The sequence below is a fragment of the Pocillopora verrucosa genome, chromosome 8 (genome assembly GCF_036669915.1).
Source record: "Pocillopora verrucosa isolate sample1 chromosome 8, ASM3666991v2, whole genome shotgun sequence".
NCBI lineage: Eukaryota > Metazoa > Cnidaria > Anthozoa > Scleractinia > Pocilloporidae > Pocillopora > Pocillopora verrucosa.
In genome coordinates, this window is record NC_089319.1 from 5,796,781 (window position 1) to 6,077,532 (window position 280,752).

At 37.4% G+C, this 280,752-nt stretch overlaps 26 protein-coding genes and 1 pseudogene across 35 annotated transcripts in view; 8 read left to right on the plus strand and 19 right to left on the minus strand.

Moving 5' to 3' along the window:
• The window catches only part of LOC131796649 (ATP-binding cassette sub-family C member 4-like), a 4,570-nt pseudogene extending 2,293 nt beyond the window's left edge, over positions 1–2,277 (minus strand).
• A 1,414-nt stretch (positions 2,278–3,691) lies between these two features.
• Positions 3,692–11,478, minus strand: LOC131797878 (arylsulfatase B). Its single transcript, XM_059115543.2, has 7 exons — positions 11,177–11,478; positions 10,916–11,002; positions 9,373–9,584; positions 9,024–9,235; positions 8,354–8,574; positions 6,047–6,309; positions 3,692–5,872 (listed from the first exon to the last, which is right to left on the minus strand). The coding sequence occupies exons 1-7, from the start codon at positions 11,433–11,435 to the stop codon at positions 5,648–5,650; spliced, it is 1,479 nt and encodes a 492-aa protein (XP_058971526.1). The 5' UTR covers positions 11,436–11,478; the 3' UTR covers positions 3,692–5,647.
• LOC131797859 (arylsulfatase B-like) lies at positions 11,159–16,834 on the plus strand. 2 transcript variants are annotated; one of them, XM_059115535.2, is made up of 8 exons: positions 11,159–11,449; positions 11,652–11,851; positions 12,532–12,618; positions 12,946–13,157; positions 13,826–14,037; positions 15,037–15,257; positions 15,795–16,057; positions 16,610–16,834. In XM_059115535.2, the coding sequence occupies exons 2-8, from the start codon at positions 11,743–11,745 to the stop codon at positions 16,832–16,834; spliced, it is 1,329 nt and encodes a 442-aa protein (XP_058971518.2). In that variant the 5' UTR covers positions 11,159–11,449; positions 11,652–11,742. The 2 variants fall into 2 exon arrangements, with proteins under 2 accessions (XP_058971518.2, XP_058971514.2); XM_059115531.2 differs by lacking the exon at positions 11,159–11,449 and having other exon boundaries at positions 11,491–11,851.
• Positions 16,835–16,991: 157 nt separating this feature from the next.
• Positions 16,992–26,107, minus strand: LOC131797848 (actin-related protein 8). Its single transcript, XM_059115520.2, has 13 exons — positions 25,953–26,107; positions 24,691–24,975; positions 23,927–24,034; positions 23,438–23,611; positions 22,624–22,734; positions 21,373–21,488; positions 20,877–20,937; positions 20,060–20,152; positions 19,514–19,618; positions 18,990–19,100; positions 18,224–18,413; positions 17,545–17,717; positions 16,992–17,156 (listed from the first exon to the last, which is right to left on the minus strand). Exons 1-13 carry the CDS (start codon positions 26,001–26,003, stop codon positions 17,001–17,003), a joined length of 1,734 nt encoding a protein of 577 aa, XP_058971503.2. The 5' UTR covers positions 26,004–26,107; the 3' UTR covers positions 16,992–17,000.
• A 100-nt stretch (positions 26,108–26,207) lies between these two features.
• LOC131797538 (autophagy protein 12-like) lies at positions 26,208–29,360 on the plus strand. Its single transcript, XM_059115168.2, has 4 exons — positions 26,208–26,378; positions 26,729–26,865; positions 28,026–28,088; positions 28,778–29,360. The coding sequence occupies exons 1-4, from the start codon at positions 26,231–26,233 to the stop codon at positions 28,835–28,837; spliced, it is 408 nt and encodes a 135-aa protein (XP_058971151.2). The 5' UTR covers positions 26,208–26,230; the 3' UTR covers positions 28,838–29,360.
• Positions 29,361–30,458: 1,098 nt separating this feature from the next.
• LOC131797341 (sphingosine kinase 1) lies at positions 30,459–34,867 on the plus strand. Its single transcript, XM_059114957.2, has 5 exons — positions 30,459–30,944; positions 32,081–32,224; positions 32,719–32,813; positions 32,912–33,027; positions 33,384–34,867. The coding sequence occupies exons 1-5, from the start codon at positions 30,545–30,547 to the stop codon at positions 34,222–34,224; spliced, it is 1,596 nt and encodes a 531-aa protein (XP_058970940.2). The 5' UTR covers positions 30,459–30,544; the 3' UTR covers positions 34,225–34,867.
• A 1,664-nt stretch (positions 34,868–36,531) lies between these two features.
• On the minus strand, positions 36,532–41,168 carry LOC131797377 (serine/arginine-rich splicing factor 2-like). Of its 2 annotated transcripts, XR_009341212.2 has the most exons (3): positions 40,703–41,168; positions 39,665–40,210; positions 36,532–38,089 (listed from the first exon to the last, which is right to left on the minus strand). XR_009341212.2 is itself a non-coding variant. In XM_059115003.2 (2 exons), exons 1-2 carry the CDS (start codon positions 41,086–41,088, stop codon positions 39,817–39,819), a joined length of 780 nt encoding a protein of 259 aa, XP_058970986.2. In that variant the 5' UTR covers positions 41,089–41,168; the 3' UTR covers positions 38,091–39,816. The 2 variants fall into 2 exon arrangements, 1 of the variants encoding a protein (XP_058970986.2); XM_059115003.2 differs by lacking the exon at positions 36,532–38,089 and having other exon boundaries at positions 38,091–40,210.
• A 2,874-nt stretch (positions 41,169–44,042) lies between these two features.
• On the plus strand, positions 44,043–58,860 carry LOC131797557 (TNFAIP3-interacting protein 3-like). Of its 3 annotated transcripts, none has more exons than XM_059115197.2 (6): positions 44,043–44,277; positions 52,292–52,372; positions 54,952–55,206; positions 56,212–56,337; positions 56,854–57,027; positions 57,192–58,860. In XM_059115197.2, the coding sequence occupies exons 1-6, from the start codon at positions 44,212–44,214 to the stop codon at positions 57,267–57,269; spliced, it is 780 nt and encodes a 259-aa protein (XP_058971180.2). In that variant the 5' UTR covers positions 44,043–44,211; the 3' UTR covers positions 57,270–58,860. The 3 variants fall into 3 exon arrangements, with proteins under 3 accessions (XP_058971180.2, XP_058971187.2, XP_058971174.1); XM_059115204.2 differs by lacking the exon at positions 44,043–44,277 and adding an exon at positions 47,666–47,811; XM_059115191.2 differs by lacking the exon at positions 44,043–44,277 and adding an exon at positions 51,495–51,792.
• Positions 58,861–60,643: 1,783 nt separating this feature from the next.
• LOC131797677 (sorting nexin-8-like) lies at positions 60,644–70,301 on the minus strand. Its single transcript, XM_059115345.2, has 13 exons — positions 70,267–70,301; positions 70,010–70,137; positions 68,924–69,059; positions 68,492–68,685; positions 67,514–67,631; positions 66,516–66,637; positions 66,153–66,233; positions 65,665–65,785; positions 65,230–65,269; positions 64,569–64,701; positions 63,936–64,004; positions 62,819–63,115; positions 60,644–62,414 (listed from the first exon to the last, which is right to left on the minus strand). The coding sequence occupies exons 1-13, from the start codon at positions 70,286–70,288 to the stop codon at positions 62,316–62,318; spliced, it is 1,560 nt and encodes a 519-aa protein (XP_058971328.1). The 5' UTR covers positions 70,289–70,301; the 3' UTR covers positions 60,644–62,315.
• A 57-nt stretch (positions 70,302–70,358) lies between these two features.
• LOC131797473 (peroxisomal 2,4-dienoyl-CoA reductase [(3E)-enoyl-CoA-producing]) lies at positions 70,359–77,593 on the plus strand. The gene is made up of 10 exons (XM_059115101.2): positions 70,359–70,516; positions 70,761–70,812; positions 71,499–71,564; positions 72,355–72,424; positions 73,081–73,140; positions 73,484–73,548; positions 74,427–74,492; positions 75,318–75,348; positions 75,876–75,980; positions 76,457–77,593. The coding sequence occupies exons 1-10, from the start codon at positions 70,371–70,373 to the stop codon at positions 76,660–76,662; spliced, it is 867 nt and encodes a 288-aa protein (XP_058971084.2). The 5' UTR covers positions 70,359–70,370; the 3' UTR covers positions 76,663–77,593.
• On the minus strand, positions 77,233–88,138 carry LOC131770939 (serine/threonine-protein phosphatase 6 regulatory ankyrin repeat subunit B). 2 transcript variants are annotated; one of them, XM_066170617.1, is made up of 7 exons: positions 88,054–88,138; positions 87,594–87,682; positions 86,285–86,334; positions 84,428–85,583; positions 84,076–84,126; positions 83,416–83,631; positions 77,233–82,710 (listed from the first exon to the last, which is right to left on the minus strand). In XM_066170617.1, exons 1-7 carry the CDS (start codon positions 88,077–88,079, stop codon positions 81,194–81,196), a joined length of 3,105 nt encoding a protein of 1,034 aa, XP_066026714.1. In that variant the 5' UTR covers positions 88,080–88,138; the 3' UTR covers positions 77,233–81,193. The 2 variants fall into 2 exon arrangements, with proteins under 2 accessions (XP_066026714.1, XP_066026715.1); XM_066170618.1 differs by lacking the exon at positions 84,076–84,126 and having other exon boundaries at positions 88,054–88,131.
• LOC131799332 (uncharacterized) lies at positions 87,785–94,110 on the minus strand. Its single transcript, XM_066170620.1, has 7 exons — positions 94,066–94,110; positions 93,349–93,401; positions 91,600–92,755; positions 91,237–91,287; positions 89,279–89,809; positions 88,840–88,956; positions 87,785–88,137 (listed from the first exon to the last, which is right to left on the minus strand). The coding sequence occupies exons 2-7, from the start codon at positions 93,367–93,369 to the stop codon at positions 88,046–88,048; spliced, it is 1,968 nt and encodes a 655-aa protein (XP_066026717.1). The 5' UTR covers positions 93,370–93,401; positions 94,066–94,110; the 3' UTR covers positions 87,785–88,045.
• An 832-nt stretch (positions 94,111–94,942) lies between these two features.
• On the plus strand, positions 94,943–105,170 carry LOC131769769 (short-chain dehydrogenase/reductase family 42E member 1-like). 4 transcript variants are annotated; one of them, XR_010718428.1, is made up of 12 exons: positions 94,943–95,173; positions 95,506–95,607; positions 96,381–96,438; positions 96,578–96,693; positions 97,268–97,343; positions 98,502–98,584; positions 99,449–99,583; positions 99,764–99,829; positions 100,253–100,316; positions 100,922–100,998; positions 101,883–102,821; positions 103,594–105,170. XR_010718428.1 is itself a non-coding variant. In XM_066170626.1 (11 exons), the coding sequence occupies exons 1-11, from the start codon at positions 95,018–95,020 to the stop codon at positions 102,141–102,143; spliced, it is 1,194 nt and encodes a 397-aa protein (XP_066026723.1). In that variant the 5' UTR covers positions 94,943–95,017; the 3' UTR covers positions 102,144–103,024. The 4 variants fall into 4 exon arrangements, 2 of the variants coding, with proteins under 2 accessions (XP_066026723.1, XP_066026724.1); XR_010718429.1 differs by having other exon boundaries at positions 103,597–105,170; XM_066170626.1 differs by lacking the exon at positions 103,594–105,170 and having other exon boundaries at positions 101,883–103,024.
• Positions 105,171–106,182: 1,012 nt separating this feature from the next.
• On the minus strand, positions 106,183–111,321 carry LOC131799334 (cAMP-dependent protein kinase type I-beta regulatory subunit). The gene is made up of 9 exons (XM_059117052.2): positions 111,122–111,321; positions 110,819–110,971; positions 110,624–110,715; positions 110,466–110,527; positions 110,094–110,140; positions 109,373–109,471; positions 108,604–108,846; positions 107,905–107,986; positions 106,183–107,273 (listed from the first exon to the last, which is right to left on the minus strand). Exons 1-9 carry the CDS (start codon positions 111,290–111,292, stop codon positions 107,101–107,103), a joined length of 1,122 nt encoding a protein of 373 aa, XP_058973035.1. The 5' UTR covers positions 111,293–111,321; the 3' UTR covers positions 106,183–107,100.
• A 2,883-nt stretch (positions 111,322–114,204) lies between these two features.
• On the minus strand, positions 114,205–117,039 carry LOC131769771 (nucleolar protein 58-like). The gene is made up of 3 exons (XM_059085484.2): positions 115,992–117,039; positions 115,349–115,457; positions 114,205–114,539 (listed from the first exon to the last, which is right to left on the minus strand). The coding sequence occupies exons 1-3, from the start codon at positions 116,943–116,945 to the stop codon at positions 114,472–114,474; spliced, it is 1,131 nt and encodes a 376-aa protein (XP_058941467.2). The 5' UTR covers positions 116,946–117,039; the 3' UTR covers positions 114,205–114,471.
• A 680-nt stretch (positions 117,040–117,719) lies between these two features.
• LOC131769768 (putative ankyrin repeat protein RF_0381) lies at positions 117,720–119,620 on the minus strand. The gene has a single exon (XM_059085482.2). The coding sequence runs from the start codon at positions 119,551–119,553 to the stop codon at positions 118,456–118,458; it is 1,098 nt and encodes a 365-aa protein (XP_058941465.2). The 5' UTR covers positions 119,554–119,620; the 3' UTR covers positions 117,720–118,455.
• A 799-nt stretch (positions 119,621–120,419) lies between these two features.
• Positions 120,420–137,731, minus strand: LOC131769767 (LLGL scribble cell polarity complex component 2). 2 transcript variants are annotated; one of them, XM_059085481.2, is made up of 19 exons: positions 137,535–137,731; positions 137,346–137,443; positions 135,972–136,053; positions 132,907–133,025; positions 132,277–132,420; positions 131,424–131,496; positions 130,411–130,849; positions 129,932–130,001; positions 129,637–129,784; positions 129,453–129,520; positions 128,382–128,691; positions 127,931–128,192; positions 127,033–127,293; positions 126,567–126,788; positions 125,675–126,056; positions 124,335–124,995; positions 123,781–123,846; positions 123,141–123,184; positions 121,125–121,262 (listed from the first exon to the last, which is right to left on the minus strand). In XM_059085481.2, exons 1-18 carry the CDS (start codon positions 137,619–137,621, stop codon positions 123,164–123,166), a joined length of 3,513 nt encoding a protein of 1,170 aa, XP_058941464.2. In that variant the 5' UTR covers positions 137,622–137,731; the 3' UTR covers positions 121,125–121,262; positions 123,141–123,163. The 2 variants fall into 2 exon arrangements, with proteins under 2 accessions (XP_058941463.2, XP_058941464.2); XM_059085480.2 differs by lacking the exon at positions 123,141–123,184 and having other exon boundaries at positions 120,420–121,262.
• Positions 137,732–142,224: 4,493 nt separating this feature from the next.
• On the minus strand, positions 142,225–155,708 carry LOC131769854 (protein Njmu-R1). Its single transcript, XM_059085582.2, has 13 exons — positions 155,574–155,708; positions 155,380–155,514; positions 154,283–154,492; positions 153,491–153,571; positions 153,036–153,096; positions 152,878–152,934; positions 152,248–152,310; positions 151,758–151,822; positions 151,617–151,674; positions 150,893–150,989; positions 150,053–150,153; positions 148,863–148,933; positions 142,225–142,577 (listed from the first exon to the last, which is right to left on the minus strand). The coding sequence occupies exons 1-13, from the start codon at positions 155,663–155,665 to the stop codon at positions 142,412–142,414; spliced, it is 1,257 nt and encodes a 418-aa protein (XP_058941565.2). The 5' UTR covers positions 155,666–155,708; the 3' UTR covers positions 142,225–142,411.
• A 14-nt stretch (positions 155,709–155,722) lies between these two features.
• Positions 155,723–160,382, plus strand: LOC131769822 (probable tRNA(His) guanylyltransferase). Its single transcript, XM_059085549.2, has 7 exons — positions 155,723–155,895; positions 155,972–156,103; positions 156,457–156,501; positions 156,929–157,098; positions 157,209–157,297; positions 159,241–159,348; positions 160,007–160,382. Exons 1-7 carry the CDS (start codon positions 155,792–155,794, stop codon positions 160,133–160,135), a joined length of 777 nt encoding a protein of 258 aa, XP_058941532.2. The 5' UTR covers positions 155,723–155,791; the 3' UTR covers positions 160,136–160,382.
• On the minus strand, positions 160,253–179,406 carry LOC131790808 (charged multivesicular body protein 6-A-like). The gene is made up of 11 exons (XM_066170631.1): positions 179,360–179,406; positions 179,199–179,251; positions 168,801–168,953; positions 164,737–164,781; positions 163,824–163,888; positions 163,074–163,161; positions 162,537–162,644; positions 162,231–162,293; positions 162,069–162,149; positions 161,522–161,591; positions 160,253–161,272 (listed from the first exon to the last, which is right to left on the minus strand). Exons 3-11 carry the CDS (start codon positions 168,879–168,881, stop codon positions 161,214–161,216), a joined length of 660 nt encoding a protein of 219 aa, XP_066026728.1. The 5' UTR covers positions 168,882–168,953; positions 179,199–179,251; positions 179,360–179,406; the 3' UTR covers positions 160,253–161,213.
• Positions 179,407–185,100: 5,694 nt separating this feature from the next.
• LOC131769815 (charged multivesicular body protein 6-A-like) lies at positions 185,101–189,617 on the minus strand. Its single transcript, XM_059085542.2, has 9 exons — positions 189,389–189,617; positions 188,924–188,968; positions 188,046–188,110; positions 187,380–187,467; positions 186,649–186,735; positions 186,330–186,395; positions 186,168–186,248; positions 185,614–185,683; positions 185,101–185,312 (listed from the first exon to the last, which is right to left on the minus strand). The coding sequence occupies exons 1-9, from the start codon at positions 189,464–189,466 to the stop codon at positions 185,248–185,250; spliced, it is 645 nt and encodes a 214-aa protein (XP_058941525.2). The 5' UTR covers positions 189,467–189,617; the 3' UTR covers positions 185,101–185,247.
• A 45-nt stretch (positions 189,618–189,662) lies between these two features.
• On the plus strand, positions 189,663–233,001 carry LOC131769737 (serine/threonine-protein kinase SMG1). Its single transcript, XM_059085453.2, has 79 exons — positions 189,663–190,136; positions 191,369–191,505; positions 191,719–191,777; positions 192,160–192,237; positions 192,464–192,545; positions 193,044–193,091; positions 193,185–193,233; positions 193,381–193,457; positions 193,669–193,741; positions 194,215–194,312; positions 194,669–194,757; positions 195,219–195,303; positions 195,453–195,525; positions 195,804–195,955; positions 196,329–196,430; positions 197,140–197,216; positions 197,684–197,969; positions 198,213–198,343; positions 198,671–198,796; positions 199,261–199,379; positions 199,597–199,690; positions 199,775–199,876; positions 200,171–200,368; positions 201,253–201,337; positions 201,437–201,557; positions 201,804–201,908; positions 202,034–202,161; positions 202,285–202,449; positions 202,681–202,835; positions 203,285–203,420; positions 203,518–203,657; positions 203,968–204,246; positions 204,455–204,614; positions 205,047–205,909; positions 206,415–206,478; positions 206,573–206,674; positions 207,262–207,447; positions 208,063–208,243; positions 208,687–208,866; positions 209,376–209,758; positions 210,080–210,250; positions 210,859–210,993; positions 211,860–211,954; positions 212,412–212,510; positions 212,980–213,142; positions 213,546–213,626; positions 213,727–213,827; positions 214,240–214,393; positions 214,805–214,924; positions 215,212–215,480; positions 215,892–216,065; positions 216,439–216,538; positions 216,834–216,906; positions 217,091–217,158; positions 217,768–217,872; positions 218,268–218,353; positions 218,863–219,010; positions 219,608–219,701; positions 220,114–220,212; positions 220,538–220,656; positions 221,056–221,148; positions 221,815–222,009; positions 222,592–222,688; positions 223,391–223,563; positions 223,657–223,771; positions 223,911–224,224; positions 224,351–224,460; positions 225,063–225,135; positions 225,268–225,360; positions 225,747–225,923; positions 226,318–226,442; positions 226,951–227,158; positions 227,655–227,753; positions 227,867–227,966; positions 228,275–228,371; positions 228,892–228,998; positions 229,204–229,416; positions 229,836–229,939; positions 230,516–233,001. Exons 1-79 carry the CDS (start codon positions 189,749–189,751, stop codon positions 230,591–230,593), a joined length of 11,181 nt encoding a protein of 3,726 aa, XP_058941436.2. The 5' UTR covers positions 189,663–189,748; the 3' UTR covers positions 230,594–233,001.
• Positions 233,002–244,600: 11,599 nt separating this feature from the next.
• Positions 244,601–248,718, minus strand: LOC131769827 (uncharacterized). The gene is made up of 5 exons (XM_059085554.2): positions 248,410–248,718; positions 246,776–246,925; positions 246,186–246,278; positions 245,711–245,819; positions 244,601–245,104 (listed from the first exon to the last, which is right to left on the minus strand). The coding sequence occupies exons 1-5, from the start codon at positions 248,647–248,649 to the stop codon at positions 244,998–245,000; spliced, it is 699 nt and encodes a 232-aa protein (XP_058941537.1). The 5' UTR covers positions 248,650–248,718; the 3' UTR covers positions 244,601–244,997.
• A 517-nt stretch (positions 248,719–249,235) lies between these two features.
• On the minus strand, positions 249,236–261,326 carry LOC131769829 (SLIT and NTRK-like protein 6). Its single transcript, XM_059085558.2, has 12 exons — positions 261,044–261,326; positions 260,157–260,228; positions 256,998–257,069; positions 256,800–256,871; positions 256,611–256,682; positions 255,497–255,568; positions 254,670–254,741; positions 253,960–254,046; positions 252,567–252,724; positions 251,673–252,107; positions 250,560–250,698; positions 249,236–249,817 (listed from the first exon to the last, which is right to left on the minus strand). The coding sequence occupies exons 1-12, from the start codon at positions 261,244–261,246 to the stop codon at positions 249,766–249,768; spliced, it is 1,506 nt and encodes a 501-aa protein (XP_058941541.2). The 5' UTR covers positions 261,247–261,326; the 3' UTR covers positions 249,236–249,765.
• Positions 261,327–265,070: 3,744 nt separating this feature from the next.
• On the minus strand, positions 265,071–270,174 carry LOC131769845 (serine hydroxymethyltransferase, mitochondrial). Its single transcript, XM_059085573.2, has 4 exons — positions 270,056–270,174; positions 269,604–269,911; positions 266,947–267,779; positions 265,071–266,367 (listed from the first exon to the last, which is right to left on the minus strand). Exons 2-4 carry the CDS (start codon positions 269,891–269,893, stop codon positions 266,072–266,074), a joined length of 1,419 nt encoding a protein of 472 aa, XP_058941556.2. The 5' UTR covers positions 269,894–269,911; positions 270,056–270,174; the 3' UTR covers positions 265,071–266,071.
• A 7,760-nt stretch (positions 270,175–277,934) lies between these two features.
• Positions 277,935–279,105, minus strand: LOC131769848 (suppressor of cytokine signaling 2). The gene has a single exon (XM_059085577.2). The coding sequence runs from the start codon at positions 278,760–278,762 to the stop codon at positions 278,187–278,189; it is 576 nt and encodes a 191-aa protein (XP_058941560.1). The 5' UTR covers positions 278,763–279,105; the 3' UTR covers positions 277,935–278,186.
• Positions 279,106–279,939: 834 nt separating this feature from the next.
• Positions 279,940–280,752, minus strand: part of LOC131769826 (kelch-like protein 3) — a 4,987-nt gene continuing 4,174 nt past the window's right edge. Inside the window, exon 5 of the mRNA XM_059085553.2 lies at positions 279,940–280,752. This exon is cut by the window's right edge and continues 1,242 nt beyond it. The gene's annotated coding sequence lies outside the window, so the exon portion shown is untranslated.

The following is a 280,752-nucleotide window of genomic DNA, read 5'->3' on the forward strand; positions in this document are numbered from 1 at the left end:
TGGTAAAGCAAATGCCAACTTTTAGCAAGTTAATATACATTAAGAGCATAAATACATTGACTGGTGTTAGGGGTTGACCAGTAAGCAGCAGAGTAATCACAGACAGCAGGATTGGTATTGAAGTATACTCCAAGGCAGCCAAACCCGAGAGAATGGCACTTTTCGCACGAATGATGCTGATTTCTCGTCTGCAAGAAACAAAAAGCATTGTTGTTATCATTTTCGGACAAACTGAAAGAAATGAGAAACTCCATATTCTCAGATTAGTCAGATACTTTACGTTTATTGCACCCAAGGACCTACTGAAAACTGAAGACATTTTACAACAAGCAATTTGCAATGAAGAATGTACCGCTGTGGTTGGGACAGTCTAACAGAAGATGTTGATTTCTCGTTTACACACAACAAAAAGCATCGAACTTGCATTGCAAAGGGAAAGGATATGCTGGTCAGGAATCTGTCAATTGTACTAAACGAGGTACATGGGTGACATCCTCATCAAATAAAAGGAAAGTGTCACCATCTTTTGTAATGGGGAGGGCCAATACAAGGTGAACGACTTAGCATTCACTTGAATATTCAAGTGAATGCTAATTCGTTCACCTTGTTTTGGCCCTCCCCATTACAAAAGATGGTGACACTTTCCTTTTATTAGATGAGTATTCCCCCAAAATTCCGTACGGGTTATCGCCCTGATAAACCGATACTATCACCTCGTTCTCGCAAAGGAGTCGGTGCAAAACTCTTGCGCAGTTAACCAAATAAGAGTTAGAGGTTTTTAATTTTCCCTTACTTTCGTGTATGTTTCATTTTCTCCCTGAATTCATTCTCCCACGCATGCGCTTTGATAGCGCGTATCCCAGAAATCACTTGGTTCGTCGAAGAAATTCGCATATCAGATTCCGCTGCTGAACGCAGACGCAGAGCGGCATTGACAGAAGACATCTCTGCGTAATACGATAGAAGAAGACAGAGAAATATCTCTCCCATAAGAGCCTGCCAGCCAATCAGATAAGCGATTATAAACGTTGCAGGCACGATTTGGAGTATGCCTGAGTTCATTGTTAAAATACATCTAGGTGCTGCCTCCATCCGCTGAACATCATTTGACATCAGGTCGATCACATGCCCTGCTGAAAACTTTGACAATGAGCTCTTGCTTAGTAGTAAGATCTGAGAATGAAACAAAATCAAAACTAGAGTCAAAGTGGCCTCCAAATACAAAGGCGTAGCTAGAGGAGCCCTGAGATGCTCACTCAAATCTTATAATCCAGGTTTGCTAAAAGGTGTAAATCTAGAGAACCTACAGCTGAGGAATAAATATTTACAAAGCTGGTTATTCTTTTCCGCTGCGAAAATACCAACCCGATGATTCATAATGTTGCCGAGGAAAGACAGAATGCAGTTTAGATTACTTACTTAGATCTTTGACTGAACATTTCTCGCACTACTTCGAGAGGCCAGGGTTAGCAATAGTAGTGTACCATAAGGCGTAGAGAAAAGTTTGGAGACAATTAAGGAAGATTGCACCCTTTTCACCAGCCCTTCTTTGACTCGTCGCAAGTCAAGTAACACGAGGGGCGAGTTACACGAACAGGATTGGAGCGTGAATGGCAATGGAAAGGCAGAAAACAAGAGTGCTCTTTTCCTGTTCCGTCTCTCTTTTCTTCTCCACTTAAGCACTGCCCATATTTTTTAGATGATTGGGGACTAGTAAGCTAACCTACTTGTGCTTACCTTTTGGTAAACGAGACCTTTTACTGCGGTACTCAGTCTGATGCCCAATAATTCACCCGCGTAGTTGTAATGTTGCATACCGATGCTCCCGACCAAAGCGTTTACAGCTGTGGCAGTTGCTAACATGCAACCACGAAGGATGTTATTCCCGTGTTTTTCAGGTTCCATTAACATAGAAATCAGATATCCAATGAGCAATGGTGAAAGGAGGGAGCCGATTGCGAACAAGACACTCCCGCAAGCAATAACAGCAGTTTCCCCGGGGGAAATCATCTTTACAATACTTTTCCACAGCTTCGGTCTTTTTTTCTTCCCAATGGATTTAGTTAATTCTTCTTTCCATTTCTTGTTCAGAAGTTCTGTGGCTGACTGTGAGGTGTTCTCTTTTGAGAGTGGTACAAAATCGCCTTCCTCCAGGGCTCGTTTATTGCCTGTTTTCATGACATCGTTCATCCATTGGAATAGAAGGAGAGAAACAAAACCCAATTTCTCAGCAGAGTCATTGGTAGAGGAGTTCTTCCTGTAACCATTCGATGCCATGATTCTAAACCTCTAGTCAAATAACGATTAAAAAAAATTAATATTAACGTCTCTCACTGAGAAATCCAGGTCCCTGTTCGGATTTAACAACTGCATTAATACTATTTATAAAAAGGAGGAACGAGAGAGCGCTTTTGTAAATAGAGTATCAGGGATACACACGTCATTCGATAGTTTATCCATCATAGTCATGATAATCTCGTACCCAGATCCTACCGTTTAACTGGTGGTATGCTACACATACAACCCACAATTCCTCCATTCGCTCGATAAAGTCTCTCTGTCTGTCCATAGAGTTTGAAGTGCTCTAGTGTCGCATTAGGTTGAATTAGGTCGACTTGGAGTCAATACGCTAACGGACTTAACAGTACCAAGTGTATTGCGATGTTCTGGCAAAAATGTGGAAAAGAATTTGAGAGAAATGAGTTATTCTGCCGTCGATGTTTTGTTCAGAAAAATACCATGGTATTTCTATGAACTTGAAGGCTTTAAAGAGAAGGTTGCGTGAGAAGGAGAAATGGAGTCCATTCAGAGTTCGGGAGATAATTAAACGTGAAATCGAAGGCCCTTAATCACTTCTTTTTCTAAAAACTGAACAATTGTATCATAACGAAATCCTCTTTCAAAATACTGTTCAATGGCAGATCTCTCATCTGACGAGCTGTGCAACACATTTTTCTGTTCGGGTCTCTTTAAAGTGTCACATCGACGGCAGAATAGCTCATTGCTATCATATTCTTTTCCACATTTGTAGCAGAACATCTTAATACACTTGGTACAGTTTAGTCCGTTCGCGTAGTGACTCAAAGTCGACCTTATGCAACCTGGTGCGACACGACGTGCTGTATCGTGACAAAGTGTCGAACACTGGCGCAAGTGTCACGTGACAAAATATTTTTCTCGACATGCGAAAATTTTCTGGATTTTGGAAAGATTCTTGGATTGTAATCTATTTTCGATTTTCATGAAAGTTATTTGTGGATCTATGAATTAAACCAGGATTTGAAATCGCCTTCTCGACTTGAAAAACTTTTCAAAAGCGGTTTGTCTAAAAGATATAGATTCTAAATATTTTTTCGGATTGTCCCTTTTCGGCTTTCGTAATTTTCTCTCAAGGACACCTAAGAGCTTTTCATCTCTCCGTCACGAACAATCGAGCGTTTTCATTCTTTGTTACCTAGGTCTCGGCCATAAGCAGAAACCATTGCACGAAGGCTATCAGGCTCATAATCGCTACGGCGGCCAATTTGCATTTAACTCAGTTGATAACTGGACAACTATTCACCGAAGTGAAGACGGCTGACGGTGAATATTTATCAAGCCGCGAACCGACGAGATAAATATCTACCGCTATCCACCGACAATAGTTATTTTGGTACATATTAAAACATTGAGAAAATAAAGCACAAAAATATGATTTTAACACATTTACTCATGCAACGATTACAAGATTTAAGGGTATATCACCCGCAGTTGCTCAGAGGTGAATAGGAAACGATATTCGGAGTTTTAAGCCGATCAAAGCGCACCTTCAATGCTCTCAACTGTTTTAGTACCTCCTAAAACTAAATTATCCTTTGATAACTCCATTGACGTAGCACAACAGTTTCTTTGGATTCTTACCTCCCTGGTTCATTTCTTACGCACTGTTATGTGAAATGTTCGTGTCGTGCGTATCTAGACTTTCTTCATAGCCGTGTTTGGAAGTACAAGACTTCCGGACTTTCAGCCAGTTGTTTGTGCTTCGCTGGGGCATTTTTTGTTCTTAGCATTGCCCTCCAAACTCTCAAATAAAACGTTGTTACTTGTTACTAACCTGCCCACCAGTTTGTTTTGGCTATCGTGACTTTCGTGCCAATCAATTAAACTAAATTTCAACTTTCAGCACTGTTTTTCTTTTTCATGTAAATCATAACTTCTTGAATTTGACTTTTTTGGGGCGTAAAGTAAATTTAAGTAACTGAGAGATCAAGTGATTAAGACCTACCAGCTCACTTCGTTTATCGTTTTTTCCCCTGGATTCCGTATTCAAACGCCAGCAATCAATGGTGATCGCTACTGGAGCTTCGCACACAGAAATCCCTCGTCAATTATTTGCATAACTTGCGTCGTTTGTAAGAGATAGTGTACTGAGTACACTATCTCTTACATACGACTGCACTTAGCTTATTGGCCGTTTATTAACCGTCATGCTTCTATGAAGACTGAGCGTGTCCGGTTACACTCCTTGTTCTGTCAGCCAAGAGGAATGAAGAAATCTTTTCGCGTATATCTTTAGTCATTGCAACAACAGTCACACAGAGTGAAAAAGGCTTAACTGAGAACAAGGGCAAATTTTCAACCTAGGATTTTAAAGCCGATAAGGCTGGAACTTTTCCTTCTCGAATTTAGATGAAGAACTCACAAAGTTTAGGAGGGACACTGCATATTGTAGAGTCTTTTGTTTCCTATTCGATAACGCATCGTTATGTGTGGCGTTTGGTGCTTATTTCGAAAAAGACATCAAAACTGAATTTTTTTTAATATTTGAAACCAATATTACCATTATCGAAAAGGAAAAATCGTTTTTCGTCTCCTCTTGAAGAAAAGTTTTTTGTTCTTCCCAGCCCTCTGTTTATTTTATAACGCTAACCTGAGGTAAGGAACAATTCGATGATATTGCATCCAAATCCTCTGGACTGACGCACAAAACAGTGAAGTGGAGTTAAGATGTTTTCCCTTTGCTTTAAACTTTGGGTTCAATGCTTCGCTTCGTGAAAACTGAAATATGACGGTCATACTCGATGGTCTGTTGCTCCAAGATAAACGTATGCACACATCACTCAAATACATCATTGACCACAACTTAAAAGCAGACAGGAAAATTGAAGGGGGTGAAATAAATTAATTTTATCGCTAATAACGCTAAAACAAATCTTTTTAAAAGGCGCGACCCGTGACCCGCGATACGCGACCAGCAGTCAAACTCGTATAGATCGATAGACCGTTCTGTTTTTCGCCTGAACATCAATTTTTGTTATCTTTTTTATCAGTAGATGACCTTTTCTATCTGTTAACTCATACAATAAATTTTTCAGTTTTTAACCTTAGGCCTGAAACAAACATCCACTCAGGAGTGGAGCGTTCCCGCATCGTCCACTAATAGAAAAGTACCCCCCCCCCCCAATGTAAATCATGGCTCATAAATTTTCCCCTAGCCTCTCTATCCCCGTCCCCACCCCTAAAATAAAGCCTGACACAGCACGATGGTTAACTAACGCTATCTACAGGGAGAACAAAAATATGAGAATTGCGCGGTTTCCTTCATAAATCAAATAAGTTTGGAAGAATAAGTATCAATCTCAGTGTTTTGATCTGCACTTTCTTCTCACTAACTTCTCCAAGGTGTCCAACAACCGTTCTTTAGGGCAACATTCCGAGCAAGCGGATCTGAAGGTTTATTTAAAGGTGGCACAACAGTCTGTTTGTAAAAGTGTAGCCTCTCTTGTAATTTGTTTACTACATCCGGGAGCTTCTGGCTCAGGTCTGTATGTTCTGTGGGGTCAGCGGTGATGTTATACAGAGCAACTTCGACAAGCCCTCTATCATGAAAGTTCTGAAATATAAATCAATATGTAAAGGAAGTCTAATCGACCCCTAGCTCAATAACAACAGCTTAAGGTTTGAAAAATTATATTAGTATCAAAAAACTATCTCTTTCTTTTAGTCAAAACACAACAACTACAAAAGGCTACAGTATCTAGTCTTACATCAGAATTATTTCACTCACCATATCATAAGTGCTCCTTTCTCGCAGTTCTGGGGGTTTAAACCATGTTGAATTGGGGCAGGACACTAGCAATTTCATGTCACCGACGCGAATTGCCGCTCCCTGATATGGTGGGTCATCTGACATCATCTCACGGAGTTTCTCTTCTGGAGCTAAGTCGATATTAAGAAGAATTTCTGTTCTTGGGGAAGGTTTCCCTTTGGAAATTGTGTCCCACACATCAAAGCCATCTATAGGTACTGGAGAATCGTCAACTTTACCTCCTAAATGACAGAAGTTCGAAACATTTTCAAGTCCGAAGAATCTTAGCCACAGCTAGTCTCCAATATCTATACCATGGTAATTCACTATTATCAACTGAGTTGATAACGTAAATTGGCTACCGTAAAGAGTTTTAAAGCTGACGTTTTGAGCGTTAACCCTGCGTCTTTCGTTCTGACGAAGGGCTAACGCTCGAAAAGTCAGCTTTAAAACTCTTTACAGTAGCCAATTTACGTTATCAACTCAGTTGCTAATACCAAATTACCTTGTTGTATTCTCCCACCGACGTAGCACCACAGTTTCTTTAGAAACGTACCCCATCTATGCAAATTTGTATGTTTTAGCGGTACGACTTGCTCTAATTTGCTCTTATTATTCTTTCAGCTCTCGTAAAAAAATGATGGCGATATAAGCGCAGCATCCCATGAGGGTGACATAAGCACAACTTACTGTCAGAGGACCTCTCTCCTGAAGAGTGTTTAATGAGTACTGGAAAACTGTAAAGAAATCATGAGAAGATGCTCGGGGATAACTTGTGTTGTATCCTATCCAATAAGAGTTATAGTGCTCTTAGTTGCATGAAGGAAACCAAGATAAACCCTGGCAGTGTAACTGAGCCTCTTAAATCGCTTGAGGTAATCACAAAGAACAAGTTGTTGTTGGACACACCCTTTCCCTGCCTCGAACCCAGACTTCCCTTAGTTTAAAAACCAATAAGCGCAAAGGAAGAATGGAGCAAGAATTTCTCTCCTCCCCTTGTCCTTCGGGCTTTGTTTGTCACCAGTCGCTTGCACATCGCGCTTGTTCCTCAGAGTGCAGATGAGAGAACCCTTGAAGAGGCAGGTTACCACATGGCTTTTTTCAAACAAGATTTCGTTGTCATAAGAACATGAAGTTTCTGCATCAGCTAACCACAGTTAAATCCCAAACATATCGGGGTGGTTTAAAACACGATTGGGATAACCCACAGTGAAAACAAACTTTTGATTTACTCCAGCAGCTTTGCGGACAGTTTTCAAATGTTGGTTTTTTTTGCATCACTTTTGCCTCAAAATATATAATAACATAGCTAGTAAATTTGTCTAATCAAATTCAATTGCGCGAACGTGCTTCATTTTCCTGTTGTGCACGCTCATGACGTCAGCAAACAAATCCCTCGATAAAAAAATTTCCATCGGGTCGAAAATGTTATAAAACAATTGGTTCATGCGTCAGCTTTGCGTTCATCGAGATATGAAGCACTTGGGAAGTTTGGAGAACACTCAAGAAGCTAGAGTTGCTCTCGGCTACGCCTCTAGCAACCCTTACGCATCTTTCGTGCTCTCCAAACTTCCCGCGTGCTTCATATCTCGATGAACGCACGCTGATGTATGAACCAATTGTTAATTATAACATAGCTAGTAAATTTGTATAATCAAATTCAATTGCGCGAGCGTACTTCATATTCCTATTGTGCACGCTCATGACGTCAGCAAACAAATCCCTCCAGAAAAAATTCCCATCGGGTTGAAAATGTTATAAAACAATTGGTTCATGCGTCAGCTGTGTGTTCATCGAGATATGAAGCACTTGGGAAGTTTGGAGAGCACTCAAGAAGCTAGAGTCGCTCTCGGCTACGCCTCGAGCAACTCTTACGCATCTTTCGTGCTCTCAAAAACCAATTGTTAACTAAAACACCACAAAACTATCTTGCGTTTTCATACAGGATGAATTAGAACCAATTTTACCCTCGCAGCTTTGCGGACAGTTTTCAAATGTTCGCTTTTTTGCATCACTTTTGCCTTCCAATAAACTAAAACCTCACAAAACTATTGCACCTTTTCAAACAGGATGAATTTGAAACCAAATTTAACGTTTGATAAGAGTTAAGGGTTGAACGACTTTTGAACAACTGGTCCCTGAAGGATTAAAGAAAAAAACTAACAAACAAAAAATAAGGATTTTGGTCATTAAATAATGGGGGACAACATCAAAATTTCGAGAGAATATTGTTGTATTTTAAAATCTGTTGCGATAAAAAGGTACCTTGCTGCACTTGTATCTTACCTGCAAGTTTTATCAGAGTAGGATACCAGTCAGTTGAGTGAAGTAGTTCTCTGCTTTTAACGCCTTTCCTCTCCAACATATTTCCATGGACAAAAGCCACGCCCCTAACCCCTCCCTCCCAGAGGGTTCTCTTCTGACCTCGCAGTGGCCAGTTGTATCCACCTGCTTCTGGTAGACCTCCATTGTCAGTTGTAAAAACAAATACTGTGTTTTCCCATAGACTAAAAGAGAAAAAGAATGATGAATGAAGGAGAAAAAAGAAGGAAAAGGGGATGAATAAGAGAGAAAGAAAATATGAACATTACTTTTAAATAAATTGATTGCAGGTGAGCTGCTCACATGCTTGGTTGTTGCAAAAAGATGAGGAATCTATCGTTTGATTAAGTTCTATTTCCTTTCAAATCCTCCTCAAAAGGAGTTTGTTCTTCATATCCTCCTCAGATAAGGAACTTCAGGGGCTGGAGGAAGAGTGCAGGCTCATGTCCCAAACAGCAGTTGGGACACCTACTGTTTGGTAATAATAATAATGACAAGAACACTAGGAATAATAGGAACAATTTGTGAAGTGATTTTGGGTGGGGGAAATGTACAAAATCAAACCTTCCCAGATTTAAGATATACAGAGGCTAATGTCTGCACTGTCTACAAAGTTAGGAGCAAAGTCACTTACCCTGATTTTTCCAGACTCTTTGTCACATTGCCAATTGCTTCATCTGCAATATCCAACATGGCAGCATATGTTCTCCTTATCTTGTTATTTATGAAGCTGTACTTGTCAATATATTTTTGTGGAGCTTGCACTGGGAAGTGGACATTTTGAAAAGGCAAGTAGAGGAAAAGGGGCGTTGAAGAGTCGTGGTTATCAATAATCTTCTGTGCTTGCTGTGAATCCAATTAGATATAGAACAACTTTACTCAACACACCAGAGGAAAAAATCAAAGTACTGCCCTTAAAATCTCACACCAAACACCTCTACAAGTAAGCCTAAAATATTCATTTTGTCAAAAATTTTCCTTACTCTGGTAAATAGGTTTGCAGAATATGTTCCATTCATGTCTCGTACAGGGGACGTGTTATCTCTGAGATCCAGAATCCCAAGCCGTTCATGTGTGTAGTGATCCCCACATCCTGTGTAAAACCCGTAATGTGAGTCAAATCCCCTGTAGGTTGGGGTGTATTCCCATTCATAGAAGCCAAGATGCCATTTTCCAACCATGTGAGTGGCATATCCTGGAAAGAAAGAATTCAGCAGATTTTTTTTAGTTTACTCAAAGTCAAAGCTAAGCATTTTGATAATGTTTTAAGTTCATGTTTCCATAGAGGCAACTTCCCATGCTTGTCCAATGTTGTAGTTCATGAGGTTGTTAAATGCATTGCTCTAATTGGTTGTTATTTCCTGAGAGAAAAATGTCAACTACACAAAATTCAGTAATGACATTCAGGGTAACATTGGTCATTTTGGAAGCCTTTCCCAGCCAAAAATAAAAAATAGGGTATATTCAAAATCTTAATCATTCTGCTGATTTTGAAATCTTCTGAAAAAAAATAAGAGCTTTTGAAGGCCATTGGTTAAAAAAGGAACCATCATTTATGTTTGTGAGTTGCAAAATTATTCCAACAATGAAGTCTCCTTTATTAGATTACACATTTTTTTTAATCATATTACATGTGGGAAAACTTATGAGTGGGAATAGACATTATATAAAGCAATAAGGAAATTTCATGGCTCCTGTAGGAGATGTACCAACATCCTACTCAATGCTCATCAACACTCTTTTTTTGCCTTCATGACATTGAGAATGTGTGGTAATGGAACAGCAAAGGCAAAACCGGCAATTTTTTTTTATTACTTAACAGCTAAGAATTTTTTCATTACTTAACAGCTAAAAAATTAACCCTTTAACTCCTAGGAGTGACTGGATTCTAATTTCTCCTTACAGTATTTCCCTTGAATCAAATAAAAAGGTCATGAGAAAAATGGAAATGAGCAGCAATTTAAGAAGCTCTTGATTGTCCAACAAATTATCCTTCTCATCACCAAAGAAAGTGTATATAGAGAACAAGGAGAATATGACTAATGGTTAAACTGACGTTGTTCTTCATTATAACTACTTAACATCTGTGTATTAGGCTGTAAATTCCTTCAATGACATAAGGATAGAATTGACTCCTTCTCCTCTATATCAAGGTAGAGCTTGTTATCCAGTTTCAGTAGCATGCAGCAACTAGGAATATCAGTATTTCTCTCTCCACAGGATACCAGTTCATGGAATAGTCTATAGTCATTGTGCCAGGTTCCTGCAAAAGGTTTTGGGTGCTAACTCATACCCCTGGGTAGATAAACTAAGGCACTGTGAGATTAAATTGTCTTGCTCAAGAATACAACACAGTAACCCTACCAGGGTTTATACACAGACCTATCAATCCCCTAGGCCACACCTTGTCTAGAAAAAGAACCCATACCTGTGTGTATCTTTACTGAGAGTACCCTCTTTGGATTTCATTTTAAGGATGGGACATATACACCTTAAACCAGATGAACTTAAAAACCAAAAACTCACCAGCCTCTTTCAACTTCTGTGCCAAGGTCGTAATATTCAATGGCATTCCATAAGGCTGAGAAGGTTCAATGACAAAGTGCTGCAGGCCTAAGAACACAGCAAAGCACTGCAGAGTGAATCTTTTTAACAACATTTCTCTGTGATTGTGTGACTTACGCAAAGCAATATGTCACGCTAACAACGATCGCTGTCACAGTATTTTACAGGCACCGAGAAATTATGATCAGCGAAATCACGCGTTGTGTGTTCATATTCACGTACCTGTATGAATGGGATATCTTCCAGTCATGAGGGTACTTCGTGTTGGCGTACACAATGGCTGCACATAATAGTTGTCCAGTATGACTCCTTCGGCCGCCAGTGTGTTGATATTTGGGGTTTGAATTTTAGATCCTTGAAAACCTAAGTCACTCCAACCTAGATCATCGATGACAACCAGGACTATATGCGGAGATTTCAAGCTGCTAACTAAATGAAGAACAGCCAAGAAAAAATAAACGGAGAAAACGGCCGGAGACATCGTTAGAATTTCAGGTTTGCGTGCGTTTGTACAACATTATATAATGTCATGTGACTTAAAAACAAGTTAATTTGTGTCTCGTGACTGGAGACGGTCCTAGGAGGTCACTGACACATTAACGGGAAATCTTTACATTGATTGGTTTTGCAGAATGCGATCTACACTTTTACCACTTTTCTTAACTTTTTCTGCTGTATCTTTTGTTGTTCGAGGAAGTAGTCAGCCTTTGCATATCGTGTTGGTCGTTATTGATGATTTTGGTTGGAGCGATGTAGGATTTCACGGTTCCAAAATTCACACCCCAAACATGGACAAGCTTGCAGCCGAAGGAGTCATCTTGGACAATTATTACGTGCAACCGATTTGTTCTCCCACAAGAAGTGCTCTCCTCTCCGGCAGATATCCCATCCACACAGGTATATTATTAAAAGTTTCATCAACATTTTTTTTTCTCTTTTTCTATATTATTTATCCACACATAGTGTGGCATTCTAGCCCATAGGGCAGCGTAAAGAAATACATATCAAGCATAAATTTTAGATTGACTGTTTAAGGGGTACATATTGGCTCTGATATTGAAGAACTTCAGGAAATCTCAAACCCTCTTCAACGATTAAATTTTAAACTATTTAAGTGCGTAGTATACAGTGAGTACAACGTGACTATCGCGTTGCGTTACAAGTCGATCGGTTGATTCTTCTATGTGTAAACAATATTTCCGTGGAGATTCACGATAGCGTTGTGAAAGGGCGTATCTTGTGGAGATTTTGACTTGTTGACCTTCCCCAGGGGTGATGGAATAACAAATTTTCATCTTTTACCTTGTTCAGGAATTAGTACTTTAAACAAATTATTTCGTTTTTGCCCTCTTCATTGTGCGTGGGAAATTCGTGCTCTTGTCAGTTCCTTCCAATTGACATTTACTCCACGCTGGGTAGCAATGTGTAAAACTGCCATTACAAAATGCAGTCGGCCTGCATGCGATTTTTCTCTCTTCAAGTAATATTGTTTTCATCAAGAAATTTCTTCCAGCTTTCTAAATGTTATTGGCACCGTTTCAAATAAATATTTATGAAATAATTATTAATGTTCTCAGGTTTACAGCATGGAGTGATACGGCCAGCAGAGCCATATGGACTACCACTGAACTTAACAACCCTACCAGAGATGCTCAAGAAAGCTGGTAAAATCTTTTAACAGTTCTTTGTTTTTGCTAATAACAAGTGATATTAAATTAAATACTGGTTGTTAAAACTGCTCTGATTTACATGAAGTCATGAAGATGTCCTTATCATACTTCTTGCATCAACCCTTTTGCTCCCAAGATCTCAACAGGAATTCCGCTTGATGGTCCATCCAAAGTGCTGATGTATAGGCTTAGTTATTAGGCATTTAGAGCCAAAATAGAGCACCTGATACATTAAGTCTTCTTAACCATTTTAGTTTTAGTGGATATAATAATTGGTAATAAATTAGCTATGTAAATGTAATTGTTGTGATTTTTTGGCAGGCTATGAAACACATATTGTTGGAAAGTGGCATCTTGGTTTTTATGAATGGCCTTATACACCAACGTACCGTGGATTCGATTCATTTTATGGTTTTTATACAGGGTCTGAAGACCATTTTAATCATGAAAAGTATGGTATTCTAGATCTGCATGACAACAAGGAGCCAGTAAAAGATAAAGGGGGATTGTATTCAGCTAGGCTGTTTGCTAAGGTAACAAAGAGTTATAGAACTGGCGAATACAATGGTCAGGGACAAAGCCAGCCTTTCAACCTGAAGGCTTGCAGGGCTTACCATTTTTTTTGGCCTGCTTGACATTTATAATATGACTCTTGCAAATGTTGAAACAAAACTTGAACTCTCATAGGGAACAGGCCTACAACCAGGTGAAAAGCTGGCTATACTTCTGATGGTCATATTGAAAAAACGCAATCCTTTAACTTCACATCTTGTCGCTTTTGAACTCTTGATTTTGTTAACCCCCTTATCCCAATGATAGTCTTGCATTCAAGCATTGCCGCATAAATATGAGGCCACTGATACTCAAAGTAGACCCACCATAGAAGCCACCTCATGCAAGATGCACAGAAATTCATAACCATGACCACCTCCCTCCCTCCCTCCCTCCCTCTAAATATCCTCTGCCCTTGATGATCTAGTTATCAATTCTCCTTATTGTCTACCACACACTTCTTATAGTTTTGTCACTGAGAATTTGGTATGAAATCAAACACATGATCCCTAGTTGATACACTTTCTTCTTCTCAACACCTTTTTTCTTAACCATGTTTTGATATTGTATGAAGAAATAACAAATTGATCACTCCTAGGAGTAAAAGGGTTAATGTGTTGAAAGGTAATTATTGTTTGACTCCCCTCAGCAAGCACAGAAAGTTATCCTATCTCATAATGCCTCATCGCCGATGTTTTTATACCTGCCTTTTCAAAATGTTCATGGACCAACCCAAGCTCCCCAAGAGTATGTGGACAAGTACCAATTCATTGATCAGAAGACAAGACGAGAGTATGCTGCAATGGTTGATATAGTTGATGAAGCAATTGGGAATGTAACACAAACTTTGGAGCAATCAGGGTGAGAGAAGAGTAGACAGAAATTTGCACTAAAATGTCAGTCCAAGTTACAGCTAACTCTTCCACTCCCAGAAGTGATTGACATGTAACTTCTATCAATAAAACATCCAAACATTGCCAGGGAAACAGGTTATGAGAATACTCAAAGTTAGCAAGTACAAGATGCCAAAATCTCATAACTAAATTTACAAGGAAATGTGTCACAGCTTCAGGGGAGAATTAACCATCAGATCTCGACAGTTAAAGGGTTAAAGTGCCCTTGTTATACAGTGACAGACACTTTGGACACTTTTAAGCTGTGATTTGAAGGAAAGAGTAACTGAAATGCTTTGCCAAGTAAACCAGAGAACTTGTGGCCATGCTAGGCTTGATGTTAGGATGATATGCCTTAGTCAGAGTAAACAGTCATCTCCTACAAGCCTATTTTAAGTTTGATTAGCAGGCCTTGTTTATCACATAAAACTGTGAATGACTGATCAGAATAGTCTGACCTAACACAGGCATTGACAGGAAAAAAAGGAACATTTTTGTAGATTGCTTAACCCTTTAATCCCTGAGAGTGACCAGCATCTAATTTCTCCTTTCAATATCACCCCCCTGAATCAAACATTGAGGTCATGAGAATAAAGGAAACGATAATCAACTGAAAAACCTTGTGATTGTTAAACAAATTCTCCCTGCCAGCAAATTAGGAAATGTTTTGAGAACAGTAAAATAAATTTGCATACTGATGTTAGGATGTAAAGGGTTAACTGCATACTTCCAGAAAATAGGATAGAGAAAAAAAAAACCTGCTCTCCTTGCGAGGATCTTAATGTAGACCTTTTTACTTTATGTTTTGGTTTTGAAAAAATCCAGGTTGTTTGGCTGAATTCAAAATGATTTTTCTCTTACAAAGTCTTGCAATTACCATTTGCTATCCTGCACTGCAATAATTCCCATCACATTTAAACAATATTAGAAATTTGTGCTACATAAATGTGACCAATTTGTCTTGTAGTTTGTGGAATGACACATTACTGATTGTTACCACTGATAATGGTGGTATTCCTCCTGCTGGTGGATATAACTGGCCCCTCCGTGGTCACAAAGGAAGCCTTTGGGAGGGAGGGCTCAGAGGAGTGGGCTTTGTTCATGGAAAAATGCTGAAAAAGACTGGTGTCAAGTGTGCTGAACTCCTCCATGTAACAGACTGGTACCCAACTCTCCTTTACTTGGCAGGTAACAATTGGAAACCATTTTGTCTTTTACCTCAGATGGCTCAACTTGGGGAAGTGTAACAATGTTTTTGTGACAAGAAATAATTTACTTGCCTTCTGCTCAGGTTCATACCAATTGCTGTGTTTCTTGAACTATGCAATGTTGGGAAATCAGTGATTTTAGTAATACCTGGTTAGCTCAATAATAATAATAATAATAATAATAATAATAATAATGATAATAGCTGTAATAATATTTCAAGAATGAGACCAGCACATCTGAAGAATATTTATAGTCTGGCTTCACAAATAAGGACTTGAGAAAATATGATTCCTCTACTTTCAGTGTTCCATGGTTAGTAAGGAGTGGTTAAAAACCTTACACCCTATTTTCAGTTGAATATAAGGCCTTAGGTGATGGCATTTGTTCCCCTCACATTTAAGTGGTTGGCAATGGAGAAACAAATTACAGGGTAACAGCCATGAGGCTCTTTTCTAGGGCATGAGACAGACAGGTATTTAAACTTCATATCTAAACAAATTTGGTTTACATTTCAAGGATTAACAGAGGGAGATTCCACTATGCCTCCACTGGACGGTTTCAATATATGGCAAACAATATCAGAAGGTGCCCCTTCACCTAGAACTGAGATTCTGCACAACATTGACTTAGCACCAAGCAACAACAACTTGAGGGATATTGATGGTGGTTATGATGGAATTGCGATTCGGGTGAATGACATGAAGCTGTTGATGAATGTCCCTAATCTCACATGGTATAAGCCTCCAGAATTATCTCCAGGGTACCAACAGATTGATCAGGTTCTCTGTTTTAATTTATATTTTCCTAATAATTCTACTCTGACCATTAGCTTCCTTCTCATTATGTTTATGATGTGATGTGATCAACACATCTACTGCATGCACAAAAGCAGCCATTTCTTTCAACAGTACAGGGCATTTACGTGTTGCGTATCAGACTGGCTTGCATACAGGCTCAAACACATCCCAGTTTTCCTAGCATGAACTGACCAGGAGTATATATACAAATGAAAGGAAATCTAAGAAAAAAAAACTGTGGAAGAGTCCAGGAGAAAGCTTTTTTTTAATTAGTAATGGAGAAATTCTTTTGGGCGTTAACAGGGAAGTAAGGAACTTTGATGATAATCAGCAAAAGGTTGACTGAGATAAGTTAAGCACCAAGTTTCACGTGTAAATGGCTTTTTTTTTTTTTTGGAACACGACAACAATTCATTAATTTATTAAAAGACAAAAATGTCAATGCAAAGGGAGATAATATTCATACTTTGCTTTGTTTCACTTACAGCCATGAACAAGTATGCAGCATAGTGACTGTCTTCTTTTTATTAACAGAATTTGAGTGAACCCTCCATGATAAAGGTTGCACTGTACAACATCACTGCTGACCCAACTGAGCACATTGATCTCAGCAAGGAGCTTCCTAATGAGGTTGAGAAACTGCAGGAAAGAGTTCAGTATTATATGAAAGGGGTTGTCCCTTCTCTGAAGAAACCAGCCGATGAAATGGCAACAAAAGTAGCCAAGGAGAAAGGCTACTGGGGCCCGTGGAGAACCTAAATCATCTCTTTTTAAGTTTGGAATATTGTTTATCTTACTTGAGAGCTTGTCAGTAATAAAATGCTTCACAATGCACAGTGTGAGTTCCTACTTCCTCAGCTCAAAAAAATTGCTTGTTACTGAAGGTTTTGAAGTGCTTTTCCACTGCTTGAAGTACTAATTACATTTAATTACATATTGTCCAAATGAAAGGAGACCTTTCCCTGAGTACCCTGACACCAATTGATGTCCATTCACGTTGGCTGATCCACAGTTCTTGGGCAGAGTCTAAGATGCTAAGCACTGCACCACCTTTCCAACAAATTGTCCGTGGATCCATTTCCTGTCAAAAAAACAAAAAGAAAAATGAGTAAAAATTGTAATGTTCAAGATACCAGCTCACACAAATTCAGGATCATTTCATAAAAGTTTTCTGACTAAATTCAAGACATTTTCTGATTTTTTCTCAAATAAAGGCAACAAAAAGCCAGATTGAGTACGAATGGTTCAGTAAGGTAAGAATAAACCAGATTGTCTTGAGGGTAAAAATGAAAGACATGATGATTGCAAATTTTTTTTTTCATTAGCAGAAAAAGATGAGAGCTTGAAAGTGCTGAATTAAAAACCAAAATGTTCTCACAAACTTGCATCATTCTCTAAAAACATCTGACAATAAAAAGGTAAAAACCTTATTGCATTTTTCAACAATAGTTACCAAAACATTTTTTTACCTTGGGTCTTGCAATCACTTCAACCTGATCAACAAGTTTGCGGTGCAATGGAGGTAACTTTGCTTGTAAGCGTGACTGTAATGCAGCTGCAGCACCATTAAACATGAAACCGCCACCGATCAGTAAAACTGAGCTGTACATTTTACGCTTTGTTTCTTCAGGAGCAGCAGTATCTAGAAAACACAACAGACATGTTATGATGGTGTCTTGAATAAAAACAACTCTTGTGATTCCTTCTAAAGAGTAACTAATGGAGAATAGCCAGGAAGCAGGAGGCTCTCAATAGCTTTGCAGAAGTCTTGTGATTCCCTCTAAAGAATAACCAATTGAGAGTGGCTAGGAAGCAGGAGGCTCTCTCTAACTTTGCAGAAGTCTTGTGATTCCTTCTAAAAAATAACTAATGAAGAGTAGCTAGGGAGCAGGCTCTGAAGCCCTGCAGCACTAGTGGTAAAGTGGCCAATTGTCCCTTTGCAGACCCCTCATAGACTTCTCCCAACATGGCAATGAAACTTCTCACAGACTTGACGTCAAGTAAATTCAACACTAAAAGCCTAAGGCCTTTTGACAACCTTGTTGACAGCCTTGTTGTTGAAAAGGTGGCATGTACACAGAACGTATAGTTTTCCATTAAGAGTGAAGCCTTGTATTTAATGTCCAACTGTGAAGGTGATTTACTCACGACAACAATTAATGCTGTGTAATATTGCTTGATCTAGACCCAAACTCTTCTCAGACACAAACTTCATCTCCTTGTTACCAGTCCTCATGGTGGTTGTTATATTCTGCTCAAGATCTGGGACTGTCTCAGTACTGGGTCCAATCTTTGAGCCAGAAGACTGCTTACTAGACTGATCCTGTCCTCTCTGTGACTGTGGATTGAAAAGCACCATAATGAAATCACTCATGGCAAAATCTGATTACTGTGGTTTGTGTATGTGGCAACAGCTAAATGTGATATCAAGACTGCTGGATATTTTTCATTTTCATTCTCCATGGTTTGGATCAAAGTCAGTATCTGAGCAACTGCATACCTACCCCTCCCCTAACACAACAACAGTCAACTGATAACAATCTAGAGTTAATGTTGGGTTAGGGGAGGGGTAGGGGGACAGTTGCTTAGATACTGACATTGATCCAATGGTTTTATGACCTAAATGAAGTAGGGATTCACAGAAATGCACATGGTGATCTTGACCCATTTTTTACCTGTGGTTTAAGAACCACAGAAGGAAAACCAAACTATGACAAAATCAAATTACAGTGCGCAAGTATGGCTGAACATCATATGGAGATTGATGGATATTTACCCTTTCCTTTCTTTGTGGTTAATATCAAAAGGAATCAGTTTGACCAACACAACCGATAAAAAAAGTATAAAAGTTCAGTTAACAAAACCCTATCATATTAGGTAAGTGTCTGATTGAGCAGAAGTTCGAAATTCTTACCTCAAGCAGGTATCTATCATCACACAAGTCTTCTGGGTCATCATACTGGGAATCCTTGGTGTAAACCAACTTCTCACCAACAATACCAAACAATTGAGGGAAGAACATTCCCTATACATGAATAAACAACTATCAGACAAGAAAACAACAACAATCTGATCTAACTCTTTGTGTTAAACCTTTACATCCTCTTTCCTATACATTTCCTTTGGTACTGACAAAGAAAACTCTGGTTAACAATCAAAACTTCTTAGGTTGGCAATCATTTCCTTTATTCTCATAATCTTAATGAATGATTCAGCAGCATAACTGTAAGGAGAAATTAGATGCTGGTCACTCTTAAGGGTTTGTAATGTTACTTTAGAACAAATCTTAAGATTTTATTTTTTAAAGACAAATGTTTGGCACAGTTTTAAATATTTTCATTTCATTTTTGTACCAGTCAGGCATTACTTCCAACAGTTTATTACTAAAGGGAGTAATTCTTCTCTAGAAAAACAAGATCTGAGGCTCTATCCACAAACCATTGGTGCTTCAATTGCCTCATCTCCAATCTTCAACTGGTATGAACGAGGGGTTTCAAAAGGACGATGAACTTGAAACTCATGCACTTGACCACCAACAATATCCTGAATACAAAGAATATACAACATCTGATATCCCACTTTCATAGTTGAAATAGAACATATCCTTAAACCAACCCCTTGAGGGTCCTTTCCACTGACTGTTGCCCTTCAGATGTGCACAAAATTTTCTCTTGAATATTGTACAATTCAAAACACTACTTGAATAGGCTTCATAAAATAGAAAAGATAAATTGTACCACTAAACTGACAGAGAAACTTGAAAAAACTGTAGGATAGCATTTTGTAATAAACTAACATTCCATTCAACAGGAATAGTAACATTATTGGTCATTCTGTGCTACAGAAGCTGGGAGAAGTTTTAACAGCAATGACCGGCTAGGATTGCACAATTAGATCTTAGCCAACCATGAAAGAATTCAAGCTTTTTTGAACAGGCACATCTATTTAGTATTTTTTTTATCTTACTTATTTGCATAACTGTACCTGACTAAGATGGCAAAATGTTTCCTTTAACTCATGCAGAAGAAGTATGTCAAGTCTGTTGTTGGAATCACACTCTTTGTAGGGAAAGTTGACCTAGATGAAAATTATATAATTTATATTATGAACATTTCAGAAAGAAACACTATTGTTATTAGTTCTACAACGGTTTTAAATTTAATGTCTGGCCTTTGAAATCACCTAATTGAGCTACACTCAGGGCATAACTTACTGTTAATATAATATAATATCAACAAGTTTATTCTTGAGATTTGGGTCGTTGTTGAAATCTTTCCAAAAATTTTCTCCATGTTCCCATACCAACCTAATATCTTTATGCTTTTTTATTGTTTCTACCTTCTTTTTTAAGCTTATCATGCTAACATTTTCTCTCAGGTTAAATATAATCTTTGTGACATGAAAACAATGACTCAGTAAACTTTAAACCAAAAAATTTACCTATGGACACCAGAAGCAGAGCTGAATGTACCACTCTACGATTAGATAATTTAAAAGCAAAACCCACTGAGCTCCTTTAATGAGCACTATTTAAAGTATGAATGGGGGGCATGTCCCCATGGTCAGCCAAAGTCACAAAGTCTTGGCCAATGAGTCCTCAACAAGGTCAAGACCCTCTATTTTCACAGTGCCTCAGTCTCCATTCATGAGTATTCATGGGTACTAGGAAACTGTCAGTGGAACCCAAGGAAAGGCTGGGCATAAGGTAATCTCTCATGGGCCAACATCCTATTCATGTAATCCCAAACCTGGACCCATTCTCTTACTGCTGTACCTTTTATGAGACTTGCAGAGTACTCACCCTTCTTAGCAGCCAGAAAAAGGCTCTGGTTATATCTCTTCCTCCATACTGAAGCCATAGTCTAAAATGCATCAACTTGTCAGTTATATTATATTTTGATACAGTAACTGATTATTAATAATAATACTTATTATTATTATTATAATTATTATTACGATCATATCTATTTCAGAATAGGCCTCAATTAACCCTTTAATGTCTTCATGCAAAAACACAAATGAAATCTTTTTGTCACCCACATAAATTTGTTACTTACAGACATGTAGAGAGGAGAAAATACTTCAAAATGGTAAATAACAAGAATCAAAATGCTAGCATGATTTGGAAAAGAAGTGAAAATATAAAAAAATTCCATAATGACTCCATGTCAAAGATGTCCTTTTGAACATTGAAAATAAAACTGAAAAAAAAATTCTTGTGTGCTGGCAGTTCTGAGTCAAAATTTTACATTGCACAGTGTACATGTTTGCAAGACCAGCCATCAAAATGTTATTACCGTGAACTAGGGATGACCAAGCCATCTTCTACACAACAAATACTAGTTTTCTCATCTCCAACATCAACAACACAAGCAGCACTTAAGCCACAACCAAATACAGAGGACACTGACTCCTGTAATAAATGAAGAAAAGCAAATCATATCATATGTCAAAACATTGAAATTCTTTGAATGCAAGCTACAAACAAATAAATACAACTGAAGGGACTCCGAGAACAAACTAAATGTTCGATTACTGACATAAATTATTTCAAAGGTAATTTCAGTGATAGTGGCAGTTCATTGTGGAATAGCCTTCCTTCTGAGGGTAGGTGCATGGAATCCCTTGGGTCATTTAAACATGCAATCAGCAATGCTGTATAAGGAAGGCATTCACCAAAAGCAGCTTCTCAATGTCATGTAGTTCAATTTAGTTACAGTTGTGTGCCAGTAGTTATAGTTTGATCCCTTTGGTAAATAGCTGATGAATTGCCAGTGGTGAAATAAAGTTTATTGATTGATTGATTGATTGACTTTAACACACTTAGTGCTAAATTTGTTAATATGAAACTGGAGGGAAATAGCAAGATTTGATTGTGCATAATCATTCAACTGATAAACAGAGGGACATAGGGGTTGATCTTATTTTTCAACTATACAATAAATCTCTCAATGAATGACTATAAGGATTCTTAATCTGCACTCTGGTTGTTAGAGTGAAATATGACTCACAGTAAAGCCAAAAGTAAAAGTATTAGCAAAACCACATGTCAAACTGTGAAAACCCAAATACACCTCATGAAGAGCTATCTGAAACCAATGTATAACACGTCTTCAGGCATTATGATAACCCTTTCACCCTCAGCAGTGATTAACTTATAACTTCTCCCTATAATAACCATACATTCTCCAGACAATATGTAATAAGAATACTCCTCCCTATCAGAGAGAAATTTTTATCTTGATCTAACACTAAATTCTCAAAAGTAATTAACAAGGAAATACAAAGCTCCTCCAAGAGAGAATTCATTTAACAGTCAGATCTTGGGAGTGAAAGGGTTAACCTAAAACCAGAATATTTTGACTGAACTTCCTACAGCTGTAACCTACAGGTTATTGCTGAGGAGTGAACTTGCCTTGGTGTACACTAAAATTCAAACCTGAATGTCTCCAAGCCCCTAATACCTAGAACTTTTTTGGTGCTCCTGAGGAAACCTTGGACTCTACTGTAAATTATAGTGGAGAATCCAAACAATATTATGTTCTGACCTGGTGAATGATAGCCGATGAGAATTGAAGATTACAAAGGAGGATGTTCATCATCTCTTTGATGTGATTCTTATCCAAAGAATCAGGAACCACTAGAACAGCCCTATAATACTGAATAAACAAAAAATACCAGACCAAAAATGATAGGGTTTATATAATCTTAATGAGCTCTAGAACAAGCAAAAGAGAATGGTGATGGTACTCAGAAAATTTTTAGATGAGATCAAATGGCCAATTTCCAAGGTTTAACTCCATATCAAACTTTTCCATTACCACTTTTCACAAGCCGATGATAAGTTTAATATTAACAAGCTAATAGTGCTTTCTTTTAGACTTAGGACCATAAAACCAGATTTCACCAATAATTGAAATGGCCAATCAGAAGGAAAACAAAAATCAAAAGAGGCCAATAAGAATGCAAAGTCAAGTCTCAGTAGTAGGAAAATGTCCCAGGTCTTAGCTTTGCATCTGATTGGCTCGGAAGGTGAGCAAAGATTTCTAAGCCAATCACAGGGAAGAATGAGGGAAACCCAGTGCAATCCAAGAATACCCTAAATTGTAAATTGCTTAAACTGCACAACATCAGGCATTAATGTACATAGAGATGTTTTATCAAAGAACAATAATTAGAAGTCTAGATGCTACACCAAAATCCATAATACACATTTATATAATCAGTAATATTTAGTCTATGTAAAGCTATCAAATATTCACTAATTCATTTATTTGTTTTGAAAGTACTCAGGGTAAAATAACACAATTTTCAGAAATCTTGAATAATTTAAGCAATAAGAATTAAAGTACAAACACTAACCCCCAGATCTCGCAGTGGGATAGTCAAGCATGTCTGTATGGCATATGCCCACAAGGCCTCCAGATCAGCACAGACAGCAGTGAGTGACCCCCCTGGCCCACTGTGTAGGTTCAGATGCCCCCCTTTCATTGGCCAATGAAGTGAGTATGGTTCATCTGGATGAATGTATAGAGCCTGCAACAAATCCAATAAAATACCAGTTGGTTTAAGAAATACACACCAAGTCAATTCTGTTTTAACCACAACACTGTTGAACAACCATTTGCATTGAGCAATTACATTTTGGAGGTTGAATGTTCTCACTGATGGTCAGGTACTGTTTCTAAAAAACTTTCTCACAGCCCAGTATTGTTCAAATTTCTCAAGTGATGTAGTTGTTCTAAGAAAGCTGAATATTCATCCTCATCAGCTAAATTTCTTTACAACATACCAAACACACTATTTTAGCTCTACATCCAGCAAAGAAAAACTAGTAAAAATAATACTAACAGGTTCTCCAGCTATAACAGGAGGTGCTGAGCTTGTGTCTGTCCACTTGATTGACGACTCCTCATCACGATGGTGCTCAGCTTCAATCTTTGAATTAAATGCTGCAACCTGTGGACACAGCCTCATTCATCAAGTAAACGCTTAACTCTCAGGATTGACCAATAATGTAATTTATACTCATAGTATTACTACAGAGTCAAGTAGAGTTGGAGTGATAAGCAAAAAGTATGTGTAGAATATCAACTAGGCATTATATTGCCTGATTCAACATGATATTCTCATCATTACTTTTTGGTAAAATTTGCAACAGACAGCAAAGAGAATTTACAGTCAGATCTAGAGAGTCAAAAAATTAATGCAGCATGGGTGTAAGTGCCCCTATAGCATGAGTTTCTGTTCATTGTTTGATTTGGTTAATAATCTTTGAAGTCACAGACTTTATAGGTGGCTCATCATGCACTCTTAAGTGTAATTCAATATATTTGAAAAAAGGCCCTTTGATCAGTTTTTGGTAAGCACTCATGCTCATAAGGAAAGAAATTAGTAAAGAAAAGGAAGGAAAGGTTCAATCGATATCAACTCTTGCCAGATCCAGAATAATGTAAGTTTGATTTAACTGAAGCATTTCTTAATCCATTTGCGTGTCCCTAATTTCTTAAATCAATTTTTAGTTTCACGGTATAATACAGTAAAGATCCCAATCAGAAAGGAGATTCTCTTGCTCAAAAGCTTGATTCAAGGAAAATAATTATATTGCTTCTAACCTGAGAAACTGTAGTTTGATGTTTTCGTGAACCAGATGAAGTTTTCCTTGACCATATTGCTTGCTCAATCACACTAAGTGCAAGTTCTTTCTGTGTTTCACTGTCAGGATGATCAAGTCCATCCCTGACAAGTAAGGTTTGATCCGGAATGTCAATAGTGCACTGCTGAGGTTTCCTTCGGGCAATGACATGAGGAATGCTTTGTGGTAGGTGGTCAGTAGCACGTCCCAGCCACATCAATGTGGAACCAGGGTGAAGAATCACAACAGTTGAAGCCTGAAGAGGCTGAAAAAGATAGCAAATTTCAAGATATTTGTTCTTGAAAGTACTCCACCTGCCATACATTTAATTTCACAAATGAACAGTATTTTGCTCATAGTGCAACTAGTATTTCTATAAATCTTTGAGGTAGCTCCCTAAAAAGCATGTAGTTAATAATTTGATGTAAACATATTGGAACATTTGGAAAAATTTCCGCACAGCCCCATACTTAATTATGCATGCACATCTTACTGGTGATACACTGAATAATAAAGCCCCATATATGGATGTATAATGATGTATGGGGCTGTGCGGAAATTTTGCCGAACATTTTTTTTTCAAATATTTTGGAGATAATTTGAAATTGACGAAAATTTTAAATTGTTTACTTCTATACTCTTTGTGCTCAAAAAAAAGAAAGGAAATCAACTCCGTTTCTGTAAACTTCACTGTATTTGTACGCGCTTTTATATTGCAGCATACTGCTACTTCTTAACCTTCATTTGATATAAGTTTCATACGATTTCATAAACATCGGCGAAAATCACTTGGCGGAAGTAACTCTTGTATAGCTGTACGCAAACTGATCATAATCTACGTAATATCAACGAGTTCTATTTAATTTAAACATTCCATAATTGAGATGCTACACATAACTTCCGAGTCCCTTTACCATTCTGCAATATGGTACTACATCTTAACTTTAATTTGATATAAGTTTTATACGACAGGCTACACATAACGTCTGTGTCAAATCGCCACCTTGAAGAGTTGACTCTCAGTGCTGGCGAGTTTGGTGGTGGCAAGTTTCTTGTGGAGGCTAATTGACCGGATACCATTTAATTACATCAAACCTAAAAGTATTATGCAATTTTAGCTTGACGCCAGGAGATTCCTCGACATGCCCACGGAGAACTCTTCTTGGGAGTGATCGAGTGACCTGTAAATTGCCTGTTAGCTATAGTTAATTTTAACAAGAGAGAGGAAAGATTGAATGATACCTCGACTGATTCAGCAGGAGCCGGTCGTTCAACTTTTACTCCACGAGGCATTTCTGGTGAAGCTTTCCTTTTCCCTAGAAGCTTTCTAACAAAAGAAACAAAAGTCCCCCAAAACCGCCATTTTGATTCTTTTACTTGAGCCTGCAGTATTTTGCACAGTTTTGACGTTCTTACTCCAAATTGAATGTTGTAAGAACTCATAAAGTGAGACTTATTCCCAGAACATGACTATTACACCACATAATTATTAGAAAAGTGGGTTCATCCTTAACGGCAAGATGGCGGACGGAGGCACCGCGGAGGAAAGCCTCGAATTGGCAGACAGGCAACGGAAAATATCTGCTGCTACACAACCTGTTTCTGTGGATAATCATAATTCCCAGCCACAGAAGAGTGAAGCTGCGAAGAAATCTTTGAAAAAGAAAGGTTAGTAGCGTAATGACATTACGTTTTTTGTTGCTGAATTGGAGAGCGGAATTGGAGGAAATCAGCACAATTTCTGTGAAACCCCTAAAACCACATCTAATTTTTTAGGCATTGTTATCACTCTTACATCAAAATCAAGCGGTGAAGTAAATTTTCCGTATTTTAATCGATATCTAAACTTCGAGGTCAACTGACGACATGTTGCAGCATATCCCAGAAAGTTAGAAAATGAAAAAATAGTAAAAACGTTATAAGCTTTCAGTTAAGTCGCTTAAACTACATCTTACTTTTCTCTGTGATGTCATGATCGTCGTAAATGATCGTGCATGTTGTTGTTGGTATTTCTGCAGTGGAAGTTTTACTAAAGGCTGCTGGAGATGCCCCTATTATGGTGAAAAAGAAGTGGGTAGTGGATGGATCAAAGCAAGTCTCATACATTATAGAATTTATTAGGAAATATATCAAGTGTGAACCACAAGATTCACTGGTGAGTTCATTCCTTTGATCCTCAGTAGTGAAGTAAGCTCAGAAACTTGACTTAAAGCTTTTTGTACTTATGGGTGTCAGTTATAGCCTGTACCAGGCACTTGGTCAATGGAAACAAGCAAATATTTGTTTTTGAAAATACTGTTATGTGTAAAATAGATGGGAGGGGGAATAAAAATGTAACTACTACGTCCATCATCACTGCCAACTGAGGGCTTGGTGTAAGGGTATGTTAGCCTTGGGTTAGGCTATTCCAGGGAAGGTTGGGTGGTGATCTGCTCCAGAAGCCTTACAAAGCCTGACCTTGTTTAGGTCAATATCCATTCTTTTTGTGTCCTTGTCAGAAAAAAAGATTTAGACTGCGATACATCAATCTCATCCAACCAAGTCTAATACATATTCATACATTCAGACAGATTTTTTACTTGATGAATTAATCTGTTAACTCCCAAGATCAAAATATAAATTCTCTGCACTGTCTTTTACATATTTCCTTTAATTAGTTCTCTGAGAGTTGGTGTTAAATCAAACAATGATCTTTAGTTGATATTTTACTTTCTTAACATCACCCTTCTGCTTGAAAATGTAGAGATACAAATAGCCCTTGAACTCTCAAGATCTTAATGTTAATTCTTCCCTCTTGCTGCCACACATTTCCTTGTAAATTAGCCATGTGAATTTGGTTTTAAATCAAGATAACAGCTTCTAACTGATAAGTTTCAGTATTCTCGTAACCTGTGTGCTGGGTAGTACACAAATATTACAAGGAGAGGTTACATGTTAATCCCTTTTGGGACTAAAAGGGCTAAGGGAAATTCCTCTATGGTCACTCATTGAAGTGAAGGGGTTATAATTTTAAAAAAATATATTAGTATCACACACACACAATACATTGCCACACTCTCACCCTGTTTCCTTGTTTAGACTTCTGGTTCAGAAAATCAGCCTGCTCATGAGGCTACATTGTCAGAGTGTGGACCCTGTTTAAAAATCAAAAGCTGTAAAATTTACCCAGTTCGAAAGCACATTACTGTTGGGCTAAACAGACATTTCCTAGGAAGTGCTAGTGGAGCATTGCTGTCACTTTAAACTGTGGAGAAAACTTTGTTCTTGCATGTAACCCTCAGTCTCCAATATGTGTTCTAATGTGTTTCTTCTCAGTTTGTTTATGTAGGTCAGTGTTTTGCACCGACTCCTGATCAGACATTACAGAATTTATACGATGTGAGTAGAGTGGGTTAACAATAATCATTAAACATTTGTAAGGGGTTATTCTTAAGGAGGATTAAGTACAAGTGGATAGAGATTTGTCCAGTAGATATAGCATTAACCATCCTTCAAACAGTGGTTGCCAGGTTACCATGATAGTGTACCAATAGCCTTACATATTTCTGAGTGGAGAGGGATACTGTATGAGTAAGCTGGCGTCTCTAAAAACATAATGCAATGACCCCACCAGGGTTCCAACCCAGACCTCCTGATATGCAGCTCAGTGTAATAACAACCATCCCACTCCATCTCCCATACAAGAAAATGAACCCCCCCTCCCTCTCCCCCTACCACCAGGACTTGTTTGACTTTTTGTTATGAGCATGACCTCTTCACTTCTTTGATTTTATTTGTAGTTTTCTCCCTAATGGTTTTATCCATTTCTTTGTAGATATTTAAGAGAATTTTGTATAGAATCTGAGTATTACCCCATAGTTAATGAGTTTGTATTTTCTTGTAACTTGTTTGCTGGGTAAATATTAGTGTTACTTTTAGAGTAAATTACATTTTCATCACTTCTGGAAGTCAGAGGATTGATTATAACACAATTTATTGCAGCAGCTTGAGATATGACTGAATGGGGTCTGACACGTTGATAATCTGATGACATTTTACTGAATGAAGCTAATTATTCTTTGCTTTAGTGTTTTGGAGCAGATGGAAAGTTAGTCCTTCATTACTGCAAGACACAAGCTTGGGGATAATTGAGCTCTACAGTATTCAACACTTTATTTTTCCAAAAATGTTATTAATAAACAGATCATGTGATAGGTAGGGAGTGGTACTTTTTGGACATAAGGAAAATTTAAGTCTTAAGGGAGAGAGTTTTCACAGCCATCATGTTTGAGGTTCAAAAATCAGAAAATAAGAGCATCTTTTAAAGAATGAGTGGGATTTCAAGTGGAATTCAACCTTTCAGCCTCTTTTTTAAATAAACCGTTTTAGTTTAATTTTTGAATTTTTCTGAAGTATACATAGTTCAAAACAACATCCCTAATTTTACTACTTCTACAGAGCCATATGTTTTTGAAACATAAAGAAGACTGGTCATTTACTCTGTACTCTATTTTGCCTGATTTGCAAAAAAGAATGCAATGGACTATTTCTTGTCAAGGAATTTCCCCAAAAAAAGATTGTATGTGTATGTATTTCTCATCTTAAATAAACTGAGAGTATGTAAATATGATAAGATATTTTGTATTATAATAATTGAATAAAACCATGAAATAATCTTGAATTTTTGTTCTGTTTTGTTTTGGTTTTTCTCAATTTTAGAGCTCTATGGGTTATTCCTTACAATTTTTTTTTTTTATTACAATAGAAGAAGCTTGCATTCCAGGAAATTATAACACAACACCTTGTGATTTAAGCAATACTGTGGTGGAAATCACTTCAACCACAATTAAGGAGTTTTCCAGAACTCAATCATTAAATTTTCACATCTCTCAACCATGAAATGTCTTTAATACAATGGCATGCAATGTGTTCAAACAAGGTAAAAAATGTAACAAAACTAAACACAATGTCCATGGTCAGTTGCAACAACTACTAAGTTACTGAATTTAAGCCCCCACCCTTGATGTAAATTTCACTGATTTTCACCTTCCCCACCCTTATCACCAAAAAAGGGTTAAGTCTGTACTTGAGCCTATTGGCCCTTTAAGCTGGAGCTTATCCTAGTTTCCAAGTAGCATGAAGTGATTAGGAGTATTATTACTTCCCCCTGGATGAGATGCTAGTCCATTGCAAGGTTACCCCTCCAGCATTTAATCAGGCTTCTCTGATAATTTACTGCCTCCCATTCATACTCCTGGGCCAAGTTGTTTGAAGGCCTAGTAGTGCTAACCCAGGGTTAAATTTTAATCCAGGTTTCTCTGTTCCTTGGTTTAAAATATAATTTTCTCTTTAATTTTATACAGAGTCCAGTCATCAAATTGTTGACAAAAAGAATTCTGCTTAATTTACTTTTAAAGCTTTCAGATCTGAAACCGAATTCCACACTAACCCTGAGTTATCTTAACCCACCCTTGAAAAACCCACCAGTAGGGGGAGAGGCTCTGTAAAGTAAGGCATCTTGTCAGGTCCCCTTGACCTAGAGTCCAGTACACTTATTGATTGGACCACTGCGTTTCCCACATCGAAACCCGAAGGAAAACTCAGACATAACCATTTTTTTTCCTTTTTTGGCGCTTTTTAAGTATTTTCTATGTTTACCAACATGTTCGTTCTTTAAACTTTTGGTGACGAACTTTACACAGGGGCAAAAGTCTTTTCATGCGAATCAGCTGACCAGTGGCAAATCAGATCACTCATTCATAACTGATCAGTCGGAAGGCTGAGACAAAGCGGCGATGGGGGTGAACCGGCAAAAGCGGAAAATATTCAGAAGTTAGCGTAAAGTGTATGTTATTATGATGGAAGTAGAAACAGATATCCTAAGGGGACAGTTTGAACGGCTGCCAACCAAAAGGAAAAACTCTGTGATTCTTTCAAAGACATCTCTCACCTACGGTGGAGGCAGGGATGGTTGCTGCGTTTGTCTGGGGCAGCATGGCTCTCTGTCAATAGTGACAACGAAAGTGGTTGATATTTACGGCGCGAAGGCGTACCAAGGGCCTGAAGGCGATACTGCTGCTTACTTTCAAGTGTATTCTTGTCCTAGGTATGAAAAGAAACGAGTACGACAAAAAGTCTGTTTTAGGGTGTCTTCCTCTGATAGCGAAGAGGGTAACATTGCGATAGCGGAACAATGGGTTCGAACTATTTTATGGTTAATCAAAGATCCAGAGAGGAATTTGAGCTGCGAACAAGGTAAGACGACTCAGGAGATCTGTCACATGAAAGGGGGAAAGGTTTTTCCGTGCAAGCTTTCAGTTTTTGGTAGAACTTACTTTAGGTTAATATATTTTGCTTCAAGGAATACGAAGTCACGAGTTGTGTAAATATCTCCAAGTCACGAGATCAATTGTTTGCTCCTTATTTGTTTCGAACTTGTCTTCACAAATAGTAGAACACAACGTAGAGGTGGGCGATGGAATAGAGGAAAACGCTCGTTACTGAGAGTTTACTCCTCACCAACACAGAAGGGAATAAAATGCAGTGAGAGGAGAGTATTATCGATTTGTGTTTTCAAACAAGATGTAAAGAGGATTACGTAATTTTAAGCAGTGTAAAGGACAAAAGATATTCTGAATATTCTCTATCATTTGGGATCTTTATTAAGAAATGTAGGCACAGGAGAATGATGTGAAGTAGGTGGAGAACATCCTCCACATTGTGTCAAAAGGTGCTCAGGTCATCTGTCTGTCGGCCAATTATAAACCTCTTAAGAATTTTTAGGCTAGATGCTCAAAAACAGACTTGAAATTTGATGGTATAATCTGTCTAAAAACTCTCCTTAACCCTTTAACTCCCAAAAATCTGTTAGTAATTCTCCTTACTGTCTGCCATGCAATTTATGTAATGTTAGTATGGAGAATTTGAATTTGGACCAACCAATAATGCCCTAATTGATATTTTTCTTTATTCTCATTACTTGTCTGCTTCACATTGTATTGATAGTGTAAGGAGAAATTCTTTCAAGATCACTAGTGGGACTTAAAGGGTTAAACCTCCTTGGAAGTAACTTGGATATAAAGATTTAAAATGTCTGAAAGGCCAGCGGGCTCAAAACTGGGCTTAATTTCCACTGCTCTCTTGTGTCTGATCTTTGCTCCTTGCTGAGAAGAGTGGGTTTAAGAGGGAGGAGCACAGGCTCATATTCCTAAACAGCAGCTGGTAATTGACCCTAGCTCAAAACCAAACACAAAAATGTTGGGTACGAAAACTCTTGTAATGCAACTGTCAAGTTTTTAGATTGAGTGTTTGGATCAGATGAAATCCATGCAGCTTTTCACTTCTCAGATTATTTTATAGTTATATGGATGTTGTTTTGATACATTTTACAGAAGAAAGGACTCTTCCCGCTTCCCGCAAACTTCTGATACTTATCAACCCATTTAGTGGATCTGGAAAAAGCATGAGAATCTTTCATGAACATGTGGAGCCAATGTTGAATGAGGCAGAATTAGAATTTAACACCATAACAACAGGTAATTTATTCTGTTGGCATACAGTAAACCTATTCAATTAAAAATTGCATACTAATTATCCCCTTCCACACCATTCTTGCATGAAGCAACAAATAAACAAGACAGTGAATCTGTTTGGGCATCTTTAATGAGGAAACAAGGAGCCCCCAAGGACTCAAGAAAAGGGAGGGTAAAGAAACATCTGCAATGTCAGAACGAACAAAACAAAGTGGTGATATGTCATCCAAATGTTAGTAAACAGCTAGCCAGGTGCAGCATGTTGGCCTGGGGCTAATTTAGTCATTTCTATTGGAGTATGAACCCTGTGGGTGAGCATCTCCATGGTACCAGTATGTTGAGTTAAATATCAATATCAATACCTCCAGCTGTAGTCTTTGAAAACTTTTTTCTTTTTGGAAAGTGTAATTTCCTAGGACAAATATCCTGGCACATTTTTGTTCCAAAAAGAGGCTTTTGTTTATTTAACTTGTGTATTTTTGCAAATTACTTTTCAGAATATGCTGGTCATGCAGGAGAGATGATTTTGTCAATGAACCTTCTTGATGTTGATGGGATTGTTATTTGTTCAGGAGATGGCTTAGTGTATGAAGTATGTTTATTCAATTATTCCTCAATGATATCCTGGCTGTTCTGAGTACTTCTCAAAAAGTACTCCATATTAGATTCACAACAAATTTTTTAATTTAGGTCATAAATGGTTTGATGAAACGTCCTGATTGGGAAGCTGCAATAAATATTCCCTTGGGAGTCATACCAACTGGTTCTGGAAATGCTCTTTGTCTTTCTGCACTTTTTGCTACAGGGTAAGTTAAAAATGCTAATTTTTGAGGCTTTTATTATTTTTGTGCTTCTCTGCTTGTGGCTCTCTAGGTTTTGTTGTTGCCAGTGGAGATAAAATTTGAGCAAAAGAATCTTAAAAATATATTTGATTTAGGAAAAAACTCTTGTCAGTGTTCAGTATATATTCTTAAAGGTAAGAATAATCAGGTGGCTTAATTATTCACCATGAGGATTTTTTTAAAAAGTGAATATATAAATAGTGCCCTTTTTCTTGTTCAAATGGTGACTACAGTGTAATAATATTGTTGAATAAACAGATACCTATTTCAGGAAGGGCAATGTCACTGTACTGATAAATAATTTTTCATTATGTTTTTAGGGAGCCAAATGATGTGACAAGTGCCATTTTTGGTATTATTCGTGGGAATCTTATGGATTTAGACATCTGTTCTGTGATAACACCAACAGAAAAGTTGTATGCATTTCTCTCCGTGACTTGGGGATTAGTTTCTGATGTTGACATTGAATCGGAGAGATACAGATTTCTAGGAGAGACAAGATTTCTTATCGGCACAGTAGCAAGAATTATTGGACTGCGCAAATACCGAGGGCGCCTTTCATATTTGCCCGCCGATGATATAAACGGTGGAGAGGATAATTTAGCATATAACTTTACCCCAAGGGAAGATGTTAGCAGTAGTGCAGCAGAATGTGATGTAACATCCCTCTCTCAACACCAGGCGCACATTCAGGAGAATTTAAATGGTGTGTTCAGCAAACGCATCAGTGGAAATTTTTCAAGCCTGGGGCCATCAGATCATCTTCTTCCCCCCCTGAGTTCAGAACTGCCTCCAAGCTGGAAGGTTGTGGAAGGAGAGTTTATCCTTGGATGCCCTGTGTTTTTGAGTCACCTAGGCACAGACCTGATGGCAAACCCAGATGGAAAGTTTGGCGATGGGTTGATGGGAATCTTTTATGTTAGATCAACTACTGGCCGAATGGCTCTTCTGGATCTGTTTGGCAAAATGAAGGATGGATCACACGTTCTCAGCCATCATGTGGAGTATATTAGAGCCTATGCTTTCCGTTTAGAACCAGACACTAGTCAGACTGGAAACTTAGTTGTTGATGGCGAGAAAATTGACTATGTTCCAATCCAGGGACAAATTCATAAGTCTCTTGCCAAATTGATGTGCGTAACACCACCACCTAAAATGTAGGGATTTTTCAATTACATTAGAAATTATCAAATAGTTACATTTATGAATGTTGAACTTGGTTATTGAGATAATTGTATTTCACAGTTAAGTAAAACTGTGGGTAGATTTTAGCTAGGGACTGATTTAAGAATTTAAGGGGAATGAAACTGGGGTCTGGTCAATTGTCTATTCCTTTATATTTAAGAATTTTTTAACTTTTAAAAAGGCTACCTATGAATATGGTGGAACTAATGACTATTATAATGTTAACAAGACTTTTTACCTTTTAATTCAACGAATTTTATATTTTTTGAAAAACATTCAACATATTATTTATAATGATGCAGAGATAATCTTCAAGATGAGCTTTTTATTTCAATTTTATTACTGCACAACCTATGTAATTGAAATTTACCAGAAACAGATGTGCAATAAAGTGAGTAAATGCATTTGATAATTTATTAATCAAAGTTAATTAGGCATTACAGATCTGGGAATTCTTCATCTACTTTACAGAATTCTCAGCATAAATTTCAATGGCATGAGCCAGTTTCTCTTCAGGAAAGGAAATCATTCTTTTGTCACTTTACACAATTCTCCTGCTAATTACTGCATTTCTAAATGGAGGCACGGAATCAAGTAAATTTCTTTTTAAAATATTAGTTACCGGTAAGTCAATAAAAAATTGCTTGAATATGTTTGGTTCTTCAGACACGGTAATTTAGTATTATCAACTAAATTGATAACGTAAATTTACCACCGTCAAGAGTTTAAAAGCTGACGTTTCAAGCTAACGATTAGCTAACGCTCGAAACGTCAGCTTTTAAATTCTTTACGGTGGCAAATTTACGTTATCAACTCAGTGATAATAAATTACCCTGTTATACTTTCCCACCGACGCAGCACCACAGTTTCTTATGAAACTTACCCCCATTATTCATTTGTCTTTTAAAACACCCCCTCTTTGTGGCTTAATAGTCAGTTTCAAGTCCAAACCTGTGAGAGATTATTCAGCATTAATTGATTTCAGGTTGATTTTTTGCGATAAGTGACAGATGATCGATCAATAGGATCATTAAAATAGGAGAGGCCAGGGCGTGAGACGTGAAGTTTCTGATCACTGCAGACTCTTTAGTCTCATTTCCGACAAAGCATTTGATTGCAAGCACCTGTAAGCCAAATCACTTTTAGTGGTAGAACGGTTCAGTTTTAGTCATAGAGGTCTCTAGAGGTAGTGGTATGTTCACTTGTAAATCTAAGTTAATCCTTCTTTCATTGCTTGGCTAGCTTTGGTACGCTAATTGAGTTTTACTGGCTGATGTCAGAAATTTAAAGCTAATTGCAAGTGGACATTAACCGCTACCTCTAAAGGTATATGTGACCAAAACTTAACTGTTTAACCCTTAAAAGTGACCAGCATGGTATCACTCTTTACATTATCGCTAGTGTATCAAACATTTAGGCCGCAGGGTTAGTCAGTATCGCAGAAATAATAAAGACAGCAGGGTGAATATTCATTTTTATCTTCGGGTGTAAAAGGACCAGGCTTCTTTGGTGGCTTTCATCATGGGAATTGATCGGAATGATGTGCATGGCTGTATGTTCAATATGAATATTCGTGTTGTTAAACGTATCTAAGTAATGTGAAAACTTATTGAAGTGGTTGCGAATCGTGGTCACATGACAAGTATATGAAGAGACTATAAACGTTCGAACTCGTAAAATCACTAGAGAAAGGTGTCGCTTAGACGAGGAAGAAGGTGCTTGGGTAAAGGACGAGGATAACTTGACGAGAATGTGAAGCTTTACCCAACTATTATTTAAAAGAGCACGAACACTCTTAACTTCCTGTTGTCATCCGCATCAGACAAATAAGTTTGTGCTGTTTGGTTCGTTTCTTTACTTTTATTTTAGATCATGCGCCAATGAGAGGGAAATGATCTAATAGCACACCAGATTTCTGTTAGGTCTGACTTTGAGGGCCACTCGATTTTCGTGCCGAGGACCTGCCGACCCAGAGAGCCCATGGGCTTTGGGTGAGAACAGGCGTGATAACCCAGAAGTTCTATGTTACGCAGACAGCACACGTACTAATTTCGTCCAACCTAAATAGTGCTTCCCCCAAAACGAATTTTAAAGAAAGAGTATCAAGTTACTTCGTCACCGAATTAAGGACATTCATCTTACTATAAAGCTCCGAAAAAATATTCTGCTCACAGAGCTTGGTGTCACGTAAATCAATCTGATCGAATTTTGCCCGAAAAGCTGCACCGCCCTTTCTTTTTTAACTTGTAATTCTATTCTATTATTCAAGAGAGAGTTGTAAATAAAAAAAAACCTTTTATTTGCCTCGTTCTCTACGTCGCATTTACTACAGATGTTCATCAGTGATCAGTGAACCGGAGACCAATTTTCATGGTGCCTCGTCTCCTTCGCCGACGCTCCTTCGGCTAGTCGGGCATTCTTCGTCCACACAGGGAGACTTACCACGCTTACGCTGCTCAAGAAAGCTACATGGTCGCCACATCGCTAATCTTTCAGCTGCTTCAAAGACTCAACGTCGACCGGTACCACTTCTATTTGGCCGGTCCTCTGACGAGAACCAATTTAGAAAATATAACTTGACAACTACTCCAAGTGTACCTAAACGGGGTCCTACAGGTTTACGCAACTCCAATCTGTAAAGAAGAGGTGACAGCAAAGACACAGTGCGAGAGCCTGCTTCCTACCCTTCTACACTGCACCTCTCTGAAAATTCTTACCTCCGCCCCACACTACGTCGCCATCGTCACGTTTGAGCGTTCTCGACCACTTCTAACTACCCCTAGACGGATCTCCTAACATCTTCAAACTGTTCTTCGTATTACTACTGAGAATGTCAGTGGAATCGACCAGTTCAAAGACAACAATACACTCTAAGTATAAGCCAGACTTCCCTGCGATAATGTAAGTTGAATGCAAGTCAACGAACCATCGAGTAAGAGGCAAGTTCGTAAAGAAACTGTGACACTGCGTCGGTGGGAGAATATAACGGGGTACTTTAATGTTACCAGCTGAGTTGATAACATAAATTGGTCACCGTAAAGTTTTTAAAGGCTGACGTTTTGAGTGTCAGCCCTTCGTCAGAGCCAATCGCTTTGACGAAGGGCTAACGCTCGAAACGTCGGCCTTCTATCTCTGTGAACCATCTTCGATCCCACCTGCAATGCGATAAACTTTCTAAAATTTGCTAATCGTACGAGGTCCCCTTGGAATGTTTAGACGATCAAATTTTCCAATATGGAAGACTGAAGAAAGAATACAATGACCAAATTGAGCCAAAATTCGGAACACCATGCTATGAAAGGTAGATAGTTCAGATAACACATGATCCTCATGCTAATCATGGTTACCGCTAACTTGTGTGCATGTTACTTCCAGTGAGAATCTTTCTCGTATTTGCCAAATAGTTTGGAAGCGTTTTGTTAAAATGAGCCCCTTAAAGATTGTCCTTGTCACTTTTGGATAGAAAAAAAGTGGGCACTAATTAATTTTTACGCCAAATGAAATCTAAGAGGGGAGTTCCCTATCAGAGCCTCTTGCAGTGTCCCTTAATTTTCGCCAGAGGTGGTTGGGATATTTTGCTTAACGAAATATATTTTCCTGCACTTTTTCAAGCTGCGTATTTGACTTAGATTTGGAGGAAATTTTGGAAGTTGTGATAATCAATTGAGCTTTCAGGGGTTTAAAGGAACAGTAAGATTGACGAACAGCCACCAATCAGGAAACTGGACGGCAACAACGCCAACAGGAGTCTGCAACAGCATGGGCTCCTTCGGCAACAGCAGAAAACAGCAAAACACTGCATGACCAGTCAACCCACACAGCAAGTATAAATAAACTGCGCCTACAGGAAAGGTTGATATGATAATTTTAACATCAAATTGACAAAAAAAATAATAACTTGCAAATACCTTTACTTTCTAGAGCCTCCTCAAATAAGTCCAGTCAACCAGACTTACACAGCTTCTAAGATCTTTCCCCTTTCCTTGGAAAATTTCTCTAGTTTAGAAAATTAGGCAAGCTGTTCCAGTCACCAAGATCTTATTACCTCAGATAGAAAATTTCACATTTAAGTCGGGTTAGAGAGGCAACACATGACTGCACCTTGTTCATCTCAGCCACTGAACTGAAATTTCCAAAATTTACTGTGCTAAGCTTGAAGTCTCACCTTAGAACCCAAGATGAAATTTGCAATAAGAAAAATCAACAAAATTTGTACTTAATATTGATCAGCCTGACTGCCACACCTAGATGAAGAGGCCCTAACTTACTAATGTTTTTTCACACTAAGTACAGAAAATAGCCTAAATCAAACACTCATCACAAGGAGCATAATATAAACATAATTTTCAGAACTGAGTAACATCTCAATTCTTTCCAGCAGTTATTGTAAGAAAAAAATTATCTTTAACAACCACACAAAGTTCAAACCACTCATTCAATGAAAAAAATTCCACATCAAGGAAAATCAATTAAAATGCTGATAAAAGCTCAAACTGGCCCATGCCAAGGCCATACTAGATAACAAAGTTATGAATGAATATGGTAAGATTATAACACACTCCAATGAAACACACAGGCTATTGCCATTATTTGGAGTTGATCACATGACTGTTCCTACCAACTCTTAATTTCGAAGGCCCAAAATACCAAACAATTCATATAAAATTAAAAAAATTTAAATCACACTAATGTCTATAAACACATCTCATGTAACTCTCAATATTTTAGTGTTTGACAAAACTTTTGCAACATTCTTTTAAAGCCCTTCAGTAAACAAGTCACTTACATTACCCTAAGAGAAAAAAATGAACTCTTTGCAGGTCTTTGTGAGCAGAGCCTAATCTCTACTGAGATAATGCATCTTGGCTAATAGACACATTGTTATGATTCTAGTTTCAAGAGCACCCTTACACATTTGTAGGAAACTCTACTTCTTGTCAAAATTTGAAGTATATAACCACTATTCTTGTTTTGCTGAAGTTCAACTCAAGAATATATACCTGGATTCTTGGGTCTAGAGAAGCTATGGTAACTTGAGAGAGTTTCTAACTAAATCTCTAAAAAAATTCTTTCCTCTACATTTATTCAAAATGGAAACAAAGAAACTAATTCTTAATTTGTTCGGTAGTAACTGGTGATTACACATAGTAAGGCAGAGAAAAAAATTAAAATTCAACTTCTAGTCATGCTTTGCAGACAAAGTATCCATGATCCTGGACAGCAGGGTTCCAAATAGAGTCCTCTGGGTTTTTTGCTAACACATAATAGTCACTGTTCTACACGAACCTCATACATTTCTGCACTAATGGGGTATTTGAAGGAGGAGCCATCACAAAGGTACTAGAAAACTGTTTTTTCCCTAATAAGCTAACAAGTGTGTGATATCAAAAGCACACTATAACTTTGGAATCTCTACCTAAAACAGAAGAATTCCCAGTCCATTCCCTCCATGCTCTGCAACAAAAGTCTACTCCCCATCTCCACAACAGCAACAAAGCCTGGAAGAGAATACTTTAAAAAACTGATTACTATAAATCGTTGAAGAAGTCTAAAGAAAGCCTGGGTTGATTAATCATAAGCATTGTTTTCTCTTCTTTCAGCATCAGCACTTTCTTGTTGTTCCCCAGAACCATCAATGTTGTCATCATGATCTTGTGTAGTGCGATCTGGGGATGTTGACCTTCTCTGTTTTGGAGACCTAGAAGGAGACCTCGATGTTTTGTTCCGGGGTGATCTTGAACGAGATTTGGAACGAGAACGAGACTTGGAACGAGACTGTCTGGGTCTTGAACCAGATTTTGAACGGGACCTAGAGTGGGATCGTTTGCGGCGAGGACTTCTGGAACGAGAACGGCTTTCCTGTTTTCTTGGTGACTGTGAGCCACTGTAGCGAGCTTTGCGTGGTGAGCGGGATCGAGACTTTGAACGACGCCGGGGAGATCTGGAACGTGATCGGCGAGCCCTAAGGATAACACAAAACTGACATAAGTATCCTGTTGCTCATTTTATGCAATTTTACTCAGAGTCACACTGCTCTGTATCAGCATCACAAATTGAAAGGCTCTTGCATTCTCCTAATTAGGTTTTCTTTTTACTTGTTTACATACTCTTTTAATTGGATGATCAGATATTAGGATATATGGTTTCACCTGGGACTTACTGACTGCAGCTCTGGGAAAAAGATTAAGTTTGCAAGAAGAAACTTAGTCACAAGCGATCAGTTTCATATAACTTCTTGCAATTGCTGGCAACTAAAACAAATGAGAGTATTTTCAGCAAGCTTTTCTCAAACTGTCGAGGGCCCTGTAAACAAAGAGCCGTGACACTTCTGTCGGAGATCCACTACTAGTCTAGAAACCCAAATTTAACTCAATTTAATAACTTAAGTCAATTAGTAGTTGACAATAGTTTATCAAGATCTTTGAAATAACAAAAATTTCACAAACACTTTTACCTGCGTCGAGGAGAACGAGAACGTGATCGATACCTCGAACTGCTGTAGGATGATGATTGTCTATGACGATTACTTCGAGGTTTATAGGGATCTGATGGTCTTCCATACTTTGCCATCTGCACGCGGATTTCTCGTCCATCGATGATAGTTCCGTGCAAGGCATCCATTGCATCTTCAGCATCTCGCTTTTCGTAGAATCGTACGAAAGCAAACCCTCTGGATTCTTGTTTGTAGCGGTCGCGCGGAATGTAAACGTCGCCAAGATCGCCATATTTTGAAAAAACGTGCGTCAAGTCCCCCACAGTAGTACGATAAGTAAGGTTGTCGACTTTTAAGCTAGTCATTCCTTCAATTTGGGGCGGGCCTTTACTTCCATCGAAGCTCATGATGGTCGCGAAATTGCAAACCCTGTCTTGTATGGGTACAGAAATGGCGTCCTGCAAATCCACGTGTTGTACTTTACGCTAAATATGTAGTGCCCCCCTCTAGTGCGTAAGAGACTCGTACCCAGTACGTCACATGAACGCTGCTCGAAACGGAGACCGTCAAAGTTAGCGCCAGAAATGTAACTAAGTTGACAAATTCGAATTCTGTAAAGTTATCACGTGCATTCTATGTACCTACCGGCTACAAGCAGAGTTTTCAATGGAAATATATATTCCTTTCTTAAGATCGAATGGTAAGATAATCACATTGTACGATTGCCGAGACCCAGTTGAACTCTGAACCGTTTGATGAATAAACACCCTAAAAGTGTGCCTCTCCTCTTCTAGAACTCACTAAGAGGGATCGATGACTAGCCTATGATCTAATTTACGATCAAGTGTTTCTTTTCCAGGGAGTGAGATGTTGTAAAGAAAGCCTGATGTGCCCTGGACTGTAAGTAGTCCCTCAATGCGGCAAAATCCGTTGCACTTGTACATAATAAGTGAAGAAAAAAAAAGCGCGCCGCAATCATGAGATAAATTGTTTTCTTCTTTGACTCAGGTGACGGACTTCGCCGAAAGGGAGGGACTCCTCGTTGCCTTGATGAGCCCACGATCCTCTCCAGGTGGATCACCCTTAAGTTATTACTGAGTTCAACAACTGAATTAGTTATCCTGTACAAACATTTTCAATTATAAATTTTATACGAAAGGAACGGAGTCCAAAAACGAATTAACATTAGAAAACTTAATAAAATAACAAATTTTTACATGGAAGACTAACACACGCAAGCAAACAGCAAGTACCATCTAGTCTCTCAAACGTGATTGTATGTAAGTTTTTTTATTCCATCACTGCAAACAAATAAGCGAAATATTCCGCGCGAGATAGGAAGCGAATACTTTGTCCTTTGACGTCAGTATCTAAACACAACCAGATGTCACTCTATTTAAACGGGAAAGGAAGGCAATGGGGTCCATCATCTTCAAGTGGGCCATCACGTATTTTGAATGTTTTTGTGTTTGTGTGTCTGAAAAAAGCCCGAGCAAATGACAGCACGGTCAGAATCATTTTCAGTTCTAGCAACTTGAGGGAACAGAAAATATTCTTTCAACACGGATGCGATGGTCCAAACTTAATAGTAGGACTTTTTTCATTGAACTTAATACAACACCTTGACAATAGATAAAGCCACTTAGCTACATGGCTGCCAACATCTGGAATAGTCTTCTCAACATAGTTCATGACTCATCGAGTCCATCACAGTTCCGATGCAATCTTGTGAAAGCTATTGTTTAAAATCAATGTTTAATTTCATTTTACATATTGTTTATAATTTCTTGATATTTCGATTACATTAGGTTTGCAATTTATTCAACTAATTTATGTTGTTTACACACGTTCGCACTTTGGACGAGCCATTGTTCAGATACGCGTTAAGGAGGCTCTGAAGAGTTTTTGACCGCGCGAGATCTGGGTGCGAACATAGCGCGAGCTTAAACATAGCGGCCCGATACGATCGCACAATTTTTATCTGAAAAGGTATGTTGAAAAAAGTTTAACTTAACACAGTTTTTATGTGATGGAATCTAGGGTTTCCAGCAACTACACCCGTAATATTCATAGGCCTTCTAAGCCTGAAAAAGAGGGCAACTGAAAAGAAAACACCGTGAGAAGTAGTATTCCATTACGTAATACTTTTGCGACAAAGAAATGGAGATCTTTCGAGCAAGATTTATAGCGTTTCCTTCGGTGGAATTTCCCCAGATTTGCTGAACCGTTGAACATATTTGTGCCCCTCCTAGTGCCTGTTGAAAAAAAATTCACGAGACCAAATTTGAGATAAAGGAAGAAAACACAAAACTGCAAATAGCGAGGAAACTGCCTTTGTAACCCTTACTATTTTCGGTTTTTAAGTTGTCGGTAGGACAAATTTCGCAAATTCTGAAAATTTTGAGAGGTTTCTCCGAAGCAAATTGAAGAAAAGCAAAGGCAAAGCTAAATTATTACTGGCGAGCGCCTCCCTTCGTGGAACCTTAGCTTAATAACGAAAATCATATTGCTTATCTTTACTACAGCAAACGATAGCCGGAGCGTTGCTCATCGCCTTTCGATAACTTTTAGTGACCTAGGAAAGCGAAAACATAAAAATTCTCTAGAAAAACATTACGCGGCGCGCGCGCCAACAATATGTAAAAACCCTATGAATTGTCATGTGTTGCAAAGCCCTAAAGAAAAGGTGTTGCACTCAGCGTGTAATAGGTGAAGCAGAAAGGTTGAGATGAAAAATATTGTGGAGTCAAACACGAATTTGAAAGCCCAAATCAGCTTTTCAAAAAAATCAATTGCAGTTGTGTAATCATGACCAGCTGATTACATGAATTTAAAAAAAAACATACTTGAGGGAGGGAGGCAAAAGTTAAATTTCAATTCAAATTATATCCAACAAAAAGTAAAGACAATCCCAACCGTTACCTCTGGAAATCCATGCTTCAAAATGCCCATGGTGGCGTTTTTAGCGGAGGATGGCTATGAAATGAATACCATTTAACGACTCAAGTTCGCCTGCACTTGCAAAACTGATTATCGACTTTACGAAATATTATTACCACTCGTCACATTGAATTGGCAAAGGTACAAAACCTAGGGAAGTTTTCATCAGAATTGTACTCGTTTTTGGATCTAAAGATCTATCTCATCATATTCAGGTATAAAACACTGAGAACTTAAAATCTTGGAAATGATATCAATAGCAAAGACTTCTCCAGAAATAGACTGAGGCTGTGATGCGTCAAAGAATATCACATGAAGGAATTCTCGTCAACTGCAACAGTCCATGAATTTTGTACTAATTAAATTTGCACTTCCTTTTTCCTGTTTTTTGTTTTGATACCGAAGGTCTGCGACGTCATAACGCTGTCTAGCATTATATTGCATCCATGAGAAAAATTCCTGGATAAACAGGATATTTTTTCGACAGAGAAGAAGTAGAAGAAGCATTTGAGCGTTGGCGTCAAATAAATTGTACCTTGGTAACTACCATAAGCGGGAAACTGGAGCACTAAGCCTCTTCAATCGCTACCATGGCCTACTGGATCAACATGACTGATGCTGGGCTCGCCTCGAGCTCCCCCGAGGAAAGATGTGCGGTAAGTCATTAATATCTCTACTGGAATATACACCCGAAATTTCGGTCCACTAAAGAACCGCTGAGGGATTGAGGGATATATGTTAAAACATGACTTGATACATTCAATTTCTAACTTTGAAGAAAATTTTGTACGGTATTACAGATTGAAACTAAAGCTGCGATCTCGAAGTAAAAATCATTTTATTGGAAAGGGCGCCATGAGTCAAAACGATGCTAAAGAGGCTTGAAAATATAAGACCTAATGCTTGAAATTGCTGAAGTTTGTTCCGAAATAAGAAAGGTGAAATCATAAGAACGTGCGCTCTAGGGAACAGATATTTGGTTTTCAGTGCGATAAAAGGTTTTTGAGTCAAGATATTGGTACTCGAAAATATCTGGGATTAAACTAAAAGCACGCAACAGCGAGTCCAAGATGACAGCATTCCAAACGAAAACGAGACATCTGCGGTATATTTTGTGTCCAGTGAAAGGAGAAATCTCCCCCTCGTTCGTACATGTACAAGCCCGAGGTTACTTGGGTAAGCGGGAAAATGTAAAGATTTGTGTCCTAAGTAATAAAAACAAAACAGATGATTATTCTCCTGGACAGCTGCCTAGTTCTTTGCTTAGATTGGGAAACAATTCCTCGACCGACTCAAAAAATTTTGTTTACGTGCCATGCCTTTGTCGTGTTCAAAGCCATGATTCCAAATCCAGCGCAAAGCCGGTGTTACTTTTTCATTTGCTTGTTCACTAAATTTTCTACTGGTGGAAGAAGATTTTTGACGATTCAGTGTAAGATGTAAGAGCTCTTTGTTTGTTCATTTGTCTGTTCTTAAAGAAAAACATTCGTTTTATTCAGTGATGTGGTGAACCTTATCTTAAGCTGCGGTTGGCGGCAGGAACATGCGGTAGTTATTTTTTTTCATTTTTTAATATCTTCATTGACCTAGAAGGAACGCATATGTTCTGAGTCGACTTGATACCTCAGTCTTTAAATCCAAAATAGAGTCGTTTTCTAGTGAAATAAGTAAAACAAGAGAGTTTAAACTTTATTCTGTCTCAGTAAAAATAAGGTAGGAAGCCTTTTTTGAGAGTAACCTTTATTTTTTTCATTACACGATCGCTTCGGCGGGTGGGTTATTTCAACGCACATTCAAATAACAGTGATATCCCACTAACTTTCATCATAGTCGGCCATCTAATAACTCATGCCACACCGCAGCTAAAACAAATAACGTAGCGAGCATAGAGGACATTCAGAATTTTTTTTCGTGCCAGGGTTAAAATCGCTTAGCACCGTAATTTTCCAAATTCTTCAACATGCCGACAAAGAAAGTGCTAAACACGACACTCGGGCGAAGGTGGTTTGCAGGGCGTTGGGAACTTGGGAAGGTATGAGTGAAAACGTGGTTGTGGTTGTGGTTGTGGTCAAAGGAAAGGGCAAAGGAAGGAAGATGGAAAAAAAGGTGGCAAAGGTATTAATGTATTGAGGAAATCTTGGAACAAAGAAAAGTTAGGACTAGGCTAAATTTGCAGCATTTCAAAAGAAAATATTTAAACTTTGATTAACTAAAGAATTTTTGCTGATTACTTTTTGTTACATTTTTGTATACGTATGATCCATCCAACAAAAAGAACATTTTCCTTCCACCTACTTTTCAAAATCCCGTCCTTCTGCTAAGACTCATTCTCTGTTAGTTAGTTCATTATGCGTTTTTGTGGTGCTCTATAAACCGAGAGTAAGGGTGGCCCTGGGAACGAGGATGCAGCAAAAGAACAAAACCCCTCTTTGCGCGTATTTACGATGTAAATTAGAAGCGTCCTGAATGATTGAAATACACAGTACGTGCTGTTCGGTCTCTGTTGGTGCCCATTTTTAGAAAACTAATCTATTAAAGGCTTGAACTTTCTGCCATCAATCTGAATTCGTAATGTTCAACGATCTTGATTGATAGGGCACTATTTTTAATCAAATATTCACCAACTGAAGCATGAGTCTTATTTTTACCGTTTGATCGCTTCATCACGGTAAGGATTCCTTTTGACAGCTTTTTTGGAGGAATTCTTATCTTCAGTTTTCTTCATGTGTGCGCACACTTTCTACTGCATGTAGTCTCGCAGTTTTAGGACAGCGACAGGTAGTTCCTTATGTACGGAGGGGAAGAGCATGAAAACAAAAGAAAATGCGTCGTGCAGGAGATTTGTCAGCTTATGCAAAGGAAATGCGTCATAATGCGTCAAAGGGAACTAGGATGGAAAAGAAAGACATGGATTAAAAAAATAAAAAACTGAAAAATTTTGGACTAAATTTTCTAAGATCTGCAAATCTTAATTGCGCCGCTTCTTCAACTTGTGAAGGAAGGAGGAGGGGTAGAAGTGGAAGGAGGCGCTAGCTAAGGTTCCGGGGGGGGGGGGAAGCGGGTGTACGTGCTGATACCGATCCGGTTCAATGCGAAATCCTTTCACTTCACCGCCCCATGCAAGACGCAAAATTTTTACAGACTTTGGCCAGAAGTATATCGAATTCATTTGACTCTGTCTGCCATATCCAGATAGAATATTACGCACTGTTTGGCAGCAAACTCCCGTTTAAGTCAAAATAAGAGAGTAACTCTTCTTTCGCTTGTTCTTCTTCCACCCGTCCTCCGTCATTACCTGCCACAAATGAGTCTGCTCGTCAGATCAAACACTTCCGTAAACAGGAAGCCCAAAGTTAAGGACCTAAATGATAGCAGATAGTTCATATAATTTTGCATTTAGCACGTCCGGTAAATTTACATCAAGAGATGCTAAAAAAAAAAAAGGAAAAAGAAAAAAAGAGGAAAGCGTCTGTGACATTCTTTCTCCTCTTTCTCCCTCTTTTTTCTTTTTCCGTCTCATCCTTTGGCGGGTTTTTGTTTAATAAATTTAGTTAGAAATTCATTGTCAACCGTCCTCGGTCTGTCTCCGAGTATTTATCAATCATCAACGTTTCCGTGCTAGAAGCTTATTTCTTGATTTCTATGAAAGACCACCCACGAACAGCTGAACACACTCCAAAAGCTTATTTGTTGTTTGAACAGCGTTGTTTGGAAACAAAGTTCCTTTGCCATTCGAGGTATAGCCAGACATTCTATCTGTATATTATGATTTCACCCACGCATTTGGCATTCGAGTGAGCGATTTGAACATATTTTGAAACAAAATCTGACTTTTAAAGCATCGACGGAAGTCGTATGAAATGGAAGTTGTAAGATATAACGCCATGCTGTGGCTTAGCGATGGCATCGGTTTTTAATTCAGACCGGAAGTTTTTTTTTAAGACCGAGAACCAGGACGAGCCAAGGTATGACATCATCGCATTCCCGGATTAGATCACTTCGACATCCGGCTTTTACATTAGCATCTTGTAATTTCATCGACTACCCGTTATAAATGGGGCTGCAGCACGTTTGCCCATTGAAAGATAAATCTCTTGCACCTTGTCGCTAACTTGGACTAGAAAGCAGCTCAGTTTCAGCTAGAAATGGCTGCATATCCATGGATGATCCACAGGTCACCTCCTCTAAAGGTAATAATAGTGCTTAAGGAGTCGAATTACTCCAGTATTGCAGAGTTGAAATCTTTTTCTTAGTGCCCACGCACAATCCAGTCGCTAAAGTTTCATGCAGAGTGGCGAGAATCAGATTAAGATAACCATGGGCTGGATTGTGGCACTGAGCCTATACTACTACTGTTTGGATTGATTATGTTTTCTTTATGTATTACTTTTCACCCCAAAAAATCGCTTAAAAGATTGGTTGAATATGAAGTACGGTTGGAAAATAATAATATGTACATCATTTCGCCCCCACAGTATCTGTTAAATATAGCAACATGATTTGCAGACGCATAAAAATATATTTAATGCTATGCCGAAGTGCTTGTATGCCTTGAGACTTCTTTCTGATCATTATCTATTTTTTATCGATAGTTAAGTTGTTTAAAGTCACATGGATCTTTCATATTAACGAGATAGGTCCAAACAGCCGTGATTATCGTTCATCGGAAATGTGAATGCCAGAAAGAACAGATAGATTCGTCGCGCTATTCGTTCAACTTGGGGCGTTTTTTTTTTTTTACCAAAATAGTGCAGAGATTGAATCGATATTTTCCATGAAACAATGCCGTAGATTAAAATTTTTGCACTCCATATTCCCTCGAAAAATTAATATAGTCCTACAGAAAATGGTACGAATTTCCCTGCAACAAACCTAACATTATAAAAGCTTCTGGTCTCGGATTTATGTCAAAGATGGTCTGCTTAAGCTTAGAGCATGTCAAAAATTTTTATGAATGATTTAGAGAAAAACAATGAACTCCCGAAAAAAACCCTTGACACGTCTTGATTTTAGATTTTAGATTCAAAACAATGCAAAAATAAAATCCGAAACTCTAGAGCGACGAAAACCGAAAATGCAAAAATTTAAAAATATGTTTAATAAAGAGGTATGAATCGTTAACGGTATTAACGGGAGGAGTATCCGTACAAATTGCCCATCGAGCTTCTATTTTTCAATTTACCATCAGTTTCATTTTCTTCTTCTTTGCTAGGCGAGTTTCACTTTTCTTCTTGATGTAAATCGAGATAGAAAAGAATATAGAGAGAATGAAAGTTCATTTAACTAAGTGTAATATGTTTTAACGCCTACGTTACTTACGTATTCTAGACATTTCAAGTTTGTCAATCCGTGTTAATCGGCTTCATTCACCACCTCCCGTGTTCCTTTTTGGTTTGTTTTTCCTCTTTGGTGTAATTCTGGCTTCCCGACTTCAGTTGTGATAATTTGCAATTCACACCGTCGTTAAACATACACATCGCAAAACCTGACTCGTGATATGGTAAGTTTAATTTGTGCATCAGCTCCGTTAATGATCAGATATTCCAAATTTGAGTAGAGAAGTGACATTGGAGTTAAGAAAACTGTCGTCCTCAGAAGGTAAATTTGATGTGTTTTCAGGGCAGAGGATGGCTAACAAATGTGCAAAAGTTTACTGATAAGTGTGCAAAGCAATGATTTTCTCATAAATTCCTTTTGTGTTTTCATTCACACTCTTCTTACTCTTTTCACAGTCGCCCCCAACATAACGTCGGTATTATTTCATTTTGGCTTTTTCATCTTTTTTCGCTGTCCTTCCCACACAACCTCTAAGAGCGAGATATGGTTGTCTGAAACTGTAGACAATCATTTCGTTGTTTTTAATCTCACTACGGAACTGGAAACTCATGATTATGATCTTTGTTTTGTTAGAGTAAAAGGTCGTCATATATGTTCAGCTAGTTAGTTGAACTGCAGATGTGACTGCGGAGATTCGTTTCTCTAGATTATCAAACTGGTGATTTATTAGGAAACATGTGTTGGTGCGTTTTCGACAATGGTGGAAGAAAAAACAGAGAGGCTGAGAACAAGGCTAACCTGCAACCTTTTGTGTGTCGCCTGATAATTTTTTTAACTTATTTGGTTGAAACCGTCGCTTGTTGAGGTTTTCTCTGACTCCTTTTGATAGTCAGTTTTAGAGGAATTTGTTATTGGCCTGAAGAACATCAAGGCACAATAGCCAAGTAGTGTTTAAATGACAAATGCCCAGCTAGGCGACTTCGAAGGTAATATACGATTTATCTTGTATACTCCGGGGCTCCCGAGCAAAAAAACAATTACACACCACGCGAGAGAAATATGACGGTAGTTAACAGCACTAGCCTCTTCAAAAAATCCTAGGATAAGATACCTAATAGGACCGTTTTTATAGGAAGCACTACAAGGTGCGGTTTTGTACTGATGGTTGGCGCTAATTCCTTGGCTAACATTTGGTGAGGGAAAAAATCTTTATCTTTAAAATTTAGAACCACAGATTCTTACATTTTGGGGGGCTGAAACTATGTTTTAGATTGCTTTGGATTAGATATGTGATCAATATTTTTTTCTGATTTCCTTCTGGTCTCCTCAGCGAAAGTACTCAGTGGTCACCGGTCAGTTACAGCCCAATTCTCACTGTCCGAAGTCGCTCGCTCCAGTCCTCCCCCTGAGGGAAAGGAGCGATCCAGAGTCTGAGCTTCAGAATAATACCCCATTCAAACCTGCAAAACGTGTTAAGTTGAACCGGATTTACGCAAGTGAAAATCAGAACATCGGTTTAAGTAGCATCTATGAAGAAACAAATTTAAACTGTGTTCAACAAAACAGCTTTAAAACACGTTTAAGCTTTGGTGGTATAAGCAAGAAATTATAACTGTTTATAATCTTGGCTTGATACAAGTCATTAGCAGAATTGAATTTCTTTCACCGAGTTACTTCAGATGAGCATATTATGGGTCATATTCTTTTACCCTCAGTTGTGCATCAGAAATGTTTTAAATGATTCGTTTTGAGGTTCGATTAAGTGGGTTTTTCCCAAGAAAAGGGGGTGGGTGGGGTGGGGGGGGGGTATATGAAACGACTGTCTCTGACCACAATGAGCGGGGAAATCAGCAATAATTTTGACTTTCAAGGCTGGAAGTTTAGTAGCATTTTTTTTTTTAAACAAAATACTGCTTTTTTGTCAATTGAGTCACAGCTGACCGACTACAGCTTTCGCGTTTGCCTTGAAAATTTGAACGTTTTACCAATTTAGTCATTACTCAGTTCTTCAGTGAAGTCAAAGTGGCTATGACTCTCTCCGCGTACTCCCAAAACTAGGACTTTTCCCTAATTCTGAGGTCATCGGTAGAAAAACCCCACGCTTCGCGTTATGAACTGAGAGTGTCACGGCCTCAGATTGATATTAATTGTTCTTTCTGACCCGCTCAAACACATTGAATATAACATCACGCTGTTTTTTTAGCTGAATCGCCTCTGAGAGGGAATATCGTAATATCCCTTGTCAAAAATATCCTACGTGATACGACATTTATTACGTGATAAAATAGGGATACTTGAAGTGATGATGTTGCTGAATTTTTACATAGTCATCTCCAAATAATAGTCTTTTTTTAAATACCAAAATTGTCTTACCAGACGGCAAAATATTCCAAAGTGACAAGAAAACTTGTTAAAACGGTGTGTTCATATCTCCCTTTAAAACTCGCCCGTTCGTTTTCGTGCACACGTAAATAAGATTTAACTTCTTCTTTGGGTTAGTGTAAGAGTAGAATTTTGACACGTTTTCTTTGACTAGGTCACGTTAAAGTGATGACGTCATCACGACATCCGGTCTAGTTTTAACCCGATCTTTCTTTTGGTTTCTATTTAGAGCAGTTACAGTAATGGGGAAATTTATGCCCTACTATTTATTAACCTACTGCTCTTAGCTTATTATTCAAGAATCAAATTAAGTGCGTCGGGAATAAGTGTTTGATTTGAAAATGACCAGCAATGCTGTGAATAATCGATGCGAGAACTGTTTGGAATTACAGCGCTCGCTAGTCAAGACTTTGGGCGAAAAACGATCGTTGCTATTAAGGTTACAGAAGGAACAATCGAGAGTTAGAAAACTGTTGAGAGAAGCTGAAAAGGGAAAGAAAAGAGATGGGGAGGTATGAAGTCTAATTCATTTTTGCCAGAGATATGATATGGGAAGGAAGAAGTTTCATTTAATATTTCTGACCGACGCACTGACGTGTTGGCAACTCGACAACAATATTAATGGGCCATTCCTCGATCGTCGTACATTTTTATGGTGGAAATATTTGTTGTTTCGCTCCATGAGTGGATGAGAATGGTTTTCATGTTGGTTAGCAATTATATATGTTATTCAAAGTTGACCATGTAGCGGGTTGACCATGTAGCAGTTCAAGGTTTCATGAGAAGCCGAAAACGCGAGGTGAAACTCAAATTTTTGGACCTGCCTCAGAGCACAAGCTTATGCTACTTAAGCACAGAAATATGATATTTTTGTGTTTTGTTTTACAGCAAGATTCGAAACAACAATGTAAATGGCGAAAGTGAGGTTCAAAAGTTACGACGGTTGAATCACAGACTTTGTTAAGAAAAATCATTAAGCCTAATAATGAAATACTTCTCGATTATTCTTAGGAGCCGTCAAACTCAAGGGATGATTCTAGATCTGTTTCAGGTGAAAGCGGTGGAGAATGTCTGGAATGGCAACTGAACGAGGTGAGATAAAGAAATTACTTTTCCTGCAACAATTTTAGTCTAATTTATATCTAGTCTATAGGCTAACGAAAATCATTAGAAACTTTAAATATGTAGACCGTATCGTGTTTGTGGAGGGCAGAACTTACTTCAGACTTTCAAATAAGGAAATTTTACTGGGTCCTAATTGTCTTGAACATTTTGCAGTTCAAATGGACGATTAAGTCAAACCTGAAGTACAATCATGAGAATTTTTTATTGTAATGACAGCCATGCAATATATCTGATATTGCAAACCAGTAACACTAGAATCAATTGTTACCAAAGTCATAATTATGCTCTCTTCCAAACATCATATTGCCTTATTCAGGACTTGATGCATTATGGCTCATGAATTTGGAGTTGTCTGCATGTCAGCCAAAACAATTGTCACACACAACAATTTCATGAGATAATTCTCAAAAGCAAAAATAACAATTTTGCTGCACTGTTTATTTGGATAAATTTGGCCTTTCTGCGAATATGCAGTAAGATTCAGAACATGGTGGTATGCCGATGACCCTCAAAGAGGTCCAGCATGGTAATGAGTTTGCAAGGAAAATGCGTTACTCAATTTTACTACTCTATATACTACTCTCTATACCTGAATGAAACAAAACTAAAAGATTGATTTATATAGGATGTGGCATGGTGCATCCATAGAGTTTTTATTTTTAATAGCCTCCTGAAGAAATTTAAATCTTATTGAGGCAAAACTCAAAATGCGAGAATGAGAGAAAGAGTAAGAACTAAAATCTCAAATCACTTGTGACGTCACTTCAAGATTCAGGTGTGGGCTGTGACAATCGGAAGTGGGCGATATCATCACTATATCCTACCCTATGTAACCTCTTTTGTCTATCAGACAGTTGTCCATTTAGAAAATGAAAATTAATGGGTTGTACAGTTTTTTTTTTCATTTTCTGTCAGTGAGCTGATCTGTATGTAAAATGAAATAAACAGATCGTGAAAATGCATCTAGTTATGTGCCTTTTGAAAAGCAAATAGTTGAAATTATCAAATGTAAAAGAGCTGTCCATGACTTAAATTATGTGCACATGTAATCAGAATGATTCTCATTTGTGGAATTGATGGAATGCTCGTTATTTATTTAGACAATGAAGACTTGTAGATATGATGGAGGTTCAGATGTCTTGTGCCCAGTTAATGTTAAGCTTTGTTATTATATCATTGCTCAAAGCATTTTTAGCATGCATTATGTGTCTCATTAGTATCTCTCATGTTTTGAATTTTTAAGGATCCAATGCTATAGATATACCCAGAAAAAAAATCAAAATTTGCTCACAGCAGTGGTGGTAACTACGACCTTACAAATTGAATGGTCTACAAAATTGTTAACATTCTGAGTATCCTGCTGTTTCAACCTATATTGATAAAACACACTTACTCATGTTTGATTTATACAGTATTACACAGAATGCAGGTTCTTTGACTTAAACTAAGCTGATTAACTAAATTTTTCCTTAGGAAACCAAAGGAAAGTAGCTTTTAAACTATGGAGTGAACTAACCTTCATGAAATTTGCAAATTGTGTTGTATTATGATACTAGTTTAATCAGAACATGGATAAATAAAAAGCAGCTTGTGGTCAATCCACTCGAGACATCAATATGTGTTTTACACCATAGCCAGAATTTTGGAATAGCTTGCTATGTGACCACGTAGTTGTTCCTTTGCTTGTAAATGTTATTTGTTCTTAGTCCTACTGTAGTAATTTTTCTCTTCTGTGTTTCAATGAACTAATTTTGTTTATTGAATATTCTTCCCTACCCACATTAATCAAACAATTCATGGAATGATTTGTGCCTTAGAAGTTCCTTCCAATAAAGATTCTCTGCATACTTTACTGACTCTGTAACCTTGTTTGCTATTTTTTAACAAATTATAATCAGTAAAACCACTGTGCCCATCGAGCCAGAAAGGCTGATTTCCTTTATTGGTAATGAACCACCTACTCATCTTGTTTTGAATTTCTTTTTATAGATTATGCAATGTTTATTTCCCTAGCAGGGTTCTATATTAATATACCATCACCAGCAATCAATTATAACAATTAAATGCAACGTCAGCCAAAGATTGACTTGCCTAGGCTTGTTATTAACTATTTATGCATCTTGCAGTTCTATTATAATTGTATTATGACATTCTATGTAACATAATTACCACTAATTAAAATGATTATGCAGTAATTTGCTCAGATTTGAAATTAACCACTTACATATTTTGGAAGGATACTATGATGATGTAATATGATATTTCTGAAACACAATGGCTATTATAAGGGTAATTCTACAGAGTCAGCAAACATTTGACAAGCCCAATCTTGTTTCATTCATTTATATATTTGTTGCATCCGAGAACACTTTTATTCTATGAGTATCTCCAGTGGTATGAAAAAGTACTTTGTGGTTTAGTAAATATTTCTTACCTACTCCATGGCAGTGAATTTGCAATTTACGGTAATTTAATTTATTTAATGCTATGAACATACTTTGTATAAATGTTCTGTTTCAAACTGATGTCTATACTTTTAAATGAAGGTTATGGAAGTCAACAAGAAGTGGAAAGAAGACTACGATGCTATGAAGATAAAATATCAGACAGAGAATGAAATGCTTCAAAAGGAACTGGATTTGACCAAAGAAAAACTTGCAAATTCAGAAACACAGGTCCTTGCTCTGGGAACTGAAGTTTCAAGGCTTGCTGCTACTTTAAATGAACTGTATCAAGGACAGAAACCTTCACCGCAGTCACCATTCCTAGATCTGAATGATTTTGAAGTATTTAAACAACAGGTTTGTGTTATTTTCTCAGTGAATACTTACTGTATGACAATGGTCAAAACTTGATACTACTACTGTCATTTAAGGATAATCAATTGTATGTTCAAGCTTATTTATAAATGTTGTGGTTAAAATTGTTCCTTGGTTTGAAACTTTTTGAAACCAGTATAAATTTTATGTTAGTGTTTTCCAATTATTATATGAATACTGCCAAAAAAAAAAAGGAAGGGAAAAGAAAAGAAAAAGGTAAAGATAGGAAAGAAAAATCTGATTGGTGTGAAAAATTTAAAATCTTGATCAAATTTTAACCACGAGTGATGGGTACTGTAACTTATAAAAAAAGTATTTTGAATACATGTTGTAACATGTGTTGGGGTACCCAAAGGAGTAAGATCTGTATACTGATAACCCATTGAGAGCAACTGTTTTTTCTAACTGGACCTTTATAGCCAGGCGGCAGTGTAGCCGAGTGGTTAGGGTGCCGGACTTGTAATCTGGTATTCCCTGGTTCAAACCCTCCACCCAGCTACTTACTGGATTTGTTCTTGGTAGCACCAAGTTCAACTCCAAAGCTGTGCTTAGTATATGACCAATAGATCTGCCTCTAGCTAGTTAGAATTTTTAAATGCTATGTTTCATTACACCATTTTTTTACATTTTTTTACATTTTTTTTATTGACACTTAAAATCCCCCTTGGAGGAGTGGTAAATTAATATTATTATTTTATTATTATTATGTATATATGCTTTTAACTTTGTGATTTCTTGGAGTGGTTGGCATGTATGCTCTCTCTACATTTTAATATGCTGTTATGTAGACTGGTAAAGAGAATGAAGCAAATCATTTACCCCCAAATTTCATCTTAAATCAAGACAGGGATGCATGATGCTAATTTTATGGAATAGGATTGTTATTTGTCAGATCTGGGAGATATTAGGGTTATAGAGTGTGTGTTGCAAGTAAATTATGATGAAAATGCATGTGTAGTAATATACGTTGAAATGTGGTTTGCTCAGATACAAGCGTATGAGGAAGATTTCTCAAATGAGAGGAGAGACAGAGAAAGAGCACAAGGTGAAAAAGATAACCTTCAGCAGCAGCTTTTAGATGCTCAAGACCTCATTGCCACATTGACACAAGAGGTGAGGAAAATTTTATCTGCAAGTCTAGTGGCTCAGTTATATTGATGCTTAGTGCTCTTGGGGAGTGTAAAGCCACAGGGAACATGAAGTGACATCACTACTTCTCCACCCTATTGGGATGCAAGATGAGTCTATGAAGGGTAACCTCCATAAATTTGTCAAGTTTTCCTTAAAAATTGCTAATATGAATGAAGTCTACCCTGATTCTATGAGAGTTTTAGTGTCTTGCTCAGGGACACGATGGACATCTACTGACCAAAATAGGACTTCTGAGTGTGGAGTTAAGCTTGCTAACCAGGAAGCAAATGTGTTTCTCAAAGTTATAACAGAAAGTTGAAAATCATTGGTTTGAACAAAATTGCCAAGAGAACCTTTGCTTAAAGAACATTACATAGGCATGTATAACCTGAGACACTTTCAAGGGCAAATTGTATACATGTGCATAAATGAAATAATGAATGGATTCCTAAGAATTGTTCAATTTTGCCAATCATTTGTCTTTGTTGATTCATAAAGCTTGCAATCTACAAAAGTCAGCTAAATGAATGCCGACAGGAAACAAGTGGACTACGTCGCCATAGTTCAGATCCTTCATTGTTCATGTCTAGCCCTCAGTTACAGATTGTCTACCCTGCAAGTAGCTCAATGTCACCCTCTCAGTGGCAGCGAAGACAGGAACAGCTAAAAAGGGTGAGCAACTTTCTGCAGTCTCAGACCAGAAATCATTCAATCATTTCCTCTTTTTTCCATAATTTAGACTAAATTTTGTACAAAGCACAAACTGAAATCTAGTTCTTTACTGTTTAATGTAGAAAAAACATTTTCTCATCACTGTTTTTTTTTCTTACTGTAAGGGTATTCTCACAAGAGGTGGAGGCCACCCTAGTTTGTTCTATGGAGGAGATGTAGAAGTGGACAAACACAGGACTTGATTGACTTTCTTGGCTTTCTTACTGTTGCTGTAACAAGGAACTAGAACAAAGCATCTATATTTATTATCATTAATAATGTTACTGTTATTATCAATTATTATAGTTGATTCTCATCAGTTATCATTTGTGTTCAGTATCGTTTATATTCATGTCAGATGTGTTCCCTGTAAAATACAGAAGGATTAACTTTTTAATGATTTCACTAAATTTGGGTTTCATATATTTTCCTCCCATTAGTGATAAGTAAAAAATATATATATATAAATTAGGCTTCTACATATGGTTTTGATACAATATCAAATGGTCAGGTACCAGTAATAATTACTAGGAAAATATGGATCAATGCCAGTATCTGATCAACTTCCCCCCCCCCCCCCCCCACCCCTCCCCTAACCCAACAACAATCAACTGATAACAAGTTAGGGTTCATGTTAGGTTAGGGGAGGGGAAGGTGTGTAGTTGATCAGATACTGACCTTGACCAAAAAATAATATCCTAATGTGTGGAAGTAAAATCAGATTATCAAAATCAGCCAACAGAAGAACAGATCCAAAATTTGTGTTGTACTTCTTAAAGTGGTTGCTGAGATTTTAGATTATGGGAGTATTTTGTTTGAATGAAGAGTTAAATCATTTGCATTTCTCATTTATGTTCTTTATGTTCTTTATAAGTTATTTATTGATATACTGATTAGTGAATTACTTAGGAAATGTAAACCTACAGCTGTAGAAAATACCCCCAAACAACCTTTGTTTGTGAGTGGTAATAAGGTTCATTTATATTATGGCACATAGGCATCATATAAGCTGATGTAAATAGTGTGCTAGACTAATGTATGCTAAAATATGTGAGGTTAAAATTCAGTATTAGTCAGAGTACTTTTCGAGTGAGTCTCATAAACCTAAACCAAAGTAATTGCAAGGACTGATCAGGAGAAAGGAGAATTCCTTTCAATGTTAAACTGGTGTAACTGTGAAAAGTGAGGAAAGTGCCAGTGACCAAATCACAGTTTATTTCAGTTTTGCATCTTATTGGTTGTAACAGTGGAGTGAGTTTTCTGGACCAAGCAATCCGGGATTACTTTCAACACTTATTGAAAATTTCTCTAATAATTTAGTTGTAAGGATAATTTTCAAATCATGAACATGATTAAAACTAGGAATGAATTAGAAATTTCTCCTTAAGCAAAAATTTATGCTCAAGATTTATGTGGAGAAGCATGGTTTCTGGCATTTTTTTTTTTTTTTTTTTTTTTCAGTTCAATGATTGCTTTAGGATACAAAATCAAATACAAATCTGACAAGACAATTAGTAATGTTGAAGAGCATGTACAATTACAATACTGAGTTACATGTAGAAATAAACCCTTTAACTCCCAAAGATGATTAACATGTAACATCTCCCCATAATATCCTTACATTATCCACTGGATAGATAATCAGAATACTCCAACTTCTCAAGTAGAATTTGTTATCTTGATTTAACACAAAATCCTTGTAACTAACTTACAAGGAAATGTGTCTCTGGTAGAGGTAGAATGGTAGAATTGCACTTGTGTATTAAGAGTAAAATTAAAATGGGCTTGCTTTCATTTGTTATGTGCTGGGAGAATTTAAAAGAACCTGATACATAACAAGATGCTACTGTTAGGCCTCATAGGAATAACAGAATTTTTCTTGTCCTCAGTTCTACCTATCTATTTGCTAGCTTATTTTTAGTTTTGGTTAAAATAGGGAGACACTTGTTCCATAGAGGCTAGCAACACTTGAAAAAAAGTAGAGATAGATGGATTGGGAAGAGTAGTAGATTTTAGCTCTGGCATTGACCTAACAAGGATTTCAAATATTTGTGACAAGCATGAGACATAGTGATGTCCTTCTTAAAAAGTTATCACTTTTCTGATGATTTTAGCCCTTTTTTGTTAACAGAGTGAAGGACCTTGTAAAACAGCTTGAAACAACAGAGTTCATAAGGGGTCAAGTGATACCTGGAATGTAAATTGAAGGAATTTTATGCTTTCATATTTTGATCTTGGAATTCAGGGAATATGTCAAGACAAAGGTAATTAATTTTTCTGGTAAAGTAAGAAATACATTGATTGAAAAATTATTTTTGACATTTTGAGAGAGGGTCTTGATTGTAGGTCATGGCAAAAAAAAAAATCCTCCATAAAAATCTGTAAAAGGTTGTGGAAAGTTGTTATCATATATTCAAAAGAATTAAAACTTTGAATAATATTCATGTTCAAGGGTTGCAAAGCCATCTACGTTGGATAAAGTAAGAGTGTTTGTTTCAAACAGTTTTGTTGCTATAGAAAATTAATAGCAATATGATGATATTCATCAGCAAGTAAGTTATTTACAACTCGTCTCTACTTATAATCTTAGATATTTGCATGTGTAATTTCCATTTATTAATTCAATAAAAAAGGGTATACATCAAGTAGAAAACTGTGTTAAGGTTTTTCTGTCTATGCATTTAAAAAAAGGGAAAAGAAATTTGTAGAAGTTATATTTGTGATAAAATATCACTTGTAAAAACAAGTTTCTTAGCACTGTTCCTGACAATCATCCACATCATCACACTATTTTAAAACTGAATAGTGTCTGTGCTACCCTTAATTTGATCCTTGGTACATTGCAAGAGCTATGCAGGCCGAAAATAAACACCTGGGATGAAACATCCAATGAGAGCACTGCATTTAGAAGTGAAATGTTTAATAACAAAAGGGCAAGTGCACAAAACGGCTTTAACCCTTAACACCCTAACATCAGTGTCCACAATCTCCATACCATTCTCTAAACATTTCCTAGGGTGCTAATAGGGAGAATTTGTGTAACAATCAAGAGCTTTTTCACAGGTGATCACTTCCTTTATTCTCCTGGCCTTAGTGTTTAATTCAGGGGTGATACAGCGAGGAAAAATTAGATGCCAGACACTCCTAGGGATTAAAGGGTTAATGACAATGGCCTTTTGGATGGGAGGTCTGTGGCATGAAGTTTGGGAATTGTAGCAATCACATCTAGAAAGACCACGTTTCAGTAAAAATCTTGTTTGAAGCAACACTAATTATTAACTGGATTTCAGTTCTGTTTTGCACTGGACTAGGCTGAGCAAGACCTCAAAGAAATCCATCCTAGCAAAAGTCAACAATCCAGGATTTTTATTTGGTATTTAAAACTAAAAGTCTACCAATCAACAGTCACATTCAGTCCTAAACAACTAGAGTTGCCGCAAATTGTGGAAACAGGATTTGGAATGGTTGAATTTTAAATTTTGACATCCAGTTAGTAATCATATCCTGTGGGTTCACATTTTGAGCAGATTGCCAAGAAATCTGTACCTGATTAAAAAACACAAAATTTCACTCAATATTCTTAAAAATACTCTTTAATCCATCTAATTGATTAGTCCTTTTTCAAAACTCTTAGACTACTGATTCTTTAAGTTAATAATAACTTCTCTTTTCTACCAATGTAGGTTCAGTATACTGAACATTATCAAAGACAACTGATTCTAAAGTTGTAAATTTAGGTGGTCCCTTGTTAGAAACTTGGAAATCATTAGTGGAAAAGCTGACAATTAAGTCTTAATACCACAAAACCCTCTAACTCCCATGAGATTGACATGTAGCTTTCCCTTGTGCTTCCAATGCTGTATGTCATTTTACAGGTTATGTGAACAGGCAAACTTATCAATATGAAAGTGCTTCCTTCATATAAAACCAAAATTTCCTGCCTAATTTACCAGAGAATGCAAGGCAATCAGAAGACAAAACTACTGATTAGATCTTGGGAGTTACAAGGTTGAAGTGCAATTCAAGTTATCCAAAGATAGCAAAGTCACTACAACTATACCTTCTTCTGTTAGCCAGATTTACAAAGAATTAATGGTACAATATCAGCAATCTTCGATAAACTTTACGCTTCTGAGATGCATACAAGAACAGTGAGTCAAACAAACATTATAATAAGTATTGTACCCTTATTAGTTGTACCAAAGACCTCTTGGGAAATCAAATCTGCTATATTTCTGAGGTTTCTTTGGGTCAAATTTAAGGATGCTTGAAATCCACTTGTTTCTTCTGCCTTACTGATGTACAAGGTGAGAGCCATTAAGTGACAGTTCACAACTACTTGTTGTAGAAGATAGTTTTCCTGAAGTTATTCATAACTTGAGTCCAAATCTAGCATCAATATCATTGAAGAAAACTTAGATAGTACTGGGTGGTTTATAATTACCTGCAAAATTCTTTAAAGAGATGTCCAGTTGAGCAATAACTGCGAGAAAGTTGTAGTTATATTTATGTTTAGCCTGAAGAAAGAGTTCTCACGGTCAAAGCTCCCTGTCCTTGAATATTATGTTTCAGTGCATGCGATGTGAAAGTGTACAATATTTGATTGATTAAGTGTTCAGTTGCTCCTTATAAAATTTTTACTACAGTAACTATAATCTTTTTTTACAAAATAATTATCCATTGGTTTTGCCTTTTATTCTGCTCCAATCAATAGAAAATAAACATTTCCTGGCCATTTAGCAAAGTAAGACAAGCATTAAGAAAATTGCTAACAGTTATAAAAACAAATCATTCAATTTTCTAACTAGGAAGAACACCTCCACTACATACCTTTGGATATTTATCCAATACTTAGAGGGAAATACCTGACAATATTTGGTATACTGCAGCTATAATTTGTCCATCAAAATAACAAACAAATCCCAAAAAAGAAGTTTTTCCTTAAAAAATGTTCTTTTATTCTTCTCTGAATTTATGGGTTAGGTGACCATTTCAGTGACTGGATTTAAAACCGAAGTCTAACCTTAAAAGTGAACATTACTAGGAGAGATGTAATTCAACATCTTGATAACAGCACATCAACACTTCACAACAATTTGCAGGTTGGTTGATATCACTGTTATTTGACTACACAGGTCATCTGGTGTGGACCAATTTCATCTTATGACACCTTACCACTAAGTAATTAAAAATACTTAAATCTATGAAAGAGCAATATACTTCTACATTGATCATGTAGACAGCTGAAATTACTTTAATGGCGGTGAACCAGGGGGTGACGAGCCAGGAGAGTTGCTGGGAAGTAATGCAGCCACAAGTGGATCAAGTTCATTCCAGACTTCAAATACCTGTTAAAGAGATTAATGACAGCAAAACTGTCAACCACACTATCATCTGTAAAGTTCACATGTAAATGGGTGTTTAAAAGGGAGAATTGCTGACTTCCATGAAGTCTTCAAGAGGAAGGAATAGCCTCAAATGACCTAAGTAGGAATTTACTTTCCACCTCCTGTGACCCATTTGCCCCCTTCCCCCTTCATTGAATGGGGGAAAGGGTGGGAAGAGGGGTCTTGTCAATGATTTAGAGTGTGGTAGAGACAGGATTGTTATTCTACTTGTAAATAGGAATGTTTGATGTGAAGTGTCAATTAATTTTGACACTGACTGTAGCTGCTGCGACATGCCTTGTCATGGATCATGACAACTTATTGCCTACTGTGTCGGGGAATTTATTGTCTAGCTTGCATCTCACCTCCTTGTGTCCTGCAATCTGTGATGTGACCATCTTTTGTAACACTATTGCCAATAATTTCATGTTAGCATGTACCAACTGGGTTTCTAGCTGGAGACAGTGCAGTGAGAAATAGTTCCTGTTTTCCATGTTACTGATGTCCGTCTCCTGTTCAACAATTTTGGATTCCAGCTGATCAACAGCATGATCCTGGCCCTTTGCCTGAGCAGCAATCTGACGTTTTTTGATCTGCTGCATTTTCTGGAGCGAGTGTTGGTGATCTTTTAAAACTCCCTTTTCATGCCTTTCACAAAGTTCCTGGCATAAAAAAGAAATGCTATCAATAGGAGTCACTCTCTTTCATGCACTGGTTCTCAATTTTTGATCTGCACCATGGGTTATTTCAAAGCTTCCAACCCTTGAAACTCTCCTTATGGACACTTTTCCATTAGCAAAAAAATCTACTGAATGCCTGTGAAGAGGGGCACAGCCTCAGCAAAAGAAAACCATCATTTCCAAACCTTAGCAACAAACTAACACCTCTAATAAACCAGCACTTCTTATCTCATAGATGTCTGTTTTCTTCTATATGGAGGCAATTTTTTATTGTACAAAAGTGACAATGACATAGCTTCTTCAAGCATCCACTTGCCATTTTCTAGGGAATGACTTCCTATTTTGGGCCTAATTGCATTGCAAAGCTTCCCTTACACCTTTCACTCCTAGGAGCAACCTATGAATAATTTCTCCCAGCACTATTCGCACATTGTTAAGCAAGAGGTGAAAAGAAGACAGAAAAAGATCAACTTTGTGATACAAATTGATTGGACACAAAATTCTCAGAGCTACAATCATATGCAAAGTATGTAAGACAGAAGTGAATGGGGTAAACAGTGAAACCCTTAACTTTTACTCCCTAACATCAGTGTGCATATTCTCTATACCACACCTTAGACATTTCCAAGGGTTCTGACAAGGAGAATTTGTTCAACGATCAAAAGCTTCTTTAGTTAGTGATCATCTCCTTTTTCTTGTGACCTTAATGTTTGATTCAGGGGAGTTATTGCAAGGAGAAATTAGATCTTAGTACTCTTAGGGTTGAAAGGGTTCATAAAAAAGTTGGGTTATTCAAACTTACCCGATAACTTGAGGTTAAGTCCAAGAAGAGAGCCAAGTACTCCGCAGCACCAGTATCCTCTCTTTTAAACTAGGAACAAGGCAAAATTAAGTAGGAGAAAAAAGTTCAGTCTTAGTTAATTGTTGCCTTCTTGTGCCCTTGCCCTCTACTCAATTTGATAGGTAATTTATAATGTTAATCATGGTCAGTTGACTGCTTTGTGGTGGTAAAGTCTTGCCTCACAGCACCACTGACATTATCTTACAAGAGTGTCAGGACAAAAAAAAGGTGTATGGCCACCAAAGACAAAAAACATAACTTTATTGCACATAATTTAGCAGAAAGCAGAAAACTTTTGTTTTTGTGAAATGGGTGACTTAAGCAGTGCAAAAAGTAAAATGACCTTTTTTAATGTACATAAAACATGACCAAGGCCTTCATCTTTAACCATCCTTCCAATACGCAGATGAGGCACTTTTCAGTAGTTGTCTGAAATGCAAGTGTAGCTGCTGAAGTACTAGTACTTCTGGTAGTTCTAATTTTTTTCTCCTTTGTTCTAGGTAATGTTATCATAATCCATAAACATATGGGGACTAAAATCAAGAAAGTTGAAATCTTTTTAACCAGAAATAATTGAATTTAGCTCGTACTAACCCAAACAGCACCTCTCTCTGAAAGTTTGGTATAATAAGGAGTGATTCCAGTAAAGCTGTGTTTAAGGTTCCCCCATGTGTTGTTACTACCACTTGCCCATACAGTTGTTGGGTGTGACTCATTGGTTAAAGCTCTGTGTGGATAATGACAAAAGATATGTTCTAATGATCTGATAATTCACATACAACTGATTACTTTGGTCATGTTTAATAGAAATTTGATAGAAGTACAATTTGTATCACAAAGAGTTCTCAGAGAACTTAGGTTAGAAAACATCTGTTTTCAAATCTGTGAAATAAACACAGCTAATAGAAGCTACAAATAATTTCTACTAAATAGTGAGCACAAACATCATCTGTGCGAGTAGCAGTGCTTAAGATAGAGCCACAGTTTCAAGGATTTAAATATCTGCAGTGCAAGACAGTACTAATGCATTAACATTGTGGTAATGTTTTGGCTGATTATTTTTCAACACAAAAATTTTTTTAGAATCAATTACAAACAGAGACAATAATGAAAGGAAGTCTCAAACTTTCTGGGCAGGAATGAGTATCAAGTGTAACCTACAGAGAGTACTCCCTAGTATCACATCTCATGAAATGCTTCCTTGAACATCATTCGCAGACAAAGATGTTTTCACCCTTGAGAGACAGGGACTTACGTGAGTTCCTTAGCAAACTGAAGCATGTCAGAGGAAAATCCTGTTTACAAAATAAAAAAATAATATTAATATTAATTCAAAATAATTAGCTGTTACCTTCATACTTTTGTATCAGAGTAAACAGAGCCTGTTTACTTTCTTCCCCTTATACTTTCAGTTAACTATCTCCAGTACCTCGTACCAAATAATGTATGCCTTGAAATATGTTACCCTCCAGAGGAATTTCTGCGAGTCTTTTCATCGCCGCCAATTAGCTTAGGCAGCAGTAACTGCTTTTTCATATTTCTTGATGAACAAATTGTATTTTTCTTTTGATTTCAATAGATGATATGATATGATTTTTTTTTTGCTAGTAGAATAACTCATGGGTTGAAGCATTGATTTCAAATTGTATTCCCAAAAACTGAAGAATAAATTGATGGAAAGATGAACAACCTAAGGCTCTTGCTGTCATTCTATCAGCAACATCCTTTAGTTTTTCCACACTGTTGTGAATGGCTTGAATTTGCAGGCGGCTGGTTTGAAAACTGGCTTGTGTATCCATAGGGACTAGTTCCTATGAGACAAACACAAAAAAATATAGAAAAATATTGCATGGAATTTCCCTAGATTTTGTAAAATTTTATTCGAAGAAAAAGGATAATCAGCTCTTTATACAATTGTAACTCAAATTTGAGCAAAAAAATTAAAAAACAAAAACAAAAAAAAAGGAAAAACACCAGTATTTGACTCCTAACAGTGACCAAGTAAATGTTTCTCCTGAACAATATCAATATATTCTCAAGCAGAAAGGTGACGAGAAAATAGCAAAACATCACCTGACCAAGAGATATTTGATCTGCCACTTATTTGTCAGGGCTAAAATTATATTGAATGTAGAGCAGAAAGTAAAAAGATTTTATACATGTCTTGCAATTTATTACCTTTGCTTTGGAGGCAAGAGGACTAGTCATGAATTCATCTGGCATCGATTTATACTGATCCTTCAACTTCTGACCAATGTCCTGGGAGAAATAGCACACATATCCTTAACAACACATACCACGATCTTTATAATGTGCATGGAAAAAATTGTGCGCTTCTGATCGGCTGACAACAAGTGCATTCTCATGTAACAGAGTTGTAACATGAGTGCTCATGGGGTTGCATGGTATGATACAGTCTTTGTTTGGTAAACAACAGCATAAACATAATGGGAAACAACAGAAACAGATGGATGCCACCATCACAAATCCTGAGCTCTGCTGGAAAGGTGTATTCCAATAGAATTCAACAGGACAACTTACTGAGCCCTTGACTGTAAGGAAAAAGTTCACAATCTTGTCCTCGCAAAGTACAGGATGCCTCACAACAAGAGTCAGAAAACGCTTTAAGGATCTTTTCCTGGCCTCAATGAACTCTTTGCTGGCTGCAAATAGATGAACAAATATGGTTTCTGGTAGCCAGCTTAAATGGCCATTGATAATAAAATAATCCAAATATAAAAAGTTTAACATCAGAGGAATTATTAATTAAGTGTCAAAAGTAATAAAGGATTCAATTGATTTTGTTGTACTTTTCTAGGTTACTGGTCAAGATAACTCAAGCCACTTTCTCAATGAATTGGATGCAAAACTTGTATTAAAACAACCTTGGTCACCCTCACTGCCCTGTTCTTTGAGCAGTTGGCTTGTTTTCACATTGGCTTCTAGTTACATCTTCCTATGTTTTAATTGGCCTTGCTGTTTTACACTTTGGTTTGGTTTTTGGACACCCAATTGAAAGTTTAAGGAATTTAACTCAAGACAACCCTATGCCCTCTCCCCTTCACCCCCCACTCACCCCTGGAGGAAAAAAATTTCATCTGGTAGCCTGCACTCCAGACTCTCAGATTGTGATACACTGACCACTTGACTGTTCTGGACTTCTGAATTGTAGGTCTTACAGGCTGACCACTCTTAACTTCTCAAAAACTTGTGACTTCCAAGTTGTGTTTAAAGAGCTGAACAAATGACCACCATGAATCTCTGATGCAGGAGTCTGATGGGCTTAAACCATCTGTCCACTTAGGACCTCTGATTGAAGAGCCGGATAGACTGACCAAGAATGTGGTCTATTGGAAGGACAACTTGGTCCTCTGTTGGTCCTCTGCCTATCCCTCCCCCCCCTCCCCAAGCAAACTACCAAGCTTTACCAAAAATTGTATGTCTGGACAAGACATCTTTTACAATGGTCCAGCTAGCATAACTCAGAGTTTATTGCTCCAAATATAATTTTATCATGTAATTTCTTAATTCAAACATACCTCCCATAAGCTTCTTTGGAGGAAGTGTCGGAATGAGACGGTATGGGAACCTTGCTAGTAACATGTCATGGAAGGCAACAAAGTCATTGTAGCGACGATTTACAGTACAGTTATGTTTCTGAAAAGATGAACAAAGAAAAAAGTATTTATCTAACTTCATTTATTAAGTGACTTGTCATAAACATTACGAAAGAAAACATCCCAGATTATAACTAGCAAAAACATGTCACCTCTTACTTATTTTATTAGCTATTGGTCAATCTATTTGGGTGCTTGGCAAAACAGCCCTTGATTGCAGCTTTCAGAGATGTCAATTAAAGCGGTTGACAAGTGGTCTACCTCTGTTTTTAAGACCAGTCATCACCATCTGTTTAGCCTGCAGGCACTCTTTTTGATGCCCAGAATGCTGGAAGTTACATTTGCAAGCTTCTTATTTCAAATTTTTCCCTGACAAAAATAATCTTGAAGATTATTCTTAGTTTTATTTGCCTGAGTAGTTTGCCTTTAAGTGACTGTTAAATACAAGTAAAAGAGAATAGAAACAGGCTATTGGGACTCACTCAGAGGTGATGGCCACTGCTTTAATAGAGGTGACTACTTATAAGAGGTGGAAATTACAGTGATTAACCCTTTAACTCCCTAGATCTGATTGTTAATTCTGCCCTGTACCTGCCACACATTTCCTTGTAAATTAGTTATGAGAACTTGGTGCTACATCATGATAGCAGCTTCTACCTGATAAGTTTGAATATTCTCATTACCAGTTTGCTGAAGAATGTATGGATATTGTAGGGAGAAGTTTTATGTTGATCACTTCTGGGAGTTAAAGGGTTAAGGGGAAACACAAGAAAAATTACAGTGATTAAGGGGAAACACACTGGGGACTTTGACAACCAACCACTTGATACAGGGTGACCAACTAATACAGTGCCCCTTAATACAGGATTGATTGTATATTTTTTTATTATTTGGTCTCACCTTGCTAGAAACATGATATTCATTGTGCTTTAAAAGAATTCCTTTCTTTTCTGGTACAAGCTCTACATCTACTGTGTCCAAACTCACAAGTTCATCATAGTTATAACCCAAGACATTTGGGTTGTTTTCACGCCTTTGACGCACACTCAGACTTTTCAGATCTGACAGGTCCCCCAAAGAAGGCTTTGGCAATTCTGTGATACATTAATAACAGTCATTATAAACAAATATCAATTAAAGTAGAAAGTTTCAAAGTTGGTTAGTTTCAAAGGTACTCATAATCAATTGTTCAGCCTTCAACCCTACTTGGCCTTAAAGATTGAGTCATTATTGGAAAAGGTTTTTACCAAATGTGTTATGACTGATATTTCTTTTACACTGAAGAATTGTTTTTTCAAAACTCTGCCAAAGGAAATTGTCAAATAACCATACCTGAATCTACAAATTGCTCTAATGCTCTCTCTGATATAATTTTCCCCTGTTGCGCTAAAGCAGTTAAGGCCAGTGCCTTGTATAATCCATCTCTTGTAACATATCCATCTTGCCTTGGATCAACAGCTTCCCAAATCTGAATTAAAAGAAAAAACTGGACTTATAACAATGAAAAGTGTAATTTTTTCATTTTCTTTTTTGTGGAGGAGGCTAGAGAAAAAGTGGAATTAGTTCAAATGTAAATAATGAGATTTCAGTAACTTGAAGTGCAATTCAAAAGATCCAGCAATCAATCAATCAGTTAATCAATCAATCAATCAATCAATTAAATTAGAATGTCATTAAATCAATCAATCAGTAAAGAATGTTATTACCAGTAAAGGTACACTTATTATTTTTGCCCATTGGGGCTGGACTTACAAAAGATAATTATGATATGCTAAGATCTATGGAATAATAGATTTTTCCTCTTGGAATAGGTACATCACTGACTGATTTTATCCGGGGTTTGAAAAGACCCAGGATGTAAAATACAATAGCCTCGTCCCTTGAGATCCCACTCTTCAGCTAATACAAAAGTTAGCATGAACAGAACAACTTGCACTAAAAAAATATCAATTTACAAGGATCCCATGCAGGATGTATTGTAATTATTATATAAGAAACAGCTGATCGACTAGATGCTCATATTACGAGTTGGCTGATTATATAAATTTCATGGATATTAGATCCAATTTTAAAGAGCTAGTAAATTAATTACACCTCGTGTTGTACTGCGTGACCCAAACCGACACACCAACACAAAGATCCTACACAAACGAGGAAGACAAAAATTCTGCTCTCATCTGACGATCTTTGATCCAACTGGGCATGAAAAAGCTCTTAATAAGCAGGGTGAGACAAGTCGCGATTTTTAATTGTAATATATCAAAAGTACTACTACCAGGGCACAAAACGCAAAACGTAAATAAATGGTCAACGATGTTACGTTAGGTTTACTTAAAAGCTAAGACGAACGTCTCTCCTGTCATTTATTTGCATTCATAGAGAACGAAATAAACAAGCTAAATACGTCTTATACTTTACCTGACTTAACGATTGTTTGGGTAGGCTTGATTTCATTAAGATCTTCACAAACATATCACGCTCGATCCTCTCTTCTTGATTGGGACATACTATCTGATAAACCTCGCGATAAAACGAGGGAACCGAACCTGCAGATTTATCCACACATAAATTTTTATGCAGGCAAAAAAATCGAGGAAAATTTTCAAACCGAAAACGCTTCGAAAGTCAAAGAAAAAAAAGTAACGAAAGTAAGGTTAACAATAACTCGTCCTCACCAAAACTCAGTGCTGTCGCCATGTTCCCTTGAGTACCAAACATGCATCGCGCGCCTCCCACTACTCCCCCCTTATAACTCACGTGGCCTCAAAGTTATTCCAAGATGGCGGAGGCGGTGCTGGAGAGCGACATTGCTTGCCTTGATCACTATGATTACTTTTTCCGTCCGAACATTCTCCAGGGGAAGGTGGCGTTTATCACGGGAGGTGGTTCTGGTATTGGGTTTACTATTACTGAAGTTCTGATGAGGTAGGGCGATGATTATACCCCTCCAATTTTCCCTTCACCCCACACGCCCTTCATTAACCAATTGGGGGACCTGCTGATTCCAACTCAGTCACCTTTCTTAGGAGGCACTAAGACGGCCTATAATTAACGTTTGGTGCCTGAGATGATTCCAGTTTCTACCAATCTCTTGCTCAAACTACAAATAGAAATCCAGAAAATGACTGAGGTGCTTCTCATTTCCATTTAATTCTTTCATTGTTGTTAGACACAGCTGCTCTGCTGTAATAGTGGGTCGGAAGTTTGACAGACTTAAAAAGGTAATAAATTGAAAAGAGGTCTTCAAAGTAACTGTTCTAGTAATCATTACAAAGCAGTATAAGGATAAATTTTGACAGGCCCCCATTCAAACCAGCTTACAGCTGAGCTGGGCCAGTTTGGTTAAATATTGCCGAGAATGAAATAAATTAAACTTAAATCAATGTCAAAGTTCATAGAGAGATGTCTAAGGCGACTATCGTTTGTCAGAGGCTCCCCACTGTAGTAGCAACTGTAGTGCTCCAAGCTGCAAAAGTTTGCCACCATGCTGAAGAGAAAAAAAAATTTTGGTTGGATGTGTTTTGTGGTACAGTTCCCAAAGTGAAGAGGGTCAAGCATTAACATAAAACATATTATTTCACAAAATGTCATTTCCTTTTTCTTTTTTTCCTTCTCTTTTCATTTTTCTGGTGAGTACAATTTTATTTCTGGCTAGCATTTCATGATTTTAGGTCACTAAATGGTGACTTAGTTAGTACACTTAAGTTTGAGTTCTAGACTGGTATGTTTTGGGAACATGACAACACTTATACTGGGACAATGTGTGACTCACAGGGGTAGCAATAGGCTTTAGTTTGGAATCTTGACTTCTTTGATATAGTTATGGGTTTCTTTACCACATTCAGCATGACAACTATATAAGAGCTTTGCTTAATATTTTCATCATTCCTTTTGTGAACAAATTTAGGCAGCTAAGAAACTGGAAGATGTGACAGGACAGAAATGTCTCCCAGTAAAGGTTGATGTGAGAAAGGTGCAGTAAATGGAAACATCTTCATACATGATTATTTCTCGAGGTTACAAATTGCTCTCACTGACAATTTTAAAAAGTTTTCTCAGAGTAAAAATATGTTCAGGCCTTCACCCTTTAACTCTCAGAAGTGATTGACATGTTACTTCTCCATATAATATTCATGCATATTGGAGCAAGCAGGTAATGAGAATACTCAAACTTAGACTGGTAGAAGTTATCTTGATCTATCACCAGATTCTCCTAACTAATTTACCATGGAATGAGTTGAAGCTAGAAGGGAGAATTAACAATCAGATCTTGGGAATTAAAGGATTAACTCTGTTTTGTTTTTGTGACATAAATTGATTAAGAAATAATTAGGGTGCCAAATAGCATTTAAATTTTGCATATTTTAATATTAAGCCATTTTTCTGCATCCTAGCTATGCAAAGAAACTTACTACATACTCCAATCCAGTAAATGGTTTGAAGCTAGAAGCAGACCGTGCTAATGATTGAGCAATAATTGCTCATTCCATTTGTAGTCTTCACAGTTGTTTATTAATAATGCAATAGAATATTCAGAAACTTGTGCTTTTTGGTGTAGTTGTAATAGAAAGAGAGCAAAAAAGAAAAAGGAAAAACTGGTAATCAAAGGTGTTGTTCCAGAAAATACCTATACCCACTCCTCTAGAATTTCTGGAGAGGGTTCAGTGGGGGCTTCAAACAAATGCCCCCTCCTTGGCTGTGGTGAGGCAATTTTATACTTCTCATTTAACAAAGTGTTTTAAGTTCTATTTGTTGATCACCAGGTGAATGAAGTTGATGCTGCTGTAGACATGGCACTGAAACATTTCTCAAAAATAGATATTTTAGTTAATAGTAAGTATCAACTGTAAGATTGGAGGAAGAATCATATTATTATGTTGCATCTGAGCCAAATCAGTTCAAGTTTGAGTCAAATCTGAGTCACAGACACCAATGGAAAAATAGACTTTAAAGTTTTTAGTTGTATTTCACCAAATGAGTGGACTAAGATAAATCCCTCCTTTTCAGTGAAGTTCATTATGTGAGTTAAAAAAACCACCAAAATAAAGATTGATGTTAAGTGCACTGCATGGAACTCTGAGTTTTGCCCAGCACACTAACACTCTTTACTCTGATTTTTTTTCTACTCACATGTAGTACTTTGCTGAAAAGGAGAGACTGCTTGTAGCTACCAAATGAGTGACCTAAAATGGATATTTCCTTATATTATCAGAATTCATATTCTCCATACTGTTCTCTGTACATTTACTAAAGTGCTGACACAGAAAATTTGTCCAACAATCAAGAGTTTCTTTAGTTGGTGATCATTTCCTTTATTCTCATGAAATTAGTGTGTGATTCAGTGGTGATATTGTAGGGAGCAATTGGATGCTCGTCACTCCTAAGGGTTAAAAGTTTAAGTCCAAAAATTAAAAATTAGGTTAGACATTAAAATCCACCAAAGTTCTGAACAAAGCACAGAAGTCTCATTCCAATTTGTTTCCCTTTAGGTGCAGCAGGAAATTTTCTATGCCCTGCAAGCCAGCTTTCATACAATGGATTGAAAACAGGTGAGCATTAAAAATGACTTGATTAGTTTTTAATTTTTAGTGAAAGCTGATTTTGTATATTGTTCTCTTGTTTGATCCTCAATATAGGATTGTTGTCTGTGGAATTAAATGGATCAGATGCTTTTTTTTCCCCACAACCTGAGTGGAAGGTCTGATCATTTGCCTCTGATAATGAATTCCACTCAGATTGTCCAGGCACCATGCAGTCAGTTCACTGAAGACTATCCTCTTCAGGGGTAGACAAACCCAACTTGACAGATTACATTGAGTTTTTAGATTGAGTTTTTTTGTCAATAACATTCTGTAATAGTATATTATTTACAATTTTTTTGTGATGTTATAGTTTTTGACATTGATGCTTTTGGAACCTTCAATGTGAGCAAAGCTGTGTATAACAAATGTTTTAAGGTAAAATTGTTTCTTTAATTAACTGGAGACAACACTTTTTATCTAGAAGTATGATTTTACCTTTAGTATTCAATACCAGCTGTGTTTACATCCTTAATTGATGAATAAGCATGTTTACTCATTAGAAACACTGACAGTAAAATTTGAAATAACAGTGCAATTAATAATAAGCTTGAACCAATTGGCAGATCTTACTCAGTTTGGATCTGGATCATTTTTTACCCATTTTAGTAGAAGGATTAAAAAAACAGTTACCTTGATAGCCACAGCCAGCCAGTGCTTGTAAGCAAGAAATTGATGGAAGACTTATGCCGCATTCACACCAAAGCTTAAACATGTTTAAAAGTTGTTTTGTTAAACACAGTTTAATTTTTTTTTCTTTTTAGAAACTATTTAACCGAATATTTTTGACTTGAATGTGGCACATTGGAAATGCAAGTTAGCAAGTACTTGAATCCAATGGAAAATCAAGTTTTTCAGTGCTCTGTTTATAATTTTCATTCAATGAAAACCAGTTTAACAAAACATGTTTTGCTGGTGTGAATGGGGTATTAGTTAACTGTGATATTACTGTGAAACTCAGAAAACTCCAAAAAACAATTTTGGTTGTTAGTTTTTGATTTTTAGGTTTACTTTGATGGGCTGAACTTGAATGTGATTTGCAGGTGCAGAACTGACTTGTTAAGAATCAAATCAAATTCATTTGGCTCTCAGCAACAGAGTAATTATTGTGGCTTGTGTTAGGAAATAAGAAATCCCAGAGCAGTATGCTTCACTGAAATTTTTCATGAGGTAGAATCCACCAAGTAAATTGGTATTTCTTTTGTATTTGCACTGTCACCAATGAAATTTATAGTGCCTGGAAATACTATTTTTAGAGTAATGGCAGTGGTAACATCATCAACATCACAGCCACACTTCATCACAATGGACACCCTCTGCAGGTCTGTAGTAATTGTATTCAATAAGGCTTTGTCTGCTGTATAACAGGAACAGGTAGATTTATGGTCAACTGTTTGGAGTATGACCCTTACACAATTTACCTATTTCAACTGCAGTGGAACCTCCATTCAGGGGACACCCAGGGACCAGGGCAAGTGTCCCCTAAAAAGTGGTTGGAGTTTGTTAATAATTTACCACAAAAAATCATCATCTGCATTATCCTATGGCAAAAAAATATCTGTCATCAAATGATGTGCGTTGTTAAAAAGGTCATATTGTGAGAGCTGTCATCATTGTGACTAGTGTACACTTAATCTTTGGGGTCAGTCACATTTTTATTGGTTGAGGTGTCCCCTGAATGGGTGTTAAATCAGGCTTTATGACCCAGAAAAAGTGTTCTAATCCCCTGAATAAAGGAGTCCCTTCAAAAGAGGTAATGGATACCAAGATATTATTGAACATTTTTCTGGGACCAAAGTTTGTGTTCCCTGAATGGGGTGTAAATAATATTATAATAAAAAATACCGAAATGATCAAGTAAGTAAACCAGCTTCCATTATTCCGGTCTGAGTATCAGACAATTTGTCTTATGGTCTACAACTCATTACTTCTATTTTTAGCACTGAGAACTTGGTGTTAAATCAAACAGTATCTCTTATTAGATATTTTTCTTTCTTTTCTTTTTCTTTCTTTTCATTACCTTTTTGCATGAAAATGTATCAATCTTGTGAGGAGAAATTCCCTTTTGGTCAATTTGGAAAATGAAAGGATTGTAATTTTAAGTACTCATTTGAGGAAGCATTTTAAATTTTTTTTTTCTCAATTAGTGTCATGCTGGAGGTGCAAAAGCTGCAATTGGTGAGGTCATATGACTACATTATTGTAAACATTTGTGTCAACAAAGAACCTTTTTCATACTATTTAAATACTGTTAATCCTTTGTCTTTCAATAAAGTTCTGAGTTGCACAATTTATTACTGTAACTACTGCTTAGAGAATAATTTCCTTCTCCACCTTATATGTTAATTTATCACACAGAGAAATTTTTTTAGTCAAATTTTTATGGTCAGGACTCAAAAAAAAATCCCTGCCATTAGTCATTTTACTTCCCTAAGTGGCCAAGACATAATTTTTCCTCATGATATCAGTACAATATCATGAAGAGGATTAAGAAACAGTAATGACCAAAAAAATCTATAAGGGGAATATCAGTTGATCCAGTATTAAATTCTCTGAACCAACATCATGAGACTTGTATGGCAGACAGTAAGGAAAATTACAGCTAATGAGATCTGGCAGTCAGAGAGGGTTCAGCAGGGCTAAGATTTCAGATGTTTTCTCATACCCTTCAATCCCTGATAATTTGTTTCTTATCTCTTTATCAGAGGGTATGTCAAGACATCTTGCTGTTGAATGGGGCCCAGATGGTGTGAGGGTAAACTGTGTTGCTCCTGGTGCTGTGAAGGACACAGAGGGTTTCCGTAGACTAGGTAACAAATTACAGAGAATTACAGTTGGAAATAGAATCTGCATATTTTACCTGCACCTAATTTAAGTTTCATATCATATACTTTTCATAAGCTTAGAACAGAACAGAGGCCTAAGTTGCAACTGTTTTGATTGCTATGGTGAACAGAAACAATTTTAGCATCCAAAGTTTCAGCAAAAGCAACCTGTGTTTGGCAGACATGTGGAAAGCTTTTAATTAACATTGTTATAATAGGTTTTAAGAGTCTAAAGTAAGGCTGAGATAAACATTTTATTGCTTAAAATGAAATGAATTTTGGATATGTACAATTATTTAAAGAATACTTTTCCTGGCTGAAAGCTGGTCTAAAGATTTTTCATACTCAATGTTTAACATTTCATTTACCTTAATCCCTGTTCCACTGACAAGGTAGTGCACTTCACAATTTTCTTTCACTTTAAGTCTGAAGGAAGCTTCAACTGTACTACATCTTCACAGGTGGCAAACATCTCCCACCAAACTTCATTGAGAATGTACCTTTACAAAGACTGGTTTCTCGCCAAGATGTGGCAGATAGTGTACTCTTCCTGGCGAGTGGTGCTTCAGCTTTTATCACAGCAAACACACTGGTGGTAGACGGTGGTAGTTGGATCACAAATTCTGTTTCCATGGCAACAATGAACAAGGCAATTAGCAAGCTGTGATCTGAGAATCATGTGTCCAATTAAGTTGTTACTGATGGGCACTTGTGCAAATCCCAATTACGTGCTAATTTTTTAGGCTCATTTTTTCTGTAGTTTCTTTTATTTAAGTTAATCTTAACCCTTTGCACCCTAATATAATTTCCTTTATTCTCATGATCTAAATGAATGATTCAGCAGTATTACAGTAAGGAGAAATTAGACGCTGGTCACTCCAAGGGTTTTAAGGGTTAAAATAACATTTCATCACTTGTGGAATATTTGCAGGTCAAAATACAATATAGTATAATCTTGGAAATGTGGAACTTGAATGACAGTGGTGGGAACATTACTTGTTGCCAATAGGCCTTGGCTGATTCATACAAAGTTTCTTAGGAGAAAAATTTTTTAATATGTTTTATCACTGTGATTACGATTTTTTTCTTGAGCTTTTTACATAGCATGAAAGTCCCATCATCTTGAAGCTGCATGATACCAACACAATTCCCTTTACTTGATGATATACCTGCAAATTGCTTAAAATTCAATTGTTTTTTGGTTTTTTTTTGTTAATCAAAAGTACAAGATAATTGATTTTGTTGGGCATCTTTAATTTCGTATCAAAGAGCCTGAAGACTTGCATCAACATTAAGAAAATGTCAAAAGATGTTCTCTTTAGTACCTTTCCATCTTAGGTTGGAAGTATTCAGGGAAAGTATGGTCATCCAATGATAATTTTCTCTTCTCAGACTCATTCAAGTTTTGGTAACTTCAAGTCAAATTTGTGAAATAGCATTGAGTTTATTAGCCAAGGATGAAAAACTGTGTGATACCGGTAGTTAGCAGGTGTATTGGAACAGATTCATGATTGATGTCTGCTCATGGCTGGCAAATTTTGTTAAGTGGATATAGAATAAAGTGATATAAATTAAATAAAATTGATTTTTGAAAATAAGCAGCTGATGATTGCATTGATTGACTGATCTTAACAGACCCTTTCTTTGACCTGATTTTAATAGCTATTAAGCTAGAAAAGGTTTTTGCAAACACCCATTCCCATTTTTCTATATTTCTTCCTTCAGTTAAGGGAGGACAAACGTTGCAGCAACTTATCAAGATTAATGCATTGACTTTAGTAACAATAGATATTGCTCTCAGCCTTGAAGAAAATAACTAACCAATTGAAAGAAATATCATTCAGTGATACTCTTAAATGTGAGACCAGACATCACAGAGTTCCATAAAAGCAGAAAATTTATATGTTCAGCCGCTCCCCCCCAGGGAATTAAGGGGATCCATTTTGCTACAGCACCAGTAAGTACGCTAAGATGGAATGTAGAGGTGATCAAAGGTCACATCTGCATTTCACTGCTTGATATCGTTCCTTGCCTTTTGAGGTTTGGTATGGAGTGGACAGCTCTGAAATGCTGGACAAATCAATGCACTATATGTTACTTGTTCACAGATGCCTCTTAAGCAAATTTAAGTCTTGAAACATTAATAGTCTATTAGCTAGGTCACAGGTCACTAATGACTTTGCCAAGTCTTCTTTTTTTGAAATTATTCAAAATTCGCACTACATTATTTAAAATCTAGTTTGAAATTGGATCTTTATCATCTGTGAATGGATTTGTAAGACACTGCTAGATTTTATCAGTGATAAGAGTGGGCTTGCATGGCAACAATCTCCTAGGAACAAAATGTAAAATTTCACAAAAGTTGCTCTTTTTCTGCATTTATTAAGTCACTCCTTTCATTTATATGGGAAATTTCAACCACTTTAAAATACTTAAGATGGCATACAGTAGTATTTTAAACCGTAAGCATTAGTGTTAAATTGAAATCAATAGTTCTCACTGTTTTTGTCCTACAACAAAAAGTTAATATTAGATCACAGTAAAAAATCTTACTTAGCAAATAGCTAGTTTTACCAACCTAGAGAGGAAGGAAATTAAACAGATCTTGATTTTGAGTTAAATTTTATCCAAAAAAGTATGTTAAGCTTGTCACACTGATCTATACAAGACAATTATAAATCCACCTAACAAAAATTGAAAGTAATTTCCATTTACTTACAGGTAACTAACTAGGATTTATAAAATTCTGCGAGTATCTTAAACATTGTGATGAAAGAATAAGCTGAATTTTGTAAATTATACCAAGAAATATAGAAAAGTTAGGTGTTAAAGCCTTTAACTCCCAGATGCGATTAACGTGTAACTTCTCCCTATATTCATAATTTATCCAGGACAAAGGTAGTGACAATACTCAAACTTATCAGGTACAAGATACTTCAAGACCTTCATCAAACACCAAATTCTCATAACCAACTTACAAGGAAATGTGTAGCAGCTAGAGGGGAGAATTCACAATCAGATCTTGGGAGTTAAAGGGTGAAGCCTTTTCTCAAGGTAAGCCTGCAAATACAGATGTGTTTTTTGTACTGTTTCTCTCCATCCAAGCTGAGAGGAGTAACAGCCATTCCTAGCCCAGCCGAGGTTAGTTAGTCATTGAAACTAAATGCATGCCCATCTGTGCTGTAGTATAACACCATTTGATGTTTTCTAAAAGCCAAGTTATTCTTTCAGAGTAAAATGCATTGTAGTGTGGGAACTCTAAAGGATACATGCTGTTTCCACATGATCTCAAAAACTGAATCTCTAATATGATACATACAGCCTTGCCACAATATAATTGATGATGATAATGGCAGTTTCTTCATAACCAAGGATCAGTTGTGGGAAGGTCCTGCCAGGGGAGGCATGCTCTCAAATGACTTATCAGTCCTATTCTTGATAGGGAGATCCTAGGACATCAAGGGCATAAGAATGAAGGTCCTGTTGGATCCTGCTCTCGTGCTTCCTTTCATCATCTCCTCTCTTCTGCTGCCTCTCGTCTTGTGATCTCAAAATCTTGTGCTGCTCTTCTTTTTGTTAGTCACCATGCTGCATGGTTTTCTGCAAGCTGTTCCCAATGTTTGGGTTTGATGCCAGCCTGAGTCAATTTGCCCTTCAGTTAGTCTTTCCAGCGTTTTCTTGGAACCCCTCTGTCTCGTTTTCCATCTGATAGCTCCTTTGGGATTCATGTATCAGGCATACTGGAGACATGGCCAGACCATCATTGTCTCAGCATGAACGTGGCCTCCATACTGGGAAGATTGGCTTTTTCCAGGACTTCATTGTTGGTTCTGTAGTCCTGCTATCTAATGTTCATGATGGAGAAAAGGCAGCATTGCTGTTCTAGGCATTTGATTTGCTTTCTGAACAGTACACATGCCTTGACCCCTTACAAGAAGGTATAGATGACAACAGCCTTATATACCAGAATTTTGGTGGAGAGGTGAAGAGAGGGGTTTTGTGTGAGGGTGAACACTATCTTCCAAGTCTTACATTGCCTGCACATTCCAGCAAGCCATTTTCATATTCATAGTCCTTATCTGTTTCCATGTCTGTCTTTTAGTTTATACTAATAAAATCTTTTAACTAGTTTTTACTGCTAAACTAGGGATGCCCATTGATTGGGCCAACCAACTGGGTAAGGATGAGACAAACCTTTTTTAGGTCATCTTTACTAGACCCCTCTCTATTCAGGGCAAGCAATGCAACCCTAGAAAAGGCTGCTAGGTTGCTTGGGGTGAGCTGCTTAGTCGCTTGTCTCTGTTCACAAGCAAGTGACCATGTTACCCTAGACCACCTACATGCAGAGTTATTTCTGCAATTTCAGCGCCATCTAGCACCTGTCATTTTTGCCATGCTCCATCACTGCAGGTCTTTATTTCCTGCCAGCACTCTGTATGTTTCAAGTGAGGGCCAGTTCATGCACATCAATCCCACTCTTTAAGCCCAGGGAAGATTTACAGCAGCTCAGCAGGTTGAGAGGCTGTAAGATTCGTAGGGCTGTAGCTTTTATAACAGAGGTGGCATCTCCTATCTTCTGGCTAAAGAGCCTGCTCTCAAAAGAACAATGACTATTTATCCATAGGTAGAGCATGGGTAAAGGACTCTCTGTCATGTCCTTGAACCCAGGGTAATTGCATGACTTAATTGTCCATTACACCTGGCACTAGATAGGTTTGGATGAGATAGTCCTTCTCTTAAGTGGATTACCCTCCGAGGCTATCGAGCTCCACCTGCCCGGGCTAGGGCTTTAAAGGCGGCCCTTTCTCGCCTGATGTACTTGTCATGGGATTTATGGAGCATTTTATAGAGGAAGCAGTGCCATCTGCAGCCTCACCCCATCCTGGTAAGTACACTGCCACTTTGGTCTGCAACTCCTTATCCACTGGGAAGCCAGCTTATTTGGAGCTAACCTTCACTGAAGGCCTTTCACTATCTGCCACCTTTCACCTGATGGGCAGGGGATGGTTGCCACGGATTACCATCAAGATAAATGCAAACTTATGAGTAATTACAATTAAAGACAATAATCATCCAATCCATAATAAATGTAACAAAAACTTGGAATTTCTCCTATTCATTTAAAATATTTATTACATCTAACTACACCTGTGCAAGTATTCTTAAAAGTGTGGGCCTCTGTGGCCTTTCACAACATTTTAGTGTGTGAGAGGAAGAAGATATTCTACAGCTGCTTTATTTCCTCTCTCTGCAGCCCACATTAAGGGTGTCTTATCACAACCATCCCTGGAATTAGGGTTGTGACCACGCTTAAGCAGCATCTCAATGGCTGCAACGTTACCACTGAATGCTGCAGCAGATAGGACAGGCAACCCGTCCTTAGTTTTCAAATTTTCATCAGCACCCTCTGCAAGCAGATAGTTTGCAGCCTCCAGTTTACCCTGTGTCAAGCAAAACAACAGTGGAGTGATACCAAGGTCTGTACACATAGCATTTATGTCAAGATTTTTAGAGAGCACAGCCTTAATAGTGAGAACATTGCCAGAAAGAGCAGCTAAATGGAGCAGTCCAACGTCTGATGTATTTCTAAGTAATGGATTAGCACCTTGAGCAAGAAGATATTCTACAGCCTTTGTATTTCCACCACATGCAGCTTGCATCAATGGTGTGTCTCCCCCATCATCTCTAGAATCAATGCTACAACCACGTGAGAGCAGCATCTCAATGGCTGCAACAGAACCAACTGTTGATGCAATGGTCAAAATAGGGATTTCTCTCAGAGTGGTTTTCAAACTTTCATTGGCACCCTTCTCAAGCAGATATTTTGCTGCCTCCAATTTGTCATATTTAATGGAAACCATCAGAGGGGTTAAACCCAGAGTTTCACCTCTGGAATCCACATCAAGACCTTTAGAAAGCAAGGTCTCAATAATGATGACATTGCCAGACTTAGCAGCTAAGTGGAGAAGGCTCCATCCATGTTCCCCTCTCACGAATGGATCTGCTCCATGTTTAAGAAGACAATTTACAGCCTCTATCTGTCCACAACCTGCAGCATAGACTAATGGCGTGTTTCCCTCTCTATCTCTTGAGTCAGGTCTTAAATCATAAGAGAGCAACATCTCAATTGCTGCAACACTTCCGTACTGTGATGCTATGTGTAAAGCATTCCCCTTTTTAGATCCAGTTGTCAAAGATATGTCTGCACCCTTTTGAAGAAGATATTTCATAACTTCAACATGGTTTTTCTTGGCAGCAATTATCAGTGGGGTGACTGAGGATTCATCATCTTTTGAATCAATGTCAATGCCATGAGAGAGCATGCTCTTCACAATGGAAATGTTGCCACCTTCAGCTGCCGCATGAAGCAGATTTCTTCCAATGAAGTTTTTAAGGTGTGGATCAGCTCCCTTGCTGAGAAGAAGGTCTACTGTCTTCTCGTCTCCTTTAGCGGCTGCCACCATTAAGGGTGTTGTACCATCATTACCCCTTGAATCTATGTCTAATCCAGAAGATAGCAAAGTCTCTATTATAACTTCATTACCACCCTCTACAGCAGAATGTAAGGGACTCCACCCTTTGGTTTCAACAGACACACCTCCTTTCACGTCAGAAGTTTCTGTAGCTGGCAAGGGAATTGGTTGAGTGTTGCTATCAACAAAAGAATGCATGTCCCCAAGAAATCTCAGAGCAGAATCTCCATGTTCAACAGGAGCTGTTGATAAATACAACAATTAATGAAACAAGAGTGTATGTGACAGTTTTGAAAGAAAGGTTCAGGGGTTGCAAATTCAAGACTTTGATGCCCAATTTTCTCTAATTAGTTTACATTAATTTTTTTTGCAGTTTAAATCCAAAACAGATGCATCCAGAGAATCAACTTTACATTCTGAACACTGGCAGCATGCACGCCAATTAATCCTTTTACTTTTTTCACTTAAAGTGATTTATTGAAAACTCTGTGGGTCAGTCCTCCCTTCTAGGTGACACAAAGTTCCCAACCCACCAAACAAAGTTATGTTGAGTGAAATTACTGCAATAAATTCTCTAATCCTCTGAAAAACTGTTAATGACAGATTTCTTTCATGAAGCTTTCATCACCCAAACTATTTGCTCACCACACCACAGCATGGAAGTAACACCACTGCATGATCTCATTTCCAGCCTCTTCTTAAATAAAACCATATCTTAACTCAAGTTTTATATTCTTTTCCTTTGAAGGTGAAAGATTTTGGATTTCAACTGGGAAAAATTATTTTTTTACTTGGTGGAAATGATACATGCTATTGATTTTTTCATTGTTGGACATACATGTATTGTTTGATTAACAAATTGATGACAGAGAGATGTGAGTTATTATGGTTGGATGGATGGACTAATTAGTTGATTGATTGATGGAATGGAATGGTATAAAATATACCTGGACCAGGAACTGGGTCTGATACCTCCTCAGAGACCTCCCTTTTTTTCTTCACAACAGTGCTAACATTGCTTGGGTTAGGAGCTCTACGTTTCCTATTTCCAATGACATCTCCTTGAAGCTCAATTTCTTTGACAGAAGGCTCTTGTTCAGTCACTGTACACTGATGAACATCAGAGTTTTCACTCCTCTGGACAATTAGTCTTGCCCCTAAGTCTGCAGGTAGAGTATTAAGTAATTAAAAAATATATCCAAAAGTTTAGGAGAATGCCATCAAAATGGCATATTCTGTGAAGACGTACAGGCATATCAATTCATGTATCATTTTAGCAGTCAAGGAAAAATATGGCTCCCTTACTGTCTTAGAACTTGAATTGCTAGAATGATCATCCATTTGTTATTTTGTTAACTTAATTTTAGAGCTGCAATGAAATGAACCCAGGATCTGGAGAAAAGCATAAGAAGTCTGATAATTTTGGATTTTTGGAAAATGAATTTGATAAAGGTTTGGTGAAGTCACATTGATTATGGACAACTGAGTGCTACATTATAGGTAATAATAAAATATCAAATATGAACATTGATTTCCCACAAAATTTGCAAAGACATCATCCTATAGATGAACATGATCAGTTAGTGCTAATTCTCTGTGGCTCTTACCACTGGATGAACATGCCCCTCCAATCTCAGGTTCTGAAGTTTGCTTCTTTCCTGAAGTAAAGATTAGAATACATCTAAATGGGGTAGTCTCATACCAACTTGTCACAAACTACAACTTTTGGCCACCACTTTTATTAAGAACAGTTACTGTATTGTATGGCCATTACCACCAACTTATAGACTTGGATTACCAGTTTTCTTACATGTAAATTTGTCATATTCCATAAGACTACTGTCCCTATAGCATTTAGAAACAACTTCTAACTGGTAAATTGAATATTTAATGCAGAAAATGTGGGCTTTGTCATTATTTCAAATTTTCTGCTTTCCTGATGCAAATGAGAAAACTTACCAAATGCAAGATTGTACATCTTTTCGACAAGGAAATTGCAAGGTTCCTCCCAGCTGAACTTCTGCAAATAGTTTTCACGAAGACTCTTAGCCTCTTCAAGTCGTACATTCCTTTTTTTGTCATGCACAGCTTTTATTGCACTGGCCCAGGCTGCAGGATCCTCTGAACCCACTATACACTGTGACCCATAAGTCACCTCCTTTAAGGCTTCTGCAATTCCTGAGTTACCACTGACAAGTACTGGAAGACCAGCAGATATGGCCTGAAGAGCACTCAACCCGAATCCCTCTGTTTTTGAGGGCAGTATGGCAATGTCCACCACAGAGAACAAGTTTGCTAATGTTTCCCTGTCTTCATCTAAACTGCAGATACTTAGCTGATTACGACCAATACCAGACTGAAGTAACTTGTGTTTTAATTCATCTTCTTTTCCTTTCTGTTTGGAAGCAAACTTGAGTTGGTAAGATTTATCCTTTAGCTCAGCAATAGCTTTTGCTGCAGTATCATACCCCTGAACATCAAAATCTTCACTATCATCACTCTCAATTACCAAGACACAAAATCTTCTTCCTTCATCACTTGCTTGCTGCACATCTGAAAATTCTGTGAAAACACTTGGCGTCAGGTTAAAAACATCTTGTTTTCTGAGTTGGTGCTTATATGCATCAGTTAGCTTGGGGCCAATTGTTACAACTTGATCCGCCATTTGACATAATTCTATTTCTGTTTGCTGCTTTTGTTGACCTTCAGAAATGCTTTTGTACATGCCAATTTCTTCAGGGGCAGTATGGACAACTTGAATCCATTTGCAATGACTGTAATTGGAATTTCTCTTTATGAGTTGAATTTGCCGACCAAGAGCTACTCCATGGCCTAGAACACAATCCATAGCATGGCCATCAGGTACAGAGGCTAGCCAATCAACTGGTTCAAAACCACCCAGTTTAACTGCTTCAATGAGTTTAACATTGTAACTAACAGCATCTTTCTTGTCCTCTTCACTACACTGAGGTAAGAAAACACTGACTTCCACATTAGGATGTTTAGCCATCTGTATTGCTAGCTCTCGGTTGATGGTTGTCAAGTCTCCATTGCTTGAAGTTTTCCATTCAGCACTCAAAAGGGTTACTCTCAGTTTTCTTTCCCCAGCATTGTTCTGTGAGCACAAGATTTTTGTGATTTAGGAAAATACAATTTACAGTATATGAATATAAAAAAAACTCATTTATGAATTATTTTACTTTTGAAAGACACTTTATAATTTTCAATTCACTTGGCAACATCACAAACTCATTAAACTTATGAGCAAAAGTTGTACAAAATTTCTGTGAGACAGTAAAGAACAATTGTTGTGGATACTGGGATTAGTGTGATACAACTGTGTAATCTCATACTCTAAGAAGTGACCTGCATCTGTAACTGTTTGATATCACACAAAAAATGTTACACAGAAGTATTTCCTTGTCAAATGTTCAGAGTTTAACATAGCAAACTTTAAATCATCCAATTCTAACCAACTTGTGTGATCATTTATTATCTAAAAAAAAGAAGGGTGAAACATGAGACTGGTAGAACATATTTTCCTCAGCTTCAATTATCCAAAAATAAAAATTTACTGATGTGATATCATTTTACTCTCTTATATATTTTTTTCCACATCAACCTCCTGCTTGGTGAATACCAGTAATATGTAGTTGCAAAGTTTCATATCTGCAGGCAAGTAATTTGCTCCTGAAGTGAGAGTTGGTAGGGATGCACTGATAAAAGTGAAGTTTTCTTAAAAAGAAATGACACCAGAGTGAACAAAACAACTTGGTTACAGCTGTGATTTTCAGAAGCAGTTGTTTGATATGTTACCTTTAATTGTCCCGACATCACAGGAACCTTTAATGTTGAACAGGTAGTTGCTAAAATAAAAAGCACAAGAAAATGAATTACTTTCATTACTTATTCAAAAAAAATGTGTTAAATTACTAACTGTAGACCACCGTATTAAATGACAACTGGAAACTACTGTTGCTGGCATGTAATCATATTGCCTTTTTGTGAAATTTCTTCCTTCTGATTAGCAAAAAGAAATGAAGTTTTCAGGAAACAATGTGGAGGAGAGGTACTTCAGAGCTAAAAATTGCATCTGCCTTACTACAAAATTTTTTGCAAGGGACATCTGTGAAGGCATTATAGCCTTAGAGATCGAGGCAATTTTATCCAATTTGTAATTATGATTCAGTCTCCTGTTTGTCTTAGAAAAGACATTTGAAAATAGGTGATGAGTTGCTCTCAGATATTTAATAACATTTTTCATTTCAGTAAGAATTTTAGGCATCACGCATCAAAAGTTAACATGAATTATATAAATGTTCACATTGCAACCAGGTGGACAATCAGACATGGTTTGACGTTTTTCTGGTTTAAAGATTTAATGAATGTAACTGAGAAGTTACAATTCATAGACCCAACATTTCAACACTTCTGTCTAGTGCCTTCATCAGGGGTGATCTAAACGCTGCAACAAGAGGTCCTTTTATATGCTCACTAATTAGCTGCCTTATTTTCTGACAAGGTGTAAGTAGGCATCAGGAAGTAAGCCACCGTAAGTAAGCCGCTTATGTCCACTGCAGACAAGAGCCAGCCCCTGGGGAAACGCATAAAGAAATGACTGAAATAAACTCCCTTCGTAATGGACTCTTGCTATTGCCATGAAGTTTCACTTTGTGTTTTTTCTCTCATGCTATAGCAGACACTTTAATACTTCATCCAAATTCCTGACTCAAACAATATAAAGCAACTTTATGATAAAGGAAAATGAAGAAACCATTCTCCAATCAGGTGCAAACATAAGAATTTCCTGCTTGCTGCAGGATCTTTTTCGAGTTTGTGAGGCCATGTTAGAAACTTTGTGTTTGTGTAGTTACATATTATTTTATATGTTTACAAACAAAACAATCTTTTATTTCTATTTTACCCCTTTATTATAGACTCTCCTTATTACAGACACTAAATCTCCCCCCCCCCCCCATGGTGTCCGCAGTAACATGCAGGAGTTGACAATACTTACAAAAGTAACAACTAACATAACTGCTATAAGAATTTAAGAGCATTCTATTTATTACCTAAAAATTTTAGTTTTCACTAATCCTGACCTTCAGGGTCTCTTTTCACTCACCTTTCTTTTCCTGAAATTTCACAGTGCTGTGTCTTACTTCCAGTTTTTTTTTTGACCAGCAGTTGACAGTACAGTGGAGGGTGAGGTACCTAAGGGAAAAGTACAAAGAGCAAATCATGGTGTTAGTGACATGAAAACATGATACCAGGTCACACCAACATGCGATAAACTGACTGTATACCATGTACAAAATCTATCTAAACTACATCACTGTCCGTTGTTTGAGCCATAATTTAGGATCAACATTAAAAAAACTTTCTAGTTTATCATATAAACTGTTTCACCAACCCCAGCCTCTACCATCTTAATCTTCCCTTATAGCAAAGGAGAGAGTGGGGAAAACTAAATTGGGTAAAATTTCCACTCAAAGAAAATATTTTGAATCAGAACTAAATGCATTTAGAAGCATTCTTAGTTTAGTTTTACCACTGAAGTTAATTTAACAGCATTGTTTATTCACCTTCCATTCTTTGGAGTTTCATACATGGCTCTTCTAGTTCTTCTTCAGGATCAAAGGCGAAAGATCCAGGGAGAGGCAAAATGCCTAAAAACAAAGGTATACAGAGAGAGATTAGCATTTCTACTGACAAATAGTTAGAAACAGGCATACAAACTTGTATTTAAAGATTGATCTAAAAAAGCTGTTGAAAACATCTATTTGATATTCACATATATATATCTCATGTATATTGTTATATTGTTTTTGGAGCACGTTAGGGGGAACTGAAACCAAACTGGAACCCATGCTTAACTTCAACGAGTCAGCAAAAACAACTGAAAGTAGTAAGCCCCTCATCTTTTCATTCATTTCAACATGGTTTGATGCCAGATGAAAGATAGACAACTAAATCAACTTTCCCCTTGGCTTAATAGTTGAACATAACAAGGAACAATTGTTTCAATTACATAAACTTCAAACAAAAGTTCAAACTGAGCATCCTGTTCATCTTTCCTTTCCTGCCTATAAGGAAAGCTACCTATCTATAAGTTCTTTTCTGTGACTAGTAGTGGGTACAGCAGTGAAAGGTAAAGTACCCAAAGGTAAAAATGCAGAGAGAGATTAGCATTCACTGCCTCTCTTCAAATGTTTTGTTCCCATAAGCAGAACTCTGTACAATTATATTAATTTTTTGATGTCACATTAATTACTGAGATAATTCTTTGAACATTTATCACATAAATATTAAAACTGTTCATGAAAACTTTCCATAATAAATTAATACAAGTTTTTAAATTTCCCTTTCACCTTCCAATTTCACTGTCTCCATAATCTTTGTCTTCTGTTCATTTTTTCCCAAGTTTTCTGTTTTTTGTGGACTTTCACTGGTTGAACTTGTGGAGTGGAATTCAGAGGACAAAGAACCTAAAATCAGATTTACAAGAAGACAAACATTTTAAACCATAGACATAACTCAAACTATTTTTAAAAACACCCAAGATATAAAAACTACTGAAATTTCTTTCATAGCACCACCAACAAAAATCTTGCCAATTAGTCTTTGATTAAGCTTTTTTATAAATTAAGGAAAGATAAATACAACCCTATAGAGAGCAAAATATTGAGCTAGATGTGTTAGTAGGAAAGATAACAGGTTACTGGGAAGAGATGTTTGAGGAGGACAAAACATCACATCAAATATCTTGCAAACAAATTACTTCTTGGTTTTTACATTCTTTTTACCAACCTCTACGTGCATCTCTCTCAAAGAACGGTTTGCATGCATTGTATTCTTCTATGTCCATTGTTGTCTTTAGCCTCAGCTCAGCCAGGTTCAGTTCCTTCAAGATCTTTTCAGTTACAAAACAATTCTGAACCACTTCACCAAGACGACCAGATAAGTAATCTGTCCACAACTCCTCCAAGATCATTAGAGATTCACACTTTACCGTTATCACCAAACTTCCTTTAGAGACACCAATAATAATGACCTTCATTTCTTTTGCGAATTCTTTAAACCAATCCCACTCTTCAATGGACTTTAGCTTCATGGTGTGGTAAGAATCTTCAATAATTGAAAGAAAAGTTTTCTCTTTACGAGCAAGGAGATCTTCTGTCTGTGGATAAGACACACTTCCAGATGCAGCTGATGTAGTAGATGCCCTAGGCTGCTGGACCTCTTGGCATCTGACAGACTCTGTTGCCAACATGCCAGACTGCATATTCTGTTCTTCAGGTTTCAAATCTTCCACCTCAACTTTAACATTCAATTGACTACCTGTTAAATTGTAACAATCAAATTTAATCCTGATATGGCAAGGTTTTTTTAACCATTAAAATGCGAGAATATTATATTGAGGGAACACCAATCAAGCACAGAGCTTGTTACCAATGAATAGATACCAACAACATTTTGATGAAATGAAAATGACTACCACATACAGTATATATATTGCTTCGGTTTCAGTTTCTTTTGCATCTTTATTTCATTCCATTGTGGATTCAAAATTCTGATTGATCTAAAATATTACATTTCCAAATGTGGAAATATCAAAACAGACTTGGCTAAGGTGAAACATAGGCATGCCTAGCATGCAAGAATTATTTTTCTGGCTGGGTGGGTTGAGATGGGACACTTTGTATACCTAATGCTTTCATCTTTGTAACATTACAAGAGCATAACTTTCAAACAAACAAAAATATTGCATTACTTCACCCTAAGAGAGAGAAAATGAAAACCTAATTTATCTGAACTCACACAGGTATTTTGTGGTCTAGATATTGTCCAAATACTTGTAAACAAAAGTAAAATGCATTGGTGCCACACTTACTGTTGTCTCCTTTGCAGCTGTTGTTTGAACTCATCATACAACACCCTCTATTCCCGTTTGAGAGAGAGCATGTTGCATGAAGAAACCAAATAATGGTTGCAAAAGAGACCACGCTTACTGCCGTTCCTCTTATATAGAGAAATGAAGATACATTGAACAAGAGTAAATGATAATAATGCCAAAGGGATCCTTGATTGGTTGTTGCCTATCTGGACTTTGTCCTCTGCGAGTGAAATACATGATAAAATGCAAGTTGTTTACAATGAATTGACATGCATTTGGGTTAAGTCCAAGGTAGCTGGAAGCAAATTTTATTTGTAGAAAAAGTCAAAACACAGGAGAATTGCATGGAAAGTTCACTATTAGTCCCATTTAGTTCTGTGTGAATTTCTTTTAGCAGGGTTAGAAAACGCAGTTAGAATAAATGATAAAATGCAAGTTGTTTACAGGGAAATGACATGTCATGGAGCAAAAGTCTAATGGGGCAAAATGGAATTTGATTGGTGGGGTACAATTCAAGCACATGGAAAATTACCCAATGTTCATCTAGTGCAGTGATTGGGTATGTTCTGATTGGACTTAAGACATTAATTGCTTTCATTGTATGTGATGAAATGTGAGTTGTTTGGTGTGTGCATTATGAGTAAAGGAGAGGAAAAAACATGTTTTAACTTTAAAATGATACAATGAGTTAAAGGCAAAGCTTTCATATCAAGGTTTAGTGGAGTCACACTGATTAAGGACAACTGAGTGCAACATTATAGGTAAGGATAAAATATCACAAAAAATGAACACTGATTTTTCACACAATTTGCAAAGACATTACCATACTGATGAACATGATCAGTTAGTGCTAATTCTCTGTGGCTCTTACCACTGGATGAACATGCCCCTCCATTCTCATGTTCTAAAGTTTGCTTCTTTCCTGAAGTAAAGATTTGAAAACATCTAAATGTGGTAGTCTCACATCAACTTATCACAAACTACAATTTTTGGCCAACATTATTATCAATAACAGTAACTGTATGGTTTGGCCATTAACACCAACTTGTAGCCTTGGATTACTAGTTTTCTTAAATGTAAATTTGTCTCATTCCATGAGACTACTGTCCCATAGCATTTAGAAACAACTGTTGACTGGTAAATTGAATATTTAATGCAGAACATGTGAGCTTTGTCATTATTTCAAATTTGATTAAAACTTCTGCATTCCTGATGCAAGACGAGAAAAGCTTACCAAATGCAAGATTGTACATCTTTTTAACAAGGAAATCACAAGGCTTCTCCCAGCTGAACTGCTTCAAATAATTTTCACGAAGAATCCTAGCCTCCTCAAGTCGTACATTCCTTTCTTTGTGACGCACAGCCTTGATTGCTCTGGCCCATTCTGCAGGATCCTCTGAATCCACTATACACTGTGACCCAGTAGGCACCTTCCTTAAGGCTTCTGCGATTCCTGAGTTACCACTGACAAGTACTGGAAGACCAGCAGATATAGCTTCAAGAGTGCTTAATCCGAATCCCTCAGTTTTTGAGGGCAATATGGCAATATCCACCACTGAGAATAATTCTGCTATTCTTTCCCTGTTTCCATCAAAGCTGCAGATAATTAGCTGATCACAACCAATACCACACTGAAGTAACTTGTCTGCTAATTCATCTTCCTTTCCTTTCTGTTTGGAAGCAAACTTGAGTTGGTAAGATTTATCCTTTAGGTCAGCAATAGCTTTTGCTGCAATTTCGTACCCTTTAACATGGAAATCTTCACTATCACCACTCTCAACTAACAAGACACAAAATGTTCTTCTTTCGTTGCTTGCTTGCTGCACATCTGAAAATCCTGTGAAAATGCTTGGCGTCAGGTTAAAAGCATCTTGTTTTCTGAGTTGGTGCTTATATGTATCAGTTAGCTTGGGGCCAATTGTTACAACTTGATCCGCCTTTTTACATAGTTCTATTTCTGTTTGCTGCTTTTGTTGACCTTCAGAAATGCTTTTGTACATGCCAATTTCTTCAGGGGCAGTATGGACAACTTGAATCCATTTGCAATGACTGTAATTTGGATTTCTCTTTATGAGTTGAATTTGCCGACCAAGAGCTACTCCATGCCCTATAACACAATCCATAGCATGGCCTTCAGGTACAGAGGCTAGCCAATCAACTGGTTCAAAACCAGACAGTTCAACTGCTTCAATGAGTGTGACATTGTAACTGTCAGCATCTTTCTTGTCCTCTTCGCTACACTGAGGTACGAAGACACTGACTTCCGCACTGGGATGTTTAGCCATCTGTATTGCTAGCTCTCTGTTGATGGTTGTCAATTCTCCATTGCTTGAAGTTTTCCATTCTATACTCAAAAGGGTTATTCTCAGTTTTCTTTTCCCAGCATTGTTCTGTAAGAACAACATTTTTGTGACATAAGAAAATTCAATTAAAGGTGTATGAATATAAAAAACTCATTCATAAATTATTTTAATTTTGAAAGACACTTTATAATTTTCAATTTATTTGGCAATATTGCACAAAAAATGTTACACACAAGTTTTTCCTTGTCAGATATTCAGTGTTTGGTTTTGCATGACTAGGTAAACTTTAACTCATCCAATTCTAACCAACTCGTATAATCATTTATTATCTTAAAAAAAGTGTGAAACATGAGAGCAGGATCATATTTTTCCTTAGCTTTGATCATCCAAAAATAAAAACTTACCACAGTCATCAATGTGGACTCTTAATCTTGAACTGATGTGAACTTATTTTACTCTCCTATAAATATTTTTCCACATTGACCTCCTGCTCAGTAAATACCAGTAATATGTAGTTATAAAGTTTCATATCTGCAGGCAAGTAATTTGCTCCTGAAGTGAGAGAGTTGGCAGGAATGCACTGATAAAAGTGAAGTTTCCTTAAAATGAAATGACACCGGAGTGAAGTAAACAACTTGGTTGCAGCTGTGATTTACAGAAGTAGTTGTTTGATATGCTACCTTTAATTGTTCAGTCGACATCACAGGAACCTTTTATGTTCAATGGGAAGTTGCTAAAATAAAAATCACAAGAAAATGAATTACTTTCATTACTTATTCAGAAAAAAATGTGTTAAATTACTTACTGTTGACCACCGTATTAAATGACCACTGGAAATTACTGCTGCTGGCATGTAATCATATTGTCTTTTTGATCAAGTGAAATTTCTTCCTTCTGATTAGCAAAGAGAAATTAAGTTTTCATGTAACAATGCAGAGGAGAGGAGATTTTTGTTATGGATTCTAGAATAAATAAGTACTCCTAAATTTTTTCAGACTACAAATTGCATCTGCCCTACTACAAAATTTTTTGCAAGGGACATCCGCGAAGACTTTTCACTTTTAGGTTCTCGTGATTCCAATTATTATTATAATACACATTACCGTAAATAGATTTAATTATTAGTATCTAATTTTGTAAATTGCACTGTTTATTCAGTTTTTAACTGCCAAGAGTGTTAATAAACTATTATTTATTTATTTATCTATTTAAGACGTTATACCCTAAAGATCACGACAATGTGATATGATTTGTAATTATGATTCAGTCAACTGTTCGTCTCAGAAAAGATGTTTAGAAATAGAGTTGATGAGTTGCTTTCAGATATTTACCAACATTTTTCATTTCAGCAAGAATTTTAGGCATCATGTATAACAAGTTAACATGAGTTGGCTTACCCACAGGCGGCCCAAGCTCACGTCTCGAGAAAAAGCCAACGATGAATTCATGAACGCGTCACGCGTTGTGTGACTCGGTGTTAAGTTACGGGAGGAACCGTTGAAAATTTGAACACGTTATAAGGCATAGTATGGGGAACGAAATATGGTCGATTTACAACGATAAATATTTCGAAATATGAATATTTTACACGTAAAATCAATAAAACTTACTCGTGCCCTGTGTATCCGTCATAGTTTCTGGCGATTTCTGCCGTTTTAAGCTTGCTTTACCATCACTGTTATCCATGTCTTTTTGACATGGATAACAGTGATGGTAAAGCAAGCTTAAAACGGCAGAAATCGCCAGAAACTATGACGGATACACAGGGCACGAGTAAGTTTTTATTGATTTTACGTGTAAAATATTCATATTTCGAAATATTTATCGTTGTAAATCGACCATATTTCGTTCCCCATACTATGCCTTATAACGTGTTCAAATTTTCAACGGTTCCTCCCGTAACTTAACACCGAGTCACACAACGCGTGACGCGTTCATGAATTCCTCTTTGGCTTTTTCTTGAGACGTGAGCTTGGGCCGCCTATGGCTTACCAAGACTTTAGTTGGTATGTTAGTGGAAGTGAAGGTCTTGTATCTATTCCCTTCAGTGTCTGTCTGGAGCCACAGTTCGCTGTGCAGATGATCTGAAATCACTTCATAGGAGCTGAAACTATTACTTATAGAAAAATTAAACTAGTGAAACACCGCTAAAACTTAGTAATAGTAGTATTTCACATCGATTTCCGCATCGGTTTAACTGGTTCATTTACTATCACGTGACAGCATTGGCGGGACGAAAAACTCCCCTACCGCAGCGTAGGTACGTTGCAGCTGGTTGAATGCAGGCTCGTTCATTTAAGCGGGAACGAAAATCTGGGTTAGGAGGCAAATCTGTGAACGGATGTTGGTATGGTCCAAGGAAGAAAAATTCTTGTGACTGGAGGAGGAGGATATTTTGGCCACAAGCTGGGGAATGAGCTGAAGAAGTTGGGAGCAGTGGTTGTATTGTTTGACATCTCGTGGCCGTTGGATGATGTTGTGTACGAGCAAATGGAGTGTTTTCAGGTAGAGACTTGATCGGTAAATTACGTAATTCACTTTGATTATTTTGCCAAAACAACTCCATTCGGATCTTGCCTTTGTGCTACGGACAGACGAAAATATTAAATTTTACCATGGGGAAAATGCATGGAAGTTATTTGAATTTGCTGTGTCAGACACCCGGTGGTGGGAAGTCTTTTCTAAACATTGGACATCCGCCATTCTAGAATTCTCATATAATTTCCACTTCACCTTACGAATGATAATGTGATATCAGGAATTAAGTGAATTTTTTTAAAATCTAATGATAAAGTTAAGTCTCCTTTTATGTCATAAGATTCATATTTATGTTTTAGGGGGATATAACAAGTAAAGAAGATGTAAGAAAGATATTTATCAGTCATCAGATTGATGTGGTTTTTCATAGTGCATCATATGGAATGTCTGGAAGAGAGCAAGTTAGTATGTTGTACTTATTGAGTGAATGGTAGGGCCAGACAAAAATACATTTGCCTCTGGTTTGTGGATTCAAAGATGTGTAGAACTCTGTCTCTGTGCTTGTTTCAAATGTCACAATTTAGAGATAAATGTTTCTCTGTCTACTCTGTCTACTCTGTCTGCTCTGTCTGCACTGTCTTTCTCTAGTCCAACCCTACTCAGTCAAAACTGATTCTTTTAGACTGAAATCCTGTGCAGTGGATGTACCAATACTGCTTGTTGCCTTTGCTCCTTAACTGGAATAAGCAGCGACATGATTGTTCATTGGGTAGCAAGCTGTCCTTCACCTTAAATCCTGTTGATATTGGTATCCATATTCTCCATACTGTTCCCTAAACATATCCCATGGTACTGACAAAGAGAATCTGTTTAACAATCAAAGTAATTGTAATCTGGTGATCATTTCTTTTATTCTAATGATCCTATTGTTTGACTCAGGGATGATACTGTTAGGAGAATTTAGATGCCAGTCATGTTAAGGGATTAAAGGGTGTTTCTCAGTTGGACTGTTCTTGGGCATGGTCCACATTGAGATGGCCATGGTAGAAATCATCTGGAACTGGAATGGGACTTCCACTCTTTAACTGGTGATGTGTTTGCAACTCAGACTCTTGTGGCATCTGGCTGTATATTATCATGAAAGACAGTCGATCAAGATAAAATGAAGGAAAGATATGGGATCAATTTTAAAATTGAACTGTGATTTATTTTAAATTACGTGTGTTATTTTCAGTTACGTAGAGAACAAATAGAGAAGGTCAACATTCTAGGAACAAAAAATGTCATTGAAGGTCTGTAAATTCAGTAGCATGTAAAACGTGGCCTGGAATTTAAGTTTACTAACAAATTTTTTTGATTTTGAATTATTCTTTGATTCTCCTAAAACAAACAAAACCATTCTTAATGAAATTGTTTAATCATTCCTTCCAGCCTGCTGTCAGCATAACGTGGCTCATCTTGTCTATACAAGTACATATAATGTGGTGTTTGGAGGACAGGTTATCAGAAACGGAGATGAGACTTTGCCATATTTACCTCTAGAAAAGGTAATTATTCTATAATGTATTTGTTGTCTCTTGAGTTAAGCTTGAAACATTCACATATACATATAGTAGTCCATTTGGTATAAAGAAACATGAACCAAACCAGAAAGAAAACTCTCTGGAGTATGCAACTTTGCTTTAAAGACAACTAATTTTTGTGCAAAAATTCAAAGTCTGCTTATTCCTATTTTGACAGTCCATTTACATGATACACATGCATGATTTTGATGGTCCATTTACATGATACACATGCTAGCATGTGAGAGATCTCTTTTAAGTAGAGTTTCAACTCCTTTATCTAAGTTATCCAATTTCCGAAAATGTTGCAAGCATGTTCCATGTACTTCTTGAGATTACTGAAGAAGTTCTTAAGAAAGATGTATGAGGTTGGTAAATTGTGACCAAAAAAAAGGCATATAAAAATAAAATAGAAAATTTTGTGTACAGAGAAAACTGGAAGTTGATAATTTTCTTTCAATATCAATTTTTGCTGAGAGTGGGGGGAAAAAGTAGTCATGGATTAATAAGTTATACTTTTGGTCAAGTATGAGAAATTTTCTCTTTTGACTTTTGTCAGCATCCTGACCATTATTCCAGAACAAAGTCCATAGCAGAGCAAACTGTTTTGAATGCTAATGGTTTACTATTAAAAGGTGAGATTTTTATATCAACATTGCCTTATTAAGTAAAACATCCTTCAATTTCTACTAACCATTTGCCTGGATTTTTAGAGATAAATTCAGAGCAGCTTAGTTTTTTATATGATACAGATATTGAGGTATATTGTAAAGATAATTACCATGAAGTGTAAAATGTTTATTAAGAATTCCCTTATAAGTTTCCCATGGGACTTCTCCTCCTGAGCACTTTATAGCTGCTGTAGGTGACCTGAGATTGAGAGTTGGTCTTGCATTCTGAGAGCATCAACTTTACAGTTTTAGGTGCCTCTGGGAAACAAAATGCATGGAATTGTGTCCACATCTTGTGGACTTTTATTAAGTACCTATTTTTTTCACATGTTGCTATATTAATTCAAATGTTTTATGGCAATGATGATGAGGCCTCAGATGAAACAAGTTTTATAATTTGCATACTTAACATGAAAATAAGAGTTTCAAAAAGTTAAAAAAATAACCTAGGCATTAAATGGAATATAGAACAGATAAGTTAAAGTTTATCTTCAGTTTTTCTGGTGACTGTTTGTTGAGGTTTATTTTTTACTTTTAAACCATAACAGTTCCCCTCTTCCGTAGCAACATTGTAATTTCATACCCAGAACCACGCAGGAATGTTCTGTTTTTTTGTAATTTTGCTAGTTTACTTTTCTTTATTTTATTTTTCTTTCTCCATTCTTCTCTTTTTTTTTCCTATGTATGTATGTAATTTGATTTATTGTATGTATGCTGTAAGTTTTTCCTGAAAGTTAATGTATATTTAGTTGTAGTAGTCTTGTATGTAATGAATTGTATTACGAAGTAAAGCTGTCATTTAGAAGAAAAATTAAGGAAATAAGGATTTTCTTAATTAAGATAAGTTCAAGCTGCAGCCTTCCATGTCTTTTGTTTTTGTTTTGTTTGTTTGTTTTTTAACAGGAGTGATTGAAAAATATACTAACCTTTTAAAAAACATCCACTTTTAGTCCAAATTACAATTTTGACGAACACATTTCCTCTTATTAAACTGAAGGAAACATGATTGTAAGTCTTTTACACCAAAAAAAGCTTGGCTTGCTGTCTGGTAAATACCAAAATTCATCTAAAAAATAGTGAACCCACTTGTAATTCATTTCATTGCCTGGAAATTATTGACAGATGGGAAAATTCTCAAGACCTGTGCTTTAAGACCAGCTGGTATCTACGGAGAAGGAGAATTGAGACATTTACCCAGAATTGTGGTAAGCTTAATGTAAAATTCTATTTTATTTTCCTTGGCTCTAGAATATTATTACTGATACATTTTTGCAAAATAAAGCTTTAAGTGGCCCATAGTGCTGGAGATTTTCTTAGTGTGTGTAAATTCAATGATTTGAAAAGAACTGCTACTTCCAAGGTAAAATGGTGTGCAATGTAATCCCAGCAATTTTGTCAATAGGGGCACCCTTCCTGTGTGGATAGAGCGGTACTTGTGAAAGTTAATTGATCTGCAACAATAAATCTTAAAATGAAAGGGAGTGTGAGTTGTCACAGTGTTGATGCTTAGGAAAACACAGCTAGATAATAAAATGAACCTCCAATATTTTGTAAATAACATGATGTATTAACTGTCTTTAATGGTGCCAGACTTTGTTGAATAACAGCAGAGTGTGTAGGGGTAGGCTCGATGAAATTGTGAAAAATTGGCCATTGAGGTTCCAAGACAGCACAAACTATGTTGATTTCACTTTGTTGTTTGCAGAAAACCGTTAGGAAGTGTACATAGTTTTGAATGCAGATATTTATGCAGAGCTATTAATCTGTCCAATGTAAAATCTTTTGTTCACACTTGTTGCTGTTGTTATACTAGTTTTCTTCAAGTCTGTAATCCTTTTACTCCTAAGATCTCATTATTGAGTAATTGTCTCTACTGTCTGCCTTTCAAATGCTATGATGTTACTTCAAGGAGCTTGGTTTTGGATCAACTAATAATCCCTTAATTGACTGTTTCTTTATTCTTATAACTTTTCATCCTCTGACACCAAGGGTGCTGTCAGTCAACTTGCACCAGAGCTTGATCTTCAGCCCTGATGAGATTCACATCTTTTGTATTTGTCTGTTTTCAGTCATATATTGAGAGAGGCCTTTTTGCCTTCACTTATGGTCAAGATGACTCTATTGTTGACTTTGTTCATGTAAATAATTTGGTTCAAGCTCACATTTTGGCAGGAAAAACTCTCATGGAGGCAGATTCCATAGCTGTAAGTAAGGAATACCTAAATTATGTAACAACAGAATTATTGATGTCAAAGAACCAAGAGTTGAAGTTTAAGGATAATTTTGGTGGCATGTTTTTCATACAATTAATTTCCTAAAATATATTTTTATTATTTTAATATTTGATGGACCATTCTTATTTTTTTGATTGGGTTATATTTCAGGCTGGTGAAGCATATTTTATTTCAGATGACTCCCCTGTAAACAATTTTGAGTTCTTCAGACCTTTGGTAAGTCAAATTTTCTCTAAGTGAATATCTATAAAATTATTCCTTGATGAAGAAGTATTGTAGTTATTGAACCTTAAAACAAGCAAGCAAGCAGTTACATATTAAGCAGTGTAAGCCCATTCTCTTCTGGCCTTATAGTTTTGTCTTTCTCCTTTACTTGTCTGAGTAGGTTAAAGTTTGGAATTCAGATTTAAGATTTGGTAAAATTTCCTTTTCCTCTCTTTCATTTTCATTTATCCTCTCTCCTTTGTCTTAGTCAAACAAATCAAAGAAATATTAATGAAAAGAAATTAAAATTAGGAAAGATGGCTTAACTCTAAAGAAATAATGTATGCCTCAGGTCCTAAACTGTCTCTTGGAATCATCACAATTTGATATTTTCTATTTTCTGACTTAAATGTTTTTTAACAATTTTTCAAATAGGTTGAAGGTTTGGGATACAAATTTCCCAAATTAAAGTTGCCAATAACTCTTGTATATATGGTTGGTAAGTTAAATTTATTTATTTTCATCTTTCAGTTATTAATGTCTAGATTCATATTAATGAGATGAATACTCACATGTTTATCTTTCTTCTATCCTTTCTTTTGTTGTTCAGTGCATTAATCTGTCTGCTTTAGCTTATTTAATTAATCAATACTAATTTATTAATTCATTCATTTATATGATGTTGTCCAGTTATCATATAATGATTTTTTGATGTGTATGACTTACAGTTATTTTCAGTTTTTCTTAAGTCCTTGGTAGTTTGTATTTGTATTATTTGGTAAGAGGATATTTAATTATCTGAGTATTTCTATCATTCTGTTTGTGAGTGACAAAGTGGGCTTCTACCTGGCAGTTTTTCTTGTTTTATTACTGACCTAAGGCTTGTGATTGCATGCAGACCAAATTGGATTTCAAGTGGCCCAATTTCCGTTATATGCCAGTTAGCTCTACAAAACTAGCATATTTTTCACTACTTTTATCTACCGAGATTAATTAAAGAGTATAAAGTTGGATTATGATTGATCAAAGATTTATTGAGATAGTCAGAGAACACAAACTCCTATAAATAAGTTTAAATCTAACAGAGAGATTTTCTGTTTGTAGCATTTTTAACAGAACTGGTTCACTCAGTGATTGGAAGATATATTTATAACTTTCAGCCGCTCCTCACAAGAACAGAGGTACTATTCATCAGCAAACTCACATAATCATAATCTTGCATAGACATGGGAAACTACATGAAAATAGGGAAATAAGTAGCACTGATTGTATGCCATCTTAACAGTCAAATGGGAATTGTGTCAAAATGATAGAAGTGTCTAAGGACTAATAAGTCCTGACAAAATCAAAGCATTATCCAGTAAAGATATGATGAGGTTAGACAAACACTTCTGTTCATCAGGTTATGTAGACTTAACACCAAAATCTTTCTCTCTTTCCAAGAAAAAATGTAGGATAGGTAGAATCTAGGAGAACTCTGGGTCTGATCTGGGGATTTTAGGGGTGGAGTAACACCAAAACACAGGTGACTTTTCGTGGCATGTCTGTAAAGTAGCTAATTAGTTAAGAACATTTGACCACGTTAAATAAAGGTTATTGTATTGTTTTTATTATTTCCAATGACTTTTCAGCTCTTAAACCCATCAACATATGAATTCACCATTTTCTTTTCTAATACCCCATTCACACCAGCAAAACATGTTTTGTTAAACTGGTTTTCATTGAATGAAAATTATAAACAGAGAACTGAAAAACTTGATTTTCCATTGGATTCAAGTACTTGCTAACTTGCATTTCCAATGTGCTACATTCAAGTCAAAAATATTCGGCTAAATAGTTTCTATGAAGAAAAAAAAAATTAAACTGTGTTTAACAAAACAACTTTTAAACATGTTTAAGCTTTGGTGTGAATGGGGCATTAGTTAGTGTAAAAGTTTGTTAAAGATCAGTTCAATTTCTGTTTTATGATCAGCTCCTTGATTCTTCAGACCATTGGGGTTGACAGTGTGCTGATGGTGTGGCGAGAAATGAAATGCTGATCACTTCTTTTCTTCTTTTGGCACAGGTTTACAAGACAGCAGTCACTCATTACTTTAGCATGAAGAAAGCCCGCAGTCATTTTGGTTACAGTCCTCAGAAATATTCCCTTGAAGGAGTGATAGAACATTTCAAAAAAAATGGCCATGGAAGACACAGGCGTCCCTCAAGTCTCCTTTATCACATAGTTAACATTGTTGTAGGAATTATGTTTGCATGTTTACTTCTAGCCTGGTTACCTAGAGTAGATACTTATATAATCAATTCTAATTATCTTACTACTTTTTGAGGTTGATGTAAGCTCTTTTGGAAATTCAAATGTCTGAAATAGTAATAATAATACAAATAATGGAAAAAATTTTGGATTGCGAGTTCCTGTTCATCACCAGTGGGTGGAGTACTTTGTGAATTACAGAATAATTAGCAGACTCTGTGATAGCTTGTAGGAAAGCCCTGATATCCCTTTCCATCATTTCTTATCCTTTTCTTTTAAATAACTTAACTTCTAATATAAACTATAACTTGTAATCATCTAGCTAACTTTACTATAAATTATAACTGCAAAAAATAATTTGAAAAAAGCATCCATTTGGCTTGTGGCTGGGTGAAGTGTTCCCCCAAAGACGACTATTTTCAGTTATTATTCACCAACAAGCACCTTTAGACAATCTTAATGGCATCCTATTTTCCTTTGATGTCTGTAGTGGAATTTTTATTGGTGAATAATAAGGGCATACCCAGGAACACATAAATAGCACCAGAATTTGATTAAACATTAAGAAATGGTCAGTCAATGGAAACCATTAATTCAAGAATGATGATCCAGGATAAAAGTCAGTCACTGATATAAAATTTGATACAATATTTTTCTCTACTTGAAAAGGTGAACAAGATCTTTCATCAAGAGATGGTCTAATGAAAAAAAAAATGAAGATCATTTTAGAGTCAGCAAAGGGATCAGAATTAGGTTGGGATCATATTCCACCTTTTGTTATGGACCTGTTTTATTGCTTTTTTTCTTTTTCTTTTTTTTTTTTTTCACTTTTATGGGCTCTTCTCCCAAACCAGGCTGCTTCCTTTCCTAGATGATGTAACTAAGAACAAAAGGTACACACATCCTTCCTGGATGGGAGCCTTTTCGCTGCTTGGGGGATTTGATCTAGGCTTTTCCCAGTTTCTTTATCGTGTACTTTCCGCTTTTTGTTCTGCACTTCTCCCAGTGGTGTTCGATCTGGCTGAGGTCCAGCTTTGGTCCAGCTTTGATCTTGCTTTGATTTTATTTTAAGTGATTTTTCCACCCCAGCATTCTCCTTGTCCGATACGTTGTCGCCTGTTGAAATAGTTAAACAATCATTAAATTAGAGTCGCTCAACTTATTCATTTTCTGCTACCTAAAGCAGAATATTGCATATATTTCAATTTTATACGAAAAAACTCGAACCTTTGGTGTTGTTCATCTAATATTTTTTCACTCAAAATTTTCTTTTCACCTTAGTGCATACAAGACTACAAGAAAATTTTTTGTCAGTCTTAAACTTAATTACTTTCTATCTTTGTCTGCATCGTCATAGAAAAATTGAAACAATGGCTACAATGACTTATAAATCAAACGAAAATTGACACACTATGTGAAAACTATTGAATGAAATGCATTAATAATCTAGTTACTTATATCCGCATTACCACCACGACTTAGATTCTTGACCAAAGTTATGAATTTTTCTGTCTCTTTCTTCCAGCAGTAAACTTCCCGGTAATTCTCCCGAAGGTGAAGAGCCTTTCCGTGTCTCTCTTGAGAGATTTGGGAGGACAACTCGGTAATCTTCTTTGCCCACTCTTGTGGCTCAGTAGATGCCACAATTACATCACTTCCACCCTTCACCTTACCAAGTGATACAGAAATTCCGGCCTGACTTGATATAAGGACCGGTTTCCTGGCTGAAATCGCTTCAAGAGCGATCAAACCGAACCCCTCAGCGCGAGACGGCAAAGCCACCAAATCTGCCTCCTGGAACATTTCTTTTAGTTTTGTTTGGTCGCAGTACCGACGGATTGTGAGTTGTTCGTCAGTGATTTTCGTATTTTAAGGAACCAACTACGAAAACCTTTTTGTTCACCTGCCGGGGAGCCCACACATATCAATTGGAACCTCCTTTCCAAAAGAGCCACTGCATTAGCAATAATATCTAGGCCTTTAACGTAAAGATCCTCCATCTTTAACCGCCCGAGGATGAAGACTTTGAATTCCTTCTCTTTTGAGCTTTCGTCATCAGAAAGTAGCCGAGATGAACAATGCTTAGACGGGCTAAAATTTTCGAAAGTTCCTGGTGTTATCGTTTCAACACTGATATCGGGGAAAAACGATTTATACTTTTCACGTAGCATTCTACCGACGCAAATTACCTTGTGTGCTTCTTTGCATAGGTCCAATTCATTATTGTGTTTATTTTCGTTATCATCGATAGTGTCTGTTACCCCTTCTGCCTCTTCTTTGTGTTTTCCTAGATCTTCACAATTTACGTGAATAAATTGCACCCACTTACAGCTGGTGAAGTGCGCTATAAAATAAGCGGCCACACCGAATTTTCGTCCATTACCAACCACGACATCAACATCAACTCCTGGAGGAGGAATCTTCAAGCTATCCATTGGATCTGTAGATCCGGGGACTCTTTTTGCAGTTATTAAATTCACATTGTTGTTTCGTGCATCCTCTCTGTCCTGATCACTGCTTCCGAATACGTAGCAATAAACATTGACGATGAAACTCCAAAATTTAGCTAAATGAATGGCGAACTCTCGGTTAAAAGTAGATATGCCACCGCGAGACGATTTCCATTCGTCGCACAGAAATACCACATTAATGCGATCCGGTTCTGATTTTTGCTGTTGTTTATCGCACATGTTTGATGTAAATCGAGAGTCCTTTTCTACTTTTCCGTACGTTATGTACAACAGAGTTCTTGCTAGGCCTGTTGTAAAGTGAATCAAATTCAAATTTCCCTCTCCTTTGATATGACGCCACCAACAATCTAAAGCGCATGTCCGTTGTCTATATTTAGACAAGAGTTGTTCCATATTTGGTAGGACTTCAGCCATGGTTAATACATTTTTCTCGCGTCTATATTTGAATGTACAGTACTTTCTTCCCGACCGACATTCCCTGATTTGTCGAAGGAATAGACGGACATTAAAGAGAGAAATTAAGGAGGAGGAGAGGAGCCGGAAAGACTACCATAATACCGTTCTGTTGGCCTGTTCATATCAGCAACCTCGTTTGATCGTGTTGTTGATTGCTATGTATAGCCTATTCGTCATTTAAGTACATCAATAAACACAAAAGTTTCTTCCGTTTACCGATCCTTTTTTTATGGCCTCAACGCAATTAGGTCATCAGCTTTTTGGGCGAATATTAGCTGCCTTACCACCGAAAGGAAAGTTATTTGAAAGATTTTTTCTCACCTGCATGTTGAACACATCATTTTGTCAGACAAGAACAGGGTTTCGATTACATGACTTCATGACTTTCCATTAGATTTTCTAGGAGTCATATAGCTTTCCACGGCGGACAATTGAGAAGTTTGGGTTAAAGTAACTCCTAAACTTTCCGGAACTAACATTCAAATTCCTTGGATTGATAGGCCTGGAGATGACATAGTAGATCGAGGGTTATGGATAAAAACAAGCTTAAAACTGTGAATTAACACAGCCAGCCAATGCTAGCAGCGACCCCGCACGTAGCGCTGAAACTCGACAAGTAGCGCCGGCAACGGGTGTAAACCAGAACAGGTTTCTCTCGCAAGTGATGTTTAATCTGAAACTACTTTATATCAAGCGCGCTAACAGACACGCAGGCAACGTAGTACTTTACTGAATATCGTTTGTTCTGTGTTGTGGTCAAAAATTGATAAACATAAACTCTTGCTATTGTATGGATTGTTCTCACTGTTATGTAAGTAGTTCTGAAAATACTCTCGTCTGTTTCGATATGTTCCGATCGCTACTCTGTACTCAGATCACATCAACACATTTAGAAAATATATACTAGATATGTGGATCGAACTGACTTTTTTGTGGAACGAACTAACTATTTTGTGAAACGATCTGACATGAAACGAAATGACCGGTTACCCTATGACTTTCCAAGATTTCGTTAATGAGCAAGACTACTTTAACCCAACAAAATGTAACATAGGCTATATCCACAATAAACTGGGTTTAGCCTCAAATCATGTATAAGGTATCATCTCATAAAAAAAGTACGAGAAAATCATCTTTTACTTTTCTGGACATTTCAACAACAATTCCAATCACTGTAAGAGACAGTGTTGAGTTCACTGCAATGTTTATTTGTCATCCTTACAATTACTTAATTACATAGCTCTTTATCATGTTTTGACACATACAACTATAAATTAACACCATTCACAAAACAACCAAACTGAGAGAAGAGAAGGATATGATCTTGTTACACTAGGCAACTCTCAACCCATTACAGCCTAACATCAATATGCATATTCCCCTCTCTGTTCCCTATACCTTTCCTAGGGTGCTGACAAAGAGAATTGATATAACAATCAAGAGCCTCTTCAGTTGATGATCATTTTCTTCATTCTTGTGACCATGATGTATTACTTAAGGGGCCATATTGTTATGAGAAATTATATGCTCATCACTCTTAGGGGTTAAAGGGTTAGGTAAAACACTGTTTCAAAAGACAAACTGATAAAGGTTCTCAACTCACTTTCCATAAATTCAAAATCATAGTCCAGGTATTTTATTCCTTTCAATGACTACAATTACACAAGTTTTTATAGCTTGATCTAGAGTAACTTTAAATTGTTATCAACATTTGCAGAAATTTTCTTCCTTTCAATTTAATAAGGCAAATTTTCCTATGATGAAAGATAATTTTAAAAATTGCCTGTTGATTGAGCTCCAACTTTTTAAAGCAAACAGAACTTTAATGTACAGAAGAATGGTGTTGAAAATCCTCAACAGGCAAACATAATCAAGACTGGCAATGACTTGCAGTGTATCCAACTGAAAATATTATTAGCCTGAGGTGAGATATGTTAATAACTTAACCATGCTAAGATATATTGCATCTAAACTCACCACTGCAGTATCATGACCTCCTGCAAGTAGACTAATGTATACACATTTTAGTTTATTTACCACTCACATAATCATCTTATCTGTTACACTGCTACATTTTTACAATCTGTAGTTGACCACTAACTCTATTACACCACTAAGGAAACAAAGCTGTTATACTGCTGGATGTTTCTCTTGAGGATGTCGATACAGGGACCTAGCACTCGTTCAAAGCGCTGCCTGTCAAGTTTGACACATTTAAGGGTTCCTTTTGCCCGCACTGTTGCAGCACGTGGACGATTAAGAACCAGGGCAATTTCACCTGCAATAAAAAGATGTGTACATAAGAATTAAAAAGTATTGTAGGATGATCTGAGATACAGTGGGCTAGTACTCAAATAGCAAGTCTGAGTTTGACCATGGCCAAGTCACAGCATTGTGTTCTTGGGCTACAACATTGCACTGGCAATGCATTTTGCAACCAATAAGTAAAATAGACACCAGCAAACTGTGCTGGTGCACAAAACCCCTTACACCCTACAGACTCTTCTCTACATATCTTGAACATGTTTAATAATCAAGAGCTTCTTAAGCTACAAGCATTTCCTTCATTCTTTTGATCCCTATGTTTGATTATGTAGTAATTATGTACAAAGAAATTAGATGCTAGTCAATCTTTGGATTTTGAGGGTTAAGCCCTCTCACAATGTGCATTCTGACTTAAAAGGGACTCACATCGCATCCAAGCGAAAAATTGTATTAGAATTTACAACCTTTCAAGTACAAGATTTATTCAAATGGTACACCTCAAACCTCATGATTATATCATTCTTGACTCTCTCTCTCTCCCTCTCCTCAATCAAAAATTAATAATCAGTGCATCATAAATATCAGCTCAGTTGTCAATCTAAACATTTGACTTCCTAAATTATTCAATTAAGTACTACTCTCACCAAAGTAGTCTGATTGTCCTAGCCGGCTGACCTCTATATAATCTTCATTTGGTGACCTCCGCTGCAAAACCACAGCTACCCCCTGGAGGAAAAAAAAACAAAAGAAACAAAATTACAGATAATTGTTTCCTTCTCTCCAAAACGCGAGATTTATTTGATACATTGTATGCCTTATGAGCATTCCGTAAGTTCATCTGTTAACTAGTTGTTTTTCTGTGCTGTTTCATTACCAATTGGAAATCTTAAAATTAAAATTCAAGGTGCAAGTGCATTGTAATTGCATCATACTAATCAATTACATTATACTAATCAATCGACAAATTGATTTTCAGCTTTTGTTGCCATACCTCGAATTGTAACTACCATAATTCACTCTAAATTTCATATTTTATCATTCATTTAGTTATTCACCCATTCAGAAAGTTTCAGATATAGTCATATTCACATTTGTGTTATTTTTTTGCCTAGGCACTCTTTTTTAATAAGTATCATTATTCCTCTTGGCACCTTGTGAATGATTAATTGATTTATTACTGGGTCATGACTTTTACACAAAGAAAGGTATGTCTTCCATTTAGTTCTATGAGCTATCACAATGAAAAACAGAGACTGATCTAACTGTTGTTGAGACTAAACTATAAAAAAACAAGTGGCTTAAAAGAAAATCAGTGTATTGTAAATACTAAAGATAATTCTTACATCAACAATGATGTAAAATTCATCCCCATGCTCTCCTTGGACTACAACATTTTCATTATCCTCATAAGTAACAGCTTCCAGTGCATCAGCCACTGTGAGACGTTCCCATTTATCAAGGGATTCAAGGATACTGACTTTCTCCAGGAACTGTTCATACATTTTTCTCTTACGGATCTGGCTACCCATCAATATACGACGGTAAGTAACTCGGTCAATGGCCCAAAGCTTCACATCAGTTCGTGACTAGGAGGCAGAAACAAAAAGAAGAAGATGTGATTTTCAAGCAGCCAACATCAGCCAGAGCCCTAAATCCATTGCAATGTAAACTGCAGAGCTATTAGTGACCATGGTTTTGGACTACAAAGTGGTTACTTTCCTGTAACATTCCTACTTTTCTTCACACCAAAAATATTGAAAGAAAACATTAGAAAGACCTCATGCATCATAGGGTAGAAAAAAACAAAACTTAAAGAAATTGGAATTTAAATTGATTGGAGGAGCTTTTCTTAACAGTGAGTAATACAAGCCGAGGCACAGATTTGCAATACAAGCCAGCAAGCTAAAATGGTTGGTAGAATAAAGGAATTTTTTATGCCTAGCTAAGCTAAGGGTAAAAGTTCACAGGTATCTATCATGATTTCATCCTCAATTGTTTTAATTTTCAACATGGTTATTTGCTATTAAACAAGTAGTCTGCTCAGTAACCCTAATACCTCTATAGCTGTGAAAACCAACCAAATAACAAAAACAGTCAATCCAGTTTTCTTACCTTTATGGTAGCTGCTCTTGGTGTTCCATAAATCAAGGCTAGTTCACCAAAACTGCCTCCTTCACCAATGGTAGATACATACTCATCACTAACAAACACCTATAAAAAGCAAATAAAGAAATCATAATTAGTTCTTAGCATTTCTGGGATTACCCTGTTCAGTAGTTCTGCATTACCAATGATGAAACCCCATGTTCCTTGAAAATTTGAAAGCTGCACTGCAGGGTATAAAACACGAGTATCCATATTGTAGACTAAAGTAGAAATCTATCAACAAATGTTGTCACATGAAGTCTGTCACTTGATGTTCCTGGTTTCATCCCTTAGCACTTTAAAATGTTGTTCATAACCATCAGAAATTTCACATTTTGTTGGTTGGCCATTCTTGCCACTTTTTTCTCGTAATTTTTTTCTTTTTTTCTAATGAAGATCTTGACTGGCTGACGGTAAACAATCAGAAAACCTATCCCTGGGCATAATTTACGGATACTTAATCCTTCCCAAGTTAATAAACAAACAATGTTCATGAAACATATTGCTGAGAGATGTCTTCGATTTTAAGTCCTCAAGATAAAATACACATTTAAAACGTGGTATCCGATTTCGTGAGCGATAAAACGAGGCCGGCAAAAGTTTGGAGAATTTTTGAGATTCCTTGTAATGTGGTAATGTGTTTAGGTGACTGTTCAACATTATGTAAATAGCCAACAAGAACATTTACATCGACTTCACCGCTGTCAATGATGTAAAAGTTATCGCCCTCGTCCCCTGAAACAGCACAAAGATAAATGTCATGGCCTTGAAACTTCAAATGTAGTGTTACATATTACTTTGAGCAAGGAGTGGGAGATTACTCAAACAATATCGCCGCTTTTTAGTAGAAAAAAATCTCATTAATCTCGTTAAGCTTGAGAAAATTTTGATCCACGCTGTAGAAAAAAAGGGTACGACAGCAATCGCACAGCTCTAATTATACAAACAGTCCTAGTCTACAGGCAGAAAGACAACTTCTTACATAAAATGAGAGAGTATTTTTAGAGGATCCGAGTATACCAGTTTAAATTTGAGAAATCAAAGCGTATTCATCCCTTACCTTGCTGAATTACAATCTCGCCTGCACTGTGTTTAACCAAAGACATAGCATCGAAAATATCGCTGAAGGAAAAACAACATTGATTTACGCTCTGAACCTAAAAATTTTCTTAAATCGAAAAGCAACACTCCCAGTTGAAATGCATCCTTCCCGCTTACCTTCTTTCATTTTCGTCCAGGTGAGAAAACAGAATATTTTTCGCGATCGCCTTCGACAGGGCGGCCATGGTTTTGTAGTCTTTCGGTACGACCTATATCAAAATATAACCAAGAAAGGGCCGCGTCAGTTGTCGCGATTCTCACCGAGACTAGTTCTCTACCTCACCAATCTTTAAGACCTTTCAATCATATTACCTTTTTCACATAAGACGTAGCTTCATCTTCGGTAATAGGTCCAGCACTAACAGCTCCGCGGCGTTTTCTGGAGACGCCAACAGGACCTGGAAGATCTTCAATTTCTAGTTTTTCTTCGGGTTCGCCGCGTTCCTGCGGCTCTGCTTCGTGCTCCTGGAAAATAATTTCAAGAGATGTTGTTCAATCATGAAGCAAAATTACTCGTCAGATTGAATTACACGCCGAAAATCGTAGAAGAAACTCGGCATAAAAAAATAACAAAACAGTAGAACAAAGCTTCGACGTGGAGCTAAATAAAATCACCTTTTCGAGCTTTTCAAAATACTCCCGAAAAAACTTGTGAGGGTTGTCTGGCTTTTTGATACATAACTGCACGATGCAGTCCTTAAGAATAGCTTGGATATTATATTTTTCCACATAGACTTCGCACTGCTTGAGCGCTTCAGCATCACCATCCTGCCTTTTAGACGCCATTTTGCTCGCAAATGTCGATCAGAGAAGAACTGACGTGACGTCACAGCTACTTAACCAATATCAGCCATGCTGTGACGTCAATGTGACGTCGAAAACGAAATGCGTGGGTACAAGGAGTCAAATACTTAGATCGACAATTAACCACGAGACGGTTCTACAGGGCAACCCTTCACCAAAATTTCACAACAAGCTTTTTTTTGGGCGCCATAGGTAGCGCTAACTTAACGGAAAGTGGAAAATTGAATTGCACATATAATGAATTCAAGTCGCTTAAATTCTACTTTTAGAGGAATTGCGATGCAATGTGAACCGGTTCCAAATTCAGAATAAAGAAAATAATAGGGCGCTTTATCGCCCCCGCATTCTCGCAATAATTCATTTTTAATTTGTGGCAATATAAACCTCTAGTACCTATTTACGTCGATCTATTACGTCTGTTTACACAGTTTTGTCTCATTTTATTCGATGTAATTCAAATTCGGGTTAATTTTACTCACGTCCATCTTTTTTTACCAGGAGCACCGAACTACGGATTGTATACCTCATTTTACGATTTTCTTCCTTCATCAACGTTAACACGTTACATTTTTCCTTGAATGGTGTAATTTTTTTTTTAGGAACATTATTTTTTTTGTTGTAATAAAAGGTGTCCTAAAATGTACCAACTCGGCCATAGTCGTAAAGATAATGGAAATAATTAAAACCGTTTTTATTTTCCTTACACGATTTCACCTGTACATCGGTGAAGCTTATTTTCATTATTCTTTCTCTGTCAGTCATTCATTCAGTTTTGGTGAACTAAGAGACTATTCTTATTATCATCTGACTGTCGATTTTTATTCATAATACACCTGATATTACTAAAATTTCAAAGGTATGTTCCTTGACATGGCCTTATGGGCACGTCTTCTTGACCTTTAAACTGGCTCACTTAGAAAATGTATTTAAACTTTTAGCATTCAATTTTTTCATTGGTCCATGGAAGCGTCCATCCAGCCCTAATAATGAGACTAAGACTGCGATCTTTGTTTGTTGAGACATCATTAACTACGTTAGCCCAAAATCTTAGACCAAAAACGAGTACCGTTTGATAAGTACTTGGGGAGGGTGCTTTTTGTAAACGTGGCGGCAGACTGTTACATGGTGCGTACCCTCGGTGTAAGACGTCGAAAATTTAACATTTTCTGTCACGAAAACAAAAACTTTTGGCAGAAATTTTGGTCTAAATGGCTTGTTCTTTTCACTGTTTCTATTCAACTGTGTGTAGGCTTTGTAAATGCAATCTGGAAGTTGAAGGGGAGGGGGGAGAGGGGGGTTTGTACTCAGAGCGGTAAGGTAGAGTTAGGTTCGAAACCTTAAAAATGTTTTTCACCCCATCAGATCACTACAGCTATTGCCACTCACTTCAAATTAAAGTCATGAAAAGCTGACCTGTCTGATAGAGGACGGACATACGATAGAACTAGTATTTGAGGCTCAAAAAGAACCATGAGTATTTGATCACCATACGATCGTCACAAGCACAGTTTCATGTCATCAGATTCTTAGTCGGTAGATTTATATAGACTAATTTGCGAATTTCATCAGCGTTGAAAGCCGGTGCTTTTTCACTGAAGATCATTTCCTCTACTGAATCACTTATTTTCATCTAGCTAGACATCTAGTTTTTATTGTTACTATGTATTATTACAATTTAATTTAGTTACAATTGTTTATTCCTTTAAATTCGTCTCTCTATGGCCTGTGTTACATTTACGTGAACTGAAAACAATATGGTACTTAATACATTGATATTATACACAGCAGTCAAAGTACATTGAAATCACGTGCATATCTTGAGCTCTCTTGGATTTAAGCTAGATTTCTTTCCAAAACTCATCAGATTTGACGAAATTTAATGTTACCAAAATTTGTCGCTTTTTCGCAAGCGAGACAGCGAGAAGTTCATCGGCGCAACGTAAGTGAGATGAAAATGAAAACAATTTAGGACAATAGGTGTAATCCATACATGACTATTTACCTGCCCAGTGGTATCACCATCACAAAGGAACGAAGACATAACTGCCCAAGTAACCCCGTTCACTGCTTCATTAATGAACACATTTTGAGAACTCAAACAAAATTTACACGTCGACAACTGTGGTTATAATCGCGATATTTGAGTTTTTGGCATAATTATTCTTGAAACGTTTTTTTATTTATTCATAGGTCTTGAATAAATAAATAAATTTGTTTCAATTCATCTTGACTCACTCGCCCGAGAACCTGACTATTTTTGAGATAAATCTTCCACAAATTAAGATGTTAATACGTACTGAGTTAAACAAAGAGATAAATCAACATCTTATTTCCAAGATCTTCGAGATTTTATAATTTCTCATCCAGGTGGAGATCGGTCTCGTAAAGCAGAGGAGCCTTAGGAAAAATGTGGGATATTAGCTAAAGACGAAACTGGGGCGTGTACTAGAGCAGGCTACCGCATGTGCGATCGATAACGAAATGCAAACCAACCATTCAACTCCAAGAAGTGATTAACATGTAATTTCTCCCCATAATATCAATACGTTATCCAGCAAACAGGTAATGAGAACACTCAAACTCATCCAGTAGTAACAGAAGCTTATGACCTTAGGTTATAAGCTTCTGTTAGTGGTTGTTATCCTGATCTAACACCAAATTTTTGTAGCTAATTTATATAGAAGTGTGTAGCAACCAGGGGGAGAATTCAGTAACAATCTGGTCTTGGGAGTTAAAGGGTTAATGGCCGACTGAGAAGATCACATGCAATGATCACATGCAGGGATGTACACTGATGAATATTTTCCCGAAGTACTTGAAGCATTATGCTCTACAGGGTGAAGGAAAAAAAGGGGGCAGAAAAAAAAAGGGGGGGGGGTGTTGAGGTAAGTTTTCAAACCTCTTCTATAAGTGTATCATTCAAAAAAGCTACACACATTTAAGTTTCATTTTGGTGTATCTAGAAACAAGGAATAGAACAAATTTGCACACAGCTTTTCTTTGTTTCTCAGGGAAATCAGTTACTTGCAGATCTCCTTTAAAAAAGCCATTATTTGGAAAAATTATTTTCTTTCATTTCATTTTTTTTAATCATTTTACACAAGAATGTTAAAAAAAAATCATCACAAGTAATAAATATCCTCTTCTTCCCAAGCCCTTCTTTACTCTGTCAGCATCTGAAGCACTTGTTGAACTCTGGATTCAACCACAGTATCCTGTTCACTTCCCCCTAACATTGTAAGAGAAAAATAGTACAAAGTAGTGAACCAGGGCCAAAGGAAAAGCTAACACAATGAAGAATAGGATTAAACTCTCTGCTTTTGGTTAGGTTTGATAAGATTAGATTGTCCATGGGGAGGGGGGAAGGGGTGATTTGAGGATTTTGAGAGGGGATCACATGGTTTTCAGTGCAAACAGAGGGGGGATTAGTCATTGCCAACAAAGAATAAAAGAAGGACTATAGAAAATGGATCACCAATTAACTGCCAATGAGGAGGGGATCAGAAGAATACTACAAAGCCTTATGGAGGGGTCAGTCAAATTTTATTGTGACCTAACTAAAATCCTCTGACCCCTCTAGACAATAAATAATGACCATTTCCTGGATTTGGTTAACAGAGATTTCTCTCGTGAAATAGCTGATGACAGTGAGGCCTGAATCAACTATTATACAAGGATATTAAGAGTGAATAGAATAATTGTTTCAGAGTAAATCTGTTAGTTAATTCAAATTTTAGCAACAAACTCATATTTTCTTTTCTTTTTTGCTAACTATACAATGTTAGCAAAATAATTTTGTTCACTGCCTATCAGGCAATATGCAGCCAGTAATGTGGCCAATCAGGTTACTGCATTTGTGGTAGGAAACTAGTAGATTTTACATTACAATGATGACAAGCATCCACCCTAATGAGGAGGGGAGATGCCAGCAAACACTTAATATGCTGAGGGGTTTTAGTCACTTCCTTTAACATCACAGATACAATAAATGTCCATTTCCAACTATATCACTGATCATAAATGTCTTCATATACAAACCTTCTCCAGAGTCGAGCCTTTGCTCTGCTATCTTTATAGTCTTCTCTTTTGCTGCTCCTTCCAGTCCCTCGAGATATTTAAGCAGAATGCCAAAGTTTTCATCAGAGATCTAAAGAAAGGTTGGATTAGTTTAGTTTAAATTGTTTGTACTTCATTTCATATCTGAAATTGTTTGTTTAAAATAATTTTTTAATGTTTTTGAAGAGGGTTACACAATGAGGGATGGTAAATAGTAAAATCAGGACTCATGAGAGGCAGAGACTCCTACTTCCAAATCCAAGACTGTGTAAAACACTTTTAGCAACTTACCCTTGTTTTACTGATCTTATTGCAAGATACTAATAATACTAGTTTTCCATATTCCAGCCAATTGTTTAGAAGCTTCAACCATTTATAATAACATCTATCCTTTGCAAAGCTGTTTCTCTACTAAAAAGGGATATTCATGCAGATCTTAGACAAATTGGAAAAAAAATTTTTTTTCTTATTTCCTTGTTATTACCAAGTAAGAGAACTTTGCTTTTTACATGCTCTAAAAATCAACCCCTCTTCACTTAAGTACTAAACTTTTAGGTGCTTTCTGTACAAAGCTTTTGAAAGTGCTTTCAAGTTTAACAATATCTAATCAATTAATTTCACTGACCTGCTCTTGATCAAACATATTCTTCAGAAGCCACACTTGACGAACTTTCTTAAAGTTCCAGTGTTGCCTATTGTTAAACCATGTGTGCAAGTAGTCAATAGCTGGATGAAGGGTAGATTTTGATTCCTTTTGCGGCTCTAGCTTACATTTCTTTTTCTTCTTTTTCCCTTCATTATTCATCTCTTCCTTGACTGCATCCTCACAAGTCTCTAACATTTCCTCATGAAGTCCCTCATTACTTTGTGCATCAAATATGTAATGTAACTCATTTCCTGTTTTCCTCTTTTTCTTTTTGCTTTCTATCTCACAATCATCAATGTTTATATCATGAATGTTTTCCGGGTTACCTGAATATTGTTCTTCAAAAAAGGCATTATCATCAGGCTTCTTTTTTGTCCTTTTCTTCCCAACAACGATAGCTGATTTTTTCAATTTTTTATCATGTTTGCCTTTGGAATTTTCCCTATTCTCGCGTTCCTCTTCATTTTGAGCCGAATAATTTTTCTTTCGTTTCTCTTTGTCGAGACTTTCTTGATCGCTGTTTTCCCTAAACTTGTCTTCTTTTCCGAAACTAACGAGCTGCTCTTCGCCAAAATTTCGCTGTTTACTTTTTTCTGAGCTTGTGGGTTCTTGTGTTCTTTCACGGGGTTTTAGCTTACCTTTAGATACTCTCTCTTTTTGTTCGCCTTTAGATTGGCAATTATCAGTTGTGCTGTTGCACTCTTCTGTCCTCTCAACAACTGTCTCCTTCTTTATTTTCTTTCCCTCTTTACTTGAGATATCTCTTTGGCAGTTCTCTCCGTCAGAATCTCGAGCACGTTTTTGCCCTTTCGGCAAAGTTTCACTCTGACTAAATTTGCGAGCCATCGCAACACTTTTCTGATCACGATGCCCTTCGTATTTTTTTGCTTTCTTTATCTCTTTCCTTCCCTCTTTTAAATTTCCCTTTGCCATGACGAAAGTAAATGCTGGGACGAGAGTTTTACTGCTTTGATCACTTCAATTTCATGAGAAATCTAGCGGTCAACTCACAATGTTCTCCGCCATGTTGAAAGTTACCGAGTGGGAACCTGGGTCAATGGAGGTAAAGGCAGCCCCATTCCTTCTCAACCTCCCCTGGTAGCTGACCCTGTTATGAACTGGCATCCTGTCTGAGAGGTGTTCAATAGGCCATTTTACAGTTATGTACTTAGTTGCCAAGCCTTTGATTTGGAGTGAGGCTGAAGGTGACCTTGTTGTGATAAAGACCAGTATCTAGTTAGCATGATAACAAAGTAATTTGCATTTGAAAAGCAGCAAGGTTTGTATCATAACAAGGTCATCCTTAGCCTCATTCCTGTTCAAAGGCTTGGCAACAAAGCACACAACTGTAAAATGGACTATTCACCTAACCACTTCAAGCCACTAAAAAGCCAGACCAGCAGGAGGGACCATCTGGCTGGTAAGGTGGACAAACCCTTTTTTTCCAAGATCTCATTAGTAATTCTTCTTACTGTCTGCCATACAATTCTTATGATGTTAGTTGGGAGAATTTGATACTGTATCAACTTATAATCCCCTAATTTAAATTTTTTTGATTAATTACTGGTCAAAGAGTGATTAGCACTTAATTTCTCCCTACTCTATAACCCCTGAATCAAACATTAAGGCTATGAGAATGTATGAAATGATCATTAAGTTACAGAAGTCTTGTTTAATAAACAAATTCTCCTTGTCTGAACCATATGAAATGTTTGGATAACAGTTTGAAGAATATGCATACTGATGTTAAGGTGTAAGGGGTTTAAAAAGGCTACAGTGTAGGAAATAGAATCATTTACGAATGTTCTTCAGATCCTGGTTGTTTGAAGCTTGGATAATGCTATCCATTGGATAAATCTCTATTCAGTGGATAGCAAAGAATGTTTTGGAATCATGTATCTGCTGGATAGTGATTTATCAACTGGATAGAGTTATCTGCCCTTTATACAACTAAGCCCAAGTGTGTGTCATGATCAAGAAGCATCTCTTTGGTTTGATTTTTAGTTAGCATGTCACAAGCCCTCAAAACTAGTAATTGGAAACCAATGTCGAATGAGGTTGAGCACATCTCATGGAAGAGACCGCCATTATTTTAAGTGCTGAAAGGGGTTTGTAGTGATGATGTTATTCTTTCAAACATTATTTTCCCTTTAAAAAATATTGTTGTAGCAAGACAAAACAGATTTACCAGGGTAGGGCTGGGGAGGGACATTTGTTAAAGCCAGGAAGTAACATTTGCCTGTAAACAAGTTGTCTTTAAAGGTCTGCCAATGGTTGTAGGTTCTATCCCTTAGAGCAAAAGGTATTAGTAGCTGAGTTGAAATGCCATCAATTATGAGAGGAATTTTACATTCTAACTTATTTTTTTAAGTCAAATGCAGCAAATGACCCTTTTTCCAAGATAATAAACATTTTTCTATCATTCTTTCAAAAACAACGTCTCTCAGTCATTCTCTGGAATTGAAATATTCATATCAGCACCATGGGAAATTAAGAGTTGTTTCATTTTACCCTTGCAGGCTATGGCTGCAAGAAACAAAGGAGTCTCCCCTGTCACTCTCCTTGCATTGATGTTGGCCCCATGTTGCAACAATATTTGTGCAATATTGGTGTGTCCCCTAATCGCTGCCTCATGGAGTGGTGTATCACCAGAATCACCCCGCTTATTGACATCACTTCCTCTTTTAATAAGGAACCCAACAACCTCTTCATAACCATCTAGAGCTGCTAAGAACAGTGGTGTTTTGCCCTCAAAGTCTCCGACATGAATGTCTGCACCATTGTTAACTAAAAGTTCAGCAATTTCTTTGTCAGTAGAGTAGTGAAGTGGGGTCCTTCCATACCGATCAGCCAAATTTACACTGCTTCCACTTAAAAGTAACACTGCAACAATTTCTTTGTTGTTAATTTTTCGCACTGCTAGGCTGACTGGTGTTTCTCTTTTAGCAGACATAGCATTGACATGACTTCCCTTTTTTAGCAGGTAAGAGACAACTTCTAAGTGGCCTTCTTTAGCTGCATTATGAAGAGGAGTGTAACAGGCCATGTTTGACATATCCACACTGCTTCCATTTTGAACAAGTGTCTTAACACATTCTAGACATCCTTCTTCTGCAGCAAGCAAGAGAGCAGTGTCACCAAATCCTGTAGATGCATGGAGATCTGCTCCATTGTGAATAAGAACGGCTAAAGTTTCTGCATGACCCTTCACAGCAGCCATATGCAACGCACTTCTACCCCATGTTGACTGACAGTCCACAGGAACACCCAAACGAAGTAGGTACAAGACTGTTTCTTTATTTCCTCCCATAGCTGCGTAGTGTAGAACACCTCTTCTGCTCCTGTCCTTTGCATCAACGTTTGCACCGTTTTCAGCCAAAAATCGTACAACTTCACACGAATTCGATGCTGCCGCAATTAAAATGGGCGCGGCTTCTCCGTCATCTCGAAATGGGGACGGCTTGTTTACGTCTTCTCCTAGCTTTAAAACTCTTTTCATGTGTCTGGCACTCCCGTTCTTTGCTGCTTCGTGAACCACCATGAATGTGCGGTGTAGTGACGGCTTCAAAGGCAAGAGATACCAGTCTATTCGGGGCCGCCATTTAACACCAATCTATCCAGGGTTCTAGGAGAAGTTAGATGGAAGATTGGGGAGAGACTCAGACAAAGGAACAGCCTTCCCATCGTTGTTCAAGCACAGGCAGCCCAAGCTCCAGCTGTTAGATGATTATCTTGGGGAAATAAGACTGATGGCGAAATTATAAGAGTTTGTATGGGAATATTTACGACCAGCAGCATGCACCAGAGTATAATTCAGATCAAGACCCAAGCAACAGTAAAGCAGCCCTTACGTTTTAACGTTATTTAAAAATCATCCAATAATTTATGCGATAAGTGTGAGATTTTGCCCGAGACAAAATGGACCACCGATCAGCTTCTTTCGAGTCTGTCTCCGTTTCCTTCTCCTTTTAATTTCCATCCGATTTCATTTAATTATCTTTTCAAAGAAAAACTTCTGAAAACGGGGCAGGCTACAAGTCACAAGGGTTATAAGGAGATTTTGGACTCAATAGTCTGTTTACGAAGTCGCCATGTTCTCTTGGACCATTGTCCAGAGCAATGACTTGATGGAGAAAAGCGCAAGAAGGGAGGGGGGGAGGGGGTAATGCAGACCCTGTCTCTCCGGGGTTGCTCTGGCGTCTTAAACTAAAACGTAAAAATCAATTCTAACGTGGACTACGCTAAAGGTTGCCGCGATAGGGTTACCACCACAACCACAGATGCTTTCTTCGGATTCGCTTTATTTGTTGAAGTTCACACTCATCATTTTTGTGTTAGATCGACTACGGTGGATGGGCAGACCAACCATGGGAGAGGAGTACTACAGTATTAAAGAAGGAACACAAGTGGATTTAACAAGAACGACCTTTAATTAGAGCCACTCTTTAAAACAATTATACTACAGTTAAAAACCTAATTCAAGTGTAAGGCACTGGACCAAGCACAAATGCTTGTCACTTTCTCATGAACAGGCAAACAATCGAGCCACAAGTTCACTCTAATTAAGAAAACAAAAATGAAAAGCGATAGGGAATTTTTGAGATGAATGGAGACGGAAAGCATGCCATTTCTTTGCGAAAATATCATTCAGAATATATCCTGAAGAAAAAAAAAAAGGAAAAAAAAGGAAAAAAAAAAGAACTCCTCTTGCACAAAAAAAGACTGCTACAGTTGAGGATCAATTAAATAAAGATGCCTTGTCCAAGATGGTTGAGGCGTAGCTGAGATTGAAATTCATATCTGCAAAATCAATTCTTGTTTTGTATTTAAATCTCTTGCATACTCGGAATTCGCCACCATTGCTTTTCAAGTGATGCACGTTAATCTACCAATTACGTCTGATTCTCGTTGACAATAAACTACATTAACCAATTAAAGGAACAATTCTTTGTGATAACTAATTACTTGGTGAAGCTATTTAACTCAGTTGGCTACAAAACGTCCAAAAGCCTACTGTGATTATCCATCCACTAGTAGAAACAAAGAAAAAGAAAAAATGGGCCAAAATTGCGTGTCCCTAAAAGGTACTGAATACAAGGCTAACACCAAAGTCAAGATTCAGGAGCCTGCAGTCTCGACAGTATCGTCTCCAGTGCTCCTCTTCACAAATAGTTTCCCAGGGCTCTTGAATCCTTTTCCTTTAGCTGAGGTTAGTTCTTTATCATTATCAGAGGAATCAATAGAACCCATCTGTAGAAGAAATAAAAACAAGAGCTGAAGTCAGACTTCTGTATTCCTACATCACCCTATACAGGCAAACTTTGTTAGGCCTTTCGGCTTCAATGCTTCTGTCACAGGAGTCGACTAAATCATCAGGAAGCTCACCTTGTCTACCAACTCGGTGATTTTCATTTGAGTGTCAAAACGTATTCAAAATGGCATTGACACAGACAGCCATTAAAATCAAATTACCCGAAGCGCGAGAAAAGAGACGATAACGTCGTGATTGGTGTTGACTTTGTATCCGATTGGTTGAAAAGTTGGCGCAATTCACAGAACGAAATGGATTTAATCCTCCATTTCTTCCCACAGTTGACTGAAAAGGCTCCTTTCTAATGGGTCATAAGACTGGGGCGACAACTTCAACTAAACAATATTGAAAACTTAACTGACACAAAATTGATTTCACGCCTTTAGAGCTTAGTAAGGATTCTAATTCTCCCTTTTGAGGTCTCGCTGGTTCATTTTCTAATGCCTGTTTTGTAATACATGTGCTGTATGACACTCATTTGAAACATAAATAGCATCTTGTTACCACTAACATTAACTTCTCACAAGATATACTACTTGTGAACTGCCAGCTGGAAGAGTGGTCTCTTTCACAACCCTTGTTTCGTCTCACCATGCAATGTCTTCCATTCCCCATCTTGCCAGTTGCGTGACGGGACCAAACAAAGGGTGCGAAGTAGACTATCTGGCAAAGGTTCCCCCGCACAATTAAATTTTATGAAAAGAAGAGATTCCAACAAGTTTTGACAAAACTTACATAGTACAAAGCATTAATCCGAACAATATTAAAATTAATTTTTTACAAGTTTAACACAAAAATTGATTATTCTTTGACAATTCTTTTACAAAAAAAACGTCGGGGCTTACGTTTAAGTTTGTTAAGGAAGACTTCAGATAGATTTTGTCATAAGGTTTAGTATTTAGGATCCCTCAAGGGAATTTTTTAAGCTTTGAAGATGGTCATTTTAAACTGGTCAGCTTAGGCTAAGGACGGTACACACTTGAAAGGTTTACTGAAACGTTTAAACACTCTACCAGTTTAAGACTGTAAATGGGCCTGAAAAGTAGGTCTGTAACACAAGTTTAAGATATTTATAATTCTTAGAATCAGAGGTCTTACGAAATGTAAAAACCCGTTCTAAGTCTCCAGATGAAAAAGCTTAAGAAATTCAAGCAAAACAAAAATGCCAAAATGTTGAATTGAGTTTCCTTCAGCACTTCATAGTTGACTTCATCCTGGTTCATGTTGAGTGTTGTACAATTTACCTTCTGTGATAAAATTTATGAGCCTAAACCGCACTTTATTCAGCTCTTAAATGACCGCCAACCCAATTCATTTAAAACCCCTTTCACCTTAACATCAGTATGCAAATTCTCCATACTGTTCTCCATACATTTCCTAAGGTGCTGACAAGGAGAATTTGTTTTACAACAAATAGTTTCTTTAGTAGGTGATCATTTCCTTCATTCTCGTAACCTTTAACTGTGATTCATGGTTGATATTGTAAGGAGAAATTAGATGCTGGTCACACTAAGGGGTCAAAGGGTTAATACGGTTTAAAAACTTAAACAGCAATCTCTTTAGCTCTTAAACAAGCTCCAACTTAATATATATATATATTTTTTTTAACTGAAAACTTTCAGGACTGTGATGGAAGCTCAAAACAGAAATTAATGCAAAATTAATTTACAGTAACGCCGCTGTAGTTTGAATTTTTACAAAATTATAACGAAAAGGATTAACGAGCTCAAGAAGAGAGAAAGGACACTTAAAACGACACCAGAACAAAAACGCCAACGTAAAAACCACTAATGAAAAGAAAATAACTTCACTCGGACCTGTTCTAAAAGGATTGCCTTTCTCAACTGGAAGCTTGCTCAACCTAAAAACAATTATGGCAAAAATAAACATTCCTCAGCACACAAAACAAATATTACTATCAGCAGCTTGCTTAACATAATAAAAAAGTGATCATGTGGTCTAAACGTCTGGGTGAGTGTAGTCCTGAGAAGGACTGTTGTTAGAAGTTGTCAGAGTCCTTAAACGCGATTCTACGCTCAAGAATGAAAAAAAAAAAAAAAAAGGAAAAAAAAGAAAGAAAGAAAATAGCCAATTAAAAGTGACTATTTCTCAAACACTGTTCAAAGATTTATTTCGATTCCAACACGGTTATCCATAACCAATGAAGGCCATACACATCTGCCTATTACAGAATGATTCTCGAAGCGAGCCGCTTAGTCTAAAAAGTTATACCTGAACCAAATCGGAGATGTTCCACCTCAACAAAACTTAGGATGTTCGTTGTGAGCCGTTAAGATAGGATATCCTCATTTAAAGAGTTTTTGACTAATATAGCCTGTTCAAAGAATTGATGTTTTTGTTCCTTTGTGACCAATATGACAGACCTATCAAACCAACAACAGTTTTCTAACGTAAACACTTCACTAAAGACAGAAAGTTGTTAAATGATTTTCTTACCTCGTCATGAGCATCATTCATCATATCTTCAGCTGCTTTCTGCAAGTCTGATTCATTCAACATAAGCTGAAACATACAGTAAAGCTTTTAATTAGACACACTAAACAGATCACTGTACTTGGGTCTTTGACCACTGAAAATACAACGAGAATGGGTGGGAAAGTTGCAAAAAAAAATTCAGTTTAATGAAAGAGGAAAAACATAAATCCAATTCATACAAAGCCAATCACTTATTAAGTTATTCCTTCTATTCTCATGAGTGACTAAGATAGAATTTCTCCTTACAATATCAATACAATATCAAACGGAAAAGTGGCAAGAATAAAGAAAATGTCAATTAGGGGGATTATTATTTGATTCAATATCAAATTCTAGAGCTCCATGCTCAATTTATCAGAAAGTTGCCTTCAATGGTAAAGTGGTTGCCTTAGGAAAAACTCTGATCGCTTCCCTGTTCTCAGAACCAACATCATATAGCAGACAACAGGGAGAATTACCAATAAGATCTTGGGAATGTAAGGGCGAAAATTTGATTCTAATGTTAGAAAATATACCTTTTCAGATTCACCATTTTCAATCGCTTGAATTGTAGATCCTTCCGATGAGATAATTCGTTGAGTAGTGGATGATGATGTGACGACCTGCTTGGAGCTAACAACACGTGTGGTGACAAATGAAGAGGACGTTTCTGTAGATGAAGAAAATGTGCTACCTTCTCCACTCAACACCAGTTCTGGGAAACCTTCTTTCTCCGATGATGATGTCTGCTTGGTGTACGATCGTTCCTCGGAAACGAACACTTTCTCCGATATCCTTGTTCCTTCTTCACCTGGGAGAACAGCAATAACCTCTTGGGTCTTAACAAGCATCTCATCCTTCTTCTCCTCTGCTTCCTCTTTTTTCTCTTCCACTTCCTCTTTCTTCTCCTCCACTTCCTCCTTCTTCTCTTCAACTTCTGCAGCAACTTCAGTGGCAACCTCCGCTGAGGCCACAGCCTCTATAGCAGCTTTCGCTTTCTTCTTCATCTTCTTTTCTTTTTTCTCCTTCTTCTTCTCTTCATCTTTTTCATCGTCGGAAGACGAAGAAGATGACGAGGAACTGGAAGTTGAACTCTTCCTGGATTTCTTCTCTTCTGTCTCTTCCTCAACGACTGCAGGTTCTGGTTCAGCAGGTCTCATTCCTTCAGCAAGTTCCAACACACAGTCTGGCTTCAACCTGTAAAGAAACAGATGAAAAACTTCAGACCAGATTTCAAACAGTATGTAATGCTCCCTTAAAACTGACTTGTTTAACTAAACTATGCAATTGGTTCAAAAGTTTCCAAAGAAGCTGGGGTGCTGCGTCGGTGGGAGAGTATCACAGGGTAATTTGGCATTATCAACTAGGTTGCTAACATAAATTGACCATCATCGAGAGTTCAAAAGCTGACGTATCGAGCGTTTTCCCTTCGTCAGAGCAAAAGAAGGGCTAACGCTCGAAACGTCAGCTTTGAAACTCTAAACGGTAACCAACTTACATTATCAACTCAGTTATAAATAACAAATGACCTTGTTAGATTCAAAACTTATACCAATGGCAACTTGGTAGCTCGTGTTTCCCCACGCTTCAGAAAGTTTACATGTACTTCTTTTTGGTTAAGTTCTCCAAGGCTCTTTGTAATAGTTTCCATTGTTCTGAGTGGCTTTGGTGGCTATTTTGGTTTTGATTTTAACACTAATTACTCTTACAACAAGAGTTTGAAGATAAAAGATTTGGGTACAAGTTGTGTAGTGTTGTGATTATACAAGATAGAAAGAGTTATTTCATGAAGTGCTGAGTATACTTTTTACACTTATATCATAACATCATGGTGGAAATCTAATGGTTAAACCATCCATAAATGAATCTCACTTACAAGTCAGTGGCAGAAAGAGTAAAACGTTGCATTTCGCTTCGTGAACTGAGATAGAATCCTTGACCACTAACGGAGAACACAAGGGATTTAATGGCATCCACATCAGACTTTCTCATTGCTGAGGCCTTGACTTGCATTTTGAGGTTTGGAATAGAATAAACAATCAAATCCCCTTGATTGCTAACACATGCAAGGCAGTGGTACACCATTCCAGAATCATCATTCTTGCTTCTAACATTGATCAGACCAATCTTGCGCACTCTAGAGCCATCAATTGCAGTGAGCTTCTCTTTATTACGGGCCTTCAAGTGTGGCAAACTGAACACTTTAAACTGTTCCTCAGAGCAAATTACTAGGGAGTGTGATCCACTCATGTCGGGCTCTAAGGTAGTGGGAAAAGTAGAAGGGACACAAATGATTTTCAGTGCAGGCTGTTTGAGCATTTTTATCTCAGTCATAAAATATGACACAAGTAGGAGACATCATTTTGCTCTGTGAAAATATTCTTATGAAAATCATGTACTCAATTCAGTATTCACTTTTACTAGCAGTTGAATCAAGTCTGCATTCTCTACCACTTCAATGCTGCATTGAAAACAAAAAACAAAACATGAACACGAGAGATTTCTCAAGATTGCTGTTGTTTTGAGAAGAGGCAAGCTAATCAGAAGCTAATAAAAAACTAAACATAAGCAGCAAAGACAACGAGTCTATCAATTTTTAGTTTGCTACCAGGTTTTCTAGGAGGAAAGTAACTCTGAACCTCTCAGTCCCCTGGATCTCCAACCAAAGCTCAAAAAGAAAAATGTACTCAGTTCTTGAGGCAAGTGGCTAATTTCTTCTCCCCATTGAGTGTCTCAGAACCGGGCACAATGGCCCAGCTGAAAATTACCTTTTTCATTATCCTCAATAATATCTCCTTGAAGCGGCAATCCATCTTTGTCAACCACGAACATGGACACAACCGGTGCTTTGTGTTTCAATTTGATCTCTTTTCCAATCTCCACCTGCACTTCCTCCTCAGATCTCTTCTCTTCCTCAGGGATGGTCAAATAACACACATAAATGTGACCGGCATTTGTTCCTGCCCAGAGAGAAGGGCAGTGGTGCACCCCTGAAGATAAACACAGATGGATATCCAGTTAATGCCAGAAGGAAGATTCAAGGTAACTGGTATTAGAAATAGTTATGGTGAAACTACATGTAGTTTTGTGATAACTGAAATCCATGACCACAAAAATAGCCATGGTTGGGCATAAAGAAAGTTTTCTTCATCCAAACTTTAAGACAGTAAAAGAAAAAAGTCTTCTGTGTATGCTGCAGTTGTTTTAGAACCAATAAAAAGAGTGACTTCTTACCATCTCTGATGTAAGTGTCCACAAAGTACAAACAGCGCACCATACTTAAGACGCTCTCATCAACACGGTTTTCCTCAACAAGGCGGGACACTGGTGAAGCCACAGCCTCTGGCGTAGGAGAGGCTGGAGCTTCTCCTTCTTTCTTGGGGGTCCTATCTGCAGCCCCACGGGATCCTCTACGAGAACGTAACCGCCGGAAGGATCTTCGAATGCTCTCTTTGAGGGATTTACGTCTGGAAAGATGCTCTCCATTATCAGTTTCTTTGAAAAGAAAAAACACAAATTGGAGTTGTTAGTATATAGATTTATATCACATTTACCTGAGAATTCAATGTAAAGTTCAAAAAAAAAATCTAGATGTATCATACTACTAATCTAAGTGCTGATTTCTAGATCATCAGCCACATATTCCCTACAAGCTTCGGTTCTGAAGATTTGGCATTAAATCAAAAAACTATCCTAAAATTGATTTTTTTCCCCTTTCTTTCTTCTTATCACCTTTCTGTTTCAAAATAAATCCATATTTTCCACAGAAATTCCTTTTTAGCCACTTCTATCAGTCAAAGGGTTAACCCTTTCACTCCTATGATCTCTTTAGTAATTCTTCTTACTGTCTGCCATATATTGCTTATAATTTTAGTTTAGAGAATTTGGTTTTGAATCAAATGATAATCCACTCATTGATATTTTTCTACATTTCCATCACTTTTCTACTTGAGATTGTATTGATATTGTAAGGAGAAATTCTTTCTTGGTCAGTATTGGGTGTCAAAGGATTAACATCAGGAGGTAAAAATCAGTAACAAAAAAGTTGAAATGGTTTGAGAAGAACACATGCAACTTTTAGAGTCCAATTTCCAATACTTTGTTCAAGTGGATTTCAAAACTCCACTCTTACCTTGGCTGACAGTCCATTTTGTTGTAACAGTCTTCTTGCTAAGATAATCATACACAATAAAGCCATGGACAGTTCCAGCTGCCAAGAGTCCCCAGCGTGCTTCCACAACAAGTGCACTGACTGGTGCTGCTGGAATGAGCTGAAGACCAGTTTGCAGTTTAAATCCTGCAGGAACAGTGATTGAACCTTCCTTGGGAAGCAAAGGGCCATGTCCTTTCCACTGGAAATTTTCCTTGTCTTCAGTGAAGTCAATCTCGACCATCTGATAGATAGAACAAATCATTTCAGTTATATGTTGTTTGTGCATTTGAATGAGGAAAAATAAACAAATTTTCAGAACACCTCCTGAACAATGTTCAAAACCAATTGTTTTAATTGCCTGCCGATGGGTCACAATTAGTTCCATGAAGAAATAATCACTAGCTATTTCTTTAGTCCTGACTGCTCATACCTGTGCTTCCACACTAGTCTCTTCTTCACATAAGTCAAAAATGAGGACCTGCCCTCCATTACCAGCAGCTGTCAGAGTCTTTGACTTCGGAGACATGATGATCTTGGTCACAGCAAATCGTGGATCATCAGAGTAAGGAGAGTAGTTGCCGACTTTCTTAAATGGTGGCCAAACTTCTTCTTCCGCATCCCTGGGCTCAGAATCATGACCTTCATGTTCCCCAACAAAATACTTGGCAGTGTGAAGGGTGTAGATGAGCTGCATTTCAAGCTGTGACACATCCCAGAAATTGATGGAACCATCTTCATGCCTGTTGAAGAAATACAAAGGAAAAAAAGCTGGTTGCTTTCCAAGAACAATTAAGGTACTTATTGAAACTATGTGGTTCAGTGTTCTGTTTGGTTTATCTCTCAGTCTTTCATTTAAACTTTCACCTTGTCATAAAGTTGTAAAGAAAAGAAACACTGGTGTCCTCAATTTAACCTTGTTTATTATATGTTGGTCTTGAAGTGTCAGAAACTATATACAAGTAATTTGGTCTCATTAACAATTCTTCTTATTGTCTGTTGCACTGATCTTATGAAGCTAGTAAGGGGAATTTGGTATTACATCAACTAATAATCCCCTAATTGATACTCTTCTTCACCCTCATCACTTCTCTGTTTGATATTCTATTAGTTTTATGGGTAGAAATTATGTCTTGTTAGCTCATGTGAGTTTAAGGGTTAACACATGAGTATAACAACACAGAAAACAACATTTCAGCTAGGCCTGTCAAGGTTTTTAAATAATTTTTCTTAGAAGGCAGACTTTCTTGAGAGTATATAAGGATAAGGATGAGGCAATACCAGACTTACCCCTCCACTGTCTATTAACTTTTGTCATTAACATTCTTGTATAATTCTGTTTTTAAGACAGATTTTCAGAGCTGAGCACCTCAAGTTACTAAAACCTAAGCCACCCTGAATAACAGACAAATTTGGCTGGCTGCTGACTTTCATGAATCCAAAACAGATGCATTGTAATTCATGGACCATAGAAATAATTCTGCTATTAAAACAAAAAGCTTACCCAGTAATCAGCAGATCCTTGGTTTCATCATCTTCTATCAGTGTCTTGCCTCCTGTTATGGGCCAACTCTAAGGTGACCAAAGTAGAGCTCATTTTAATAAAATCAATTTTATCGCAAACAACAACCTTTGTACATTTCAAATGTCCAACTTTTTAGAATAGGAGTTTCTGACACTGCACATACCTCATTTGAGAAGTCCACTTGAAGTTGTTTCTTCCCAGCAGTCAATAACTGATCAAACACGCTTTGAGGACAGTCGTGGCAATGATATGAGCATGTGATGGGGGAAGAATGCAGGCACACCAAGTAGGGTTTCATAAAGGTGGGGAACCTGTGCAGAAAAAAAAAATTCAGTGAGAATACAAATTTAAAAAGTGATTTACATAGAGCTTTTAACTAAAGACATACACCGAAGGTTTTTTTTATATCTATAAAAATGGTATTGAGGTATTTTATTACATGAAGGGCTTTGTCTCACCCTGCCTCCTTGGTGACCAAGTCAATGACAACTAATTCTTCTTCGCACAGCACAACCAAGTAAGCTGGATCTATTGAAAGAATACAGTCAATTTTTAACAGAAAATTTCTGATTAAGATAAAGGGCTGCATAAGGATCAGATGAAGAAGAGCAGTGAAGAACAATAAGGGGTTCACTTGGGGTCTCGGAGCTAACCATATTGGAACTGGTTAGCACATGACTGGATAAATTGCTTGATACTGACTAAAACACAACAATCATTGGGTTACTGTGCAATCTGATAAAAAAGAAATAAATCAAAGGCTGAAAGGATGGAGTCACAGGGCAGCCAGCCAGAGGTTTGCATGGAGATAACATGCTTTACTCATGACAATACAAACACAATTACAAAATTGATGATTAGGCTGCAATCACTGTGCACCTTCCAATCAAAAAAGCAGACACTGAAAATGCAAAAAAGCTTCTTTTTTTTAATTTACCTGCCCCATTGGCTTTCACAGTAAAGAAGTCCATCACACGTGAAGTGAAATCAAAAGCCACTTGAGGAGTGTTGTCACCTCCTTCAACCAAGTTGGCATCCTGAATCAGAGAGACACAGTGTCGATCTCCATAGCTGGCCCTTGGCATTCCGCCGCTGAAGAACACAGAAGAGTCACTCCACTCCACTTTTGTGATGGCTTTGCAAGGGAATGGTCCCAGGGGAGTGACAGCCTTGGGAATTTCTAAGCTTCCCTCCAGTGACCACCTCGTCAGACTGCCATCACCATGAGCACTAATGAACTTGGTTCCATCCGCATGCCAACTGAGACTTTCGACCTCCTGTGGCTGATCAGAGGATTGAATGCTGAAGGTGGCTTGAACACTGCATCGCTCGTGATTCCACAAGACAACCAAACCCTTCTTATAGCCAATCAGGATCTAAAGAAAAGGAAAATGATAACTCAGGTTTGCTCTATCTACATGTACAACATTGGATAAGGTAAAATTTCTTAGTATTTTAAGGATCATCTATATTATTCCTTCTCTTTCTTTTCTACTCTAACCGAGTATGTACCCTGCATTACACACCTTACAAATCAAATCTAAGTACTGTAAGGAAAGTGTAGGATACATTTTTTTCCTTACAATAAAACTGCTTTGGTCTTGTGCATCTGACAAAACTCAACTGCAGTTGATCAAAATTGTTATTTGAAATCTGAGTAAGCCTACCCTATCCTAAGTCATTTCCATTGGTTGTGGGTTCATTTGTACCCCTGTAAAATATTACTGAAACATTTCACACAATTTTGATACATTTTTAGTCTTGCATAGTTATAAGAGGGACAAGAGAAGGTTCTCTGTAGAGTACTTTCACCAAACATTTCCTCATTTTGCTATCTAAAATCTTACTATCTTATAAACTGCTCAGTATAAAGTTCACCCAAAAATTAAATGGGCCACCAAGACACAATAAAATACAATGTGACAACATTCTAATAGCATGTCTTCTAACCTTGTTAGAATCCTCTGGATGTTCCTGAATAGCTTCAACAGATCCTGCATTTGTCTTGCTTTCTTCCTGGACACTGCAGTAAATTTAAATTTCAGAGGAAGCTCACTTATTGTTCTGCATCCTGAAGCTGTTTTATTATCCACATCAGAATGATATATTCTTACATGGAACTTTAACTTAAATATTTTTAATTTTATTGAAATCAAAAACAAAAAAACAAAAAATGAACAGCTTGCCAAATCCGACTGCCTTGAATAAACATGCTGAAGCTTAATTACTCAAAAAAGGGTAAAATAACCCAAAAATTGGATCAGTGAAAACATTTAGAATTTCGAAACACTTGTTCAAAATCTGCCCAATCTCTTATCTTTTGCTAATTTTTAAACTAAAGAAGGCCAGTTCAAAGTCTGAAAGTCTTCCTGTGTTTGTTTTGGAGATAATTTCAACCCCCTAATCTATAATCTTTTTCCTTTTTCCCTTTCTTATGTGACCTCAACTGATACAAATATACAAACTGTGTTTACTTTGCCTACTACTAAAACTTTTTTCCTATAGCAATACAGACTATGACTTTCTTTCTACTTCTCTTTTTTCTTGGGGAGTATCCAAGACTTTCAAGACATAAAATATTGCACTCTATACAATATTTGTATCATTTCTCTATTAAAATCACATGTCAGCATGTGTTTTCCTGATTTTTCAAATGGATAGAAAATATTCCATTAATAGGAAAATGAGACCACTGAATGGTCATGGTTATTTTAAGAAAACTGAATATCAAAAGAACACATTTTTGATTTGCATAAATATAAAATCTATTATAAAAATGCACCTTTGGAAGCATGACACAAACCTTTGCATGACAACATCCTGGTAAATGATGTATTCTTGAAGTTCAAATGAGTTTATATCCAGCAGATAGATGTTACCACCTTCTGTTCCCAGGTAAAGACGGTTGGTTTTCATGGACAGACAGCACACAGAGATCTTTTTGAGTCTGAAATCACCAGACAAAAGGCAAAATTAACATGAGAAATGGTGCAAGATCCCACAGATAACGAAGCTGAGCACAGCAGGGAGAGAAGGCGTAAATCATAAAGTGTTCAAAAATAAAATATGGCGAAACTCATGAAACTTTATTTCAACTATTACAGAAGATCAAAATCTGGCTGGAAAATCTTTTAAATTTAATTATAAAAGTTGCACAAATTTTCTAGATTATAATTTCAAAGAGAAGTAATATGCTGTATGCACAAACAGGAAGAAAAATACATGCAATGCAGAAGTCATTCATTATTTTTTTATGGTTATACAAGGTATTTGTCTCTTACTAAGAGATGGTAGAAATTTTACATTTCATAGAATGAAGAAAATTATTTCATGTTTACAACTCTGTACAATGTCTGTCAGACTGGCAGTGTGCCAAATGGAAATAATTGTTGTTGAAGAATTTGGCTCACACAAAGTTTATTTTAAAGTCTACCTTCCCTCCAGTGTGCATGTTTTGACTTCCTCCAGAACTGACTTCCCCTCTTTTTTGTTAACCTCCCAAAGATGGATGGTGTTTTGTTCTCCATCATCACAAACACTTATGATACGTCCCTAAAAATCACACAAGGAAAACATGCTAGAGGTTACAAGAACATTGAATTAAGTTAAACAAAACCAAAATTTGTCACTACAGTAAAAAAAAACAAAACAAAAACAATTAGATTGGGGAAGAGGGAAATAAAAAACTTCATAGCAAAATAGCAGACAGTATGCTATATCTTCTTTGTGTTTTTTTTAAGGATACAGAACTCAGCACAGTAATTGTTATTTTTGCACAGATATTTACCAGCCTTTGCATATCAAAGTAAGGACAACCTGTGGATCATCATTGATCATATGCATGAATTTACAGGATTAACAGAAGAAAATGTCCACACAGGCTATTTTAGTGCACATCTTTTCAAATCCATGAGTCTCTCAAATAACCCTTGCAAACAAAAATAAAATGCATTAAATGTTATTTTCAAACTATCCACACTTGAAAAGAAGCCCAAAAGATTATTTCATGCAATGTTGCTGACATAAATTCCAGTCCTCTTAAAACTTAAATGATCTTCACATTAAAACAATGAACTGTACAAGAATCTGCAAATTGATGGTGCTGAAACAGATTCCTATGTAATTAATCTTGGAAAAAAAAACAAAACAAAAAAAAAGTGTTATCACAGATTTCATAAATTTTGCATATGCCAAAATGCATGGATTTTCACAATGATTGAGCAAGTTTGCATGTATTACCTTTACTTAAGAAATAAAGGCTTCAATTTAGTTATAAGGCACGTCAGTCATTAAACAGATCATTTTCTCAATGTTAAGAATTGCTAATAGCTAAGGTCTAATATCAATTTTTTCTAGTTAAGTGTTATGTTACATTGAACTGCAAATACTGCTTGTAAACATTACTTGAAAGCTCTTCCACTTTGCTTCAATATTCCACAGCACTCCTGCACAGCTCAAATGCTTCAAGAGTGTTTCTGATGTTTTGAAATGAGTTGACTAGTACTATGAATTAATTTACCTAAGAAAGGCCAATATCACTGATCATCAACACATTCAAATGTTCAGTTTTGTTGATAGACTTTCATAAAAACTGTCACAAATGGGAGATACTTGACAGAGTTGAAAAAAGGGAAAATGAAAAATCTCTCAAAATGTTGTGTGGGTACATTTAGGTATGGGGCAAACAGTTGAAATTGACTGTAGCCTCAGAAAAGCTTTCAGTTTCATCGAATCCCTGAGCACAAGCCTTAACTGTGTTAACTGCTCAACTCTCACGATCTGATTGTCAATTCTTCCTTCAAGCTGCAACACTTTCCTTGTTTATTAGTTATGAGAATTTGGTGTTGGATCAAGACAACAACCTCTACCTGATAAGTTTCAGTATTCTCATTGCCTTTTTGCTAGATAGTGAATGGATATTATGGGAAGAAGTTACATATCAATCACTACTAGGAATTAACAGTGAATTATCAATTCTTACTTTTTCCTATAATTAAGTCTTGTGACAAACCAGAGTGCTTCAATGGGGTGCTACTCTTTCAAATGGTACTTATTATGTTTTCCAGAGATTATTTGTTAACCAATCATAGATAAGAAAGCCTAAAAAATTTTTTTTTTTTTTTAAATCAAGACAAGTATTTTACTGATTAGTCTAATCAACATAATTTGCACTACAAGAACAAGTAGCTGTTAAAATTGCTAGCTGTTAATGTGTCTGGGGAATACTGAAGTCTCTCCCAACATTTTTGCTGGTTTCCTGACCTGTTTTCTTGTATAGATTGTCGATTCCTGGGAAGACACTATGGGATTTAGGCTCTTACCCAGGAGTCTTGGTTCAGTATCCAGTAACCTTATAAGTAGACCAGCAAATTCCAACAGCGTATGTAACAACCACCAACCTGATTTCTTTTTGGACAGGTTAGTCACATGAATGACAATGTACACCCACTAGTGGTGGTAAAATCTAGCTGCCGTTGCCCGCAATACCCCTTGGAGGAAAGAGAAGAGCTTCTTCCCTCACATTTTGCACGAGTCAAACTAAACACTTGTATGCTTCAGGTTCTTGTAGTGCAGAAAACCTTAATTTTCTTAAACTGTTAAACCAGAGTCAATATTTAAGAATTGCTATTCTGTAAAACAGCAAAAGCTTGAAATTTCATTTTCAAAATAATTACAATACAAAGGATCTAACTGAGAAATATCACTCTCAGTACAAGCATGGAAACTCCAAAAATTCTACACAAACAGAACAGTACTTCATAACTTTTGCTTTTCACAAACTACTAGTAACAGAAGTAACAGGCTGCTTCATGCACTACAGCTAATGAAGATGTTGCCTGAACACATTAAGCTAATCACAAAATGCCTCTCAGCACATCAGTGCTAGGACAATGCTTTACACCTCTACTAAAACTCTTAAAGCCACAAAAAGAAAGAAGAGAAAAAGAAATGTACCGATAGACAACCTAATCCATTCACAACCACAAATGGTTTTATTCATTTCAAGACAATGGCCAATATCAATCCTTGGATAAATTCTAGAACCTTTGTTTACATTCCAGATGATTTTTCGAATTTCATCACAAGTGAGCAAAAAGTGAAAGAAATTTAAGATGTGTGAAGCGAGGAAATAAAATGTTCTATCAGCTTTACTGCCCCACGACATTACAAAAATAGACATTGGACAGTCTGATGTTTGAAACTAACACCTAAATTTATTCTAGACCAAGTCAAAATAAATAAGCTTATATTGATTTCCTGATTACGGAGCAAGTACGAAGACAAGCTTAATCTGGGTGAAGAAGAGTTTCGAAACCATATTTAACACAATAGTGACAAATTCTGGATTTTTCCTGGCGAAAAAGCGGATGCTTCTGGAGTAAATTCGTTGCGAAGCCCCACCCTACTATCACACACCCTCAATTTTCCCCTCTGTCGATTTCAGTCGAGCGAGTTTTAAACACGATCAAGTATGATAGGAGTGACCGGATGACTTACTTGTTCTGGCAGAAAATGTAACTCTTGAATCACCGTTTCCAGTTGATGACGAGCGGAAAGTTCCACGCCAGGTCGGCCATAGCTAACAGAAAAGTCAAGAAGCAATAGAAGAAGAGGCGAAGACGCGTGGGAAAATATGCAATAAACAAAATGATGCCCCGCGCGTGACTGAAATACCTGATCCAGTTTTTTAGAGACTGAACTTTACAAGGACTCTTGTGCTACTCGTAAACAAGAGCAAAATAAAGTAAATTAGCGTCAAGAGATATTCTTAGTTCCTAACTTCAAGTCAGGGCTGTCCTAAATTATGTTTGGAACCATGTCGAAGAAAAAATCGAACGCAAAAAGCAGAATTTTGCTTGGGTCTTCATAGTGATCAGAGAAACTTGAGTTGATAAGATACTTCACTCGTTCTTTCCTTTCGCCCCGCTTGAAACCACAATAGCCTTATCATTTAGTATTATTTAAACCAAACGACACGCTGGTTCACTTGTAAAAATAAAATTTATATCATAGCAACAGACAAAGAGAGGGTTTTTGCAAGTACATCACTGTATCTGTGGAGTGAAGCGAAGCTAAGCGAAGGCTGCCTCTACGTGATCAAAGATCATTTTTGTTGGATTTCTGGAAACAACATAGTTACTTCCAAAACGTGCACATGAAACCAATTATATCACGAAAACAGACCTTCACGGAAGCAAATGCGGGAAACATTCGAACAATTGATCGAAGTAGTTAGCTTAGGACACGTGTGATGGCACAAGGAGGAATGGACGATCGAGGCTATTATGTACGATTTAAGTCGAAGATTTCAGCGATTTTAGAAATCCATAAATGCTTTTAAGTAAACTACCACATTCAGAAACTTGGGATGAATATTTCTAGTGTGATTTCGTCTTGGAATCAAGTGTAGTGCGTGCAAAATAACGATAGGCTGCTAGAAAATATTCTTAAGAAGGGAGGGTTGTGAAGGTTCGCAATGTCTTGGTGGTAGATTTCATTGTAACTAAGGAATCACGAGACATTCGTTTTGGCAAGTTGAAGATAAAAACAATATCACAGGCAACTGAACGGTCAAAGTTAAAATTTGAACAGCTCAAAAGCGCTGCATTTGAGGTGTATTCGAACTAATCCCTTACATGTCCAATTATAAAATCATAATTTCTTGTGACTACGAATTGATGGATGTAGGATAGGCTTCCTGGGTCCACAAACAACACTGATGAGGAGGTTTTTGCAATTCCTTGCCTTCCTAAACCTTACATTCCGTCTAAGTGTCATAGACGGTTCGGAGACAAAGCCAAGCACACTGTCTGGTTTACGGAGAGCTATAGCTCCACAGGTTAAGCTTTAAAGCTTTGCAACAAAGGATACATTTTTAGCAGCCCATTGCTTGTTCCAATAGCCAACAAGTTCAGTTCAGGATCGTGAGCGATTGCCGAAGGTTTTGGTGGAAAGCCATGTTCCACAGCCTGCAAGAAATTTAGGGTATTTATAAAAGCACATGTCCCTGGAGTTATCATAATCTATTCAAAGAGAAGGCAAGAAACCGCCAAAACTTACCTTGTTGAACAAAAACAGATCCTGACCAAGTTTGTCCTTCAAATGTCCGGAACTCCTATCCCTTGTCCTCGAAAAAAACTTAAACATGGTTGAAGTAGTCGCCTTCCAACAGAACCAAACGCGGCGACTTCACAGACGAATAATTTATTAGGAAGGTTGGAGTAACTGAGACTGCAAGCGAAAGACTCGTTTGAAAATCAATCACGCCTTAGCGAAATTGAGTTCGAGTCATGTGACATCCTGTCAATCAAACCGGCTGGGACCAATGAGATTGCATATCATGATTAAAAAGCGCGCCGAAAGAACACTTCAGCTGCAGGCGATTGGCTTCACAAGTACTCTTCAAACAAAACGTAGAAGTTCAAACTGCTCTGAATTTCTCTTCATGAATAAATTACGGCTGGGAAAGTTGACATGCAGTGTCTTTTGTGACAAATATTTGTTTAGGGGCGCGTGATCAGGATGTATTGTATACGAGTTAATTTTGACAGGCTCCAACATTTTTTGCCTGACGTGTGTCCGCGCGCCCTTTCAATTGCGGGCAAAAGTATGCTAAATTGTGAACCGCACGTATTCCATGCTCCCTACTGCGAATATTTTATTTGGTTTAGTTCAGACTTTGCACATGAAATCGTGAATTTTCGATAAACCAGGAGAAAGAAAATAAATTGTATCATGTCTGATTACCTTTTCGAACAGATTACCCGATACTTTCCACGTGTCGAGAGGGTTCCTTATAAATATGCATATTTTTTCAAAAAAGATATAACTTAGCTTTAAGGACGTTTCACTTCAAGTGAACTGGGATAGTTTTGTTGAATTGTTTTGTCTTAATACAGAACGCCCTTACGACCGCCGTTTACGCATAATCAAACATTTTCGGAAGATCTCTATTTTGAAAACATCTTGGTCTCAGCAAACTTCTGAACAGGTCCCTTTCTAATCCCATAAAGCATTCGACTGTAAAACCCTATGATTTTTTTTTTCGGAAACTCGAGCGATAACGAACATGACCTAAACGTGTTTAAAACGTGACCGCTGGGACGAATTAAAACCCTCTTTATTTAGTAAAGAGAACAGGACAAAGGTCTTATGGTGAGACATGCCTTGTCTGATTATAATTGAATACTATCTACCTGACAATGTTTAGTAACGCAAGTTTTAGACTTTGCTGAAATAATGTCTGGGTTTTGTCTACGTGCTTGTGGCTAAACTAAACCTCACCGTTGAAATTTATTATTGATATCGGGTTCGTTCCGAAAACCAATATCGTTCCGTGAAATCTTTTCGTCATACATCACACTTTGATGCTTGAGATGCGGGCGTTAGGTGTCCCGGCTCTTCGAATTTTGCGGCCGTTACGAATGCCAAATACGAAATTGCCAAGTATTTTGACGCCTCCAATGCTTGTGAATCAATCATCTAAAGTTTGGAAATAGTATTTTGAATATTCCTAAAGTTAATCTGGGAATTTCACGTCATTTTAGAACCTTTCCTGCTCTAAACCCGTGGTCTTCTCATTTTGTTCCGATATCCCCGAGAACCGGAACAAAACTTCAAGTATGAATGAATTTTGATCACGAGGTCGGCGTTTTATCAGAAAATCTACCGTGAAGTTTATTTACTTATATTTAGAACTAATTCTAAAACTTTTATATAAATATTGACAATAAACGACAGTGATTATCTATGGTTAAATATTAAGGTATTAAGCGTTTCCGATGAGGGAATTCTCGTTTGTGAACCAACGAGAATTTCTCGACTGTGAGCATTGCACAATCTGCCAAAAGCGGCGATTTCGATTGACACTGTGAACCTGCCATTCGCATTTTTCTTCTTTAAAAAGATTTTTTTATCTATTTAAATGAAGTAAAATCTGCTTTACTTTAGTGAAAGTCTTGCAATTATAAATAACTATTACGAACACACGAATTCAAAACGAACAAGCAAATGCGGATATAAATAGAAATTCCGTCATCATTTGAGTCCTGACAAGAATTGAAAAAATAGCGATGTAGTTTTTTTTTTTTTAATTATCTTAAAAAGTAAATGGTATCAACTATGAAATATAAAAGAAAAAGAAGTTGCTAAAGACGCACGATACTCGCATGTAGTCCGATTTATTTACGGCAAGATTTGTGGCTGTTTTCACCTGAGTTTTGATTGTTTTCTTTTGTTTTCAAATAAGACGAAGCTTGGGCTTAGGAAATGAATAAATAAAGCCGACAAAACACGTTAATTACACAGACACACGTGCCTTACCATTGTTTGGTAGCTTTAAGTAAAGAGACACCGAATATTACCTATAGTCTTTTAAAGAAAAAAAATCAAACCCATATCGAAAGTGCCGACAGTTTCCTCAACACCGTTCAAATGGATTTAATTGTCTGTGGTTCTCTTCTGATTACATATTTGGCGAACAACGAAGAGAGACATTGAAGATGAAAAAACTTGCATTACTACTCAAAGAAGTCTTCTTTAACCGCTATGATGTAATGATTTTCACACAATTTAATTGGTCGGGGTCCAAAACATTGAACGCTTCTACAGCAGAGAAGGCGGACACCAAAGGCAAGGAAAAATAAGGAAGAACTTTGAGGAAGTTGACGCTCATTTTCTATTGTTAAACTTAGCTCGCACAATATAGGATTATTAGTGTCAAAGCGTTTCCTCGATGATCGTTATATGAGCTACTAGAACAGTCCTGACAAACTGTTTTGGGAAGCAACTATTTTTATCATTGTGTTTGGCAACGCAATAGTTCATTCGCACGATTTGTTATGGAAGTTGCAAGCTTTTGAGGGAAAAAAATTCTTATTTTTTTTAAGTCATTAGCTGAAGTGGCCGTTATATTGAGACCTATTGAGTGTCCCTCGTTTGCGGTTTGGCGGTTGCTTTTGAATGCAAAACAAATGAACGTGAAAATCATCATGAAAAAGCAGTAATGATTAAAATAAGCAAGATGACATATTTCGGGGCCATAAATTTACCATACTTTTTGCTATGTTTACTCATACGACGTTTCAAGTTTAACATTACTGATCCTCATGGTATAAATAACACAGAACCTAACGTGAGGCCTCACTTGCTCACCAGACCGCGAAATCCGAATAACTGGGGTGCGACTTCCCGTGGGCGATGAATTTTTCCTTGTCTCAGACTCGAGAAAAAACGAATAACATCCTTTATTAGGAGCAAAAACGGTTAGTTCGCAGATCTCTATTTAATCCATATAAGTAATGTTGGCGACTACTATCAATCTCGGAGACTTTGAATCACTTTTTTAGCATGTCTCAACGGAGTTTCACTGATCTGCTCGCCGAATGAGGTTTGTCCAATCAATAAATCAGTTAGGGAAGTTGTAAATCTCAAGGGGCATATCTTAATTAGGAGAGACCACAAAAAGTTTGAATAGACCATTTCCGAGATGCTCACTTAAGCCTCTTTTTCAGTATAAGGGTAAGAGCGATCTTTTGATATGAAAATCAGTCTTTGTTATTCTGTAAACAAAACTTAATATTGCCATCACAAAGGTTTTGCCAACACGGCACATTTTGAAAGTGAGGCTCGGCTGTTTAGGATTTTGAAGAGGTCTGTTCTCGCAAAATTGCGGAAAGAAGAGGAATGGTTGGGTAATTTCGATTGAGTGTCGTAAAAACAAAAGCAAACTAATCACAGCGCCTAATGTGAGAGAAGGATAGTATATCAGGGAGCCAATGAGAACTCGAGGAAAAAACAGGCGACCTGTTTGAAGCGCGGGAAAAGGCGAGTGTTCAAGTCGTGATTGGTTGAAAGGGGTTAAGAGAGTATCACGAGTTTCTAGACCAATCAAATAGCAAATTTAGAGGCAATAATTACGGAGCAGTAAGGGACCTCGTCTCCAGGGCGGGATAGAGCGCCACGCTGCAGAAAGAGGTTTTGTCGAGAGGACCGCACCACCTGAGATGGTTTCCTTTCTCATAGGACTTCATAAGTAATTCTCCTTGCTGTCTGCGATACAATTCCTACGATATCAGTTTGGAGAATTTGGTATTGTATCTTCTAGTAATCCCGTAACTGATATTATTATTTATTCCCATCGCTTGTCTGCATGATACTGTATTGATAGAGTAAGGAGAAATTATGTCTTGGTCACTTATGGGAGTTAAAAGGATAGGAGACCACGACCAACACGACGTCTTTCACATGAGCTTCTGGCCAAGGTCACGTGTTAGGACAAGTGATTGATAGGGCTCGACCCAAGTTCCCGCGGCTGGCTGGAGTAGCTGGAATATCGTGGTTCATATCTAGTGCCTGGAAGTCTCTCAGCTGCAAAATAAGGATTCGCCAGGGAGAAAGGGATTTGTTCCTCGAGGGCAGCCAAGAGAATCAAACCTTTCCCCTGGGAGGGGTATACAGAAAAGTTTGGCTGGGGGAGTGCCGCCATTGTCCTTAAACACTGACCTTGTGTAAAACAAACATACTACAGTTCCCTAACATGTTAAAAGGTAGAATGACTTTAGGTTGGGGATGACACCCGGTTCGAGACGCTGAATAGTGAGATTACATGCACGATTAATACTCAAGAAACTAATATCTTTACTCTGTTTGACGACATAGACCAACTGAGGGAGGAGGACCCCCTTCCGCCCACTTCCTCCCCTCCCGCACCGCACTGTTTCTATCAACCAGGGCATGTAAATTCAGCATCTATTTCCTAAATTCATTTTTAATGTTCAAACAACCGTAATCCCACAGTACATATACATATATATATATATTAAATACAAGCCGTTTTAAAATTGTAACAGTATTCTTGATTGAATAAATTTTCGATGGGCTGGGCCTGACTAGGTGCACTCAAAAGAGGAAATTGAATTTCGTTGTATTGTTTCTGTTCACTCTGCCAGAGCTTTGATTCCAAAGTTATCGTTCTCCTCAATGTACTCCTCTAGCACTTTAATTATATTGAGTGTATCGTCAGAACAGAGAGAGTGAGCCTCTAATGTGGCGTTTCGGAGCAAAATAGGGCCATTTCCACATTTGAGGAGAAACACATACGACCTGAAAAAACAAAAGAAACCCGAATTAGAAAATATTAATTACGGAAAAATAACTAAAACAGACAAGAGAATACGTCTGCGTGAAATGTATCACCTAAAGCAAAAGATGACCACGTAAAAAAAGGAACTTACATACTGGGTATACGTGTGCTAATAAAGAACCAAACTCAGCTTCAGTACTTTGATAAATTACGTTAAGAGTTCAGAAACAAAACAAAGAGTTTATAATTCTAAATCTAAATAATAATAATAATAATAATAATAATAATAACAATAATAATCACGGACACCGCCAGTTTGATAAGTTATATCTCTTATCAGTTCAGAGCGAGAAGTGTGGATAACGTTAGTTATTCAACTCGTGTAATTTCAAATTCAAGGTAGTTCTTAATTAAATGAATCACGTCCTGCCAATAGGTAACGGTATAGTAAGTCTCTACTGAGTTGACCATGATCTAATTTAAAATTGGCCGAATCCAAAACAAGATCTTGGCACAAAGTCGACCACATGACAAGTTTGCACCAAAATCCGGTCAATCGATTGTCGAAGCCGATGCGTCAAAGCCAACATTCTCGAGCAGTAACATTTCTTTGAGGCATCCAAAACTTCTCGCTCCTTGTCAGAAAGTCTTCATTCTTTAAAAACTGAACTGAAAATAAACGAAACGTTTGCTGTATCGTGAACAGTGAAGGTGGAATAGCCAAATCACGACTGAACCACTTTAAATAACCACAGGCTGCCATCAGTCGCCTCAAGCTCTCCTAAATCTGTTGAGTTGAACACAATATCACATAACCGCTCAAAAGGGCACTTTGCTGAAAGACATGAACTGTTTACAAATACCTCTCGGAAGCCTCCTATGTCAGATCTAGTTTGAGGCATTCAGTGTAATTAAATCTACGGCTATTCGCTCAAAACTATCATCAGCCATCTAAAGTGTTGTTTCCTCACTCCATGAGATTCAAACGTTACCTGACCAATTCTCACTAAAAAAATAGATGCTTCAGCCAGCCTGTCAGTTGGCAATCCGGTCATATGGAAAATTTGTATTCACGCCAGAAAGCGCCGGGAATGACAGCACCCCTTTAACCACTTAGTTAGGGGTTAATGGGTCAAGCATTTTCGGTGGATTGAATTCGGAAATATTAGTCTGGGTCAAACAATGTGGAAGTGAAGCCAAGTGACACAACAATTCCGTAAGCACGTTAGGTAGTCAGTATGGCATTTTAGAAGCAATTCTTTCTGTAGCGAAACCTATCTGGAGTATGTTTAGCGTCAAGGACACTTATTTTTTCATTTTTTATTAGTAATTCTCCTTACTGTCTGTCATACAATTCTCCTGATGTTAGTTTGGAGATTTGGCATTGCATCAACTTGTAATCCCCTCACTAATATTTTACTTTGGTTTTTCTTTAAAGGGTTAGGTCCCGCATTCTGGGGGATTTTTCTAATGATTTTAAATCGTTTTCTTTTATCAAATATGCTTTGCAGTCCGGAAAACTTACATCAACACACCCCTTCCATAGATTGACACTACTCATGTGCTGACACGACGAAGTCAGGGGCCAAGGTAAATAAACCCACCACTTTTTCTCCGCCAATGTTCAACTGAGTGCCAAGAAAAAAAACCTCAGTTGCTTTCAAGGTAAATATGAAGGCGTTTGATGGTTTAACTGACATGACAGTGCGATAGTACTAGGTCCCAAGTCCAAAGACTGTTCCAACTGGTGTTCCTATTTTCCATAGAGACTAATTTTCATTATTCGCGTAAACCTTGCGTGTGCTCACGCGAGGAGGATGGACGAGTATTGACTTCGAAAGGAGTCTACGACGATTCCCTGAAAGCATTGAATGGTCAAATGAACGTGTATCAGATCTAGTTAGAGGCATTCAGTGTCCGCGAGTATCCCACGGAGCTTTCGCCGAGTGTTTAACGGAAGTACTCATGTAGCAAGCGCTGAGAAAGCGCGGAAGGGAAGGTAATACGGCTTAAGCCAACCAAACCCGATTTAAAGATTGTCAGAAGGACGGGCGGAAGTTGATTCGAAATATTTCTACATTGCACATCCATATTTGGTCAAATGGGTTTTCAGAGTTTTAGTACGGAACTGATGTCGTGGGCGGCGTTGATCAATCTCTCTCTTCTCTTATTTCGTGCCTCAAATAATTAATTTTTCTAGCCGGGAATGATATGAAAAGCTTAATTCCGGGAAAGACAGAAAAAAGTATTGAGGGCGATTATCCACACGCAAAAAGGTCACAAACAGACATTTTAAATATTTTTCTTACGAAACAAAATTTCGCCTTGTCAATGTTTTCTTCTTTACAAAATATAAAAACTTGAAGAAGATACGATAAGATTCAACTTGTAATCATAAGGGGATGGTCAAAAAAAGTGAATTTTCATATGGTTCCTTTGAAAAACAGACAGTGGTAGAAATAAATCTAAAGATGTTTCTTAAAAAAATAGAACCAAGTGAGTGTTCATCATGCAACAATTCTTCAATCGAAAATCAATCAATCATCATGATTGTTTAAAAATAGATGCAGTGTTATCTTCCCAGCAGGCAGAGAAGTAAAGATATGCTCAGGTCTCTGTTGTGGATCGTGTGCTGAAATTATAAGCGAAAAAATCGCCACTTGAAAAGTTGAGTGTCCACGCACTACTAATTGAATTTTCTCTGGTATTTTTTACTTGATGGCAGAGCTTATAAATAGCTTCACAGACAGATATTTGGTTTATAATATCTGACGTTCCTTAGATAATATGACGACGGCAAAGTTCAAAAATGCTGACAGGGGGCGAAAATGAAATAAAAAAATAAATATTCTTTATCTTAAATCTCGTGATTTGTTTCTATCAGCGAATCTCGCTGCTAATCGAGTTTGTTTTGGCTGGACGCTGTCCAACAGAAACTGGCGCTCTTGTTTAGCGGTTTGCAATTCTGATTTCGAGCTGAACTTGGGGATTAAACGTTGCAAGCCTTCGTTAACTATCTCTATAATACTTGCCATAGAAACATGATGCAAACTTGCAGGTTCTGTTATAAACCATTTCTCTGAAGAACAGATTCCTCTTGTTCCCGCAAAGGATTTAATTAAGGTTTCAAGGATTAAAATGCTGAATTGTGCTACTTCTCTGCAATTTGCACCATACCTAGCGATCGGCCTTACCGAACAATAAAGAAATTGACTATAGGTCAGTTTTTCCACCATTAATGAGATCTCAAAAAAAATGATTGCGCTAAACTGTCTTTGTTTTTTAACACGACTAAGACTTAAAGAAAAACTTGAAAACATTAAGCACGTATATACAAAATCATGGTATGAATATATGATAACTAAACAACAGAGGCGTGTTTTAAACATTCGGCTACTCTTCGATCAGCGAGGGAAATTGTTAGTTCTTGAAATTGTCCTGTGTACCAAATCAGTACAACATTAAAAGATGTTTCCGAAGACGTTTTTGCATGGTTTCGTGCAAATTCCGGCACCGGAAATATACAAAACACAGGGTTTACACAAATATTGGCGAGCAAAATTCAATTCTTTGCATCAGAAAAAGATACTTTCTTCTTGCGGACTAAAATAGAACCATGAATTGCGAATATCAAGCAACCGATATGAAATGCAGATCAACAACAGAAATTCCACTTGTAAGAGTTTTAAGAGTCCTCAAAATTCTAACGTGCATTTGGCGAAGACAAAACTCTATGCAAAATTAAACTCACAAACATTTCTGGAGAGACACAAAATGACTCCTCTCTTCTGTTTTCTTTCCATGAATTAATCAGCTATATTTTCTAAACTAGTTTGCAAATTTCCACAGGTTTGTTTTCAAGAATTCTAACTATGCATTGGCCCAGTTAGGCCACATAGTCTGCAGAGCAAGGGTCGTTGCGCATTCCAGCCAATCGGAGAGAGAGAAAGACGAAAAAATTGATTTATGATTCTATCCTGCACGCAATGTCGCTTTACGATGCGCGCGGAAAGTTTGGTAAAACATTCGAGAAGCTAAAATCGCCTCCGGCTATGCCTCGAGCAAGTCTCTTCTTTTATTCGAGTTCTTCCGTGTTAAATATAACTCGATAATGCACGGAATGGAGTGGAATGATTGTTGTTTCGTGGAATAAAGTTATTTTAGCTATCATAAACAACTCACTTTCTTTCATTTGCTTTGAAACATTTTTTTTCTGCACATGGTTGACAACTGAGGCAGACCGGTACTGTAAAAAACTTGTGTTAATCTTAACCACCTACAGAAACGTCTTCGATATTAGCTTGTCGGTTTCCTTTTGTTTAAAACCATTTGAAAAAACTTTTTTAAGATGTCGTGACGCAACTCGTGGCACCTGACGAGGAAGCCATCCATTTTCAGCGAGCGCATCGTAGCTTTCCTAATTAAACGTTGAAATGACAAACACCAAGAAAAAAATTCACGCTCTTACGAAGGAATACGAATGCGAAGGACAATGAAATTCACATCTGATGTCGCTTATTTTCAATCCTTAAATTGAACCAACAAAAAATAGTCACATATGTGCTATTCACACCACTACTGATATGCAAATATTTTCAAATAAAACTGAACAAACAGCCTAAATGCACCCAACAAATATCTTCAGTGTTTCTAGAAATATGTTAACACGCACAGTTAAAGCCTAAGGCGAAATGAAAAAACCAAAATTGGTAAACACGGATTCAATTGCGCGACAAGAAAAAGCAGTGCACGGGGGTGTTGCCTGAGTGAACCCACAAGAGCGGGGCGTTATCATTCCGAACTGACCTATTATCTTAGTGACGCAAACAGAAACAAACCGACCACAATTATCCGTTAATAACAAATTCACGCTTCGATTTTGCGGTTTTGACAGTAGTCTATAACACACTCCCTTGAAGTTTGACTCAATATTTTTCCCTGAAGCACACTACAGAGTCGACTGAATTCCCGAAAGGAGTGGTTAGGTAACTCACAATTACATACAATTTTATTTTGCCTCCCTTCGACGCGCCTGGAAACAACTGCGTGTACGACTGAACAAACAACAATTGCAGCGAGATAAAAAGAATTAGACGGTTAAATTAGCTGGACAACTTGCGCAAACAAGTTATCACAAACCACAGCGACAGTTTGAAACCTTAGGTCAAATAAACTTGATTTTCAAACATCTGAGTGGTACTTTCAATAGTACTTCTCGTTTTCAACATTGTCCAAATTTGCGGCTAATTTTGAAGCTCTCAGTAACTCTTTTGAGACAAGAGTTAAAAAAAAAACTGAATGGCATTGTCACTTAGTAACGCGTGAATGGTTTTCTACAGCTGCACAATGGATTCACTGACACGTAGTCTCTGATGTTGATTTTAGACGAAAGTGAATGGCTCTCTGCCTTTCTTTGACCGTTTTCCGTATTTGACTTTGAATAAGTTGAACAAAGCAGTTTCAACAAAAAAAATCAAGTCAGCATACAAAAGTTGGGCAAATTTAAAATTCAACAAGCTATATTAAATTTTTGGGAGAATAAAAGTTGTGAAAAACGTGTTATACGAAATGAGTTTGCTTATTTCTTTTTACCAGAGTGTCGAGACAAACTAAAAACTCCTCGAACCGAAATGATTCGTTCTTGTCGCAATTGACATTGCAGATAAAAAAATAAAAATTCATACAAACTTATAAAGAGATATTACTATTCTTTGGAAATATTACTTTTTATGCTTTTCAGTTAACTATATGCAAAGTGAATAAGCAGTAAAAGCTGCAGTGAGTGAAGCGTTTACAAAAGTTCCTGTCCGGAAAAATTAAAATTGTCGTCAAGGGAGCGAAGATTATGAAATGTATTAAAAAAGTAACGAGCGATTCGCCTTGCACGGAAAGCTTTTAATTCTTAAAATTTCCTTGCTAAAATCACGAGCGGTTTAGGCTTGATGAGATTCATTTGAACCTTAATGCAAAATTATGAATTAAATGTGTTGGAGTAAACAAAACAGGTACTAAAATTCTGCGTTTTATAAACTTCGAAGTGAGAACGTCTTTTGTTCACCTCTAGGGCCATTTCGAAGCTACTTCGGCAAAAATAAGGTTTTGAGTTGTTAATTCTTTCCTATTACTATGTCAGTACAACCTAGTCCTGAAGCTCGCAGCGAACAGGCAGTGGACAACTCAACCAGCTCAAGTTAGAAGTAATGTTAGGACATGTTGTTTTTCCACCCTCCCCTCCCCTCCCTGCCTCATATTCCACGCCACAACAGAAATATAGTATTTTGATTATATCATTGTTGGAAACTTGCCTATACAAAGCATAATGATCAGTCTCTGCCTGTCTCAGGAGTCTCTTCAATGTATTCAAATCGTGATTTACCTGTGGGGAAAAAAAGATAGATATCAAACACGTTAACAACTCGAAAGCAGTGTAACAAGGCGGGGTGTCAGAATTCGAACAAAAAAGGGTGCAATCAAGCTTGTGCTTAATGGCGGCCAGACAAGAGGTGTTGTTAGTTTTAGAAGCAGTAATCTGACAGATAATTCTAAAGAATCTCTATTTATAGGCCTAAGAGCGTTTCTTTTCAATACAGGCAGAAATTTTTTTTCCGTCAAATTTTCACTTGGTTTTGTTCAAAGATCGACGTAGGGCTTTTCATTGAGATACTACTGCCTTAATGAATTTCAGACCTAATTGTTATCTATTCAAGGTCTTGATTATCATATATAATTAAAAGATTAAGGGATTAACTCAGTTTTATACAAATGTCTGAGACAGGAAGTTCGGGCATCAAACGTTCGCAGAAAATTAAAAAGCCAGCAAGTCATTGCATTAGCAACCAATTCATGTCAGGCATAAAATTCGCTTTATGGGGTTTTACACCGGAACTCATAACGTGAAATTTTGCCTATCTTCTCGTAGAAAAGTGCGCATCGCTTACAACAAACGTTTTGTATAGTCCTGTGTTAAAACAAGGAAACCGGTGATATCTAAAAAAAGAGTATTGCTTTTCAGAAGAAAGAAGATGTATGCAATTACTAGTTCAGTAAAGCCACAAAATACCAGACAATATCAGTTAGGTATCTCGGCAACATATAAAGGACAATAATGGACACGTTACAGCATTTGACGCTGCCTCCTGTCTTTTAATTGCGAAAGATGCACATAATAAAAGCGCCCGTTTCAGGCATTCAGTCAGGAAAACGAAGCGAATTGATAAACGGTGCGATTATAGCGGCAGAAAAAAAGCGATGGAAGTTTGGGTCGGGTCATAGATGCAGAGAAGTCTAAACAGCCAATCAGAAGAAGTGAATATCTAAATGTGCCGATGAGATGTCATAGCTGAAAATGAAAAATTACGTGGGGGAGGGCCAGTTGCCTAGTTGCGATTGTTAAAGGTATTGAATTTGATTGGTTTGGAAAAAAATAGCCTTTTTTTTCTAGATCAATCGCACACAAAAGTAAAATGGAACAGGCACTCAGATTAGCAAAAATTACCCTCAGTTTGTAGTTCTCAATCACTTGTCGAAGGAAGACAGGATTGTCCACTGCTTCACTCAACATAGTTTTTGCCCATTCTCTACAAAACCGCGTACTTACTACAAAAAAAAATCAGAAAACAATTCCAGATTTAGAATTAATTATCATGTGACAAATTTCTCTCAGACACAGTTCACATACACACTTTGTATTATAAAACTTTAGAAAATGACCTAGATACTACAAGAACCCTGTTTGGTCAAAACCCTATTGTTTATTGCACCACTGGTCAACCCAAAGAAAATTGAGGTTTATTTTATAATAGCAATAACTGCACTCTCTATCAGTTTCACCAGCACAACAAAAACACTAAGGATGTTGGGAAAACACGCAAACAGTTTGTAAATTCTTCCCCTCTGGCTTGTGACTACAAACTTTTCAAGCATTCTCCCAACATCCAAAAGTGGTTTATTACACTGCTAAACCAGTAGCAGGTGCATTCTATTGCTTTTATAGAAAAAAAAGCTCAATTTCCATGGGTTGACCAGTGCAATAAACAATAAGGTTTTGACCAATCAGGGTTCTAGTAGTATCTCAGTCATTCTATAAAGCTTTAAAATATGTAGTGTGTCTCCTGCTCTAATCTGAAGTTACTTCAAACGATTTAGGTTCTACCAGAGATAGTACAAACTTGGAAAAAGAAACTTTCATTTCATCATGACCATGGAACAGTGCTGGAGCACAACACAGTACACTCCTTCAAGTCCCTTACCATCTTTCTCATTATATTTACAGTCATAAAACCTTTTTTGGACATCCAAAGTCAAGTTTTGTTTGCTAACTACATGCCCAAAATACCTTTGCTGCTTAACTCATACTCCCCACCATCTGCTTTCATGGTGACTTTGCTAGGTATGGCTGTGCAACACTTTGACAGTTTCTTGTTTTCCATATCCTACCAATTTAAGTGATGGAGAACTGTTACATTCAACTGTTATTTCAGACAGAAAAAGCATTACAAGTGTGTACAGTTCAGCACTCTGCTTCCTTGAACTTGGAACACCACTGTCTCAGCCTTCTGACTAGATGTGAACTTGTCTCAATTTCTACCGATGATATAGAGCTGTTGACAATAATTACTAACCCTTGCAGAGGTTTGAATAAATGCCCCTTACCCACTGTCTACCCCAGCCGGCAAGACCACTTACAGCCTTCTGTTTGCCCTGAGAGCAGGCTCTTGCGCTTTGGTTTTGCCTAACAGCCCCTTTTACCAGTCCATAAGAAGACAAGAGGGAGACTGTAAGGGAAGGTAAAGTCTGCACAATAAAGTTAACTGGCCCAAAAGGCACTACACTGCATCTTGGTCTTTATAGCATGATGTGACAAGGAGTATTCCTATAAGCCCTGCATGGATGGGATGCTTAATCTCCAGCATATTGTCAGGTTTCCTAGACAGTTTGGCTAGAATAGACTTTCTGCTTCTACATTTAAACCCCTGATTAGTCAATACTGATTTACAAAGCTATCATGATGACTTTCAAGTTTTCGGTACCTAAAATTCCTCTTTTAAAACATAACTTACCATGGGAATATCCACTGACGTTCCCAACACATTCACCGTGCTACAAGCATCAACAAACCTAGAGGATTAGAAGAAATTTTCAGCTCCAAGAGGCAAAGTATTCATTCATAACAAAACAAAAAACATAACGATGCAGCTCACATTTTCAGGTCCATTTTAAGCTTTTCATCATCACTTTGCACCTCTAAATTTCCACCTAAAAGGCCCTGTAGAATAAAAAAGAAAAATGTCTGTTTATAAATTTTGCTACAAAGTAGTTAATACTGGTGAACTGAAGGGCAAACCCCACCCCCCCCCCACCCTCTCCACGCATTTTGTCAAGTTTCTGAAAATTTCTCACTTTGCACTACTGTACTACCAATTTATACTTCTTGTGAAAGAGGCATGGGGGGGGGGGGGGTGTGTGTATGTGTGTGTAAGTGTCCTACATGGTAGAGGACTATCTATGGGTGAACCTACACCTCTTGAATCAGAGAATAGTATCCCAACCATCAAGCCACCTTATCTCCTTTTAGGGGTTTAACTGTAACCCTCAATGTTCTAAGAAAATCTTTATCCCATCATGTTATTCCAGCAGTGGAAAAAAGCTTGATCCTGTGCATATAAGTTGGGTATGGCCCTACTTTCTCACCAGCCCTATGAGAACAGCCAGGTCTTCCTTCAATAGACTTGTGCATCGACACACAAACTCAACCTGTAAAAAACAAATTACAGGCATTTCTGAGAAGTCTTGATCTAACAGTAAGTATTCAAGGCAGATGCAGTTTATCCTTGCTAAAAGCAAGGAGGAAACATTTTTCAAATAAATAGAGTAGAATTATAACAAAAAAAAGCAGTAAAGTGACATGGTTCAAGTTCACCTGAAGGAAGGTGAAAACTAAAAGGAAATAACAAGGACGATGGTAGTGGAAAATGTAGGCTGTATTCTGTGAATATGTTGAGAGAAAAGCAGAGAAAAAGCAAGATGATGATTTTTGCTGACAATAGACAATGTTGATGAAATTCACACTCACATACATTAGATGAATGTTGACAAGGGAGATAAAGGAGGAGACACTGTGTTTACCTCAAGTATTTCTGATGACAAATGATTGCACAGTACAACTGACAGAGTTTACTTGATTTGGTGAATAAAGAGGAAAATTATATGGACTGAGTGTGAGTTAAAGTTAACATTTTGTATAGTTGCTCTTTTCTAAGGAATAAATCAAGACTGTATTAGAGCACAAATTTATAGAGTGAATTTAGTTATTAGACTTACATTTTCCTCATACCAAAATTCTAGATGCTTGAAGCTCTCTTGAACATCTAATGATTCCTTAAAAGATAACATGTCTCAAAATTACTAATATAATTGTGACTGTGTGATCTACTTTGTAAATATGCAAGTGCAATTTTTTTAAAAGATATTAAGCTTACAGTATATTTGTCAATGTATGGTAGAAGCCCTTTGCTGTATTCATCAAGCTCTTTTTGAAATCTGAGAAAGATGTTAAGGCTTCATTGATGTAAGTGAAAACACTGTTTCCAGTATTGCAGCTGGTAGGAGTAAAGGTTATCTTCAACCAATCTGAATTGAAAAGTTGAATTTCTGGTGGCCTTGCTCCCACTTTGTCTGAGCCACAATATTTTCTATTGATAATTGATAAAGAAATGAATAACAGACAGCAAGGATAGTTGACTTTGAGATCTTGGGAGTTAAACGATTTTTAAATATTGTAGTAATATTACACTACCATTAGACAATCACTTCATTTTTGGAGAAAGAAAGAGGAAGACCTTTAGAGAGAAACTGTGAGATGGGAATGCACTCTATAATCACCTTCACCAAAGAGAAAGCACTTAAATCTGATCCTGTACTATTTTAAGGATACAAGTCTAATCCACTTTCACTCCCAGAAACAAGACAGATGACATAATCCTTAGATAGAAAACTCCCAAATCCAGGGGAATCCCTGTAATTCAAGAGTAAACATGCTTAAACCTGCAGGTAACTAAGAGAAGATTATATCAAACAAGAATGAATTAGTCTTTTTTTTAAATTGTTTTTGGAAAGGGGAGGGAGACCTTGTTATATTTAAGTGTTCCAAAGAAGGCTCTGGAGGCTTCAATGAAAGTGGTAGAAGGCTATAAGAGAGTTATATACAGAAAGAAAAAAATGTAGCCAAGTAGCCCATCCATCCTGACCTTATCCCAGGTTATGAAGCATCAAGTCACTTTAAGAACTGCTATTCTCCCTGAATGGGAAGCCAGTCAATCAAGGCTTCTCCTCAAAACTTCAGGTTCCCCAGACAGTCATTACTGTTTCCTCATGTGGTGCTTTTCTTGCTCCAAACATGAAGAAGTATTTGGACAAGACAAGCTTTCTTTTTTTTAAGAGCGAAGTTTATTCAGAAACTCAGCGGTCTAATTTTCTGCACTCTCACACACTATCATAATTCTATGTTTATAGCGCCAACTGCATATAATTATAGCATGAACAAAGAATGTTGCATTTAGGGAATATCCATAGTAAGTGTGCTAATTTAGCATCCAAAGGCATATTACAACAGTTACTACCCATTTATACTCATAGTTCATAAAAGAGAGATTATAAATAATCACCATCTACAACATGATAATATTTTTCACCTTAAGAATAAAAATTTTTAAGGTAAATATCATACATGTCTTGTTGTTCTATGCTGTCACCACTTTCCTTTCCACCTCTCAGCAAACAGTAATAGCAAAGTGCTGAATCACCGGGAATAACATTTTCAAGTACATTGATGTTTCCATTGCCACTGTAGACTGTTCCTCTGGCAAGTCGTTTAGCCATGAAAGTTCTTAGTTCAGTTTCCTGCTCTCCTGACAAATTTGTGCTCAAAAGAGATAGACTACAAAAAAGAAATAGATTATTATGTGAAAATGTAGCCTTCAGATAAATCCCAGCATTCGCATTGGTTCTTTCTTGGTAGGATTTTGTGATACAGAACAGTTCAGTGGAAATAATATAATTATGAGCTATCGTAGAACCTTACAAATTCAAACTTTCAAAGGAAACAAAATATGGTTTGAGTTAGCAGGGGTTCAAGTGAGTATATAGTTAATGTCTGTTAAAAAAAATAGGATCGAAGAAATCAGATCTTTTTCAAGTTATCAAGGGGTTTGAGTTCACTAAGTCTGAGTTAGTGGAATTCTACTGTATTTTTGGAAAGCCACAACCTCAAGCAAATATTCTCCATTATAGCCCTTACACTCAGTTAGTGAGAAGTGAAAAAATACCAAAAAAACAAAAACAACAACAACAACAACAACAATTAGGTTTATTTCCTAGCCTATTGATTACACATGTTGTTTTTCAGCATTATCTTAAGTCCAGTTTGCTTTCCCCTTTGTTTTTTAGCAAGGTGATGCATGAGGATAAGTGTGAACTAAAAATGGTTAATCCCATAATTCCCACAAAGTAATTAACATGTTACTTCTCCCTATACATAAGATCCATACATTATCCAACAACCATGTAATGAGAAAACTCAAAATTATCAAGTGGAAGTTGTTGTCTGGATCTATCACCAAATTTACAGCGAAATGTATAGAATTCAAATGTGCAATATTCAAACTGGATTGCGCAATCTAACAAAACTTGCAGAGAATCGAATGCACAGAAGAGTTCCCTTGAAATCTAAAGCAAGTAAGTTGTAGCCGATTGGGCTACGGTCCAGGCCTGTCTCAAGAGCAAATAACTCAAGAGAAAAAGAGAAAGGTATAAAAAATTACTCACCTAAAATCATAATTAGTTGTCGCCTCCTTGCGAAGAAAATCAGACACAGATCCCTCAGCTATAATTTTGCTTGACACAGTTCCATCTTCACTGTCTTGGCCGTTTTTATTTTCCTCAACTTCAGCACTCCTTGGTCTAAAAAGACCAACAATCAGTAAAATAAAGAAAAAATGAATAAAAACTACCGTGCATACCTGCGTGCATTGTACGTGTACAGGGCAAATCCGTAAAAATCTTTTTGTTTTGGTTCAATATTTTCATTTGCGTTAGCTTCTTCGTCCGCCATTTTGAAAGTTGCTTTACAGCCAAGCCTTGTTATGATGGCTTGGCTACAAAGGGGAAAGTGGCTGGTATTTCGCGGCAAAAAGAAGAGTAAAATTTTTTATGTTTGCTGTCAAAATTATCTGATAAAATGGCAAAAAGTAAATATGAATATGTAAAAAAGTTCGAACAGAACGATCAGTGCCTTATGAACTGCTGGATCGTTATTCGAATAGATGGAAGAAATTTTCACAGGTACACGTGCAAATATGTTCCTAATCAAATAACTTGATGGTTTTACTCATTTCATTTTAATTTATCGTAATTTCAGATTTTCCGATGGCCACGGTTTTGAGAAACCAAACGATCGAAGAGCACTGCAGCTTATGAATAAATGTGCCGAGACTGTGATGAAGGAATTCACTGACATTGTGATTGCATATGGACAGAGTGATGAATACAGGTAATGTACAAAGGGGGGGGGGGGGGGGAAGAAGGGTTTGTGAAGCTGGGGGGTGAGGGAGGAGTGATAAGATTGTGACACAGACCTCATGTACATAATAGCAGTGGGAACAGAGTTCTTGGGTAAAGGGGGCCTGCCTGCAAGGATAAATGGGCACTCCCTTAAAACAATTTTGACAATAATTATTTTAAGCCTTAAGGACTAAATTTGGTTGAAACAGAGGGATAGAGGGGGAGTTCCACTCCTCAACCCCCCAATAACAGCTACTCATATGTGACATTATTTGCAGTAATGTGAGCACATCGGTTGGACTGGTTCCTGCTGTAGTGAATGTTTTTATTTTTCCTTTTCAGTTTGGTTTTTAAAAGGAGCACAACACAGTTCAGCAGAAGAGCAAGGTGAAGACTGAAACTGATCTTTATCTGTTTATCCTTTGACCTCTATGAGCTACTAGGATCAAATTTGTCCTTACAATGTTACAAAATCATAAATCACACATTAAGGTCATGAGAATAATGAAAATGATCACTGACTAAAAAAAACTCTTGATTGTTAAACAAATTCTCCTTGTCAGCACCTTTGGAAATGTACAGAGAAAAGTATGGAGAATTTGGACACTAAAGTTAGGGTGTTAAGGGTTGATATTTTCCTTCCAAACTAATATATCAACATCTTGATATGTTATCAGTGGTTATAACTATGATTATGAGTAGAAATTATTTCTTCTATAATTTGCTGATTAGTTTCAAATACTTTTTACAGGGTTACTTACCAACAAGTATATGGTATACACCTAATAATAATTTTTTTTAATCTCTTCTTCAGCAAGCTGATTACGAATGTTGTTACTCTGTTCTCTTCATCCTACGTATTTTATTGGAATCAATTTTTTCCTACCCAAGAACTGCTTTATCCACCCATGTTTGATGGACGAGTTGTACTTTATCCCAGTGAGAAAAACTTAAGAGACTACATGAGCTGGAGGCAGGCAGATTGTAAATATCAATATATTATAACAATGATAATTTGGTTTTATCAATTGAATTGATGATATAAATTGGCCACTGTAGAGAACCTTCATCATAGTGTCTATTGATTTCTGTAGGTCACATTAACAACCTCTACAACACATGCTTTTGGTGTCTGGTAAAGCAGTCAGGTCTAACAGCAGAGGAGGCAGAGGAGAGACTAAATGTAAGTAAAGCTGATGTGTCTTGATTATGAAGGTTGTCTCACACTCATGCCACATAACATTCTTCTTTTTAGTTTGTCAAAATTTTATCTCTGTTCATAAATGTTTACAATAGGGTAAGGTTGAGGATATTTGGTAGGGAAGTTTGGATTCCAACTTGGCTGTCCTACTTTAAAGTAACAAAATGCCTTCTCTTTTAGAACTTTCTATCAATTCTAATTTTAAATATTTGTTTTGAGTTTCCTCTTCTCAGAAAATTTCCAAAAATCTTTGGTAGGATAGATGCATGTGTGTGTGCCTGTGTGTGTGACTGTGTGTGATTGTTGTTCTTTAAACACAGTATCTAAACACCATAACAGACAGAGACTTGTTTTGGGGACCAGACTGTTTATTAAATGGTAATAATATTACATAAAACATATTTGACAAATACACTAAACCAACGGTCCAGTAATCAAGAATAATTAACAAACACAATAAGAGATTCAGATGCAATCAAAACTGTGGATGATGTGGGTGGGAGGGAAAGTAGAATTTTTTTAAAGCTAGAAACAAACTTGTTGCTTGCTTGCTAGCTAGATTACTAATTATGCAATTAGAATGGATTAGCATGGTGAATAGTCATTGGCCAAGTCTTATGACTTGTATGCTGAACAAATTGCTCAATCTTAAGGAAAGGGAAAATACTAATATGCACCCCACCTGTGCCCAGGCCAGGCCTCTCAGTTATTGATGTCTAGATTCATATTAATAGAGATTAATATTCACATTTGATAAACAAAACTGCAATGGTCAGCAAATTCCCCTTGGTACAGTATGGCACATTCAAGCTGTTTAACACAAGAAAGAAGCTATATGAAAGGCCCTAACTTGTTTCCTTTAGCGCCTGTTTACCTGGAGGTGGGGGACCCCAGGTAGGTGAGGTAACCCGCCTGTCCATATAATTTCTTATTTTATTTTAATCACATTTACATGATAGGAGGGGTGACCCACCTAGGCGGGTTGCCCAGTGTGCCAGGTAGGGTAACCCTGTCAGCCAGGGTGACAATTTGCTATGTAAACATGTCAAGTTTGGGTAACCTGCCTAGCCGGGGTCATGTTCATAGCAAGAAGCTCAAAAGTGAAACATGTATGTTTTAAAACTTTGTAAATTTCCTAGCCGTCTCATGGAAGAAATCACCAGAAACTGCAATAGACACACAAGGATCGGAGTGTAAAATATTCACATTTCAGAATATTTAGCTTTGTAAATCAACCATATTTGGTTTCCCAAACTATTTCATATAACATATTAAGTCAACAGTTCCTCACAAAACCAAACACCATGTAACACGACACGTTAAACTTTCATGAATAAATACATATGTGTCCATGAATTAATCTTTTTTCTTTTTAGAGATGTGAGCTTGGGATGCCTCTGTTCAAACTCCTTAATTGCAAGTGTAAGATTGCATGTAAACACATTTTATTTTTCAACCACCGCTAGGCGGGTTACCTCACCCACCTGGGGTTCCCCACCTCCATGTAAACAGGCTCTTAGTGTCCCATTTGGCCTTTTCTCGACATTGCTTGTAGTGTAGTGAAATTGTAGGCATTCAACTGCTTAGTAATTCTACATGAAATGTTTGCCTATTATCTTGGATTGTTAGCAAAGGAGAAACTAAGGGGAAGGAGCAAAATGTCTACTTATGCAGTAGAAAAAATGGCCAGGGGAGCAACAGTTCATTTCCTGGCCTATCCATCTCTGTTCACTCTAACCCCAAATCAAACCAAACCTGGCAATGTAAGCACAAGCACAGCAAGCTTGTGTCTACAATGAAGAAAGACTCAGTCTCACTAGAGTTTATCCATACTCCATATCTCCTTGCTTTACCAACTCCTCCCTCTCCCCTTACCTTGAGTGGGCTAATTTCTAACAGTGCTGTTTTCTATCTCCTTTAATTAGGGAACTGTTTCCAGTGACAAGAATGAGCTTCTCTTCTCTGTATTCAACATGAATTATAATAACCTTCCTCAAATATACAGAAAAGGATCAGTTCTGGTCTGGGAAAGGGTAATACTATTTTCTAAGTTTGTTTTTCAATTTTAATTTCCACTTCATGTAAACCCTTCAACCCTTCTCATGCTAACATCAGTATGCATTTTCTCCATATTGTTCTCTATACATTACCTAAGGTGCTGACAAGGAGAATTTGTTTTTTAACAATCAAAAATTTGGATCAATATCAGTATCTGGGCAACTGCCCATCTACCCCTCCCTTAACCTAACAAAAGTGAATTGATAACAAGTTAGGGTTAATGTTGGGTTAGGGGAGGGGTAGGTGGGCAGTTGCCCAAATACTGATATTGATCTAAAAATTTTTTAAAATGGTGATCATTTCATTTTGTGACCTCAGTGCTTGATTCAGGGTTGATAATATGAGGAGAAATTAGAGATTGGTCACTCTTAGGGGTCAAGGGTTAAACCCTAAAAAAGACTAGCATCTAATTTCTCCTTGCAGTAACACTGCTGAGTAATTCATTGAGTTCATGAGAATAAAGGAAATGATTGCCCACCTGAGAAGCTTTGGCTGTTGAATGAATTCTCTGTTGTCAGTACCAAAGGAAATGTATAGAGAAGAGTGTGAAGAATATGGATACTGAGTCTAAGGTGTCAAGGCTTAAATTATTGTTTATATTTTTATATTATATCCATGTTTATCTCCTACTAGGTTTGCGACATCAATGACACAGCTCAAGAAGAAAATACTAGAAAACCAAAGAGACAGATTGTTGTCCACCATACTGACATTATTGGTGATACATTTTGGAGCGAACATCCTGAAATCCTGGACAGTTAACCACTTTGGTTTTGTGGAATATCTTGATCAAAGGACGTATTTGTAATGCTGCCACAACTTCAAGCTAGATGTATTAATTCCCCCTTTTCGCTCCCAAAACAAAAATATGAAATGGTGTTTGGCCAGAAGAAGTTTTATTGAAAATAGTACAAGGATAGAAATAATAACAAGCTGAAACAAACACAATAAAACTATGAATCACACTAACTGCAACGACTATCATAATTACATGCGATCTAAAATGAGGGAGGGTGGGTGGGGAAAAAGGTAGACAGCAATCAACACAAACAAATCAATATGGTACAACTATTGAATTAACACAAAGCTGATGAATGACACCCTAGAATACAATCGATTTATAGCCAAAATACTACACTGGCTGAACCTTTGACCTAAGCCAGATCAACTATCCAGGGGTAATTAACTGTTTTAAATGGAATAGAAAATACTCAGATTATCCTAACACACATGAACATTCTCATCCACTTAATCTAACAAAATTTAAGGACAGTATTGCTTAAATAAATTTTGCTAAGAAACCGCAAGCAAGAAGGCATACAGTTCAGGACAAAACCCTTTACATGGCTATGTTTCCAAGTTGTGATTGAAGCTTTTTTATTCATTTTGTTTTTTTTCTGCTATTAAATGTCTGCTAAGGCAATGACTGATAAAGGTTTTAAAATAAAACAGCAATTTTGGTTCTGAACCTCACAGTATTAAATATTACTACTGACAGTAAACTCAGGTTAAATATCTTGTGCAGATAATTAGCTGAATGGAATGTTCTGTTATTGTTCAGTTCTTTGAATGCTAATGAGTTAATACGTATCATTAGGGGTGATGGGATTAGGGCAGAGAGATCCATTATGGCCACGTGTTAATGAGGTTTCTTGTGTTCTTAAAATTTGTTAGTTTATCTTAGCCATGCTGTTCTATAACTAAGAGAAAATTTTATGATAGGCTAAAAGCACTGGCCATAAACTGAAACAACAATACAACAAAGTACTATCAATCTAATGAAATGTAGCAAAATACATAATCAAAAATTGCTTGTAAAATAGAAATACTCCAGCTACGTCTATGCTGGGACCATTTCTGCTTTTCTTTCATCTTTCTTCTCCTTCTGTCTTTTCTCAACTGTTAGAAAAAAAAGAGAAAAATAAACATACATTGAGAGATGACCAACAACCAAATTCCTGCTATAAATTTCACAACAATGTGTGGTTCCAGAAAATAACAGGATAAATAAAAGGATAGTATGATGCAAAGCTGCAGTTTAAATTAAGAAAATCCATCATTGGATGGGCATGGATATTTTTTGGGACAACAAAAAAAGGGTAAAAAGATCCTGGCAGGATGTAATTGTGCAATACAGCTCATACATACCAAGTTCTTTTGAGGTAACTTCTGGTAATGGTTCCTCTGTTGGTACCTCTGGAGGCTTCTCCGTCACAGACTAACCACAAAAGGAAAAGGGTATTTAAAAAATCTTTCACACCCTCCCCCCTTATTAATCCTTAACTCCCAAATTTCATTAGTAAATCTTCTTACTGTCTGTCATACAGTTCATGTGATGTTGGTTTGGAGAATTTGGAATTGGATCAACCAATAATGCCCTTAATTGATATTTTTCCTTATTCCCATTACTTTTCTGCTTGATATTGTACTGATAGTGTAAGGAGAAATTCTGTCTTGGTCACTAGTGGGACTTACTGGGTTAAATCAAAAGTGCCCTAGCTTTAAACAAACCTGGTTCCCAGGACCTCTCCTCTTCCCTTCTTTTTGCTATAAAGGAAGGGAAGAAGAGAGACCCTGGGAAGGAGGTTGGCTTTGTACCCCTTGTATCATAAATGCATCCCCATTCCCACTCTGCTGCTCATAATCAAGGACCCTAGTGTGAAAATAAGGACAGCAGAAGGTACAAAGTACAAACCTTTGTCATCTCCTCCAATTCTTGTAACACTGCATCTTCATCTTCCTGAGTCAAACTTCCACTTAGAAGTTCGTCAATCTTCTGTAGAAAGAAAATCAAAGTTTTTGTTAATATTTGGTTAAAAACTGCAGAAATCAAAGCTTTTCAATTGATATCACTCACCCTCTGATACTCAATTCCTTCCGTGGTTTCATCCATTCCTTCTGCATCTTCAATTGACATTATCTGTGACAGAGAGAACAATTCACTTTGTCTGATCAGAAAAAAAAAATTGACATGACATTCTACTTGCAAATTTTGACATGCTATAATAGTAATTATTGAATTTTCAACTGTGAATACTGCATTTCTAATGTTCTGATTGGTTCACTCAACTCCAGTTATCAGCTCATGTTCCAAGTCACCTTATATGGAATCATTGAATTAATGCAAAGGCCAAAGAAAATATTACTTTTTTATTTTACACACCTCATGCATTTTCTTCAGAGCTTCATTTCCTTCCCTCAGTACATTGGCCACTTGAAATTCAATCTGAGCCAACTGACCAGCAGACTTAGCATCTTGTACCTGTTGTACCTGTTATAAGATGATCATTGTTTGTCTCTTACTTGAATCTTTTACTTTATGAAGGGTCAAGTGCAAAGAGTGAAAAAGGAAAAAAGATTTGCAGTTTAAGGCTGTTATCATGTTACCAAAAGTGACTAAGATGGGGCCGATTATTGCTAAAAGAATGGACTATAATGAGATAGGAATTCTAGGAAGCCAGCTGCACTTACCCAGTAAAAATTGCCTCCCCCAACAACAAAAATTCCTTAATATTTACTGAGCAATAAATCTATGTCAGCTTTTTAGTCTAAAAAAAACCTTTAAAGTTAATATAAGTTAAAGTCCATCTTTGTCTCAAGTCATAAACTGAGATTTCAGCAGGTTGAGTCACAATATGCTGGTAAGCTCCTATGACTTTGATGAAGAGCATGAGTATAATTTATACATTTGTCAACAAACCATTTCCTTTAAGTTCTTCAGCTGGTTGTGTGTCCTCTCCAGTATCTGCTCTTGGTATTTCCTCTTCCTAAGCAGAAGCTTTGCTTCACTGCACAATAAAAAAGAGAAAATTTAACTTTCCTCAATTATCAATAACAATTTTTCCTTATTTTCCCCCTTGACCCAGATCTGGCTCACCACCTATACATCTTGTTTGATGTTATATGTTAGTATGAACTTATGTTCTTTTTGTAGGAAATCTAACCTTATATACGCCTCATGGCTTCATTTAGGTTCCCTTGAAGTATACAAATTGTTGTATTTACCTTTAGTTAACTCATCATGCTTCCTTGAAAATTTTTATTGCACTTATAGAAAATAAAAAAACCTTACTGTTTGAAGAACTGAAGATTTAAACATAATAAACTTACTTAAACTGTTCTGTACTGTAGATCATTTTATTAATAAGATAATTTAGTTTTATCAACTAAGTTGATAATGTGAATTGGCCTCCATAAAGAGTTTCTAAAGCTGACATTTCGAGCCTTAGCCTGTTGCCAGAACAAAAGGGTGAACAAAATGGGCTAACATAAGGGCTTTTGCTCTGAGAAGGGCTAAAGCACAAAATGTCAGCTTTGTAAACTCTTTATGAGAGGCAATTAACATAATTTATCACTTCAGTACACACAACCAAATTTTCTAGTTAGTATTTAGATTGCAATCTCAAGCCCTCTAGGTCCTTCAGTTTTAAACATTGTTATTAAAACTTACTTTTTCTTTCCTTCTTGCAACAACTTTTTTGCCAATTGTCTGTCTTTTTCAAGATTCTGTTGTATCTAGTTTCAAGTAGAATTTGTTAGGAAATCAGTAAAGCTGAAAAGATAAAAAAATCTCAGACACAGATAAGGCAAATACATTTGGGTTGTATTTGAACACTCTATATAAAGAAGTTGTTAGATTGATTTTTGAAGCATACAATTTGAAGGGCATGGCTTAATTTGAAGTGTTGTAAACCTGAGCCAAAGTTATTTCAGGAGGTAATCAAAATGAAGTAGAACATAACAGAGAGCCAAAGAGAACTGCAACATGCTACCAGGCTCAAGTATCATTGACCAGGTTGTGGTTACAAGTGTAAAAAGGTCTGAACGGTGTTTTATTTAATTGGTTAAACCCTTTAACTCCCATTAGTAATTAACATGTAACTTCCCCCTATAATGTCCATTCATTATCCAGCTAACACATTCTGAGAATTATACTCATACTTATCATGTAGAAGTTGTCTTGATATAATACCAAATTCTTGAAACTAATTTACAAGGAAATGTGAAGTAACAAGAGGGGAGAATTAACAACTAGATTTTGGGAGTTTAAGGGTTAAAGTATGAAGCTAGCCACAGAACTCAAGACAGATCATAAACTTAAAGTGAAACTACACCAAATCAATTTGGAGTATCATGTGGTTACAATAAATTTTGAAGTACACAGCAAACAATGCAATGTAGTTGGCTAATAGAAACTCAAGTTTCACTCTTGTGATATGAATTTCAGAGAAAGAAAGTAGGTGTATTGCTTAAAACAGATGGAAAATTATTGGAACCCCCAGGGTATGTGGTCTATTAGAACTGATTAAAGACTAGTGCCCTATCAAAGACATTTTGCACCTAAAAGAATTATTCCTTTCTACCTCTTTCTGATGTTGTTTTAACTTATCCCTTTGCAGCTTCAATAGCTAAATGAAATGACAAGAATAGCATTAACAATATTAATTATAATAATAACAAATAATAAACAATTATTAGATAAGGTTTTTGTGATATCCAGAATTATGTAAGTATAAAAGGGATCTTTGCAGTAATGAACACTACTTGAGCAGTAGTGAAGATAAGGCCTGAAAAAATTCAGGTCTGTACAGAATTTGAACCCATAACCTCTCCATACCGGTGCAGCGCTCTACCAACTGAGCTAACAAGCCAACTGGAAGCTGGTCAATATGTTGGTTCCAACATATTGACTTGGCTCAGTTGGTAGAGCATTGTATCAATATCGCAGAGGTCATGGGTTCAAATCCTGTACAGGCCTGAATTTTTTTCAGGCCTTATTTTCACTGATACTCAAGTAGAGTTCATTTCATATCAACGCCTTTATTGTTACATACATTATTTTCATATATTCACAGTCATTTATCCAGAATAATCAAGGTCAAGGTAAGGGTTAGCAGCCAAGGCTGAAGGCTGACTTTACCCCCAGTCTGCAGACTGCAGACCGGGGGTAAAGCGCTAACTGGGGGTAAAATGCAAACTGAAGACTGTAGAACAGGGGTAAAATGCAGACTTGGTTCCAAAACAACCTGCTTCCCCAGAAAAACTTCAAGAGTGGGTTAGGATTGAAGCTGCGTAAGTTGTGAGAGGCTGGCAAAAATCATCATGGTGACTGATGTTTTGAACTTCATTTCCTCAGATGGTTTTGGCGTTGACATATCATAAGACGGTTAGAAACAGCCAGCTTAATACATTTCCCTTGCTGAAGAATAAACAGTTCGGCATCATGTTGGATCGAAATAAACCTTTGGAGTGGTAAATAATGGCTGTAAACATATGAAAATCAGGAGATCCTCGCAGCTAAGAACACTACTGAAACGAGTAGTTGTGGAGAGATGAAATTAGGAGATCCTTGCAGCTAAGAACACTACTGAAACGAGTAGTTGAACTAGTAGTAGCTGCGAGGATCTCTCCATCGCAGTGCAAATATGTGAAATTTTCATATATCTAAAATCTTCATTCACTTGGATGTTTATTTGTACCCAATTCATTGACCAGCTCCCAGTTGGCTTGTTAGCTCAATTGGTGGAGCGCTGCACCGGTATCGCAGAGGTCATGGGTTCAAATCCCGTAAGGGCCTGAATTTTTTTCAGGTCCTATTTACAACTACTCGTTTCAGTAGTGTTCTTAGCTGCGAGGATCTCCTAATTTCATCTCTCCACCGCAGTGCAAATATGTGAAATTTTCATATATCTAAAATCTTCATTCACTTGGATGTTTATTTGTACCCAATTCATTGACCAGCTCCCAGTTGGCTTGTTAGCTCAATTGGTAGAGCGCTGCACCGGTATCGCAGAGGTAATGGGTTCAAATCCCGTACGGGCCTGAATTTTTTTCAGGTCCTATTTACAACTACTCGTTTCAGTAGTGTTCTTAGCTGCGAGGATCTCCTAATTTCATCTCTCCACTGCAGTGCAAATATGTGAAATTTTCATATATCCTAAATCTTCATATGAAAATCATATGTGTGCACTGCTGTTAAAGAAACTAATAAAGAAGGTTTATTTGGATCCAACATAACGACCAGCTCCCGGTTGGCTTGTTGGCTCAGTTGGTATAGCATTGCACCGGTATTGCCGAGGTCATAGGTTCAAATCCTGTACGGGCCTGAATTTTTTTCAGGCCTTATTTCAACTGCTAGCTCAGTAGAGTTCATAACTGCGAAGATCAATTCTTTATTAGAAAATGAAACTGTTTCAAAGAGGGTTCCTTGATTGGTCGTTGCCTATCTGGAATTTGCCCTCTGTTTTTGAAATGCGTGATAAAATGCAGGTTGTTTCACAACGAATTAACACGCAATTGGGGTAGGTCCAAGGTAGCTTGAAGCGACTTAAATTCATAGGAAAAGTCAAACGCGGGAGAATTACGTGGAAAACTTAATATCTGTAGCATTTAGTTCCATGTGAATTTTTTTCAGTGGGGTTGGACAACGCCGTTCGAATACGTAATAAAATGCAGGTTGTTTACAAGAAAATGACACGCGACAGAGCGAAATCCAATGTGGCAAAGTGGAATTTGATTGATGGAATACAATTCAAGTACATGAAAAATTGCCTAATGTTCGTGTAGTGCAATGATTGGGTATGTTCCGATTGGACTTACTGTAGGACGTTGTTTTCATGGTACATGATAGAATGTAAATTGTTTGGCATGTGCTTTGTGAGTAAAGGAGAGGAAAAACACGTTTTAACATAAAACTTTAAATGCGTACCTTTCATATCCCGATCAGTCTCGACCTTAATCGACGAGGCTCTTGCGTAGGCCACAAACCATCACACTTATCAAATGAGCCCAAAATTTGTGGCTAATGTCATTCTTTGTGCACAGCCCCGTAATACATGCATGACATCATTTACAAGAACATAGGCATGCTATGCATGCAAGAGTTATTTTTTGGGTTGGATTAATTGAAACATTGTAAGTGATGTCTACATTTTTACAAATGGAAAGAGTATTAACGCAGTAAAGAACAAATATGTCGAATTAACTCACACACGGGTATTTTGTGGTCGATTGTGTGTGTTGTGCGATTAACTTAACAAAAAATAAACTGTATCGGAGCCACGGATATCTGTTAGTACAAAATGCAGACTGCAGACTGCAGACCGGATATAAAATGCAGACTGAGGATCTAAAGAGTTTTTTTCGTTTGGTATGTGATAACATGTCATCTTACAACTTACCGAGCGTCACGCAATCGCTTTTCCGCGATCAGCTTTCACGATTATTTGCACTATTGTGGAATATTACTGGCCAGTTTCTCGATCAAAATCGTTCTTAATATTATTTCAAGCCTTCATATAGTCTTCTCAATTTCCGCACGAGTTGGTTGGTGTGATGTCTGGACAGATTTTACCCTCCATAAATCATTCATTCCAGATAACTAACGATGGTATCTGATGTTGTTGCACCAATCAGATCGTTTAGGGTATTTATCTTGCACCAATCAGAGCGTCGTTTTTGTTCGCTGATTTTAAGATGTGTTCAAGTTTCAACGAAGTAACGCGAGATTCGGAGAGAGCGGTTTATAAAATGGAAACAATTTAGAATGAGATATGTTGGCCTTTCTGTGTTTTTAACTTGTATTTTACCGCGCTTCATAAGAAATGCGATACTACTGGACAAATGAAAGACTTCAGATTACCCATAGTAAACGTGTTGCTCGTGCTGTGAAAATGGTGGATAGTTCGAGAGAAAATGGAGTTCTGTGCATGGTAGCAAGATCATGGTTTTGTTCCATCACGACGAGAGTGGAAAAATTTTGAATCAAATATTGCTTGAGGTGTTGATGAATTGTACCAAACATTTTGATTTGAGCAGTTCTTTAACGGCAAGCTGTGTTTCAAGATTCATAATTTGTTGACTGTGCCGATTATATTTTTCTGGATTAGTTTGAACAGTCATTATTGGCTGTTGAGGGAAATCGTTTGGCTGTTTCAAGGGTAAATTTTGAGAACACTGGACGAATGGAAATGTTTTCGATGCTTGAAGAAAGTGATTTTGTGGAGTCGTTTATGTTTGGCCAAGGACGAATTCAGTTGCCATCGTTAGCATGTTTATTTGATTCTGTTATCTGGAATGAATGATGATTTATTTTATGAACCACTCTCTCCGAATCCCACTTTACTTTGCTGAAATTTTAACACCTCTCACACCAAAGAACAAAAACGATGCTCTGATTGGCGCAAGATACATACCCTAATGCGGTGATCTGATTAGTGCGAGATACTTACCCTAAATGATCTGATTGGTGCAAGCAACACATTACTCTCTATATGCTAACATAGAGTTGTTTTTTTTTTAAATAACTTAACAACTGCGAAATGTTTTTTAGACACCCTTCTAAAAATGGACTTCTGACCATTACTTCTCTGTGAAACAGAAGTACTTGATGGCTCTTAAAGCTAAATGTTAAGCCTTGGCTACTCACCAAAACTGCTTCGTCTTGTTTTGTAATCTTTGGTTTTTCAGCCGGCACGGTCTCTTTCTTCCCACTTAATATAGCTTCCATACTGTTTCAGTGGAGCTAATTTCCTTTCTCATGCAGACGTCAATTTAGCCTGTATTGGGTCGATTTTACCACCTGAGAGAATTAGAACATTTTTAATGTTTTTGTTTCTAAACAGGAAATAAAGGGTTAGTAAACCACTGACAACACTTTTTTTTCTGGGAAACAGCTGAAGGAGCATGAGAATGAAGCATTTCTTTTTGGTGTTTATGATGGTGCCCAGTGCTGTGTAAAGCCAGTGACACACCTAGCAAAAATTGTTTCTGAACTGAAGAAAAAGTAGTCAATTCAGATCACACTGTGGTCAGAAGAGCCATGCTTATTTGATCTAATGATGAGCAACTACAGTAATTGTCTCAAGAAGGACTCTGCGTTTCAATAAATCCATGTCATAAACCATATTCTTCTATTGTCCCACTTATCAGAACTCTTCCTGGAGTGCCTTAGTTGCAAAATTATGGCAGCTGTGAACAATTTTTTGCTAAGTTGAGAATCGTTTAAACAATTCATTTATCCGACAGTTATAAGGGCATTCGTAGAAGAAAGTATGCTTACAATGTCGATGTCAGTACTAGTTAAACATATTATTTCCACAATCTTATCATTGTACTGAGACTCTTCAAACTCCAACAGAAACCACAGAAAATATTTGAAGATGATAAACAGCAAGATGAGGAGGAAGATGATGAAGAACTGCCAGCTATGCTACCTGAAAGAGGTTTTGAACAAGAATTTTATCCTCATAACCTATTATATATTCAAGTTTTGAAAGTTAGTCATGTTAACATTGTTAATGATTACATTGATGGTTAATTTATTTTATGACATGTATTTGTCACATAATTATGAAGAAAAATGATTATCACATTAGGAACAAAGTGCCAACTAAGACAGACAGTAGAAGCTGTGGCAGTGCTTGCAGGCCAGACTGTAGTGGGCAGACAGATGAGACAACAGCAGGCCAAACAAGTCACACTATTGGTAACAAAATTGGCATTACAACAAAGAGGTACCCAGATGATGCTTCAGGAGGACAAACAGAGACAGCTGCACTGGAACTCACACTCGATGGAGAGGCTCTATGTCAAGAAAGAGGTGTTGCTATGGTTGGAGAAACAAACCAAAACACGATTGAAGGTGATACGTAGTTTAAGTTAGATTTTTTGCTTTTCGTTGTGTTTCCCCGGCCTGTAAACAGATGGGTGTGACGTTTGGTAATAGGTTTATTCACATTTAAATTGTTTCATTTTTACTATCCTTAGGTTTCAGTCACTCTTTAAATTAGGTTATCATTGTTGATATCGGTTTGTGGGAAGAAATAAATAATGTATCTAAAGCAAGAAGAAAATTATGAGAAATAAACAAAAGTCGACATCAAGTTTTTTTAAAGAAATGTGCCATCACACTGTCAGTCACTCTGGAATACATCATTGTATGGTGAGTAATGGTACAGTTGCTCAATGCTCGTGTGTTGAAACGACATGGTACAGCGCGAGTTGTGCGAGGGATGGTTACACATGAGCTGCGAGGGATTTATGACTGCCCCCGAGGGCGAGTGGCTTTGCATTGTCTGCAGACCGCCAGACTCTAAACGTCTTCGAAATTGTTAAGGTGTTATTTCGGATTCCTCGACAGTTAGTAATCGTTAAAATTAGAAAATAAGATAAAGTTCGATGTCATAGTCTGCACTTTTGCTGAGACGTAGACATTAATGTTTATTTGCATCTGAAAATAAGGTGAGAGTCCCAGGAATTCAGAATAAGAACATTTTTACTTATCATAGGCTTTACGAACGACTTGTAGTAGGAGTAGTTACTTCGTTCTTGTTCAGAAACTGTTTAATGTTATTTAATTAGAAAATCAGACTGAGATTTTTTTTTTGTCTGGACACAATAGTCTCCACTGTTATTATGACGTTTCGTAGCAACGTTGATTTGCATCAGAAGAAGCAAAGATTTATTGTAACAGTTTCAATAGTTTGAATGCAGTAGTTTGTTCTTATCTAATTATACTGTATGACTCGCTATAATAAATGCGGCAGAATTGAAACGAAATGGCTGTTTTTCTTTACCTTTATTGAGGAATGTTGTGTTGTGACTAAAAAGAATATCGACAAAAAGCTTGCAAAAAGATTTAGTTACCAAATATGATACAAACGATGCTTATAAGGAAAGTTTGGTAAGGGGATCCAAATCTGCTCAGGAGGGGTCCATATCCGTTGGCGGATTTGGACCGGGGGGTCCAAATCCGCTGTGACACCGGACTGATCATTATTCGAGCATGGAGTTTGAAGATTATTTTCACGTTAATGTCTGTCTTGTTTAATTTGTTGGTGAGACGAGTTAGTTTTATTCATCTTGCCTTCTCCACGTATTTCCTCCGCTACAAGAAACTTTTAGCGACAAAGACGGCGCTTGTTGATGCTCCTTGTTCAAAATCAGTCGCTGTTAAAGAACCAGTGGCAAAGGAGAAGAGATTGGGTATGGCCACGACCACAGAACTGGTTTAGAGTTCTGTTGGGAAATCGGGCATTGGATGTTCTGTAGAAGAAGCATTTTTAAACTAAATGCTTGTGCATTTTCCCTTGGTCAAGAGAAACATCCGACGGGTCATTTCCAGCTGCCAGTTCGTATGCATTGGCGATACGCATGTTTTGAATGAAAACATGCTTTAGTACGCACTGGAACGTGAAGTATTACCTATTTCTACTACAACGTTAAGGGTGATGTTTCACTCAGTTTTGTTGGGGGGTCCATATCCGCTAGCACACCGACATCAAAACCAAGAACTGCAGCGATTTTCCGCAAAATATGATTCAACAACTTAGACAATTTTTCCGCGAAAACTGCATTGAAATCATACCTGCATCTGAACGTTGTTTCTACAGAAAACTGAAGTGCACTTCAAGTACGTTCTAAGTGCACTTGAAGTGTACTTGAGGGTCTAGTGTTAACCCACCTATTAACTTAAGGGGTATGTGTTTATTTTGTTGACAAATATGCGGACCGAGACCTAAACTGTTCCTTCGACTTGATATATTTTCGACGTTTCGATGCAAGTGTAATTTTTTGGGGGTGGGTGGATTACTTGAAACTTTTTAAGTGATGCCTACACTGTTCAAAAGGAAAGAAGAGTATTAACGCGAAAAAGAACGAAAATACCGAATTAACTCACACATATGTGTTTTGTGGTAGATTGTGTGTTTTGTGCGAATAACTGTAACCAAAAATAAACTGTATTGGTGCCACGGATACCTGTTAGTACAGACTGCAGACCAGATACAGACTGCAGACTGGATACAAAATGTAGACTGCAGAGTGGGTACAAAATATGTAGACTGAGAATTTGAAGTGTTTTTGGTATCTAGTGCGTCAGCACGTAGACACCAATGTGCATGTAAGAGCGTAAAAAATTGGATAAGTTTTTCATGTAGCGCAAAAAATGACGTCAAACTCACAAGGTTTCCCTTACGTGATCCTAGGTGACCCTAGGTGACTTGTTATATGAAGCGAAGAGCAAATAAATACCTCGCGTAATGTGTAAGTAACCATGTCGATATACAATCGTCCCGTGTTCGGAATTGCACGGGCACGCAAGAGATATTCGGCACCAATTGCATTCGAGTACGAACACACGAGGGATTTTCGGTACCAATGAATTCCAGAGCGAAACAGTAACACCCGTCACCTAATCTCGGAGCTTCGTCCATGTGCTTTTACTGAAGCGGCATCTAGCAGCGGAAACATGAGGTTCTGGAGTGAATACGGTGAGTGAACTGTAGCTTTTCTAACTTTTATGATGAATTTCTTTAAAGGTTCCTTCTCAATATGCCACAGCTTTCGTAGTGCAGGTCAATCCGGCCGAATGAAAGGCTTTAAAAGATGTTTGCAAGTCTTACAGCAATGCTCTCGGCCCCAACAGAATGGCTACGCTGCAAGGTTGACATTGATGACTTTGGTGCTTGGAAGGAACGAAATTAAGCTTCATCAGCTCCATTTGGGGAAAAAAGAGCCCTTTGAGGGAGTTTTTGAGTCTCGTTTGATGAAAGTTGAGTCTTTTCTGGGGAAAATTGAGTTCCTTTCAGGGAAAATTGAGCCTCTTATGGGGAAAATTTAGCCGCGTTTGGGGATTTTTGAGACCCGTCGTGGGATTAAATAGGTGTTATTTGTTCCTGAAGTGAAAACATCTTCGATTGACCAATCATCTACGAAAGCTATGGCGTTTCTATATGAACTAAGTTATGCTAGTGGTAGTAATCTGTTTTAAAATTATGTAAGCGTTTATTTTATGAAATCACCCAATCCAAATATGACCAGCATTGATGTTGGATCTTCTTTACATTTAAGTGCGAGAGATCGTGATTGATATTAAAAAATAGTTAAACAAATGAAACGACATAGAGAGCGAGAGCTGTCCGGATTATCGGTGAGGAAGATTTTAAGGTCCATGAAAAAGAGAAGAGCTAGATGCAAATTCGAGGTTATAATGAGGAAATCTACTCATAAATCTTCCAGATTTTACAGCTTAGCCACTGACTGTAAGTTCTGGTATGTAAAGTACCTAAACAGATCTGACTGTTTTTTCTCCAACTTCGTGAATCTAAACAGAGTAACTGCAAACAAGCTGTTAAGAAAAAGCAAAGGAGCAAATAATCCTTCTTTAGCTAACCACAAAACAACAAAATCAAGTAGCCACACTGAAAGATTTTGTGTGTTAAGAATGAAGCTCTTGACATCAGGTGATATTGAACTAAGTCTAGGCCCTCAACAAGGTGTCAACTGTCAAACTACATTGTCAGTAGGTTCGACCATGTTGTTAAACTTTTGATTACGTCAGCTGGGATTGAGACCCCAAGATGTTGGTGGTGGAGGTGACTGTTTTTTCAGAGCTGTTTCACATCAGTTATATGGTGATCCAAGTCATCACTGGTATGTTAGACAAGCTGGTATTCATTATCTGAGGGAAAACCCAGAGCATTTTATTGAAAGCAATACCCAGAATTCATGGAATGAATATTTGACAAATATGTCACTGCAAGGTTCATGGTGTGATGCCCTCATTGTGCAAGCAGTTGCAGAGTCTCAAATTTGAGAATTAATATTGTAGAATCCCATGAAAATTTTGCTCACACAACTTTGATAGAGCTAGTTCATTTATCACAACAGCTACCTGCAACAATATATTAAGGTCATGTAAATGAAGTACATTATGTATCAACAGTGCCATATACATGTAGCTCTAACTCATTAGAAACTCAGCATAGTAATAATTATTAAATATCACAGAACAAAATGTTTTCTCTGAAAAATCACATAACAGTCCAAAAAGGAAATGTAATGCTAACATGAGTGAATATAGAAAAAAAAGAAAAAAATGACAAATGGATACATTCCTAGTCTTGAATGTGGGGCTGAAAAACAAATTTCTACCATTAACAATCAGAACACTGAAAAGAAGGCTGATAAAATACATTGTGAAAAGGAATGGCAATGCTTACATGAGGGAATATAGGGAGAGAAAGAAAGCTGATGAAACAAGTGCAAAAACAAAGCACAATGCTTACATGAGGGAGTATAGGAAAGAAAAGAAGGCTGATGAAAGTAGGAAGGGAAAATTTAACAAAAACAGTCAAAACAGTGAATGTGAGGTTAAAAAACCAAGTTTTACCTCTAGCAACAATCAATACAGTGAATGTGACATTGAAAAACAAAGTCCTACCTCTAACAACAATAAGATCACTGAATGTGACGTTGAAAAACAAAATGATAGTAGCTTGAGGGAATATAAGAAAGAAAAGATGGCTCATAAAATAAGTGCAAAAACCAAGCACAATGCTTACATGAGGGAATATAGGGAAAAAAAGAGCTGATGAAAGTAGGAAGGGAAAATATCATGAAAACAATCCTAGTCTTGAATGTGAGGTTGAAGAACAAAGTATTACCACCAAAATAAATCAGAACACTGAATGTCTAAAGGAACTGGCTACAACTACTACAAAGAGGAAGAAGGAAAACAAAAAAAATGTGGTTTCTTGCACTGACACAAGAAGAAAATCAAATCCTGCAGCTGCAGGAAAATATTTGACCAATCAAAAAAGTAAAGAGTGGTTGTGCAGAACATGCAACAATTACTTAGTAAAGAATAAAGTTCCTCCTGCTGCTCTTGTGAATGGAATGCAATTTGCAACAAAACCAGAGTTTTTTTGACTTGAATGGATTGGAATGTAAACTTCTAGCTCCAAGACTTGCATTTCAAAAATTAATGCAGGCTCCAAGAGGAAGACAGTTCAAAATACGTGGAAATGTTATAAATGTACCAGCAGAAGTATCTGATACTGTCAGTATGTTGCCAAGGTTACCCACTGAAACTGGTACAATCAAGGTTAATCTAAAGAGAAGATTACAATACAAAAGTTTAGCATTGCCTCTCAACATAAGACCGTATAAAGTTGTCCAGGCAGCCAACTGGCTTATCAGTAACAGCAGTCTGTATAGACAAGAAGGATTAACAGCTGATCAAAGCAAGACTTCTTCGTGTTCATTATAGTGACATTTGTAAATCTGAATTATGACTGTAAGACCAAAGGGCTGCTATGTGTGTTGAGAACATCTTCAAAGCAGAAAAACTTCAAAAAGCAAAGGGAATAGCAAATCAATAGAGAAATTGATTCATCATGATAAAGGATTTCAATTTCTGAGAGCATTAAGAGGTTCACCGCCATATTTTGAAAAGGCCAAAAAAGCTTGTTTGCAATGATAAGGCAATTAGGACCAGCCTCTTTATTTTGCAGTTTCTCTTCAGCAGAAACACATTGGATCCATTTGCTTAGAATACTTGGTCAGTTAGTTGATAACAAAGTGTACAGCAACATTGAGCTAGAAAATATGAGCTGGGATGGAAAATGCAGGCTAATTCAGAGTGATCTAGTAATATGTGCCGGACATTTTGATTATCAAATTAGTCAGTTTCTAACAAATTTTCTCTTAAATGATGTCCAACCTCTTGCTTATATGGCTAGAAAGTGCTCCAGTATTTGGAGTTGATGATGATACTTGTGTTACAGACTTTATTAATCAGATCATCAGTTGTCAATGGCCAGTTGGTGATCTTGAACTGCAAAAACTGGTGAAAAGGCAATTTCACAGTCATTCTCACACTTGTAAAAAGAAATCAAAGAATGAATGTTGATTTAATTACCCACAACCTTCTACGAGGGCAACTGAAATTCTCTATCCTTAAGGGACTGATATACCACAACATGAATTAAACAACACAAAGATACTTGGAAAACTATCAAAAAACAATTAAATGATTTGAAAGAAGGTGAATTTATTACCTTTGGGGAACTGCTTCTAAAGTTAAAACTTACTGAAAATAGCTATTGATTGGCTATCAGGTCAGCTTTAAATTCTCCAACCATATTTTTGAAAAGACAACCAAATGAATTAAGGATCAATAATTATAATCCTGCTTGCCTTAAAGCATGGACAGCAAACATGGATATTCAGTATGTCCTTGATGTTTATGCATGTGCCATGTACATAGTTTTGTATAGAAAAAACTAGATATGATAACAGGCATTTGTATGTCCAAGGAGTTGAACGTGTATGGACTCCTATCAAACCTGCCACTGCACAATTTGCAGTTGGAAGAAATAGAACAGCTCAAGTTGTAAGAAAGCAGTTTCCACTGAGACCTGCAGCTGCTAAAACCATACACAGATCACAAGGTGAAGAAATGCTATGTTTATGAACAGAAGGGTGTCTCAAACTTTCTGTAACTCCCATCTATGAAACAAGTCAAACTGCTTGTAAGATATGTTTCCTCAATTCAACGTCATTGCATAGACATATTGAAGATGTACACAAGGACTTAAACTATTCAAACATGGATGTCAATATATTCTCAGAAACAAGACTTTCCCATGTTACTTCTAAAAAGCACATTTGTACAATATTTGTACACTGCCTTGAATAATCTTGCATCAAACTTATCATTCTAAAAATAATTTTATGATCCAACTATCTCTCTCAACAGGTGCAAAATGGACAATCTTACAGAACTAAGTGGCTTCATCTGTCTCCCTGCTAAAAAAAGGCTCAAAGTTAACTTACTTTGACTAAGTTATGCAAACAGCAGATGATACTACAGTAAGAGCAATCTGCTTTTCACCAAAGAAGCACAGTGACCTGCAGACCAGAAGTAAAGCAAGTAGCCCTGTGAAGCTAAGCAATTTTAGAATTCAAGAATATGGCAGTTCAAAGAAATACTTATGAACAACAGGCTTCAACTTGCTGAAACTAAAGTTTTATTTTCTCCAAAACCTATACCACAAACAACATCGCATCACTATTGGGAGTACATTTTCAGCAACTGATCACTATAAAAGCCACAGTCACTTGTATGGGTGCTGCTAAAACAGTGACCACAATCAATGGTGTGAAGTGAAAGGCTGACTGTTATCTCACTGACCCATCAGGAACAATAAAACTAACACTGTGGGAAGATTTTATTAATGATGTTCAGGAAGGTAAGACCCACATATTTCACAATGTAAGAGTTATAAAAATTTCAAGTCTGACAAATTGGCTCTGGGACCAACACTGCTAGATTGTGCACTGTCAGAGTCAGAAGACTTCACTGAACCTGTAGCCCAGCCTCTTGAACTACCAGATTCTTTTATGACAACAGAGGCAAAGATTGAGATCAAGGGTTTGACAGTGTTTGGAAGATACCTTTCCTGTCCACAGTGCCACAAAAAGATTGCGGATGGATCTTTCTCTGCCAAAATCCCTAAGTGTCGTCACTGTGGCCTAACCCAGAAAAAGGTTAAAAGCATTGAAAACTGCTATGCCCAAGTCAAGGTATCACAAGATGATAACCAATTTGTTGTAACATTCTTCCATGAAGAAATCAAAAAAATCTTTGACTTGTTACATCTTCCACACTCTATGAATGAAGAGTAGGTAACAGAGGCACTTTTAGATTCCCCAATTTTAAATTTAACAGATGAGAATAAATCTAAAATCATAAAACATGTAAGTGGTCTGCTGTCCACACATGAGGATTTTAAGTTACATATGTTTACACTTGTTCTCATGGGGTAGATGCTCTGCCAAATATATTTCCATAACAATGTGAAATAAAAGGTCTGCATATAACATTGACAGTTATCTTACAAGGAAACACTTCTGTGTTAACACTTTTGTAGTAATGCAACATATTCCTTGTATTTTCAAAGGAGTTCTCTTGTGTTGTGTTGTAGTTAAGATAGTACAATGAGTATCTTTCCATATATTTTCAATCCATACAGGATTTCAGATTTTACTTGTTCTCATGGGGTAGATGTTGTGCTAAATATATATCCATAACAATGTGAAATTAATGTGACAGTTATGTTACAAGGAAACACTTTCTAGTTAGCACTTTTGAAGTAATGTAACATATTGTATTAGATTGTACTTTCACATTAAGGAGTTCTGTTGTGTTGTGTTGCATTTAAGATAGTAAAACGACTATCTTCCCATACAGTTAATCCACGTGGGATTTCAGTTTTTACTTGTTCTCATGGAGTAGATATTCTGCCAAATATATATCCATAACAATATGAAATTGAAGGTCTACATATAACATCGACAGTTATGTTGCAAAGAAACACTTTCGTGTTAACACTTGCATTTATGCTTTAATTATATCGTTATGTAACATTGTATTTCCTTAAGGAGTTCTGTGGCAGTTTTAATGAAACTCCACTTTCAAAAACTGTTCCTTTTTTCAAAATACAAACACTTCTTTAAAAATTCCATTGCCATTAACTGTATGTAGTATCATGAAAAACCATTTGTCATGTAACTATTACACACCCTCCTCGATAACTAAATCTCAACTAGAGGAAAAAATTATTGATTGGATGTCAGAATTCAACTCGAAGAAATAATTCTCGACTCGGCAAAAATATCCTCGACTCCAGGTAAAAATTCTCGACTTGGAAAAAAGTTGTCCATTATATGTGTCGCCGGTTGAATTCCTATTTTTATATCGTAACGATTGTACATAGTCTAAATTTATTTTAAAAATACTTTCTCCTCTATATATTTATTGCTTTGACAAGCTTGATTGATAGTATTCGTTTTCTAAATAACTTGTTTCCTTTTTTTTTCCTTGTAAATTGTTATTTTAAGTTTGCAATTTGTTACCTTTGTCAACAAGCGCACTCACAAAAATCATTCGAGTAGATAACAAATTTCTTATCCATATGTTCTCAAGGAAATGGGGCAGTTAACTTAAACAGTTCTAAAATTGTTCCCCCAGTCACTGTACCTGAGCATATCTTCTTCAGACCGCAGTCAGGGTATGTTGTGTAGTCCTAGCAGCTACAAAAAGGAAAGAACGTTACCGTCAAATTAGAACTAGATCCCACCCAAGTATGTGAAGATAAGCATAGAAGAAGAAGAGATAGCGAAGCACAAGAAGGACAACACCTTAAAACCATGGTGTCCCCGTCCTGCAAGAAAAACGTACTCTTGTGATGAGCAGTACTCTCCGTCGAATGCGAGAGGGAAACCGCTTGCAAACTCCTCACATGTGCGTAGCGCGGTTACAAAGCACTTACACGGAACTGAAATCACGCAGTCTAAAAGTGCTGCAAATAATGATAATAATAACGGTTTATTAACAGCATTTCCATGAGTAAAATGGCTCTACATCTGTTATACAAACATAAAATTGGGTATTACGGTAAAAATTAAAGAAAAAATGCTATAAATCAGGATTACTAAAAATAATATATGCATGCGTATCTCTACGAAATATCTACTGCAGCTTTTAAAATTTAATGAGTTTCTTTTGAAGAAGTATTAAAGTCCGAGCAGGATTTCACTGCAGCTGGGAGGGAGTTACGAGTTAGCGGCACAGTCTTGAAATGTGCCTGACTCCAGTGGTATATGTGCCTGACTCCAGTGGTATTTTAAGGTTTATAGTTTCGCTGAAACGTAGCAATCTTGCAGTAAAAATCTTACAGTTTATAAAATAATTCAAATAGTACGCGCGCTCTGATCGGCCATAAAACCAATTTACATGAGCGTATGTAAACACGGTTTTCGTCCCTCTTTCATTAGTTATTGTATAAAAGAAATGTAAAATGGTTTCCGTGTTTACATAGCCTGATGTAAACACTTGGGAGGTTGGGAGAACACTCGATAAGCTGGAAACCACTCCGCTTCGCGGTTTCCTACGCTTATCTCGTGTTCTCCCAACCTCCCGCGTGTTTACATCAGGCTATGTGAACACGGAAACCATTTTACATTTCTTCAACATAATATACTGACTGGATGAAATTACGCCGTTAGTTACTGGCGTAAAATCTTACATATAAAGACTACCGACTGGAAGAAAATACGCCGTTAGTTACTGGCGTAAAATCTTACACATAAACGCAACCGACTGGAAGAAATTACGCCGTTAGTTACTGGCGTAAAATCTTACATATAAATACAACCGACTGGAAGAAATTACGCCGTTAGTTACTGGCTTAAAATCTTACATATAAACACAACCGACTGGGAGAAATTACGCCGTTAGTTACTGGTGTAAAATCTTACATATAAACACAACCGACTGGAAGAAATTAAGTCATATTACACCGTTAAATATATTCCCGGTTAGAGTCCTTAGACCATGATCCAAGTTTGGTAAGGGATTCGTTTAAATCGCACGTCGTTGATTCCAATTCCCTTACTGCACAATGGGTGTAGAGCACAAAGAACTCTTAGAACTCTTCCTGTTGTTTATCAGTGGAGATTTAACAAGCTTTCCATCCCGGGATACTCTTGGGTCGTCCTTCCACTCTCGTATGCAAATACGAGACTCTTTCAAATCTTGGTTTCGGGACGTAAAAAAAAATCCATTTTGTACCCGCTTGGATCGATTCGAGCTCCAGCAAGGGCTATCACTTGTGGGACACTATCTTTAGCGGACTGCACGCCAACGCAGTTTATAGCGAATCCAAGAAGGCAGAAAGCGGAGAGCCAAAATTCGTGGCCGACCGCCATCGTGACCATTAGTGCACATTTGGATCAGTGCTAACTATGCCTGCTCATATGTAGCAATATTTAATCCTTTTATAATTATATTTGACTTTAACTTATTTCCTTTAAAATTTAAACTTCATATTCAACATTTACTAAAATAAAAAACAAATTCCTATTTAAACGTATTTAAAACTGTTCAATACTAGTTTAAATTTTTTATTGAGTCTAGTTTTCCATTAAAATTTTAACATTTAAACCGTGTTTTTAATCTTATTGCAATATTTCTTTAAATTGCTTAAAATTGATTTAATCCTTTTCATTCATTTAAATTTAAACTTTTTTAAATTTTATATAAAGTTACGAATTATTATTTGTATTTGATTTAAACTTCGAAACTAGACGCATATTTGCGTTCACCCGGACTTTCTGTTAGAAATAAACTTTGTTTTTTGTGCATGCAATTGCCTAAGTTTTTTAATGCAATTATTGGTTTATCCTGTAACTTTTTTCTCTTGGTATGCCAGAGATGCAGGTTTCTCACATATGAATACAGAGATGAAAAACGACATTGTAATGTGGTGTGAAGATCCTTTTCAGGGGTGGGGTGGGGGGGGAGGTAGTGCCATATATAATTGGCTTCTATTTCAATACTTATTACTAAACACTATTTTCATTCTTTTTTTTTTTCAGAGTATTGACTTGATTAAATTTATTATAGCAGGGTAAGTCTTTTGTCAAACAGGCTGTCTTCTCATTTTTTTCATTTTCTTGGTTGACAAAAGTTTCAGGCTTAGATAGCTTTTAATTATGAACAGCCCTAAGTGCTAGGGTGATGACACTTAACCAAAAGAAACCAAAAAGTCACTACCAAAAGTTATTACCAGATGAGCTATTAATTTGATGGGGTTGTTGGAGTGGTTCTCATGAATGTGTGAAATATACTTTAGCATATTTTGTACTATTACCTCCCAATTTGTTTGTTTCCATTTGGAGTTATGAAATTTTTTCTATTGTTTTTTATAAATTCGTTTCTGTTGGATCGCACATCCAGGACAGTGCATACTTAACCATTTGATTGACATTCATCATGTGATTTTTGTATATATATGATTCATTTGCGATAGGCATTAGAGAGTAAGAATAAAGAGGAATTCAAAACAATATTTCCGATATTTTGCTCATGATAGGAGTTACTGGGCTAGTATACTTTAGTAAATACATTTTGGTTTATTGGGTAGATGGGTTTCACTAAACCTGGTGAGTGCTAATAACTGTTAAGTGTTTAGAGTATTTTTCAATTTCCACGAAAGAATAGGGTATTAATAGTTAGTGGTGTACTGTGAATTTTTTGTTTTCTTTTGTTCTTTATCAACTACTACAAACTAAATAGCCATTTCTTTATTTCATGGGCAAATGAATATCACTCTGAAAGATGTAAAGAAACAAAATGTCACAAAACATTTAGCATCTAATAACATTAATGTACTTCATCAGCAGTACCCAGGCTTATTGAAATCAATCTAATCAAAACCACTATTTTCATTTGCCCTTAAATGAAAAATGACTATTTAGTTTGTAGCAATTGATAATGAAAAGAAATCTAGAGTCTAATAGTTACAGTAATTACAAATTTTCATTTGCATAGGAACATTATCTAAGTGTCTTCATTCTGTATATATGCAGTGTGGTACTTCAAGAAAAACACATGTACCTTGAGGCTGTCCTCTACCATACAAATCTCTAGCATGAGAATCAAATATTTTGAACCCCATATTACTATCACTAAAGGTTGCAACAGCAATACACCTTACTGTTAATATGAAATTGGTGTAGCTTTCAGATATGGGCAACTCAAAGGCTCTTTGTGAAGATGTACAATACTGATATCCCTCTATAGTAATTTCTTTGTGAACAGTACCAGAGCAGCTTTCCCTGTATTCCAGTTGATAATCAGTATCAACCACATTTTATGATATTGGTTATTCTGACTGCATTAAATATGCCTGTCTGGCTAATCATGACAAAATTGAATAAAGCTGATTTCCAATATTCATTATTTGTATAAAATCATTAGCAGAACTGATCCCTTTTGTGTTATTGTGAATCAAAGAACACAAACTCATTGCAACACATTGCTGTCCTCCATTCTGTCCAAAAACTAACTCGTTACCTTGACTGTATAAAGCTACTATTGTTTTGTTAGGGTCAACATATGTTGGAGAGCCAGGATTTTTTGTCTCTACTTAATTTATGGTTGCAATAATTTGCTACATGAGCCTCATTCTTGCAAGAACACATCAGTTTGTTACAAGAAAACAATGTCAAATATCGACTGGCGAATTCTTTCACGACAGTTAACATTAAATGTCCTTTTATTTAATATTTTTTTCAGCATCAACAAAACAATTCAATGTAGATGACATATGGATACATGAGAGAATACGTGCCTAGACAAATTTTCTAACCTTTCTGCTCTTGTTCCTTAACCTTTTCAAAGTTCGTACTGGTATTCTGCCTGATTCACGATCACGTCTACATGCACGATGAGATTTGCGTCTATGCTTCTCTCGATAACATTAGAGAGCTCAGTTGATATAGCATGTTTCTCGATGAAAGGTTCACTCATAAATGTTCGCTCATAAAGAGATCTCTCATCAGGTTCGCAGACCGACCCGTTCCCAAAACGCTCGACATCTTTTAGTGTTGGTCTATCGCGAACGATGTGTGCATATTTTTATGCGTTTCGAGCATATTTTAGTCAAAATATCGCGCATTCGTTGGAGTCCAAAGGTTGCGCATACGTAATGAGGACTTGACTGCGATTTGCGACCAAACGAAAAAAAAAAAGAAGCCGGAATTTCAACTCGGACGTTTCCCTTGGAAAGCCAGAGTAATTATCCTCGGGCGAGCTCGACCAGGGTCACGTGACTACGTCACATGTTTATCACCAGCGGCCATCGCGTTTGGTGGGATATCTGAACGACTTCGATTGGCTTCGATTCCTTAGACTTTCGTGATTTTGCTGTCGGTTTGCTGGAAAGGAAATAAGCTTCATCAATCTGAACAAGCAGCTCTAAAATGGTTGACGGGCTAGAGAAATTTTTGAAATATGTTTTGGAGAGATCTAAGGAAACAAATGGAGGCATTCACCACGAAAGTGGAAGCACAAAAATGGCTCCGTTTCCAAGTTGTTATTGTAGCTTTTTGATTCATTTTGTTTTTTCTGCTGTTAAAAGTATGTTAAGATAATGACTGATAAAGTTTTGAAATAAAATGGCAAGTTTGGCTCTCAATTGAAAAGTGAGCAAAGATGCTTTTTAAAATATTCATGCTTTTTAAGTGCCATTCATGTGCCTTGCATTTGCATATGGACATTGTTATGGGAAAATATTGTGAATCCCATCTGAAGACTTCACCTGGATTTTGTGATCACAAGCAATTTGGAACTTGCAGATATGCAACTAGATATTAGTAAATTAAATTTTATAACCAAACACCAATTTTACTATTTTTATCCATCTTATACACTACCTGGGGAAACTAGTAATAACAACATGAACAACAAAAAAATTCTTTGAAGATCAGGTGTAAGGCACAGAAAGTCCTAAAAATATGGTGGGGTTGTAAACAGGATGAGCAATAATGGAGATGCAAAAAAGTATTAATTGGCTTAAATTGTAAAGATACAATTTGACTTGCACTCTTCTGTGGATTAAAAAATGAGATCATTTACCTCTTGAAAACTAAAGGTTGAAGAGTTTAAAGCTTGTACTCTTAATTTTTTAGCCAGGGAACTATTAATACTTAATTTAATGAAAAGGGAATTGAAACCTTCTTGTTGTTAATTAATTCTTGAATGCATCATTTAATAAAGCTCTTTCAATCTGTTCACTCCTGTTAAGTTTAGAGCCAAAAAAAAAAAAAAAACAAACAAAACAAAACTTTTAACCGTATTCATGTGGGTTCATATGATCTCTTTCTGATATCTAAATTTTTTCTGAACATGCGTGAAAAATTAGTGCTTTGACTACTACTTTATGCAGAGCATGCAAAATTTTATCAGCTCGGGTTAAATATCTTGTACAGATAGTGAGCTGAATGGAATGTTCAGTTCTTTGAATACTTATTAATGAATGCTTATCATTAGGGACAATGGGATTAGTGTAGAGATATCCATCACGGCTATGTTTAAATGAGCTTTCTCATGTTTATTAAAATTGGTTAGTATATATCAGCCATCTTGTGCTATAACTGAGAGAGAATTTTACAATATGCTGAGAGGACCAGCCATAGTAACATGAATTAATTTGATCATCATGATAGAAACACTCCAGCTATGTCTATAATGCTGGGACCACTTCTGCTTTTCTTTCATCTCTCTTTTCCTTCTGTGGTCTTTTCTCAACTGTTGGAAAAAAAAACATACATTGAGAGATGACCAACAACCTTTCCTGCAACAAATTTCACAACGATGTGTGGTTCCAGAAAATACCCATACCTGTCCTAAGAAGGGTATTGGTAACTGAAAATTCCAAGGTGAAGGGAGGTCTAACTTGAAACACAGTTTTAAAAGGATAGTATGATACAAAGCTGCAGTTCAAATCAAGAAAATCTACTATTGGATGGGTGTGGATATTTTTTGGGACAACAAAAAAAGAATTAAAGAACCTGACAGTGCGTAAATGTACAAGACAGCTCATACATACCAGGTTCTTCTGAGGGAACTTCTGGTAGTGGTTCTTCTGTTGGTACTTCTGGAAGCTTCTCTGTCACAGACTAATCACCAATGAAAGTTAAAGGGTATTTAAAACAAATCTTTTACACCTTCCCACCTTATTAACCCTTAAAACCCAAAGACTGACAAGCATCTAATTTCTCCCTACAATATAACTCCTGAATTGTACATTAAGATCATGAAAATAAAGGAAATAGTCACCAGGGAAGGAACCTTTTGATTGGCAAACAAATTCTCCTTATCGGCACCTTAGAAATGTATGAAGAACAGTATGGAGAATATGTATACTGATGTTTGGGTGAAAAAGGTTAAATCAAAAGTGCCCTTGCTTTGAACAAACCTGGTTCCCAGGATCTCTCTTCTCCCCTTTTTATTTGCTATAAAGGAAGGTAAGAAGAGAGATCCTGGGAAGGAGGTTGGCTTTGTACCCCTTGTATCATCAGTGCATCCCCATTCCCACTCTGCTGCTCACAATCAAGGACCCTAGTGTGAAAATAAGGTCAGCAGAAGGTACAAAGTACAAACCTTTGTCATCTCCTCTAATTCTTGTAACACAGCATCTTCATCTTCCTGAGTCAAACTTCCACTTAAAAGTTCGTCAATCTCCTATGGAAAGAAAATCAAATTTTTTGTTAACATTTGGTTAAAAACTGCAGAAATCAAAGCTTTTCAATTGATATCACTCACCCTCTGATACTCAATTCCTTCCCTGGTTTCATCCATTATTCTTTCTACATCTTCAATGGACATTATCTGAGACAAAAAGTACAATTCACTTCCTTTGACCAGAAAAAAAATTGACATGACATTCTACTTGCAAATTTTGATTTGTTAATATTAGTTAATATTAGTTATTGAATTTAAAACTGCAGATATTGCATTACTAATGTTCTGATTGGTTCACTCAACTCCAGTGATCAGCTCATGTTCCGAGTCACCTCATTTGGAGTCATTGAATCAATGTAAAAGCCAAAGAAAAGAGTACTTTTTAATTTTACATAGTTACCTCATGCATTTTCTTCAGAGCTTCATTTCCTTGCTTCAGTCCATCAGCTACTTGAAGTTGAATTTGAGCAAACTCAACATCTTGTACCTGTTATACAATGATCACTCTTTGTCTCTTACTTAAATCTTTTACTTTATGATGGGTCAAGTACCCAGAGGGAAAAAATTATTTTTGTAACCCCTTTGATTAGGGGTCAAAGGAGGTAAGACAGTGCTACACACCTCTGGAATTTGATCAATGTGCAACAAACCAGGGGGAATACATCCTAGTAATAGCCTAGTGGGATGCGCCACTGGATGGGATCACATTTCCTTGACTGGATTCATTGGAGTTACTAGTCTAAGAATGGGGTTGCAAACTTTCAGGATTTTGAGGAAAATAAAATTCTGGTTCGTAAGGTATTAAAGATGGAAAGATTTTCAGTTAAGAAGTTGTTACCAAGGTACTAAAAGTGACTAAGATAGGGTCTATAATTGGCAAAAGAATATACTATATTGGGGTGGGGGGATCCTTTGAGGCCAGCCACACTTAACCAGCAAAAACTGCCTCCCCCCCTTTAGTTGCAGGGTTTTTATCTAACTACAATAAAAGCTTTAGACATAAGTTTAAGTCCATCTCCATCTCAAGTCATAAATTGAGATCACAACAGATCAAATCATATTATACTGGTAAGTAAGCTCCTATGAGTTTGATGAAGTGCATGAATATAATTTATACGTCTGTTAACAAACCATTTTTTCTAAGTTCTCCAGCTGGTTGTCTGTCCTCTCCAATGTCTGTTCCTGGTATCTCTTTTTCTTAAGCAGAAGCTTTGCTTTACTGCACAATAAAAAAGAAAAATTTTAACTTTCCTCAATTATCAACTAAGATTTTTTCTTATTTTCCTCCTTGACCTGGATCTGGTTTACCACCTACGCATCTTGTTTGATGTTACATGTTGGTAAGAGCTTATGTTCTTTTGGTAGGAAATCTAACCTTATATAAGCCTCGTGGCTTCATTTAGGTTCCCTCACTATACACATTGTCATATTTAACTTAACTCATTGTGCCTCCTAGAGACTTTTTAATGTTGTATAGCAAATAAAAAACCTTATTTTTCAAAGAACTGAAGATTTAAATATCATAAACTTATGTAAACTGTTCATACTGTAGATAATTTTATTAATAAGATGATTGGCCACCACAAAGAGTTTCTGAAGCTGACATTTTGCATGTTAGCCCTTCACCAGAGCAAAAGGACTAACAAAAGGGCTTTTGCTCTGAAAAGGGCTATAAGCTTTATAAACTCTTTACAGTAGCCAACTAACATAATTTATCAACTCAGTTGACAGAACTATATTATCTGGTTGGTCTCAAAACCTCTAGGTCCTTCACTTTAAAACATTGTCAAAACTTACTTTTTCTTTCCTTCCTGCAACAACTTTTTTGCCAATTGTCTTTCTTTTTCAAGATTGAGTTGTATCTATTTTACAGTAAAATTTGTTAGGAATAGAGCTGAAATGATAAAAAAACTCTCAGACGCTGATAAGACAACTACATTTGGGTTGTATTTGAACACTCTGTATAAAGAACTCTTCAGATCAATTTTTGAAGCATGCAGTTTGAAGAGCCTGGCTCAATTATTAAGCATGGTAAACCTGAGCCAAAGTTATCACTGACAGTAGGTAATAAAAATGAAATAAAATGTAACAAAGAGCCCAAGAAAACTTATACAATATGCTACCAGCCTCAAGCGTCATTAACCAGGTTGTGGTTACAAGTGTAAAAAGGTCTGAAGGGTGTTTTAAACCCTTTAACTCCCAGTAGTGATTAACAGGTGACTTCCCCCTATATTTATCCAATCATTATCCTGCTAATGAGAATACTCAAACTTATCAGGTAGAAGCTAGTTTTGTTATCTTGATCTAATACCAAATTCTTGAAAATAAAATACAAGGAAATGTGTGGCAGCTAGAGAGGAGAATTAATGACTAAATTTTGGGAGTTCAAGGGTTAAAGGATGAAGCTAGCTATGGTTCTCAAGACAGATCAGAAACTCAAAGTGAAACAACACAAAATCAATTTGGAGTAATGTTTGACACACACTGTTGATGAAAATTCCTGTGGTTTCAATAAAATTTGAAGTACGCAGCAAAAAATGCAATATAGGTGGCTGATAGAAACTCAAGTTTTACTCTAAAATTATTAGAACCCCAGAATATGTGATCTAAGAACTGATTTGAGACTAGTGCTTTATCAAAGACATTTTGAACCTGAATAAATTATTCCTTTCTACCTTTTTCTGGTATTGTTTTAACTTGTCTCTCTGCTGCTTCAATGCCTAAATGAAATGACAAGAATAACATTAATAATAATAATTATAATAATAATAATAACAAATAACAAACAATTATTGGATTAGGTTTTTGTGATATCCAGAATAATTAAGATCAAGGTGAGGGTTATCAGCAAAAGCTGAAGGCTGAGGTTGATAACCCTTACCAATTTGATCTACACTGATAATGATAATATGATAATTTGATTTGTAATGATGATATGTTCCCTTCTCAATAATGATATAATAGCTTGACAATAATATCTAAAACTATGCATAAGCTACAGTACATATAAAAAGTAATTAACTGAGACAGATCTCAATTTGATTTACACTGTCCAAAAATGGACTCTTTAACATTACTTCTCCATGAAACAGAAGGGCTTGATGGCTTAAAAAGCTTAACGTTAAGCCTTGGCGACTCACCAAAACTGCTTTGTCTTGTTCTGTAATCTTTGGTTTTTCAGGCCCAGGCTCTTTCTTCTTGCTAAATAGAGATCCCATGTTGTTCCAGTAAAGATAATTTCCTATCTCGTTCAGACTTCGATTTAAGCCGTATTAGGTCGATTTAGCCACAAGAGAACTAACACATTTTGAATGTTTTCGTTCCTAAACAGGAAGTGAAGGGTTAGTAACCACCGCCATCTTGGTTTTTCTGGGAAACAGCTGAAGGAACATGAAAACGAGGCACTTTTTCGGTATTCAAAATGGCGCTCGGCGCTGTGTAAGGCTCACGCGTGAATTTGTTGTTTTTTGTGGAGACTTTTTATGGCAGAATGAAATGGTATGAGCGCCAGACCACAGGGCCGTGGTAGGCAAACACGCAGAGATCGTTCTCAGCGAAACAGAGGCCGAGACCACTCTGCAGACTCAGTTAGTAGCACGACAAGTACTCAAAGTGAAAGAGAAAGAGATCGAGAGAGAGAACAACGGAATGGGCGGAACTCCAGACGACGTCCTGAAAAGAAAGATGAGCGAGGTAGACGTAGAAATGAGGAAGGTAGAAGAGATGTACATGTACCTGATAGAGAAGGCAGCAAAGCCACTGATAAGGATAAAGGAAAGCCACGCTCAGAGTCTGAGAAACTACCTCCTCGCGGAAGAGGTGAACCCAACCGAGATCCTTCAAGGGAGTTAAATCGAGACAGTTTTGGTTCTAAAGGTTCCACTAATGGTTAGTGCAACGATTTAACATATTTCTACCACCTTTCTTGAATATCTGGCGTATCACAAAGATTTTGTGCAGATAATTTGCATACTCGCGAGAGACAATTACAAATTCTCGTTGTAATCAGTTCCGTTGTCTGAATTTGAAAGCCGCATTTGTAAATGATACACTATTTTTGGAAAATCACTTGCAATCGTAGTTGTTTTGCTGACGCGATATTTTAAAGTACCAGCTGCTTAACTTTTGATTAGTTCTTTAGACCGATAAATTTTTGATATTCATCAAAAGGAAATTGGTGATTGCGCTAATTTCGGCTTCCGGCTTTACTTGTTTATGACACCTCTTTCCTTCCTAATTGGTTTTTATATCGTGACGGTGGTACATAGTCTAAATTCACTTTTAAAATACTCTTTCCTATCGATGTTTATTGGTTTGACAAGCTTATTTGATATTATTCATTTTGTCAATTACTTGTTTCTTTTTTCTTGTTTGTAATTTGTTATTTTAAACAGGTTTGCAATTTTTTTGTTTACCTTTTGTCAATTTGCTGACTTACAAAAATCGTTTGAGTAGATACCAAATAGATTATCCATATGTTCTCAAGGAAATGGGGAAGTTAACTAAAACATTTCTGAAATTGCTCCCCTAGTCACTGTACCAGAGCAAATCTCCTGAAGAAGAAAGCATAGAGACAAACAAACCAACTGCATCAGCATTTTTATGGTCTCTAGAACATAGATGTATGCGAGATGAACCTTCCCCCCACTCCCTTAACTCTGATTAGCTTAAAATTTCTCTAAATCATTGACAATGCAAGAGACCATTGATGCAGGGATTGTAAATTCCTAGCAACAACAAGTAGGAAAGAACAAAAAACCAAGGAACATCATGGTTGTAAAGAGCTGGTGCAAGTATTGGGTAATGTCTCAGACACTTGCACTATGACAAGTTTTAGGACTGTTTTTGTGTTGTGTTGTGTTCTTAGGCATGCCACCTTACTTATTCTCACTGTACCTGTCTTTATACAAGAGTAGAAATGCACATGATTAAACTATCACGGGAACTTGGCCAAATTCTGGGGGGTAACTTGTAGGGGACCACCATCCCATTCAAGGGAGGATCAGGAATTCTTGCAGTAATTTCATACTCTGGGAACTGATGTAATCTTTAACTGCAAGGGCTGCAAGGCTTGTGGGAAGACTTATTGTGTACTGAAGGTATGGTTGTTTTACTTTCAGAGCAAATTAATATGTTTGGTGATGGTTCTCGTTTGTCGCATCTTGTTAAGAGGATTACCAAAGAGACTGAGCGAGACAGGCGTTTGACTGCAGCTCAGCAGTTTGAGGAATTCCTTAATGATCCCGAGAATTCTCAGGTACCGCAAGATATACATATAATGATTAAAATTGCTAGGGCTTTATTAGTATTGACTGAACACCTTCATTTGAAAACAAAAATTTCAAAGTTCAAATGATTCCCTAAACTTGACAAAAAAAGGTTTCCCTTTTTTAGCATGTGAGATTGTATTGTATTGTGTTTATTGTTGATCACCGTGGATTTTTCACCTGAAGGTACCTTTTATTTCCAGGTGGTAGACAAGCATGCAGAGAATCTATTTGTAGTTGTAGAAGATATACTCTTTGAAAGGTAACTAAACTCTTCTTCAGGAGGCAGACATGTCATGATAACCTTGTGGGCCTAATTTTCTTGCCTCATGCAGAAAGAGAACAAAAAAAATGTTGCATTTAGAAATGTTCATGCTTTAAGATGTATGGACTAAAAAGGGATTAACTGATAAATTCGTTTCTTACATAGCATTGTACTTTCAGTGGGCCAAGATTTGGATTTCTTGGATGCAAACACTATCTGCTGCTGTGCCAATGCATCAAATTTGTTAAAATATTTAGTGAACTAGAAGATAGTTTGTTTAGATTATTTTAACCACTTTTTGCTTCAAGTGAAGTCTTCAGTGAAAATGTTTACAATAAGTTGCTTTTGGTAAATATTTTTATTTTCAAAATAATTTCAGGGGACAACCTGAGCTGAAGGAAAAAATAGCAACATGTGGTGGTATAATTGGTGGAATTTTAGGCAATGAAGCTGGAAGGTAACTGTTTCTTTGAATTCAAGCCAGACACATTTAAATCTGGCAAGCATACATACATCTCAGTGCTCTTTATTTTGAGGGCTTAATTGGCAATAGAATGGGAATTGAAAGGAAAAGTCAAAAGCCTTTATAAACCAAATTTCTTTATCAAACAGTTACCTCCCTTGAAAACTCTTGGTGCTATTATGATAAGTGTAGTTAATTTATTAATATTTTTATTTCAAAGATTTTTTCAGTGGATATTTGCCAAGCTTGAGTCATCTGCATCAGATGAAGTAAAGATCTTTCTGCTAACAGCACTCTACAAGGTAGTTTTACATTTTATTGGGTCTCAATTGTTATTATCTGGTTTCTACTATGCATTATGTTTCTATTATGTGGTTATCTATTTTGGACACTTGATTAAATATTTGGTCCATCTACTGACAATGTCAAACCTTCACACCTTTCTCTCTTAGTGATAGAAATGAATCTTTTTTATACAATAATTTTTTTTTTGGTGTTTTACTTCACATTTGCGTTCAGTAAAAGTGAAAAAATCATTGCATGAATAAAAAAGAACTTGGCCTGATAGGAATTGTATTGTGAACTGTGAAATCTCCCACTGATTGTGTCAGTAGTCACCATTTCCACAACATCTATCCTTCCTTTTATTGACTTTTAAAGAGGAAACAGTATAGGTTTTTAAATGGAATTTGGCTTGGATGGTCTTTTGAAACTGGGTTGGTTTGTATTTTACTTTGTTTAATAATTTTGATAACTGAATAAATAATTTAATTGATCTTTGTATTATTTTTTTCCAAAAGGCAATCCAAGTAGACACTAAGAACAAATACTTCAGGGATTTTATGACGGTAAGAAGCAGTAGTCAATTACCCTCTCTTGACTTCTCATTCTGATAAAAAAGGACCTTCGTTTCTAACAAAAAAATTCTTTACTATTTGCAGAATGTCATGAGCAGCTTGCAAAATATCTTGGAAAATGTAGACACTTCAGGTATTAGGGAAAACTTATTTAGAATTATTATAATATAATTGGGTATTGGTAAATGATAATAGAGATTAAATTGTAAATGCTTAAATGCTTTCATTATATGCTTGGATGTATTGTAAACAATGTAAATGTGATGTTGTTGATTGACAGACTTACTACGTGCAGCCCTGAATGTGATGATGCCGATTGCCATAGACTATCCACATGCTTTTGCTGGTCATTTCAGGGTAAGCTCTATTTGATAAGTTTGGAAGGATAATCTGTGAATTGTTATGATTGTAACTACTTATCTACTCCATTCTTATCAAACGGATGTATTCAACCCATTTTTTTCTGGCTCAGGCACAAATATACTGAACATGGACAATTATATCACTCTAATTGAAAAAAGAAAACTTCTCTCTCAATACGTTTTTGGTTTTCCATTTGGGTTTTTAGGATACAGTTGACATCCTTGTTGGATGGCATATTGACACTTCTCAGCAGGCATCTCTTACCAGCTACACTTCAGGTTTGGTGGCAGTTGTGTATTTTTCTGGTATTAATGACATTTAGCAAGGATTTAAGTCTAGCATTTTTATCCAAGTTGCTGAGACACCTTAGCTTGGCTTTTTTTATTTTTGTCTCAGCAACTTCACATATAAGTTTGGAAAAGATTTTGAACTTTTACAGACAATAGTCAAACCATAATATGATTATTTATTTTAATTGTGATAGACACATAACTAAAATCAGTCATGTTTTATTTCTGTGCTGTTGTTATGTATATTTTCTTGAAATGTTTTTTGTTTTTTGCTGAGTCAGAGTTCTTGACTGTACATCACCATGAAACAGTAAATTTTGCTACAGTTCATTATAGATGTAACAAATAACCTTTTTTTAACTATCCTAAAAAAATTTGTATTTCTTCATCATCCCTCCTCCAACTGTCCATTGCAGTTCATGCTCCTATCTCTAATGACTGACTGATTTTCTATATCGCAGAATGTCTGGTAAAGCTGCATGACTACTGGGCATCAGACATGGCCTTTTCGCTAACACTGCTCAGTCAGTTTTTGGAAGATATGGAAGCTTATGCAGAAGTAAGGAGGAAAAAACAATTAGTTTCATGAAAGGTTTCCATCATGCAGTTTTTCATATGGTCATTTTTGATTGAATTTTGTTTTTGAAACAGTAAGTGATGGATGCGACTTATGGTAATAATTCTCCTTTAAAAATGGCACAGCAAGTACTCAGCCATTTTTGGGCTTTGGTTTGGTATCATTGTAGAATTTAGAACTACTGAACTCTGTTTTGAGATATCACTTATATCAGATTGCTGGTGAAAAAATCCCATATGTGCGACACTTGAAGGTTTACCATTGTTCTTTATTCAAAGATGGAGGTTAAAATCTGCAATCTTCTTTACTTGACTTTTGGTTACTGTACTTATCATCAGGAACTAGGCATGTTGTCTAACCAAGTGGTCTCCTCAGATGAAATCCCATCACCTTATGTGTCTCTCCCAAGGCTGACAGCACTAGTGAGGTGAAGTAGCAATTCCATTCCGATTGCAGTACAAGGAATATGAACTATTTAACATCTAGAATTAACTGGACTAGAGAGCTTTAATTCCCCTCTCCAACTGCCATACATTTTGTTGTAATTGGTTAAGAGAATCTGTTTTTAAAACAAGATAATAGGATCCAAGTGGTGGGTTGGTCTTTTCCAGTCAGAAGCTTGTTGGAAAGCGTATTGATATTTCCATGATATGTTACATTTTGACCTTGAGAGGAAGGTGAATGCTTAATTAATAATACAATAGTTTTGGTGATAGTTAAGATGGTATATCAACTTTTTCATGGATGGCTGCCATTGGTGGAAAAAAAGAAGTTTTACCATGAAGGATCACTAGTAACCAGCTATAACTCTTGCAGTGTCTTTGTTATACTCTACAAGTACTTGTAATATTTCTATATAAAATCTTTATTTTTCACTCTGGTTTTCAGAGTATTTACAACAGTTGTAAATGGCATAGGACCAAGCTTTTCACCAAATAGAAGTCCATCCATTACACCTCCATATTTAACAGAGGTATCAACTGCTTTCCTTCATTTTCTTTTGCTATATATAGAGGAAGAAGCCTTCTTCTATTAGAAGGTGTCAAAAGGATTAATACTTTAATGATATTAGGTATACATATCAGCATGAACCAATCACACACCATTATGTTTTTGTTTCAGTTGATTCAAAGGATTATTCAGTGCATCAACATGTCTGGGTACTCTTACTATTATGAAAAACTCTTTGTGTCAGGTAGGTTTGTCAATTTTCATGTTAAATCAAACATAATATTATTAAAACCCAAACCGACAAGAAAGCAAACCAGGTAGATATTTACAGTGTACAAGAAGGGTCAAGGAGGTAAACTCAGAACTGCTAAGGGACATCTCTATCTGGTGGTCAGGGAAGGACTTGAACATTGGACCTCCAGATCATAGTTCTGGAGCTCTCATCACTTGATCATACTGCCTCTCACAATTACCTGTAATTCATGTTTTATAATTCAACACCTTTCATATTTCTTTTTTCAGCTAATGAGTGTTTAGAGTCCATGTGTTCATGGTTACAGCCTTACTTCTCATGTTGCTGTGAAATAACTGCATCTTTTGTGATTCAACAACTGCAGAGCAGTTCATGTGTCACTTATCCTCATATAATGTCTGCCCTTCAACTAATACAGAAGGTAAATGAAGCTGTAAATTGGATTATTGTTGTGTTGTGTTTGAAGTACAACTTTTTCTTTCTTGAGCAAAAGACAGTACAAGAGAGATTAGCAGCAACATTTTGTTTTTCATAGTCAGTGTGCACTATTTCAGTGTCAGTGTCGGTGCCAGTTGCTCGGAAGCGAATAGCAAAAGATATTCAGAGTTATTCAGAGTGCACCTTCAATGCTAACTATGGTTTCAGTACATGCTAACTACCAATGCTTTTAGTCTTCACAAAACTTAAGCAAAGAGCACTCTGCAAACTGTAGCTGTGTTTTTAAACTTTCTAGCAGTATTTTTAAACTAAACAATCCCTCTGTCAATTAAATTATTGTCCTTTCTCTTTGACAGGTCATCATTCATGTCAACACTGCTATCCCAGCAACTTTCATTCAACAACTCTTAGAACCAGGCTCTCCTGTAATGAAGTTGCGCTTATGCTCTGATCAAGCAGTGAGTACAATATAAACAGATTCCAGTTATTTTTAAGTCACTTGGAACCTCCTTATATTCATACTTGCCCCCCTTTGATGAGTTAATTTTTAGGGATATAACACACACAGCTTGTGATCTGCAGAAAGTAATCTGGGCCATCAGGTTGAGAATTGAATAATTGATTAGCACTTAGCCTCTCCCTATAAAGTCCATACGCTATTAATCTGAGAATACTCAAAGTTGTTATCTTGATAAAACACCTCATTCTTGTAATTAGATTCACAACTTAGAGAGACACTCATTGAAACTAAATTCTTTTCACTAGGACCTCAGGCAAGTAAGCTCAAACACAGACCTCTTTTATCCTAACTTGCACACAATGTGTACTGGCTGTAGGGACTGGGTTGTTCAAAGCTGGGTTTAGGTAACCCAGGGTTAGAGTGAAATCTGATTTAAGATCTGAAAACTTTAAAAGAAAATCCACTTTATTAGTTATAATTCTACAATTTGATGATTAGATGCTCTAAAAAGAATAGAGAAAATTATCCCTAAAAGGCCTTTGAACAAAGGCATAAAGAAACCTGGATTAAAATTTAACCCTGGGTCAGCACTAGTTAGCCTTGGAACAACTTGGCCCATGTCAACAAGTCCCCCACTTAAAGTTCAGCCCAGCACTTGTAGAAATAGTTTGGACCCTCTCTAAATTTACTGTATTTTAACATTGCAGGTGCTGTCATTAGTGATGAAGATTTATCAAGGTTTCCTTGGTATCCACGATGTTCCACTTTTAGAGACAGCTTATAGGTGAAAGTCTTCTCCTACAGTATTTCTTTTGCACTTTTACACAGATTTTTTCCACAATTAATTTTTTGTTTGCTTTGTTTTTTGGTATTTTGGCAAAGTTTGAATTTGGAAAAAGTAATTATAACTTACAGTTGCAAATGTTAATTGGGAAGGCTAAAGGCAAACTGATTTGCTGAGAAATATCAGCAATGCAGCAATGCCTTGTACCTTGTTTTTTGGGTTTCCAAAAATAGACTAGATTAGAAATAGATCAAAGAGTGTGTATTCCAGAAAAGCTTTTACGTGCTGCAAGACCTTTATCATTAATTGTGTAAAATACATACATAAATGCATGTATAATTATCAGTCCTCATCATTTTGATAGATTGATCTTTAAGTTCATATTAGCATGTGACAGGAATATGTCACATTGCAAGTTTCAAGAAACCTGTGTGATATTTCCTCATTCTATCCATTTTTTCTCTCAGAATTGCTGTGACAGAACTGATCAGCAGCTTTAACCTTCTGCATAAGACACTTCAAAGCCTTGAAATGAGTGACAGCAACTTAGAGCCTCTTACAAGTAGCAGTAATGAGGAAACAGGTTCACTTAATGCAGACAAGGACATGCAGAGTGATGCACTGAATACTGAAGGGAGTACCCCTGTTCCTATTCCAGTACAGGTGCAAAGTTCTCATGAGTTGGAGAGTATCATCATCTTTGATCTGTGTGCTCTGTCTGAGATTGCAACAACTAAGTCAGCAGTTTTGAGGGTGAGAGAAGGCACACATTTTTCCAATTTAAAACTGAGTTTTTGAAACATTTAAAATGATCTTTTATTTGTAGTTCAGAGAAGGTGGTGAGTTGATGGAAGGCGGTGGATTCCAAGGATACATGTTTTCCTCATTACTCATTAGCAGAAAGATACAAAACCTCTTTTGTCTCTTGCTGTTTGATATTGCAACATGTAATTGCACAGATGTAAAGTTTATTTTTAATAAAATTTTATTTTGCAGTTGTGGAAGCTTTCCCCAAGTACCTACCAGTTGCTTACTCAACATTTGGATGCATGTGCATGGAAGATTGCAGTGTGCCATTCCTCTGTACAATACACCATTCTACATGCTCTTTACACATACTGTCAGAGGTAAGGTGTTTCTGTATAAATATAGCTTCTCTCAACATTTAGACCTGGAGAAACTTGAAAAACCATAGAACTTAACTTTCACGTCCTGTTTTTCTCAACCCTTCAACTCTCTGAGTTGAGGGGTTTCATTTCATTGTTGTTATACCTGAGTTATTGTAGATTTAAGCTACTGATATTTTCTCTTACCCATTGATTGAATTGATTTTAATAAATTATTTTTCATTTTCTTAATTTATTACTCTTATCTTAAATTTCTCTGACTTTTGTCAGATTTTGCTAACATACTTAGTTACATGTAGACATTTAACGTGTACTATTCTGTTTCAGGTACAACCATTTTCTTCCTAGTTCACCGTCAGAGGGTTTGCATTCATCACCAGATGGGGACATGGTTTCAATGTTCAGCCTAATTTCCAAAGTGCTTGGAAATTCAAGCACATCAGAAGATTCCAGGTTCAACAAAATTCTTTTCAGTTAACTTGATCTTATTGTTGGTTAGATTATCATTATAAGAGGAGAGACCTTAAGAATATGCACTTTGGTATTTTGCTACAGGGACATAATCAGTGTAACATTTAAAGATTTCAATGCTCTTAGAATGGTGCAGAATTTTAATATGATAACACACTCAGGTGAATTTTAGTGACTTAACTTGCATCAAATAAAATAAAGGAACTGTATGAAGCAGTTGTGTTGGCAGAAAAAGTTCAACTACTTTTAACTTTTCTGCAGATGCAAGTTGTTCAAACATTGCTTCTTCTTTCATATGTATAAAAAATTTACATATCTTTATGCAGGTTGAATTATACAACAGCAGAAATCTAGCTTAAAGGTTGCAACGTTGATAACTTAACTGGATCTGCTGACTTATTTATGAATATGACAAAATTCCTTTAACCATAGTGATATTTCATTAGAAAATTGTGTCTAGTCTGGTTGGTGGAGGTCTTGGACAAAGCAGTGACCAGTGGTGTTCTTGGAACAGTTGTTAGGCATGTAAACCTGGATTCTATTGCAGAGAGCATTTTGCCATCTTGTAAGTGTAATAATGTGGTTTTGTCCACATTGCTGTTGATTTATAGGTAATTCATTGTGTTTCTTTAAGGAGAGAGGGTGTGGTAGTCAATCCAAAAATCTCATTAATTTTGTTTTGTAGCAGGGGTGGAAAACAATAAAAGTTGGCTGAACATTAGATGAACGACAACAATATTAATTTCCATCTTTCTGAGTGTCATTGTTATTTTTCTTTACAGCATTTGACCATAATCCCAGCATCTCCTTGGAAGTTTCTTTCTGCCTGAATATTTTAGTTGACCTTAATGTCCTATCCAGGAGCTGCTTAAGAAAGTAAGTACTCTTTGGTTTTCAACAGGTTTAAAGAACAATTGGAATGAATGAGTGACAGAATGATTGCTTCTTTTTCTACAACAGATTTTTTGAAGACTGTGCTGTTCGGTTGATGGATTTGAATAAAGATGTTTGTATGAGTTACCAGCAACTTATAGGAACACTACCAATGGACATTTTAACAAGGTTTGTTTAATGCGGACATGTAAATCTATAAAGAATGTTGTATCAATGTAACTGTAAACTGACCATAAATACTAGATAACAAAAAACATGACAACTTATTATGTGACTATGGAACTCAGGTCACCAAATTGGTGTTGCAAATTTAATGGCCAAAAATCATTCCACCAGCTATGCCAACCAAAGTTGCTGCAGCTTACAACTTTCTGTAATAATTTTGTTTTTTTGGTTTATTGTTTGTGATTATCATATCATCAGAACCAAAATATCCACCATAATTTGGTGTATTTCTCTTAGCTCCCTCAGCCAGAGCTTGTTTGAGTCTAGAAGAAGTCAAGGTAGAAGCAGTGAACATGTTGGCAAACCTCTGACAACCAGTTGCAGTGATGTATGGTTGGCTCGCAAAGGTCATGTTATTAAGCCTCCCTCAGGCTCTTTCCACTCACATGATTTTCAAATTGTCATGGGATTCATTCTGTCTGGTGTCTTTCCAAGGTAGGTGAATTATATACCAGTTAAAATTATTGCAATCTCTTTCATGAAAACATACATGTATGACTGTTCCTTTCTCTCTTTTCTTCTCCCAGATCAAATTGTAATTCTCCTTACTGTCAACCATACAATTGTTATAATTTTAGTTGGATCAACTAATTATCCCCAAAGTGGTATTTTTCTGTATTCTCATCTCTTATCTGGTTGATATTGTATTGATAATGTAAGGAGAAACTCTGTTTTGGTCAATCATGGAAATTAAAGGGTTAACACTTTGACCCTTAAGAGTGACTAGTGTCTAATTCCTTCCAACAATATCACCCCTGAATCAAAAAAGAATAAAGGAAATGATTGCCTACCACAGAATCACTTGATTGTTGAACAAATTTTCCTTGTCAGAACCCAAGGAAATTTATAGAGAAAAGTATGGAGAATATGTATGATGATATTTGGGTGTAAAGGGTTAACCAAGTTCACAGAATGGTTTGTATTTCAGTTGAGTACAGTTAAAGGCAACTTAACTCAGTTAACAACAGTATGATGCTGGTATTTGTCCAGCTTTCACTGGTGGCCAATTTTACTGCTTTTTTGGAAAGCACCAACGTGTGACTGGAAGCTTAGTTGGTGCTTGGCATACTGAACTGAAGCCTGAATTTTGTAGGCTTTTTTTTTCTGCCATTTCTTCAAATGTGGTTCACCTGTGAGGATTAATTCATTTGTTGATATCATCCACAGGATGACATTGTAATTGTTTCATAATTTGTGATTACTGATTTTGTTTGATGAGCTGTGGGTGTTTCCCTTAATGCCCAGTGGGTTTTAAAGAGGACATACATGCGTGCAGAGACCATCAGAGTTGTTGATTTTTTTGTCCTGTTTTCTTGCAGCAAAGAAGCAAATGCTGACTGGTTGTTTAGACTTTTCCACAGTTGTAATAGAGTTCAGAAGTATGCAGAATCAGAGATGCTGCAGGTATATCTTACATTAAGGAGGAAGTTCATGTACATATAATTAACCACAAGTAGTTGTTGTTGGACATTGATTTGATTGATTGATTTTTTTTCACATCAGTTTAGCAGATGCCAATCACTGCTTTGGTTCTGGGCCACATGGGAAGCAGCTCAGTTTTGCATTTTGTCTCGCTTGCGAACACCACTTGGCAGAGCTCAAGAAACATTCCAGTCAATAGAAGGTAAATTTTTTTTGGTTCTTGATGATCTCCCTTCATCATGATGAGCTCCCTTCATCTAAACCAATTTGTTCCTTTTTTCTCTGTGTAAAACCTGCTTTTAGATCTGTCTCCTTACTTCAAAGTGCAGCATAAGAAATGTTTCTTGATGAAAAAGATACTTTATGTATGACTTTCTTCATTTGTCTCAGAGAAACATTAAGAGTCAGATCTTGAGAGATGTAATTTCCAAACTGATTTTCTTTTTAGGTGCTCTACAGAAGTTTGAGCTGGATGCTAGGGGAGAACAAGAGGGGAAAAACAAAGGAAAGCATGAAGAGCCAGGGTCCAAGGAAGAGAAAGGAAATGAAACAGGTTTAGACATCATGTGTTTCTCATCTTTGCCCCAAGTTTTAATCAGTTTTCTCCTGTTAGTTAAGTTTTGTTGTGATGTCATCAAACTTTGTTCTTTGATTTACCTTTTTACTTTTCTTATACAGCTCCTGGTCCAAAATCTTACATGAACCACCTCCAGTCTGTTCTACTGCTGCAGTTTGTGGAGAATCTAGAAAAACTCATGTACAATGGCTATGAAGGCTGTGTTGTGGGTCTGCCCTCACCACCCAAGGTACATGAAAAATGAAGGCTCTGTTTTTTGTTTTTATGGTGGGAATTGGCTGGTAGTAATAGCTATGTTAGATGTGGATCCTCTGCTTAGTTGTAGATATTGATTGAAAAATTCCTATTTCAGTCTGTTCGCATATTTTTCCGCACAAATCGAGGCACTTGCATGGAGTGGCTTACCAGAGTGAGAAAAGGAGTGATGACCATTGGTACTTTGTGTGGCTGTCCTGCAGTAACTGTCTGGCATGGATTTCAAACATTGCAAGAAATGAAGGCAGCAGGAATCACCAAGGTGCTGTGCATTGATTTGGTATTAATTATATGTATGTATGTGCATCATTGGTGCACAAGGTCCTCTTCACACAAATTTTAAATGGAGACTGCAGATTTATATCCATGCACAGCTAAGTTGCTTAGAATAGGGCATTCTGAGACCACAATTTGTTGAATGTATATTACTGAATTTCTTTTAGACATCTCTACTTATGACTGTTGATCCCTCTGAAATATAATTTCACTATAGGGTGAAGACTTTGACAAAGCTGTATCACTGACAGCCCAAGCCTTGTGTGAGTTGAAGAGTGCACATGCCATCTCTGGTTTAATGGCCTGGTGTGAGCAAGTTTCTGGTCAGAAATATTCTTGGATGAATGGCACAGTAACCAAGGCTAAGGGATGGTAAGTGAAGGAATGATTAAAATGAGCGTAGAACGCTGAAAATTGTACCTCACTTTTTGTTTATGTAAATTTTTATCTTGAACACATGAACAGTGGACAACACATGGGCTGCTTTCCATTTAGCTGTAATTTCCTGGTTAATCTTCCAGGAATTTTATTGGATCTAACGAGAAGGCATTTTCTTTAAAGCTCAGAGCTTTGCTTTCATTGTCACTTATCAAGGGCAGTCCAAAACATTAGATATTTTGTGATGCTACAAATTGTATTCTATTCTATGCTGTAAGCAGTTTAGTAGTGTGCATTTAAGTCTGCTGTTTTCTCTTTGTCCTGGATTTCCTGCCACTATCTATTTGTTACTTTCTGTCAGAGAAGTGATGGAACAGAACTGAATAATCCCCACCCCCCCCCCCCCCCCAACGCTGGGACTTAATGTCACCTTACATTTTTAGGTACGAATGCGCTGCAAAAGAGTACAAAGTAGCCGTGGAAGGTGTGTCTAAAGGAACAGAGAAAGGCCAACAAGACGAAAGAAAGACATCTGAAATTTCTACGCCTAGCATTGTGACAACATTCCTTGTTGATGAGGTATGGTCGCTTGTATCCAAAAAGCTCTCTGTAAAAAGTCACGAAGTCAAAGAATTCATGTTAGGGATTTTACTGAGAGTTGCAATCTCGTCTTTAGGTTGCAGACTGCTATATGAAGTTATCATCTTGGAATGAGGTTTCAGAGTGGCAGAAACATGTCAGTAACCTCAGGAAACACTGCACAGACTCTGATGTACAGCATTCGCTAATGGCAAATGTTGACACAAATTATGTCAAGTAAGTATTGCTTCTGATAATTTTGATTTGCCATGGTTTTTCTCCCTGAGGATAGATCCAGAGTTTTGCTTATGAAGTGTTGTTGTCAACAAGTTGTCTGAGTAAAGCATTGTTCTTTTGGGGGAATTTTGTGTTCCTTAGCAGAGGACTGGCCACCAGAACTTATTAGGATTGTTTGTTATCCAAATACTCCTAAGAAGCGGAATTAAAGACCATTTTAACAAATTTTTCTTTTGGAGAACAGTGATGTCAAATTAGGGTTAGGGATAAGGGGGTATTCATAATAACTTATCAATGCCTGATTTTTTAGGGCCTTGAGCAAGTTTGAGGAATGTGACTTCATATCAGTGCGAAACCATCTGCGATTGGTCCCTGGAGCAGCACTTAACTCTCTGACTGAGAATCTAAACAAGTCTGCTTGGTCTGCAAAACTAAATCACCCTGACACAACATTCAGTCCCGTGTGGGCACCAGACAAGATTGAGCAGACGGCTGAGCTCTCCTTGATCCAGGCACAGACACTCTTTTTTACCTCTGGAAATTTGAAAGCAAAGACAAAGGACAACAATTCGAAAGATGAAAAAATCATGTAAGTAATTTGGAAGAGTAGGTTATGTCAGCTTTTTTAGTGCTGCTCTTGTTTTGCTTCTGCTGAATCTCTAATTTGTCTTTAATAAAAATTGCATTTCTCCTTTCAGCCGATCGGATGTGAACCAAACCAGTCTTTACTTTGGTTTCGGTTTTACCATTCTCATTTGGATTGGAAACCAATGTCATTACTTTTTTTTTCTCTATAGTCAAACTATAAAAGAGTGCGTCCATCATGCCACTTCACTTTCGGAAAGAGTTCTTCAAATTGGAACATTGGGCTGGCCACTGGAAGTGTCTGCCTCACATATCACACAATTGCAATTTGCTACAGCTATGGAAGATATGGTAGAATCTACTCGTCATCAGGTATTTTCCCTACTTACAACTGCTACTTTGCCATTGTAGGTCAGAAGCAACAGCACACCAATCCCATGCTGTGAGTTACTGCAGAGGGTCTAACATTTTGTATGGCTTGTGGTAAAGAAAAATTTGAATTAGTGCTACTCATGCTTCCAAAGGCTTGTTGGGGGGGGGGGTTTGGGGAGGGGGGTTGGGTTGAATTAGAATGATATCGGTCAAACTATACCAGTCAGTAGTCTGTTGTACTTTGGTAAGCAGGAATGGCTAGGTGATGAAAGCAATTGTCTCTCCAGTTCGACTCGAAAAACAGAGGACAAAGAGTCACCATAGAGAAGATCACAACTGAATTCCAATTTATCTGCTTTTATGCTTAGTTTGGGGCCAGTTGATTGTGATAAGAATAATGCCAAATTCTTTGTTACTCTGTTTCTTTATTAGGAGGATTATTCTCCATCATTTTTACGTGGAATTGGTAATTTTAATGTTGATCACACTCAGCACGACTGTGCTGTCCTGATGAAAGCATTACGATTTTGTGGAAACCTTCATTACTTGGCCAATTCGATGGGAAAACATCAAAATCAGTTCAGGAGGGAACTGATTTCATTACAGATGGGAGCAGTTCAACTTGCACGGAAGCATCACAATTTTAGTCTAGCACAAAAGCTGTTGGTGAAACAAATGTCATTGCTTGGAAATACAGCTAAGATTTCACTGGACTCAAACTGCAGCAAGAAACATTTTTTTGAGCTATTTATGGAGAGCTTAAATGATTTATCTCTAGCCACTGCCAAACCCGTTGATGGAATGGAAATTCAACGAGAATTTTCTAAGTTGGCTTTTGCCATGGGTCACCCTTCAGAAGCTGTGTTTTCTCTTGCCGAGAGCATTTCCCATTATGCAAACCTGGGAGATATTGACTCAAATGTGGGTGCGTTAAACTCAAAATCACTCCTCACACTTGCCAAATGGCTGCTTAATGACCGGAAACTTCTAACTGCAGTCACGAAGGTTAATGGAAATGGTCTCTCTGTAGCGGCAAAAATCAATTCCTTGTGTGAGTTAGAGACAAGTTACGTGAGTCTTGGTCATAGCAACCTTATCCCCGCACAGGAAGAATCCGAGAACGGTTTGAATTCCAGCTTTGTCACCAGTGTGGCAAATGGTGTCACTGATGCAGAATCAGTTTGTGGCCAGCTTCTGCACTTGGCCACCATGCAAGCACCAGATCTGGGCAAAGCTTGGTTCAACTTGGCTGGGTGGTGTTACCGATGGGGAAGAAAGACTGTTGAGCAAGCCAGGTTTGTTTAGTTGTATTATTCTGAGAAACTGCTTTTCGCGCACTGCTTCCAAAACAAAATTCTGCTACTCGCGAAACGATTTACAAGGACATTATTCTTTTGCAGGACACTTATTTTTAGGAAAATTTGCCATGCTTCATGAAACAATTTGTGACTTCATTCGCGACTTGTCTTCGCGATCTGTCGTAGCAGCTTCGTACCTAGTGTGTCTAAGGTGTCAGCGTTTTAGTTGCCAAGTCTCTTCCAGTGGTGACGGAACAGGTGACACCTCAGTCTATATTGAACTGTCCGCAAGGAAGAGTTTTTCTTTCTTGTTAGGGAAATCTAGGTAGTGAATTTTAAAATCCGTCGTCGAAAAGATTGATGGTTGATTATGTAAGCAAAATCACAGGCGGTCATTAAATCCTGAGAAAACTCGACTGTGAAGAAAGCTCGCAAAATTTTGCATGTCTACAAAGCCCTCACTAATGAGTTATGTTTGCTTCTCTTTATTATTCTTGTTTAGCTCAATGGGGAATGTAGATCTTTTACCACAAGAAAAGGAAACAGTCCTACAGAGTCTACCTCAGGTAGGGGCAGTGTCCGCCTCCATTCTTCCAGGGTTTTGCTTGTGTTGCGATTTGATTGATTGCCAATGTTAAATCTCGTTTCTCATCTTTTTAGAATGCTCGTCCGGCTGAGGTGGAGTCTGTTATGCTTGTGCTGGGTCAAGTTCACGTGACGGCATACTTTAACCAGGAAGAGGATATTGGTGAAGAGGATCAGGTACTATTGTCTTTTTTGTTTGATTAGTTCTGCTTTTACAATTGTACAATTGTAGTATTTGCTCGTCACCGTTGCGATTGCTCAAGATCTCTAACAGTTTGATTTTCATTTGAAATTGACAATTGTTTTTTTAATGATGTAATGATTAATGACTGAAACCAGTCGCGACCTAATCACTAAAGTTGGTCACTGTTGATTCAAATGGTGGGATAAATTAGCAGATAATACTATCCACAGTATAAATCGCCATCCACCTAGCCTGCGGAGCAGGCGTAATTTTGGCGAGCGAGTGCTCGGTGTTTAGTTAGCGAGAATTATGACCGCCTTCTTTTATTTTAATGACAGTGGAAGGCTGGGGAGAGAAAGAAATTTGTACCAAGGGGGAGAGCGACGGTCAAAAATAGGGAGAGTGGTGAGGGTGAGGGGAGTGAATATTACTACGCTCCACCAGGAAAATTTCACACTCGAATACTTGCACCTATGACCTGCTTGCTACTTTGAATGCTCCTCCACTGCGCTGTAGTAAGAATCTTTATGACATTGAAACCTTTATTTAGATTGGCTGAAGTGTGCTTTACATTTTATAGCTGTACGACGACGGACTGGAAAACACCAAGAAACAGCTTTTGACTGTGTGTCCTGGGCTACATGACGCTCAGCCGCAGCTGCTTGAGAATCTGTTGTCAGTGTGGAAAGGTGTTCGAGACAGACTCTTTAAACACTACCATTTTGCTGCCAAGGCATACTTCATGTATCTCAAGATGGGAAGTGAGGTAATTGAAGGACTTGCTGAGTTGCCCTTTCGAGAAAGAGATAGACTTGAGCAGTATGTTATTTAGTTTAATGTCAATTAGACTAAGTTCAGCTCAAGGCGTTTTCGGTGAGCAGTCTATGTCACAAGTGTTTAGGCTCCCGTGGAATATTGTGACAACGAAGACGTTAGAGCGGCCTTTTTAACCGGTTGTCTTTCACTCTTGGGTGGTCTGTAGCATTTCTTTTAAAGTGTTTTCCCATCTCACTCTGACCTCTGTTTTTCCTTCCACTAAAATAATCACTGTTGACGGGTTGCTTGAATGGAAGCTCGTGGTTGGATTCGGGAATTTGCCAAACATGAAGGCAGTATTCTATCTCGGGTCTGGCTGGACACCCTGTCAACCCTGTGAATACTCAAGCCACCCACGGTTCAATTTCATGCGGGGCAGTGGTTGATTTGCGGTAAATTTTGATGAACACTTGTTTTGGGAAAGTAAGACCCGGTATTTGATTTACCCTTCGTATCCTGCTTTACTCAGAAACCACAGCTTCACGTCATTGGAAGAGTTTACCAAGCACTGAACGTATTGAAGTTTATAAAATTTGTATCAATTGATTTATTCCTGTCCTTGTAGGATTTGGAAATGTCTTCTGTTAAGAATACAGATCAAAATAAACGCGGGACCAAGAACAGCGACGACGATAGTAACGTGACAGCCACCTTGAGATTGCTGCGTCTCCTTGTCAAACACGCTGGTGAGCTCCGCACTGAACTGGAGGAAGGACTGGTAAAGACTCCTACAAGACCTTGGAAAGGTATAATTTTTCATCGTGAAGGAGCCATTAGGCAGTTTGTGAATCTTGAGGAATTAAGCCTTGTGTTTGCCATGTGCAATCCGTGTCATTCTTCTTCATCCTTAGACATAGTCGTTTCCCCCCCCCCTTTTTTTTTCTTCCTATTGCAGTGTTTTTTCTGCGGTAATTAACTTCAAATTCCGTAGTTTCCTACATTTTAAGGGTAATTTTGCGCCTATCTGAAAACGGCCGAAAACATTGGACGTTATTTTCGATTGATTGTTGTAAAATTAACGCCAGACACCCCTTGTTAATGTCAACCGCCAATCATAGCTAAGGAATGAGATTGCAGTATTTGCGATAAAACGCTATTGGATACTTAATCTAGTCAGCTCCTGTCAAATAGACCAAGTAATCTGAAAATTAAAGCAAAAATATTAATTGTGACTTTGGTGCCCCATCAGACATAACTCCTCAGCTGTTCTCGCGACTGAACCACCCAGAGAGCTATGTGCGGCAGAGTGTATCTGAGTTGCTGTGCCGTGTTGGTCAGGATGCACCACACCTGATAGTGTATCCTGCAGTGGTTGGTTGTTCCACATCTCTCCCAAAGTACTTGCTAAACAAAGGAAAAGAAGGAGAAGGTAGAAATTCCTTGTTAATTCGTGGCATTCTCTTTGCAATATTCACCTCAAGAAATATTTTTTGCCTTGAAAAAAAGATTTATCCCATCTTGAAAATTTTATTTTTCCACTCACTCTTCTCATCATGCATTGATATTGTTAAGAGGTTGGAAATAACTACAAGAATCTGGGAATATTTAAGAATGAAGGATTTTAGGATTAATAGTACTAATAGTACAGATTAGTGTTGTGTTTCATTTGGTTGGGGTGTAAATGTTACAGATAAAAAACAGTAAAGGTGTTGCTGAGACACTTTTGATTTGTTTTATATCTTATACCAAATCTTACCTCCCTGGTTTCCTACATACCTTTGTGGCTTCGTTAGGCATAGGTGGAATTAAACCAAACATTCCAAATTCTAATTGTGTGAGCACTGAACAAGTTCTTGCAAACTATTACGTGCTACATGGGCGAATTAAGACGTCTATTAATCACGTTTTTAATATTTTTTTGGGGGTTATGAATTTTAGGTTTGCTTCCACTGCTTGTGCCCACCGCCACTGATGTACCTTCAGAAAACAGCCAAAATCAAGGTATCCAGACAGGTGAAACGCAAGGTAGCAAGACCGAGAGTGATGCATTAACTACTTGCTACCAGACTATTGTTGAATCCATCAGAACACACAATCCTCAGTTGGTCTCTGAACTTCAGGGATTTATTATGGAACTTCGAAGAATCACTTTGCTATGGGAAGAATTGTGGCATGGATCACTCATGCAGACTCACCATGATGTGACAAGGCGACAACAGCAACTTGAGGATGAGATCAAGCGGGTCAGCGGTAACCAGAATCTAACCAATCAGCAGAAGGCTACATTGATTAGAGAAAAACACATTGCTATCATGAAACCAGTGAGTGTTGTGTGTTTTTTTAACTGAAGTTTGCGGCATATTATAAAATGCCCCATTAGAAAAATTAAGCCATCACAGAATTCATATTCGAATGTTGATAACTGAAGTTGTCAGTTGATCTTTTACTTATTTTTGGGAACTGAAACGTTTCTAGCCATTTTTTTTTAATAACGTGGAACGCTACTAACACCCAAGAAGAAATTTTGCGTTATTCGCTCTTTAAAATGTCTTTCTCTGTTGAGACTCTGTTTAGCTGCATGGCCAACAGGGATCCCTAGAAAGCATATCGCAAAACTTTCCTGTAAATCCTATTTCTTTCAGGTTGTATTTGCAATACAACAGTTGAACAAGATAACCTGCCAAGAACCTGCCACGCCCCATGAGCAGTGGTTCCAGATGAGTTACGATGGTGCTATTCGATCAGCTCTTGATGCTCTACAAAATCCACCAGAGCCCGCAGACCACAGATCCAGCTGGGAGCCATTTAAACAGGTTATTCAAAGTCTTACATGATGTTACTTTCGTTTTTTATGTGTTTTTGTTTGTTGATTTTAGCTTTATATGAGGGTTGACTGAACTTCAGTTTCCCAGAGTTTCGTTGTAGTCTGATATTGCTGAAAATAACAGGGTCGGTGGCAAGTTTTAGAGGTAATCCATACGGTCGTGTAGGCTGCATCTCACTTAAGTGAATGCCTGGAATAGATAACAAAACTTGGCTAAATAACTGGCCAAGTTCACTGACTGATAGTTCCTCCAGTTATACAACTCCAATGAATGTTCCAAGAAGCTGACAAGTGACATTCACGCACGTCACTTCTCTCTCACTTCTTATCTTATTGGACGTTGTATCTTTGACCTTCTTACGGAAACGTTTTCCAGCGCTAATCAATCAGCCTTTGTAAATTGCTTGTCTAAAGCATTCTCAAAGTCCCTTTCCCATCGCCTTCTTGGTGTTCCATTTTCTCCCTTCCAATTTATCATTCCATATAAGAAAATCTTTCCTTGAGCATCGCTTCTTCTGAGACGACCAGAATACATCGAGAACTTCCTCTCATGTCAGTTACAACACATGTAATCGTCTTTGTTTTTTACACCTGCAGCTTCTGCAAGCCTTTCAAGCGAGATCACAAAAGCGTTCAGCCTACACTCTTCATATGGATGAGATCAGTCCTGCATTGTCAAGCATGAAAGGCTCTGCAGTATATATGCCAGGCCAGACACATTTCAGTGGAAAGGTAACATATTGTTTTGCTTGTGTACATGTAGTACAGGAGATAAAGTGGTTTATAAGCTTTAACGGTACAGTGCTTAATGACTGAGAATATATGAAAATCATATATGTGAACTACAGATTAAGAGATGAATATGAAAGCGATCTTCTCAGTAATGAAAACTACTGTAGCAGTGGTGAAAATAAAGCCTGAAAAAGTGTTGTTGTGCATGGGATTTGAACCCAGGACGTCTGCGATATCGGTGCAGTGCTCTACCAACACGTGTTCACAGTCATTTATTCATCACTTCACGGGTTTATTACGAACCAACATACGACCAGCTCCCAGTTAAATTGTTAGCTCAGTCGATAGGCCTCTTTTTTCACTACTGGTTAAGTAGTGTTTATTACTGCGAAGATCGTTGTCATATTAACAGTACTTAATTTCGACTTGGGTTTGAATGTATTGTGTTACAGCAATTTCGTCCATTATATTCAGTTTTACTTCTTATTTGTCACGAAACGTGGTGGTGGTAAGGAATTAGCGTCCACATGTTAAAATTCCATCTTCAGAACAAATTAACTCCTCTGATAAGTGTTACCATTTCATTTAAATTTACAAACAACATGAATGAGCCTTCAAAAACTGTTGGGCTGGCCAGGTTTCCAAAAACCTAGTTTTAAACCATTTGAATCTTATCCAGTTTTGTTCATCTATGGTTTACTTCATGTTTAGTGTGTTGGCTTAATGTTCCTTTACAGTCTTAACCATAACAAATGTCCTTTGGAAGAAATTTTGTAACATAGCTCCCTTATTGTTGTTCAACGTTGAGCTAACTTGATTGCTTGAATGGCTGTAGCTACATCTAAATACATTTTCATTTCCATTAGATCGTCACCATCGATTCTGTTGTGAGAGAAGTGAACATCCTCCCCACTAAAACCAAACCCAAGAAGCTGGTATTCGTTGGATCTGATGGGCAGAGGTGAGAAAACGGGTCTGCCTTATTCTGTTTGCATGAAGGACTCTGAATTAGCAAGATTTGTATACCTGCTGGAAACAAATTTGGAAACAAATCATTTGTTATCAAGGTTTAAACTTGTGCTTTATAACCCACTTGTGGATAATCTCCCAAATCTTTCTATGTTTGCCCTAAAAAATTGATTTCTTGCTTGTAGCTCGAGTCCTCTGATTTCAAAACGGAATACGAACTATGCAATTTTTTGTTCACGCCACGACTGAGTTATTCGAAAGAGTTTGTTATGTTTTTTTAAGTCCAAGTGTTTCCTTTCGTGAATGGGTCAGATGCAAATCTGATATAGAATTAAGAACTTCCAAATGAAGTGCGCGTTAAGAATGGTCCAGAAATGATTCAGTTTACAAATATTTGTGTTTTATTTTCACCCTCTACATTCTGTTCAAATGTCTTCTTTCTTTTTCAGGTACACCTACTTATTCAAAGGACTTGAAGATCTTCATCTTGATGAGCGAATCATGCAGTTTCTCTCCATCTGTAACAACATGTTTACCCGAGTTGACAGGTGACAAATTTATTATAAATCGATGTTACTGTCTTACTTGAGGTTTTTAACCTTGATAGACTACTCTTTGAGCTATCCGGACACACCAAGCTAGAAGAATTAAGTAGATGTAGTGTAATGCATGTAACCTATTCGCTGATTTCGAATACTTTTACGTATCCTCGAATAGATTTAACAGAACACAAGTCATTTTCTAACAGGCAGATCTTTTTTTTTGATTGGCTGAAAGGTAGACAAAATAAGTTTCATTCTCACGCTTTGTTGCTTTTGTAAAACCCAGCTCTAAGTCGCTCTGCCATATCAGGAGTCAGTTATTGTTTGGCAACTGGCACCTGGAAAGAACTAGCATCCCACCCAAGGGATTGGCAATACTTCGAGTCGCTTTATGCCAAGGAAACAGGAACAAGCTTGTGTGATACTGAGCTCGTGAGAGTGAATCTTCATGATTACATATCTTTGCTTTCTTTAGCCACAATTCTCCTCTGTTCTGTGCCCGCCATTACTCGGTCACTCCTCTTGGACCGCGGTCTGGTCTTATTCAGTGGGTAGATGGTGCCGTTCCTGTGTTTGCCTTGTTTAAACGCTGGCAGCAGAGAGAGGCTGTCTCCGCAGCATTGATCAAATCTGCACAGGTAGGGTCAATGTGAAGGCAGTACAAAGCATACGTTCTTAATGTAATGGCTTTTGTTCATTAGGTTTTCGTTAGGTAAATGATACATGCTAACGATTAGTAGTATTGGTGTCACCTTCTCTTAGCAAATAGCTATAGGGTGTTATCTAATCAGGGCACATAAACGTGGGAGAATTATATGTACAACGAACGAAACTTTGAACATCTTTGCTTAGGATAACTGATAAATGACACTAAGTTGAATTAAATGACAATGAGTTTTATTTTCATTGTTATCATCTCCTCCTTGATGTGCTTAAATTAAAACTTTGAACGTTTCTACTTATTAACTTAACCTTGTGGTTACCTTTTATTCAACCTAATCTTGAAATGAAAATTGTATGGCGTTTTTTGTTAAATTTCAGGGTGCGAATCCACAACCTCCTCCCCCTATGAAACCAAGTGAACTATACTATAGCAAAATGACTCCTGCCCTTAAAGAGAAGGTAAGTCTACGTCTTGCTCTGTCAGGACGAAAACATACCAATTTTTCGTTTTATTTCAGTCAGTTCTTGATATAAGAATCATATATTTCATAATTTACAGGGTATTACAGACCTGAACAGCAGAAGAGAGTGGCCACTCGGTGTCATGAAACATGTTTTGGAGGAACTCATGAAGGAAACTCCCAATGATCTTCTGGCCAAGTATGTCACTTCTGTTTTATCGTTACTCCTGCTCTGATATATTCGTATGCCGGAATAACTTGAAAAAAATTACTCAGGATCGCCCTCTTCCACTGATTTGTAACAGAAAATTAATAGCCAAACTCTCCCTCAGTTTAGTTTCTGACTGAAAAGTTGGGACTCGGTAGAACGTCCTCAGTTACCTCGAGCTTCCCAGAGGTTTTGATCGGGTTTTTCATTCGGAGGGTCCAATTCCAGCGTCTCGCTGCTAAGCATATCAGGATTTTATAAAGGTTGTGGGGGTTGGTACTTGCTCCCTGTGATCCCCGTAACTAAGTGTAAATATTTTGGAAAGTGGCAAAATTGTACAGATTCCAACATAACTTCCTCATTCAAACATTGATTACATGAGACATCTTCGGAACCTTTTCAGAGAGCTGTGGTGTTCCAGCACCAGTGCAGCAGAGTGGTGGCAGATGACGCAGAGTTATGCTCGGTCTACGGCGGTCATGTCCATGATTGGGTACATTATTGGTCTGGGAGATAGACATCTGGATAACATGCTGGTAGACTTTACAACAGGAGAGGTGAGACATCTTAGTAACTCTTCTCAAATTCTTACTGCGATTTAAGAGGCGTCAAGTGATGAATTCTATTAGAGAATTAAGTTAATGTTTCAGTTAAAAACATGAGCCTCAGGTAACTGTGAGTAGTGTGCAGGGCGCACCATGTAAACGGCAAGGGACTGTAAGGAAGTAAAATGTAAAAAAGAAAATCCATAGGAGATTGTGTGGGCACTTCGCTTAGATTAACCAACTCTCTGAATAGGCGGTGTTACGAGCGGATCGGGACGATGGAAAGTGGAAATGTTTCGGTAGTCTGAGGTTCAACAATTTAAGTTCCGCTTTCTCCAGAGACGCTAATACATCGTAATTGGTATAAAGATTTCGTTTTGCATTATATCTTGCTGACACATCATTTGCATAATTTTCTGTTAGGTTGTCCACATTGATTACAACGTATGCTTTGAGAAGGGAAAAGGACTAAGAGTTCCCGAGAAAGTTCCGTTTAGAATGACACCAAACTTAGAGACTGCTTTAGGAGTAACAGGAGTGGAGGTAATGCTTTGTTTTTGCTCAGAAAATAATAGTTCAGATTCGTGTGTGTGGTTATTTTTTTTTTCATGATTATTTGACTGATCACCAGGAATTTACGTGGTAAAAGTCGTTTTTCTGACAATGTGATTTCCTGGTTCGACAGTTGGCAACTTTGATTCAATTTATTTCTTACTTTGATTATAGCATATATATTTTCTGTTTAATCCAAAATTATGAGCAATAATTGTGTTTATTATGACATCGATGGGGTTTTCGAAATGATGTAACAAAATTTGTTATCTTTTCAGGGAGTTTTCCGTCTATCTTGTGAAGAGGTTTTAAAGATTCTGAAGCAGGGTCGCGAGACACTCCTCACTTTATTGGAAGCTTTTGTTTACGACCCTCTGGTAGACTGGACCACTGCCAATGACACCGCTTTTGCCAGTGCATTTTACGGAGGGGGTGCCCCGGGTGTCACTGACAACAAAGTGAACAAGAAGGAGATGGAAAGAGATGTTACACAGAGTTTGTTTTCTTCACGAGTGGCGGAGATGAAAGTCACTTGGACGAACAACAAGTGAGAATCAAATTGAAATTCAAGTGGTTGAATAATTTTATGTCCACTTTGATCTTGTAATCTTCTAACGAAAATGACAAAACCCATGTTTGATTCATATTTGACCAGCTTAGACTGAGCCTTCCGTGTAGTTGTCATTTGGTGTCGTCTTGCATTGTTCCCAAGTACTACTGGTTAGAGAGGAAGTCGTGCTTCACCACTCAAATTGTCAGCTGTAGAGGATATTTAAATGTGATTTTCCATGTAAATTAACAAATATCCACCTTTATTAGGGGGTTGTACACCTTGGACATCTGGACAAAAAGTCAGTTTTTGTAATTACACTCAAAACCACTCCTATAGAAAGGGTTTTTCTTGTTACCTTGTAAGTGTGTAACTTCTAACAGGTGGGTTTAACCTTGAATGAATTAGGGATGAATTGCTCACTGGCATGACTAAGCTGAATGAACAACTAGATACCTACCTGTCGTCACTGAAGCAGTTAAAATCTATGGACGTGGCTACTGAGGAACTTAAAGATCAGCAAGAGACTCTACAAGCGGCTATTAGTAACCCTCAACATCCCTTACATATGGTACAGGCCAAGTAAGTTGACTCTAATGTTCATAAAGGAAACTATTCATTTGAGTTTTGTGAACAAAAACCGTAGATATCATTCGGAAAAGAGTTAATTCTCACAGCGGCCAATAACAGATTAAACTGCGCGAAACGCGGGAAAACGCGTGTGACTAGGTGGCGATTGGTTTAACTTTTGCCACTGATTAGTTGAGACGGTGACGCGATTTTTTAGACCAATCAAAATGCGAGGTGATGCAAGACCCATTCAATCCCGAATCACCTTAGCCACTCATTAGAAATTCCTTTACCTACGAAATTCTTTTCTCTTTACCGTCGTCTTGAAATAATTACTCATAGCAATATTTTCTAAGTCTATATGATAGCGTTTTCTTTCTTAAAGATTTGATGAAAAGAAGAAACTGCTGGCCGATCATGATGCAGTTCTCCAAAGCATCAATGAAAAACTTGCCGAATGTCAACAATGGCAGGCTCAGCACAAGGTTAGAACGGTCTCGTTTGTATCAAAGGACGAAGAGATTTATAATAACTTATGCCCAAACATGTGGCTTGGCCTTAACATTCCCTATTCAGGCTTTCCGTTCATAGAGGAGGATCAATTTGCCTCAAACTTGTCTCGGGCTGTTTTATATGTTACTCAGTTTGGCTTGATCGATTCAAGTTTGCGAAGTAACATGTATACAGAAGAGGTGTGGTAAACTATGGTTCAATCCTTTAGTTTTAAGTCATATGATGCTTTAGTCTTTGGAATTTAACTTACAACTTTGTTTGCTTTAGGCCGCAATGGAGACTGTTCACGGCCCAAAGCTTGCAGCCCTTGTAGAAGAACTTTATCAGCCTCTTGATCTCGGTGAGAAAGAGTACACTTATAATACTAGCAGTAGATCTGATCTTACAATGCTTTGCAGTCAGTTTGTTTCCACTTAAGGAAGATTAAAATTACCGAGTTTAGATATTCTTTTCGACACGCTCAAAGTCACCTTAAAGATAGCAGTTGCAAAGTATCTCACTTTCTCGCTTGTTTCAATGATCAGGTCTTCCAAGCTTTGCTCCTGCAATCAATTTCCTACAAGGTGCAGGACAAGGCCACATTGTCAGTCAGGTAAAGATTTCAACAATGATCACTATTACTGCCCTTTGTTCCCGCTCAAAATGGTTTAACGTCAGAAAGATTGTAGGTGCTACGTGTTAGGTTGTGCGAGCCAGGGGCCAAACTGCCCAAACTATCAACTCGTCCCGCTTTCCAGTAATAGCAGCCTCTCGACATAAGATGCTAATGCATCGTGGGCAATCTCCTTAACAACTCATCAAGTCTCTATTACTGTATGCTGGTGCCTACTTACACTTCTCGAAAGGGGAAGACATTATTAGGGTAGCGTGTTTTTCCAATTAAAAAAACAATGACGTCAGCCAGGGTACCAACCATTCGGCCTATGCGCTTCCTGGAAAAAAAAGCTAAAAGAATGTGCAATCTCCCTTCCTATCATCGTTGGTAACAATGCGATTTTTATACTCGATGCGCTGATGCCCTTCTTTCACAAACAGGACTTCTCCAAATTATGGGCGTAAAAGCAAAGTTTCTTAATTTATGTTTTCGCCCAGAAGTCCTTTACCTTAATTCTAACTTAATCAGTTGTCGTTTTAGTAACATTCCATCCATTGCCATTTTGGTAACATTATTTTTCATTTCTTCAAATTTTTCATTGTGCAGTGCGAGCAGCTTGAAACAGAACTGTCAGGCTTACTTCATCAGAGACGTACCATGTTCCGCTCTTGTTCGGATTTGCTGCGCACCTATGCCACTGTCACATCTCTCGTAAGTTTGCTTCCCCTCTATACATATGGGGTTGTATCTGGTAGGTTTATAAATTATGCTTGAGATGAGTGGTCTTCGTTTGTTGCAATTGCTGTTGTTTAAACCCTCTTCGACTTGCTATGGCAAAGCCGAAAGTAAAGCAAACACAAATATCAATGATAGGGTGACATCACATGGAGCCAGCGCGAACTCGAGGGAAGAGGCGATTGGTTTCAGTTTTGAACCTGATTTGTCGGGAAGTTGGAGCGAGTTTTAGTGGCAAATCTTATAGAGTAAGAAACTAAAAGCAGTGCAGTCCTTTGTTAGTTTCGACACTCAGTTGATGGTCACCCCATACTGTTATTAACTCCGTGAAGGAATTTTCCTTGCTTAAAGATGATCTTTGTGTCCTGCAGTTTCCATCAGATTATGTACAGCAGAACAGAAGTTTCGAATGGCAGAGTTGGCTTCAGTCTTTAGTGGAAGATTCCTCAACCAAGAAGTATGATTTTTCTCTTGTAATGATAACGAAACGATTATTACTATGGAACTACAATTGGGAAAAAAGCTTTTAAGGAAAAGATAACTTACATGTTTCCCGTGGGGCTGTGCAGACAACATCTAGCTGTTATCATGTGACCCTTGCGGCCCTCCGTACGCTTGTATTGAAGTAAAAATTTTTAAAAAATCCTGTACGCAAGAGCGCGAGCAGGACCGGAAAAAGCTGTACAGTGCTCCTAGATGCGGGTTGAAAGAACATTAAAAGAAAGATGTAGAGCAGCATTGTTATGATAAAATGCTACTTGAGAGAGCTAGATAGGGTCAAACAGATATTTGACTCCCGGTCATAAAGCCAAATAGTTTCCTGTCGGGCACTCCCAGGTAGTCATTAAGTGTATAGTATTTTTATCATCGGTATTCTAGATATTATATTGAAGGTGTAAAGAGAAGCTAATAGTGGATCACCTCAGCGAGTTAATTGGTTATATAGAGCGTATGTTCTTTTTTTAGGTGCCAGGAAGTTATAGAGGAGAGCGACAAGCTGCACAACAAACCTGTGGCGGACAGTCCTCTTACTCTCGCAGAAGTGACTGGGTTTATGACCATGGAGGTGAAACTACAGAGCAGTTTGACTGAACAGAATGCCAAGTTTATTAAGGTATATGTGTTCGTTAAGTTTGTTGATTTAACATCCCGTGGATTGCCTCAGGTGAAGTTGAAAACAAAACGAGTTAGTATTTTCAACAACTTTTTATGAAAGTGGACGTTTTAGATTATTTTGGAACACGGCACAACTGTTATTCAAAGAATAACTCATGATGTTTGTAGACATGAAAATTTATCCATTCTGATTGGCATAGAGAAATGCAGTTTTCAATGAAAACAAAGCAGAAGAGAGGTGAATAGTTTGTAGTCGGTTTTACCTTTCCTACTTCGTATGCATTATTAATTATTTCAGTGTACGCAAAGAGCCAAAATAACTTTTTTGTCAAGTTCTAGCCACTGAAATGACTTTTTTGAGGGTAACATTCAAATTTTCCCCATCTTTAGTGCTATATATTTGTTTATTATAAACGAATTTTGAGCCATGTTGACCTCACACTCGGTCGTTGAACTATTTATCAAGTTGATCGATTAGCTTTCCCTTCGTCATGATCCTTGCCATTCTTAATCAAGAAATTCGTTACTATTCATTTTTTTTTTTTTCAACCACTACATGCCAAATTGTTTAAAATCTGATTTGTTTCTTGCACAGTTCTCTGAACGTCGAAAACAAGAGAGTGTCGAGACAACATTCCTAAGTAAGGCTGTGGGTGAAGCCTATGCTGCTTTGAAAAAGTACATCACAGGTAAATTGATCTACAGTGACTTCAAAATACCCAAAAAGCTGTTCAGTTTTGGGGATAGTTTTGTGTCGGCCACGTGTCCTTTTAACCTTTTCACCCCTAAGAGTAACTGGCGTCTACTTTCTCCTTACACTATGACCCTTGAATTAAATATAGAAGGCCACGAGAATAAAGGAATCTAAGAATCTCCTGATTGTCATACAAATTCTCCTGGTCAGGATCAAAGGAAACGTAAAGCGAACCATGTGGAGAATAGGGACGTTCATGTTCGGGTGTAAAGGTTTAACCACACACTTAGTGATTACATCAATTTGGCTGAGCTTATTATGTGTGTTCAATACAGACCATACTCTCGCTGATTTCATTTCTATTATTAACGAGTGCATATGGTCACAACTCATGCTGTCATTTCTAGGAAAACAGCCTGCGTCCTACCGTTGTCTTGCCAGTGTACTGATTACTGCGTTGTGTTCCTTGAACAAGAGGTGTCTGGCAATGGAGAACACAGCCAAAGGTGAGGAAGGAAACACAAAACAAAACTGTGGCTTTAAAACTTAGATAGCAGCTCTGCTCACTGTTTTATATGTGCGATAGTAGATTAATAATATGTATAGTTTTGCTTGAGCAAATTTCATAAACCTGATTGTGTGTGATTCCTTTTCATCGACCTCAAGTCAAGTATTATGTCGAGTTGAGTGTTCTACGCGAGAGTTTCTGGTAACTGCCACTCTCTCAATGGTTTTCTTAGATGTATTTGTCAGATTTTTTATTCTTTGTTTCATTTATTAGCCAAAAACCATGTTTTAAAATTCTACTACTTTTTTCTTGTTCGCCAATAGTTGCCAAAGACAGGTTATCTGATCTTACATCAAGAGAAGGAGACTGGTTTCTTGACGAGCTATGTTCCATGAGTGGCAATGTCAATCAACTACTGTTGTTATTGAAGGATCATCAAATGGTAAGGGATAAAATTCCTTGGCTTAACCATTTTCCACCTAGGATTATTGAGTGCATAAATTTTTCATTATCTTTCTAGTACGCACTCAAATATGCCAAGTTTTGAGAATTGAGATTATCATCTGAGAAATATTGTTTAGATGTTTATCCAAATTCCCCAGTACGAAGCAAAAAAGAAATAGATTGTCATCAGTTGGCAAATTAATATTCTCATCTCGGGAAGGAAAGGTTTAAGTTTAGAAATTTTTTTGGGGGTACGGGCCCGTTTTAATTATACTTTCGAAAAAAAAAAGGGACTCTCTGAAACTCCAGTTTCCAGCATAAAAAAATTTATTTGATAAGAAAACGTCACGCAACGGCAGTAGCAGCAATTTAAGTTCAAACCTAATTCACTCAACAGGAGGTAAAAGACGATCAGCAAGCCATTCTTGGGCAAGCACAGAACTCCATGAAAGCTGTTTTCACAGTGCAGAGGGTGTTCATGGCTTTACAGGTATATGATAAATCTTGAAGATACTTAAGTAACTAAACAGTAGATTTTTTTGTTGTTGTTTGCACGAGTATGGAAGATGCAGTGGTCCAGAGGGGCCGGATTCCGGGTCGAAAGGTCAAGGATTGAAGCTTAGCCCGGTTGTTGTTTTGTGCTCGTCGGCTGGGCTTTTTACTTTCACAGTGCCTGTTTCAACCATGAAAAATGAGTATACAGGCAAACTTGAGAAAGTGCTGGGGACTGTCTGCGTTAGACTAGCATCGATTCACGGGGAAGTAGCAGTAAGAAATACTCCCTAGAGTCTTCTCATGGTAAAAGCACAGAACAAAAACGGTATAAAGTTCAGATTGGCTTCAAATGCGGATAATGTTACGTAAACTGCTTGGGTCGCTGATACAGTGTCTTACTGATGCTTTGTTTGACCTCAGGCCCTTTAGGGTCTGCTCTGCCACCCCCCTGTCAAGTTTGCATTTGAAACAGAATCGCACCCAACAGAGATGGGTTGTTAGTTACATCTTAAAAACTGAGGCGCTAAAAATGCTGATCTTGGTTAGTTATAATGAAACGTGTATCAGGTGGAAATACATAAGTTCGAATAAAAATATACAACCATGTGAATGAAGCCAGAATTTCTCAGGTCTTAAATTACAATTTTGATTTAATTTTCAGGAGCTGATGACAAACTTCAGGACAATCATTGTTCCAGAAGCATTTAAGAGCATCTATAGCGAAGACCCGAATGTTTTTGCTGTAATACAACAGGTTCAAACTGTAGCTCACAAGCAGAAAATAAGTTTGAGAGAACTTGCCGAGAACCTCGAGGCTCGTCTTTTGGAAGGACACGTCTCTGCAGAGACGGCACAGGTGAAGGAAAAATTATACTGCTCAAGGAGATTTCTTGAAATCTTTCCTCCCGTCTCCCATCTCTTTAGTCCATACAACTCAATGAAATATTTTTCTTTGGAGAAAGTTTCCTGAGTGTCTCTCTCTACCCAAGTATTCCCCTTTCGTAACCCTTTCACTCTGAGTGGTGGCCAATAAGTAATTTTCCAACATAATCAATGCAGTGTCAAGTAGAGAGGCGATGAGAAGGAAGAAAATTATCAACTAGGAGATTTCGTCTGAATTAACACCAATTCTTCAGTGCAGAAATGGTGAGAAATGTATGGCAGATGATAAGGGAGATTGATATGGGAATTTTGCAAAAGAGACAGTAGCACTCATTACAGAATTTCCCTTCACATTTGTGTTACAATATCGTGCAGAAAGGCAACGAGAACAAAGAAAGATATCAAATTAAATGGACTGTTTTAATAGAACGCTAAATTCCCATTTCTAACAACCAAAGGAATGTTTTTTGATCAGTTGGGAGAAAAAGCTCTTAGATCTTTGGGTGAAAGGTCTAAGATGACAGCCCTACTCACTGTCGCCGTTCTTTTGTTGTAGAAGCACAGCCCAGAAGAAGTTGATGCAGTAATTCAAGAGGTGCATATGCAGTTTGAGAAGCTTCTTCAGACCAGCAAAATATCTGGCTCTGATTCAGGTACAACACCATCAACAATCCAGGGTTTTCAGATTTGTAGTTTCAAACACTTTATAGCCAATGTTTTCTGACGTTTGTGATGAATGAAAAGACCAGCAACTGTACATGCAAATTGGGTTTGTGGTTGCTGAGATGTCGCTGTCTTCTCACAGACTTCCCATTGACATACAAATCTTAAATGGATTATCACCCAAGGAGGAACATGTAATTAGGATACTTTGGGTCAGTTGTTGCTACTGCGGATTATGCTCTCAAAAGTCAACTTCTGTAATACTCCCAGGTATTAAATGAATGTAGGTGTCAATAAATGCGCTCTAAGGGGATATCGTTGTCGAAGGCATGCATCAAGCCTAGTGTAATGATTAACTTAATGATTAGCGCGTTGGACCCCGGAAAAATCTGGGTCCAAGATCCAAGATCTCCGTGTTGTGTTCTTGAGCGAGAGATCTTTCTCGCGTAGTGCCTCTCTCCACTGACGAGTATAAATAGCTGCTAGCAAACTGTCGAGAAACCAAGCTCGACCAAACTAGAGAGGATGACCGTTTGCTAGACCAGCTTCCCATGTATGGGAAGTCGAATACTCCCATTTGCCTCATGCTACAGAAACTGGAATGAGCACCAACAGCTATGCGAGTCATTCTCGTATGCAAGGGTAACTCTATGAAGCCTTTTTCTTTGGCTAACCTTGTTGTGTATAATTAGGTGAGGACAGCAGCAGTTCAATGACATCCGGACAGATGCTGTTGGCTGGATTCAATGGTTTGTTTACCAAAGTTGCCAGTGAACTATCAGACATGTTTACCGCTTTTGAGCGAGTTCACTTTGATAAGCGTGCGTCAAAGTTTGACGTAGTGCGAGATGCCCAAAAACTCCAGGTGAAGATCCTTTTATGTTTGGCATTTCAGAATAGTACTTTGATTGTTTTAAGTTTGTCAACCATTTTAATATACGTTGGCTTCACCCGACAGGTAACAAACAGTGCAAAAAATGCCGAACTTTTGGGCAAGTTGTTTTTTCTCAAGAGGCTGGAAGTCATCATCTCATTCTTCAACAGCTGTAGACTGGTTACATTGACGTTAAAAGGTAATTCGTAACCTTCAAATAACAACCATATCGTCCATCAGTTATCAAAATAGGCTCGTTTGAGATGCTCCTTCCTCTGCTTTTATAAAGTACGAAGATTTAGTGCTCTAACATATTGTATCATGTGCGTTCGTTTCAGGTGTGTCTCGCTCAGGAAGCGTGCCAGGTGCTGCAAATTGCACTGCTGAGCCGTCGAACAACTTGTTTACGAACTCGGACAGCAGCCATGCTGAGACCAAAGTCTGGAATCCTGACAAATGCTACAGTGAAGATGACCTAGCAGTACATGTGAAGCATTTTATCGCTGATTGCGTGCAGCAATGCATTATGGGCTTGCCGTCTCAGGCTCTGGCTGCGGTGGTTATCAAATTCGCGACGATGTTGGGAAGTAAGGCAGACAAAGAATTTCTCAACGATGAAGATGCTGTGATACTGGAGGATTATTGCAAGAGGGTGGGTATGATCTGAATGAAATGTGTGTGGAGCTATCAGTATTATAGGTTACCGCATCACTGAGAAGTTTCACTGTTCATATCTATCCACAGGACTTTTCTTACTTTTTTCTTTTTGTATTACAAGGTTGTTGATGGCAATGTTTCCAGTGGACTGATCAAGTCGAAGCAACTTTCGCAGATCACAAGCTTGACAGGTTCTTATGACGTAGCCTGGAGAAAACACGACTTTGCTAAGTACGAAACCGCATTTTTGCGACACGTTCTCATAACCGTTTAACTACTTAGAGTGACTAGCGTCTAATTTCTTCTTACTATATCACGCCTAAAATACACATTAAGCTTATGAGAATGAAGGAATTGATCACCACCAACTTAAGAAGCTCTTGTCAGCACCTTTGGAAATGTGTAGAGAACAGTATGGAGAATATACATGCTGATGCTAAGGTGTAAAGAGTTAAAGGAATTTACTACTTTCACTTCTTTCCTGCCCCGTATGAATCAGTGAGTTCATATTTTCAAGGATCTGAGTGTTTTGAAGGATTCTGCAAAACTCGAGCGTAAATAGAAAAGGAGGAAATAACTGTTGCGATTCGTTTTTTGTGAGATTCAGATGTTTATATCAAGAGTGACTTGCAAGAGTGACTTATGAATTTGAGTTTGAGATCGAATGAAAGTCGGTTTATTTACGAAATTTGTGTCCTAACACAATTCAAAGTCCAAACTACTTTTGTCAGACTGCTTTTACAGGGAGGTCGTCCTCCTAAACTACGAAACGTATCGTTTGCTCGGGCTATAAGTTTTGTGACTCTTTTTAATGTCTGTGTGTCTTTCTCTAGACGTCTGGATAACAACATGAATATTTACAAAGGTGTGGTACAGCGAGCTCAGCTTCAACTGGCAAGATTTCAGGTAGAGTTCTACAGTTACAACGTTTTCAATGACTATGTTTTTTACTTTGACGTGCATTGTTGTGACGTTGTTTGTAGAGGAATGAATTGTCTTGGAAGTATGTCTATATTTCTTTTTCGCCGGCCTTTTTAGTGGCTATACGAGGATAATTTGCTGCAATGTCCAATGCGTGGAAACAACATGATCACACCAGCACGAGCTACTGTTATGGCAGACCTGAAAAAGGTTAGGCACATTGTATTAAGCAGAAAAACCCGTTTTTTTTTTTCGATAGTTGCCTTTTCTTATCGTTTTTAAACGCAACCAACGGGCGGAATGAGATTGCAGTCACTTACGAATCAATTGGAAAGACCTTGTTTTAGCATTTTAAACTGAACGGTAACTACCACTGATACATAGCGTGCTTCCCTATTGCTAATCACAACTTCAGTCAGTTGTTGTTGTTGTTTTCTTTTTTTTGGTCAACTGGAACCTTTTTCTCTTTCCTTGGTAACTTGAATTCGTAGTCATGAGCGATAAGGGAGAATTTTCGAGGTAAGGCTGCTAGAGGTGTTAATTTCTAAGAGCTGTGGTCTAAATGACTGTTTACGGTTGCTGTTTCCTTTCTGTAGCGTGTCCAAGGGCTGATTCATATGGACTCGGTTGTGAAAGGCGTGGAAGAGAAGTTAGGCGCTCAGGAGTCAAGTATTGAACAACGCCTCAAGTGGGCAGCCGGAGCAAACCCTGCATTGAACCCAGTGCTACAGAACTTTGAGCAAACTTTAGCAGATAGAAAGAAGCTGATGATAGTAAGTTAGAGCGGTTTCCGATTGATAGACTTAAAACCAATACCAAAGTTATGACAACGGCCAATTAGAACAAAGCTAAGAACTCAAAGAAGGTGCACGCTACGACCTCCAGTGCGGGAAAACGCGAGTGACGATTTCGCGATTGGTGTTAGTGTTGCATCTGATTTGCCGATTGGGTGGTGCGAGTTATTTTCTCGACCAATCACGGCGCGCAGTAGAGAAAAACCACTGCAATCCCGTACCACTTTCCACACTACCCTTTTACACTAAAAACTTGACAACCTAGATCTCTGTTGAGAAGGATAGATCAGTCTCGGCGTCATGAAAAGGCTCGTCCACGCTTTGCACGTGTTTCTCTTGCTGCAACTCTTTGTTTCTTTGTTTTTTTTTCTAGGTGGAGAGTAAACATTCCTCAGATATCTGCAGCTTGTCAAATGCCATACTACACTGCGAGGCCTTACGGACACACACAGCAGACGCTCTTGGCGTAGACAAAGTTATGACAACTTTGATCAATAGGTACTATATTAATTATTACTTTATTGCTGATATTACTGCTTGTTAGTTTCTAAACAATGGTGCTCTCCTTGAAGTAACTGTTTCGTTGTTTATCTCGAAAGATAATTTTTCATAGTGTTATTGATATGGTAATAATGACAATGATAGCGGAGCCCACAGTGCGCGCAAAGAGGGTGCGCAGCAAAGCTCCATACATATAGAAGTGGTGATGACGGTGATAACGTTGATGACATTGACGACTACGACGCTTCACGCTACACAACCACTTGTGCCTCGTACGTTGTATCGAATTACTTTTCAGGTTTACTCTCTCATTTTTTAAATTAACTTTCTCTAAAGAAAAACTCAATGAATTACCACTGCGCTTCTTACGACGTTACCTCTAAATTCCTCATTCTCTGTGGTGAATGCGCTCCTTTTTTGCCTCAACCTATCACACTGACCGCTTTTTGTAGCAGTCAACCTATTTAGAGATGTGTAATCATCAAGGATCTCGCTGATTGTTTAGGTGTCAACAAAGTTCAGCTGAGCTGGAAAGTTGTTCTGAGAAGCTCCACGACGTGACAGAGGTAGCAAAGAAAGTGAAAGTATCGTATCCGCCAGAGGCACCAATCACTCTAGACTGGATGAAGAACAAGTTAGACACTGTGGGACAAGAGATGGCATCCATCAAGGCTAGAAAGACACAAGTCGGTCAGGCTATCATGGGTAACAGAGTAAGTAACTGAAGTGATACTGAAGCAATGATTATTTTGAGTATTCAGTTTAAAACTTGAAATGGCTTCTTCAACCTGAAAACTTTGTCTTTAAGTTTGCCATTTGTAATCCGTATCTTGCTTTTAAAACTACAAACGGTTTGTTAATCTTAAAACGTTTTGAAAAGACTTTCTTTTCGAATTGGCTATCTGTTGTGTGTTCCTTCCTTCTATATTTTGTGGATTTTAAACCTTCAAAACGTTCGTTCAACTTAATAAACTTGGCCTTAAATTTTTAAATTCGTTATTTTTAATACATTACTTCCTTTTCAATTTTGGGGATGTCTTGCCTAGTTTTTGGCTTCCTCTACTAAACATAACTGCACGATGTTCTTTTACTTGAAGGCAATTTATCATCACGAAAAACGTCCCAAACATCTTAACACTTTCCCGTGCAAATACGCGTTTTGTAACTAAGAGCAGTTTGTGATGTCACTTCTCTGTCATGTTTTATAAGGACTCGATCAAGTCGCAGGCAAGCTCAGTGAAAACCATAATGGTGGCTCATCAGCAGCTCATTGGTGATGTGAAGTCAATGTTGACGACTATGGCAAAGGTGAGATGACTTGCAGAGCAACAAATTTGAGTTATTTGATATATTGTATTGGAACTGTAGAACTTGGCTTTTCAAACATGCATTTTAATGTTTTTTGTTTGTTTGTTTTTCAGGACGAAGAAGCAGCAGAATCTCGCCAAGCCAAGCTGTTTATTTCCACTCATAACCGCCAATCGGAAGAGTGCGCGCAGCTTATTAAAAGTATCCTGGCAGGTATGAAGCTAACTATACGTCGGCGTTCTGTCATCACTATAGGTCACTTCAATCTGGTATGCTTAAAAGATTTGTCAGCTTACAAACTCAGTAAACCATGAGGGCGATGTTTAGCCCAGCTTGACGATGAAGTAGTTGAAGCATCTCGCTACTTTCCCGGGCCAGGAAATTCTAGTGCCCCCTAATCTAATGAGCTTGAAAGATTTGTTAACCTACAAACTTATGCCTACGCAGGGTGATATTTCTACCAGACGTAAAGAAATGATGTTTTGAGTTTGTGGCAAGTAAGGTGTTCTTGTTCTCTTTAGTTTGTGGTGGAAAGATCAGTGATGGGAAAGATCACATAGAAGACAACATTGCTGACATTAAGTCCATGGTGAAGTCCATCAAGTCTCTTGTTCAGTGGTGAGTAACTTTGGGTTGAACCTTTTAACCCCTAAGAGTGATTAGCATCTAATTTCTCCTTACAATATCACCTCTGAATCAAACATGGAGGTCACGAGAATAAAGGAAATGATCACCAACTAGAGAGGCGCTTGATTGTTAAACAAATTCTCCTCATCAGCACCTTAGTAATGTACAGAGAACAGTATGGAGAATATGCATACTGATGATAGGGTGTAGATAAAGCTGTTCACTTCAACTTTTTTTTTTTTGTTTTTTTTTTTTTGAGATTGAAATAAGGCTTTTAATCTCCTACTGGTACACATTTCAAATAAATGAAAATGGCCTTCCCAATCCAATACGATCAAGGAATCAACGCTAAAAAAAGAAACCAAAAAAGAAAGAAACTCTTTGGGGAGGGAAAAACCAAAATTAAACACTTTCCACGTGTCACTCTTAGCCGGAATCGACCACTTAAAAAGTCAGAAATGGAAAGTAAGTCAACTTTGCTTTAAATCTCTAACCTTGGAAAATTTCCTAGGGTTCACGACCATCTATTGTCACTGGCATCACCACTTGTACCAGACGAGTCAGGCGCCAGTGGAGGGAAGACGCCCATTGCTGCTCCTCCTCCCACCTTTGCGTCAGGTAGGAGAAATCGTGAAGATTCCCACGACACAGTTTGTCGAAAAATAGACATTACAGGTCCCTTTTGATCTGAAATCGAATACTGATTATAACCATCAGGGTTTGAAGTCGGGCAAACTTTTGAAAACTCCTCGGAACTGGGTAGGTTTTGCAGCAATTGTAAACGTTTAACTGTCTTATCTTAATTTGGTTCCTAATCCTCCAGCACTTCGTCAAGGCAGCGGCTCCGTCACACCGAGTAGTAAGGAATCTGGATCATCGGATGTTGGTTCTCCCCACCCAGTTATCTTACAGAGAGACATGGCAGCGAGCCCTTCAGGTGCTGGCTCACCAACTGCCTCTTCCAGGGTCGTGGCAGTTGCAAGTCCCAGAAGAATTTCGTCGGCAAATCTAGCAAGAGATCCCAGAACTGGCAAAGGTATAAGAAACTCGTCTCTCTTTTTCCGAGCTTGCTCAATACTCACAGGGCGTGCCTTTCAATGACTACCTTTTCCAAGCTTTATGCGTGCACGAGCTCGCAATGAAATGAAGTCAATGGCTATAGTTCGGAAATTGTCTTCGTTTTGCTCTTTCATTCATTCATTCGTCACAGCTGAGCATGATGGTTCAGAATGTGACGCGTATCTAGTCGACCTTATCGCCTCAAGAAGACCGTAATATGCAGTCGAAACGTGGCAATCTTCATCGGAAAAGACAACATCGTGAGCCAAACGATTATGCCAAAACCTTATTTTACGCTTTCGTCCACGGTTTTTAAATTGTTCATGGTTTAACGCCCGCTTGATATTATAGCCTATCTACAGAGCACGACACTTAAAGTCTTGTTGTCTGTTACAGCTCTTCAGGAGAGGAACACTTATGCTATCAGTGTGTGGCGTCGGGTTAAAGCAAAACTGGACGGTAGAGATCAGGATAACAAGAAAATGTCCATTGCTGACCAGGTAATCAAAGGACTAAAGATAAAGTTCTAAGCTGATATAGAATATCTCGAAAGTATCATAGAATGGTAGGTGCCGTGATGATAGCGACGAGGTGGTCACCATGGCAACAGCTCTTCGAAAGGCGCCTAACTACAGAACACCGACAAACAAGTGTGTGAATGGATAATCACGCAAAAGGAAGGGGGAGGGGGGGGGGTGGAGTAAGGAGGGAAACACAGCCAGTAAAGCAAACTTTGGCAAAAGCACATGACAATGCCGCTAAACTCCCATGCGCCCCCCCTCCCTTGCCACATGTCATTGATGAAACCCTTGCATTGACTTGGTTTTGCCTTCGTCTACATTACATATAGCTTCATTAAGATTAGAATATCTCCTGTCTGGACATAGTTTAATACTCTGATTTCTCTGATTTATGTTATATCATTATGTTGTATTTTTACTCTTCTAAGGAACGTCTAAGTTCTTAATGGCCACGAAGCATGTTTGGAGCGCTATAATCGTTATAAGCGCTATCATCATTATAAGCGCTATATCTGAACTTGTGTTCTGTTAGATGATGTTAATGTCTTCTCTTAGGTCGACTTTGTTATCCGTGAATCCCGGAGTGTGGACAATCTGTGTCAGATGTATGAAGGATGGACTGCATGGGTGTGACGTCATCAGCATGGAAGCAGTTGTCAATATGTGTATGATCCACTTCAGTAGGAGGAGCTAACATGGACCAACCACAGCCATCTTCGTAGCATCACAGAAAGGCGTAAACGCGTTCGTCAGCTTTCTTAAGGCTACGTACTGTCATGTAGCTAACAACAACAACAAGTATTTATCATTCAAAATAAACGGCAGGCCGGCGACCTTGCCGTAGTGATACTTACACAAATAAGAAAGATTTGAATTGTAATGGCGATACATTGTAAGTGGTTTGGCGCGCCACAAGCTTGGTTTAATTATGTTCCTGGCTTTTGTTATGCCTGTGGTAGAGAGAGGGAAATTAGCTAGAAGACACCTCTTGGCTTAGTGAACTTCGAATCCACCGTTTTTTCTTTTTCATTTCACTAAGCAGAGGCACTAAAAACAAGGCATTAAGAAATAGCGATTTCCCTGAAAGTTAAAGAATTTAGAACTAAGATTGTTCCAAAGCCTCTCGTCGACAAACTAAAAATCAGTTATCGTAGATCTGAAAAAAAAGCTTGAGCAAAACCTAAGATAGTGATTTGAAGAGCAACAATTGAACATAGCTCCTTCTTAGTTCTTTATACATCCGAGATTTGCATAGGTGTATTAGTGATTCCAAACAGCACAAGCAACTAATCATACCATCTGAAACGGAAGCCTTGAGAGGGGGTTTTCGTCAACCGTGATTATTGAAGTACCTACAGCTGATAAAGTTGGAAGATCATCAGAAGAATTTGGAAATGCTCCACTTAAATATTCCATATATAAGAAATGTTGCACCGAGGCATTTGCTGTAGGGAAAATTTCATCTGTAGCAAACTAGACATTCGAACGTAGTTTTATAGCACGCTTCTATTGAGGAGAACTATATCTCCCTTTGTCATCTTACCTTGTGAAAAGAACACAGCGTGATTGCAGCACGCAGTATTTCACCAAGATTTACTTGGCCAGCACAGTTTGTACTGCAAACGTCCATCAAAGAGAAAGGCTGGTGAATTTCTATTTTAGCTTCGTATTCTTTTAGTTGTTGATTGTTCTTAGATGTTTTTTCTTAAGTCGATTTTATTGACTCTTGATTTGGAGCTTACGCTGTTGACTTTTCCAAGTGACCTTGCAGAATTGGTGCTGAACGCGCCGTCGTGGCACTGTATGTTTGCAATGTATAATCGACAATTTGGTTGATTTTTAAGCCAAATATAGTAAATCTAAGAAACTGTTCAAACCCCCCCCCCTCCCCCACATATGAACATCATTCTAGAGGGAATTCTTCACAATTATCGCAAGAACAGTCTTGTGTAGAAGATCTCAGTTGGATTTAGATAGAATCCTGTGACGTAAATGTTTTCCACCAAAAAACGTGAAAGCAACTCCGCAAGATTCGTTTTACTCAGTTTCCTCCTGGAGACCAGCTTCACTTAGGCGATAAAAATAACTGCAGGGGGATCCGGTCTGTTAGCTTATTTTTTTTCTTGTTCCGAACCTTTCCGAAATCGTCGCCAAAAATCATCGGCAAGTATTCTTCGTAAATTAAATCAACATCTTTTACCGTAACGGAATTTCAAGCCTTGATCAGAAGGTAACTCTACCGTCAATTAAAACCTAAAGAGTCTTAAAATTTGTTACTCTTGCTTCATCCAACTTTGCTGAGGTTACGTATGGCATACAGTATGAATTGTCAGCAGTGTAAGCCTGAAATCATTTTTTGTGGTTAAAGCATAAGCTCGATTTGTGCCCAACCGGGTTTGGAGGTTTTTAATCTCCAGCCCGCATGTCAACCATCTCTTTGTGGTCCTTTTGTTTAGATCGTTACTGGGACCTTGTCTAATATGAGCCTTGTAGCGCCTGTGGTGTTGGGTTATATTAAACGCTATTTTTATTGGAATTTAATAGTTAACTGTTAAACTCGTTGGTTTTATGAGATAATGATGTAATCGAGTTTTGGAAAAGGTTAATTGAAGTTTCCCTTTTCCTCGTTTGGTAGATTTACGCGACAGTTATCCCTGGAACCATAACTTCTGAACTTTTAGGATCTTAAGTAAACTACAATTATATTCTCAATCGACTTTTTTGAAGCACGTATTTCGATCCTTGTGGTCGATCCCGCTGATACTTTGTAATGTTACTGATACTAGGGAACCAACTCTTGTTTCTTTTCTTAATTTTTTGTCGTAAATTTTGAGAACTAAATTAAACAATTACTGTTTTAGTTTTTCCTTTTCCTTCGACAAATAATGTAAAACTGATGATGTTTACGGCTGGAGATAAGCCAAGTACTTAAGGTGTCGTTGTATTCTTGATGAATACTTCATTTTAAAAATAATTGTATTGTTAACCGTTTAACTCATTTCTTCATCATATATGCTAATAAAATGTAACCAAAAAAAGTTGTGTCCTTGCCTCTGTCGTGTGTGTCATCATTATACTTCATCCTCAGGCCCTCAAGCTTGCTATTTTGTTTGGTGTGTAGACTAATATTGAGTTCCATGGCGCATGCAGATAAGCCTTCCTGCTGCACGCTTAAACCTTAAACCTCGAGGAGTAACTAGCATCTAATTTCTCCACTCATTGTCACTAGTGAATTAAACATTAGGTTAGAATGCAGGAAATGGCCACCCACTCGAGATGCTTTTGACTGTTAAATGCCAATTGAAAAAAGCACTTGGAAAAAAAATATGGAGAATATGCATACTGATGTGAGGGTGTGAAAGGTTAGCTTTCAGTATAGTAAAGGTAAATGCTTATTAAAGCCGACAAAAATCACGGATGAAACAGTGGTGCTGCCGTGTGTGTTGGCGGCTCCATGACCACACATACTCTTATTTTCCTGGTCACACATAGTCATTGAATGCATTACTGAAAAATTTTTAACTGGTCACAAAGTTCAACATGATAAAAACTCATTTGAACCTAGTGCACGGTCAGTTTCAATGAACCTGTTAGAAACATGCGACGAAGAAAGTTGTCGTGTTTCGGAGCTATTGCGTCGCTGGATCATTATTAATCTCCTCTTCGTTGGTTTTTATACCAGACAACGCATCTCACTTCCTTACTTTTTACCACTATTTCATTCTGGCTTAGTTCGCAATTTCCAATTCGCAATTTATAAAAATCCAAAGTAACAATCGTATTAAAATCCTTTACAGAGTTTCGCCGCAACATGGCAAGCCTCGTTTGGAAAATGTACACCAAGCTCGTTCCAGGATTTATCCTTAGGACTGACCTTTGACGTGTTACTCCCTCAACTAATTTACATTCTGCAATTCCTCGTGGTCTGAAATGTTCAACTTTTCGGGGGAAAAAAGATCTGTAAACGTGACCTGGAAGCATCGAGGAGTTCCTTTCGCTTGAAGATTATACAAGAACTGACAGTTAGCAACTAATCCCCAAACAGTAAGCGGTAAGTAGAAAATTAGAAGGAGTTCAACTTGTTGTTATAGCTCGCGTTATACCTGAGATAAATTTGAGAAAATTCACAAATTAGCCGTTTAAGTATTTTAACAAGCGATGACGCACTCAAATCTCCGTGTGAGGAATGGCAGGAAATTTCGTCAAAGAGCAGTTTTCAACTTGGTATCACGACGGAAATTCTTCGCTGAGCGGCGGTAAATTTAAACTTTAAATGAACGACTGGGGTCAAATAAAAAGCTGTGAAATAAATTCACATCAACTCTCGCTGAATAGGTGTTCATAATGTTTAGAATAAATTTGGTCGCAAGAAAGAAAACTTTAAAGCTGTGTTAGCTTTTGGAGCTTTACTAAATGAATTTCTGGAAATTAAACGAACAAATTTGCAATTTTTTCTGACACAATCTATGGATCCATAGTTAATAATGTCGTTTTTCTATCCCTTCTAGATTAACTGCCTCGATGGAGGTATGCAAATTGGAGCAGACAGAAAGGAAACGACAGCACGTGACAATGCCAAGGTAAGTTAAAGAATTCTAGTCGTTAAAAATAGATTTGTAATACGTACATGTGGCTACTCGGGCTAAGTAACCTTCCGATCGTACACACAAAGGCTTATTGATCCATTTTTTCCAAGATCGAGATAAGCAGCATAATGTGTACACGCGACAGTAGGGCTTTTTTACGGTCTTGAAAAGTTGCAGAGGAACAACAAAGAGAGGCTAAAATTTCATTCTCCATAACTATATCTTAAAGAGGCGCTTTTAAATTTGTTTAACAAAGTGAAAAATGCTTCCTTTACTTTACAAAGGGAACCCAAGTTTTATTTGAAGCGATAATGTTATTGGCGTTTTTAATCTGGTAACAAAAAGAATTAATCAAATCAAACTTAGTCAACTGAAACAAGTTTAAATCAGTTTTTGACCGTAAAACTTTTGATGTCTAGTTACGTCACCAGGAAAGAATGATCAGAATGTAAACAAAAGTTTCGGCGTGCTGCAACAAAAAAAAATCTGTGTCTTAAGAACGTCAACTATTCTATCGAAAAATACGAAATAAGTTTCTTATAGTATGTGTTAAGTTAGGAATTTTTGCCGAGACAAATTTCGGAAAGCTTTTTTTTTTTAATTGAGCGTGACGTGGTGGGCAGCTTGTGATAAATTGCGCAGTTTCAAATCTTGGATACTTTTGTGAGATTCTTTAGTCACACATTCGTGTGACATATTTGCATATAATTCGGACTTCGTAATCATCGACCTTTCAAATTTAAAACTTTTGCAGTCCCTAGTCGTGGAAATTTCTTTGGAGGATAAAATAGGCTTTCAAGTTTTCACATGGCAAAATCATTGTTTTTTTCCGCGTTCTTAGCTCTATGTCGACTGCACAGCAATATGATCATATCCAATTCTTTTCTCCTTGCGCTTGCAACGTATCTGCAAGCGCAGATACGTTGCGGTAGGATTTTTCGTAAAACCCTATCCGTCATTATGCATACAGTACTTGGATAAAAAAAGACAATGGCCAAACAAGAGATTGCCTTTGGGACTATGGCTTTGTTTAAGAATAGTAAGGGGTTCTTCGGAAATCTTTCCAATTTCAATTTGAACCAACAGATAGACACATGATTACAATAATGTTGTCATACGAAAAAGCAAAAAGCAAATAGAAATTTATCCGCAAATGAAACTACCCTCTGGCTATATGTCCGGCAGCCTAACAATTTTCACAGAATTTCCACTAAAAAATTATTTCAAACTTCTCGAGGGTATCAGATGTTGATTAGAAATTTCAGGCGATCACAAATATTAAAACTATTTTATAAACGCATGCTGTATGCCTATGCCATATGTTAATAGATACGAATTTGGCCTCGTCCATTTTCTGTTTTGCTTTTTCCGTGACAACTTTACTACATATAGGTGTTGTTACATGAGTGTATGTAAGTGAGTAATGAGTAAATGTAGTGTAATAAATGTATTGCTGGACTTGAAACTTAACTAATCAACTGTGATTAGTGTCGTAAAGGAAAGATAAGCAACAAATAGAAGCGCTAGTGTAGATTTGGTTGTGGTGCTCTGAATTGCGTTGCTCACTTTTCGAACCTTAACATGTGCTGATTACAAACTTTCGTTTTATAATTTCCAAGAGAAACACAGAAACATTTGCCACGTTTGTGTTTGATTACTTTAATTTTGTAAACAAGTTTAGTATTGTTCTTTTTCTAACATGTTCGTTTCTGGTATCTTCTTGCAGTTCCATAAACATTCCTTGACATGAACGACATGAAAAGAGTGAAGTTGTTCAAAAAGAGAAGTAAGACTCCTGCAAGTAAATTCTAGAGGTAACAAAATAATATTGTAAATTAGTACATCCTACCACATTTTCCATTCAGATTGAAAATTGCTATGAAAAAACAAATTCAGCATACTAGCTGAAAAAGAATGAAGTTTTAAAAAAACAAAATAAGATCGAAACCGATTCAATTTCTTAGTGTTCAGAAATGTTTCTTCCTCGTCAAAATGCGAAATGGTTTGCCTCTTAAGAACCGATTTCATAGGACAAGGCAAAAAAGAAATAATTTGACAAGAAATGGGGTTGAATTGTTAAGAAGTATTTTTTCAGTTTGGATGTAAAATTAAGGGCGTCTTTATGACAAGTTATTTGCTGCCGGCTCGAATTGGTGTAGTAGAAATTCTGTCACGTTTTGGCATTGATAACTTCTCTCTCAGTGGTAATTGCACTTATTTGCGGCTTATTGTAAAGATATTCATTAGTACAATTAAATTGATATCGGAGGTCTTAATTTACTTGTTAGACGTTTTATTTTCAAATTATTCGATACGAATTCAAAATGTATCTTAGCCGTTAAAACACTGATCAGACTTAATTACCGCACATTAAAAGTAGTTAATCTTAATTTCTCTGTTTCTATGCAAGTTGTGAATCAGCAAGTTCGTCTCAGTAATGAAATCGTTAGTTAATAATTTAAAGTGGTTTTGTAATGCTCGCTTACGCTTGTCAGCTGTTGCAAATATTATTGCTTTTTAAGAATGATGTCACATTTAAGTCAATAAACTTACAAACAAATAAACGTTATTTACAATATTGTCCGTTTATTGTCTCTTTAGAGTGTACAAATAAAGCAAAAAAACCGCGCTTTTTCAAGGGCCTGGTAACCAGTCAAAATATAGGCTATCTCTTTTACTTTTTTTTGCGTATGGAGGGTTGCCGAGAGGAAAAAAATTTCTGCGAATTTGAACAGCGTCTATTGTTTAAAAAATATATACACTTCATTTCTGATAGGAGAAAATCATTTGCCCGATAAACGATTTTTCCTACCAAAACCCATTGTATATATTTTGATCAACATCGGACTCAATAAAAAAGGCAGACTTTTTTTTCCATGGACCAAAAATTCCCGCCAAAAGACTTTTTTTTTTTTTCGTTATTTTTTCTTGTGATTTCATCGATACTTCTTATGGTACTTTTCCCGCCAAAAGACTTTTTCAAATTGGTGGTTGGCCCTTTTAAAAGTGCAAACAATACTTCTTTAGGAGTAATTGTTCACATGCATGAATATCTATACACAAGCGGGATCTTTGCATAACTTTATTTCAGTCATCGATTTCTTGAATCTTTCGTCATCATCAACTTTTGGCATCAACTTTCAAATCTGAAAAAAAAAAATTAAATGAGGGAATTAAAGCGTCGTCGAAAACACGATCCAACTGAAGTAATTTGCGTTCGGCTATTTATTCAATACATTAACCACTCAAACATTCATGAATATCATCTGCAAGTTCCATGTTTGGATGACTGCAGTCTTGCAGAACAATGGAAATATAAATGAGACGTGGCTTTATAAATGTACACAATTTTCATCCAACCTGACGCCGAAGAAACTTTTCTGTGCTCAGTCAAGCAGGAATGGTTGTTTATAAATATTTGATTTGAGTAGTGTTAGCAATTTCTAAATTCTACTTTCTCTCGATTGCATTCATTCTTCGCCCCAGATCGACAAAGGATAAAAATACTACTTACTTTGATTGTGGGAGAGAAACATAGAATGAAAATTACTTCCTGGTTCATGCTGGTTGTCATTAAACGCCGCTTGTAAGTGAAGTCTTTGAATAACAGTGCGCATATTAAAACGGTTAGACATGCGGCCGGAGAACTTGTCCGATAAACTCGATTTGGAGATTCAGTGGCTTGCGAGTCATGCAGACCAAGCTCATCCGATTTCTGGAATTACTGTGGTTCGTAGGGTGATCAATGGCCGAGCAAGAACAAGAGAGGTGAGATTTTGACCAGCAAAAAACATTGTTTTCTCAAATATCTCTGAGTAGGTTTAGTAAAGATGAACAATTTTTACAGTACTTGTTGACCCATGTTAAACAAATGTAACCCTTTTAGTTTTGATTTAAAATGGCAAGTTTAGCATGAAAAATTATGAAGAAAGGAGCTTCGGTGTTTTTCTGCCCTTTTATGCTGCGGAATACCAGTTAAAAAAAAAAGTCACAGTTATTTTAAGACTTCACACACTGCCCAAAAAGGATACTCGGAGCTTTCCATCTAATATGTACATGTAATATATCATTTTTCATTTTATTATAGTTTTATGAAAAACGAAACAGTGTAGACATTAAGATCTATGCTCTTACCATTGTACAATGCCAGGGTATACTGGTATTCATACGTTGCTTTGTTCTCACACAAGATGTTAAAAACTGCCATCACGGTGCCGATTCTTTTGCTGGTTCGCCTCCCATCCGCCGCAAATCGGAGCTTAATTTTAGAACCATCTTTCTTGATGGCCTCTTTGACTTCGGGTATAGTGATTAAATATTCCAGAACATCGCAAACACTTCTACGGGCACCATCACCTTGCTTGGCCTGCATTAATTCAAAACCCCAAAAAAGTAATTAATAAGTATTTGACACAATCAGAAAAAATTGTCACAACATCATAAGAGACTAATCTCATACCCACCAAAGATTAAACATAGGCTTAGTTAAATATGGTTTAAAATTGTTTTCTTTGGCAAATGTGCTGACTGAATGTTTTTCACTTTCAGCAAAGCTTTTTGCCCTCACTGAAAGTCAATGCTTGTTGCCATAGCACCTTTGACACACACAAATGATCAAAATAAAAAATCTTGGATTGTTGTTGATAAATCAGCGTGAATGCCAGGAACACAAACCCTTATGCATAAGAAATTATATGGCTTCCGCTTGTCATCCTGTTAAACTTACTGTGGGGAGCCACATCCATCGTACTTTAAAAAGCTATAACTGCCTCGAGTGTAATATAAGTTTACCAACAAAATAATTTACCTCTGGAATTGGAATTACTTCGATTTCCTTATTTTGTGTCCTCCTTTCCTGCAATATTGTTCACAGTGGCGGGACGTGACTTCGGACACTTTCGGGGAGCGCCATCCTCAGTTCATGGTAGGCTTTATCGCTCACAAGCCCCTCATCCTTCGCCGCCAAAATCCTTTGGACAACCTCGTGAGAGTAACCCCCGTCTTCGTGGTCATGTTGGCCGTCGGAAAGTGGGATCACCAGTTCCCGGTCACTTACGTCAAATTTAATCTGTGCGAAAAAAGAACAGAACATCTAAATGCGAAGCCTGTTTGTACAGACGTCTCTAATTTTTTTTGGTTCCTGGGTTGCAGGGTTGGAAGAAAACGGAGACGTCTTCGCGCTGGAATAAGTTTACGTTAAGGCCTATTTACACGGCACGACTTTGTCGCATGCGACAAGCTTACGACAGGCCTACGACATGATAATTAAGTAGGTTTGATTTACACGAAACAATTCGTGTCGTAAGCCTGTCGTAAGCTTGTCGCATGCGACAAAGTCGCACCGTGTAAATAGGCCCTTATAATCAACACAAAAATCACAAAATAAATGAAATTATTAAGTTTAAACAAGCAGTATCTTAGGTCTTCAAGAAGAAATAAGTGGTGGCGAGCAGGAATCCAAGTGTTTTTTCCGAAGTTTTTAACCATCCAGTTAGAAATATACAGCGCCGTTTTGTTGTCAGTACGTGTACCGAGATGCCGCCATGTTTTCAGCGGTTTCTTCTAAAAGTCATACCGTGGGCACACTACATACGTCACGTCCAAAAATTTTTTTGCGATGAGCAAAAAAAAGAAAAATGAGCAATTCAAGGCTTGGATTACAGCTAAAATAAATTTTGCCTTAAAATAACCAGAAGTCGGTATCTATTTGCAGTAAGCCCTGGTAAGTCCCTAAAGGTACTTAGCACCTGCCTACACTATGCATGTTCAGTGAAGAGTTTATATTTCAGAAAAATAAAAAGCAAATTTTTCGACTGGCTTATAATATTTCAGCGCTATCACACAGATTGCTTATGACACTGAATAAACATTGTTAATGAAAAGATTTATCATCCGTTCTCGTTGAGCCATTAGACGCATGAGGTCTTAATAAAAAGATTGACCAATGTGAAACTGGGGGTGACGAATGATGAATGCAACGTTTTTCTCTTAGATCGAGACTGTTTTCAACCTTTGAATTGCGATTTTGTCCCCAGCATGATCATGTAAGCTTAAAGATACGAGACTGCGAGACGTTCAGAACCGCCGGAAAAAAATACATTGCGAGACCCGCAAAATTTGACCAAATTTTTGCGAGACCTTCAAAGACCATTCACCACCCCTAAAAACTTAGTGATAAAGAAAAATTCGTAATGATACGTACCTCAATCGGTTTGAATTCCACTGGTAAAATCTCTGTGGCATTTCGGAGGTACTCTCTGATTTTTTTCCTCTTCATAGACCGCGAAGACTTATCTACGACCCAATAGTTTTTTCGGCTAACGTTAAACTTCACAGCGTTCTTTACAGGGTCCACTGCTAGGCGACTTTGGGCCAGCTCATTTCTTAGAATCTGGAGTTCCTGGCGAAGCTGAAAAACTTCTGCCCTTCTTTCTGCCAATTCCGTCGCCTGGTCACTGACGATTTCGTGCAAATGGCAAATGCGTTGGTCGTACGCCTCAAGAAGGGGCAAAGAGAGGACAGACTGCTCTACCTCGAAATGCATTGGGCCACGTTTGTAGAGGACGTTTGCTTGCGGCTTGTCTACTTTGAACTTCGAAAACATTTTTAGACTTTAAACAACTTTAAACCGATCTTTTCTGATGACTATTTTCAGATAACTCTTTTCCAATGACGAGAGCGAAATGATTGTTGTCAATTGCAAGTGGCACGCGCGTCAGTTTTAAAACCCGTCATTAGCATAATAAGGGCATTCATGAAAACAAGAGAACAATTGATGTCAACTGAGCGCGAATTTCAAAGACGCTTTCAAAGATGTTTCGGGACGGAAACAAAGTTTGTTTAATTGTATACATAGGCAATTCGCACAGTGATTCCCACAACAATCTGAATAAAAGTCTATATTAGAACCTTTCAAGGCTGCCCAGCCGCTTCTTCAAGCAAGCGCGCTTCTTCACGGAAAGAAAAAAAATCATCAATTAATGGTTTGTTGACGATCAAATTCGTGACAAAGCCATAAGACAATACACAATACTATGAAAGCGTTTAAAAAGCTTTGAATACTTTCAAGGTCTTGATGCACTGAAAGGGGTTTTATTATGACAATAAACCGCTCTAACAGTAGATATTTCAAATATAATTGGTTATGACGCTTTTTAATTCTTCGCTTGAGACAGACAGCTTTCTCGCAACTTGTTTGGCGCGCATTACAACAGGCCAGCAAAAATACTTAAAAATACTTGTACCTTCGCTTCAGTTTCGATTTCTTTTACGATAGTTGTGTGGCATATTCCATTCGTATTTTAAGATACAAACTGTCGTCCTTTCTCTACCTCGAAATTCTGCGTTTATTTGCGGGAAAAAGGAGAGAACTTTACACAGCCGACAGCCCGCTCTCCATGTAACAAATTTACCCTTCCGTCCCCCGGCAAGTTTGCCGTTGCTCTAGATAACTTCTCCCTAAGCCCACCCCGAGAAAGAAAGATTTTGTCACATTCAGGTCATTAACGAAGTTTTTGAATCTCGCGCTCGGAAATCGGATACGCGTCGGTTCTTTCAAACCTTTGTTCTTATAACAAAAGAGCCTCAAAGCTGTCAACAATGACAATGCCCATAAAAGGATAAAAAAATCGTGCCATTGTTAGCAAAATCCCAACCCAACTTAATACAGGTCGACTGTACCTCAAAACATTATATTAAAAACTCCTTAGTTATCACCCGCTAAAATGGTATAGAATGCAAAAGGTACAAGACGCCAACGATCATGAGCCTTCTGTATTCTTGAGTTGGTTTGTTTACAACACGATTGTGGTCATCCAAAATGTCCTTTTTCACTCCATGCTGAAAAATTTTAACTCAATCATTGACTATATTTCCAACTTTCTTTCATTTCTGTTTTGAAACAATCTTCCCATTCAGAACACAGTTTTAAACAGGAGCTTGAATGACATGCCTACAAATTAGTATCACACTGACTGGTGAGAAGAAGAGTTTACCGGCTTTCGAAGGACGTGAACTCATACATATAACCACAAACTGACCTGTATTGACTGTGATGTCTCTCTACGACCTTGATCTTGTTAATGGTCCATTGCCATCCCTTTCTGTTTCGCAATTGCCTGAAGGGTGATGAAAAAAAATAATCATATCGACAAAGAACAGCTTGCAAAAATCGTAACAATCAGAGAAACATGGTTTTAATGAACATAACCATCAAGTCTCATTCCGGTAGGAGACCCCAGCATAAAATTAACAAGAGTAATCGATTGATGCCTATAAAAAAATTTAATCCTTTGACTCCTAAGAGTGGCAAGCATCTAATTTCTCCTCATAATATCACCCCTGAATCACTGAAACATTGAGGCCATGAGAGTGGAGGAAATGATCACTAACTCCGTAAAGAAGCTCTTGATTTTCAAGCAAATTCTCCTTGTCAGTACCAAAGGAAATGTATAAAGAACAGTAAGGAGAATATGCATACTGATTTTAGGGTGTAAAGGGTTTAAAAATTTATCCGTCACAATTTTTTTATATGGGAGTAACAAAAATACATTTACCTCTCCAAGAAATGGTGAAATTCTTAGGATATTTCAGCTTTTCAAAGTTAATACAAGATGTATTGGGATAGACTCGATCAATACTGACCAGTTTAGACTCTTAACTCTTGGTTAATGAGACAAAGCCTCTCGTTTGCTATTCTATCACAAAACTATACGAAGCACCTCCCTCGGAAAAATGCTATTTAGGTGAATCGTTAATCTGCACGTCAATATTACCTGCCTCTCCTGAAAATCCAAATTGAACCATTTCGTTTCATAGTACCTCAATGACATGACATGATCTGCAAATTCACGTGATAATCTCAAAGCTAAATCTTTTCACTAGGAAATAATTTAATGAAAGTGATGAAGCGCTCAGTTTGTGAACAAAACTTCAAGCGAAAGAACAGAGGGAGAGAAACACTTCAAATCATTCTTGTACAATAAGCTTTAGGTTGATCAAACACTCACAAACACATCGGTAACTTACATCGAAGGGTAGAAGAAAAAGGAAAAAAAGAAAAAACTTAACTGAGCTCAAAGAAAATTCAGAAGACTTCTCCGCTTGCCGTTGCCGGCTGCAACACGTGTCGAGAACGTTGTACACCAAAACCCTATGTTGGCGACCACTCGACATTTCAGCTTTCACCTTCAGGATTTAGTACCGTCCTATGCATTTAAGCCAAGGATTTATCCAGCAAAAATACTGCTATTTAAAGTAAGCAGCTTTAGACCAAACTGCCAAGTTTAGTTCTACGAGGCTTCACGTGCAATCATCCTGATACAGCCGAAGTGAATTCTAATAAGTCTAAACAAATCTGCAATTCAAATCACCGCGTGAGTCGCACAATCATTATTTTATTATGAAAGGAGAGGGACGGTAGGAATGTTCTTTCTCCTGCACAAAAAACCTTTGGACAGGTATTTCTAATAAGAATAGTATAGACCTCGTTCATCGAAGCACGGGGAATAAAGGAGATTGACTTAAGCAACAGAGAAAGCAACAATGTACACGTCACGTGAAATTGCAAGGGCGACGCCCAAAATAATGGAGGAGCTAATGAGATGATCCATGCTATAGATGGGAAAGAGTGCTGATGCTCCAGCGGGAATTCAAAGGGAAGGTAGTTCACAGATATGTGTGTACAAACTTGGAGGGAAGGGGAGGAGGAACTACTGCGCTGAGAGGTGTATTGTTAAGTATAGCCAAAAATATCACATGTGAAATTTAGACTCAACGACTTAGGTCTGTAATGGGCTCCGCTTTTGTACACTGTCTGCTGAAACCAGGCTCTTGATTTAGGATTTCCTTTGGCAGAATCAAATTTTTGTGCAAGTTACGGGAAATCACTTAATTTAGGTCTGAATACCCCAAGGCATTTCTAGAAGTATGACGCGCAAGCCTTTCCCCCCCCCCCGTCTTTAAGCAGCTGTTCCTTTTCACTCTCATTTTTGCTATGCACGGGTTGTTTCTGGCTTGCTTGACGTAGAAGTGTTTAATTAAGAAGAACTGTTCATTGTTCAGCACACAATACTTAGGGTTTATTCCATAAATAAGAGAAGTACAACTTTCCTAAGGTGTAGCACAACAGTTTTAAAAAATTGATAATTTTCCCCAAATTATCTTTCAAAAGACTTACAAAATATTGTCTTTATTACATTCAACGAACTTGCAAGTCTGAAAAAAAACTTAATTCCATAAAGTGGCATGCCTTTCTTTTTCTGTTATGTAGTTACACAATTTTGCTGTAAATTGACAACAGGCCATTAAAAAACACAACACAATGAAATTACCAAGTCCAACATTCCCAGGTCCTTAATAAGGTAAGAATGTATCAATCTACAGGTGTTTAAGTGCAAATTTGTCTTCATATGAACCATTCTTCATTGTTTAGTAAATTGGATTGAGTATTACTATCCAAGAATAGACTGTTCTCCATCACTTTGCCGAGCACTGCTCAGAATTCTGTTCCCAGATATGAGTTTTAAGTCATCTCCCAACTGACTTGACTGAGGCTCACCTGTAACGTTATCAATGATTTTATGAATGCTTCAGGTTTTGGTGAATAATTATTGAATATTCTGATTATTAGGAGGTAAGTGAATTTTCCAGCTTCTAGCCAAGATTTTCTGACTAACAATTAACCCTCTAACTCCCATATCAAATTTGTAATTCTCCTTACTGTCAACCATAAAGTTATTATAATGTTAGTTTAGAGAATTTAGAATTGGATCAACCGGTTATCTCCAAATCGATATTTTCTATATTCTCATCACTTATTTGGTTGATATTGTATTGATATTGAAAGGAGAAATTCTGTCTTGGACACTCATGGGAGGTAAAGGGTTAACCAATAGATTCCATGCTGCTTTGCCTTTGTTCAGTAAGAGATCACCAGTGATATCAAATTATGATAAGAAAAGAAGTGACACACCACAAGGCAGAGACAATATCTTCAATTTCAAAAGTTGCTATTGTCATAAACATCATGACAATTCTTTTAGCCTATATTAAATCTTGTATGAATATGGGAACTAAAAACAGTTGTAATTTCTGACTATTTAGTACTTTGTCTTGAAAATAAGAGACAGCATTTATGAGGATTAAAGTAGTCATTTTTCTTTACCTGTGATGATGTTATAAGAATAAGGAATTGTTGGAATTCTCCTAACCCCAGGGCCTTGTTGTCTTCCAAGTAAATCATGCACATTGCAATAAGTGGTTGAGAAGTTCATCTGCACAAAAAAAAGACACACAGCTGGTTGAAACAACACACATAACAATGTAAATGATTGGTCATTAATTTACAATATCTTGAAACAAAAAGGCTGTTTTGGTCAATGATTAATGTTTTTCACCTTCCCCAAATCTCTCCGTGAGAGGATGACTCGTAAATAGAGCAGTAGGGTCAACTGGTCTCAGGATTACATTAGTCTACATGTTGACAATGGGCTCAGATTTCACAATTGCTAGAAGCAACTGACTGTTCAAAATTTCATAAGGTATTTGTTTTTTTTATGTGATCTTGGTATTTAGAAAAACTATGTGGAACAAAAACAAAAATTCTGTGAAAGTTCCTCCCAATCCCTCTGGAGCATTACCTCCTGAGAACCTTGCTGTCTTGTTGATTGAATCATATCAATTCCTGCCATCTGTCTGTTCCATCTGATGTTATCCTCATGGATTTCTTTGGCCTGTAAATGATGCTATGTTACTGAATGTATAACATGTAGGATCTAAAACAGTGGACTCAACAACCCTTACCACTTTCCATAATTACTTGGTTCAAAGCTGCACTGCTCATTAGGTTTTTAGGGTCTCTAATTTGACATTTATTCAATAACAACATTTGTTTCAAAATAATATTCTTTAGGTTACAGTAAGCTGACAGCAATTACTGTGGATCAAATGTAAATACTACATAAAACAGATTTATGTTTAAACTTCCAGTGTCTTGTTATTTTTTAAGTATAAATTTCTAAGGATAACAGTGCAGATTAAAAAGTTATTCTTTGCTTTTTTTTCCTATGAAGAGATTGAACACAGTTTTTGTAATGTTAAATTTTAAATGTTAAACAAAGTCTCAGGAAACATTAGGACTCTCGAGAAAACAAAACTAACTATTTCCCTTAGGACCATACATTAAGTGCATAATAATTAATATAATACTTATCACAGGTACTTCACTTACTGGACTAGTATGATGCCTCACAAATGTCTTCCTAGAGTGTGTATCAAGGTCGTGTCCTGGTACAATTCCAATACTGAAGTGTGATGTGTGCTGAGATGGGTAAGGAGGAGGTCTCCTACTAGGTTGTAAATTCTTTTGTCCAGAAAAGTTCTGTGAGAAATAAATCAAAACAAGATAATATCTCAAATGTTTATAAGAAATGGTCTTCTGTGCATGCCAATTCCAGGAACACTTTCTCTCCATCCAAAATCAGTAAGGAAAAGAAAAGACAGAGAGAGGGAGAAGGAAAATGGAGAGAGAAACAACACTGAACCAGTTGCACAAAAAATAATTCTTAAAAATTATGTCTGAAAATAATCACCTTGAATGGTATTTCATAATTTTTAAAGAGAGTCTCATCTGCATGCTACTGCAGGGACCATTTTCTCTCCATCAAATATCAGAAAGGCAAGGAAAAGAGAGGAAGAAAGAGAAAGTAGAGAGAGAAACAGCAATGTAGAGCAGTTGAACAGAACAAGTTTTAGCTATCCAAGGATTAGCACAAAGGTTCAGATCTTGTACCATAGCCTTTAAGACAGATGCAACCTTTGTATTGCTTTTCTTTAATGCTGCTATTATAATACACAAGATCACCTAGCCATAAGTGAGCCCTACCAAATAATTTTGTACAAGAGAACTAAAAAAAAAATTAAGTCAAATCTTGAATTAGTGCTATGCAAGGCTCCAAGTGAACAAATTGCAGAATTCAGTTCCTGTCTTAGAGAAAGGTGTCACCGGCTACCACTAGTTTATATAAAAAAAACTCTTCATGCCGCATTTTTACAAGGGAGCAGTGCCTTAAAGATGTAATTGGTTAAATAGACAGCGTGTGTACTGCCAAAGAGTATGGTGTTTAAGACACATGTATGCAAGGCAGTGATTCTTAGGTCAGGCCTAAAAAAGTAAGGAAAACAGGTTCTGTACGTCTGAAGGACAGGAAAGTTCTATAAAGCACGCCAAATACTTCAACCAACATAACTTTCGGATAGCAGGTAATTTAGTGTTAACAGCTGGGTTAAAAACGTAAATTAGCCACCGTAAAGGGTAAAAAAGCTGACGTTTCGAGCGTTAGCCCTTCGTCAGAGCGATACCATACCTCTGTGGTTTTAAAATTCCCAGGCCCCCGAAATAAAGAATACGATCGATCGGAAATTTCAATTTTGTTATTTTCATTTTAAATCCATCAATCTTCCACATAGTGAAATAAAAAATTACGTCAATTATGTTTCGTCGAATTGTAGATTTAATATGTGGGATTGAAAAGTCAGGGTAGCAATAACTTTATAATATATTGACTGTGGCTGTCATTCGCCTTTGCTGTGAACAATTAGATCACGAAATGGTTATTGCGTCCTAAAAGCCGCAACTAAAAACATACAAGCTCTCATCTGAAGAAGAGTAATCATTGCTGCGAGAGGGAATATTTATATACAAGGAGTACACTTGACAGCGTAAAAATACAACTCATTCTTAAGAAACCTATTCAGATGATTGAAAACACTTGTGTTATTTGCTTTGCCGCTTCATACAACGTGTGAAACTAAACAACACACAGCTGTCTCACCACGCTGTTAGGATAAAAAATATTTACCTACCGACTTCATACAGCTGACATACGAAGTCTTAACTGGTTTTACTTCGTAAGTTAGCGTGGATTTGTGCATTGGTCTGGTTCCCTTCCTATGTCGCGCTTGTGGAAAAGTATTACATCTTGAATGCCGCGAAAAATACGGCTCATCTGCTATAATGGTGATGTATTTTGAACGATTTGTAAGCACGGCGGATGTGTCTGCTCCCTGGCCGAAGCCAGAGACACATTGTGCCACTGTAGACATTTCTTTTCCTTGTAAACTAGGCCATTGCTGTTGTTGTTCAGCTTCGAAATGACGACCGTGACCCCGAGAAGTGCGTGTGTGCTGCAATGTCACGCTGGTTTCTATGGAAACTAATTTCGTTTTCACGAGACTGTGAAATTAAGGTCTATAAATACATCGCTTTTTGCCACAATTCATTGAAGTCAGACGTAAAACTTTTGCTTTTCTAATAGGAATCTAAATTTTTATTCTTCACCATGAAAAGTATCTGAATAGCCAAATATGATTAAAGCTCTAACTCTTAATTTCATTAATTTTCGTAATGATGGGCAACTCACTTGCGACAATAGAGTGTCTTCCATACACTCTTATTTTGAGCTTTACAAGCCAATAACTATACGAGACCAATGAATCCAATGTTTTTAATATCTCATTGCAATCAGCTTAACATAATTCATTTATTAAAAAAGTTAAAAAATCTTTGGAGCATTCGGAGCCAAGTCGATTGCGCGATAATTATAAGTAGGTCAGTCTAAACCAACACCACACATCTTTTTTTCAAAAATGGCTAGGAAAAAAATGGAGACCATTTTATATCAACAAACCCTTTATCAAATTAAGGGCCAAATAAATTTTTATTGAACCTCACATAAGTATGTATAACATACAGTTTGTTTTCTCAAAACTTTTTAAACAGTATCTCTAAACTATACTAGAATTAAAAAAAATAATAATAATTAGAATGTCGCATCTCCGGCTGTCACTGTTATGAATATGGCTAAAGTAAATTCATGATTTTAAATAATTGATAAAAATCCATTTAGGAGCGGTTTGTGTTCGTCTTTTACCACGATGTTCTATGCAACGAATAACGCAACTTCTGCACTGGCAACGCTAATGTTGTGGTTTTAACTTTCTCAATGTCTTTTTTTCTATTTTACCGGGCCATTCTCTGTCAGCATTTGCTCTTTCTCCCACTCTCCGAATTTATCAGCTGTAGCAGGCTCAGCCAATGTTGCTCTTTCTATTTAATCCTATCTTTGGAAGATATATTCAGCTAATCTGTTGCATTTCCAGACCCGGTGCTGGAACTAGCAATCACTTCGTGATTCATAGCACATCTCATCCTTCATTCAATTACACCGCATTCACACGATCGTACATCATCTTAGGAAGTCTTGCATTGATTCTAAAATGAAAAGAGACAACATCGGTCACTCAAGATCTGGTAAGAGATTCTCCCTTCAGGCTAACGTATATTTCCTTACAAGTCGCTTCGGAGAATATGAGTTAGATCAGGAGAACATCCTTGAGCTGATAAGCTGTTCATTCTCTGCACTGTTTGCTAGATAATGGTTTAAAATTGAGAGGTAAAATAACAAGTTAAAAACTCCTGCGGGTTAAATGGTATAGAATTTTCACATTCTCATCAAAGTTAAGTTGTCGATCTCTTCTCGCGCTAACTTGTCATAAAACTGCATTTAAATTCAACGGCGAATCTAAACGAAATTTTGACATAAATGGCTACCCATCTCATTCCAGATAGCCTGCGAATGGGCCCTCGAACAAAGGAAGTCACGGATAGGTCTGCAAAGGGTCTGGGTCCGGCTTATCATCGGTGCCAGCTCGTTTTGCTCAGGACGCTAGGGCCGAGGCTGATAACGAGAGCCTACTCTACAGGCTAATCTCAGATGGTTGCTAGATTGCCGGCCTTCAAAACATCGCCGCAGTCTCAGTCTTCATTTAGGTCACGTGGTTGCGACGTTCGTTCTCGATGTGTAATAAAACCTGCAGGAGTTTCTTATGAAAACGTGCCAGTCCTCAGCTGCCATAATAGCGAAGTTATAGCAATATTCTCCCAGATAAGTCTGACTCAGTGCTAGGCTAAACTCGTTCGTAGGAGGACTTTTTAAAACCGTTGATTTACTTACGCTTTCTGACGGACGAGTACTTTTTTCCTGAAAAAATACATCGCGACAGCAACTATTGCAATCATACAAACGCTGACTAGGGAAGCTGAGAGAATTACTTCTTGATTCCTGGTTAATGACTTTCCTTTTGAGGCACTCTCTAAATTAATAAGGTTGGAAAAAAAATCCGTCAGAAAAATGAAGCCTTGGCATCTCTGAGATCTATACATAATTTCTTAATAATAAATTTAACAAAACCGCCGGTGGGCCTGTAAAGAGGAAAGAAAGGAAAAATGGACTGTATCTAAGGTTCGAAATTTCGGAAGATAGTTGCTTAAAATTTATTTCCTTTACATAACCTTTATAGCCAACAGTATCATTTGCAAAAGTCGATATTAATTTTTCTGTGGAATTTTATCACTGTAGTGTAAAATTGCATCTAGTTATTTATTCTTGTTTAGTGTACACGATTGATACTGGTGCTGTGGTTACATTAGCTTATAAATAAAAATAATTTTAATTGTGACTGTTCTGATATTCTCTCCCTTCAAAATCATCTTGTCATCGCGGCCTGTCCTCTACTAAAGAAAATAGTGCGGCTGCTTGCAACTCAAACAGTCACTGCGTCTGAACTTTGAGTAATAATTGTGTCAGCTATTGTTCAATCAATGGGAAACACAAAATTATATTCCGATATTTGTTGAGCTTACTGGGATATCGTTAGAAGTTGATGACGACGTGATGTCGTCACCGTTTTCCAAGTGCCCTCATAATTTCTGATTAAAAAAAACGAATCGGAAATGTTTTGAATTTGTCTAGTAACACTGCCCACTTCCGTCAATTTGAGCAACTAAAGCCGATAGACACAGTGAAGAATATTACTAGAATTTTGATGAATGATAGAGAAATGCCTTAACCTTTTCACTGCCAAGATCTCATTATTAATTCTCTTTACTGTCTTTCATATATTTCTTATGTCGTTAGTATTAAGAATTTGGTATTGGATCAACTAAAATTCCCTTAATTTGTCTCTTTCTTAATTCTTATCACTTTCCTGCTTGATATCGTATTGATATTGTAAGGAGAAATTCTATGTTAGTCACTCCTGGGAGTTAGAGGATTAACCTGGCTCACCTTTTTCGATTGATGTTGTGGAAACATCTACCTTTGAGCCCGCAGTCACAGTGTCGGACGATTTTGGTGGAATACTTTTTTCCGTAATTTCTTGAGTTGTAGAGATTGTGGTTACGTCATCAGTCTCTTTAGATGTATTTGGTGTTTCTGTTGTTTCCGGAGGGCTTGTGACGACTGTCGTCGATGATGCAGAATTTGACGAGGAGGAAGGGGAAGGCGTAATGGTGTTTGATGATGCAACTGATGACGTAGTTAATGTCGCTGATAACGTAGCCGGTGAGATAATTGATGACGTGACCACAGTGGAAGCCTGTGATGTAGTTGATGACGTAGCGGCTAATTTGATGAATGCTGACGTATATGTGGTTTGTAATGATAGTGTAGACGAAGTCGTATGTTCGCTTATTACTCCAGGTTTCGGCCATGGATTTGTTTCTGAAAATTTGCAGGGATAAAAACAATAAATAAAAACAGCATGATGGAAGCTGTCGATTCCTAACTAGAAATGAAAATTTCGGCGACAAAGCTTCCTCTGTGGACTAAGAGTTCATTCATTTGCAATCAGATGACAGAGGAAACCTTTCAAAAGGGGCGCGGTTGGAATAAGACAAATTAAGCTTTGATAATGTAGAGCCATCAAGAAAGTGATGAAATGCGAACCTCCACAAATAGAAATCTCCGTGCAAGCATACACCAAGTAATGTCTTAAACCTCATCATCACCCTAATAATTTCACCCCCCATGAGCTGACACTAACAGTATTCTTCGGGCCATAGTAGCACCGGATGTTCAACTGTACTCACGCGATCAGTCTCTTACAGACACCTCAGCTTGTTCTTGTTCTAGTGACGAGCAAATTTATAGAAAGACCCAGAAACAAAGAAACAATCTTACCCAAGAGACTGAAGTTAAAAGTAGCCACTTTGCTCCAGTTACCAACAGGTGTTTGACACATGACCTCGTCCACAGAGTGGACCGATGGATGGAGGTCAATCCAAGTCTGAAGCCATTTGAGGTCCTGGGTGCACAACAGTGGATTACGGGAAAGCCCTCTGTATAAGAGAAAATGAAAATTACTGACAAGGAAAATTTGTTTAATGGTCGAGAGTCCCTTGACTTTGAGATCATTTCCTTTATTCTCGTGACCTTAATGTTTGATTCAGGGATGATATTGTAAGGAGAAATTAGATGCTAGTCACTCTTCGAGGTCAAAACGTCAAGAGATCGCACGTAATGAGTGCGTAGTTTTCAAGTCAGCTCAGTGTTACATTTAAACGCCTTTCGTTATATGTTTTTCATAAACGCCTCTTTTTTTCGCAACGGACATGCTTTGACTCATGGAAGAGATAATGTCATGTGCAGAAGAATTCATGGTGTAATTGTTAGTGCCACTTCTTCCTTATTCTTCCCAGCCATTGTTCCAGCACTACTTGCGCTGCATCAACCATTATTGTTTAGTGCTGAGGGGAAGTTAAGTGGAAACCTGAACAGTTCAGTTCTGGCTTTTTGCATTCACATAAGCCGCAAAACACGACGAAAGTATGCAATAATATAACTGATCAGTCTAGAGCCAAACTGAAGTCACAACATAGACATGTCGGCATTCTTTCAACCGTTGAAGCAAGAAAAATTTTAAATACATTAAAACTGTCATGTAAAAGCTTTACTGAAATAAATTAGGAAAAAGTTGCATTGTACAGGAGAAACTAGAATAAACTATTATAACAGCGATTTTGATGATTCGGTCTTCTGCGAAAGGTCACATCGGGCAGAATACGTGGACATTATTAATCATTAATCATACATAACTGATATAGCGGCAAATTGAACGCAACCTCGTTTTAAAGAGCGAAAGAGTGAAAGAGCTCTAACTTAGAGAAGAATGGGCAAAATTGACCCACTAGGCTTCGTAAAATCCACTTTCCTGAGTTTTAGAAGTGCTTACTTCTAAATAAACGCACAACCTCTTGAAGATGAAAGATGTATCTACAACTTGCACCTAAAATAAACGATTTTTACGAAGTAAAAGCATTATCCTTTTGCACTTGAAGATACTCAAAATTTGGTCATTTTCAGTATGATTCTGCTGATGTAATAAAACAGTGATCCTTTTAATCCCAGATCGTACGTATTTTACACATAATAATTGTAACTATAGAACGTCACACGATCCGAGTTTCGAAATCTTCGATGTATTTTCCCAGTTGTTTCCTGCACGCAAACGTAATTCACTTCCAACTTTTTGTTCGATAGATTTTAAATTTGCAGAACATTTTCAAGTACTCACATAGTTGAACGCTGGTGCCGGGCTATGTTGTCGAATATCTCCTTGGCCTCGTAGGGGATCGTGGTGAAAAGATTGCCATCCAAAAGACTGCAAAAAATAACAATGAAGCCTTCAGATCATGTTCGCGTGGTGCAATTGTGTGATGTGGGGCTGTAGTAAAAAAATTATGTTTGGGTAAAAGTATGCGATGCAGCTACAAAAACTCTGCCGAGGCGACAACGGTTGCAATGCCAGATCTTAATTATCAAAAGGAAAAATAATGAAAGTGTCTGAAGGACATTGTACCATACTTTATCAGCATGGTAGAACAAGAGCGCTTTTCATTGGAGCGTCGTCCAACCAAAACCAAAGGAATCACAAGAGCCAATCAGAGAGCAAAGGAAAATACCGTGAAGAGCCAATAAGAACTCAAAGTGAAAACAAGCAAACTGCCTAAAGCGCGGGAAAACGCGGTTGTCCATATTGCGATTGATGAGTTTTAAAGCTGATTGGTGCAGAAAATGGCGCGAGTTTCCTGAAGAAATCACAGATGGAAGGTGAGCAAAACCATTAAAATCTCCTACTACTCTCGACACTCATGAAAACAATTGCTCTTTCAAGGTGGTTCAGGTATTTCAACACAAGTATAGCACACTTATGGGACAAGGCTTTGGTGACAAAGTAATGAAATAGTAAAAATAAGTTAAACACAACCATGATTTTCTACTTACAGAGTAGATAATTTAGTTAAGTTCTTGAGAAGTTCTAAAGGAAACTCAGTTAGCTGATTATCCTTCAATTCCCTGAAACATGAAAAACACGAGAAGGGATTATCAAAAATCAAAAAGCGCACAGTAACGTAGTTCAAGACTTCAAGGTAAGGAACACTTAATTCCGTGTTGAGAGACTCGGATCCAGTACCTGACCGGGTCATTGTGTTGTGTTCTTGGCTTGCCTCTCTTCACCCCCCAGGAGTATAGATGGGTAGAGGGAAAATAATGTTACGTAGATCAGCTTAAACCCTGAGGCATTATGGGCCATTTGGCTCGAGAGCAATCAGTTCAACGTAGTGACGAAGTCTCTTGATTCCGATTAACCGTTTCAAAACTTCGAGAATTAGGGGGCAGAAAATGCCTTTGCAACTGCCGTTGTGAGTGGTTTCCTTTCTTCCCCATGGTCATTAAGAGGGCTCACTCGACAGAGTTGACAACAGAGTCACAGCAAACACGAACGACAAAGTGCACCCTAAAATGCCTGCTTGATCGAGCGTAATATTCCTTTCTATTGTAGTACACTCAAACCAATCGGCCCCGAGCGATTTTCAAACGGCATCCAACCATGTTAATGGCAATAAAAAAGCTTCCCATGTTCAGAAAATGGTTATCTTTCCCAAAGGTTGCAACCACAGGGTGTAGGGAACGGTGTATGAACGTAAATCAGCGCGAATCAGTTAAATGCAATTATATGATCGTAAATGATTTGCAGCACAAAAAACATGTTAATGTTGTTGTTAGCTTTGAGTTTTGAGACATCTCTTAGTTCACTACTGAGCACTTACAAAATTGATAACTCCCCATGTCTTGCCAAGAGAGTGGAAGATATCGAAGTTATTTTGTTGTTGTCAAGTCTCCTAATAGAGGCGGATGAAATCATGGCATGAAATGTTAAACAAGGTCACGATGAACACTGAAACTAGATTAGTAATATTCACTCCGATCGTGGTTTGACAGTGTTAGTTGAGTGCAAGGATTAGAAATTAGATTGTTACGTGTAAAAGCTTTGAAGCGTTAGAAAACATTAATGTTGAATTCGTGTCAGTTGTTTTGTGCTCAAAAAAAGTTTTCTTATTCAAATTTACGGTACTGTGCATAAGTTTAAGGTACATCACAGTGTGGTGCAGTGCAGTAATACAGTGTAATCCACTTTAATCGTAGTTTTTCGCTAGGGTGACAGGATTTAACCACCGTGCACCATATTGCTTTTCAGTGCATTGCAGTGCAATATAGGTTTACTGATATATCTCATTACTTAACAAATAGTCGGAACTAAGAAAAAGTTACAATAGAAAGAAGATCTGTCAAAACATAAAAACATAACTATCAATATTGATTATGCAAAATGAAGTAGAAATGGTTGAGAATTGTCAAAGATCCCCATACCAACTCGAACTATAATTTCGATACTACTTCGGGAGGTATACACCTAACTGCAATAACATTTTCAAAGAAAAAAAAGCGAACAAAAAGAAAATTTCAAAATATGTATTAACATGAGCAGTTCCCCGAGACACGGCAGACTCTCCATGGCTGACGTGAAAAAGATGAAAAGTGAATTTCGTAAATCATATAAAGTTAACAGAAATCAGTTTATAAGCAATTTTCGCAGCTACAGTAAGTCCATAAGGAGATTATTTATTGTTGTGGGTATTATTCTATAAAACGTTATTGCAATAAGGTGTATCTTGAAAAATATCAGAAATATTCGAGTCCTTCTTTTGAAATCGGTGCTAATCTTCTCTCTCCGAAAAGGAATTTTCGTTTTCCCTATTTTTATGGTGCAGCATTTGTGTCATACCAATTTTATTACACAAAATTTCCACGAAGCTACCTAAAAATAGATTTTAAAGCTTAAGTACGTAATTTCGTAAACTTACAATAATTCTAAAAACTTACAAGTACTCCAGGTTAACTGTGTCGTCAAATAATCCTTCCGGAAGCGTTTGCAAATTGTTATGGGAAAGATGACTGCAAAACGAAAGCTTCTACGATTAATTTTGAACTCTTGAAGAAGAACATGTTGTGACAACATGAAGACATATAAACTGATGGCAGAGGGAAATCAAGATTTATCTAAGTACTTACATCCTTTTTATTTGAGAGATTCCTTGGAAAGAGTCTTTATAAAGAACTTTTATATCGTTGCTATTTAACACTCTGCAAAGATAAAAAAGAAAAAACAATGAGTATACAGTAAAGGAAGGAAAAAGCTTTGAAAGAGATAGAAGAATGCTCGAACGACAAAGCAAACATCGGACACTGGGAAAGCGATGAAAAACTTACAACTCTCTAAGCTTTTTAAGGCCTTGGAAAGCGTTTCCTTCGATTGTTGTTAATGGATTGTGCCGCATTTCTCTGCAAATAGAAAAATAACAAGTGATACTTTACAGAATTGGATATCATTACTTGAGTTCGAAACCTTTTCCAAACGACGGGAACTAAATTTTGATAGCATACAATTCAAGTTAATCCATCCCACGTGGTAAGCTTTTCCCCAAGGTTTCATACTTTTTGAGAACAGTTCTGTCTTTTCACGGTATTTTTCTCAAAATCAACATTTCGGATCAGATTTTTAAAGCCCTATCCCAGTATTTAAATTCGTTTTCGTGTACAGCCCATGGAGCTGGTGTTTCCATGGGTTTTTTCTGGGGGGGGGGGGAGGGGGGAATATTGAGCAGCAAAGCTGTAGAAGAAATAGTAATTGGAAAAGTCGAGACTCCGCTGCCTGCATTTTTGAAGTATGCTCGAAAAACCGCGCGCTCTCCACATAAGGCCTACACTACAGATTATCTTATAGGCATTTCGCTATTTGATGGTGTGTGTCTACATTAGTGTATTCACATAGTGTTGAAATACTGATGTTTGATCCGACCGGGTGCGGCAAAAGCGTTTTCATTTTGTATTCAAGAATAAGATAAACTCTTTTTTTCTTGGCCAGTAAGAAAAAATGAATCAATGGCGAAGGTTTTCTGGTTTAAAGAGAAAAAAAATTTTTTTCTACAAGTCTGATTATACTGATCCGACATCTAGCACATAAGATACTCTTTTTTGTTTCATTAATCATCAAAAGTTGTAAAAAACGAGGGATTCTATCTTTCATTTTACAAATTTCTTCTCAAGTAGTTTGAATAGTTTTGCCTAGACACTCAGGTACAACAAAAGTCCGACTTATGCGAAATATTTAAGAAAACAACCGTATTGATCATATTTAATAATATCTTCTCTATATTTCCACGAGAGAGTCTACCGAGGCGTCAGTTATTTAAGTAGCAATACGGTGACCTTGTTCAATATAGAATATACCGGGATACGGATCTTAAACAACAAAGTGCTTGGAAAGCCGGAAATCTGACTCTAGCGTCAAGGTTACGTCGAGTCGATTTTGCTTCAGGAATTTCTAAAATGTGGATCAGTTGTATTTAAAAGAGAAAAAAAGAAATTAAGAAACGATAGTTAAAGAGTAGCAAAACACATTGTATGGCGATTCATGATGTCAGTCTTTTTATCTATGTTTCATTGACAGCTTCGTAATCAAACCGGGCATGCCGTGCTCTTCATGTACTCAAAGCACAAATTTGGTGATTTTAAAAACGCAAGCCAAAGATTTACATCTTTGGTTTTGGTCAATAAATGCTTAGCCAGTTAGAGAGATTGACACTGATACAACATGAACTTCTTTATCAATTCATATCCAAAGAGGCTAATATAAAAACCCAACACTTACAAAGTAACGATAAGTATTCTTGACACGATCTCTAACCTCTTCAATTCATCATTTGCATAATGTCGAGACAGCCACTTACGTAAATGATATAAGCCCCAGGGAGTACGTGAAGACATTTTTCGTTTTACTAGAACATACTACGGTTGTAACACTTTGAAATACCCCGGTAAATTAATATCATTATTGGAATAATAGCCTATTCAAGTCTTGCATTGTCACTTCGATCAGGATTTTTCTGATTTCTCCCTCGCTCTAGGCAACGGATAGATTAGTTTACCCAAGAATCACAGATTGAAGTGAAACCGTGGATTTGCGTTGTTTTTGATTACAAGTTTCATGGTATTTACTCCTAAAAAACCAACTAGCTTCTCAATAACTCTTCATCGAAGCCCAATCGATTCCTTGAAACTTTCCGCCAGTTTACTTCTGTACTTTTTGATAGCTAATTTATTCAAATCCCACACACTGGGCCGGCCTTTTAGCATTGGGTGTTATAATCGTTTGTTAATCTGTTTGGCATATTTTTAATTAAAAGAACAGAAAAGACGAACGAGTTCATTGAACTTCACAAACGCCGACGGATTGCTTGAGAATGGCGCTGAATGGAGTGCTAAAAGCCTCGAAAATTGTTTGGATTTGTGTATGAAGTTCATTTTATAATATTCTGCGAGGAGGTTAGGAAACAATACTAAACAGACACTATTCCGCAGAGATAAGCAATTTAACATAAGAGGTGGTTTTCTGTTATATTTACAAAAAGCTATTTTTAAGATTGCCTTGGGCAAGGATGGATCATACTGTCCCTGGTTTTTGACAAAAAGAAACTTAAGAATGTAAACTATTAAGTATTGCACAATGTATTTTGTGAAGTGAAGTATCAATCTAGATAATATATTTGTCTGTTTGAACCAGCCTTCTGGAATGATCGGTTGAGAAGTTAATTGGCAAAGTTGTTTGGAACGCGTGACGCTATCTTTGCGAGTAAAAGCTTTCTAATTTCGATTTAATTTCTAGGTACTTTTCATTAGTTTTCTTATTACTCTCAGAGTTGTTGTCTCGATTTCAGTTTATAACTAATCAGTTCTGTAAGAGCTTTAATAATTTATTTATCCCGTATTATCTATTGTCTAAGTGGCAATAAATTCATTGAATCTTATCAACAGAGTTAAGAACTTAACGAAGCAGGTTAAAGCATCTGAGAAAAAATATGCGCGGAAAAAAAAAACACATGGAAAATTTTGCACTTATTCTCGCGGTTCCAAAAATATTTTCTATTTAAGTAACCAACCCAAACATTCTCCAAAACAGGCTTGATAAGCAAAATTGATATAGGCAGTTTGAAATAGTATAGGTCATTACTAATTAAAAAATTCGACAAGCGTCTCAAGAGATGATTCAATGTGGCCTATAGGAACACCCTCTCTATTAAAAACCTGCCATGCATAACAAATGTGGTTTTTTGGTGAAACCGGTATTTTGATTTTCGCGATATTTATTCCTCCTTTTCTTGCCACATCTTCTAAAAAAAGCCGATTTCCGACAACATACAATCATGTTTTATTAGTACTTGTACATTCTACGTGTGTGTGTATTTGTTTCTTTCTGCTGAGGAAGTAGGTTTTGATCTTGTACAAAAGATAGCTCCAGAAAATATGCGCCGATAATAAAAGGCGACGTTGTCACACAATGTCAAGAAATATATAACTAAAATAACTTACATTTCAGTGACATTAGGCAATCCTTGAAAGGCGTTCTTCTGAATCAGTGATATCTGCGTTTTGCTGAATATCCTACGATGAAAACAAAAGCGAGAAATAACGTGTGAGCCAGAGAAATTTATAAAGTAGTTTACTATTGAACCAAACAAGAAAGAAGTTTCGTTCATAAAAATGCGAGGAACAAGGTCTAAAGTTTGAAGTGCTTATATTCAATTCAGACTTTGTGTTCATATGTCGTTTTTGTCATCTGCATTTTGTGCTTTGTTTACATTTAAAAAATCGTGCTTTAGATACAGCTCCTGTTATCTCGAGCGAAATAAAGAACAACATTAGTTTTTTCAGGACAGTGAATATTAATAAAGAGAACTTTACTTCCATTGTTTATTGACGACGACAAGTAATAAGCAACTATCTGCATTCGCCTTCCTAAACATTTTTGATAATCTGTCAAATGTTTGCTTATCGAAACGAACATTTGTTACAACCGCTTACTTCAGGAATTCTTTCAAACTCTGAGCAAGTAAACGGCAAAACCAGAAAACTATTTGGATTATACAAATTGTCCCGAATAACACTGAATTTCGATTTCCCGCTGCGGCGTGTCCGAGAAACTTTCATTATCGAATCGATCTAAATGAAAGCAAATGCTTCAGCAATCCGGTTTGCAAGAGTGACATGTTGATGTTAAAAGACTGACTGCGATTGACTGGTTAAAGGTTCGACAGCACACGGTAATTGAATTTTATCGGCCATGTTCACGCCATTTGAAATCCTCGCCACTATGTTTTAAAACAACAAATCGCTTCTGAAAGGTGACAAAATTTTATGATTTGATAACAAGACATGTATCAAAGGTTAGGAAGCAAATAAACTTAAGTTATACTCACAGTCTGCGTGCATTTGCTGGGATGCCAGAAGGTATGGTTTTCAAAGAGGAGACGTTGTAGCATTCTACGTATAAAACTGCTCTGACCTCAACACATTCGCACTTTGAGGGACAAGAAAGAGAAAGAGTTGTGGTAGCTTGGAGAAGTAGTAAAAAACAGATAACGTTTAACTGTTTGCACCATGGAGCTACAACCAAATCCATTTCCTTTTCTTGCACTCAATGAAATCCGATCTCGCTCGTGTAAATATCGTTTGATCGACACAACGCGACAAAGTATTTTATAAATATTTGCCCACGCATGCGTCACAGCTACCCTACAGGAAACCTTGACGCTCACTGACTCTCAGTAATTCATATATTACAATGGAAATGGTTTCGCACCGGAAATACTCGTCAAACTACTGACACACCTGCCTCCAAGAACTCCAAAACATCCATTTCTAATGTGATGAATTCTGGCTACATGAATGAACCCAGAACTTAACCAAAATCCAATGTGTAGGAGATTAAGTATTTATTGTGATGCTCGCTGTTTGCCGTTTGCCTAGGTAACAAGTTTAACACGGCCACTATACTAACTGAAACATGCATAGATGATGAGGAAATTCAGTTTTGATTCATCATTTTGATATTAAAGAACAAGGAAGGCTCTCTACTTTTTTTTTTGTCAGATGATTCATTAATGTATCTCTTACTTTATTTACTAAAACACTTATGAAAAAGTATAGATTGGTATTCACTAAAGAGTTGCTGAATGCAAATTACAATATTGAACTTTAAGTACTAAATTTTTACATCTGTCATGTCTGATTGTAACATATATATTTTAAAGTCTTCAAGTCATTTTCATCGTCTTATCTTAAAGGGTAGTTAATGCTTCCAACTGCATGAAGTAAAGAATTACGCATCGAATGAAAACTACTGACCATCAAAACGTGTTTCAATCAAGAAGGAAAAAAAATAAGAACCAACATTCTTAAGTGTATACACTCACTAAAAGGTGACCATATCTCTAATAGTTTTCTCTCTCGTGAAGGGAAATAAATATGTTTATAAATACTGTTGTTTTCAATATCACTGCTTTCAGATGTCCTTAAAAAGTCATTCTGTCAGACAATCCAACTCTCCATAAAGGAAGCCATTCAATGATGCAAAATAGGAACGATGTACCAATGATAAAAAGTGCAGAATAAAAGTTATTTCCCGAGGCGTCTCTATCAAAAAAGTGAATAGCTGATAATCGCGGATTGGAAGAAAAAGAGCCAAATGAATATCTGAAATTGCACTTTTTTGTTTCTTTGATAATTTGTGAGGAAAGTGTGCGTCACTTTAAAAACTGTGCGTCACTTTAAAATGAAGTGGGAAGCGAACAGACTAGATTGTCCAGTTTTTCGTCAATCTTTTTATACAAATCTCAATTATCAATCATAGAGTGGCTGGAATGGTACCCTAAAAATCAAAGAATGAAATTTTATTCAAGGGCTTCCTTCCCTTCCGGCTCTTTTGAGTCTTAACGACCTCCCTCTAAAGAATAAAAAAAAGCACTTTTAGATACCACCAAGCAAGCCTCGGTATCCGTTGATAAAATGTTTTCTTCATTTGTTGTCATCTTCCGCTTAAATGCCGCTAAAATATCCGGAAATCTAAACAAGAGCGCTGTAGCTGTAGATAAACTAGCTAAAAGAATCATTTACCGAGAAGTAATGATTAATAGGTCATGATTCTCAGACGGAACAGGATTGCTGGGATAGACAAGTATATTCCTTGTCTCAGTATATCAATATCACTTTGTAGGGCATTGTTGGCGAGAAATTTTTCGGGCTAAAATGAAGTATTTGGTAGGGCAAAATGCATTTTAACCCGCTCTCACGCACGCGTGATTTAGTCATTTTTTTCAGTTTTTATCCTCTCAGTGCCCTCCAAAATGATATAATCATAAAGAATAGTAATACAGTTTATGTTCTTGAGCATAAGTGTGTTTTTTGTTAAAGTATTTCGTAATTTGTGACATGGAGTACACCGCGAAAATCTTCGAAGGTTTCATAGGCAACGCGACAACAAATCACATTTTCTGCTATAAAATACCAAATGAATAAAGGGGGTAAGTTTCTAAAGAAACTGTGGTGCTGCGTTGGTGGGAGAGTATAACAGGTAATTAAGTGTTAACAACTGAGTTGAAAACGTAAATTAGCCACCGTAAAGAATTTAAAGGCTGAAGTTTCGAGCGTTAGCCCTTCGTCAGAGCGATAGACAAAGGGCCAACGCTCGAAAGGTCAGCCTTTGGATTCTTTACAGTGGCTAATTTACGTTCTCAACTCAGTTGTTAACGCTAAATTACTTGAAATAAAATATCAAGCCCACTAAACAGTAAAGGGACTTCGTTCAGTTTTTCCCTCAGTCGTAAATTTGATTTGTTGCACGATGCATTTGTTTAGAATTGCTGAAAAAAATTCCTGTCGGGCAAAAACGAGCCGTTTTGAATAGCTTGTAGAGGTAGTGGTTTTGTAAAAGTTTTTACTCCCACAAAATAAAACCAAGAAGAGTGAAACCACAAGAGGAATAAAATAGAGAAAGTCGACTTCCTTGCTGCCTCACCGAGCGTTTCCACGGCTCCTTCTCATTCCTTTTCGGTTGCCTCCCACAAAACCGCCGGCCTCTCAGGGTAACTTTAAAAGAACAGAATTTTCCATCCGCTTCTTCTCGTGGCGACCCTCGTACTAACAAAATGACGAAGTTATACCTGTTAAATTCACAACATCCTAACTAAAAAAAACTGCCTGTGAGTTGTTTGAAGAGGTACACCACGTTAGGAAATGCAGAGTATAATTCATGAGATCGAAACCAACCAATCACATCCAACTTATGCTACTTGAGTCCCACAGCAACTGACATCACCACAAAACTAACCAATCAATTCTCACGAACCAAACTCATAACGGGGTAAAGTTTCTAAAGAAACTGTGGTGCTGTGTCGGTGGGGGAGTATAGCAAGGTAATTTTGGTTTCATCAACAGAGTTGATAATGTAAATTGGCCACCGTAAAGAGTTTCAAAGCTGACGTTTCGAGAATTAGTCCTTCGCTCTGACAAAGGGCTAACGGCTTGAAACATCAGCTTCGAAACTCTTTACGGTGGTCAACAAACTTAAAACACTCGACTTAATTCCACCTTTTTCTTCCTTATGTGTCGTAATCTGGATCGTGAAATTCAAATTCATCTGCATTTGGGGTCAAGTCCCATTATGCAAGCTACTTCGAATCCCCGTTGCTATCTGTTTGCCTACAATTGGGGGTTTCGAGGATGTTCGCCAATTTAAATCAACGATTTGGTACAACCTTACTTTCCAAGTAATGGGCTCCTGAGTTTACTTAAACTAAAGATAGAAGAGGTTTTAAAATCACGTCTGCAAAAACCTTCTTTGTTCTGATAGGAGTGAGAAGGTAGTCGAAAGGTTTTCAACCCATAAGTGTGATAATTGGCAGGTTTTGGAGACAACTATTGGCGGGAAAGCTGCCCGCCACCAACGATCTTCTCAGTAGAGGAAGGTTGGGGAGAGAAAGAAATTTCTAAGGAGGGGTTAGGCACGAGAAGGGCAGTGGGCAAGTCCCCTCCTTTCCCCTCTTCGTCATTACCACAAAATGAAGAGTAGACATAGCGTCATTTTCCATATAACAGGCCACATGCAATGTAAGCCATGGTCAGACCAGATGATGCGGGAAATAGTAAGATATTAACTGAGGACAGACTGCATTTTCTGCCGAAATTGATGATAGATATGGTTGTAATCAGTTCATTTGTTTTGCCCGGACAGATAATGGCCGGTCTTGCTGCCTTTTTCATCTTTCGAAAATCAAATTCATGGTACACAGTTGACAACTTAACTACTGTGCTTTGCTACCTTTCACCAGATCATCCTTGTAGTTGCTGTGTATTTCTTGGGGCTTTTCTTGCTAATTGCCATATAATTTTAATTATCATAACAATGAGCCTCACCCAACTCCACGATATCACATGAACATTAGCACATGGTTTTCAAATTTTTGAAGCAAATGTTTTATTTTGAGTGTTTATTGACTGAATCATAAGTTAAGTAAGTGATCAAACCCAACCCCCTCCCCCATCGAAAGTCAAAACGAGCTATTTTACTTCCTTCCCCAATCCTCCTGGGCCAAAGTAATTGCTTCTAGATCCAATAAATGTGAATTGTGCGAGATGCAGTATCTTCTAAGTTTCCTTTAAGCCTGATCAACAACCTTGTATTTATTGGATCACGTGAAAATGACTGTGAAACTGGTTTCTTTTTGTAGATTGTTTGATGCATTTTCAATTCCTTCTCTCATGGATAGCATCTCTCTGAATAAAAATTTGATATTACATCCTAACATCTGCCTGAAAAGTGCATTGTTTGGAGAGTTTATTTTCAACTATATGATGAAGCATCTAAAGGAAGGACTAGTACAGACTCAAAACAGCAGCAAATGTTATGCCTAATAATGACTGTGAACCTCCAGAAAATTACTGACTTTTCCCATGTGGAGCTCATCACCAGTTTATCAACACTATTGAATAATCAACAGATTTGTCTATTGGAGGTATAACATGATTTTTGAGCAACATATCAGTCCTTAATAATGACACTTGTTTCATGTATATTGCAAATGCAATCTCAACCCTTTAACTCCCATGAGTGACCAAGACAGAATTCTCCTTACAATATCAATACAATATCAACCAAAGAAGTGATAAGAACAAAGAAAAATATAAATTTGGGAATAATTAGTTGATCCAATACTAAATTCTCTGAACTAACATTATAAGAATAGTAAGGTTCACAGTAAGGAGAGTACCAAATTTGATCTGGGAGTTAAAGGGTTGCTGACATTTTATACTAAACTGAAACTTCAATTGTAGCCCCTGGAAAGTTGCTCTGCAAAATGCATGAATCTCGACATTATCATTTTAAATATTTAGTCAGCATGTGTCTATTTTATCTAAATGCTGACTGGCACACACATAGTGGCAATATCTTAAATAAGATCATGTCCTGGCATGGGAAATTGGACTGCAAACTCTTCAACTTCCTGTTTCAATGCCTCAACTTTGCCCTTAAACTGATCGCCCAATAAAACCTCTTCAAATTTCTTTTGGTCTGGCCCACTGATCTTCTGCACTTCCAGTCCCAGTTTGATTCCACGGTCAATAAAGTCTGCTACTTGCTCAAAATCCTTTGTCTTCATGGTGCGGGTTGTGAGAGCTGGAGCTCCAATGCGCAGTCCACCTGGACGGAGAGCACTTTTGTCACCAGGGCAGGTGTTTTTGTTCACTGTGAGGAAAAACATAATAACAAAGTAATTGATACTCTCTAAGCCCTTTGACCCTGAAGAGTGACAGCCATCTTATTTCTCCTTACATCTTACATTATCACCCCTGAGTCACACATTAAACCCTTTAACTCCCACAAGTGACCAAGACAGAATTTCTCCTTACAATATCAATACAATATCAACCAGATAAGTGATGAGAATATAGAAAAATATCAATTTGGGGATTATTGGTTGATCCAATTCCAAATTCTCTAAACTAACATCAAATAAATTGTATAGCAGACAGTAAGGAGAATCACTGATGAAATCTTGGGAGTTAAAGGGTTTAGGTCATGTGAACAAAGGAAATGGTCATCAACTAGAGAGGCTCTTGACTGTACGACAAATTCTTTTTAACAGCACCTTAAGAAATGTATGGATGACACTATGGAGAATATACATACTGATGTTACAGTGCTAAGGGTTAAAACATGATATCTTCATTGTACGGAATACACATACTATTTTTTTGAAATATCAATACTATTTTAAGACGTCAATGCTGTCATTAGATAGTAACAGAACTTTTTGAAACTCACCCGTTATTGCGACCTCTTCCAGAACCTTCTCAGCTAAGGCACCACCAATTGCCAGTGGACGCAGATCAAGTAAAACCAGATGGTTATCAGATCCCCCTGACACAAGTGTGTAGCCTTGACTCAATAAAACCTTGGCCAGTGCTTGGCAGTTGTCCAAAATCTGTTGGGCATATTCCTTGAATTCTGGTGTGTTGGCCTGCTTGAATGCTGTACAAAGTGCGGCAATTTGATTGTTGTGCGGACCACCCTGAAGACCAGGGAACAAGGCAAAGTCAATTTTGGGTCCATAGTCATATTTGATAGGGTCCCCATTTTTCTTGTACCCTTTAATTCCCTTGCGGTAAAATATGACACCAGAGCGTGGCCCTCGGAGTGACTTATGAGTTGTTGTTGTGACAATATCTGCATACTCAAATGGACCTGGGACTACATCACCAGCAACAAGACCACTGATGTGTGCCATGTCAGCCATGAGGTAAGCACCAACCTCATTGCAAACCTCCCTGAATTTAGCATAGTCCAGATGCCGCGGATATGCACTGATTCCAGCAACGATCAGCTTGGGACGGAACAGTCTCGCGGTCTGAGCAAGCATTTCATAATCTATCAAGCCTGTCACTGGGTTGGTCTTGTATGGCATTGATTCAAAGTAGATGGAAGTTGCAGATATCCTCTTCTTCTCTGTCATGAAGCCATGTGTCAGATGCCCTCCATCAGGTAGATCAAGGCCCATGATACGGTCATGAGGGTTTAGAAGCCCAGTGTAGACTGCAAAGTTTGCTGGGGAGCCAGAATATGCCTGCACATTCACACCCCATTTTTCTGGGTCAAGCCTAAATGAAAATAACATACCAGTAAATAGCATGAAACAATTTGTTTCTCTACAAAAGGCCATGTTTGTATTCAATATATACATATATATATATATATATATATAGGAAGTCTGTAAGTCGATTTTCGCGTGGAACAGTGCTCAATACGTTGAAGCAGAGCAGAATAAATAAATAAATATTATGAGAGGAAAAAACGACGCAACTACATATCCCGACAAGCCTGTTTCGTGAATCGCTTCACTCTTCAGGGGTTTAAAACCCTTAAGGGTTTAACCCTTAGGGTTAATTAAACCCCTGAAGAGTGAAGCGATTCACGAAACAGGCTTGTCGGGATATGTAGTTGCGTCGTTTTTTCCTCTCATAATATTTATTTATATATATATATATATATATATATATATATATATAGATAGATAGATAGATAGATATAGATATAGATATATATAGATGCCTAGTCAGTATTTTGCTCCTGTATCACATATAATAAATAGATTCCATATTGCTGTGCCTCTGTTCGATAGTGGTAACAGGTGACAGTAGAAGGTGGTAAAAAGAAACACAGGGTACAGATGAGCAAGCATTGTACATTGTACACTGTGCACAGCCATGTGTCACACATGTTCTTACCACATTTCAATGTTCTCTGTAATCTAATAATTTATTATTATCAACTGAGTGATAACATAATTTGGCCAATGTAAAGACTTTCAATGCTGACATTTCCAGCATTAGCCCTTCTTCATTTGCTCTGATGAAGCTTTGAGACTCTTAATGGTGACCAATTTACCTTATCAACTCAGTTGATAATACTAAATTGCTCTTTTATACTCTCCCACCAACACAGTACCCACAGTTTCTTTAGAAACTTACCACCTTACTCTTCTGTGATCTGTTTGCCTTATATAATGTAATACCAAAATGGTGACTATAGATCTATCCTTCATCATACGTGAGAACTGGCAAACTGCATTTAAAATTAAGCTTACCAAATAAAGATACCTAGAGCATGAATCTATGTCTCAAGGAAGAGACTGGATAAATTGTGACAAAATGTAGGTTGCACTGCTCAGGAAGGCTACAATCACCAGCTTTCACAGTCTTTAGATGCTTAACTCTTCACATTGTAAACATTGACTTTTGTCCCTGATATAGCAACTTAAAAGTGTTTTGTTAAACTTTTCTTGCAGAAGTAAACAAAATCAACAGCAAAAAATTTATTTTATCAATTGAATATCTTAAAAGAAATAATTAAAAAATTTGAAACAATATTTTATCACTTGGATAATAGATTAAAAAGTACAGACTAATTACAATCCCTTAACTTTAAAAACTTGTTTTAGGCTCACTAGTCAAGCTGAATTTTCAGATCAAAATAGTTAACTATTTGGAATTTAGCGAATTTGATGAATTGGCAAATTTAAGTGTAAAAGACCTGTTGAGTATCAAGTGAATAAATGTAGAAATGTAACCAATTACTGCAACCTGCTCCAGTTATGTTCAAATTTTCGTAATCAATAAAACCTTCGATCCGTCCCGACACTTTTACATCTTTCGAGTAGCTATAGTTCCATTTAGGCGAATTGCGTGACCTGTTCAATAAGAACAACCTCCATTGCTGAGATCGAAAGGATTGCATAACTTTACTCATACGGGTTCTTTCGCGTGTGATCATGCAAATTTACCGAATTTCTTCAGGTCGGGAAAAATTTTACATTTAGCCTTATCCTTCAATATATCATCAGTGAGGTAAATTTCGACTAGCTTAGATGAAACTAATAACCATTAAACACGTGACCAAGATTACACGTGTATCAATCATCTTACCGAAAAGCTTCGAGAGCTCGCTTCTTGCACAATGCCTCCATTTCATCCACAAACTGGTTTCCTCCGTAATATCTCTGTCCAACTTGCCCCTCAGAATACTTGTTGGTCATACATGAACCAAGAGCTTCCATAACAGCTGTACTGGTGAAATTTTCCGAGGCGATGAGCTCGAGGCCGCGAACTTGGCGTTGCTTCTCTTTTTTCAAAATTTCGTAAATATCAGGATCGTTCTCTTCAAGGGACTCACGAAGGAAGTGAAATCCATGACCATTGACACCGTTTACTGCCATGTTTTCAAAATATTAAATCTGCCGTAGAGAATTAAAACAAAGATGACAAATAACAAATAATTTTTTTTCCATTTGGCAAGACTTGAATTGGACAGAGTTTGCCGCGATTGCAAGGAAGAATTTAGAATTATTACTCCTTCAATCTATGAAATAGAACCTTACCTTAAGCAAAGGGTTATACTTCTGGTGATTAGATCGGAAAATTCCGTGAAATGCAGTAATGTTTCAGTGGTCTAAAATTTATGACGATCAGGCGAACGCGCCAAAAATTTACTTGGGAAATTCCATGTGGGTTTCACGTGAACATCTTTCGAGCCCAGACTCTTTGAGCATGTCACGCCAATCTTAAAATGCTCTTTCATGAAGATGAAGGAGAAAAAAACAAGCATATTGTAACGAGATTTAATCGCGAAAGGTGGAATATTTGGTACTAAAAACAATTTTTTACACATGACTTCAGAAAAGCTCTTAAAATTTTCCAGTTATAACCCGAAACTTAGAGGTCAGTGGTCGGCAAATTTTGCAACATCAACTACTTGTAACACAATCATTGGTCATTCTTTCCTGAGTATTTCTCAATCCACAATTCAGCTCACGCTGTGTCTTTCACCATGAATGTGCGCTACAAAATCCAAAAGGCCAAACATATATACTTAAATCCATTAAAAAGAACCTGTAAGAGCTGCTCGAGAGCCCTGAGTTGTTGCTGTTTTTTTTCCTACGAAAAGCTATGATCCTGGAAATGTCTCCGGCCTCGGTCATCAAACCCAGGAGTGGCGTTATGTTACGGATATTCTCGCGAAAAAGAAAAAAAGGACTGCATGGGTTTTCATGCTTGTCGCGACTTTGCTTGCCGTTGAACGACATATTTATACTTAATATATTTGTTTCGGGAAGCCGGGTTGCTCAAATTCCAACAGTGGCGAACAAGAGAGCCGCTAAATCCCAAAACAAAATGGGGCGTTACCTTACAAACTTTATGTCTATCAATCGATCAAATCCTTTATTTTAAACGATAATTGTTAAAGCTGTTAGGCTTGTGGGTCGTTTATCTAAGGATCTAATGTGCTAATGGACTTATGAACGTTTACCTAAGATATACAGCCATCTTGAGAAAGGTGTTATGAGTAAATAAAATCTTCTGATCTGAAAGTGCATGTGGATGTAGATGTAGTGACTCTAGTAATCTCGGCCCGATTACTTGTTATGAGAACCTCAAGCGGAAAGTTTCCGCTTGAGGTTCTCATAACAAGTAAAGCTGACTAATTCGCGATGTTCGCTTGTCAAGCAGTTCCAGAGTACCGTACCTTTGTGCGCTGGGGAGTCTTTCGTGTAGCTGGTGATGGAGCGTGAGATGCATAATAAATCTGGTGCTCGTAACGTATATCTAACCAGTCAGTGTAAAACGCAGACTGTAGACCAGGGATAAAGCGCAGACTGAGGGTAAAATGCAGACTGGACTGAGACTACAGACCAAGGTTAAAATACAGACTCGGTTCTAAAACAACCCGCTTCCCCGGAAAAAACTTCAAGAGTGAGCTGGGATCGAGGCCGCGTGGTCGTGAGAGGCTGGCAATAATCGTCATGGCGATTAATGTTTCGAACTTCACTTCCTCAGATGGTTTTGGCGCTGACACATTGTTTTAAAATAAAGACGATTAAAAACGTAAGGGTTTGAATATGCAGTTTACAGCCAGCTAAATACATTTCCCTTCAGTTAAGGACTAAACAGTTCTGCCGAGTAACATTAGGTAGCTCATTCAACATTTAACATGTAGCTCATACATACTTTGTTTGGCCTTGAAAGTAGTAGCGAGAGACTTTCATCACACATCGGCAATGCCGATTATTTGGACAATAAAAACCTGTTTCTCGTACCTTTGTTTTACCCTGCGAAGTTAGGCGTGCAAATTCTTTAAATTTAACGCAAATTTATGGGTGCGAGATAAGGGTCTAAATAAAAACCTGCAACAGTATCCCCAGGTGTTTGCCTTTCTTATTCCGCTTGGTGTTTCACTTCAGTACTAACCCGAGGTAAATCTGCGGCTATCATGGTCAACTTCACCTATGTTGGGCTTCTTTTTGGCCGGCAAGGGATGCTTAAGAAATTTAGTTTTGCTGTGACGTGTTTTTATTCACTGGGAAAATGGCGGAGTCTTCTTTAAATTGAAACAAATTAAGAGCACGAATTTAAGAGATCCTCGCAGCTAAGAACACTACTGAACTAGTAGTTGAAGATAGGACCTAAAAAAAATTCAGGCCCGTACGGGATTTGAATCTATGGCCTCTGCGATACCGGTGCAGCGCTCTACCAACTGAGCTAACAACCCAACTGGGAGCAGATCAATATGTTGGGTCTAAATAAACCATTCAAGTGATGAATAATGATTTTAGATATATGAAATATCTAAAATCATAAATTAAGAGCATGTAGAAGTCTCAGGCTCCTATTAAGTTTAATCATCTAGAGAAACCAGAAATCTTATAGTTTCGCCATGTCTCTTAATTCGCAGATGATCATCTCACAGCTGGAGCTTGGGCTGCCTGCGAAGAGATTGGTACCAAAGAGGAACAATAATTATCTCCATGACAGCCGTTCCTTAGGACCCAAGCAGCTTCAACTATCTTCCACATTTCTTTTAAAAAGAGAGAGAGACGAACGTTGAAGCTGATTGAAGGACCCAAGATTCTCACTTTATGTGTAGTAATGAATTATATTCGCTTCTTCACAGAATCAAATACTCCTCTTGTCCTGTTGTCATCAAAGAAGCTCTGAAGGAAAATGACGCTCAGTCAGTGTAGCGCAGGGCGAAAGAGACGACGGGAAGGCAACTGCGAAAAATTATAGTGCCTTTGACATGACATTTTTTTTGCGTTTTCTGGTTGATAGCTGTATTTAAAATAAGATATAATCGACCTTAGTGCTTAGCGAGATCTCCGTGACCATTTTTTTTGTGCATTGAAAGTGCGATTTCGCGGCCAAAAAGTGTTCCATTTAAGCGCGCAGCCAAAACAATCATGTTACGTGGCTGTGACGTAGAAAACTGTAAAGATAAAGACATGTCGGAAACAATGGTGGGGAAAGGAAAAATCTTGGAGAAAGGACGAACTCATTGCGTGGCCGGAGCACCAAATAATGTTGGCTACAAGAATAATACACCTATACCTGGTATTTCTATACACTAAGAACCTAGACCTATATTTCTATACACTACTACCTGACCTAGGTTTCCGAAAATCCATCCCATGAGCCATCAGTTCCCTCCTGCCCCTAAGAAACTAAGATTAGCCACTGTAGCAGTGTCATTGCGATTATAGCACTGCAACGAGATAAATAAAGAAACATTTTATTGAATTAGATGGTAGCGAATCCAAGTTAGTGAAAGTCGATGCATACAAAATATTCATTTATCACATAAACTGTGGTGTTATACAGGGATTTCCGGCCCTGAAAAAAGCCGTAACAACACATGTGAAAAACTACGATATTTTTTCACGTGTTGATATCTAGCCAATCAGCTGCTGATACGTCACTCGACTTTGAGGCCACTCGGTCAGGCTGATGAAAGAACGGCAAAGCCTTCATGATTCTCAGCAAAAGGTAGTTTGTCGGAACTTTCTCAGATTGTGTCGGCTAGAACACTAAAAAATCCGTATCGCTGACAGACAGTGAGGTTCAAACTTTCCTAGAAGGGAGAAAACCAATATACAAAAAAACAAACCCAAAGTTACGTATTCAGCGGCTCTGGTGTTGGCATTTTTCGTGGCTGAGAATGAAAATCGACAACTGGAAGATTTGTTACTGGCCGATTTGGGCCGTTTACTTGAAAGAAAGGACAAAGTCAATAAATGAGAGTTTTGTATATTAAAAATTACGACCATTGTTGTTTTTGTAATCATGATTCAACGCATTTTTCCATCTTAAGAGTTAGCGCCAACGCACTCTACGATTGTTATTCGGGGATTGTCGATTCATTAATTTTTATTCATTAATGTCGTCGGCTTTTCTTGTCAGTAAAGGGCTATTGTGTTTATATTATAAACAAAATAATACATTTTTGCTTGTAGATATGGAATTTCTCTTTCTCACGAGAAGAGGAATTCCATATCTACAAGCGACCATGTATTATTTTGTTTATCATGTAAACACAATAGCCCTTTACTGGGAAGAAAAGCCGACTTCATTAATGAATGAAAATAAATGAATCGACAATCCTCGAATAATAATCGTAGAGTGCGTTGGTGCTGACTCTTAAGATAGGAAAATGCGTTGAATCATGATTACAAAAACAAAAATGGTCGTAATTGTAGTGAGAGTTTTCACAGTTTTCTACGTCATCGCCCGTCAATTCGTTACCAGTTCACGAGGCACTTTTACAACAAAATAAGAACACTTTAGGGCCCTAAAAAACCGAGTTTTAAGTTTTTCGTCGGAATTTTCCTTCTACTGGAATTGGTTTGTACATATGGTAGGCTAAATATTTCCGGAAAAAAAAGTGTCATAGGCACTTTAAGCATTCCTCTAACCTCTCCTCAAGCGCTTCCCTTTTAATAAAAAAGACTGGGAACGAGTAGCTACACTGGAAGGTACCATACCTTCCCTATGGGTGGTCATTTAACATGTAGACCCCTGTTAATTACCCGTTATAATGTCTTATAAGCTTTTGTAATACTACCTGTTCGACCTTTATCAAGACCTCTACAATAAACAATACTCACAGTAAACACTCATATCATGAGACACTTTTCCTGATGGTTAAGATTACGGACAACTTGATCCGATTAATTTCTCAAAGTTCTCCAGGGTGCTCCCTAGAGCTTAATATATAATTTCCAGTTGTTTACAACTTTATTGCATCCCTATAGATTCCATATCCAGGAATGATGACTACTTCTTTCCGAGCGTTGCTAAAGATGTGAAACTTAAGTAAAAAGTCATTGTTGGAGAGTAAAACGCTGTTTTGCATAGTGAGTCACTCAGTTACCATGACGACAGTGATATCTATGTAAACAATATTCTCTTAACACTAAGAGAAGATTTCATCTATAAGAAACAAGCTAATTGCTGTATTTTACTGGCAACCCTAAGTTTAATCTTAATCGCCTGTCATTACTTTATCACTGTGATTAAAAAAGATCGTAACAGCTTCGGCAAGGTTGCAAAAAGCAAATATGATTGAAAAAGGAGAGTGAAATTATGAATATGAACAACTAACGGGCCAAACCGGTCGATTTTTCCCTCGTTGCGTGTGAAGGTTCAAAAGGACAGATCATGACGGTCTCATGACAACTGTTACGACGAATTGTGTAATTCTAACATGACTTGATCCTATCCAATTCTTCCATGGATGAATATCACGAGATTCTTACCACAGCTTTGTGTAGCAAGCTCTGTGGGGGTTGGCAGAGGAATAGAAATCTCAACACCAATAGAGTTAATTAATATGGCAAGTCATGAAAACATATGTTTACAAAAATGTCAAGTTGTATTGGTTTCATTTCAATTATCTAAATCACGTAGATCAGCTGAAAAACTGCACCGGTTGTAATGACCGCACTAAAAAAGGCTTACAAGTATTTATGCAAAAATCTTGATTTAAAAGTCGATTTCTACAAAACAAAAAGAAAAATTATGTTTTGGTTTTCATCTCTGTGGTAGATTTTTCTCTACGACGAATTTCCTAATTTTAATTTCTAAAGAGGTGTCATTGTGCACGCTCATTTTAGTTCTTCATGAAATGAAATCGACCTGCCAAAAACATTATGGTGGCTCGACAGGGGTGTTCTCTGGACCTGGCCTGATATGTGGTCGGTGCATGCTCAACCAGTCAAACAAGTTGCACTTATTCTAGACGTTGGTCTATGGCCTACCTTTTGCTTACGTAGAGTCGAACACATTTTCACAATCGCACGCTCCGATCAATTCAACCAGGGGTGGGGTGAGGTACATGCAAATGAAAGTTCCCACGGCGACCTTTGTACCGTTTTGGTGTTAGTTAAAGTAGCCTCGTCAAGGTTAGAGCATCAAGATTTTCATTTACAATCTGTGTGCCAAAATATAAAACAAAGCAGTTGCCACCACCACAAAGGATTCTTCTGGACTTTAATATCGTCGTCCCAGCCCTATACCGTACGAAGCCAGAGAAAACTGTTCCCGCAAAAAAGCGAGAATGTCTATGAGGAGTGTGGCAGTTTATCTTTGCTCTGTCACGTAGAATTGTGTGACAGTGCACAAGAGCTGGGCCCATGCCCTAAAAGCCCCCAGGTCTGATTATTTTTAAAAAAAGTCTGGCCGTTTTTAAACAAAACTGCGTCCTAAGCAATCCCTAATTTAGCTGAATCTTTTATCTGAATATTTGCTTCTGTGAGCAGTGTCAAGAAAGACAAAATCCAACAGTGGAAAGACATTTGGTTAATTAAATCAGCTTCCTATGGAGAAAGCTTGAGGCTCGCTGATTGCGCAAAATCGTGGTTTGTGTCAGACCTTATGTAAAGAGCCGATCCTCAGGATTTACTCAAAATTTTAGACTATCCGTTCCGTCCTCCTTCAATACCAGCCCGCTAGCCCCTCCTCTCCCCATAGCTATTTGAAAAATATCTTTGAACTTTGTTCTCTGGACCGAAAACCGATCAAAATAAGCCTCTCTTGCCGGGTTTAGTAAACACAAAATCATCCGTTTCCCCAGATTGATCTTTGCCCCTAAAAACAGCGTCAAATGCCTATGGAAGCACGGCCCACAAGGAAGGAAATAAGGTCACAAAGCAAATGCAGTAGACTTTGTACGCACTTAGCCTCTGAAGACCTTCCCTCTAAGCCACAAACTCGTTTCCAACTCATAGACACCTTTGCATCATTTATACTCTTTAGCAATATTTTTTGAGAAGTATGAAGTACTGCCCTATCAATTGAACCAATTAAACAACAGCGTTCCTGTCCGGAAGGGATGCAATATTTCCTAAGCATGGCCGGAATTTAGGCTGGCAGCTCCTCTTTGGACTTCCATAACTCGTTTGATCATGGCCCCATGCAGACACAGAACTTATTTTCGGGAATGACTCCCATTACTTCACGTTCTGCATCCGCCGCAACGACAGAAAATGCCCAATTCATAATTATGCACAATGAGAAAAAAGCTTAACTCACAAAATGAAGCTTGATCATAGGCGTCGCATAAAGTCTCAGTATTTCAACCTAAATATGGCCCAAATAAAAATAACCATGGCATTTAAAAAGAAAACTTTTAAAACCCTTGGTAATAAAATTTTTAGATGTAAGTTAATCTACAGTTAATATAGCGAAGAACGTCCACAAAGTTGGAGGCAAAAAACTTCATATCCATCACGCCCATGGAATTGTAATTCTTTCTTTCTTGCGATTTTTTTTGGTTGCAGCGATACAACGCTTTAAACTTTTGCCACTTCGACTCAACGGATAGCACGACAAGGTCGATAAATCACAAATGCACAATTAATAAGAAACTAGGCACGATTGAATTGACAAGATCACCACAATTGAAATTAACTGTAAATAGTGGATCGCAGTCGAAAACTTCCCAAATCACCGCGAACCAGGCAAAACTTGCCTTTTGCTGCTGATGATATAGCTCTATCATGTCCTCGTCAAATAACGCAGGGATATATATGTATAAACAATGAAAATGTACTTTAAATCAAGGGTTTCCCAGAATTTGCGCCTTTTGAATATATAAATGTTAATTCGAAGTCGGGGATTCCCCCCGGAATACTTCAGAAAGAGAAGGCGGAAATCTGAAATGAGCTTTGTCGTGCTAAAATGCTTGCCTCATGTGAGCTAGCACGTTCCCTATGGATTAATCTTAAAACGGAAAACTTCGTTATCAATCAAATTACATGCCGCTATTCTTAACAAAGGCGCACATAAAGGACAGCTACTGAATAAAAGAAACAAGTGGCCACTCAGGCACCAGACCAAGATTCTAAGAATTCGAGGATGTTGCTTGCCCTAGGGCTTGACTTTCTGACACCAGCTCTAAAACAAAAATACTATACTTTTATTCTCCGTTTCGAAATAAATAATTTGTTTTAGCACTTGCTGTACAATTTGACTATGTTTAAAACTTTATATAAAAAATTAAACTTTGAAAAAAATATTCCTGATGTACACCAACCTTTTGTGGGACTCTCCTCCCACTTTCTCGGAAAACGATAAACTCTTCATGGTGAGCGCGAGCACCCGTGATATAATATTAGCCAATGTAATGTCTTTTTTGTGGTCATTAAATTAACTGAATTGACAATATTTCCCGTGAATTACTCAAACTGGATATTGGTAACTCCTCAAGTAAACTTTAAGCTTTGAAGGAACAGGTAATCGATGAACGCTCTCTCCGATAAGTTGTCGATTCAATGTCCGTCGACATAAATGTTTTAAGCTTGATACCTCTTTGTACAGAGGTGATGTTAGCGACAAATGAGCAACCTTGTCACGGGTTCCAGCGTATGAAGACTTCTGTCGATTGTTTCTTCGCTTAGAAAGCAGAATATAATAAAATACTAACTTTACAACGCAGTCAAACTTCGGCGAGCCCTGTTGATTTCCACCAGCGTGAGCACTTGTCCCATTGTTTTGATCCAAGGAGAATTTTCCGTCGCACATGACGATCCTGATGTTTGTCACTCCTAACTCTGTCCTCAAGCTCAACGTGAATAAATGTTTCGGGTCTGAACTAGCACGAATAAGAAACGATCCAGGTTTTTTCTTTATTAATAAAGCTTTTGATTGATTAGCATTTAACGCTCCCCAATAAAATCCGCTTGTTTTTAAAGTCTCTAATACTTTGTCAAGATACGAACCGCGTTGCAATGAAGACTGTGATGGTTTTGTTGACATAATCTATTTCCATTGCTTTCTTCGGTAATTCTGGGTTTAGCTGAAGCTTGACTTTGCTTTGAAGTAACATTTGCCCTCTTGTTTTCGACGAAGCGAAAGCTTTCTGATTTTACATAACGGGCGCAATTTAATTCTCGTGTTTCTTCGAAAAAATACAAAGCTTACTTCAACGGAAGTTCTCGGAATTCAAGTGTTAAATCGTCACTCTTTCTCGGAAATAGTAACATTCGTCACGCATGGATTATTAATAAATTGTGCGCGTGAGCGCCGCATTTTCTCGGAAAAATTACGTTTGAGTGCGTGCACAAGTCGACTCTAAAAACACCGGTAGATCTCGGACGATCTTCTAACATGTAAATATTGATCAACTCACGCTGGAATTGTAGCTTATCTCTGGCGTGACAAAATCCACGAGATAAGAAAGGAACGCGGAATTCATTAAGATAATAATATGAGATGTCAAAATTTGGATGCGGACATAGCAATAAAAGCGGAAGGGCACAGTAAAAGAAAATCTTTCAAATTTTGAAATATAACTAATGGAAAATTTAATAACAAATTTGGAACTGAATTGTAAGCTTGAAACTCGTCTATATCAGCTCTGTAATTTACAAACGGTAAGAAACAACTATGACAACAAACATTGACCAAAAATGACCACTAATAAGGAACACGTGCTCCATAAGTTGGGAGGGTAAAATAACAGATTTATTGTAAGGATAAAAGCTTTTCTACGAAATGTTCTGCTTTCGTCGAAAACGCGTGATACCTCCGGTGATAATCACGAGGTTTCGAGGCGATGATCGAGATAGTCAGCCTGAAATCGCCCTTGGCGAAAATTTCTTTTTGACAAATAAACATCAATCACCGTAAATAAACCCGTTTTAGTAATCACTTGTAATACATTTCCATGCAAGTTTCGATATCAGGTGAAAATCGAAGTTTATAAATCAACTAACATGTCTTCCTTTGCCTACAATAATGCGCGCGGCAACAAACACAATACTAGATTTAACCTTTTGTACCCTCTTTAGCACAGCATAGTTGATTAGCGGCATCAGAGAGGCAATTAGTATATAACAAACTTGTGTTATATCTATGCCGTCACGGACAGCAATAATGTTTCAGGGTGAAGTTGTGTTTATTACAAAAACAAGCCCATGTAATCTAACGCACGATAAGGATAAAACAACACAATATTAATTACAATCATTTAGAAGCTTCTTTAAAAAAAAACTATTCACAAAATTTCATGGATAAATATTTGCACAATAAATATAAACTCTAATTGAACAAAGTAATATATGTAGCATCCGACGGGAACGTAAAAGCCGTGAACACAAAGTTCTGGCTTAGTAAACAATTGCTTTTCGGTCCAATGCACATCAAGGCCAATTTCATTTCCTCATCTCTTCAAGAACAACACGCGAATGTGTGTTTTGTGGAAAAAACATAAACCAGGATAAATGTAAAACACGAGTTCAGAGTTTTCCTATATGCCAAAAGAAAACTAAACAATCTTATCAGTAAATTTAACAGCGTCGAAGTACGAAGTTGAAGCTCGCCAGTTGGTAGATAAGCTTACTTATTTCTTAGTGGGAGACTTGAAGGGGGAGGGAAAGGTTTAATTCAGTTGGGTTGATTTAAATAAAGTATTGACATGATGTTTATCATGCAACTTGGAATTCGTCTTCAGTTGTTTCAGCTTCGGCGAAATATCATAATAAATAATTGTGCGAGGCGCATTTCTTAGAAAGACACAAACTGATAAGGCTTACAACTAAAATGGCAGTAGAACCATAGAAATCGTGTCACGTCACACCCGGAAGCAAAACAAAGCGGCCGGTTTCAGCTTCCGCGAAAAGTTGTAGTGAGCTCTTCCGCACAAGATGGAAGAGATAAAGAAGAGCAACATAGCAACCAATTGTTTTGAAGACGAGGGCCTAACAAAATACCACGACGGTTCAGATATCAGGGTCAATTCAGGGAA

Excerpts from the sequence above, each read along its gene's own strand:
- LOC131797878 (XM_059115543.2), bottom strand. The coding sequence starts at position 11,435 with ATGTCTCCGGCCGTTTTCTCCGTTTATTTTTTCTTGGCTGTTCTTCAT. Across the intron at positions 9,236-9,372 it reads CTGCAAACCTATTTACCAGA|CAAGCACAGAAGATTATTGA; the intron begins GTAAGGAAAATT and ends TTGGATTCACAG. Across the intron at positions 5,873-6,046 it reads AAAGGAGCACTTATGATATG|AACTTTCATGATAGAGGGCT; the intron begins GTGAGTGAAATA and ends TTTATATTTCAG.
- LOC131797859 (XM_059115531.2), top strand. The coding sequence starts at position 11,587 with ATGCGATCTACACTTTTACCACTTTTCTTAACTTTTTCTGCTGTATCT. Across the intron at positions 12,619-12,945 it reads AGAGATGCTCAAGAAAGCTG|GCTATGAAACACATATTGTT; the intron begins GTAAAATCTTTT and ends ATTTTTTGGCAG. Across the intron at positions 16,058-16,609 it reads GGTACCAACAGATTGATCAG|AATTTGAGTGAACCCTCCAT; the intron begins GTTCTCTGTTTT and ends TTTTATTAACAG.
- LOC131797848 (XM_059115520.2), bottom strand. The coding sequence starts at position 26,003 with ATGCCTCGTGGAGTAAAAGTTGAACGACCGGCTCCTGCTGAATCAGTC. Across the intron at positions 22,735-23,437 it reads TCCCACTGCGAGATCTGGGG|TATTATAGGGCTGTTCTAGT; the intron begins GTTAGTGTTTGT and ends TTGTTTATTCAG. Across the intron at positions 21,489-22,623 it reads CATCGGCTATCATTCACCAG|GAGTCAGTGTCCTCTGTATT; the intron begins GTCAGAACATAA and ends CATTTATTACAG.
- LOC131797538 (XM_059115168.2), top strand. The coding sequence starts at position 26,231 with ATGGCGGACGGAGGCACCGCGGAGGAAAGCCTCGAATTGGCAGACAGG. Across the intron at positions 26,866-28,025 it reads GTGAACCACAAGATTCACTG|TTTGTTTATGTAGGTCAGTG; the intron begins GTGAGTTCATTC and ends GTTTCTTCTCAG. Across the intron at positions 28,089-28,777 it reads CATTACAGAATTTATACGAT|TGTTTTGGAGCAGATGGAAA; the intron begins GTGAGTAGAGTG and ends TCTTTGCTTTAG.
- LOC131797341 (XM_059114957.2), top strand. The coding sequence starts at position 30,545 with ATGATGGAAGTAGAAACAGATATCCTAAGGGGACAGTTTGAACGGCTG. Across the intron at positions 30,945-32,080 it reads GAATTTGAGCTGCGAACAAG|AAGAAAGGACTCTTCCCGCT; the intron begins GTAAGACGACTC and ends TACATTTTACAG. Across the intron at positions 32,225-32,718 it reads ATTTAACACCATAACAACAG|AATATGCTGGTCATGCAGGA; the intron begins GTAATTTATTCT and ends ATTACTTTTCAG.
- LOC131797377 (XM_059115003.2), bottom strand. The coding sequence starts at position 41,088 with ATGAGCTTCGATGGAAGTAAAGGCCCGCCCCAAATTGAAGGAATGACT. Across the intron at positions 40,211-40,702 it reads TCTCGTTCTCCTCGACGCAG|GGCTCGCCGATCACGTTCCA; the intron begins GTAAAAGTGTTT and ends TGTTATCCTTAG.
- LOC131797557 (XM_059115191.2), top strand. The coding sequence starts at position 51,622 with ATGACCAGCAATGCTGTGAATAATCGATGCGAGAACTGTTTGGAATTA. Across the intron at positions 56,338-56,853 it reads TTGCCACATTGACACAAGAG|CTTGCAATCTACAAAAGTCA; the intron begins GTGAGGAAAATT and ends TGATTCATAAAG. Across the intron at positions 57,028-57,191 it reads GACAGGAACAGCTAAAAAGG|GGTATTCTCACAAGAGGTGG; the intron begins GTGAGCAACTTT and ends TCTTACTGTAAG.
- LOC131797677 (XM_059115345.2), bottom strand. The coding sequence starts at position 70,288 with ATGGCGACAGCACTGAGTTTTG. Across the intron at positions 67,632-68,491 it reads AATATCATGTTTCTAGCAAG|AAACATAACTGTACTGTAAA; the intron begins GTGAGACCAAAT and ends TCATCTTTTCAG. Across the intron at positions 66,638-67,513 it reads TCCAAAGAAGCTTATGGGAG|CCAGCAAAGAGTTCATTGAG; the intron begins GTATGTTTGAAT and ends ATCTATTTGCAG.
- LOC131797473 (XM_059115101.2), top strand. The coding sequence starts at position 70,371 with ATGGCGGAGGCGGTGCTGGAGAGCGACATTGCTTGCCTTGATCACTAT. Across the intron at positions 73,549-74,426 it reads TGTATAACAAATGTTTTAAG|AGTAATGGCAGTGGTAACAT; the intron begins GTAAAATTGTTT and ends TACTATTTTTAG. Across the intron at positions 74,493-75,317 it reads ACAATGGACACCCTCTGCAG|TGTCATGCTGGAGGTGCAAA; the intron begins GTCTGTAGTAAT and ends TTTCTCAATTAG.
- LOC131770939 (XM_066170617.1), bottom strand. The coding sequence starts at position 88,079 with ATGTATGAAACTCCAAAGAATGGAAG. Across the intron at positions 85,584-86,284 it reads TGATGTCGGGACAATTAAAG|AACAATGCTGGGGAAAGAAA; the intron begins GTAACATATCAA and ends TTGTGCTCACAG. Across the intron at positions 82,711-83,415 it reads AGACCCAGTTCCTGGTCCAG|CTCCTGTTGAACATGGAGAT; the intron begins GTATATTTTATA and ends ATTTATCAACAG.
- LOC131799332 (XM_066170620.1), bottom strand. The coding sequence starts at position 93,369 with ATGTCGACTGAACAATTAAAG. Across the intron at positions 91,288-91,599 it reads GATGTACAATCTTGCATTTG|GAAAGAAGCAAACTTTAGAA; the intron begins GTAAGCTTTTCT and ends TCTTTACTTCAG. Across the intron at positions 89,810-91,236 it reads AGGGGCATGTTCATCCAGTG|GTAGTCAATTGAATGTTAAA; the intron begins GTAAGAGCCACA and ends ACAATTTAACAG.
- LOC131769769 (XM_066170626.1), top strand. The coding sequence starts at position 95,018 with ATGGTCCAAGGAAGAAAAATTCTTGTGACTGGAGGAGGAGGATATTTT. Across the intron at positions 97,344-98,501 it reads TAATGGTTTACTATTAAAAG|ATGGGAAAATTCTCAAGACC; the intron begins GTGAGATTTTTA and ends AATTATTGACAG. Across the intron at positions 99,584-99,763 it reads TGGAGGCAGATTCCATAGCT|GCTGGTGAAGCATATTTTAT; the intron begins GTAAGTAAGGAA and ends GTTATATTTCAG.
- LOC131799334 (XM_059117052.2), bottom strand. The coding sequence starts at position 111,292 with ATGGCGTCTAAAAGGCAGGATGGTGATGCTGAAGCGCTCAAGCAGTGC. Across the intron at positions 110,716-110,818 it reads CTACGTCTTATGTGAAAAAG|GTCGTACCGAAAGACTACAA; the intron begins GTAATATGATTG and ends ATTTTGATATAG. Across the intron at positions 107,274-107,904 it reads AGGACAATCAGACTACTTTG|GTGAAATTGCCCTGGTTCTT; the intron begins GTGAGAGTAGTA and ends TTTTTATTGCAG.
- LOC131769771 (XM_059085484.2), bottom strand. The coding sequence starts at position 116,945 with ATGGCAAAGGGAAATTTAAAAGAGGGAAGGAAAGAGATAAAGAAAGCA. Across the intron at positions 115,458-115,991 it reads ATATGTTTGATCAAGAGCAG|ATCTCTGATGAAAACTTTGG; the intron begins GTCAGTGAAATT and ends ACCTTTCTTTAG. Across the intron at positions 114,540-115,348 it reads AAGGCTCGACTCTGGAGAAG|GGGGAAGTGAACAGGATACT; the intron begins GTTTGTATATGA and ends TTACAATGTTAG.
- LOC131769768 (XM_059085482.2), bottom strand. The coding sequence starts at position 119,553 with ATGGTGGTTCACGAAGCAGCAAAGAACGGGAGTGCCAGACACATGAAA.
- LOC131769767 (XM_059085480.2), bottom strand. The coding sequence starts at position 137,621 with ATGTTTAAGTTTTTTTCGAGGACAAGGGATAGGAGTTCCGGACATTTG. Across the intron at positions 133,026-135,971 it reads TACATTTTCTGCCAGAACAA|GGACGTATCATAAGTGTTTG; the intron begins GTAAGTCATCCG and ends TGTGATTTTTAG. Across the intron at positions 126,789-127,032 it reads GGACACTTACATCAGAGATG|GGGTGCACCACTGCCCTTCT; the intron begins GTAAGAAGTCAC and ends GTTTATCTTCAG.
- LOC131769854 (XM_059085582.2), bottom strand. The coding sequence starts at position 155,665 with ATGGCGGACGAAGAAGCTAACGCAAATGAAAATATTGAACCAAAACAA. Across the intron at positions 153,572-154,282 it reads AGCATAGAACAACAAGACAT|GGATTCCCCTGGATTTGGGA; the intron begins GTATGATATTTA and ends CTTGAATTACAG. Across the intron at positions 151,675-151,757 it reads CTTAAAATGGACCTGAAAAT|GTTTGTTGATGCTTGTAGCA; the intron begins GTGAGCTGCATC and ends CTAATCCTCTAG.
- LOC131769822 (XM_059085549.2), top strand. The coding sequence starts at position 155,792 with ATGGCAAAAAGTAAATATGAATATGTAAAAAAGTTCGAACAGAACGAT. Across the intron at positions 155,896-155,971 it reads GATGGAAGAAATTTTCACAG|ATTTTCCGATGGCCACGGTT; the intron begins GTACACGTGCAA and ends TCGTAATTTCAG. Across the intron at positions 156,502-156,928 it reads CAGTTCAGCAGAAGAGCAAG|CAAGCTGATTACGAATGTTG; the intron begins GTGAAGACTGAA and ends TCTCTTCTTCAG.
- LOC131790808 (XM_066170631.1), bottom strand. The coding sequence starts at position 168,881 with ATGGAAGCTATATTAAGTGGGAAGAAAGAGACCGTGCCGGCTGAAAAA. Across the intron at positions 163,162-163,823 it reads TTGCAAGAAGGAAAGAAAAA|TGAAGCAAAGCTTCTGCTTA; the intron begins GTAAGTTTTAAT and ends TTTATTGTGCAG. Across the intron at positions 161,592-162,068 it reads AATTGGAGGAGATGACAAAG|TCTGTGACGGAGAAGCCTCC; the intron begins GTTTGTACTTTG and ends TTTTGTGGTTAG.
- LOC131769815 (XM_059085542.2), bottom strand. The coding sequence starts at position 189,466 with ATGGGATCTCTATTTAGCAAGAAGAAAGAGCCTGGGCCTGAAAAACCA. Across the intron at positions 186,396-186,648 it reads CTCTGAAGAAAATGCATGAG|ATAATGTCCATTGAAGATGT; the intron begins GTAACTATGTAA and ends TTTTTGTCTCAG. Across the intron at positions 185,313-185,613 it reads AGTTCCCTCAGAAGAACCTG|TTGAGAAAAGACCACAGAAG; the intron begins GTATGTATGAGC and ends TTTTTCCAACAG.
- LOC131769737 (XM_059085453.2), top strand. The coding sequence starts at position 189,749 with ATGAGCGCCAGACCACAGGGCCGTGGTAGGCAAACACGCAGAGATCGT. Across the intron at positions 196,431-197,139 it reads GCTTATGCTCTGATCAAGCA|GTGCTGTCATTAGTGATGAA; the intron begins GTGAGTACAATA and ends TTAACATTGCAG. Across the intron at positions 206,479-206,572 it reads TCCTACAGAGTCTACCTCAG|AATGCTCGTCCGGCTGAGGT; the intron begins GTAGGGGCAGTG and ends TCATCTTTTTAG.
- LOC131769827 (XM_059085554.2), bottom strand. The coding sequence starts at position 248,649 with ATGTCTACAGTGGCACAATGTGTCTCTGGCTTCGGCCAGGGAGCAGAC. Across the intron at positions 246,279-246,775 it reads TGAGGCATCATACTAGTCCA|GCCAAAGAAATCCATGAGGA; the intron begins GTAAGTGAAGTA and ends CATCATTTACAG. Across the intron at positions 245,105-245,710 it reads TTCTTATAACATCATCACAG|GTGAGCCTCAGTCAAGTCAG; the intron begins GTAAAGAAAAAT and ends ATAACGTTACAG.
- LOC131769829 (XM_059085558.2), bottom strand. The coding sequence starts at position 261,246 with ATGGATTTGGTTGTAGCTCCATGGTGCAAACAGTTAAACGTTATCTGT. Across the intron at positions 260,229-261,043 it reads CCAGCAAATGCACGCAGACT|GATATTCAGCAAAACGCAGA; the intron begins GTGAGTATAACT and ends TTTTCATCGTAG. Across the intron at positions 257,070-260,156 it reads TTGCCTAATGTCACTGAAAT|AGAAATGCGGCACAATCCAT; the intron begins GTAAGTTATTTT and ends TTCTATTTGCAG.
- LOC131769845 (XM_059085573.2), bottom strand. The coding sequence starts at position 269,893 with ATGGCAGTAAACGGTGTCAATGGTCATGGATTTCACTTCCTTCGTGAG. Across the intron at positions 267,780-269,603 it reads CGAGCTCTCGAAGCTTTTCG|GCTTGACCCAGAAAAATGGG; the intron begins GTAAGATGATTG and ends ATTTTCATTTAG. Across the intron at positions 266,368-266,946 it reads GGAAGAGGTCGCAATAACGG|TGAACAAAAACACCTGCCCT; the intron begins GTGAGTTTCAAA and ends TTTTCCTCACAG.
- LOC131769848 (XM_059085577.2), bottom strand. The coding sequence starts at position 278,762 with ATGTCAACAAAACCATCACAGTCTTCATTGCAACGCGGTTCGTATCTT.